Consider the following 288,358-nt stretch of genomic DNA (forward strand, 5'->3'; position numbering starts at 1 on the left):
TTTAATGAGAAAAAAAGTAAAGATCAAACAAACTAAAGTACTGAATATGTAGATGTGTGTCACAAGGCAAATAAATAAATAAATAGGAACTGCACAAATTGTGAAAGAAATAAGCTCCAATGCATATTGAAGCTCCGATGCGTATTGAAGCTCCTTAGCTTTCTATTCTCAATCTCACCCCCACTGTTCTAATGGAAAATGTGGAATTCCAAAAGATTCTTACGCTCGAAATATCTCACATCAAACACTTTTATTGAGGGTGTTTCCAGTCAAACCACCTGCCCTGGTTGCTTTAATAGTATTGAAGCCACTGGTTACAATCGACCACATAAAAGCTAAACTCAGGTTTTTGTCATTTTGCTGAACAGACAATAAAAAGATCAAACAAAGTCTCATACTCATCAACTGTTTAATTTGTTGTATCTGACATTTCACTTTCCAATATCCGATGGAAGATTCATCCATTACCTTGTATCATGAGTTTGAAATTACAGGCATGAATGTAATCAGACAGTAAAACCTATATATATCACTGAGCCCACAAAAGACAAGATTCATAATGTACAATTCAGACAATACATGAACATTTTGCAAGAAGTCACAATTTAACTACAGTGAAATGACAAAACAATTCCAGTGAAACTTAGCATAATAGAAAACGTACTACTCTACATCAATTGGCAAGTTTTAATCAGCAAATCTTTTCTCAGTAGTGCTTTTAGCAGAGTCCGAGGCAGCAGCTTGCTGCTTTTCTATTAGTTTTTTCAGTGAAGCAACTTCTGCACTTAAATTTGCAATACCCTGTTTCAAGTACAAGTTCTCTGATTCAAAGTGTATTCCTTGATGGACGTTATTGCAGGCAGAGTCCTTGATAACAGCAAAGGGTTTGTTTGTTAGTGCAACAGGAGAACATGACGCAAGAATATTTTTATATCCCTCTTCCAATTTCTCCTCACTCTCCTTTGGACGCCAGTGTTCTGGTTTGTGAGACCAGTCATTGATGCTTGCAACCTGAACAGACAAAGGGGCTAAAGAAGAATGTGCTGTCTTTGAAGCATTGCATTCAAACATTGCTGCATTGTCCAAGGGATAAGATCTTGGAGTGGAAATATCCTTGACAAATGTTGCTAGTTTTTCTCGTGTTACATAATCTGCCTCAACGTTCTCAATTTTTATCTGGATTGCTCTAGATTTGATCCGAAGCTTGTGAGGCAGCGCTGAAGAGTTTGTTTCAGGGACTTTGACTATAGCATTAACAACAATTTTGGATTCTACAGGAGAAGAAATTGGTCCCTTCGGTACTCTTTGTTCATCTTCTCCATCCTCCTCAGATGTGTTTTTTCCCATTGTGCCTTCATCAGTTTCTGATGTTCTTGGTGAGCTACTTGAAGACCTAGCAATCTGTAGCGAAGGTGGTGAGTGGGTGTAATTCCCACCAAATGTATTCCCAATATAGTTCCTGTATACAGTTCCTACATATGAACTATTATCCTCCCTTGATTCTCTCAAACAGTTAGCTGAGTTCACTTTGATTTCTACAGGCTCTTGTTTTACAGCCTTGTAGGTGCTGTTTGGACTTTTACATGTACCTTGTAGAAGGGGACTTTCCCCAGTATTAGAAGATATTTCTGAACTATCTGACAACGAACTCGGTGATGAATGTTTAATGACAGAAATACAGCTGTTTCCAATAAAATTATGTTCGGGGTCAGCAGGGAACGAAATCCTGTTTATACTGGAGGCTGTGTACTCTTGAAAGCACGGCCCTGAAGAATTCCCGACATTCTGTATCTCCTGGGCATAGAACGCTGCGGTTATTAAACCAAATTTCAGTTTCAAAGAAAGAAGTTCTGATTTTAAGCGTGCATTCTCTTCACCCAAGGCCATTAATTTGTTCTCCAAAACCATATCGTTCAAACGCCGTTTCTCACGAGAACGTTTGGCCGCCTCATTATTCTTTCTTCTTTTTTCCCAGTACAAAGCGTCCTTTTTCTCATCAGGTATGAACTCCCGTTTTCTGCGGCAACTCGAAGACTTGTGCTTGAGAGAGACGCTGGTCATGTCATCACTCAGCAAACTGTCATCCCCAGAAAAAGTGTCTGCCATATTTTCTAAAGAAGGAGCTAATCCTACCATTTGTTCTCCAGGAATACAAGAACCAACCAGTGTATGTTCATTTTTGATTACTTGCATTTGATCTTCCATCACACTGTATTTTTCTTTTGGGTGGGTGGAGAGAGGGATGTGTTTGTTTTTTATTTAATTTCAATCACTGCTGAAGACAGTTTTGCTTCCATTTGTATAGATCTGTTTTTCTGTACAAATTTTTGCCATGCAGTGTAATCTAGTCTCCGACACTTATGCAAATTTTCAATAGTATTTCGGACAATGCTTGCAATATTACTTGTGTATTCAGTGCATCTGGATGAATGGCATTTGTCTCAATCAGACTGCAATCTCCTTGAAAATCTGAAAAGAATGAATCAGAAATGAATCACTTTGAAATTAAACAATATTAATTTGCATTTGCTCTACAGATTTACCATGGCAGAAAACAGTGTTTGTGCCACTAACGAATGAAAGCTATGTGTTCGACAATAACTTGCATTTATATAGCGACCTCCAGTGTGATAATGCCTCGATGTACTTATAAGGACTGAGAGAATGCAGGCCAAGTGGAGAGATGTTCATAGTTCATAGAGGAAGGTTTTGTGGCAGGACTTAAACAGAATGATGGAGTGGTGGAAGGAGTTCACGACATTAGGGGCATAGGAACTGAAGGCTCGGCTTCTGATGGAGCACGTGCAGCAAGTCCAAAGCTACTTTTACCATTAGTGCAAACGATTTTGCAATAATATAATACAAGGCAGTTGAACCTGGTTTTAGTTCATACCTTATACAGTAACTGCCAATCTCCAGTGACAGAGCAGCAAATTGTGCGACTTACAAAAACAGGTACAAATTTTAGATTTTGAATAGTAGTGTTATTTCTATCCATGTTTTATTCTAGACAGAAAATACCTCACACTCAATTCTGTAGAGAGAAATTTCTCTTTTTTCTCCACTTTGAATTATTTTGTTTTTCTGTGTAATTTTGTGCTCATGATTAGGCGAGGGGATGGTAGTGCATGGAAATGGAACACTTTTCCAGCCTTGTCACCCAACATAAGCATCAAACTCTTCCAGGTCAGATACTACAGGAAGACGTAGAGTAAAGCACTCTGTCTGTCAGTGTAATATTATTTTGGTTGATATATTTCAATGACCAGCCAGTTGGTTATTGAGAGCTTTGTGTGTGGAAAACACACGTGATCAACAAATGCTGGTTTTGTTAGTCACAAGTTGGTAAATTACTCAAAGGGCCTGAATCCTACTCTGATCCTGTATTGTTGACTCCAGTGGTGATTACTGGTGGAAATTATTTGCTTTAAAATGACTAAACTCATGGAACAACTGGTTCATGTCTTGTATCAGACAGGGAATATTTAATCATAACTCTTTTGAACTTCCTTTTTAATCTTAACAGAGCAAAATGTATGACTAACACCATGAGAGCAGAGAAAGCCCTGTACAACCTCAGCAGCCCAGCTATTCAATACTATTGGCTTGAGAAATTTGTAATAAATTTGCGTGTTGTTATTTTTTGAAGACTTATTAAGATTAATTATAATTTTATAACACTTTAAAAAGAACATGTTCATAATGACGAATACCAACAAAGCTAGGTGACGAATTGCCTTTACCAGAAATAGCAATCTGTAGCTAAAACAGGCTTTCTGCCACAAATCTATTCTGATTCACAGCATCCTCTCAAACATTTCCAAATAAATGTTTCCTTGCTCTCATTTCAGTGACTGTTTTTTTAATAANTTTTTCTCCTTTTAAATAAAACATAATTGAACGATGCAGTGTTGCACCAAATCAGCCATGTCAAACATGACAGTGAGCTTATTGCCACTGACAAAACAATGTTGATGAAACTGGGTCAGGGAGGAAAACAAAGCACTGGAAATCATTCCTTCCCCCATTACTGCAGATTAAAAGGCAGCTGGCATGGCAGTGGAGAAATACTGTTTTTCTCTACTTTCAAATACGGATACAAATTTCAAACATTGTTCAGTATTTGTATAACCATTTTCAACTGCGGAGTACATTTGAGCAGAACTGAACTGTTTTTGCAGCATTCAGAACATGCTTTTCTTATTAAGGTTTTCAAAGAGAACATTTCAAACAACCATAAAACCTTAATTTAAAAGATTCAACAATTTCTATTACTTTATTTGCAAAATCTAATTGAATATTTATAGGAACATCAATGCTACATTCATTCTAAGCACACACAAATGAACTTTAATATCTTTATCATTAAAATATTGCTCTCTAAGTGAAAGATGTTTTCTTGAAGCAAACTTCTTAATCTAATCTGAAATGCACTTAGTTAAATGAAAAGCCTTTTTTTAATTAACATAACTTCATACCTTCTATGGAAAGAAAAATTAGCTCAATGATTATTATTTGATATGGGTAAAACTGAGCTGTTTTTGTAATTTGTGCACGTTCAGTTAGCTCAGGTCGGGTACAGCTAGTTTTAACTCTTTCACATCTTCAGGAAGATTCCTTCAACAAAGAAAAGAATTAAAAACACCTCATTTGGTTTGTCAATCCAGCTACGGAAACCTCTGGAATTATTAAAAGCTCCGATGAGACAATCAATCTAATGAATCCTGACAAAATGTACAAAGTTTCTGAATTTCATCTACTCATAAAAGATCACAGTAATTGTAAATGGAACAGGTTTGACTTTGATTCTAGTTTTAATATTATTTCATGTATAATGGCTGGTACACAAGCAATTATGTTAAAACAATAACACTGAAATAATTTCAGATTTCAATGAAACTTTCAGTATGTGTTATATGCTGACAAAAGCTTTCAATCTGGTTACAAAAAAAATCTCATCTGCGCTTTTGTCAGCATATAACACATACTGAAAGTTTCATTGTGAATTACACTTTTGGTAGAACTGAAAAATCCGAAGATATAAAACTCTTTGGCAACTTTCTACATTGAAATATCAAATTTATTTTCATTCTATGCTAAAAAAAAATTGTCACTCAGTTATATAAAGAAAGTTCTACTAATTAATACAAACACTAAAAGAGACGGTACCGACTGCTGGCATGTTTTTTATTGTCACAGGTAATTTAACATTTAATCAAATAGTACATTAATTACCTTCCCTTTTAGTGGTTGGCGCATTATTCTGGTTCAGTAATACATGTTTGCAGTGAAACAGCCAATTTGTTGGGACCCTTCATTAATTTTGCTAATGATTATTTTAAAAAAATGAATTTTAAATACTTAAAACCCTCATAAAACTTACATAATAAATATCCCTTTGATGATGATGGTGGTGGGGCTGTGGGGAGGGGCTGCGTTTCACTATACCAACTAGGAAAATATATGGTTTGATCTCTAATCTGTAATGTCAGCTGATCATAGCTGGGGTGGATGTGCAGAGGGCTGCAATCTGTCTCAGTGTCCTTGAGCTACATAGGAAAAGGATTATTGCTCCTGATTTCTATACTCTTGAGAATGCAAGAGTATGGGCATTGGGTAACAACATGTTCGAGCTCAGCTGTGTTGTCCCACACCGATGAATAATTAAGCTTCTAGGCTGCACGTGAATAAATACATCTGTAAGGACAATTACTGACCAACAAAGCCAGATAAAGTGTTCATTTGTATTGAAATGCAATATTTCTGAATTACGTCCAACCTCATAATTGCCAGCAACAATTTACATTACAGTCTCAATGTCAGTACTGTTTCTGAAATTGTGTATAATGCAGCTATTAATTCCGACTTAATGGTTTCATTCCCCCCTTCATGTTCAGATAATTCTTACAATGTCAAAAGCACGATCATGATATTGGGATCAACAAATAACTTCCCCTTTATACATATCTAAAAAAAAGATATTGAATAACAAAATGTACAGAGATGAACCACAGCGCCGCCTCAAGCACTGACCCTGCACTACAGAGATTCAAACCAGAGGAGGTTATGTTGTGTTGATAGCAAAATTGCCAACGACCAGAAAAACAAAGCGATGATACAAATGACCTACTTATCCATCCAACACAAGTTGGGGGGGGGGGGGGGGGGGGGGAGGTGTGTGTGGGTGTAGGGGGTCAATGGTAATGGCCTTACACATTTTAAACACTGCAATATACTTAATGGCAACAAATATGATTATATACAGTGTTACATCTATACTGTACACAAGTGCTCTGGTGGGAATGTGCTTGATATCACTTGTACAGTGTATAGGTTTATAAACCGCTGAACCAGCGCCTTGGGACGTCCTCCTGACGTGAAAGGCGCTCTATAAATGGAATCTTGTTGTTGTTGTTGTTGTTGAATTACTTAAACCCACTGCTGATGGAAAGCGGTTTAACTTGTTGCCAGACACACACTTAAATTGAATCAAATTGATTGTGTTGGTGGGTGGGAGGACAGCAAAAATCCAGCATTTCCGATCACAGGTCACAACCAGCCGCCACTAAATACATTTCCAATTGCAATTTAAACACAAACTCTCATGGACCGCCTTTGGACCAACTGAGCTATTGCTTAACAATAAATAATCCTCGCACGGATAGAGAGCCTTAACAGATCTGAACGTCGTTAGAAGGACTTCGGAGGGTTTTTTATGTTTCTCTGTGAGGTGTAGTGACTGTGTTGTTGGGCGAATGTCCCACAAAGAGATGAACGATCCGGTTGTTTTCTCTCGGGGGGGGGGGGGGGGGGGGGGGGGGGGGAATGGAGGGGGGAAGGGGTTCACATGGGGAGAAACTCCTTTCTGTTGATCCCAAAAATCAACTTAAAGAGAGAGAGAGAGAGAGAGGAGAGGGGGAAAATCTGAAACTTTGACCAACAAAGCAAAGGGAGATGTCATCTTTCTCATCTGATTTCCAGCCAAGAGGCTCCTCTCCCCCCCCACACACACCCATCCACCCCCACACCCATCCACCCCACACCCATCCACCCCCACACCCATCCACCCCCACCTTTAAAGTCTCTCGAAACACGTCGCCTGAAGAAGAAGAAGGAAAAAAATAATCCCTGACTGATCACGTTAGCCTGTGCTGGTGAAATGTTCTTGAGGGATGTGCCAACCCCGAAGTGATTGCTTAATAATATTGCAATTGCTGCTGTGCATAACAGGCGCTTTTATTGGGGTTGCGACAGTGGGAGTCTGAGAGAGAGAGAGAGAGAGAGACACAGACAGACAGAGAGAGAGAGAGAGGGATACGTGACTGAAACAGCATCCGTCCCGATTCTGCGGCTGATTCATCCTCACTCAGACTCGCTCTCTCCTCTCTCCCTTCACTCCCAAACAAAGGAATGCCAACGCTGTCCCGTCTCTCTTCACGTGTTGCCTTATGCCAAAGCCGGACTCGAGCACTGCTCCTCTCTCTTCTCTTTGTACTGCAAACCACACGGTTCTCCCCCCCCACCACACCCCCCCCCCCCCCCCCACACACACACTCCCCCCCCCACACCCTCCCCCCCCACACACACAACACACCCCCCCCCCCACACTCCCCCCCCCACACACACACACCCCCCCCACACTCCCCCCCCCACACACACACACCCCCCCCCCACACTCCCCCCCCCACACACACACACACTCCCCCCCCCCCACACTCCCCCCCCACACACACCACACACCCCCCCCCCACACACCCCCCACCCCCACACTCCCCCCCCACACACACACACACTCCCCCCCCCACACTCTCCCCCCCCACACACACACACACACTCCCCCCCCCCCACACTCCCCCCCCCACACACACACTCCCCCCCCCCACACACACCCCCCCCCCACACACACTCCCCCCCCCCCCACACACTCCCCCCCCCCCCCACACACTCCCCCCCCCACACACTCCCCCCCCCCACACACACTCCCCCCCCCACACTCCCCCCCCCCCCACACACTCCCCCCCCCCCCGCCTTGTGGCTTTGTTTGTTTTTTAATTCTTTTTCGGAAAAAAAAACTTTTTAAAAAAATAAAAGAAATAGAAACAGCAGCACCTTTCCTGCTGGTGTTTATTGTGTTTATTGTGTTGTGTTGTGTGTGTGTGTGCGTTGGGAGGATATTAAGATCCGCTTAAATTCCTCTAGAACTCGAATGCATTAGCACTCGCTTCTCTGCGCGATTGCTGGAAAGATCCACAGACCGACATATAGCTTAACCAGAGTTAATAGGTTTGCATTCGCCCCTTCCCTCTCCCCCCTCTCCCCCCCCCTCTCCCCCTCTCCCCCCCCCCTCTCCCCCTCTCCCCCCCTCTCCCCCCTCTCCCCCCCCTCTCCCCCCTCTTAAAATCGCCCCCCATCTGCTCTGCGAGACTGGTGATAGTTGACCAGTTGAAGGTTTTGCACCATCTGCGGTTCCATTGACTTTCCCTTTGACACGATCGCAATTATGCAACATTTTTTTCTCTCTCTCTCTCTCTCTCTTTCTTACAGACGTGATCGGTCTTTCGGTGAGAAATGGTTACAGCGCAGACACAGCGAATGACACATTTCTGTGCACCAGTTTAAAACAGACGTGAACGCTTGTTACACAAGGTCGTGAGGGAATGCAATGCAATGCAGACACTGATTCCCCCCTCAAAAAAATATACATTTTTTTAAAGAAAATGGGGTGATAGAAATGGCAGAATCTTTGTCCTGATCCAAACCAACGTAAGTGATCTAACTCCAACACTGCTAATCGGCAATGAGTTAAATGTATCTGCGCTCTCCTTTTTTTTAAAGATAAAGGAGGGGGTTAAAAAGAGAGAGAGAGAGAGAGAGACATAGCACTGCCCCAGTGTCCCAATTTCCTAATGCCAAGGATTACAAAAGCGCGCATTCAGCCCCTGTGCACTGACAGCATTTTATAATGGTTATATTATGCAATGCTTCCAAGAACAAACCCTACAGTGCAAAGCACAGAATGTGCTCTTCGGGCAGACGACCGACCCCTATTAAATAACAAAGCAATAATGCCGTATAAAATATATTCCAGAGAAAGAGAGAGAGAGAGAGGAATTTGTCACTGAATGAGAATAATATACCCACTCACTCACCCACTCCCCCAAACCAACCGGTTTGTCGAGTATTAAACGCAGGAGTGGGTCAGCGTTGCCACGTACATCACCGACTCGTTGTGTTTTTTTTCTAAAAAAAAAGACTTGAAAGTCCCAACTGCGTTTCTTTTTTTTAAAAAAAAATAAACTTATGTGTTTGTTTTCTCTCTTGAATTGTCTGCATCCAAAAAAGCAATCGGTGTGCTCCTCACTACAGAGCACAGCAATGCTTCCCTCCCTCCCTCCCTCCCTCCCTGTTACATAATACGGTGGTTTGCTCAGCGTCTGCTCTCCTTACTACACAAATACATTTTATATATATTTTTAGAATATATATATATAGAGAGAGAGAGATATAAACTGCTCGTCATACCAGGACGTACAGTGAGTGAGTGAGTGAGTGAGTGCTGAGGAGCTGAGCTGTACGCCTTTTGGGGAACAGATGGGAGTCGGTTGAAATCACATCACACACACACAACACACAACACACCACACAACAGCCAGAAAAACACGCACAGCGATAACAATAACCCCCCACACCCCCAAAAGAAAAAGCAGCTTTTTTTTTACCTCCAAAAAGCAGCAAAACGCCCAAAACAAAACAAAACGCGGAGCTGTTTTGCGTGGTGGTCGCGAAAAGAAGCCCCTTTTGCAAGGCGAGGTTTGTCTCTCGATGTTGCTCCTCTCGTCTGCTGCCCTTTTTTTCCCGATGCGATGCCTCTTTGCTCAGCTCAGCTCAGCTCAGCCCCGCCTGTCTGACGGCTCCCGATGCTCTGCCCGAGATGTGTGTTAGTAGGTCACAGCCGCCGAGCAACCCAGTCCGGGGCTGCCGGGGAGACTGACGGCCGACTCCGCCCAATCAGGGAGCCAGGAGCGCAGCGAGCGGCCAATGGGGGGCTTTCACCACAGCAATGGGGGGCGGGGACTGTCGTGTGTGTGTGTGTGTGTGTGTGGGTGAGGGTGAGGGGGGTGTGAGGGGAGGGGGGGGGGGTGAGGGCTGAAAAGCAGACAGTGTAACAGGCTATTGCATAACTAGGGAGAGGACTGGAGATGGAGAGGGGGTGGGATGCAGACGGAGTGGTTGGGGGGAGGGAGGGAGGGAGGGTTGGAGCTGATCTCATCTGAGCTGCTATTTAGGTGATATCCAATAGGGACACTTCCACATCGTGTGCTTTTTTTAAGGTAGTCTCGTCTGCAACAAAGAAAGGCGAGTGCAAAAGGGAAAACGAGAGGGTTTGGGAGGACGTGAGTGCCAGGGAATAAATCAGTGACATGCAGCTGGAGGGAAAAAAACACAGCCCTCGTAAAGGCAGACACTGTGGTTTTGCTCTTTTTTTTTCTACAAAGCAAATGCAAAGGCGATCAGCCCGTCCCCACCCACCAAAACAGCTCCACCCGCTTCCCAACCACCGTCAATGAACAGAAATAAACGCGAATCAATTGAAGATGTTCTCTGTACCGCGCTCACTCTGTCTGTGTGTGTGTGTGTGTCTGTGTGTGTGTCTGTCGTTGCTGCATATAATAATAATAATAATAATAATCCTTGCATTTGATATAGCGCTTTTCACGTCGGGAGGACGTCCCAAAGCGCTTCGCAGAACACACTGTAAAGTGAATTGACTGTATATTTGTGGGCGAACGCGGCAGCCAATTGCGCACAGCAATGTCCCACAAACAGTCGTAGATTGAAAATGACCAATTTATTATTGTTTTTGGTTTTTTGGAGGGATTATTATTAGGCTCTGTGTGGAGTAAGGAAACTTGCCCAAGGTTTCGCCCTCTGCCTGGAATTGAACTCAGGTCTCTCACTTGCAAAGCGAGTGCTCTAACCACTGAGCTACAGGACTCCATATAGTTAACCTTTCATGTTTTATTATTAGAAACGTCTGGACTGCAAACCTGAAAAGACTGGAAAAATCCAGAGATTTGAAATTCGTTTTAAGATACCCTCTGACATTTATTTTACTGGTTATCTCAACTGTGAGGGGAACGAATACCTGCAATAATCTGACTTTGATTTGTCGTGTGTGACAATGACCCTCTTTTGATGCCATGAGTGAAACCATAACTACTGGAGACACTAACACTTGTTTCTCACTTGGATCGGGTGGTGTGGGCTGACATTCCGCTACTGTACTGGGGCAGAGCTGCCTTGTCAGAGGTGCCAACCCTCAGGTTAGATGTTAAACATCCCAGGAAATTATAGGATTAATAATAATCCTTGCATTTGAAATGGTGCCTTATCAAGTTGTTGCGAAGTCGCAAAGCGTTTCGCAGAATACACTATCAAATGAATTTTGTGGGCGAAACGGAGCAGCCAATTGCACATCGCGATGTCCTACAAACGGTCATGGATTGAGTGACCAAATATTTATTACCCCTGGAAAGCAATCTGCCAATTTTTTTTAAGGAAAGCGATCCACCAATCGACTAACAACCACATTCTTACTTATTGCTAGGCATGTGAAGTAAGGAAACTTGCCTGACGTTTGACATGCCTGACAATGAAACCCAGGTCCTTTCGCTTGCGAGGCGAGTGCTCTAACCAATATGCTAGTATTGAAAAAAAGAATATTTCTTACCCGTGCTCTGAACATCAATCTTCCAGATAAAGTTATCGTTCACTTCATGGCCGTTTGTTGCATATTGCTGTGCACAAATTGGCTGCTACATTGTTAGGTATTTGTTATAACACGTTACCTCACCCCTATGTTGCAGTTATCAACACCTACAAAATACACCAACACTACACTTCATAATTATTCCCATGAAGTCCTCCCAATATGAAAGGCAGTATATCACATGCAAAAATTATTATTATTTTAATTACAAAATAGACTCATAAAAGTTACATACATCACCAATCTGAAAAAAGACAATTTTACTCACTGACTGGTGATTGACAACTGTATGTGTCTTATTGCAAAATACACTGTTGTTGGGTGTGGGCAAACTAGATTAGAATCTTTTTTCCTTTAAAACCCTCAGCACAGTATATAATGTGAGAAACTTGATATAATAATAATAATTATCCTTGCATTTGATATAGCGCCTTATCACATCTTTAAGATGTCTCAAAACGCATCACAGAGTATACCGTAAAGTGAATTGACTGAATATTTTGTGGGTGAAACACAGCAGCCAATTGCGCACAGCAGTGTCCCACAAACAGTCGTGGTTAGAGTGACCAAATTATTATTATTTAATTTTTTTTAAGTGATTATTACCCGTGGAAAGCAATCTGCCAATCGACTAACAACCGGGTACCTACTTACTGCTATGGCATGTGGAGTAAGGAAATTTGCCTAACTTTTTGGCAAAGATGTCAAGATTTCTGTACTATACAAGTATTCAAACAGTCTTTTAATCCCCAAAGGAAATGTCTTTTGCACTGGATTCTGGTGAGCATTTTTTGATTCTTCGGGTTTAGTTTACAGTCCAGGGTGCAGTGTAAAAATCACTTGGTATCCTTGTAAAAATCACATTCCTGTGTCACTGGGGAGTACAAGGCAGAAACATTCTAAAGATGTCTATTTTCAGTGACACAAAATAAACACGTTATCATTTTGGAATGGTGAAAGCTTTAGATAAATTTAACGAGTTGGTCAAAGAGGTAATCAATGCCTATAGATTAGTAGTAAAGCTATAGCTCCTGACTCCTTCCCGCTTCTTCTTCCTTGCCTCCCTCTTACCTCTCCCTGTGCCCACATTCAGAGTATTAAAGGTGCAGGAGTAGATGAAGTCATAGCAAAGATTTTGAAGGAGTTTCAAACTGCCAATTGTACTTATTGTGAAGATGGGCTCATATATGGATTAATATAAATTTGATTTGAGATGTTCTTGCCACACCACCAAATATAATTGAGTTGCAGTGCAACTGACCGCTGCTAAAAACCCATTTTTCCTGCAAAATATATTTTTTACAGTAGTTTATAATATTCCACCAGCATTCTACAAGTTCTTTAGGCGTCAAAAATTTCAATTTAAAACTCCACGTTTTGAAAGTAATGTAATTTAAAATGAATAGTCATCTGCAACAGTAACTATCAATTAGCCTTCTGTGAAATATAATTCATAATGTTTCAAATCTGAGATTCATATTAGGTGGTGTATACATCATGCTATGCAGCATTAAATTGGTGTAATAAGGATCTAATGTATATCTTGGAATATTATTTATTGATTTAATTCAATAAAACAAAAAAATTACTTCAGGGTGCACAAAACAAGCAACAAATCCAAATCTCTTTTACTTATTCTCGACCTACCTCTTTGACTGTGCTTTGGATCATTTTCCCCCTCCCCACCCCCAGCTCGGTTGTCCAACCTGTAGTGCTAAATGCTTTGAGATGTCCTCTTGACGTGAAGTGTAAATTGTATTGTATTATATTGAACGTCCTTTCCTTTGTTGTGAGATATTAAAGTTTCTCTAATGTTGAATGTATTTAAACCTTCGATAGTTTAATTTCAAAACCTCCATTCACTTCTACATTTAACTAACTTTACAAAGTCTCAAACACTGGAAAACACCAAGTATTGCTTCTAAACACACCACTTCCACCACTGGCCTGAATGGTTAAGGAACTCATTAATGGACACTGGCTTGGTATTATACTGTGAGCTGCAGACAGACTGTGGGCCTACTTGTGGCTCCGTGGACACCACCAGAAAGTAATTATGCTTCCCGCAGTTCTGAGTATATATTCGTTACTCACAGTGAAAGAGTTAAGCAGATTAAAGCATTACTTGGGTGTTTTTGGCGCTTAACTTGAGATGCTCATTAGTTACATACAGTTACACCTTCAAATTGTTTTCTTAAGCACTGTGAATCACAGCAGTTGCTAAAATCTGAGTTCTCATTGATTTTGTTATTTCAAGAATGCCTGGGCGTGGGCTAGTAATCCATTTTAGGACTGGATTATAAAACAGCCTTAAGGTCTTTCAGAAAGGAAAGTTTTTGAAAGTCAGGGAAATCTGATCGTTTGTACTTGTAAGAAGACTCACATTTACTGCATTAAATGCGTGCAATGAGCATAAGAAATAATTAGAATTGAAGAGTTGTGACCCATAACAAGGTTATAAGACAAATCTCTCCAAAGTCTCACTCCTCCCTACCTCTGCATTCTCTGGTGACCCTACTGTCCCAGCTATTCCCTCTGCTCTGTAAACACCTGCCTGCTTTATGGTGAGCTTTCAGCTTCTCTGCTTTCAGTCTTTGGAATTCCCACTTGCCCATTCCCTGCACCTTCATAACCTACCGTAAGCCCTTCACCTTCTTCTTCACCCCCCCCCCCCTCCCATACACATACACACACACACACACACACACACAGGCTCAGGCTCCCAATCAATCATATGAAGTATTTTGAGGTGTCATCCCAATGTGAAAAACACTATACAACTGCAAATGTAGAAATATGAAACACTTAGTGAGCATATTGCCCTTCTCCTATCTAGGACAAATATGCATACATTAATCTCACTTTGACTAGAAACATTGAGAAAAAACTAGAGGGAAAATACATCATGTGATATTATCAATGGTTATAATGATCAAGTGTGGTCAAAAGCAATCAATAAGTAGCATTGGCTTTGGTGGAGAAGGGAGTTAGTTTTTCTTTTACAATTGTTAATAAAATCACAATATTAATAATTCTACCACTTATTATTTACCTTCATTAATCTCAGCATAAGAGTCAAATATTGCAATAGATAGATTACAAGTGGACAAAATCACAAATAGCTAAAATAGAAATAATGTTCCCGGTGGTCCGACAATTGATACGATTAAGACTTTGAAAAAGCAAGTATCAGATTGCTTCCGCGTGGAGTTCCTGTGGAGCAGGGCGGCATACCTTTAGTTAATGGAAGAAGCCCCTGTTCCTTATTAAGTAATCGCCCACAAATATACAGTCAATTCACTTTACAGTATGTTCTGTGAAGCGCTTTGGGACGTCCTCCCGACGTGAAAACCGCTATATCAAATGCAAGGATTATTATTATTATTATTAATCCTTTAGGAAATACCACAACTTTGACTTGTTCAGGTAGACGTTAAAAATCAAGTCAAAAAGAGAAGGGAGTTTCCCCAGTTTTCTTCACCAACCATCCTCCAGATAAAACTGATTATTCACTTAATGGCCGTTTGTGGGACATTGCCGTGTGCAAATTGGCTGCGATATTCACCTATGGTACACAGTCAGTAGTCTTTGCAATTAATCCTGTGAAGTGCTTTGAGATGTTAATACTATATCCAATGCAAAGATTTTTCATTATTACAAATGGTCAATGAAATTGCCCGCAAGAGTGTAAAACCCCCTAACAAGAGTGCCAATGTGGTCTGCACAAGAGTGTCAGTGAGCTCTGCACTTACACTTACCATTGGGATCGCAGTGGCAGACGGGTGCAGCACTGGCACAGATGGCACACTCACTGCACCAGCAATCGTGTGGCACCAGGGAGCCCTGTAAAAGTGACTGCATGAGAAGCCTCAGTAAGCACAATGGCCTATAGCAACTGTGATGCCTTTGTCCACAGGCACCATGGAATTGCCCTTAGAAACAGTAGTACATGCAGCCCTTCTAGTCCTTCTGCATCAGCATCTGCTCCCCAGTTGGAGATGGAGCCGATCGCTAATGGAATTCATTCAATTAGGAAAGTACAAGAGAGGTACCTGTGCCCTCAGCTAGAAGTAGTTCACATCACACACATATATTTAATATAGGGCATTCATTTTCACTGAGCTGTTGTGGACTAATTTTTTTTAGAAAGCATATTTATTCAACTATTTAACTAAAACATGAGAAGATGACTTGATAGATGTAATAATAATAATCCTTTTGTTTGATATAGAGCTTTTCACGTCTTCTAAATGTCTCAAAGCGCTTCACAGAATATACTGTAAAGTGAATTTGATTGTATATTTGTGGGTGAAACGTGGCAGCCAATTGCGCACAGCAGTGTCCCACAAACAGTCATGGATTGAAGTGACCAACTTACCTGTAGCTCAATGGTTAGAGCACTCGCCTTGCAAGCGAGAGAACTGGGTTCAATTACCAGCAAGGCAAAACCTTGGGCAAGTTTTCTTACTCCACACGCCTGATAATAATCTCACAAGAAAAAATCTATAATAAATTGGTTTAGAATTTAATAATATTTTTAATTTAATAATATATTAAAAAGAATGCTGTCAAGATTATGAAATGTTACGGTTATGTAAAAATGTTATGATAGGGTGCTAACTGGTAATAGATTATTTCCAGCGATCATGAGTCAGTATCAAGGGACACAAAAATATTCACAAATATATTAAGGAGAGGAGGTAAGAACATAAATCTCTACACCAAGATTGAAGGTGCCAGGCCCTCTCCTGCATAATGTTCCATGAATTGCAGCGCACTTGGGATATAGAGGACTCAGCAACATGATACAAATCGAAGGACTACTTGGGGGTTTGCTATGGAGTTTTTAACGAGCAAATAGGTCCTCAGATTAACATCTCATCCAAAGGACGGCATTTTCTCACAATGCAGTGCTCTTCCAGCACTATATTCGTGTGTCAGCCTACACTGTGGATTCAATGACCCGACATGGGGCTTGTAGTGCAAGAATTGTTATCATCATTAATAAAAGAATTAGTAACACCTCAGAAACTGCAGAATGGACCTGGTATATTACAACGGTTTAAATGTCAATGCCTCCAAGATACAAGCACCTTTCTAAACACTGAGGAAACCTAATTACTATTTAAACATGCAGGGACATGCAACATTTTACAATCTCTTTTTTAATAGAGAAATGAAGCAGGTGTTTTTTTAACAAAGTGACTCATGTCAATTTTCAATTTTGCACCCTATTTTGTGTTGGCCACTGGTTTATATTAATTTTGCCCAGGAGGAGCATTGCACCCCTTGTGGGATAAGGAAGTGACAGCGATTAACCAAAAATACAGGAAATAACTGCATCAAAAATATATGGGTTGGGAAAGATTGCCTGAATGGAAAGAGCGGTACGACTAGTTATTTAGTTGGAGTCCTGTAGCTCAGTGGTTAGAGCATTCACTTTGCAAGTGAGAGACCTGAGTTCAATTCCCGGCAGGTCAGGGCGAAACCTTGGGCAAGTTTCCTTACTCCACACGCCTAATAATAATCCCTCCAAAACCAAAAACAATAATAAATTGGTCATTTTCAATCTACGACTGTTTGTGGGACATTGCTGTGCGCAATTGGCTGCCGCGTTCGCCCACAAATTCACTTTACAGTATATTCTGTGAAGCGCTTTGGGACGTCCTCCCAACGTGAAAAGCCCTATATCAAATGCAAGGATTATTATTATTATTATATTATTATTTTTAATATTGTTTGTGGGAAAGTGATTCAGATGACATATAATCTGCTTTGTAATTAGAGTTCACAGAAACATACTGTTTGAACAACATCTGTGATACATCTGGCTGGCCTGATCTTTCAATGGCTGGTGCAGCACTTCCAAATATATTAGGTCAAAAACAAAATCAAGAATGGTAAGATGCTGAGGTATCATGTAAACTTCGTGACTGATGCAATGGTGGAACAGTCCTAACATTTAGATAAAGATTAAGGATTTAACTGAATGACAAAAATCGACCGGAGAAATTAAGTGTTCATTTCCTTTCAATGAATGCTACTGCAAAAGCATTAAGTATAAAATGTGTTTGTTTCCATTCACTGCCCCAATTTGAGCAGCATATTGTGAGTAATGTTTGTGAATGTATAGAACGTCCTATTAGAACAATATTGCAAAGCACAAACACCTTTGTCCTTTCATTCTAAGCTGCTCATACATAGGGTATAATGTATAATGTCAGACGATTATCAAGAGCCCTAACAATATATGTGGTAGTCTTAATCTAGTTCCAAGTGGATGAACGTCTAAAACATCATCTTTTCTTGCATTTACTAATGAATCCACTAATCTTATTCATTTGCCTACATATTACATATCACATTACACTTGACAGCAGTTTCTGTGAAGTGCTTTCAGATGTTTCAATGTTATAAATGCTTTATTAAACATAAGGATATTATTATTATGGACAAGAGAGAATGTGGATGACTGAAAGGAAGGAAGAGAGGGGAAATATAATTATAAGAAAGGAAGATTTACTGTGTCGTGAGATGAGCTGAAGTGCTGAGGAGAGGATTACCAGAGAAAAATGACCAGAGGAAAGAAGCAACACAGAAAAACAACCCTAGATAATCAGGTGAGTATGGTTCAGAGAAGAGTTCAAACTCATAGGTCAGTGAGTTCGCATTCAGGCAAAGTAAAACATTATTATGTTAAATATAGGCTTTGTTCGGTAGTTGCAACCTAGAATATTGTGATAGATAAGACAGCTGTACTATAACATTGTGTACTGACCGTGACACACTATCAGTAATGAATGGTTTTATGTTTGGAATTTTATAAAATAAAAAAATGCATATTAATCTTATTGAGCAGAATCCACCAATGAAGTTACACCAAGGGGTCTCGTAGCATATTGTTTAGAGCACTCACCTCACAAGCGAGAGGACCCGGGTTCAATTCCCGGGTGGAACGAAACCTTAGGCAAGTTTCCTTACTCCCCCCGCCTATGTTTACCTAGCAGTAAGTAGGAACCTGGTTATCAGTCGATTCGCAGATCACTTTCCAGGGGTAATAATCCTTCAAAATACATAAATAAAAATTATTTGGTCACTTAATCCACAACTGTTTGTGGGACACTGCTGTGCACATTTGGCTGCTGCCTTGCATCCAGACAATATACAGTCACTTCACTTTGCAGAATATTCTGTGAAGCGCTTTGAGAACTCTTGACAAAGTGACTATTATTATTATTATTAAGGGGGTATAATTTGCAGTATTTCCTATGAGGTTTCCTTCATGAGGATTTTGAGTTGTGATTATAGGGAACCCTATCTGGTAACCAGAAGTAAGTCATGCCAACATGTAGGAATTCCAACACAATCTATTTCTGAAGTGAAGGTCTGGCGTGAAGTGCGCTATATAAATACAAGTTGTTGTTTTTGGTTCCATTGGATGACTGGAAACTCTTAGGTGGACATTGGCTGAAACTTGATTCGATCACAGCTACAGAGGCTGAATGGAAGTACATGTTGCATCCTGATCCAACCTTTACATATTATTGGTGCACTACAGGCAAACGTTCAATACTACTCATCTTTGACTTCAGTCGTAAGGAGTGTCCGTATTAATGGTTGGTTTCCTGAAAAGCTTTCCCAAGTGTGGAAATGTTACAAACTGCCTGCAGCATTGAACACTAATGATATATGCAGAAATAATTATAGAGGTCTTATAAAATGTCATTCACAGCTACGTTTACGTCCTGATTTATAATGCCTGCCTCATATCCTTGCCGTACATCATGTTAACAGTAGGATCTGTATCAGGTAGGTAGCCAATTAATTCAACTGTTCTAATTGAGCAGTTTCTTTATAGAGGTGCTGGATGGTTTACTTTGGAATATTCCTGCCACATTACAGCTTTGGTGCTGCAGATTCAAGTCCCCCTATTATCAGCTATCAATAATAATATAATAATCCTTGCATTTGATATAGTGCTTTTCACATCTTCTAGATGTCTCAAAGCGCTTCACAGAATATATTGTAAAGTGAATTGACTATATTTGTGGGCGAAATGCATCAACCAATTGCGCACCGCAGTGTCCCACAAACAGTGGTGGATTGAAGTGACCAATTTTTTTAAAAACAAATTTTTGAGGGATTATTATCAGGCGTGTGGAGTAAGGAAACTTGCCCAAGGTTTTGGCCTGCTGGGAATCGAACCTAGGTCTCTCGCTTGAGAGGCGAGTGCTCTAACCACTGAGCTACAGGACTCTGCAAATATACTTGTATACTTTGGGCATTCACCTGATGTGAGACGGCGTACACAAATGTAATTTGTTGTACATCAGAATTGTCATTGCTTTGAAGCCCTTTGCATTTCTTATTTACATATGACTTGCCATTGTTTAAGGAAGCACTTTAGAAATATAGACGTGGAGTCTGAAGCAAATGATTTAAGAGCCCTGCAAATTCCTTCTTTGCTTATGTACTTGCACATGGTTAACATAACCTGCAAATTAAACCCTCAATGTCCAAGGTTTTGATCAATGCAAACAGTTCATTCTTTGGACATTTGAGTCTGAACCAAGGTTACGCTCATGCTGGGTTAATCATGTTGATACTCCAATGAATGGTACTGGCAGCTTAAACAACCACTGTGCACTGTAAACCAAGTGGCATTATCACATTATGAAGCTGCTGCCTTTCAGATTAGGTAAAGATTCCCAAGAAGCTATTTACAAGAAGCAGGTAATTGGAAGTAAGACCCATCTGACGTGCAGGAGTTTTGTTCTGACATGGAGCGGAAGAGTGTTCCCCTGGGTCAATGGAAATTTTCATGTAAGGAATCATGTTTAACATCAACAACATCAACAAGATTACATTTGTATAGCGCTTTCACATTGGGAGGACGTCTCAAGGTACTGGACAGAGTACAGCATTTCAGACCCGAGCTGGGTTTGGTGGGGGAAGGGAGGGGAGGGGAAGTGGGGTAGTCGATGGCATAGTCGAAGAGGAGGGTCTCGAGGCGGGACTTAAAAGAGGTAAGGAGGGGGCGAAGCGGATTGAAGGGGGGATGGAATTCCAGAGATTGGAGACAGAGTGGCTGAAGGCTCTCCCGCCAATCGTGGGATGGGTGGGTCAGGGGACGTGGAGCAGACCGGAGCCGGCTGAGTGGAGGGAACAGGCGGGTTGGTAGGGGGTTAGGATGTCGCAGAGGTAGGGTGGGGCGAGGCCCTGGAGGGCTTTGTATGTGAGGACCAGGATCTTGAACTGGATCCTCTGAAGGATAGGTGGCCAATGGAGTCGGGCGAAAGTGGGGAATATGGGGGTCACAGAGTTTGGTGCGGGAGAGGACACGGGCTGCAGAGTTCTGGATTATCTGCAGCCTGTGGAGGGAGGAGTTGGGAAGGCCGAGAAGCAGGGTGTTTGCATAGTCGAGGCTGGAGGTGATGAAGGCATGAACAAGAGTTTCAGCGGCCTGAGGGGTGAGGTAGTGGCGGAGTTGGGCGATGTTACAGAGGTGAGGGAAGGCAGAGAGGGTCATGGCTTGAATGTGTGAGAGAAAAGACAGTTGAGGGTCGAACAAGACACCTAGGTTCTTAACCTAGGTGTCTTGTTCGATTATTTAATATTATTTATTAAATAATAAATAATAATCCTTGCATTTGATATAGCACCTTATCATGTCTTCAAGACGACTCAAAGTGCCTCATAGGTTATACATTAAAGTAGATTGACTGTGTATTTGTGGGTGAAACATGGAGGCCAGTTTGCCTGCAGACAATGTCCCACAAACAGTATTTGATTTGAAGGATTTGTTGGCCAGGACACCACAAATTGGAGTACCTTTGTATTTATAGAAATAGCAACAGAAAAAATAAACCAATAACGGAATTAAAGTGGGTTTATCCAGCGCATTGTAAAAGCTGAAAAGGAAGTGATAACTTAGAACATGTGCAAGACAGTTCTTGAATCACACTGGCAGCATTCCCAGGTACTGCTCACAAACCGTCCAGAAGGTAAATTTAAGCGGTGGTTAAATCTAGGTCAAGCAAAAGAAACAGAAGAATCAGTCAAGTACTATATCTTCAACAAGTAAGCGCAACAAATTACATTTGGTACTTGTTGGCTCAATGGCTTGCTGCAAGTTAGGTACTATTGCGCCATTGCACTTTTCACATAATGAAAAAAACTGAGACAGAGAGTCCTTTGTTTCAAACAATACCTCCCTGCTGTCATTTTTGTGGACGACTCCAGAGCTAAAACACCACCTGGTATATCTCTGATGGTCAGCCATGTATGAACAATTACTCAGAAACAATAGCTGTGAGGCATGCTAGACAGCATAAAGGTCAGAGATCTGCTATTACTGTACATTCTTGTGAAAACAGATGAGGGTGCTGATTTAGAACTGGAATTCCCACTGCAGCCCCAAACAGTGCAGTGGGACACATGAGTCATAGTGAAACAAAGCAGCCCAGTGATGAAGCATTTTGTCCTAACGTGTAAGAATTTCTAAATCAATATTTCAGTGATCTTAGCTCCCATTAGAAAAATGTGAAGGGAGCATTAGTACATTCTGCTCCTTGTGATGGTCTAGCAAAAAGCTGCCACCCTCCCCCAATTTCATTTCACCCAAAAGTTGGTTCCAACAGTCTTTAGAGCCAGACTAGCCTCATTGTTGAGCCTGTTGTAGCTCACATTCCAGCTTTGGAGATTCAAGGATTACAGCAATATCTTTTTAAATTTGTGTTATGCTGGTATTTCCTGAACTGACATGAAATGTTGGGTTCTGTGAAACAGCAGGACCAAAGGCACCATTGGCCATCTCAATCAACTACCAGCTTGGCTCTGTTGGTAGCATATACCCTTTGTTTCTGGAGGTTGTGGGTTGAAGATCGTTCAGCTTACAGTTTAGGCTGACATTCCAGTACTGTTTTGGGGAGTACAGCACTGTCAGTGGTTCCATCCTTCAGATGAGATGATAAAGTGAGGTCCTATCTCTCTGAACAGGTGGACATGAAAGAAACCATGACACTATTTGATATTTGTGCATTTGATATAGTGCCTTTTACATAAGGAGGACATTATAATTATAAATAATACTTGCATTTGATATAGCACCTTATCACGTCGTTGAGCTGTCTCAAAGCGCTTCACACAATATACTGTAAAGTGAATTGACTGTTAATTTTGTTGGCAAAACGCGGCAGCCAATTGTGCACAGCAGTGTTCCACAAACAGTACGTGGGACTTTTTTTATGTTAATAAAATATTTTATGACAAAAGTTCACAAAAGAGGAGAGAGAGTTCAGAGTTTGGCTCAGAGTTCAGACCTATATAAAAACTTACATCTGAAAGAGCGTGACAGAATTTATTTTAAAGTGAATACTGTAGGCCTAGTATCATCCTAGATTATGGTGAGTTCAAAGTTCCAATGTGGGGCTTGAACCCACAAGCTTTTGACTCAGAGGTGAGAGTGCTACTAACTAAATCAGACTGACACTGCATTTGAAAAGAGAAGGGAGTTTCTTCCTGTGTCCTGGCCAACCATTCTCCAGAAAATAATAATAATAATAATCCTTGCATTTGATATAGTGCCTTGTCACGTCATTGATGATAATAATGGAGTCCTGGATCTCAGTGGTTAGAGCACTCGTCTCGCAAGCGAGAGACCTGGGTTCAATTCCCGGCAGGGCGAAATGTTGGGCAAGTTTCCTTACTCCACACGCCTCTGTTTACCTACCAGTAAGTAGGAACCAGGTTATTAATCAATTGGCGGATCGCTTTTCCAGGGGTCATAATTCCTTCAAAATAATAATAATAATAATAATTTGGTCACTCAATCCACGACTGATTGTGGGATACTGCTGTGCGCAATTGAATGCTGCATTTTGCCCACAAAATATACAGTCAATTTATTTTACAGTATATTCTGTGAAGCACTTTCAGACATCTCGAAGACATGATAAGGTGCTATATCAGATGCAAAGATTATTATTATTATTGAGACCTCTCAAAACGCTTCACAAAATATACTGTAAAGTGAATTGACTGTATATTTTGTGGCCGAAATGCGGCAGCCAATTGCACACAGCAATGTCCCACAGACAGTCGTGGATTGAGTATTCATTCATTTCTTGGTTGTTTATGAGACATTGCTGTGTGAAAATTGGGTACTGCATCTACTTTCAAATACACAGTCACCAAGATTAACAATCATTTCTGTAAATTGCTTTGGAACATTTCCAAGTTAGCGGCACCAAATCAAAGGCAAGGATTAGAATCGTCAGGGATAGTATTCCTCCGCAGCAATTATTGATTGAGACATTACTATGTGTGGAATGTCCCACAATGTGATAATTATCATAACAGTGATAATTATTATATAAATTTTTATCCTATACTGTATGTTGGTGCAAATCTAGGTTACTGAATGTGACTAAAGTAGAACACACCATCTGAAAACAGCACTGTCATTTTTTAAGGCAATGTACATTTTCCATGTACAATCAAAGGAAATCCATTATTCAGGATAGAATCACATCAAAGCTTAAGCAAAATAATATAATGTTGGGTGTCAGGGCACAACAAAAAAAGCAATGTGTATACATAATACTGTAAATGCTATCTCCCTAACCTGGATATTTTCAGTGGGAAGGTTAAAAGGAGGTTTCAAATCTTCCACTTGCTCTAGCCACAACAGTCAATGGTTCATTTGTGCTGGTGCACCAAGGAAACATTGTTCATTGTGTTAGTGTATTGTGCAATATCAGAAGTCATCATTTAACAGAATTTATTGTGCATTTAGTGCGCATTTTTCTTCCTTTCAATACAAAAAGATTTAGTTACATATTTAGTTTTTTTGTTGGGTAATATATGGTACTGATTATGTCATGTGACCTTTAACATTTGCCTCCAAACCTGCAGATGGGTACCTCAGTGGGTAGCTCTCTAGGTCTCCAACTGGGTAGAGGATTCATCTCGTCTCACTGCTCAGGTGTGAATGCGCAGAGGAGGTTTTGGAGTCCATAATGTCACTGTTCCTTTGTTTCTTCAGGGACATCGCCATGAGGTTCTCATGCCTTTCAGCTGGGACCTCTCATCTCCATAGATATGCACTTCCCCCTCAAGGTTTCTGCAACAAGCTTTTTCAAGAGCATTTGAAATAAATTCACTTGCAGGAGTGCTTGACATTTCGATCCAACCAATATCTTCTTTTAAATCCACTGCAAATTGCAGTTTTGTGGTTGACTGATTGTAATTGCCACTATTCAGTCATTTAATTATATTTCCAAGACAGTGGTCGGGTTCTCTTGATCTACAGCTACCAAGTATCTCAGGGGCTCTGGTTTCATCGCTTCCCTGAAGTTCACCCTGCAAAAAGCCCTTGGTCAATCTCGGCAACTTGTACCAATTACACGATCTCCTTCGGACCTCCAAACCCCATTCCTCCCTGTACAGGATATCTTCACTCACTCCATGCACATGGTTTTGATCATGCAATGTCATCATTGCCTCAGGGCCAGAACAATTTCTCGTCTTTATACAGCCTCTTGCATCTTCAAACCCCCAAACCTGGGGGTAATTCAGAAAGGGTGTCAATCAGCCATGTTATAGTCAATGGGAGGCTGCCCCCTAGTGGTTATATCATTATCTTATGGACTAATTGTTCCCAGTTCACCACTAGCTTCTTCAGACTCCTTTTTCCTGGACGCTCCACCAGGGGTTATCCTGTTGAGTGAATCCCACCACTCCTACCATATGTGGTAACGCAGTGTTTGTGGCACCAAACAAAGTCCGTGCTGCCACCAGGTTGAACTTAAAAATAGCATTTTATTCACACACCAAACATAACAATATCCTGTCATTTGATATAGTACCTTATCACGTCATTGAGCGCTTCACAAGATATACTGTAAAGTGGATTAACTCAGCAGCCAATTGTCACAGCAATATCCCACAAACAGCTATGGAAAGAATGACCAATTTTATTTTGGGGATTGTTAGCCAGGACCCCGAGAGAGAGAAACTCCCTTCTATTTTCGAGTAGTGCCATGGGATCTTTAACATCCACCTAAATGGGCAGACATTTAACATCTTATCCATAGGACTGCACCTCCGACAATTCAGCGCAACCCCCCTTCTCCTATAGTTCATTTCCAAAAGCAAATACTGTAATAACTTTGTCAAAACAAATGGGTTGGGGGGGCATCCACAATAGTGATGACTCATAGTTCCCGTGCCATCAGCACCATTGGGTGTACACTCTGCTTCTGTTGCTTACCTCAGCTCCATGCTTTTTTTTAATGCTTTGCTGGTTCATTCATGACTTGACACAAATCGGACCTCACAATAACCCTTTCTATTCCAATTAACTCCTTTCCTCTCCGAGGAGCAGAGTGTCACTCTCTCACAACTGACATTTTTTTCTGTCATTTCCAGTTTTACATTTTCAATTCTTCAGGACTGTTTTGTAATAGTCTGTGGAGGAATTGCATTCCAGCATAATTTCAGTGCTCTGAAGCAGCCATTAAATTCAATCTGTAAGGCATCTGTGTTGTTCCATTGCCTTCAGCTATATGCTGTTGCTATATATAAGAATAAAGAATCATGTATAAAGCTGTGCATGCATAAAAAGCAGTGCCAGTTAAGTTTAGTACACACTTAAAGACAATCCTCTCCCCAACAATCTTCACTGATGGTTAATGATTCCGTGGGTGCTGAATTGTATCTTGCTCAATGAGCCATTCTTCATGTGTGAGCTTTGAAAGTGTCAACAGACTGTCCTGCCACAGGGCATTGTTTCCAAACCGAACCGTGTCTTGACTGAACACCTATGTTTGGGGGTAGGGTGCAGGCTAGGAAACCTAACTTATTTGCCCCTCTCCAAAAATTTCATGATATTGAAACCCCAGCTAATATCAGCTAACTGAGTACAAAATATACAGTCAATTATTCACTTTACAGCTTCATATTCTGTGAAGCGTTTTGAGACATCTCGAGACATGATAAGGCGCTTTATCAAATGCAAAGATTATTATTTTATTATAAAATGGAGATCAAACAAGGACCCTCCAATATATAACTAGCATTTGTATTCAATACGCACATAACCTGTTTTTGCAAACTAGGAGGTGGCTAGATCTGGACTAATGATGTGTCTACTCAATCATTATGAGTAAACTCATGGAGTAAAAACAGTGACGATTTACCTGGTTGAATATCTGATGCAACCTGGGGGTTCAAAAAAAATGTGAAAACTCTTTAGCAACTTACTCACTCTTCCAAGTTTGATAGCGAGGCGAAACAAAAAGAAATACGCTAAATATATATTTTTAAATGAATGCTTTTCATGTGCCCCGCTCAGCCCACCCACCATTGGCGGACGGGCCTTCGGCCTTTCTACCCCCACCCTCTGGAGCTCTATCACACATTCTCTCCACCTCCTTCAGCATCCATCTCAAGACCCTCCTCTTCAACTCTAACTTGGTCACCCTCCTACACATACCCTCCCTGGCCTCCCCCCCCCCGCCCTGATCCCGATCACCAGCTCGGGTGCGGATCCCTGACTGTCCAGCGCCTTGGGACGTCCTCCTGACATGAAAGGCGCCATACAAATGTAATTTGTTGTTGTTGTTGTTGTTTAAAAGCAAATGACTTACAAACCATGATTAGTTAGATTAGGTAGAAAAAAATTTCAATTATAATAGAAGAGTGAGAGAGATTAAAGAGAAAAGAGGGATAAAAGAGCAAACGGAACTAGCAATCAAATACTGTTTTTAAGGTACAATTTGGTTTTCAGTGGAGAATTTAGTTGTGTCATTTTAATATTATTGAAATTGATCTAATTGTTACATTGAAATAGATTGCACAACTGTAATAGTAATGTTTATTTCAGCATTAAAACTGAAAAGTATTCAAAGTAAGTTTGTCTACAAATACACAGTCACTACACTGCATAGTAAGAGCCTGTGAAGTGCTTTGAGACATCTTGTTGATGTGAAGTGGCACTACATGAAATGCAAGGATTATTTTGTTATTATTATTATTATTAAAATTCTCTGGTCCATAGCCACACTCATGTCCTGGGTACTTGTCAGCAAAGATTGAATAAGAAACTATAGTCACAGCTATATCATGTTGTAAGTGATAAAAAAAACTTGTTCTGGATGAGAACCTCCCTGCTTCTATGTTAAGTGTTTCCTATCAACAAAGCTATTATTTAAGGGCTGTTATAGTGTCTATACTCTTGCAGGTATTTAATCACAAATGCCAAACATCACTTTTTTTAGATGCATGGCATAACAGTAATTATATCTGCATAGAGACACAAATAGTCAGAATCAAATCATCAGTCCATGACCCTCTTATACTCCTCTCAGCCTCGGTAACCCTGTCTCTATTTGCTCCTCTCTCCAGCTGGTATGCCGACACTTCAAATGATTGATTAGCACTGTACAAAACACACAAGCATCCCACACAGCAGCATCACTCTGAACTTTATAGTGACAAGTATTAATATGTTCAAAAACATTAAAATGTTGAACACTCAGTGATATATCCAGGTGGGAATTGCAACGAACGATGTGCTAATTATTGACGGTGATGTTTGATGGGTTAGGCCAGTATACTGCTTCCCACTTGCAGGTAGTTTCCAGGGAAGATATACACCATCCCCAGAATATCGGGGTACAATTGAACCAATGAAAATTTTCTCCACCTCAGCTAACATTACAGGTCTTATTGCATGGATAGATGCACAACAATTGTTCCCACCACACCACATCGAGTGCTGTGTTGGGTTTGAAGTTGCAGCCAATAGTGGTATTGATGACGGTGTTGAACCCTGACAAAAGGGACAAAAGTGTGGCCAGAAAAGATGGAAAATATCTGTTCAGCCGATATTTTAAATTAGGAACCTGTGAACAGAGGAATCAAAGTACCTATATTTTATGTTCAACAATTCATTTACGTATTAGGATGTGTAATTTCACATTGGTTCAATAAGCATAGTTACAGTAGGCAGGGTTATGACAGAAAAATATTGGCTGTTACTCTCACGTATAGCACATCACTGTAACAACAATAGCAAAGTTCATAGGCAATAAGCGAACATCTCTTGCTTATTGTTTCTCTTGTGTCTGGAATGCTAATAATAGCAGGTGTTGAATCTCTTGCAGTTGTTTTTCTTGTATTGTTGCAGCCCGTTCTTCTCTTTTGTTTTTTTTCCACAATATTAGTGGAATTGATGGAATCTGAAACAGTCAAGGTCAAGTGACTTGAGTCACAGAACCTCAGATAGAAGTTCTTCCTTCTGTAAGATGTTCAGAAGGAGACATCAATATGGTTGCATAGAATCTTTTATTGAGTCAGGCAGAGTATAGCAAATATAACTGCACAAGTGATAAGTTTCAGAAAAATAAAGAAATGAAGAACAATATTACCCCATCCTCTGGGTAGAGTCGTAACCCTCCTGTTGGCCTCAAGCTGCTCAATCGCTCCACGCTTGGATTCTCTACCCCTTGTCCCTCTTTTCTGCCTTCCTCATATACCTGCTGACTCCCCCACTTCTTGCCTCAATCCTTTGGATTTCCAGCATCTGCAGGAATTTACATTTATACTTTGTTAGTTTTCCTCACCTCGAGTGAGCTGAACATGCATTCCTTTTCCTCTTCTTCCTTTGACATCATTAGTTATTACGACTCTACCCAGTAAACTCTTATACTTCCAGGAGGAGTGGAATACGTACTCACTCTCTCATTAATTCAGACTGAACACATGAACTTACCCTTCTTGGTCTGAACAAAGTTTAGCTTTTATCATTGACCCTTTTTTAAATATCAAGTTGCCACCTACCTGATAGCTGTGTTCAGCACCTTGGGTCATCCTCCCGACATGAAAGACACCATACAAATGTAATTTTGTGGTTGTTGTTGTTGTTGTTGAGTAAACAGGCTGGGACTGTTCTATGGGCTGATTCTGATGAAAATAATCCAGGACCCTGAAATCAACAATTAACAAGAAAACAGCAGCTGTGATAAACACAATTCTTATTTCTGAACCAATTTAACTCTTCAAGGCATAACATACTGACGTTTTCCCAGAACATTTTATCTAGAGTTATACCAGCTCCCCCGCAACATATGGCAACCTCAGATATAAATTCTACAGTTCAGCTAATTTTAATTAGGCTTATAGTTCCACGAGTCATTTGATACTGCCTAACAAACATAAGTAACCTTCACCTGATCAAAACAACCAATTTATAATCAAGACTGTCATACCACACTTGCCAAGAAGCATAAACATTCCTCACTGAACTAAAACAATGTTTTAAACAATCATTTCATCTATTTCTGATCACAACAGCTGACCTACTGTTTTCAGAAAAGACAGGTAACCTGAATAATAATAATAATAATCCTTGCATTTGATGTAGTGTCTTTCATTTCAGGAGCACATCTCAAAGTGTTTCATAGGATTTATTATATTGTGCAATGACTATGTATTTTATAGGTGAACCATTAAATAACTGCTGACCACTTGGTCACAAATGTGTAAAATGTGACTTCCCAGCACAAGAGATACAGTTAATGACATCAAGAAAGAATGAATGCTGATACTACAAAGTTACAGTATAACAAAAGGCAGTCACTATTATATCGCAAAAACATTTGTTCACATTTCCTTGGCATGAAAAAACACGGCACCTTTGGTATTGAAAGGCATTGCTACATTACCAGCGTTCTCAAAGAAGTGACCAGAGAAAAAAGATGACACAATGAGGAAGGTTGTGCTGTGGTTATTAGTCCTGTACAGACATATGACAAATATCACAGGTTTTATATTGAAGCATTTAACATCCACTTCGGTACCCCAACTGGGGTGTCCAAGCCTTGGCTCTTGCCAACTTCGCCTAATACTTTCTGGAATTAGGTAAGCGGGATGTGTTCCTCCAGGGAGAGAGTGCGCATTCCATTCCAACAATCTATCGCTGGGATTTCCATCTGTAGGTGGGATGCATTAAACTCTCAGTTTGGTTTAGATACTCTTAAGCATAGTGATGAGTTTCCGCATGTGTAAGATACCCGGCTGACCAAAACAATATCCACCTCGGTGACCACTGTAAAGCAATAAAATGCTTACACTTGATTTAAACAATCCCAAGAATGTTACTCAATGTGCTATAATACTAATGGAAACCTTGATGAGATCTCCAGACTTATTACACAATTCTCACAGTCTGCAATGGTGTGATGACCCCCTCTTTGAGATTAATGTCTTCTAATCACTCTCAAGTGTCTTTATTCTTGCTCTAAATGTACAGTATAGAAGACGCAAACTCTCAGTATGATTTGTATGGGAGTTCACATAACACACAAGGGTTTGTACTGTGATTTGTTTACAAATTGAAATTTTGACACTTTTGTAGCAGCAAATTTTATGTACTGCAAATGTACAATAAAAAAGAAATAAAGCCTCTGAGGGTTACTGTGGATAGAAACTGTATTTGTACACAACATTCCCGAGGAAGGATTTATGAAATTTAACATCAACGAGGACTAGTGCAGGCAAGCAATCTGGCCTGAATGTTCTCACAATTTTACCTTTGAAGACCATTAACTCAAAACTTTAAGATGATGCAGATTTTTGAATTTTTTAATCAAATTATGTTCCTTGCATTTGACTTTGGGGCATTGTCCTTTACTGGAAAGTGCTGTGAATGCATATTTTTGGAGGGAGATTGCAGCAACTAATTGTTGTCACAAACAGCCAAGAAGTCCAATTTTATCTAGGAGGTTGTCGGCCAGGACAGCAGGAGAAACACCCATCTTCTGTCAAATAAAGCCATGAGCTCTTTAATGTCCATCTGAACAAGCAGCCGGGTCCTTGGTTTCACAGCTCATCCAAAGGACGGCAACTCCTACAATGCAGCACAACCCCAGAACTGTATTGGATATCAGCCTAAACTATGTGAAAATCATTTTGTAAGATTTTTGACACCAGTCTTGATTTGGGAAGAACGGCAAAAAAAACACCTTTCAAATTAACACTGGATTTAAGTATTTAACAAAATTCTTGTGTAATCTTAAATTTTATAGCAATCGTCTTAAGGCAAAGATCATGAGAAGATTTGCACCGCTGGTAGATGACATTTTGTTCAGTAAGAACTCCTAAAATGGCATCATGGACCCTGCTGAGAACCACAATCAACTCTCATTTGCTTCACTTTGCACATTCACCATCCACAGAGGACGATAGTAATGAACATGGAAGGCAGCTGTGCTAACCACCAAGCATTCAATCCAGCCCAAGGAAAGAAGATGAGCGATGGGAAGTGGCAAGCCAAGGCATGGCATCTCAGTTTTGTTGCCAAATAGATATCAGCTCACTGTGCATAACTGTCATGAATGTTGCACTTTAATCTCAGTTATGGGAGACAAGAATAGAGTGTGAATATTGGAAATGTCAAACTGCTGCAGAATGGGCTATGTGAGCCAGCCCTGCATTGTCTCATGCTGTGCTCTGTCAGTTATTTTTGTTAATCAGAACAACGATTATGAAAATTATTAATAGAATCGTATATTACTTGCTCAGAAACGTTGATGCTCTACTATTTATATTAGTAGTGCATGATTATCTGTTATATCAATGGTTCCTGTTGACACTAAAATCTGCAGACTTTGAAGATGGCTCATGCATTGCAGCCCAGAGTAATAATAATAATAATAATAATCCTTGCATTTGATATAGCGCTTTTCACGTCAGGAGGACGTCCCAAAGCGCTTCACAGAACATACTGTAAAGTGAATTGACTGTATATTTGTGGGCGAACGCGGCAGCCAATTGCGCACAGCAATGTCCCACAAACAGTCGTAGATTGTAAATGACCAATTTATTATTGTTTTTGGTTTTGGAGGGATTATTATTAGGCGTGTGGAGTAAGGAAACTTGCCCAAGGTTTCGCCCTGCCTGGAATTGAACTCCGGTCTCTCACTTGCAAACTAACCTCTAACCACTAAGCTACAGGACTTCACAAGAGTGTTAGCAAAAGAAACAAGAGAGGAGTTTAGGAGGAATTGCTTTACTTCAAGGGTTGTTAGGGAGTGGATTTAATTATCACAAGTGGCTATTGAGGATGGATCAATTTAAAAATGAAATGGACAAGAGAACTGGGAAGGGAGCTGGGAGAGAGTTTCTCCTGGTGTCCTGGCCTGCAGCCCTCCCCCCATCCCCGAGAAAATTGGTCATTCACATCAATGCTATTTTGGGACATTGCTGTGCGCTAATTGACTGTTGTGTTTGCCTACAAAATGCACACGTTACTACACTTTACGATTACTATACTTGTAGGTGATTCACCCACAGAATATACAGCCAATTCACTTTAGAGATGTCTCGAATACGTGATAAGGCACTTTATTAAATGCAAGGATTATTATTATTATTATTTACTGCAAATCCCATGAAGCGTTTTAGGATGTCTTTCCAAAGTGAAAGATGCTATATCAAATGCAAAGATTATTATTATTTACAAGCAATTAAGCAACAAAATATTAAGGGTATGGAGAAAGAAAGTGGAATTAATAATAAAGGTTGTTGATACAGGAAGCAGGACCATAAACATGGTCGGCTGAATTGCATCCTTCTGTACTGAATTTTTTATGTAGGGTAAATCCTGGGTCTGAATGTAAGATAGCAACAAGTCTGATTGTTAAGTAGGACACACTCATTGTGAACACCAGGGAAATGCTCACAGAGGCACATGTTTCCATTTGAATAATAACGAAAATGTATTTTATTGTGAAGCATGCTTTCAGCAACAGATTTATTGTCTTCCAAAGAAAGGAGATAAAATATGATGAAATGCAGTTCATCGTATAACAGCTCTCAGCAAGGCAGTCGGATATCAACAGAATCAAAAGGTCAAATGACAGAGCAAATCCAGCGAGGAGAATGAATTGCTCTCACTTTCACACATGTGCTGAGCTGGAAATTCAAGCTCCCATTGTCACTTATTAAGTGAGCCATTCAGATACAATCTGACCTGTCAGTGCCCTCTCATGGTCCAAGACATACATTACATGATATTGTCAAGAAGAAAATAATAGGACACCATTATTCAAAGGAATATCAATCACGCTTTTCTTTGGTGAATTGAAGCTTGCAGTAAAAACCTTAGTGGTAAAAGTCTGCCAGTAAGATAACCCTGTGAGTATCAGTCGGCATCTGACCTTCCAGCAGTTTAACAAAGTGATAGTTATCATTTTGAATACATTATGAAACGTCACAATTTTCTGTCCATTTTTAAACACTAGGCAAGAAACTGAACATGTTTGATTACCCTCTCCCTCTCTCTCTCCTCCCCCACTTCAGAGAATGAGTTTTAACCAGATTCTGTTTTCAAAAACATTCTATCTTGCATAAAAAAAGCAAAATGAGTATAGAAGTGAATTTAAGAGAAAACTTGATGCACACACGATGGGAGAGGGAATAAGGAAGTATAGGAGATGGGATTAGGAGGGGTGGAGGCTCTTGTGGAGAATAAACAGTGACACGGACTAGTTGGACTGAATTACCTGCTTCAGTGTAAGAAGGTTCTATGTAATTTAATGAATATCGCTTTGCTGGTCTGATTTTCTTTACAATCTCAGAACCAGCATTTCAGTACTTCTTCACATAATACCAATTGGATTAAACACATCTGGTCACCAGCTAAATAATAATCTTATATTGAATATGGATCATTTGTCAATTGTCTACTTTTTTGAAAATGTGCGATTAAATCTACTCTAGCCCTTTTACGACCGTACATTTTTCCAGATACCGTAAAGTGAAAAACACATGAGTATAAATTTAAAAAAACTAAACATACTAAACAGTGTCATGCTGCCGAAGCCCTTATTCATGCCTTTGTTATCTCTTACCTAGACTTCAGACGCACTCCTTGCTTGTCTCCCGAGTTTGACCATCTATTTACTCCAACTAATCCAAAGCTCCATGAGGTAATCCGCACAATCATTTCCCATTGCTGGCTCCACTGGCTCCCTGACTCCCAATGGATAGACTTCAAGTCCTTATCGTATGGTCACATCCCCTTCTCACTTTTCCCTTGCCCAGCCTTGTCATTGTGAGGTGCTCTGAGCTGTTATCTTATGTGTAGGGGCTATATCATTTCAAGCTGTTATTAGTGTACTAAATAAAAATACAATTAATTATATATACAATGTATAGTTTAGGACACAACATGTCATGCATCTGGCAGGATGTTGGAAGGCAAACTGGATGGACCTTGGTCTTCTTTCTCCTAGCTAATTCTTATGTTCTTATTTTCTTAATTAAGAGAGGTGATGTATATGCCATGAGTTTAAATATTAGCACATTTATTATTTCATATCCAGACCAAGGCCTGAACTTCTTTTAAAGCTACTTTTACAGACAGATTTTCCATCAGATTATATCCATCCTTTACTTTAACAATGTTGGACTTTGTGTCACAGCGCCACCTAGCCCACCATTGTACTTTGTGATATTCTACCTAACTTTAATTGGGTCACTTGCATTTTGCTTTGGACTCTTTTTTTGGTTGGCTTTTCGGTTTCAGATGGCATCACAATGGTGCAGTCAGATGCAACTGTAGCAAGTGGAAATGTCTCATGAAATGGAGCCTGGGAGTACAGAGAGACTTGGGGAAAATTTACTGAATACCAAAACAACAACAACAAAATTACATTTATAGAGCGCCTTTCACATCGGGAGAACGTCTCAAGGCATTGGACAGTCAGGGGTCAGGACCCGAGCATGGGGGAGGGGTGTTGTAGGTGGTGAAGGCAGAAAAGTGGGAGAGTGACTGAAGGCACGATTGAAGAGAAGGGTCTTGAGACCGGCCTTGAAGGAGGCAAGGGAGGAAGCGAGGTGAAGGGACTGTGGGATGGAGTTCCAGAGTGTGGGGGCAGAGAGGCTGAAAGCCCGGCCACCGATGGTAGGGCGGGTCGGGCGGGAGTCATGGAGCAGACCGGAGCCCGCTGAACGGAGGGAGCGGACAGGTTGGTAGGGAGTCAGCAGGTCAGAGAGGTAGGAGGAGGCAAGGCCATGGATGGCCTTGAAAGTGAGGACAAGGATCTTGAATTCGATTCTCTGAGGGATGGGGAGCCAGTGGAGTCGGGCGAGGGTGAGAGTGATGGGGTCGCGGAGCCTGATGCATGAGAGTACACGAGCTGCAGAGGTTTGGATGATCTGCAGCTTGTGAAGGGAAACGTTGGGAAGGCCGATGAGGAGGCAGTTCCCATAATTGAGCCTTGATGTGACGAATACATGGGTGAGAGTTTCGGCACCAAAAGGCAACATGTGAGGATCCCGTGTCGAATGTATTCTCCAGTCTGGTTCAAAACATTAGTGATCAAAGTGAACTTTGAAAATCCACCACCAACTACGTGTTTCTCAATAAAGGGACAAAGAGTTCAGGTGATAATTCTGTCTGACAGAAACATCCCAAGGTAGGATAAATGTTGGCTGAAGATCAGAAGCACTTGGTTTGATAAAAATGAATAAATAATAATAATCCTTGCATTTGATGTAGCGCTTTCATGTCAGGAAAATGTCTCAAAGTTGATGTTTTCACAGGATATACTGTAAAGTGAGGTTAACGTGTTTGTGCGCAAATGAAGCAGCCAAATTGTACACAGCAATGTTCCACAAACAGCCATGGCGTGAATGGCCCAAATTAATTCCAAATCCCAACATGGGGCTTGAACCCACAACCTTCTGACCCAGAAGGCAAAGAGTGCTACAAACTGAGCCACGCTGATGCAGAATGTTCAAAAGCTCGTAAACAATTTCTTATCATGCCAGCTTCTCAACATAACCAGGCTGCCACTTCCTATTGAACGTTACACAAGCCGAGTGCTACTGCTCTTAGTGCTGGGCATTCACTCCTTCCCTGGACATTAAAATACCCAACACTGCCGCAAATCAACTAATTTTCTGTGAAGCCAAAATACTTCTCAGATAGGAGGCTCCTCAATTCAGATGTTGCAATTGCTTTACATTTGTCATGGCTGTCAAGAGCTCTGAGATAATCGCAAGTTAGGGAATCTGGTTTATAGTTAATTGTGTCTGAATTTGCTCTTTTTTTGTGGAAGGAATATCATTCTTGCCTAATGAAACATTTCTGCTTTGGAGCAGAAGTACAAGTAGAAACAGCTCATCGACGACCACTTCATCAAATTCTTTCATAATCTTAATCATCGCCATCAGATCCCACCTTCCCCCAATTGCCTCAGCTCCAGAGAAAAGCTCCAACCTGTCCAATCTTTCTTCAAAAAAGGTTAGAAATATTTGTAAAATTTAAGTCTGGGTCCAGTTCTAGTATTCACCCCAAATACACAGTCAATCCACTTTATAGTATATTCAGTGAAACGCTTTGAGACGTCTCAACCACATGATATATCAAATGCAAGGATTATTATTATATTATGTTATTATATTACTAAACTCTGTAAATTGTAATTGCCTTTTCCAACAAAATAATGGCAACAGTAACCAGTGCCAGTTATTTGAGAAGAATGTTGGGACTTCACAAGTTAAGCTGATGTTTTCAGGACTTAACATGATGAATAAAATAGAGATCTCTGTAGCTGTGAAAAGAAAAGTAATTCAGTGCTTTGTTTGCTATAGGAAATCAAGGACACACAATGCCATTGATTCATTAGTAACTACAGTATTAATAAAAGCTATAACATTCTAAACTAAAAATGAAAGCTTCAAAAAACTTCTGGAAGAATAATCTATAATCAAAGATGCAGCAGACACTCAGAGCACACTATGAAGAAATAGTCTGTAAAGACTGGGGGAAATAAGCCTTGTATTTGATACAGCACCTGTTTTCACGTCAAGAGGGGCATCTCAAAGCACTTCATAAGGTTTACCATAAACTGTAGTGACTGTGCATCCTGTAGGTGTGGGATCTGGGTGTGAAGATTCAACCTCAGCTATGATCTTTGCATTTGATATAGCACCCTGTCACGTCAAAATGTCTCAGATGTTTCATAGGATGCACTGTGAAGTGTAGTAATTGTGTATTTTTAGGTGAACGTGGCAGCCGATTTACACAGAGCAATGCTCCACAAATAGCTTTGAAGTGAATAATCAATTTTATTTCGGGAGATTGTGGACCAGCACACTGGATAAATTTCCTTATCCTTTTGAATAATGCCATGGGTTCTTTTCCGTCTATCTAAACAGGGATCTCAGTTTAACATCTCATCCAAAGAAGAAATTTTGTACGTTGAGATTCTATTGCTTAATCTTAAAGCTGAGAAATAAATTATCACAACAGCGATAACATCAGCAACACTTGTAACAACTTTGGCTGCCCTTTGGCTTTAACGCCTCTCTTTCCTCTGATGAAATTATATATACATTTGAAAAGTGTGATCAACAGGTTCCATTATGTTAGATTTTGTTACTTCCTTGTCTGTTGCAATGTTCCCACTGTTATCTGCAAACATTTATCAATGTTGCAAGGACTGCATAATGAGCTAAATAAAACATAAATTCCTAATGTAGGTTTGCTGTATTCGTTCTAACGCTGGTTGACATACTTTGCATATTCCATAAGCTCATTTTTAATAACGTTTCCATATTCAACTAACACAGTTTCTCACATTCATTTTCCAAGTTCTCTATTTTCACTTCTCAAAATGCTTATCAGCTATGATAGAGAATATCAAACAAGCTGAAAGAATGAAGAATTAAGGCTATTGACTAAATGGATATGTTTTACAAGGGTTTTGGGGAGGGCAAGGGAAGAGGAAGAAAGGTAAAGAGATTCTGGAAGAGGGTTCTAGAGGGAAGGGGCATAGTGGCCAAAATCTCAGACACCAATGGAACAAGTAACAAGCAATAAACCAGAAACAAAAGAAAACAGCTTATGGGCAAGAGAATAGAGCTTCAAGAATTTGCATTGATAGGGAGGTACATAACAAAGAGTTTGGGTTTGCAGCGGAGTTCGATATACTGCCTCTGGCCTATTTTATCTTTTGTTTCTGGTCAGTCACAGAGATAGAACTCAAGGTATAGGGCAGAGTTTAGTGGGGTAAATATGCAAACAACAGGAAATTGAATATCTTTAGAATGAAAGGTTCCAGGAAACCCATTGAACATGCGTGCAATTGGTGTCTCCTTCTTCTAAGTTAGACCAATATTATCGAAGGCATTGTTTTTAATGTCCAAATATAATCACTGGTGTATAACCTCCTTTTTTTAAAAAACAAATGAAAGTTCAAAACAAATTAATTTAGAGTATTGATTGGATATATCTTCCAGAATAATGTCAGCTCTAATTTTGTTTTAACAGTTCTTAATGACTCCATCGGTTAATATTTTTCCTGATCATAACTACTCATTCAATTTAAAATTAGGATCAGAAAACCAGAATGATCTGTATCAGTGGCACTGCAGCCCTGATGTCTTGGAAGAAAAGTAATCATGGATTCCATCATCACTAATATTATCTTGGTTAATAGTCCTGCAAAATTGTGAGTCAATTAAAGGTCAGAATAAATTGGGAGAAAATGTATTTGTGTTTAATGATAAAGGGGACTTATTTGCGCTATTTCTTAACAAGATTCTTTAATCCAAAACACACAAGAGGGGGCTCCTTGTGATAACCAGAAGTACACCTTCGCGATCAGAACTCCACTCCAATGGGATGTGCTTCCCATTGAGAAGAACGAGCTCTGCAACTTGACAGGAATTCTAATGAGATTCCTTATACAAATATACAGTCAATTCACTTTACAGTATATTCTGTGAAGCGCTTTGAGTCGTCTCAATGACGTAATGAGGCGTTATATCAAATGCAAGGATTATTAACTACTATTATTAATGAGGAATTAGACTACAGAGTATGATACATTTTTGGTGAAGCTACATAGAAAACTGGCTGAAGTTCATAAATAAACTCAATGATACAAAAATCTTGTCTTCAATGCTGTTACATCAGAGATACCATCAGTGAGAAAATTACAGGAGTGAAATTTATAAACAGAAACAAGATAAGAAAATAAACTTCTAAAGTGAAATGAATGATTCTCACCGGAACTGTTCTGTGATATTCCTCCCAACAATACAGTTTCTACAGCCTGTCACTAATGTTGTTATTAAAGACTAACACATTATTAATCTCATGAGAATGTCTGATACAAGTTATAAAGTTGCAACATATCATTTCTTTATGCAATTCCCAAATAAAGAATTTGTGTTGCTCAGTTTTCTCATAAAGAATTCCTTGTTAAGTAAACTTAACAACAACAATCATAATAATTCTTGCTTTGATTTAGGTCAATTTGTTGAAGCATCTCAAAGTGTTACACAGAATATATTGTAAAGTGTATTCTGTGGGCAAACACGGTAGCCAAATTGAGCACAGCAAATTCTTAAAAACAGCCGTGAAGTGAGTGACCTATTTTGTTTGAGGGATTATTGGCCAAGACACAAGGATAAACTCCCTTATTGTTAAGAAATACTGCAAATGAGACCCCACTGAATAAAAAAAATGTTTTCATAAATCGCTTAAGATAAATGATTACAAAAACATGGAAATTAAAATAGAAAATAATTGTAAAATATTAAAGCTGATTTCTCCCTTAACCTAGAAACCCACTGGTGGCTGGGCATTTATTAATTGGTAAGTCTTATAGTTATCACTGATATATTACTAGTATCATTGGAGCAGTGTAAACTTAGAGCATACTGGTGTTGTACAACTACTTGCTCCTCTTTCAGGTCAGAGGAATGGCTTCTGCAGTTCTACACATGCACACTTAATAATAATAATAATAATCCTTGCATTTGATGTAGCATTTTTCACGTCGGGAGGGCGTCCCAAAGCGCTTCACAGAACACACTGTAAAGTGAATTGACTGTATATTTGTGGGCGAACGCGGCAGCCAATTGCGCACAGCAATGTCCCACAAACAGTCATGGATTGAAAATGACCAATTTATTATTGTTTTTTGGTTTAGGAGGGATTATTATTAGGCATGTGGAGTAAGGAAACTTGCCCAAGGTTTCGCCCTCTGCCTGGGATTGAACTCAGGTCTCTCACTTGCAAAGCGAGTGCTCTAACCACTGAGCTACAGGACTCCACTTGAATATACAATAAATAAGATAGTATTTTTTTGCATTGGGTAGAGTGCCCTATCATGTCAAAATACGTCATATAATGAGTTATTATTATGTAGCAAATAAATCAGTTCCAACAAGGTTTTTTTTGTGAATTTGCATGAGGAAGGAACATTGGTCAGGATACGAACCTCTGCTTTTCTTCAAAATAGTGCCATGGATCAGTGATGTTTACCTGAAATCTAGCTGTGAACCTGGTTTTAATAGTTCATTGTGAGAACCTCACCTTCAACAACGCAGAGCTCCTCTCTATTTCTCACTGGGTTATTTTGATTATGAGCTCAAGTCTCGATGTGCGATTTTGAACCCACAATATCTGAATGAGAAACAAGAGCGCTATGAACTGATCCAAGCTGACAAGGATGAATGGACATGCAGATCCTCATGTCATTCTTGCTCGAGTTCATAACATCCAGACAACATCAACAATAAACGCTGTGTACATTTTCTGAATATAGTTTGCTTTAAGTCGCTGTGGTTCAAATCTAGCTCTGATGTTCCTTTTCGTCTTGCCTTTTGTAACAACATATATAAGCCAGGAATATTTGCTGCAGATCCTGGAGAATGCATGGAGCATGTAAGAGAAGAAATCACTCTCAAAGGTTTCTGCACCCACACACCAGATGAAAACTCGGATGAACAATAAATACAACTTGCACTTACATAGCATCTTTCACTTAGGATAACTTCTGGAAGAAGTTTATAGTAATGGAGTGGAATCCCAAGCAAGGTGTGAGTTTTTGGGGTGGGGGAGGAGGCAGATGACCAAAGGCTCAGTCCAAAATGTAGGTTTTTAGAAGGATTTTGAAAGCAGAGAGGGAGAGAGTGTAAGCTGTATCTTGTATGGGAAATGCAGCAGTCAATTGGTAACAAATTAACAAGTTGACAAATGCAAAGTGGAAATTAGGCAACAGTTTGGCAAATAAATTGCTTGAAAAGTATGAGAGATGAAGCACTGTGTAATTTGTTTTTAACTTGAGGACCAACCAGATGGGCTACCTATGGTGGTCTTTTTGGATTCAGGCACATTCCTGTTTGACAGTTTCTACAGTTCCGCAATTCTGTGCATTCTTAAATTTGAAGTCAAATTGATCTTTCACATGAAGATAAGATGCTTGCTGAGATGAGATGACACTATGCCTACAGTTATAACCACACCAGTCACGATGTTTTGCACCCTGCGCAATATTTGTGACAAGCAAGGAGAACAGTTTCTGCATGAACCCTGTGAAGGTTTGTCATGCTCTGAATTAGAACAACCACTAACCATATATATGGGCAACACTGAGCCAAAGAGTTATACAAAGTACGCATGGAATATTGCGGTCTCGCGACAAAGCAGACCATGTTATCTACCTCGGTGTCTTTCTGCTGGGGAAATTTGATTGTTGTTCTACAGCTATTGTATCTGAGGGTTGGTGGAAATATTTTCTTTCTCTGATTTTTGTCAGATAATGTCAACGATTTTTTTTATGGATTTGTCTAAAACAATCGGCCAAACCGGCCAAAACAATATTCAGCGTTTTGGGGATATTCCGCAATCTGAAGAAAATACATTTTCAACAATAAAATTCCTTTTTTGTATACACGATGCTGTTAGTGTAGAATTGAGAAAAAGTGAGATAAAATAGACAGAACAGGATCTCGGTTTAATGTCTCATCCGAAGTATGGTATTCTACAGTGCAGGACACTCCCAGCACTATAATAATAATAATATAATAATCCTTGCATTTGATATAGCGCTTTTCACGTCGGAAGGACGTCCCAAAGCGCTTCACAGAACACACTGTAAAGTGAATTGACTGTATATTTGTGGGCGAACACGGCAGCTATTTTTGCGCACAGCAATGTCCCACAAACAGTCGTAGATTGAAAATGACCAATTTATTATTGTTTTTGGTTTTGGAGGGATTATTATTAGTCGTGTGGAGTAAGGAAACTTGCCCAAGGTTTGCCCTGCCTGAAATTGAACTCAGGTCAGTTAGAGTGCTCTAACCACTGAGCTACAGGACTCCACAGGACTACAGGACACTACATTGAAGTGTCAGCTTAGGCCATGCGATTTCAAGTCCTGATGTGGGGATTGAACCCACAACGCTCTGCCTCAGAGGTGAGAGTGCGCCAGGCTGACACACTATGGTTCTGCGTGGAGGAGGAGGAAGAGGAGTTCGAAGTGAGAATGACTCACTACAGGGTGTCCAAAATGTACAGCACAGGAAACCCAATGTCTATGACTGAGTATTGAACTGCAAGACCAAACCAATTTGGAAAATTATCATCAGAAAAAAAAGTAACAATCGTTTAAAATCAAATTTTAAAAAGTTAACTCCCTAATTACTATTATGCCAGTGGTCCCAAGGCTCAAACCATAAAAAAATTCAGACCTCAAGAGACCCAGATAGGGCTTTACACATGGACAACAAAATTGCAGTGTGTACTGTCTTGTTTATCTTGAGGGTTACTTCAGAATTGACTCAAGTAAAACTGATTCCTAAGCAGCCAGAATATTGCCCTTTTATACTGTGAAGCAGAATTCAAAGCATCGGGGAAAACATGGAAATAACTGTTCATGTGCAGCAGCGACATTCAACAACAAACTTGGATTTATATAGCACCCTTATGTAGAGTACCGTCTCAGAGAACTTTACAGAGATGGTGCCGGGCAAGCAGTGTTGGGGGGAGGTGACTGTGGATACAGTCAAAGAGGTATGTTTTTAGGTGGTTTCTGAACACAGGTAGAAAGATGGTGAGGACTAGAGGGAATGAGTGCCAGGAGTTGGAGGGAAGGTGGCTCAGCAACCGATGGTGGCACAGAGGGATTGGGGGATAGACACACAGCAAGCCCAAATTTGCAAGCATTAAGAGATAGTGGCAAAACAAGCCATTTATATTCAGGAACTGTTGTCAACAAGAACAGCTTGCATTTATATAGCGCCCCTCACGCAATATTTGTAAATAGGAAAACTACAATTTAATAAACTTAACAAACTACCAACAATAGATCTCAGCAAATGTTTTGTCCTCCCACCACTACCCAATCACCTGCAGGGTATCCCAAGGCTCCATCGTTGGCCCCCTTCTTTTCCTCAACGACATGCCTCTTGGCAATGTCATCCATAAACACGGGGGTCACTGATGTCATCAGCTTGTTTGACAGACATCAAGGCCTGGATGAGTCAAATTTCCAGCAGCTGAATGTCGTCAAGACAGAAGCCATACTCTTTGGCTCCCGTTAACACCTGCTCTCCTGTGGTTCAGAACTCCTCAACCTCCCCGGGCTCTCTCTCAGACTCATCGAAGCCATGCGCAATTTAGGCGTTACGTTCGATCCACCGCTTTCCTTTCTACCACACATCCGTTCCCTGCCAAGGAATACTTTTTTCCACTCCGCCACATTGCCCACCTCTGTCCGTATCTCACAATAAACACAGCTGAAACCCTCATCCACGCCTTCATCACTTTCCTACTGGACGATTCCAATGCCCTCCTCGCTGGTCTTCCCAGCTCCACCATACACAAAATTCAATTAATCCAAAACTCCACCACCACATACTCACCTGGACAAAACTCCATACTCCCATCACACCAGTTATTACCAGGTTCCATTGGCTCCCAAATACTGAACGGATCGATTTCAAAATCCTCTCACTTGTTTCCAAATCCTTTCATGCCCACGCACCTCCTTACCTATCCGACCTGCTTACCCCCAACTCTCTGCCTGGCTCACTGTCAAGCGCTCCAGGGCGCTACCTTAGGTGAAGGGTGCTATTTAAATGCAAGTTGTTGTTGTTGTAAACATGTGCACAGTACTAGTACTCACTGGGTACAGCAAATTAATTGGCAGCAGATTCCCATTGCAATGGGGTATGAATGCAGTGAGACATTTAGTGATTTCTACTTTTCTTTGCAGATGGGAAGGAGGCGTCACAACACGGGAACCACTTTTCCTTTAAGGATCATTGTGCCCTCCAAACTAAAATAATTTTGGGAAATCTTTTTTGTTAAATCAGGTTGTTTTTTTCAAACAGATATCATAATAAATATTACAAAACCATCTTTGATCTACTTTATATCCCAAGCTTGTACGTCAGCACACTGTTATCTATTTTTATGTATTACACAGAAGCCAAAGCCTGAGTTGCATAGTTGATTGAGAAAGAACACGTCAAGATGCGGTTATTTTTACTGAAGGACTTAAGTTCACAATATTATTTCACCCCTTTAACCCACAATGAAGTGAGATTTTGCTGACCATTTGACACTTCAGCAGTACTCCAAGTTGATGATTGACCAGCCTGCCTCATTGGCAGGACTCGGAGGGGCAGACTGGAGGGAGCAAGTACTCTTCGCACTCAACTACTATTAATCCTGTAAGCAAAAGCCCAAATTGGTAGGATGGTCCTTGCTGTACAAGCAGCAGGAAGCTTGCCAGACAGTTCTCTCAATGTCAAGCTATGTGGTTTTAGTTGGTTAGATTCCAGCCATACTCCAACGCACACTCCGGGGTTAGGGTGAGGCTTTCAGACTTGGTTCTCAACAAATTGAGCCTAATACTCTCCCAAATTAGGAAGGATGTTAGAAGGAAGTGCTTCAGTAACAGGTAACTGATTTCGCCAAACATTTTTTAAAATACAATTTAATATTCATGGCAGCTAATTTGATAATACTTTCCCTATACTTTAATTTAATAGTTTAATACTTTAACAATTCTTTCCCTATCCTCATGCAGTGCTGATGAAAATAGCTTGAGGATGATGTGCATTTAAGGAGCATTCTGCAGAAAACACATCTATTTTAATTTTCATTACAAAAATAGTTATTCAATGTCTTTGATTCACGGGTAATTTTACAGGATGAAAAAATAATCCAAAGGCGAGAGGTAGTCAGAACAATAGCTCATACATGGTGTCTTATGGTATTACCTAAGGTGTATGTGAAATAGCAATGATAGAGGCAATTCAATCTTGAAGTGAGTAAAGGTTACATGTACCTTTCTTTGACACAAAACATTGAGTGGAAAATAATTTGGTTCAGCTAACACCAGATTAATATTTGTAAAATATTCCTTTGATCAGAGTATGAGAAAAAGTACATCATTCACGGAGTCCTGTAACGTAGTGGTTAGCTCGCTCGCCTGGCAAGTGAGAAGACACGGGTTTGATTCCCTGGCTGGGGGAAACCTTAGGCAAGTTTCCTTATTCCACATGCCTTTTTACCCAGCAGAAAGTGAAAACCCTTTTGTTAGTCGATTGGCGGATCACTTCCTGGGTGTAATACTCCCACCAAAAATGTGGTCACTCAGTCTACGACTGTTTGTGGAAGACTGCTGTTTGCAATTGGCTGCTGCATTTCATCTACAAAATACACAGTCAATCCACTTTACAATATATTCTGTGAAGTGCTTTGAGACGTCGCAACAATGTGATAAGGCGCTATATCAAATGCTAGGATCATATTGTTATTTTATTATTTACATCCTAGGACCAAATAATATATTTTTACTAATTAAAAAGCGATCTTGTGTTTGCATGAGCATGAACGTGTTTAGGCCCTGAATGAAAAGTGTTTTTTTTCATTTATTTTTATTGTATTAATATTAATATTGGAACTATTGTTCCAATATTAGCCTGCAATTCTCTCATCCGATTCCAAACTCATAGCCATTGATATCAATTTAACTTACATTTGCTTTATGTTATTTTATAAACTTTTAGTTCTATTTAAACAATACAAAATGCACTATATTTAACCAAAATAGATTAAGACATAAATTCACAAGATTAAAGCTGGTAAGACTGGTGTGGAAATGCAATTTTCCTGGTTTGCCAAAAGAAAATTTTAAGCAGCATGGTTAGAAAATTGCTGAGCTCATTATAAGACTGTAACAAATAACAATAATAATCTTTGCATTTGATGTAAATGCAGTATCATGTCATTGAGACGACTCAAAGCGCTTTCCAGAATAGTAGATTTTGTGAGCGACACATAGCAGCCAATTGCGCACAACAGTGTCCTACAAACAGTCGTGGATTGAGTGACCACATTTTTTTGAGGGATTACTACCCCTGGGAAAGCAATCCGTCAATCAACTAACAACCTGTTTCCTTCTTACTGCTAGGTAAACAAGGAAACGTGGAGAAAAGAAACTTGCCTACGGTGTCCCTCAGCCTGGGAATCGAGCTCGGCAAGCACGCTAACCACTAAGCTAACAGGATTCCATGATGGCCACTGGTGGTTCATTGCAGAAGGGACATCTGCTTGTGTTTAACGTTATCTGGTTGAGAGCTGCCCGAGTGTGTGAAGGAAATACAGGAAGAGGAAAACAATGCCTTTAAAAAAAATGTAGACTGCTTAAAAATTTAACATAAGTTTATTAAACCTTTAAAAGAACTTGTAGCAAAGTACAGGAATTACTATTTTGTAAAAATAAATACATTGTTAAAAAAACATAGCAAGCGTTCAATAGAAAAATCAAAATATTAATCTTTTTCTTCATCTGCAAAGAAATACAAAAAGGATTGGAAGATCGCATTTATAGGAACTATAGCAAAATTATCTTTGAACTCTAATGACATCCAAAACATTTTCTGTTTCAAAACTTAGAATTCTATACTTACAAAAATAATAATGTTGGCAGTTCTATCAATACAAAATATCTGCAGCGAGAATTTGTAGCAAAAACAAGGATAAATCTGGAAACCTTCGTCCCTGCATTGAGGCGGTTGTAAATCAAATGGATTTGGCGCTATTCAAAATGAAAAGTTAACGTTCCCGGGAGAATAAAAACAGAACACAGCATTACCTCACAACAACATTAAAATGCAATAGGGAGTGAGGTGGCTATTCCCTGATAATTTAAGGTTAATTTTCAGGCTGGAAAAGGAAAAAAGACTCGATCAAAAAGGAAAAGAAGATGCTCTGTTTTGCAACCAAAGCTCATTTTGCCAAATTCCAGGATTCACATAAGCAATTTGCAATACAGCAACTAACTTCACACACCATTTAAAATAAATCAAAAGTCATGCAGCTGCGGTGGGAAACAAATTCCAGTAGTTTGCAGGATTTTGTAATCTGTAAAGTTTTAATCTATCAAATGTACTGAATTATGAAATTTCTAAACCACTGAACGTGGTGATGAGGAAAATACTATTCAGCACATTCACTGTGCTGAATGTGAATTCAACACATTTTATATTACCACAACTTAAGACTTAAGTATTAAGAAAGCCATTAAGAAAATCTGCAAATTAGACCCCATTATTTCAAGCACCAACAGTTAATCATTTCAATTTAATCAGTCATTTGATACTAATTTACTCCTCAAAGCACCTTATGTATGTTGCATTGAATCTTATCAACATTGGAAAGTCCATAGCAAGAGGTATCGCTTATGAAGTGTGAATAGAAGAGATACTATGACCAATATTTGTCCTGTCTTGCTCTGCCAGGGAGATGGCCACTTTCAGTATGTAGTGATAACTGAGGACAACAGAGGCATAAAAGCTAAGAAAGATCCCAAGCTCAAGTCCTGGCCTCTGCTGAGCTTGTCAATCTCACATGGGTCGTGATGGGCGGAATATATCCTACATCACCTTAAACTAAGAAAAGCCATGGTTCCCAAAGGAGAATTTACCCCTTTTTCTGGGAAGTCTATGTTGGATTTGAAGCCCTGGTTAAAACATGAGAATTGAGGCAGTGACCTAAAATTTCAGAAGGTTTTAGGTTTAAAACCATTTTCTTAAAATGTAGAATTAACACTAATGTGTTTGCGAATTGACCAGCTATACAGAAAAAACTGTTAAATGCAAAAAAAAATGGCAAATTCCTAAAAATTAAACCTTTTCTAAAGAACCACAGGAAAAATGACTTCCAACGTAATACTAAATTTAAGAGTTGTCAAAGATTCTGCTTGACTTTAAGTATTAAGACAATGGTCCTAAGGCTAAGATCATGAGAATTCTCCTTACTTGAAGCTTTCAATCAAATGTTACCCACAGATCCACTCAGCACATTTTCTTCATCAAACGTCCATCCTCCAGGGCTTGGATGTAGATCTATACCATTACTTTAAATTGCCCAGTTCACAGGGTAGGGATAAGACTGTCAGGGACATGTGAAACAACAACAAATTACAAATGTATAGAGTCGGGAGGATGTCCCAACGCCTTGGGAAAGATGAAGAAGGTGTGCAACTCAGGGGCTCACTGCGAAAGAACTCCAACTCACTAATGCAAAGAGTTGCACAAGCCAGGCAGAAGAGACAAGATGCCACCTACTGCTTTAATAATACTAACTTGGGTGAGAAGTGGACACCCATAGTTTAAACATAATTTGGTGGCAGTCTGGCTTAGTTTGTTGTAACACTGGCTCGGTTGGGTCACAGCATTACTGACACACACGGAATTACTACACTTGACAGCAAGCTAGTGTCAAGCTCTACAGGACGTTTTGATGTTATAGGCACCACACCAAATAAAAATATTATTAATTACATTGCTCTTTTCAAAGAGCCGGCACAGACTCGATGGGCCGAATGGCCTCTTTTTGTGGTGTATGATTCTGATTCTATGATTTAGTGTATGCTGCTTGTTCTGCAGTACAATTACTGTCATTTTGAACATTTTGTTTCTCGAGCAGTTTAAACTTTGCTTGTAACATTTCAATTGTTACAATTAATTATTATTATTAATCCACATCACAGTATATTCTGTGAAGCGCTTTGAGACGTCTTAACAATGTGATAAGGTGCTATATCATATGTAAGGATTATTATTATTCAACTACAACACAGCATTCAAGGTAACTTTCTGACCTATTTGAACCCCAGGGCAGATATTTTCTCATCACTTTCAATAAGCACCGTTATAGCCCAAACCAAAACAATATATTTTCACACTCAGGACCCATCGCCTACCGCCCATCAATGTTTAGACAAAAACACCGCCCAAAACAGAACCAATTGCCCGACGATTCATCAAAAAAAATGTAATTGGGGGGTGATGGTGGGGTGGGGTGAGAATGCTGTAATCATCAAATTGGAATGTGTTAACAAATTGACCAGCCATACAGCAAAAAAACATGTGAAATGCAAAAAAAACGCACTATAAACCCACCCCCCAATAAAGGTTAGAAAGTCATGGCATTGTGGATGCAAACCTCACCCCCCACCCTCAGGGAGTGAGTGATCTCTCAGGCAGAAGCAGCCTGTGTGAAGAGCAGTCTCTTGAGCTGCTGCACCTCTGCAGACAGTGTGGCCAAGTGGTGGCGGAGTTGCTTCTGGCTCTGGTTCTCCTCCCTGTCGGCACAGGCTCTGCAGGAGCAGCGCCCGTCAGCTGCGGCGTCCACCACCACCACCTCCTCCTTCTCCCTCCCCAACTCCTTCATCTCCTGCAGCTGTTGCAAATGCTGTAGTTTCTGTTGTTGTAACTGCTGCTCCCGCTCCTCCTGCTGCTGGTTGTGCTGCTGCTGCTGGTGGTGGGGGCTGGAGGCTGCGGCTTGTCCCCGCTGCTCGGTGCGGTGCAGGAGGAGTCTCCAGGTGGGGCTGACCACCCCGACACTCGGGCTCCTGCCTCGCCCGCTCTGGGCGGCTGTGACACGCGGGGACAGCGGCAACGGCTCTGCGCACTTTGCTGAGCAAACCTGCAGCTGTGGAGGGGAGCAGCCCCCCTCCCCCTCCATCACCCCCTCCTCCTCCTCCATCACCCCCTCCTCTGCTCCCCCTCCCGCCCCCACCCCTGCAGCGATGCCCGAGGAGATTTTCAGCCGGAGTTTATGGGGTAAACTCCTGACCCAGTCCTCCCCTGGGGGGTTGTCAGCCTGAGGTTGCTCCCCACCCACACCCACACCAGCGCCTCCGCCACCTCCTCCCATCAGAAGGAGCAGCAGGTCCAGGGAAGCTCCCGACCTGCTGGTTTCTCCCCCGGGGATAGGCGGCTGGGCTGGGGTGGTTGTTGTTGTTGTTGTTGTTGCAATAGCAGGAGGAGGGCAGAGGAGGTGCAGGGGGCTGCCTGGCTCTTGGAGAGCAGAGGAGGAGGAGGAGAGGCTCCAGCAGGAGGAAGGAGGCTGCTGGGCTGGGAGTTGGAGCTGTTGGCGTTGGTGTAGCTGCTGGTGTTGGTGGTGGGTGGTCACCCCTGGCTCCTGCTGCTGCTGGTGTGGCTGCTGGAGGCTTTTGTAAGGCAGCGCTGGGTGAGGGCTGTGCTCTGCTGGGGGGCGAGGCTGGAGTTGGTTTTGTTGCTCCTGCTGTTGGTGTGGCTGCTGGTGTTGCTGGTGTTGGTGTGGCTGCTGGTGTTGGGGTGGCTGCTGGTGTTGCTGCTGTTGGTGTTGGGGTGGCTGCTGGTGTTGGGGTGGCTGCTGGTGTTGCTGCTGCTGGTGTTGGTGTGGCTGCTGGTGATGTGGCTGCTGGTGTTGCTGCTGGTGTTGCTGCTGGTGTTGCTGTTGGTGTTGGCTGCTGGTGTTGGCTGCTGGTGTTGCTGCTGGTGTTGCTGCTGGTGTTGCTGCTGGTGTTGGGTGGCTGCTGGTGTTGGGCTGCTGGGTGGGTGCTGTGGTTGGGTGGCTGCTGGTGTTGGGTGGCTGCTGGTGTTGGGGTGGCTGCTGGTGTTGGGTGGCTGCTGGTGTGGTGGCTGCTGGTGTTGGGGTGGCTGCTGGTGTTGGCTGCTGGTGTTGGCTGCTGGTGTTGGGGTGGCTGCTGGTGTTGGGGTGGCTGCTGGTGTTGGGGTGGCTGCTGGTGTTGGGTGGCTGTTGGTGTGGGGTGGCTGGTGTGGGGTGGCTGCTGGTGTTGGGGTGGCTGCTGGTGTTGGGGTGGCTGCTGGTGTTGGGGTGGCTGCTGGTGTTGGGGTGGCTGCTGGTGTTGGGGTGGCTGCCGGCACGTTTGCAGTTGCTGCTGCAGCCGCTGGTGCTGCTGCTGGTGCTGCAGGTCTGCAGCCAGCAGCGAGCCCCCGTCGCCCCGCGCCCTGTGCTGGAGCTGCTGCTGGAGCTGCTGCTGGAGCCGGGGTCGGGGCTGGTGGAAGCGGGTGCCCTGAGCCGCGGGGTCGGGGTCGCTGACCAGCCCGAAGCGGAACCTGAGCGCCAGCAGCGTGGCTTTGAGCCTGGCGTTCTCCTCCAGCAGCCCCAGCAGCCGGCTCTCCAGCAGCAGGTCGTTCAGCCGCCGCTTCTGCCGCGACCTCTTGGCCGCCTCGTTGTTCTTCCTCCTCTTGTCCCAGTAGCCGGCGTCCTTCTCCTCCTCGGGGGTGAACTCCCTTCTCCTCCTGCGCCCCGAGCCCACCTCAGCCTCCACCACCACCTCCTCCTCCTCCTCCAGCAGCAGAGACCGCTCCAGCAGACAGGGAGAGGAGGGGTCACCCGGACTGGTGCTGGTGCTGGTGCTGGGGCTGGGGCCGGGGCTGGGGGGGTTCGTGTGCCCCAGCTCTGCATTACAGCAGCCCGACCCCCCCAGAGGCTGCTTGTCGCTGTCTGGGCATGGAGAGCCCATCACTGCGGAGAGGAGAGGACAGGTCACTCACTCACTCCCTCACTGACTCTGCACTGAGGCTGAGCTGAGAGGCTACAGATGCAGAGAGAGAGAGGAGAGGGACAGAGGGAGGTTTGGCTGCTCAGAGACACGCCCTCTGCTTTGGTTTCAGATCCAGTGGTTTTCTTCACCCACTGGGAGCTAAACAGCAGCAGCAGCAGCGACAAATCGCATCTCCTGATAATAATGATCCTTGCATTTCATACAGCGCCTTCTTACCGCGTCGTTGAGACGTCTCAAAGAGCTTCACAGAATATATGGTGAAGTGAACTTGACCGTGTACTTTGTGGGCGCAACGCGGCAGCCGACTAAGCGCAGCAGTGTCCCACAAACAGCCGTGGATTGAGTGACCAAATTTTTATTATCCCCGGAAAGCGATCCGCCAATCAACTGACAACCAGGTTCCTATTTACTGCTGAGTAAACAGAGGTGTGTGAACTAAGGAAACTTGCCTAAGGTTTCGCCCTACCCAGGAATCAAATCTGGGTCCTCTCGCTTAGCGTGATCTAACCAGTTTCTCCTGGAGTCCTGACCAACAATCACCCAGATAAAAAAAATTGTGTTGTTATTCACAATTTTCTTGCAAGCCGACTAGTTTGAATAGAGAACCTTCATGTGACTCGTTGACTTTGGTAATAAGATTCTCTCAAATTGACCCTCGATGTCACCATTATGACAGTCAATATTGTACACTGGCGAGAATTAAACTAATCTGAAGCCTCCATTTCCCTAGGTTCCTCCAGCCACACTTCAAGGTGCAGTACACAAACATCACACGAACGCGACACAATTGAAAACATGTACAAATTCCACAATAACAATTCATTATATAGTGTCTTTCGCATCAGGAGGACACACAGGCTGGGCACCTGCACACGGGTGTGGGGCTACAGAGCATGGGGACCGAAAGTGTGGTCAAAGAGGTAAGTCTTGAGGTGAACTTTAAAAGTGGGGACAGAGCAGTATATAACAGTCCACATTTTGGAGTGTAAAGTAGGTATAAAATACAGCATACCTTTACATCTACACTATGTAAGGCAGGGAAGTCTTGATCACTTCACCAAAGTGGAGAGTGCAGAGGCAACCCCCACACCCCCTCACCCGCAACAAATAAAATTATATATTTTGTTTAAAAAAAGTATGAAATGACCAAAACAACAGCAGATTTAGAGAGAAATAGATAGCAATTTGGTGAAAGAAATCATCTGTGGTGTGTGAGAGATATTTTTATGTTTGAGTCCGGCCAGGTGGTATGCAATGATCTTGTGCACTCTTATATAATAATTTGCAAACTAATCAACAGACAGAACAAGAAATAGATGCAAGAAAAACCCATGTCAGTAATACACAATATAATTTACAAATTACATAAGAAATAAAATGGCAAACTAACCAAATATAATAATAATAAAACCTTGCATTTGATATAGTGCTTTTCACATCTTCAAGACGTCTCAAAGTGCTTCACAGAATATACTGTAAAGCGAATTGACTGCATATTTGTGGGTGAATATGCTAAACAACAGGGCAGGACGTAGGAGATAATAAGATATACAATGTAAGAAATGATCTGAAACTCATCAACGGTGAGAACAGATCTACAGGCCTTATCCAGTCATAATCCTCAAGACTAATTGACGAACTTGATAACAACTAAACATCAAATTAATCCACAACTCAATGCAAAACTGCACAATAGTGTTGAAGCACGATAAGGCGGGAAGAAATGATGAAGAGTAATTAATGTAAGGGTCATCCACAGAGCAGAATAGTTTAAGAATTAACTACAGAACAATATAAGAATAAATCTACAAACTAATCTATAGACTCTGTATGTAATAAAAATCGGTATAACTAATCCAGGGTATATTATAGTGTACAACTAAATCCACAGATTACACAATGTAAGAATTCTCACTAATCTGCAGAAACAATGATTATATGGACGAATCCCCAGAGAGTTTGATAAGAACAACTAGAACAACGGGACTATTAAAGGTATTTCATGGATTAAAGGTACTAATAAGATATGCCCTGCCTGCCCGCAAGATAATAAAACTGCAAAAGGTACATAACAAAAAAAGGAACAATAGATTCCATTGCTTAAAAAAATCTACTGTCTATCACTTACTTCTATCACTAACATAGTTCAGTAAATTAGTCCATTGTATTATTCTGCTGATTAGCTTGTCTAATAGTTTTGTAAATTAGTGCTGTTAGATTCTAGGTTTTATTCTGTGGATTAGTTGTTATTTTTGTAGCTTGTTCGTTAAGTTTGTCAAGTAGTTTATGTGAATTAGTTCACTTATTCTGTCAGTTTGGTTTGTTGAATTTATGTGGTTTCCGCTGCTTTAAGGGAAGAATATTTATTTGCATTGTGTTTCGGTGCAGTTATTTTGCATCACAGGAATGAAATGAGAAAAAGCCAGTCTATTATATCAAACACTCTTATACAGTCTAGTCTATCATTAAAAATAGAGCCATGTAACTTACTTGCACAAAGAACTGGCAAGTATCATGGTCAAGGTACAAATAGAGTAAAACTTGCATAAATCATCTTTATAAATCAGACAATTACCTATATTTGTATATGCACCCGAGTCCCAGTTTCCTATCAAAGCCACTTAAATTTCTTTGGACTGCTCATATTATCCTAACTCGTAACTTGTTTAAGCACTCTGGGACCCTACCCTGCATGAGGGGCGCTGTATAAATGCAAGTTGTTGTAACACTGCTCCACTACCTTCCATTACTCCCGCACTTACCAGCTGCACTGAAAAACGGGAAATGACGTCCTGATCCATCAACACATGCGCATTTACCGAATAGGAAACATACTCTTGGTCAGTCGACTCATGCACAGAAGAACTTAATTTCCCGCAATTCAATGCGCATGCGGCGACGGGTTAAGATGCATTGAATTGCGAGAAATGTAGTCTTGACCTATGACCGCATGTGCACTTACCGGCTGTATTGCATTAATAATAATAATAATAATAATCCTTGGATTTGATATAGCGCTTTTCACGTCGGGAGGACATCCCAAAGCGCTTCACAGAACACACTGTAAAGTGAATTGACTGTATATTTGTGGGCGAACGCGGCAGCCAATTGCACACAGCAATGTCCCACAAACAGTCGTAGATTGAAAATGACCAATTTATTATTGTTTTTGGTTTTGGAGGGATTATTATTAGGTGTGTGGAGTAAGGGAAACTTGCCCAAGGTTTCGCCCTCTGCCTGGAATTGAACTCAGGTCTCTCACTTGCAAAGCGAGTGCTCTAACCACTGAGTTACAGGACTCCACAATGCGTAGTGTAGATTATTGATTAAATAATCAATAATAGACACGTCCCTCTATGCCCCAGCACCTCTTTTCTCTCTGATCTTCTAACTTACTGAACAACTTGCATTAATATAGCACCCTGCACACAAGATAATACTTTTGAGTGCTTCACAGTTGGCAGGGTTGGATGCTGAGCTAGGGAGAAAGAGGGAGGTGACCATAGATGTATGTGGTTGAAGAGATAGATTTCAAGGTGGGGTTTAAAGCCAGCTTGGGAGAAGGTGTGTTATGGTATGGATAGGAACTGCTCACTACTCTACTAACTCGGGTTACTGCATGTCCCTATCCTCTGCACTACTAGTGGCTAAGCCTTCAGATTCTACCCCCAAACCTCCCACTCACTCACTTCTTCTCAATCTGTCTTGAAGTCCTGCTTTAAAACCTACCTCTTTGAATGTGCCTATGATCCAGTCCCTCCGGTCCCCTCTATATTTCTCAGTGTCCGACCCCAACCTTGTAAAGTGCTCTGAGACATTACTCTGTGACGGGCGCTACACAATTGCAAGTTATCACTCCGAAGATAAGGTAGCCTGATTTGACTAGGCTAAAAAGTATTTGAAACTTCCTCTTTAACACTGTTCACTACATTTCCTCCTCTTACCATTTTGCAACAAGACAAAACAATGTTCCAATAAGATCAACCTCCCCACTGCTGAATGAGGTTAAGCAAAGGTCATCACTGTTCATTTCGCTTATGATCGCTGCCAGTTTGTAATGATTGCAGTTATCGGGTTGGATTTAAATATAAGTCTTGTGTAATGAAGGGCAACATATTATACTTGAAGCATCTCTGAGAGTTCAGTGTGGATATTAATGATTCAGTTACTTTAATATTATGTCATGATTTGACATTTATTTCAACCCTTTAAATGCCTCATTGTTAAACTACCATAGCAGCAATTAACTGTGATCTAATGCTAATTTGAACTGAAAGCTTTGGATTAAACTATTGAAACAAAGGAGCTTGTCAGCGTTCCACCAAGATTCAGTTTAATATGTACTTCACTAAAATACTGAGAAACAACAGAAGCTCAGTTAGTAGTATTCTCACCTCTGCGTCAGGAGGTGTGGGTTCAAGTCCCACATCAGGACTTTGAGCCTTATCGTCCTTATAGTGCTGGGGGTGTGCAGCACGAATTTACAGAACATGCAGTACAGTATATTTAAAATCTTTGGGATGTGCTTCCAATAAAAGGCACTATACAAATGTAATTTTGTATTGTGCATACTGTGAAGTACATTGAGACAAGCTCCAGACATGAAAGGCGCTTTATTAAATGTAATTATAATAATATGATTATTATTATAAAATAGATCCAATTATGTGAAGTTTGATCTGTTCCTATATCCAGAGGAGTTTGAAACTATGTCAGATTCCATAAGATACTATTGAGGATTCTACCTCCCTCTGGTGATTTCTGAGACAATCTGCAAGCCAAAACAAATGATTTGTACAAGTGTTTTAAAGTAGTTCTTGTAAATATAAATCAATTTTGCCCACAAAATACACAGTCACTACACTCTACAGTATAGACTGTGAAGCGCTTTGAAATGTCTCAACAAAGTGATAAGGTGTTCTATCAAATGCAAGGATTATTATTATAAGCATATTTTTATGATACAAAATGAGAAATATCTATCTGAAACAGGTTTCTGGCTGAAGAGAATTTATGTAAAAATATGGGCTGGAGAAAAGAATGTGATATAATTATCAAGTCACAGATGGCACTCCCTCCCCCACCCCCCTCAATGTTTTCCCTATGTTAGTAACATTAATTCAAAGCTTACATTTCAGGAATAGTACACATTGTTTAGTGCGACATTGAGCAGACGTGAAAATCAGATCCTGTGCTCATCAAGTAGGAATTCAAATCCCCTCAATCCCCTTTTCCTTCATTTTGTTATAATCACAGAGTTTAAGGGAAAGAGGGGAAAATTACATTTCTGAGATCCACAATGAATATAAAGATGCCTCGGGAATTTGGGGACTACTTTTTAGTTGAGTCACTCAAGTGACATCTTTCAAGTCATACTCCGGCTACATTATAAAACACCCACTTCTTGCTATTTATGGTTGCCCGGCATCAGACAATTTACAGCATTTACAACAACTTGCATTTATTTAGCTTTCTTCTAAATAAATAATAAAATTAAAATAATTAAAAAATACAAAAAAGGAATAACTGGGTCATTCAATCCACAACTGCTTGTGAGACACTGCTGTGTGCCACATTTCACCCACAAAATATACAGTCAATCCACTTTACAGTATATTCTGCAAAGCGCTTTGAGACGTCTCAATGCAATAAAGAGCTATATCAAATGCAAGGATTATTATTATATTCACAATGGTAGTGTCTCGGAGAATAGATTAATGAAGAATGAAAGATATGTTTGTGCGTTAAAACTTGCCTCAGTTATTCATTTGTGAATGTTGTAATCTCTGAGTTGCTTACGGTAAATGATTTAAATTTAGGCAAATAATAGGTCCTTGTTAATCTATATTTAAAATCTTGAATATGTAACTTTAGTTTTGATTTCTCAGTGAATTATGCAGCATTAGTTACATTGTTGAATCAATTGAGCTCAGGCCTCCAGACATCAAACTATACAGTGCTCTGACCAGGCTCCACCTGGTCAGAGCACCTGGTACAGAGGGTACCATTAGGAAAAAGATTTATAATAATAATTCTTGCTTTTGCTAAAACAGTTTATCACATCAAAACATCTCAATGAGCTTCACATAAGTTTTAAAGTGTAGTGACTGTTTACTCATAGGTGAATGGTGCAGACAATTTGCACAGCAATGTCCTCAAACAGCCATGAAGTGATTACCAATGAGACCAAAGTCTCCAATGCTATTGCTTTGGACCGCAACAGAAAACATTCAATCTTGCAGGGAACTACTGAACGAGAAAGGGTCGCTGCTATTTTATGTTAACCATTCCGTTTCAATGACATTGTATTCTAAAACAAAGTGAAAATTGTTACAAACATAACACAGCATACATTGCAATTTTCAACCATTGTTTGTTTTCCCCATTGTTTTTTGCTCTCTTTTCTGCTCTCCTCCTGGCTTTATTTTCTTTCCTGGGGACATGCACCAGATTCCCTCTGATATGTTGCACATATGTCGTTCACAAACCTCTAACCTTTTAAAATAAATCCACTAGTGTACAAACTTCAATTATAATGTAGTTAATGCACCGGTTTGGTGCAAAAACACCTAAGCTTTATTCTGCAGGCTTCAATACAAAAACAAAACAAAATTGATGCTATCTGTCTTGTGTAAAATAGGGCATGAGATTTACAGTACAAAGCTTTTAATTGTTGTCCAGTTGGTAGATTAGAGACTGAACGGTGGTATTAGAAATAAACCTAATCCATATGTGCAGTCAGATTTGAACCATTAAATGAATAGAATTGCTGTTTTCATCATTCAGCTGTTATAGATTCAGGTTTTAAAATGAGAATCTGGGATCATGGAAGAGGTAAACACTTATTTAAATAAAAGCAAATCTTTATATGATATCGTTGACTGCTAGTTGGATAAGCTGCACTGGAGCTAAGAAATTCATGGGGGCATGAAATGTTTGGACACAAAATACGTTATGATGGAAGAGCTTAGATAAAAATTGACGATCAGAATTTCCCATCCCAGGTTGGCAGAGGCCTCAGGAAATCCACTTATCTCCCCGCTGCCAAGGTCAAAACATAACAGGGTTTCTTAAGCTATCCCAAACCCACCAACTGAGAGACTGGAACTACTGTATATATGCAGTGGGAACCTCGCTCCAATTAAATCTATATCCGACACAAGTTAACAGGAATTCTAACCGGATGCCTTTGATCTTATCTCATAATACAAGCATTTTAGTCCACTGCATTGGCTAACTGTCCTCTATTATCTAGGGTCTTGTCTCATTCCTTTCAAATAATGTGCAAAATATTGGCTATAGTGTCAGTATTTGTTTTCTATAAGCGCTCTGAGATGCTACCCTGCATGGAGGGTGCTATATAAATGCAAGTTGTTGTTGCTGCTTTCACCTAATAATATTAATGACAGCCTCAATTATTTAACATTTCCTTGAGGGGTCGCAGGATGTATCCTGGGTGACTTGTAAATGTGCAGTTCTTTGAATTTTGTTGAGCTTTATTGCACATCTTCTTGTGTTAAAGTTTCCAGAGTGAAAAAGATTGGATTTGAAACTTGGACCAGTCTTCACTTGTGCAAACTTATGTGAAAAATCTGTTTAACCCATCAGGCATTTTCTCATACATCTTTTCTTAACTTACAATAAATCGGCCTTGCATTTGATATTGCATCAATACAATTGAAACACATGAAAATGGTTCCGCTTTTCAGCAAAGTGCAGTGAATCTGCCTTTGTAGGCGTATGCAGCAGCCGTTTTACCCATGGCTAACTCCCATAAAAAGTATTTTTTTTAAAAAAAAGTTTATGATTGTTGTTAAAAACTCACTTCTTTTAGAATAGTGTTACAAGATCTTTCATGTCCACCTGAACAGGCAGATGTCCCAACTGAAGGCAAGGACATTGACATTGCAACTCTCTCCCAGCACTGACTTGGGATGTCAGCTAATGTGCTGACAATGTACTGACTATGAGCTCCCAATGTGGGGCTTGAACCTAGAGGTCAGAATGCTACTAACTGAGCTAGACTGATATCTGGCACGGCTTTGTACATTCAGTGTATCATTTGCTTAATCATTGTTACAAAGGACAATTGCCAGCACCAGAAGGATTTCAGAAAGTGACTGATCAAAACTTGAACTGTACAGCAATTGGGGATAGTAAATTAACATGGGAAGCTGGCAGTCCAAGTAATAAGCAAAGACAATGAATAGAGCAAAAGTAATACATCGAGGAACAGTTTAAATTGGCCTGGAGGAAGCTGGATTGAGAGATGGGGTCATTTATTGGGTAAAACGATTTGAAGGCTGCAATAAAATTGAAGGTACACTACACTTACCAAAGCAAAATGAAAATCCAAGATGTCTTAGAATTATTGCATTTCATGTTAATTTTCTCAAATACGTTTCAGCAGAATTTGATTTGCAATTTCTGGTTGGACAGGTTGCGGGATTTATTTTACAGTCATTTTAAAGAACTTCAATATGTTTTGTCCACTCCAGCTATGACTTCACAGAATGCAGAAACTGAAAATTGTATTAACAACAACAAATTGCATTCATATGGCGCCTTTCACGTTGGGAGGACGCACTGGACAATGAGGGGTTGGACCTGAGCTTCGGGTTGAGATCAGAAAGGGGTGGAAGGCAAGCAGGATGGAGGAGGGAAGATAACTGAAGGCACAGTCGAAAAGCAAGGTCTTGAGATGAGCTTTGAATGAGGCAAGGGAGGGGAGAGGTGCAGGGGCTCCGGGATGGAGTTCCAGAGTGGGAGGGTGGGGGGCAGAAAGGGGACACTAACATCCATGGCTCGACAGTACCACTCAGTTTCTCAAAATAAGTTTCCTGTATGTTGCTGAGCTCAACACAGGCAATCTGTGTAGAATGAAATGACCAATTTGTACACCAGTGTGTGGTGAAAAGATATTTCACTTAATTGCTTTGGAAGCAATCCTTTCCCTTTATTTCAGTGACACTACACTACAGCTTGCCGGAAGCTTAATGAATTGAACTTAACAGGAAAAGATATTTTACAGACAAAAATATAAAGTGACAAATTGCAATTTGATAGGTTTTACCAAATGAAATCAATGTATATTAGAACAATGTGTCTGGGGCCCAAAGTAAGTACTGCTTACTGATGCAGATATATTAAAGCAGAATTATAATGTTCTTCCTTCTAATGGATCCAGTTCAATGTGTGGGAAAACATCTTGATTTTGTAACTGTGCTTTCTAGTTCTCACTGCAGCAATAAAAGACAACAATTAAAAGTCGTTAATTGTTGTCCTCTATTCTGCAGCCTGGGAGGGAGAGGGAATATTTGACTGGTGACTGCAATCCTGAGAGTGGAACTTTAAATACCTTCAATGAGAAGTCCAAATTAGGGTCGTATTTTCAAGCTTTGCCAAAGAATTTGTGAATAGAATTGTTGCATGTATCAAGTCGACCTTAGGAATTCTGCTGGAACATTGATCTGTTTTAATTTTCATGGAATAGATTGCAGTCAAAAGGAGAGTTTGAGCAGACTTCCAACAACAACAACTTGCATTTTGTATAGCGTCCTTCACATGGGCCAGCATCTCAGATCTCAGAGCGCTTAACAGTGGCAGAGCCTGACACCGAGCTCAGGCACATCCAGGCATCTGCAGGAGGCACTCCATACAAGTCCTTTGTGAATCTTGCAAAATAGACCACAGTATGTTGAAGGTATCCTTCAGGTATTCTACATCAAGAATGTTTCCTGAACATACTAGTCTGATCACTGGGGCAAAGGGGAGAGGGACTGTTACCATCTTAACAGAAATCTATCATCTTAAACAATTGTTTGAGGAAATTGAATTGCATGACATTAGAACAGAACAAGACCCCCCGCCCCCACCAACACAAATGCACACGCTTCAAGTAACACACTTTTGCCCACAAACTATACAGTCAATTCACTTTACAGTATATTCTATGAAGTGCTTTGAGATGTTTCAAAGATGTGATAAGGCACTATATCAAATGCAAGGATTATTTAGGATTATTATAAGTATCATAAAGTACCATAAATAGCACCAAGGTTAAAAATCTTAAAGAGTGTGACTAATATGGTCTGAGTAAAAATACAAAGCTCACCCCTGGCACCAGTCTCCAGGACCCACATGACCTTGGTGATCAGTTCCCAAACTCCAGAAGGTGGGTGGACTCCAAGCACAAGGAGCCATTGTCTAGTGAATGGATGTCCAGGGCTATGGCGACGCGCCTAAAGACACTTGGAGATGAGCTCCAGGTTAGACTGCAATCTTGTGGTGTGGAGAAATCATAGAATCGTACAGCACAAAAAGAGGCCATTCGGCCCATCGAGTCTGTGCCTGCTCTTTGAATAGAGCAATATAATATCGATCCCACTCTCCAGCCCTTTCCCCATAACTCTGCAGACCCGTCCTCCTCAAATACCCGTTCATCGCGTTTTTGAAAGTAGTTATCGAATCGGCCTCGACCAAATGCAGAACGACACTTACCTGCATCACACTTGATCTAGATTATTACCAAATCGATAAAGAATAAAAAAGGTACGCAGACTGGTGTTTAATCACTTTATTTGAAATGCCATGTGGCTTGGTTTACAAAATATATAAACGGTGCGCTGGTTACAGTTATGCAAATTGTCTGGTGTGCTTAACAAGTGGAATGCAAAGACCTCCTTAGAAACTAACAGAAAACCTAAAGGCCACCCAGTGAAAGAAAATCCAAACTGAGTGGAATAAGTATTTACTTAGCAAGTTTACAATTAAATTATATAAAAAACAAACAAACATTTGTTCCATTATCAAGCATGTCAAAAAAAACTTTGTCAAACATCATGAAATGTATAAATTACAATTAAAGCCTTTGTTAGGCTTCTTTTTAAAAAAAAGCCAAAAGGCAAGTTCATTTCTGTACAGCATATTTCTTGCAGAAGTTTTTCTTTTTAAAAAATATTGTAAAAACAAAGGAACGGATAGGATGTGCTCCATAAGCAAAATAGTTTTGCAAACATTTGCAATTGAAGAAATAAACAGTAGAAACTTATTTAAGAGTGTCTGAAGTCATAATCTTTCCTATGTACAAAACAAGAATATTTCATTTAATAGCTTTAAAAGTGGACACTGATCAATTCTGACACTTAACATGCAAAAACTAGACTAAAGGAGCTAGACAGGGCCCTTTGCTGGTTAATGCAGAAATGCACTTTGGCTTGTTGTTTTGCTCCTTCCCCTCATTGTGTTTTCAAGGAAAACAGAACAACGCCTCTTCTGTCCAATGGCACCTTGCAGTTACGTGCAGACCAGTTCTCTTCAATCTGTTTTCTCTTTGTGCCCTTTTTTTCTTCAGGATATTCCTTTCATCCGTGTCTCACTGTAGACACCAGCCGATTGGTTTCTATTGGGGGGGGGGGTCACAATACTGATTGGTCACTAAAAAGGTCTTCAGTGTGCACACTGAAAAGGTTTATAAAATGGCTATAATTTGCATGTACAAACATACAAAAATGTGCATGGAAAGTTTCTCCCATGAGAAGCGAACGATAATAGTTGTAGTTCCCCTTTAGCATTTCTTTCCAGCTCTCACTTTATAAAGCCATTTCTCTACAATTCAAATCTTCAGCACCCAGATTACTGTGTACTATAAATACTAGGTACTGCTCGACAGTGTAAAGTTGCACAGCAACAGTAGAAAAATCACACTCACTTATTTGGCTGAGTAGGGAACCTCCAAAGCATCCTTCTGTTCCACACCTGCAATACTGATCATTACTCATTACTACCTGTATATGTTCCAGTGGAGACTAAATGTGGAATGGAAGGATAGCGGCTTCAATAGACAAAAGTTGAAGGCAGCCTTGAACAAAAAGGCCGCAAAGAGACTGAGCCCACATTGATTAAAAAAACAGAAATTTCTTTTTTGCAAAAAAGGCTTATAGGTTTAACACTTTGCCGCTTCACATTCTTTTTCTTTATTACTATTTTTGTCTGGGTAATAAATTCTGCCTTGATTTTGGTTGCAATATTTAAAAAATACACACACGCAAGTTTATGCTTCTGTATTGACCTCTGCGTCGTTGCTCTGTGGCAGCTCAGCGTCACCCAGCAGCTCGGTCTCAGGCACAAACATTTCCTCCTCCTGCTGCTGCTGGAGGCTCTCGGCCACTCGGGCTTCATCACCGGCGGCGAGCTCGTTTTGGTCGTCTTCTGCCCCGTTCGACTGGTCGGGGAGCAAGGCAATGCGCTCCGTGCCGGAGGCATTGGAGGGCGCAGTTGTGACGTAACCTGTGCTAGTGGAGCCACTTCCGCTGTTATGGGAACCCGTCTTTGGCACCAGTTGTGGGGGCACAGGCTGGGGGATCTGCATCTGGATTTGCATCGGGTAAAAGTTTGGCAAGTAGGCACCATAGGCGGGCATTGGTTGGTAGCCGTTTACTGGGATGTACAGCTGGCGGAGGTGCAACCATGGGCCTCATCTGCCCTTTGACGGGTATGAACTGAGGCGGTGCAAAGTGTGGCTTTTGCTTCGGACCTACGTATCTTGCGTTGCTGACGTTACTGACTGGGCTGGTGCTGAGGGAGCTAGTCTGTGTGGCATTGCTACCCCCAGAAGGAGGAGCTGAGCTGTTATAATTAGACAGGCTTTCCCAGGTCCGGAGTCGGGTGTGGATATCTTTAAATCGTGGCCTTCTTGAAGGAAACTCGTTCCAGCACTCCAGCATCAGGCTGTATATCCAGGCTGGGCAGTCGTCAGGACAAGGCAGCACTTGACGGTTTCTGATCATCTCGATGACGTCTTGGTTGGCATAGCCGCAGTAAGGTTGCAGGCCGTAACCAAATATCTCCCAGGCCACCACGCCAAAGGACCAGATGTCAGAATCGACAGAGAACTTGCCAAACACGATGGCTTCCGGGGGCATCCAGCGGATTGGCAGGATGGAGTTTCCCATCAGCTTGTAGTAATCCGCAGAGTAAACTTCTCGGAAAACGCCCAGATCGGATATTTTTACGTGGAGTTTATCACAGACCAAGATGTTCCTGGTAGCGAGATCCTTGTGTACGACGTGGTGACTGGACAGGTAGTCCATGCCGGCCGCTATCTGGCTCACGATGTGCAGGAAGTCCGCTGGCTCCAGGGCAGACTTGACCGTCTTGTCGTCGTCGCTGCTGCCCACGTCGGAATGGGGAGAGCGCATGACGAGGAACTCGTGGAGGTCGCTGTGGGAAGGGTAACTGAAGATCATGCTCATAGGCTGCTCCTTGGTCACTATGCCGAGTAAGCAAACCATATTCGGGTGCTGCAGCCGAGAGCGCATCAAAGCTTCGTGCTTGAATTCTTCCCTCAGCGACACTTCAGTTTTATCCTTTATAGTTTTAATGGCTATAACCTGGGCTGGCTCACCAGGGCCTGTACTATACAGATGCCCCTTGTAGACCTTTCCAAACCGATCTTCTCCAAGCTCTTCCATAAACCGCACTGCAGACAGACAGATTTCTTTCAATTTCCCCTGGAGGCACAATTTGGGAGACCAGTCAGTGAAAGAGGTGTTATTTTGTATTTACATAAAATATCTTTTGATCTTTTTCTGTATTTTTTAAAATCTTTTTCGCCCACAAATACAGTCACTACTCCACTTTAGAGCAAATTCTGTGAAGCGCTTTGAGACGTCTGAACAATGTGATAAGGTGCTATATCAAATATAAGGATCAGTATTATTTATCGAACATCTGTTCAAAGGTATTATTGGGAGTAACTTGCAAGATTTGCAAAAGTATTCTCCAAAGGCAAATTTGCCGGCATCCAAATGAGTCATAGTCATGTTTTTGGAATTCTGCTCAGACGCCAATCTCCTGTTGAGTGACAGGACCTTCCTTTGGCTATAATCTGGCCTCACCCAAGGCAGAAACAAGATCAAGGTTCAAGCAGTGTTCTAGCAGGCTACAACATGTCCGGGTACCTGTAGAATTTGTATTTTGTAAATTACAAATTAGAGCATCTTGTAAATTTAGAAATCACTTTTCTAACCTACAGTAAACTTGAAACTACCACCTCCAATAATTCAGACCTTGCTTTGATCCAACTCATAAGGTAAGCAACTTGCTCAACCTGAGCGCCTGGAAGGTAAGACTTGACTGAGGCTAAATATGTGAAAATTGATTCACAGATGTCTAAAAAGTGCCACTGCAACATCACTGCTAAGTGGGGCCCTGCTGAATACCCCCATTCTAAAAGAATTAAATCTAGCATTCTTCAGGGAGTACCCATAATAATAATAATAATAATAATCCTTGCATTTGATATAGCGCTTTTCACGTCAGGAGGACGTCCCAAAGCGCTTCACAGAACACACTGTAAAGTGAATTGACTGTATATTTGTGGGCGAACGCGGCAGCCAATTGCGCACAGCAATGTCCCACAAACAGTCGTAGATTGAAAATGACCAATTTAATTATTGTTTTTGGTTTTTTGGAGGGATTATTATTAGGCGTGTGGAGTAAGGAAACTTGCCCAAGGTTTCGCCCTGCCTGGAATTGAACTCAGGTCTCTCACTTGCAAAGCGAGTGCTCTAACCACTGAGCTACAGGACTCCAATGCCGCAGGGCATACATGATTGCCGCAGGGCTGTGGCTCTGATGAGATTTCGGGTTAAATCAAAGTCTTGTGCTTGCGTTAACTTCAATAAACAGTGTTAACTCGTGAGCAGCTGTGCTAGTGGCCAGAGAGCAATGACGCTGCTAGAGCACATTTTAGATGCTCGTAATGAATTGATTTTGAATTTTTTAGACAGACAGCAATCAAGATTTCCAACACGATCTCTATGAACTCATCAGTGAGATGGGAGGTTCTCCCCAGGCTGCTCTCTTGAGCTGATCTCAGAAGCATATCCACATGAGCATCATAATTGGTATGAATATGGGTATGAGATCAGGTTGAGCTTTGTTGCAATTATGCTACTTTCCTCTCCCCATTCCTGGTACCAGTAGTTGTAAGGACGCTGACACTCACATAAAGAGAATGGCTGTTTGTGTGAGGGACCAGAGTGCTGCTGTACTTAGTAATTAGCCACCACTACTTGGTCCCCTTCCCGTCCAATGGGAATGGCAATGGGAGGGAGGAGGAGCCACAGCTGGGCAGGAAGAGGTGAGGAACATAATTGTGTGTCCACAGCATATCATCTTTTTAAAAGAAAAATAAGGATGCTTAAGCATGCTTATTGCCCGATAATGGATGGCAATGGGGAGATGAGGAGGAAGAGGGGAGTAACTGTTGAATTGGCTCCTTTTCAATAATTCCTTCAAAAAATAATAAATTGGTCACTTCAATCCACGACTGTTTGTGGGACACTGCTGTGCGAAATTGGCTGCTGCGTTTTGCCCACAAAATATACAGTCGATTCACTTTACAGTATATTCTGTGAAGCGCTTTGAGGCGTCTCAAAGACATGAAAAGGTGCTATATCCAATGCAAGGATTATTATTACTAATCTTACCACTAATCAGCATCTTCGGGAGAAATGAAGGGAAAACTTGAGGCAAAAGGTTAAAGGCAATGACTATGCATTGAGATGTTGCATTCCTGAAACAGCTTTGCAAAATGTCACAGAATGTCACCAACATTTGAGTAGCTGACAAAAATATGACCATGATGTAGAGGTTTTGAACTCAGCAGCAGATACCTAACTCAGGATACATTTTCAATGACCAGAAAATGCATCTGAAAATGGCACGAAAGCCTTGAATTGAAAAAAAAACAATTTGAAAGAAGTACCTGCTTATGAGGACTGATGAGCGGCATCTCCATGTCCTGACTAGGAGAAGCCATGAGCTGCCGACGCTGGGGGGAAGGTGTAGATGCCTTGTGCTTGTTTCGACACATGCAGACCAGGAAGAAGAGCAGAGCAATGACCAGAGGAATGGCAATGCTGGGGACAAGAATGTAGAGGATCTCCATTTTGCTGTTTTCATGTGGATCTAAAGAAACGGAGAGGCAGTAATACAGTTCAGGTTCGATTCTATTAGAGCAACACTTTCCAAAAGCAGGTTTAAAAACTTACGGCTTTTTTTTAAAAAGTGTTGGACATGGTCAAGGAAATGGCTTGTAGGAGTCGTTGAAACCTAGGATAATAAGTGAGTCAATTTAACATGCAATTGAAGCTAAAATGCTCAGTGATGTTTGGGCAGCTTCTGCATACCGAGGAACTTCCAAGCATGTACGATTGCCAGCGAGGTTAGGTGACAGTACACTTTCAGTTCAACACTTGATAAAAGAGGAGAGATGTGGAAGAGACTTGAAAGAAGGTGATTTAGTGGGCGAATGGACCATGTTGTACAAGATGTGTCCATACAGACCAAGAAGGTTGCAGGTTTGACACCTGGCTTGTGTTGCTGGCTGATCTCAGTCAGGGAACTGGTGGAAGAGCAACAAATGACACCAGTGGCTTTGGGCTAAGGAAGGGAGAACAGAGGAATGAACCAGGGATTCCCACTCTTGGTCATGGTCCAGTCATTCCTGCTTCAGGTACAAAAACACTAGCTGATATTTACACCTCTGTAGCCCCAAAGCATCAAGGCCGATTATGCTGTAGTACTAGCAATATAGCAATGTGTAGTGGGAAACCTGATATAGGCTGATTTAGACTTCCCACTACACATTGCTGGCCAGCGAGCTGAAAATAGACCAATAATCTGATTTTGGTGTTCTGCACACCAAAACCCTGATGTTTCATAAACACCCTAAACAAGCCTTTGGTGTTTAAAGCTATTAAACAGGAAGCTGAGTTATCATCTAACAGTGTTTTAATACCATGCAATATTCAATAAAATAGAGCTCTGAACAGAGAAGGGTGAAAACAGGACACCTGTGACATAATCCAAGGCATTGTTCATGGGGAACCAGCTTGTCCAGCTCATCAAGGAGACTTGGGAGGTGAAACATGTTATCCCTACATGCACAGCGATCCCAGCTGGGTAGGTTAATACAACATTTTACACCAATGCTTCATTTACATTGAAAGAAACTGTTAACAATGTTCAATTAACAGCGAGGCTACATTTTGGAATATTGTGTACAGGTTTGCTCAGTTGCCCTTCAAAAACACACGGCAACATTAGAGTATGTTCAGCAAAGAGCAACAAGGTTTTTTCGGGATGTAGAGCTCCAAGTTATGAGGAGAGGCACGCCAGAGCTGAAATGATGTATTAGAAAAAACGTCTTGATGGGGATATTGCCCAGGATCTTTAAAACGCTGAGGGATCGAGACAAAGTAGGTGTGTGTAAGCAAATTACTTCATGTAGAGCATGAGAGCAGAAAATGGCATATATTTAAATCTAAAAAACTCAAGAGGGATTAGCAGTTAGAAGACAATTATTCCCCCTATAGAGTAGTAGACACGGGAAACAGACTCTCAACAAATGCAGCTGATGTTGTATCAATTACCTCTTTTAAAAAAACTGGTTAAGACTACTTAACTTGGCTTGAGACCAGCACTGAAGAATACAGAGATACAATACTAAGATGATAATACTCCATTGAACATGATTTCTGTGCTATGTTGTCGATATCCTTTATTGTTTCAAAGATCAACTCAACTTACTCAGCTCCAAGTAATTTAACCCATAAATACATGGAGTCCTGTAGCTCAGTGCTTAGAGCACTCGCTTTGCAAGTGAGAGATCTGAGTTCAATTCCAGGCAGAGGGCGAAACCTTGGGCAAGTTTTCTTACTCCACACAGAGCCTAATAATAATCCCTCCAAAACCAAAAACAATAATAAATTGGTCATTTTCAATCTACGACTGTTTGTGGGATATTGCTGTGTGCAAATGGCTGCCGCGTTCGCCTACAAATATACAGTCAATTCACTTTACAGTGTGTTCTGTGAAGCGCTTTGGGACGTCCTCTGGACGTGAAAAGCGCTATATCAAATGCAAGGATTATTATTATTATAAATTCCCAACTTCTTGACTTAGCTAAGTTCCTTCATCCCAGGCATTATCCTGGTGAATCATCGTCGAACAACCTTCAAGGTCAGTCTATCCCTCTTACCACAGGGTACCTTAAAATGAAGAATTCTTCAAATATGGGTATGGATCACACAGCATCTATGCAGAACCTTTTCCATAAGTGTAGTTTTGTTGCTGTTCAAACGGAAGTAGGTTTTATATGGAGGGAACAGGTTTTAAAGAGGCAAAACGGCATTTCCCACCTCTTCAATTTCTTGACCTGAAGCAGAAGTCTTGTATCATTTGCTAAAACTGAATCCTGCTGAGATCCCACAATATAAACTAGTATTACAGCTGATTCTGGATCAATTGCAACATTAATCTCATGTCCATCTGTTAGCAAAAACTTGACAATATGACTTATCCTCTTATTAATAATAACCCTTACATTTGAATTAGCATCTTTCACATCAGGAGGTTGTCTCAAAGTGCTTTACAGGATTTTTACTGTAAGCCGTAGTGACCATTTCTGTGGGCGAACTAGCCATAATTTTATCAAACATTCAATAAAATAGATTCCCAGGTAAATTTGCTCCCAATTTCCTTTACTAATACTCATAATTTTATGGGCGTGACAATTCATTATATAGAAATGCCACAAGTATTTGTTATATTACCTGAAAAGTCTAGAAAGTCTTTGCCATCACGTTGTAAGATTCTGTGATTCTTTTTTGCAGGGCTAGGGCGTAAGAGCCGGGTAGTGGGACTAGTTGGTAGCTCTTTCAAAGAGTTGGCACAGGCACGATGGGCCGAATTGCCTTCTTCTGTGCTGTAAGATTCTATGATTCTCCATTCAATTCGGTGCTTGCCTTATTTTATCATTTTCAATTTTATTTCTTATTCTGTAGTGCCATCTAATGGCCAATTCAATGTGCAACAAAGTCTGTACTGCAGACTAACGTGTTAACATGAAGCATCACTAACATCACTTTATTTCAACGACCCAATGGACAGCAGTCCTGTTTGAGTTTCCTCTCCCTAATTTGGAGGCACTGAGGACATTTGTAGTTTCAACTATTGCCCTGCTGAGATGAGCTAACGCCCACGAAAAATGAAATTCCTTAAAGCTCTTTACAGCACAAGATTAATTTAAAAGGAAGTGAACATTGTTTAATTAGTGAACATTTGCTTTAATTAGTAGTAGCATTAATAGTTCTGAACCTTGTCTTTCCAATTCCCCCATTGCTTCATATCTCATAGCAGAGTTCACTAAAATCAATAGGGAGCAAACAAAAACCTGGAGCAGTATTGTTCTGCCAATATAAAGGGAATGGAAATATAGACTGTAAAAAGTTAAGTATTCAATGTAACAACTTAACTACTTCAGTTCCACAAACTTGCTCTTCCAGTTTATTAGATCATGCGAGATCTTTCAATCCCATTTCCCTACGTTTTCTGAATACTTCTTAATCTGAACTGATTTTGCCCCGACATCCCTCTATATATACGGATTCTTGTTGTTGTTGTTGTAGTAGTAGTATAGTGCAATCCACAACCCTTTGTGCGAAGGAATGTTTTCTGATTTTACTTCCAAAGTTGGATAGTGCCTTTTACGAAAAATGAAATACCTTAAAACTCTTTACAGCCCAAGATTAATTTAAAAGGAAGTGAATATTGTTTAAGTAAAATAATTTGCTTTAATTAGCAGCAACTAATTTGGCAGATCAATGCGTTAAAACCAATGAGATGGATAGCCAATTCACTTGAATTTCTGGCGTGAATCTAGACCAGAAGCCAGGATTATGGGAGAAACTTCCCATACAGTTCTCACCCGATACAATTTATATAAATAAAAACACAACTTAATTTTCTTACTATAATTATTGATAACTGTACTAAATTTGCTGCCTATTCAATGGCAACTTCCATTTATAGAGTGAAATAAAAGAAAGTCTCCAAATGAGAAACACTGAGAGCCATCCTTCTATAGCAGCAAGGTCCTGTCATATCCAACTGAATTATGAGACAGGCAGGATGGAAATTAATGACTAAATGAAAAAAAATGATCTGGAAATAACTAATAAATGCCTGCAGTGGTGCATAGAGTTAAACAACTCAGAAGTAAATCACACTTTATTGTATGTGTGTGTTATAGTACACTATCATTGTGTAAAATCATACAGTCAGTTCTCATCCGCTGTGCCGCACAGTGCTAAACTGTGAGCCTATGTCTCCAGTCCCTTCCTCACAAACTGCCGGGGGAAATCATTCACATTGCAACGAAAAAAAACTTTTTCCATAAAGGTTTGTATTCATCAAGGTGAGAGATGTTAGTCCAGGGGAATGAATACTTTCCACCTCTGGCCCTTAAATCAGTATCAAGCATCCTCAGGGGAGACTTTACAAAGGTTAGATGCAGAGTAGAGCTCCCCCTCTTCTCCCTAACCACATCCTCTATACTATCCTCAGAAGCACTTCCTATTAAACCAATGTGAGTTTTTCCATTTCCCAGACACTCCTGCAACCTCTTTAAATTTAGCACCAATTTTGCTCACGATCTCGTACCCATGTCCTGGTCCATGTCTACCAGAAACTGCCCAAGTACTTTTCATACTGGACCCCAACAAGTCCAGAGGCCGTTTCACTCCAGCAATCTGGGATGGATTGAAACCCAGGTGAAGAGGTCAGTTTCCTAACCCATTGCACCATCCAGTCTGTAAAGTTTTGAGTTTTATAACCAGGTATGAATGAACCAGTATACATTTCAAATATAGTTTGATTCCTCTGTCGATATAAATTTGTAAAATGATTTAACATAATACCGTATGAGTAGAATACCAAACATTTTTTGAAATGTGGCACAGATCATTGAACTAAGAAACAGGTGACTAAAGCTTACTGCAGGCAGGGATATCACAGAGTTCAAGACGCAGAGTCTCACTCTGTGTGTAGCACCACGGACCGTCCATCTGTCCATCAGGATTTCGACAGTAAGAATGTCCACCTTCAAGTTCTGCATAGTCCAAGCTGGTAAAGTGATGATTGTGTGGATATTGGGAGTTCCATGACTGGCACTTGTACCCCGACTTGGTCACACTGATGGTACCTTGGTAATCTGCTCCACTGCCATTGTAACACTTGTGATCTGTGTGGACCAACTTAAACAAAGATACACTTAGAATAAGGAAAAAACTGAACTGAATACAGCACACACTTCTGTTTAATACTCAGACTGAGTCATCTAATGCTGCAGCTCATATACAGAGCTGTTACGTATCCTTCTGAATCACAAGAACTCTTCTCCATTTACCTTCATTGTCAATCTAATACCTTTTTAGAGGTTAATCCACTTATGCAATCCAAATGTCACTGCACCACAGCTGTTGCACTGTTCCAGGTCTTAATATATTCTAATGTTATGCAATCTTTAAAAACTTGTCTCCATTTTTAACTAGGTACCTCAAAGAAATATGGAGACATAATCTGGCACATCATGGTATGTACATGTATATGCAAACAAATGGTATTTGCCCCACTAGCATTTTTCTTTACAAATAAAAGTGTAGAAAGTCAGAATCATAAAAAGGCCACCGAGCCAATTACACCCTCTCCCTCCATAGAACATATAACACCTATAGGCTTCACCCCTATCTGCTAGATACCCTTTGGAACCGAAGGTAATGAAGAAAAATCTCTACAGTATTCATCGATCTCCTTCCTTTCATACACAATATGTGCCACAGGAGCATAGAAATCGTGTCCCGAGGAGTATTGGTTCATCTTAAGTCTATACCTATCTCAATATCCTTCCTTTTATCCAAACTGTAAGAATCCCACATAATAGTCTGAAGCACAAATAGACCTTGCGAGTAATTCTGTCTAAAAGGATGGTGAATGCCAGGTAGATATTTGAAGCTTTTAAAACATATTGGAGAATTAGTCTCAGAACTTACTTTATCGATCCGTACTGATAACGTTTGGTCACGAGAAGCTTTTTTTTTAAAAAGGGAGATAGAGTGTAGAAAATGCTACCTACAACATAAACATGCAGAAATATTTAGTTAAGATGCACCAATGATTTGGGTTTTTGAGACAAAATTAGTGATGTTAGTTCCACTGACTATGTCTACTGTGCATGGCCTTCTCAGAATTATGCTTGTAGGTGATTCTGGAGAATATAATGCTAGAGATTTCTGTCCATCAATTGTTGAATCCATTCTCACAACCTCTGAAGCTGGCAGTGGAGAGGTACTTGCCCTGTTCCAAGGCATTTTTAATGCTACTTGCTAGGAGCTATGAGAGTATGGTCCAGAGTCATCCACTTGCCTCCATGCTTTGCCTCTCCGCAAACTTAAAGATGAGATTGGGAATTTGCCCTTTGTTGTAGAAGTTCACGTATGAGCCAATGTCCTAACACTGCATGACACACAAAATAACAAGCGCTCAAACACACCACAACCTATTCTCTTACTTTGTTGATTGTAGCAGACGTTGTTCTCAATGATACTGTCAATGACTTGTAGCCATTTCTCATGAAATGACCCTCTTCTTGTGGCTTTTACCATTTTTATGCAACTTCTTGGAAACACACTTTACTTTTTCCCCAGTGGCCACAATGAAAACTAACATCTTTCTGGAAACCAGTAACAGCTATAAGTGCTGCCATGATCAGTTTTCTTTGACTTAGTGAGGCATTATTCCGTCACATGGAACAAATTCCCTCTTTTGCTGCAGGTCACAATCTTGCATGTTGAGAACATAATCCACAATAAAAGAAAACTACCAGTGCTGCAATAAAACTGTTCTTCTCCACCCTCCTAATCAAAATCATCAGTGCGTAAACATTTTACCGATTTGTCCTTATTTGCAAGGGGCAAATATAAAGGTGGCACAAAACTGTTCAGTTTATACGTGGTGAGAATATCAATAAAAAACTTGTCTTTCATCGTTTAAAAAAATACACACAAAAAAATCCCTTCTTTGCATTACTTGGAAAGCAATATTTATAGAGACTTTAAAGTGTACCCTGGTATATTCCAAGGAGGTCTGAGGTTAGAGCTGTAGTTTTCACTGTCTTACTGGATCTCTGTCAAAGGCTGAACACTCCTAAAAGTTTAATTATTCAAGGAACCCCTTGGATCGGAGACCAAAGAAAGCAAGAAAACAATGATTTATGACCAAAGATTTATGGATCAGTGAAGACAAACCAAAATTTTTCTCATACTTACATCTGTTAATCCTTTCCATAGGAATTCCAATTCTCATGCAGTTCCCAGCCTCTGGGCTTTCAGGCAGTGGTAGATCTCCACAGATTGGCAACTGGAGCTGCATAAGAATCATTGGGTTTGACCTGGCTATCTTATATTCTGTTCTGCACAGGTCATTCTCCAGAACTTCACACTCGTCCCGGCACAACTCCCGTGGTTTGGGGTTACGAGAATGATCGTCGCAGAGGGGGAACACGTAATGGCAGAAGGATGGAATGGCAAACTGTGAGCACTGGTCGGAGAGATGTGTGGAAGTGCCAATCATTGTAAACGCAGCTGAAATAGGAAGCACAAAGGTTGATTAGCACATGAGTGCTGTAACTCTCTCATCATCCAACATAACATTACAATAACTCACTTATCCCAACTTCAAAGAAAGAATTGGTGTTTTGTCTGTATTTAAATTGTTTCTTTACTCCAGGTTTCCTATATTTAGTTGGTAGACGTAAACAGTGCAAAATTTAAAAATAAAATCCAGGCATGTTGATCTTGTTCAGATTGAAGACCTATCTTTTTCCTGACCAATCTAGTCACCTCTCTTGAAAGCATTTCATTAGTTTTTCCCACTACCAAAGTAAATTATCCTTGCATTCGATATAGCGCCTTATCACATCGTCAAGATGTCTCAAAGCGCTTCACAGAATATGCTTTAAAATAACTTGGTTGTGTGTATTTTGTGGGCAAACACAGCAGGCAATTTACGCACAACATGGCAATGTCCCCAACAAATAGCCATGAGTGAATGAGTATTTTTTAAAAATTTGGGCCAGAACACAGAGAGAAAACTCCCTTCTCTTTCAAATGATGCCATGGGATCTTTTCTACGGTACTGGTTGTTCTCCATATAACCATCATGTGCTAATGTTCATGTGTGAGCCTTAACAGTAGTTTACTTGTAATAGATTACAGCCAAACCCGATTCTCCCAAAATTGAATGTAGACATGCACTGTTCAGCAAGAATCATTGCATAATTATCAGGAATAACATTCCTGAAGGACCCTGCCCGCCCCAATCCAGAGCAATGATACCAATTGTAGAAGCCCAATTGAGATCAGATAACCATGTGAAGATGGCTCCTGGGCAATTCCTATCTGTATGGTTGAAGTACTGACTGGGTAAACTCAATGAATCATCAGTGCATTTTAGCTATCAAGATTGTTGAAATTACAAAGGATTGCTGAAAAAAAATGTTTTGTATTTAATTCTTTAAATCCTGAACTTTTCCTTTTGACATTGTAATGTTTATGTCTGTGTGATCCAAATAACAAATCTTCTGAGTATGGCTATTAAAGTCGATTCTGATCATTACTCACCCACACGCACTGCCCCCCAGGCAATGGAGAGTGGGCAGTGATCAAGAGTGGGAATGCTGCCTTAGCCCAGTGTATTGAGACTAATGGCCTGTATTGCTGCCCAGTTCATCTCAATTAACTCAGTACAAACTGCAGATGAAACATAGCATGTTCCTGGTCTGAATAAGACAGGAGTAAAGTTGCTTAATCATTGGGGTGGAGTGCATAAGTGACCTTGAATTTACAATTGTTTCCCTTTAAATAGATCAAGCAAAGTTTACTCTCGTATAAATCTGTTCTTTTGATTAGAAGTTGGTAGCTGCTTACAAAATAATTTAGTTGTGCACACACACACAGACACACACAAAGTTAATCAGCTTTCAAATAATTGCCTGCATGGGTTGGTCTGCGCTCCAGTGATTAAGCGCTGGACTCCAACCAGTTGGACTTAACAGTCAACTTATTGGAGCCATATTGTACCAAGCCTCAGAAGTGAACAACAGTGCACATCGACTATCTATTCCTCCAATTGAAGGAGCGACCATTGTCCGGTGGACATAGGCAAAACTGAGGCCTGAAATCTATGAAGGCTTTCTACTATCCTTTCCTCACCACTCCCAAAAAAACAAATATCACACAAGAAGTGTCCAGAGATTCAAGAGTTTTAGGATTATGTTGTTATCACAATATATAGGGCTTGTGAATAAATGTCATTGCTTTTTCTTGAGAACAAGGAACTACTTCCCTTTACCACATGGTGGCACTGTACTACAGTAGTATAATTTCAACTCAACAGCCATACTGTTGGTGTAATGATCCCTTACTAATGTTAATTGTAAGTTTGAAACTCCTACTTCACTGCATGGGTCACACAGGAAATTGCATTTTCCCCAGTAAGAAGGATTTATGCAAATTGTTTTACTGTAAACTCAATTTGCCCTGTGCAAAGGATGGGCTTGGTAGTTTGAAGCTCACTTAAGGATTGGCTTGAAAAACTTACCTCGGTCTCTACGTGATTGAAAATGCTTCTGTGGTATTAATACTGGGGGTTCCCAGTATTCTCTGATACAGTTTAAACAAAGGCTTAACTTTAGAAAGACTCAGTAAGTGAAAGCAATAAATGGGCGGGCTTAAAATCTCACATGGTAATAGAGGACTTAACGCTTGTACTTCATTTGACGGTGGAAGAAATGATAATTATTCTGCTGCAAGGGTATAAAATATCTACCAGTAATTCGGTTTTCAATTTCTCCTTGCATCTGGAGGGAATCCACATAAATGCTCTGGTTTCCAATGAATCGTGCACATGCAATCCCTCTGTACGGCTGACAGAATCCATCCTCATTGTAATCATCACTGTAAAACACAAGCGTATTTTGTTAGAAGAAATAATTGCAGCTACTGTGATCGGGCAGTCTGAAGAAATGGATGCATTTCTTTCCCGGTCAATTCTTTTAGCCTATGGGTACTCTGCTACTTAAACCTCTAGTATTATAATTGGCTTTCCAATACAGATCTGCTATTCTTATTAAGTTACCTGTGTGCACAAAGATTTCTCCATTACTGGCGATGGGTGAAATGCATTCACAGCTCAGTGGTTTCTAAAAAAGGTTGCTGGGAACCATTAATTTGTTTGGATTACAGTATATTTAATGACCTCAGGTAAAGTCCAATGTTGATTCGTAATAGTGCATCAACAGACAAGCCTGTACGAGAGCTGAGAAGGGTAAAAACACAGCTTCTCTGTTAGGACGTTTTTCACATCTCAGCCCACTATCGGGAGCTGCAGCAAGAGATATCAGAGGACATCAACCCAGTCCTGTACTGCACAGTTGCTAAATGCCTTCTGCCATCCTGTTTGGTTGGTGAATGACGTGCCATGATTTTGGAGAAAGAAAACCTTATGTTGGGTGCATTTAATACAGCGCCTTATCATTTCTCCGAGGTGTCTCAAAGCGCTTCACAGAATATACTGTAAAGTGAATTGATTGTATATCTTGTGGGTGAAACGCGGCAGCCAATTGCGTACAACAGTGTTCCACAAACAGTTATGGATTGAGGGACCAATTTATTATTTTTTAATTTTTTTTTGAAGGTATTATTACTCATGGAAATGCGATCCACCAATCAATTAACAACCGGATTGCTACTTACGGCTAGGTAAACAGAGGCATGTGGAGTAAGCAAACTTGCTCAACATTCTGCCCTGCCGGGAATCAAACCCAGGTCTCTCGCTTGCGAGGCGAGTTCTCTAACCACTGAGCTACAGGACTCCATTCAAGTCCATGATGCTCAAGCAGAGCCACTTATGACACACACACAGAGGTCAATGAATGCTATGATGTGCTGCATCTCAGTGGGATTAGTTTGCTCTCATCCTTTCTGGCTTCCACTGCTGTTATTTAGGTAGCGCTTGGGTAAAGATCTCACTGACTTTCTGTGTATTCAGACGTGAGACCTCACGATATCCCCAATTCCAGATCAGCGCTAGACTTCTCATTTTTTTTTAAGATGATTTCAGGTTTGGGTTTTACAATCCCCAGGGAAAACTAGTGATTCACCTCATAGCCGTCTGTCTGTAGGACATCGCTGTGCACAAATTGGCAGTCATATTTGCCTACAAAAAAGAACACTCAGGAGTTACACTTTACAATGAATCCTGCGAAGTGCTCTGAGATGTCCTCCCAACATGAAAGGCGCTACATCAAATGCAAGGATTATTTTATTAATCGCCCGAAGCGGTGATGCCTGGACGAGAAAATGGTTCAGCCGCCAGCTTCTGCCGGCCCACCAGGCCTTGTTATTTACTGTCATGCTGCAGGCAGCAGCACAACAATAAACAAAGCTGCTTGCATCTCGCACTCATGAGAAATCATCTGGGGGCAAGAAACATGTTTAACGGGAAACTGAAAAAAGGATAAAAGCACAGGGGCCATACTGAACAATCACTGACGTCACCAGTACTATTCTGTTCTCAGCAGAAACTCTCTGAGACTCCTTCCCCCAGGCTAGTCATAAAAAACACCCAATTCATACAGCTCACTCACAACTTCGTCAAACGCAGGCTGCCTCCTTCCTTCGTGGAAAATTCATAGGAAAAATCCAATCTACAGTAACCTCTCTGTTTAGCATAAAACTGCAGACAACATAAAACACAGAACCAATCCTCAGCAATTCTGTTTCCTCGTTATATAGGAAGGGTGTTGCAGAATTGTGCTTAATATCCCCTCACTACATTTCTAGTTATTCTTGTGGATAACTTTCTTTTCCTGCTGGTAGGAATGTACAGAAAATTATTCAAAAGGGCAGCATGAAAAAGACTGCTCTATTTGTTGTATGTGAAATGGATTTCAGGAGGAAATGAACCCCCTCCCCACTCCCCCAATGATCATGCTAATAAGCAGCCTCTCTCTGCCAAGTTAGCAATTGGAGTGTTACAATTAGTCTCAGGAACCCTGGCCGGGGTGGGGAGGAGAGAGAGTGGAAAAAGAAACCAGTTATGATTTCTGCTCTCGATTGCTATCCAGTGGGTAAAACTGGGCTGGATGTGTTGCTCTCCATGGATGAAAAGCATACAAACTCTTACTTTCTGAACTTGAGACATGGAGTATAACTAACCTCTTGGGGGAAAATTAGGGTTTCTTTCTAGAGGGAAGGGGTGGAGAAAGAGAGGCGGAATGACAAAATGAACAAAGGATCTCCAGTACAGTACAGTCAAAGTACAATTTCTTATGTGTTTGAAAGTATACTTGCAAAGGTCTACATTCCTCATCAGGAAGTTGATGTGGTGCCAGGCTCATAGCAAGGACTCTCTCACTAATATAGAATCACGTCTCTCATCCCCTCCTCTTCACAAGACCATGCTTTTCATTGCTGCCAACTTCCAGAGCATTTGAATGCTATTTGGGATATTCAGGCCCTGGTGTTACTGTCCCAAAAGGTTTTAGAATTTTTCATTTTTTTAAATATACAATTCTTAAAAAAAAAACTGAAATTTCCAATTTAAAAATGTATCAGTAATTTTTTTTTTATTTTGGTCAGCCGGGTGTCTGACTCATGCGGAAACCCATCCTTATGCTTAAGAGTATCCAAATCAAACTGAGGATTCCATGCATCCCACCTACACATGGAATTGTTGGAATGGAATGCACACTCTCTCCCTGGAGGGACACATCCTGCTTACCTAATTCTGATAAGTATTATAATATAATAATCCTTGCATTTGATGTAGCGCTTTTCACGTCTTCTCGGCGTCTCAAAGCACTTCACAGAATATGTTGTAAAGTGAATTGACTGTATATTTATGGGTAAAACGCGACAGCCAATTGCGCACAGCAGTGTCCCACAAACAGTCGTGGATTGAAAATGACCAATTTATTATTGTTTTGTTTTGGAGGGATTATTATTAGGCGTATGGAGTAAGGAAACTTGCCCAAGGTTTCGCCCTCTGCCTGGAATTGAACCCAGGTGTCTCGCTTGCAAGGCGAGTGCTCTAACCACTGAGCTACAGGACTCCAATTAGGTGCAAGTTGGCAAGAGCCAAGGCTTGGGGACCCCAGTGTGTGTGTGTGTGACTGCTGGAGTCTAACCAGTTAAACCCGCATAGCTTGCCATTGATATTGTTGTCTGGCAAGCTTTCCCACTGCTTGTCCAGCTAGTGGCACCCTACCCATTAGGGCTTTGGCTTGCAGGGTTAACAGGAGCCGAGTGGAATGACTCCTTGTCCCCATTTACTGGTCTGCTCTTCCAGGTCCTGCTGATGAGCCAGGCTTGGCTGTGCTGTATCAGCAGCCCAGGAATGCTGCAGACCCGCCTGACTCAGAACTGGACTACCGAGACCGTCACAAAGGGCCGACTCAATTCCGACATTCCATTGCCAGGCATGTCACCTTGGAGCCAGTTCAGCTCAAAGGAGACCCCGCTTACCTCCTCCCTCTCCCCCTGACCCAAGGAGGATAGTCATGAGTTGGTCATTCAACATCCGCCAAGGCGGGTTTGAGCCCTCACTAGGTGGATGGTAGGTACCAGGAATTCCCTGCGAGCTTCATGGTGGGCAACACATCTCAGAATAAAATGTGTGCGAGCATTGCTACTGTCTTCCTGCCCACAGCTCGGGCACACATCCCTTCCCATTGAGCGATGATTCCTGCCAGTTGGAGGTGCAGGTCTTAAGCAGCACTTGCTTGCCTCTCTGTGAGCCAATCAAGGTGGATTCCAGGCGCTGGACGTACAAATGCGTGTTCATGAACCAGGACTCCAGGTAACACCTTCCAGCAAATGTCGCCCCAACCCTCAAAGAGTTTCCTCATCAGCTATCTGCCTTCAGTGGGAGGACTTTGCAGGACAGGATTAGCAATTTATAATCCCATTTAAAAAGAAACCAAAGAGGAATTGATCTCAACTCCTCTTTCCTCGGGTGCCGGTCTCCACATGCTCAATACAAGAGGTCTAAAATACATAGGAGCCAAGTAAACAATAACAAAATTACATTTATATACCACCTTTTATGTCAGGAGGATGTCCCAAGGTGCTGGACAATCAGTGTTTCGGACGTGAGCTGAGAGTCCGGATTGGGAAGGTGGAGGGCAGGGTGGGGGGAAGGAGAATGATCGAAGACACGGTCGAAGAAGAGGGACTTGAGACGGGTCTTGAAGGAGGCAAGGGAAGCGGCGAGATGGAGGGACTGCGGGATGGAGTTCCAAAGGGTGGGGGCAGAGAAGCTGAAGGCGCATCCACCAACGGTGGGGCAGGTGAGGCAGGAAACATGAAGCAGGCCGGAGCCCGCTGAGAGGAGGGAGTGGGCAGGTTAGTAGGGCGTTAGGAGGTCGCAGAGGTAGGGGGGAGCAAAGTCATGGAGGGTTTTGAAAGTGAGGACCAGGATCTTGAACTGTATCCTCTGTGTGATGGGAAGCCAGTGGAGTCGGGCGAGGATGGGGGTGATAGGGTGCGGAGGCTGGTGCGGGAGAGGACACGGGCTGCAGAGTTCTGGATGATCTGCAGCCTATGGAGGGAAGAGTTGGGAAAGCCGACAAGTAGGGAGTTTGCGTAGTCGAGCCTGGATGTTATGAATGCGTGTATGAGGGTAATAATATTACCTACAGAATGTCTATCCAGCTTGTTTTTTTCTACATGTCAGGCTACTGTTTTTTACTCTGGTGTGTGTCTCTCCATGTCACTCCATCTGGGCGTTGCAGCTGCTCAAAATTACAGATCACACTGTGATGTGGTGATATTTCAGTGCTGATGCAAGGTGTTATACAATCATTTTCTCTGGTATGTCAATAAATAATCAACCAAATGAAACGACCAAAGACCAATTTCACTAGAATTCCTTTGAATACTGTAATGTGATTGTTTCAACATGTTATGATTTAATAATTATGTATGTCTTCTAAACCTAATAAACCTTAACTTAGTACTTCACACCAAGAATAAGTCTGCCTTAATTATTGCTTCATATGTTTTAAGGCACACAAAGAAATAATCCAACATACTAAAGTACTTGTGGCGACTTCGCTCATAAAGCTCATCACTATCTAGTTTTCTCATACATTTACTATCGGACAAGAGTCACAGATTGCTAATGTATTGCAGACATAGTTTTCCCAGAAAATAAATCTTGAATGCATTGTATTTCTATAAAAACACAACCCAATAACTATACTATAACAAGCTGAGCAATGGTATGTTTTACTTAAGTTTTGAGAATTAGCCAGTTAATGCAATTACAGAATGTCTCTATTAATTTTAGTCAAGGAATCCATTATTCAATGTAAATAGTTAACTGGCTTAGGCGTGTAACTGAATATAGGGTGCATAGAGTATTTATTCTGAAAAAATATTGTATTTTTGTGATTGCTATCTCATTCTTGTCAAACATTTATCCCAATCCCCCAGGTGATAATTCTCCTATGAAATCCACATCATTGATTCTCCCGTCTCGCCTGAAGGAACTGGTCCACAGCAGCCAATGATATTCGTGTGGGAGCCTGCACAGGGAGCTTTAATATGGGTGGGTAAGGAGATAATTACAATCAGGCCAGTTCCTTTTCCTCGGTGACCCGTGCTGGAAATTGTGCACGTGGACACTAAATAATAATAATTCTTGCATTTGATACAGTGCTTATCATGTCGAGAGAACATCTCAAAGTGCTTCACACGATTTACTGTAAAGTGCAGTGATTGTGCATCTGGTGTTGTGAGCAGATCTGGGTGAGAAAAACAGGCTCAGCTATGATAATAATAATAATAATAATAATGATCCATTTCTCCCATGGTTAAAAGGCCAGCTGACATTAGGGTCTCAAATTTGTGCAATTGTCTATCAACAAATTAAGTTGAAAGTAAAGGCATTTGAGGGGAAAATGTAATTACTGTAGCAAATCATTGAAATACAAATTCCGTAGGCGCTATTTCAAAAATGATGTAACGTGTTATTGGAGTAAAATCATTAGTCGGTCCTCAATAATGGGTGGGAGGCAGAGAGGTGTAATTTTCCTATTCAAATATCGACTTTTGAGGTTCTTTTTTCACACCAGTGCTTGTAGGTCTTGGCCATGTTACATCTTGCTGTCAATGGAACCACCATAGGAGAATAGACAGCAGGTTTGGATTCAGGGAGCTTAATACTTTAAGCGAAACATTCTTTAATTTCAGCTTTTCCTGCTTTCAGACATAAATATCTGGCTTTTGCAGTGCCTTATATGATATTTATGTATTTAAGCTCAATCTGCGAATAATTGATTATATTTTTCATTAATTACATTTGTTGAAACTGCGTTCAAAGATTCTTATTGTGATCTGAAGTTTAATAAAGATCAGTTGATCTGTATTTTCTCCCTCACCTCATACAAGGTCTGTCTCAAGACATACCTCTTTCCCGTCCCCACTCCTCAGTTTCCACCCCTAACTTGGGTGCCAAACAATGATTGTTAAGCATCTTGAGATGTTTTCCTGACGTGAAAGGAGCTTTATATATGTAATTTTGTATTAAGTGTGTTGCTAGTGTGGATCAAATTGACAATCGTGTATGTACTAACTTGTGGAATTTCAGGCCCACTGTGTTTAGACTCAGAAATGAAGAATTTTCACTGTGGAGGAATAGCCGAGTACTGTCAGTTTCCACTGAACCACACAGTAAAATATGGAGTAAAGTACAGACTTTGTTAAGACTTTCTATGGGGGCTGGAATAAATCTTCGAAACAAAATCCCCTGGAAAATGTTGAGCCAGAAGAAATGATCAGATGTCACTGTTCAGAATATTGTATTCCCTAATATCCACTACACAAAGAATTGCACCAGTCAATTAGAGAAATCCATACAAACAATCCATACATTTCCTCCACAAAATATAGGCAATTCACTTTACAGTTTATTCTGTGAAGCGTTTTTGAGACATCTCGAAGATGTGATAAGGCGCTATATCAAACGCAAGGATTGTCATTATAAACTCTGCATGTGCTTTCCCTTTTAACTATATATGCGAACAGAATGCAAAAAACAGCATCATTATTATTGGTCATCAAAAGCATCGATATTCTCCACTGTCAGTGTACATAGTTCTATATTCTCAAACTTCAAAGTAACTGGACAAACTTTCGATGTCCAAGCAGATAAAGATTAAGATTAAGAACTAGGATTTTCACTTACACATTGTTGGCAGCTTGATCCAAGCCACTTTATCCAACTTCACAAAATGAAAGCTGGTACTCTTTGCATTTAACACATTATAAATAAACTGCAAGACCAATAAATATTCCTCAGTGCAGAGATTATCTACCATGAAACAGTTGTTTCGACCACACCTTTCCAGGAAGAGCAAAAAGACCAACCATTCTATTTGGAACGGTACCACCGTAACATCGCCCGACTCCGCCACTACCTCACCCCTCAGGCCGCTGAAACTCTTGTTCACGCCTTCATCACCTCCAGGCTCGACTATGCAAATGCCCTGCTTGTCGGCCTTCCCAACTCCTCCCTCCACAGGCTGCAGATAATCCAGAATTCTGCAGCCCGTGTCCTCTCCCGCACCAAACTCCGTGACCCCATCTCCCCCACTCTTGCCCGACTCCATTGGCTCCCTATCCTTCAGAGAATCCAGTTCAAGATTCTGGTCCTCACATACAAAGCCCTCCATGGCCTCGCCCCAACCTACCTCTGTGACCTCCTAACCCCCTCCAACCCGCCCGCTCCCTCCGCTCAGCCGGCTCCGGCCTGCTCCACGTCCCCCGACCCACCACTGGCCAGAGTGGCCTTCAGCCACTCTGCCCCCAACCTCTGGAATTCCATCCCCCAATCACTCCACCTCTCCCCTTCCTTAGCCTCCTTCAAGTCCGCCTCAACACCCTCCTCTTTGACCATGCCATCGGCCAACCCCCTTCCCCTCCCCTCTCTCTCCCTGACCCCAGCTCGGGTCTGAAAGGCTGTACACTGTCCAGCGCCTTGGGATGTCCTCCCGACGTGAAAGTCGCTATACAAATGTAATTTTGTTGTTGCTGTTGGAATAATTGCCCGTTGTGCCTGCTGGCAACATAGTTTCCCTTTATTTGGACTCTGAACTCAAATTATCTAGGTTAACACTCCAATATAGTGATGAGAGCCATCCTTCGGATGAGACGTTAAGACAAGGTCCCAGCTGCCTATACAAGTGGACAGTAAAAATCCCATGTCACTAGCTGAGAAGGGAGTTTCTCCTGGTATTCGCATTTGCCTACAAAATATTCAGATACTACACATTATAATATCTTGTGAAGTGTTTTGAGACACCTTCCCAACATGAAAGGTGCTATATCAAATGTACAGATTTTTTTATAATTAATTTTCATCTGCTCAAATTCATTTGTTATGAGGAAAACATTACAAACAACAACAATTTATATAGCACCCCTCATACAGGGCAGCATCACAGAGCGCTTGACAGTGTAGGCACGGTCGAATAGGAAGGTCTTCACAGGCATGACCATGGAGAAAGAAGGGGCAAGGCGGAGGGATAGAGGAAGAGTGATAGGGGTGTTCTAGATTTTGGGGCGTAGTGGCTGAAAGCGCGGCCACCAATGGTGGAAAGGAGGGCCCGGGGGACACGCAGAAGGCAAGAGCCAGTCGAGTGGAGGCAACATATTTTGGGTTGGGGAGGTAGTAGGTCAGAGAGGTCGGAAGATGCTACGGCTTGAAGGATTTGAAAACGAGTGTGAGAATCTTGAAATCGACCCATTCTAGCAGTGGAGCCAGGCTAGAAATGCTGTGAGTTTAGTGTGGGTGAGTATGCGGGCAGCGGAGTTTTCGATCAGTTTGATCCTGTGCATGATGAAGCTGGGGAGATTGGCAAAGAGGGCATTTGAGTAGTCCAATTGGGAGGTGACGAACACGTGGATGAGTGTTTCATCTGCACCCGGGGTAAGGTACTGTTGGAGGTGGGCAATGTGGAGGAGGTGGAGGAAGGGACCAGATGTGGCAGAGGAAGGACAGTTGGGGTCGAACCTGACACATAGTTTGCGCACTGGTTCAGTAAGTCTGAGGGTTAGGTCGGGGAGGTTGAAGAGGTTAGCATCGCAGGATAGAAGACGTTGACGGGAGCCAATGAGTATGGTTTCCATCTTAACATTAAATTGTAGGAAGTTTTCGCTCATCCAAACCCTGATGTCTGCCAGACAAGCTGAGAGAACAGTTTACCCCGTGTCTGCAGATGACAACGCCAAAAAGGAGCATGTAGATAAGAGGAGGAGGCCAAAGATGGAGCCCTGGGGTACACCACAGGTGACCCGGCGAAGGTGGGAGGAGCAACTGTTTGACGAGATAAAATGAAGGTAGGACTCGAACCAGGATAGTGCAGTGCCATTAAGGTGGCTGAGGGAGGTAAAGCGGTGGAGGAGGATGGCATGGTCGACTGTGGCAAACGCGGCGGAGAGGTTTATGAGGACGAGGAGGCAGAGGAAGCCCTGGTCACAGAGAGAGGATGTTATTTGTGACCTTGATAAGCGCTTTCTCTGTGCTGTGGGCTGTGCAGAAACCAGACTGGAGGGTCTCGAGGAGGGAGTAGAGGGAGAGGTGAGAGCAAAGCTGATTAGCGACAACATGCTTCAGAGCTTTGGCAAGGAAGGACAGGTTGGAGATGGGACGGTAATTTGTGAGGTTGGAGGGGTCAAGGGTGGTTTTTTTGAGCAGAGGAGTGATGACAGCGGTTTTAATAGGGAGAGGTACAGAACCTTAGGAGAGCGACTGGTTGACTATGTTGGCCAGCAGCAGGGAGAGGAGGGGGAGTTTGGTGACCAGCAGCTGGGTGGGGATGAGGTCAAGGCAGCAGGTGGTGGGCATCATCTGGGAGATGATGGTTGAGAAGGAGGAGGGAGTAATCTCAAAAACACTTCTGCAGTTTTATCAGTGTCAAGTTTCACTTTCAAAAATGTCTTGTTGAACTGGAGACTTGTAGTGCTGTTTGGTTTCTCAAAACAAATGTATTTTTAAAAATGAGATTTGTTTTATACTCACAATATTCATAACCGTAGAAAATATTTGAACAAGATGTTACTGAAGAACTTCAAACAGGACCCATTCTGAATAGTGATTATGAGTTGTCTACAATAAAGAAAATTAGTTACATTTCACACTTGACTGCTTACCACTAGCTTTATATTTGACTGTAGCACTTTGTTGAGGTACAGCTGGCCTCCCATACAGAATACTGACTTTGTTGGTGCTGCCCGTGTAGTAATCTAGCAGAACCTGACAACCTTACATCTCTTTGATGTTAAGGAAGGGCAACCTCTGGCGTGAATCAGATGACTTCATGCAATTCATGAAGGTCTTGGACTGTACTGAACCCATGCCATGAGCAAGAGTTGGCTCATCAGTGGCACTTACAAAATGGGCTAAATTAGAGGAAAACACTATTTAAAACACTACAATGATTATTCTCGTGATTTGTTTGCTGGCCTTGCACATCTACACTGAGGCCAGGTTAAAATAATAGTTCTCAGGTCTGCTATTTTGCCACGTGTGACTGTGAACCAGTACCATGAGTTAAGTGTTCATGAGCAATGATTTAACATTGGAGTGTCAGGGTATAGACAGGGCAGAAGGAAGTGAAACAATCAAAGATTTATTAAGTGAGAAGTATAATTTTTGATGGACTGCATGTTTAATACTGTAGTGAATATGTATTTTGTGGTTACCACCCACTAGCCTACACTCTGTTTCCTAATCTACAACGTGGCCAGGCTCAATTAGTGCTGATAATTATCTATCTAGTGTATTCCATCACTGAGCAGATATAAGCATTAAAGGAATATTAGGGACAAAAAGAGTTGAGCTTTCTTGAACTCTTCCATTCAAACTTTGCCATTTGTTTGTTGCTTACACCAACATCAAGTGGGTTGCAGTTACCAAGCCAAGGAGCTTAGTGCCCGTAACCAAAGATTTACATGTGCGGATGTATGTCAAACCATCACAACAAAAGTAAATCATGTCATCAATCAGAAAAGCAGAAATAAGATTAAACTGTGATGCCCAGAAACACCTAGTCATTTCCTACTTTCTGGAATCCCATAGTGTAATGATTAGTATGTTGGTCTTGCAAGAGAGAGGAACTGGGTTTCGATTATCCCGACAGAGTGAAACCTTAGGCAAGTTTTTTTTACTCCACACCTTTGTCTACCTATCTGTAAGTAGGAACCTGATTGATGTCGATTGACGGATCACTTTCTGAGGGTAATAATCCCTTCAAAAAACAAAAGAATTTCATCACTCAATCCACGACTGTTTATCGCAATTGACACTGCTATACGCACTTGGCTGCTGCGTTTCGCCAACAAAATACACTTTCAATTCACTTGACAATATATTCCGTGAAGCACTTCAGTGATATGATAAGGCCCTATATCAAATGCAAGGATTATTATTATTATTATGATACTAATGGTCCATGTGCTGTACCGAACACTCTCTATGTCCCCTATGTAAAATGACTATGTCGACTATGTAAAATGACAATTACGCCAATGAAGTCTAGCCAGTCAAACCACAGGATAAAGCATTTCCGACCTCAGCAGCCAATTTAACCTCAATTTCATTAGAAAGCAAAACAACACCAATTGCAAGCAAGGTTTATAGTTAGGTGGGTAACTTTTAGGCCACACTGTAGTGGAATTAGTGCACTTCATAACTGAACTATAAAATGTACTCAGCACTTAATGAGCAATATGCCATGAATTAGCGCATACTAGGAAATTATTTACTTTGTATCCTACAGTCAATTAGAAATGCCGGACATTAGAAGTCTTTGAAATGTAAAGCAGGCATCATAGCCCTCCCAATATTGTGATGTTGGATAATGGCACCATCTGGAAAAAGTTATTGAAGTTAATGACAGACTAAGAATGCAGTACAATTGAAAGGAAACAGACAACATTGTGCCAAAAGTTGCTTTTATAGTATTAGATCTGTGCACACGTTATTGATAGGAATTGCGCCATTATTAAAATTGGTTATAGCTGTTAGGGTAACCTGATGAAAATGCGTGAAACTGCTGGTAAACAAAACAAACTGCAGGCTGCCACAGATTTGGTCAGACTTTATAAAGTCATAGTGTAAATCCTAATAATAATAATTAGGAAAGAAACAAACACTAACGATAAATAGGAATTACCCAAATCTGTGGTAGATTGAAATGACCAGCGTTTCTAATTGACTGTAGTATGCAAACTAAGTAATTTCCTTGTATGAGCCAATTCATGAATATTGCTTATTAAGTACATTTTGTAGCTCATTGTAAGATATAAACAATCTTACAAATTAGAAGTAGAAATATAACCAACTAGGGCACTGAATCAATATTTAAAACTGACTCAACTTCTCAAATGCCCTCTCTGCCAGTTTCCCCAGCTCCACCATGCACAGGATCCAAACTGATCGAAAACTCCACCATCCGCATACTCACCCGCACTAAACTCCACATTCCCATCAAACCTGTTCTAGCCAGGCTCCACTGGCTCACTATCACCGAACGGATCAATTTCAAGATCCTAAACCTCATTTTTAAATCCCTTCATGCCCTGGGGCTGCCCTATCTCTCCAACCTGCTTACCCCCGAACCTACAACCCACTGCCTCCACTCAACTGGGTCCGGCCTTGCGCATGTCCCTCGTGCCCTCCATTCCACCATTGGTGGCTGGGCTTTCAGACACTATGCCAAGAAACTCTGGATCACACTTCCTCTATAATAATAATAATCCTTGAATTTGATATAGCGCTTTTCACATCTTCTCGACATCTCAAAGCGCTTCACAGAATAGACTGTAAAGTGAATTGACCGTATATTTGTGGGTGAAACATGGCAGCCAATTGCGCACAGCAGTGTCCCACAAACAGTCATGGATTGAAAATGACCAATTTATTATTGTTTTGGGAGGGATTATTATTGGAGTGTGGAGTAAGGAAATTTGCCCAAGGTTTCGCCCTGCCTGGAATTGAACCCAGGTGTCTCGCTTGCAAGGCGAGTGCTCTAACCACTGAGCTACAGGACTCCACACCCTACTCCACGCCCCTACTATCTCTCCACCTTGCCCCTTTCTTCCCCATCTTCAGGTCACGCCCGAAGACCTTCCTATTCGACTATGCCTACAGTCACCTCCCCCTCCCCCCAACTCAGCGTCATGTTCTGCCACTGTCAAGCAATCTGGGACACTGCCCTTCATGAAAGGTGCTGTTGTTAACTTGATCAGATGCTTATAATGCATTAGCAATACATGAGCTAAGACATGCTCCTGTAAGGAACTATTTGCTACAGAATAAACAGTCACTACAATTTACAGTAAATTCTGTGAAATACTTTGAGACATCCTCCTGATATGAAAGCCAATATATCAAATACAAGGATTATCATCTTTCATTCTGCTGAGATGGACATCTGACTTGAGCAGAACCAGTAACCCACTGATCAGAAACTGCTTGTTTTACTAACATAAACACAATATTTCCTATGACACTGAATAACCAACAGTGGGAGACCAAGTGATCCAGTAAGTTAACTAGTGCCTCTGGCCCCAGGTTTGAACTTATCCAGGCAGATGGGTCTCCTGACAGTTGACTGTATGGGTCCCAGGTGAAAATGAGTTTGTGCACAGTCAAACCCCAGTGAACCCACACATGGCTTAGTAATACTGCAGTAACAGTGAAGTTGGCAGCATGGACTTATTGTGCCAGCTACTCAGTCTGCTTAAGCAAAGTAAAACACTTGGAGTACCCATTTGAGGGCAGAGCTGCAGTGCTTCGACAACCAGAGAAAAAAATTGTGTTTTAATTTTTAACAAAGAGCCGGGAAGGCTGTTGGCTCTTTACTGACATTAAAAATGTTAAAAGTTTATTTGCGAAGTCAAAACAGTGCAAGACGATCTGCCGTGAAATCTCAGGTTTTTACTGACCACCATAAAAAACCATAAAAACCTCAGGATAAAAAAAACTTCAACCAATTCATTTAAGCCCACCTTATTATGTGAATTATATACGAGCTTATCATAAAGCCTTTACTTAACAAATGTAACTTGAGAAACTATGAATTATAGAGTGCATTAAAAAGCGTACGAAGGAGGTCGAAATTCCAGTAGTCAAGAGGTACTGGAATAAAGGGGTCTGGACAACGTTTGAGCATATTTTTGTGGCAAAATAGTAGGTGTGTAGTAATACTCCTTTTCAGAGTTAGTCTCTGGAGGTTAAAAAATCAGACAGCTGGACCGTTGCTAATCCCAAACCATTTTCAGCATGATTCTCTGACCCTAGCTTAATAACACAACAACTGGGATTTACATAACACCATCCATGCCGAACGGCGTCTCAGAGCGCTTTACAGGTTAGGATCCCGGGACCGAACCAGGGGGAGGGGTGGGAAGGTGACCAAAGGCGCGGTCAAAAAGAAAGGTCTTCAGCAGAGACCTGAAAATGGGAAGCGAGTGAGGAAGGCAGTTCCAGAGCCTCGGGGCATAGTGGCTGAAGGCACGGCCGCCGAGGATGGAGTGAAGGACTCTGGGGACAAGGAGGAGGCCAGACCCGGAGGAACGAAGGCAACGGGTACTGTGCTGAGGAGAGAGGAGGTCAGAGAGGTAGTGGGGTGCAGATGAATGCAGGGACTTGAATACGAGGGTGAGGATCTTGAAATCGATCCTCTCTGGGATAGGGAGCCAGTGCAGTCTGGCAAGGACTGGGGTGATCAGGGAGCGGAGTTTCGTGCGGGTGAGAATGCGGTTGGCAGAGTTCTGAATGAGTTGGATTTTATGGATGGGAGACCGGTGAGGAGGGGGTTAGAGTAGTCCAGCCGAGAGGTGACAAAGGCATGGACCAGAGTTTCAGTCCAATACTGCATTGTGCTGTACAAGTGCAATGCACTGTGCAGATGAAGTCACCTGAAGATGCAAAGTTAGACGATGGGACAGCATGTAGTAGAACGCAAAACCACTGCAGAGGTGAGGAGAAAAGAGTGGAGAAAAGATTCAGTGTGGAGGCATGACAAGGCAGGCACCTACAAAAGAGATGTCTGCAGGTAGAGTAGCAAGATGTTCCTTGGGTGAATAGAGTTGTGATGGGGCAAGGCCATGAGAAACTTCACTTTTTCCTCTACCTTGGGGTGATGTCACTTTGTGCTTGCTCATGTGCCGCACATAGAAAGCGACGATGCTGGTGACCCAAAGACCTGAAAGTCGGTCATTTTGCCTTTCAGCTTAGAAACCAGCCAGTGCAGAGGCAGTCAGTGGGAACTGGAATCCAGCAGCTGCACACAGTGAAACCAGCCTTTCCATCTCATTGTAGACTTCTTGGATCACAACCACCATGTTATAACAAGGCTCTACTATATAGTAAATTTTGTTTGTCAACTACCAGGTTGTCTTCTTTGTTCTACATGTTAATATTTCCTGCGTGGATACATTTTCCAAAAATTCGGTGTAACTCACCAGCCACACACTCCATATAGTGTATGTTGTTCCAAAGAATCGTCTATATGTGGGCTTGATGTCAATAATTTTGGACTTGCTCTGCCCATAATGTGTGGGCATTAGGACATTGTGGGCTCTCAGGACTTTTCCATTGGTTTGATGGCGGTACCATATTCCAAAAAACAGACACTAACATCTCACAGGGATTTTCTGTGTAAAATGAGCATTTATTTTACTTAACTCCGCAAAGTACAGCAGCTGTCTTAATTTACATCCTTAATGCTCAGTACATAATTCGATTCCAATGTCCCTAAACAGACAAGTCTACTGTGGTGAATACATGCAGTATAAAGTGGAATTTCACAGTTGAGTCACAAAGTAACACGAAAGGAAAACTTTCATGACTGTGTGAAAAAATGAACAAGGAACTAAAATGTAGCTCAATATAATCAGCAACACTGATATTTCTTTTGAGAATTTTGGACTGGAATAAATCTACTAACACCAGGTACAGTTGAAAGAATAAGGCCAATAATTGTTTGGCTGAGATACTATTATATGAAAAAGTATAGAAGATCCTTAGCATATTATCAAGACTTAACATAGCTAAATACTCTAGCATTTGTAAGTCTGGAAACACTATAACTGCTCAATGCTGGTTTGCAATCATACTAAAATATGATTGTCAACATTATAGACTAATTGATTATGACTCATTAGCAGGGTAGAGAATAACCACGACCTTTGTATAATTTGGGGAATTTGAGGTTTAGGTTATAGAAGAGAAAGAGAGAGAGTGAGAGAGGGGAAGAGAGAGAAGGGCAGACACAGAAAGAGAGGCAAAGAAAAAGTGAACGAAAAAGAGAAGCAGGATATGTTATGTATATGAATACTGTTTCAGTTATAAAATTCACCTTCACCGTCACTCACCCCACCAAAAAAAACGCAAATAACAGCCAATGATACAAGTTCAGTTAGCAATTGTGGAGTTCAATTAGCAATTGTGAGTTCAAATTAAAGGTCAAGTCTAAAAAAAGAAACTATCGAAGGAAATATACAAGCTTTGTGTAAAAAAAACACTCAACTATGACTCACTCTTGGGTCATAAAATCTGGCTACTTACACAAAATCAGTATAGAGTTAACACTATAATCACAATGAGATTTATTTTACTTAAATGCATTATATAAATACAACTTTAAGCATTATCTCCCCCCAAAACAATCTAAGAGGTTCTTATATAAATGTGGTAGATAGCTTCCATTGCCTTTGTCTTTTAACACTAGACAGCATCATTAATGTGAATATTTTATCCTGTTGCTTATTCCCCCCTCATGTGCACCCTGTTGCAGGGCAGCTGAATTTACCCATTTTGGACAGGAGATTTGATGGGATTTATTGAAACAGGAGGAATGCGACTGTGACGCAAAATGTGACAAACCCTAAAGCAGCAGAAGAGGACTCGCTCTGCACATAACGTGTCTCTCAATTTTTATTGCACACCTGAGTGGCGTAATGAACTCGGTAAAGTGGTTTGGTAGCAGCCAGTCCACAAAAAATAGACCAATTTACATCGAAAAAAGTTGGCTTCTATTCCTGAGCCTCTTCCATTACGCAAACTTCAGATTCTCACTGTGCATTTAAATGCAATCCATTGGTTAATTCATGCAGATTAAAATGCAATTAAATTCATATTTAACAGCGTACTTATTTGTTACAGCTATCCTTTTTAAGCACCAGTTATTTAAACCATCGAAAGGACCGTTGGCTGTGCTTAGCTTATAACAGGCAATAAATTAGCAAAATCCTGACATAACCAACTGAATTTGTGCTGAATGATTTTGAGCTTGGGCTCTTCATTAAGCACTAACCCTTTCATACGAGTAAGAACAATAAGGACCGTCACCTGCTTCTGACCATACCTCACACCCAAAGCAAGCGAAACCCTTAACAATGGAATAAGGCCCTATATCAAAATGCAAAGATTACTATTTTTACAATCTGCATAATCATGTACACTTAGAAAAATAGTTACTACACAACAGTAATTACTGTGAAATGCTTTAAGATGTTTGAATGTTTCAGCAGGGGCTTTCAAAATGCAAGGTCTTTCTTCTTCATAATTTGTAACTCATGAGTGGTTAGATCACCAAAGCCTGTAGAAAGGTCTCGTTAAACATCATTTGCAGCAATGCAAAGACGTTACGGCTCATTTACATTGCTGGGAGGAAAACCATATATCAAGTCACCTTCAAGGCAGTGAACTGACCTGCATTATGTTGTGGCACTGCATCCTCTCCGGTGCTAAGGCAGGCCAAAAGCCAGCAGAAGAGTTTTATTTTAATTTATATGTATGACACAGACCTTTAGAATCAGTTCCTTCTGAATGATCATTGCCTAATTCAGGACGGTCCAACTGGCCGGATCCGGCCCGCGAACCATTTCTGACTTTGTTGTCTGATGAGCAAGTACAGGCGACGCGCAGGTCCCAAGCCAATCAGGAGATAGTCACCAGGGGCTCGGGCTCTGCTCGGCCACGGGACTGGTCAATCAGGATAAAATATTGCTAATGTGGTCAGCAGACATGTCTCAAATCCAGCAGTAGGCCCTCAGCAGCCAAAAGGTTGGAAGACCCTGGTCTAATTAATGGGTGGGAATAAATTTTACCCGATACTGAAGAACTACTTCCGGGCTCAGCTACGGTTATTTAGTCAGCATTCAATTGGTTAACTGAATTTGCTTTGCTCCCTCCCTTGCCTCCTTCACATCTCAAGACCCTCCTCTTCAACCGCGCCTTTGGTCACCCTCCTACCCTCCCTGCTCTCCACCCTTCCTGATACCAACCCCCAGCTCGGGTCCAAATCCCTGACTGTCCAGCTCCTTGGGATGTCCTTCCGACGTGAAAGATGCTAACAATTATAACTTGTTGTTAAAAAAAGAACCTCAAATATACCTTCAAACTACCAGGTTTTGAAAAGAAAACCATCAGTTGTATCTCAATGTATCCAGAGGCCTAATATAAAAGAGTTAAAGAAACTCAATTGTAGGGAATGAGGATGTGGGTTTCCTTCCCTTTTTAGGGGAGAGAGAGTAAAATGTTTCAATAGTCAGAGGAATAAGGTAAATTCGCAATGCTTAATAACAGGATATATCTACACTGAATATACACTATAATCCATATATATTCGCAACATGCCTTTATTTGAACAATGCAAATGAAAAGCATTTAAATAAGCTAATGAGGAATAGAAAAAGACTGTCGAGAACAATAGCCTTAAGTTGCATATGAAATTGGATCAAACTTCGCCCCGGAAACATTATGGTTTAGCAACGGTCATCAAAAGCCTCAATGAAAGTACGTTCTGACCATTTCAAATTAGGTTTCTGGAAATCATAAAAATCTAATCATCAATTACAGACCTTGTACTTTTCACCTAATAAATTTAAAGGAATAAATATACATTTTTTAAAAAAATAGAAAAGCATAAGTTGTACATTTTCATTAAAACAAAGTTAATTTGTGAAAATACTCTGCGAGGCACATAATATTCCAGTGAGCCTTCAAGAGCTGAGTTACAAGTGAATAAAATGAATCTTTTGTTCCAGACTTAGCCCATTGCCCTCTGGTGCACCCAGGAGTCCAGAACTCTGTCCATCTTAAACCTGGTTGCTGCTGTGCTGTCAGATGTGGGAGCTGCCAAAACCAACAGATACCACTTGGCAGTAGGAGGGCCCCAACTAGCTACACTGAACAAGGTCTGTGTAATGTAAGAATTAAGCCAAGGCTTGGAGAGCAAAAAAGTGTCAACAACACTGAAAGCTAAGGATTTGTTCGAGTATTTTTGTTCGGAGAGAGAAAAAAAACGCCCGCATGTACTTTACTCAAACAGCGAGTCTACAGTGTCAGGCTGAACTTGAGTTTTAAGAGAGGCTGCCTCCATCCAGAGGGTAACTTTAGCATAAACTAAATCTAAAGCACAGTTTTTCTTGCAATTTCCATGTAATAATAATAATAATCCTTATATATGATATAGTGCCTGTTACGCAGGAGGTCATCTCAAACTGTTTGACAGGATATATAACAAAGTGGAGTGGCTGAATATGTCGTGGGCGAAGATGGCAGCTCATTAGTGCACACAATGTCCCACTAACAGCCATGAAGTGAATGACCAGTTTTATTTGGGAGATAGTTAGCCAGGACTTTGGGTGAAATTCCTTCCCTTTTTAGAAGTGTGCCATGGGATCTTTATTGGAGGAGGCATCTTTATTGAGCAAGCAAACTGGGCATTGGGTGTTAAAGTTTTATCCCAAGGATGGCACCTCCAACAGTGCAGCACACCCCCAGCACTGCAATGGAGTGGCAGCTTGTCTACACAAGTTCCAATCCTTGGGCCTTGATCCTACAACCTTCTGATTCAAGAGGTGAGAGCACTACCAACTAAGCCAGGCTGACAAATATGTAGCTCTGAATGAACATAAACAATGTATACCACAATGCAAATGTAGGTTTTTAAATAAATGCCTGGAGATCCCTCCAGTTGAAAACACCTTGGTTGATGAAGAGAAAATATGGATATAGAAACTTGCATTTTCATCTGGATATGTATTAATGCAGTCTTTCGCAATAACCACTGTTGTTGACAGCATGCACTCATAGCAGTTACCCTATTATTTGAGTATATGCCAAGGTGGAAGTGGAGTAGAACAGCACAGTTGGCACAGGGTACTGGAGCGCCACTGCATGTCTGGATCAGGGTGTGGGGTGATAACGTGGCAAGTTTGGCCCTGTGATTCCCTGAAAAATTAATTCAAAATCTCATGCTAGGTTTTGTGCTGCATTTCTATTCATATTGCCTGCGGTTCTGAGTGCTATGAATCCATCATTACACTCTCGGAGCTCAGTGGTTAGAGAACTCGCCTTGCAAGCGAGAGATCTGGGTTCGATTCATGGCAGGGTGAAACGTTGGACAAGTTTCCTTACTGCACACGCCTCTGTTTACCTAACAGTAAGTAGCAACCCAGTTGTTAATCAATTGACGGATTGCTTTTCCAGGGATAATAATTCCTTCAATTTTTTAAAAAAATAATAAATTGGTCACTCAATCCATGACTGTTTCTGGGACACTGCTGTGCCCAATTAGCTGCTGTGTTTCACCCACAAAATATACAATCTTTACAGTACATACACTTTACAGTATATTCTGTGAAGCACTTTGAGACATTTTGAAGATGAGATAAGGCGCTATATCAAATCAAGGATTATTATTATCTAGTTCTTACTGAAATTAAGTTTAAAAATTATTGCAGCCTTATACGAATAAACTCAGCCCACTAGGACCCTGAAATTGTGTCTATGTTTGCCTATTGGTGGTGATGGTGGTGGGTGGGAAGAGGGGAAAAGAGTGCGAAGCAAAAAATTCATTAGCAATTAGTGGTAGCCCATAAGGTGAAGGGAATATCAATTGTTCCACTGGGAAGAACTGCCAGATATAAACTGGATGATTCTCCGCCTCTCTCTGTAAGGATATTCAAAGGGTCAAACTTTTTCCAAGGAGAAAAAAGTACTGAGCAGTTACATGACTGTGTCATAGGAACATAGGAAATTAGCAACAAAAGACCATGTGGTTCATTGAGTCCCTGTTCCATAGACCATTTCATGCTCCTCATGTACCAACTTCCTGCCATTTTCCTTAATTTTTTTTAACCTAATTGCACACCCGGCTTTGGCAGCATTATTTGCAGAGACTGAATTCCATCCGAAGAAATGTGTTTTGCTGGTATCTAACTAATCAAAATTCCTGGGTCAGCCTATAACACAGTTATATGCTTTTAAGTGTAAATCAAACTGCTCCTGAAACCATTTGGTGTAAACGGTGTTAGGAGCAGGGCTCTAGGTGATTTGCACTAGCTTATACCCCTAGTTATTCCTTTTGTCACCAAATATAATAATAATAATAATCCTTGCATTTGATATAGCGCTTTTCACGTCGGGAGGACATCCCAAAGCGTTTCACAGAACACACTGTAAAGTGAATTGACTGTATATTTGTGGGCGAACACGGCAGCCAATTGCGCACAGCAATGTCCCACAAACAGTCGTAGATTGAAAATGACCAATTTAATTATTGTTTTTGGTTTTTTTGGAGGGATTATTATTATTATTAGGCGTGTGGAGTAAGGAAACTAGCCCAAGGTTTCGCCCTGCCTGGAATTGAACTCAGGTCTCTCACTTGCAAAGCGAGTGCTCTAACCACTAAGCTACAGGACTCCACTCCAAATATGCAGTGCAAGCACAGAATAAAAGTGATTTCAAAGCATTCATTGTTTGAGTTTTGCTTTTACTGTTGATTTTTGAACATCCGCAGTCCCTTCATGCCTGCCTCTTCTGACTCTTGCTCAGGTATATATTATTCCTTATATTTGTATTTACAATATATTTATATTATACTGATATATTTACTTATATTTGCATATATTAAATACTGGCTATAACAGAAGTCATGTTCAAACTGCATTATAATGCATCTCGTGTTATATTATCTATTATATTGCCAAAGAATGTAGTACAAAGGAAACATTTTACTTTGTAGCAATGTGCTTTATGGGACCTTCAGGAAAATAAACAGGTTAAACAAAATCCAGGATGAGACAATAAACTGGGGTCCTGTCTGCCTGTCTAAGTGGATGTTAAAGATCCCATGGCATGATTCAAAAAGAGAAGGGAGTTTCTCCTGGTATCCTGGCCAACAATCCTCCAAATAAAATTGGTTACTCACTTCATTTGTGAGTGAGACATTGTTGTGGGTAAATTGGCTACTGCCTTTCATCTACCAAATTCAATCTCTGCACATTACAATAAATCTATGAAGTGCTTTGAGACATCTTCCCAATATGAAAGATGCTATGTAAGGATTATTATTTATTTTTAATATTATAAGCAGACATCATGGTTATAAGCATGTGGATGTTAAAGGAAAACAGTTATTATTAATAAATTATTATTATTTATTAATAATTAAATAAAACAATACATATGGTCGGTATAATATTTGGTCGATAATTGTGAAATACTATTGTAGTGGAGAAGTCCCTGGCCTCATTTGTGTTCTCCTCTCTTGTGGAAGGGGAAATAAAAGCATAGTAGTGAAGTACACCAGTTGAAGAGATTAAGTGGAAAAACAGTGGAAACTACTGTCTGGAGAACAAGTTCCGAATCTGCGGAATGTGCATTTATTGGGCTCCCGAGTGTAATGAATTTAATTATCTTCCTAATCATTTGTGCACATCTTGCCAAGTCCGTCCTGTTTCAATATTTTAGTTTAATGTAATCTTCAACAGCAATTTTCACTTATGTGATCCCTTTCACAATGGGATATTGTATCAAGGAAGTTTACAAAGACTGGAGGGGAGTTTGAGGTGCAAAGGTGAGTGGGAAAAAAAGGGCTGGTTTCACACGCAGACAAAGTAAACGGCCTTTAGACAGGATTTTGAAGGTAGAGAGGGAGGGGGCATAGTGGAGTGGTGCAGTGGAGGGCTGTTGGAAGCGTTTCAGAGAATGGGGATAAAATGTCTGAAAAATCAATCTCTGATGATGGGGCAAAGTGAGGACCATGAGGCAGGCCAAAGTTGGTGGAATGGATGGAGTGACCGGGTACTTTGGGTCATAGATTACAGAGGTAGAGTGGGACAAGACGATGGAAACATTTGAAAGTAATCATGATAATATTAAAGGCAATCGCTGGAGGGGAAATCGCTAGGGAACCAGTGGAGCTGGGCGAGTATGGTGGTGATGGGGGTCTTGGAGCCAAGCGCTGGAGAGGATGTGATTCTTCTCTCTGGTAGAGGGATCCAAAAGCAAGGTGAGGCAAGAGCATTAAGGATATGCAGAAATCCCATGATCTAATAAAGTATTGCAGCTGGCAAAGAAGGAAGTGGTGTCCACATTGACCCAATGACATGGAAGTAAGCCTACTTTTTGTGCGAGAAACTAAATTCGCCACCTTCTAAGTCATCAGATCTCTGCCAATGTCATGTCCTGTGGCACTGCACAGAGCAGCACAAGAACAGCCAGTGTGAGGAAGCGAGTGTAGCCAACAAGCACATCTGCAGTGAATAGGGTTCACAATGAACAACATTACTATTAAATTTGCGCTGTACAGTGACGCATTATAACAGTATTCATGCTACAGTTACTATGATGTAATTCTATGAAATGGTGAAACCAAAGTGAAAATCTGAAATGACTGCAATAAATGTTTATATTAAAAAGCCCGAGAAGTCAACTGTCTAGTCATTCATTTTAACGTATAATAGAGAACATTTCCAAGTGCTTCTCTAGTATGTGAGAGTCAAATGGGGTCAATTGATTCCCTTGCAATCTTGGCACTGCAGATGTTGCTTTGGGCTAAGTGGTATTTGTAAATTTAGGAAATTTGTCCCTGTGCACTTATAAATAATTAATCTGATTTTGAAAGCATCCAGGAACATGACATTACGGATGCAGAATTAAATTATATTTTAATTACTGTATCTGTTATGAAATAACTTTTTTTTACAAAACCGAAATTGTATTATTCATAAAGCACCCAGGGACAACATTGTAAAACTGTATCAAACAGTGCAGAATAGCCATTAGTGCACTTCAGAAAATTTGCCAAATGGAGCATATCAAGTAGAATAACTCTCAGAATGTCTATATCCAAGAAAAAGAACACATTCCCAACATTTGGTATTTATCCTAAGCTAACATCTCACATTCCAACTTGAGGCCAACCTCTCACTGAGATGAATAATTCCTGCAATTCCTTCCCACAACGCAGCAAAAAAATAACGCAGGGTCACATGCATGGAGGTGGTGGGTGAGTGCTGTTAAATGCAAGTTTCTTTCCTAATGAATTATTCATTTTCATTAAAAATGAAAATATCAGGGCAGCCCTGTTGATGTGATGGACAGAGCTACAGTTTATAGATCGGGAGCTCATTGGTTCAAGTCCCAATCCATGCTTAGTTTGCTGGTCCCAGCTACTGCTGCATGCGGAGGCTAAACTGGCCCCGGCCTTTCCAGGGTTCCGGAGGGTACAATTAGCCAGGATTAATGGTCTGCATCCCTCTTCAGAACCCTCTACTGGTGCAACTTGTGTACAGAAGTCAGGCTTGGCTGTGATTTTCTCTGCATTCAAGTGGCCGGACAACACTCACTGATAAGACTCACCTATGAAGTTTGTGGAGGGAAACCATTGCCTGTGGAACCACACCCCAGCGAGAGGAGGCAGTGGATCAAGACTAGAGGTCTCAATGAAAGAAAATATCTAAAGGATACAAAATATCATAATGAGGATTGTCATCCCTCCTCATAGCATAGGTGGACCTGGATGGTTCCATTCAGCCCTTCATTATTTCAAGGTCAACCAAATAAAAACTATATCTAACCCTTAGATCTAACCATTAAAAACTATATCGAACCCTGGGAGGGGGAGTTGGAGAAGGAAGAGGTATATAGGCGAAGAAATCCCTGACCCTAAATTAGCTCCAAACAGATGAGGCAAGGCAGGTGAGGACGACAAAACACCAGGTTGAACATGAAAGGTGGACATATTCTCAACCCTGCAAGCCAAAGCCCAACTGATGCAGAATTATCAAAAATGTCCAGTATGCATCACCTCTTACCTCTCCAGATTATCTTCAATGTTATATTGTTTTCACAATTTCTATTTTTGGATCTATTTTCTTGGTTCTTTCCATCCAGCAAGCTTACTGAACCCAGTGTTGTGACAACAACAACAAAATTATATTTGTAAAGTGCTGTTCACGTCAGGAGGACGTCCCAAGGCATTGACAATCAATGTTTCAGATCTGAGCTGGGGTCAGGATCGGGGAGGGTTGAGGCAGGGCTGAAGGAGGATGATTGAAGGCACAGTCAAAGAGGAGTGTCGTGAGATGAGTCTTGAAGGAGGCAAGGGAGGCGGAGGGACTGCAGGTTGGAGTTCCAGAGGGTGGGGGCAGAGTGGCTGAAGGCCCACTCACCAATGGTGGGGCAGGCGAGGCGGGCAGGGGGGTGGGGCGGGGTGAAGCAGGCTGGAGCCTGCTGAGCGGAGGGAACGGGCAGGATGGTACGGGATTAGGAGGCTGCAGAGGTCGGGAGACCAAGGCCATGGAGGGCTTTGAAAGTGAGGACCAGGATCTTGAACTGTATCCTCTGTGTGATGGGAAGCCAGTGGAGTCGGGCAAGGATGGGGGTTTAAAAGGTCAAAGAGCCTGGTGCTGGAGAGGACGCAGGCTGCAGAGTTCTGGATGATATGCAGCCTATCAAGGACTGAGTTGGGGAGGCCGACAAGCAGGGAATTTGCATAGTCAAGCCTGGATGTTATGAATGCGTGTATGAGGGTCTTGGCAGCCTGAGGTGTGAGACAGTGGCAGAGCTGAGCAATGTTGCAGAGGTGGAGGAAGGCAGAGATGGTCATTGGATGGATATAGGGTAGAAAAGATAGTTGAGGGTCAAACAAAACGCCAAGGTTCTGGACTGGCTCGGTGAGGTGGAATGTGCATCCTTGGATGGTGATCCTGTCAGTGTATAAAGCGTGGAGGCACTGACGTGAGCCAACCAGGAGGGCCTTGGTGTTGTTGACGTTCACCTGTAGAAAGTTAGCTCTCATCCAGGACTTGATGTCTGACAAACATGGATGGCCACAATGAACCCAACCTAATCTAAGCAAATTGTTCAAATCCTTGTGAACTATTGAGTAATTACAAACAACTGGAGGATACATTGGCTGATGCCCCACTGGAGTAAAAGTTGTGTTACTTTCCTAAATTGACAGATTTGAAAAAAAACAGACCTTTTCATCAGATTATTTTTGTAAAGCATTTTTGCCCATCCTGTTGATGTTTAGACACACACTGCAAAATCTCAATCCCAGCCAGTCTGTATAAATTACTCCCTGCATAAGGGTGGGGGGGAAGAGAGTGGAACAATAAAAGTACATGTCCATCGATTCTAGCAGTGCTGTCAATAGCAAGGGCAAGATTGTTTATTGTACAAATATGGTACCATACATATTTAAGCACTGCATATTCACTTATCTGCTTTCTAATAATCGGATGCTACCATCGTAAACTAGTAAGAAAAGTTGTCTTATGAAATCGATATTGTGGTTCGTTAAAGCACAACGAACATAGAAGTTACAATTTGAATTGGAAAAAAACCATTAAAACGTTGTGTTATGAAATGGATATGGTGGTTCCTTAAAGCACAACAAACGGAATTTACAATTTGGGTTGGAAAAGAGCCATCATTGTTCTTCTAGCCCAGGGGTCTGCAACTGGTCAATTGACACTAGGTGGCTTCTCACATATGCTCAATAAAAACAAGAGGCAGGAGTGTTATTTGCTGTGGTTTTAAAGTTTATATTTTTATTTCCAGATGCACAAAATACTTTGTTCATCTGGCTTTGGTTTCAGTTTGACTCAACAACAATTACTCCATTTGATGCAGTTCTATTGCTCTTTCCTGTTGTCTTTTTGATCGTGCGCGACAACTTGCACTGATTGACAGGTTTGAGACCCCTGATCTAGCCTGTCACATTTTCCAAATACCATCTCTCCCCATCTCACATTACCCCCCCCACACCTCCTCAACTATACAGATCTATTTAAATTTGCCTTTAGGTAAAACTTTCTTGTGGTCAATTATGCTTTCAACCAACTCTGCGTTGGCAAACCCTACGATCAAATTATGCAAAAAAAGGAACATTAGATCCAGGTGACAACACTATCCAAGACAGCATTCCAAAGCAGGCCAAATGGTGTATGAAGCTTTTAGATTGGAACAGAATTCTGCAGTGCACCTGGCGTAAATCTTGTATTCCTGGCCAATGCCTGGATAGGTTTGGCTTCAGCGGCAGGAACACTATCATTGGATAGTGCACAATAAAGAACAGAGCATCCAGCTGAATTTCTTGTGTTTCATTCAAAAGGCACAGGCAAAACACAGCGCTTGTGAGGCATTTGTTTTAGTGCCAGGTCCAAATAAGTACCTCAAAAGGTAATGTAAACCTTCAATGCTTAGCAAGAAATTAATCATAATTTTAAAAATATTTTAAATAAAAGTGTGAAAGAAAATGGCTAATTTTTTGACACTGCAGTGGCATATGTGAGAAGCAACAAAATGTGATTTCAATTTTTATACTTTTTTGACGAATTCCAGCAGTACTTACATATTGTGATGTGGACTGTGAGTTGGAGATAGACCTACAGAGGAAAAGTAGAAAAAAAGGTCAGATTTAAATATTTGACAAAATATACAATACTTTTGGTCAGCCGGGTATCATGCGGAAACCCATCCAAACCAAACTGAGAATTCCATGCATCCCACCCACACATGGAAATCCCAGAAATAGGTTGTTGGAATGGAATGCGCACTCTCTCCCCGGAGGGATGCATCCTGATTACCTAAATCCGGAAATTATTAGGTGCAGGTTAGCAAGAGCCAAGGTTTGGGGATCCCAGAGTTCGTCTTCCCGTTCTTCCCACACCAAATTTCTGGGACACATTTCACCTCCCTAATGCAATGCAGTTCAGAGGAAGAAATAAGTATCCGGCCAGACAATCCTTTTACACTTACCAGGAGATTTCAGAATTTTCTACAGGATTCACTCAATAGGTTATAATGTGGTATAATAGGGCCAGAATAAAACTCTAATTTGTGTTCCCTGTGTGCAAGGTTTTCAACAGGTGCATCACTTGCCGTTTAAGGTATTCTGGAGTCCAAAGCTATTTGAGCAATGGCTGTGTAGTTGGTTTGAATTTCAATCCCAAGGGAAAAAACACTTGCATTTTCATTGCTAGTTCAAACATTGGTGACAACAGTCTTAGGCAAAGCCATAACTTGTTGCCAGTTTTTTATTCTGCTCTTTATTTTTAGTAGCTACTGGGCAGACAATTCTTTCTCCTAGTTTCTTGCCGCTCTGGCTTCTGTAATAAAGGCTACACTATCTACCTCAGACCTGCACAATTGTAGCTGAGGAGGCTGGTACAAAATACTGACCACAAGAGGTTTGGATGAAGAAGATCCTTGGCTTGGGACATTTCATCTCATCTTTCCAGATTATCCTACCAACTCTCCCATCACTGCATCAAGCTGCTTTGTTTTGAAGAAGTTCAGCATCCTGAACTCAACCACCCTTCCTCATAACCTGTTCCAGTCACTAATTACCCTCTGGGTAAAGACAAAGGTCTTGGTGTCCCTCCTAAAATTGCCCAACTGATATAGTAAAACTGTTTTGATGTTAATGCCTGCACATGCTTACAGATTTACAACCCAATGCAACTTGAGTTCTGCAGATACAAATATTAAAAAGTCTAACTTCTTCAAAACACGTACCAAGTTTTACATAGAGCAGGCCGGTAGAAGTGATGGTTTTGTTGCCGTTTGACGCGACGCACTGGTAGTATCCTGTGTCAGTTGTGTCCAGATCTTGAATACGCAGTCGAGAACCATACTCTGTTTTCCTTATTGTGATCCGCTTTGCCTCCGGAACAACGGGAGCGTCATTTTTTAGCCATCTGATGCTGGGCGGTGGGTTTCCTGCAACCTTGCAATGCAAAGTGGCCGTCTGGCCCTGAACTATAGTGATGTTGTTGACTGGTGCCAGAAAGGTCAGAAAGTAACCTAGAGGTGCAAGGTCAGAAATGGTTAGTCAGGAACACATTGGCAGTTTATACAGTTTTCCACTGATGATGCACACATATTGTAGTAATCAATATTCACCCATTTTGACCTAATGCAGTATAATCTTCACTTTATTGCTTGAATTTTTTAAAATTAAACGATTCCCATCAATGGGACAACTGTACTTTTACTGTATAAAAACAATCACTGCAAAAACACTGCAGTAGCAAGGAATAAAACATTCTCCAACTGGAACCCTGCAGTAATCTTGAGATGATTGTTTGAAACAGCAAGAATATGCAGCGCAGTGTTTATAACATACAATGAAGAGGAACAAAATAAAAAAAAGGATTTCAAATGACCAACGACAAGTATGCATTTAAAATCAACAGCACCTCACCAAAGGCACCAGCATTGTAATAAATGATCCTGGAAGGTGTTATTCCCAAAAGATAGAATGAGGAGATACCAAAAACATGAGCGTAGGCAGTGGCCTTGATCCATTCTGTCAAACATACTGGAAACCTGCCAAAAGAAACTAGGAGCAAGGGAGAATGACTGACGAACTGATGGGAAAATGGGATGCGGTGGGAAACAGTAGTCGATGGAACATAAATCTGGGATCTTACCCAAAGGGATGGTAGGTCCTGATTTTGAATTTTGCCTATTGGAATTGATTGGTCTGGAAAATACAGTAATCGAATGGACTGACTGCTCACCAGCAACTCAAATCAACCCCAAGATTGAAACCTTATTCTTTTGGTATGTAATTCTTGAGATTTCAAAGCAGTGAACGTGCTATGGGGGCAGGATGTTCCAAACCATCCCTGGAGTACAAGTTGTGGCACTGAAGCACCAAAATCTAGGATTTTCAAGAAACGATCAGTGCAATAAAAAAAAGCAATAGAGCTTGCACTGATCCAGAAACAAACAAACACAGTATCCATTGCACTATGAAATTCCAGGTGTAGAGTGCCAATCTGTTTTTCTGTTTTTCCACAGCATTATGGAGGAAAGTTCACAAGAACTAGGCAGGAAAACTCATGTTCACAGAGTGGTGTGGTGGGGAGTGGGGGTTGGGGGAGCTACGCTCATGTTTTGCCACCTTATAATGCAAACAACAGCAACCTTGGATTATATAGCGCCCTCCACGCCGGACGGCCTCTCAGAGCGCTTTAACAATCCTCTCCACAGTGGAGGCTTTAAAATTCTATTGTGAGGCCAGCGAAGATGGATCACTGAATACAGAAAGATTAAGCACGGCCACTTAAGTTATTTAATGAATTTTTTATTGGTTTTGTATAAAATTAACTAAACAAATGACAGTAGACGAACTTTAAAAAAATACAAGCCTAAGGGATAGTTGGGCTCAACATCAGAATAGTCTGATCGATCACAGGTCACAAACCCATGGACAGAAGGTCTGTACAGGATGTGCTTCAGCAGTAGCCACAGCCACTGTAAATATTGTTATTTCCCATCCTCTTTTCTTGGCTTCTGGATATGGATTAGAGTTGTTTATAGACTTTTTCTTAGAACCATGGAAAATCAATGGCACAGAAAGCGCCCATTTGGCCAGCTCCTTTAAGAGCAATCCTTTCAGGCCCATTTTCCTGCCCTTTCCCCATACCTGAAAAGAACCTTACTGGCATTATTCTGAGTCCTTTTGGCATCATTGCTTACTTGCTTGTTTTATGGATGGGAATGGCTCCTGTTATGTTTAGAATGTACATTTAGTATTCATCAAATGTGCGTTCATAAACCCAACATTTTTCATAGAATATTTAGCATAGAACATAAACTTAAACATAAGATTTAAATTCTACAAAAAAAATGGGGCCACCAGGTAAATACCAGACAAGTACTCTAACTGATTTCACAGTGAGGTGATAATTCCACTGAAATAATGATGGAGTATCACAAGGAAGAGAGGGAAGAAGAATATCTCCCAATCAACTCTTCCCTGGAAAAAAACATGCTATAATTATTCTCCAACGTCTTGAAAAGAAACAGCAAAGAATAAAACGCATGAAATGATGTGAACTGCGTTGTTCACCCAATTCTTGAATCTGATACAGAAAAGTCTAGACTACATTATAGTGCAGACTTGTGTTTTGGATCCATAAAATCCCACACTATAGCAATGCGTGATGGATGGTATGACGGAGCATGTACGCAGCTGGGTAGTTTGCTCCCTGAAATGCTGGCCTGGTCCCATGCTAAAAAAAAAGAGTCAATTCCTGGGTCACCAACTCACCATCTCTTCCTGTTTGCTGCACATGTGCACAGGAAGTGATGTTTGGTGACCGCGGGGAAGCGAGTGGGTGGTTTTGTGCATGAGCAGGGAATGGGATTCACAAATGCAGTTGAGTTATAACTGAATTCACAGTTATAAAGGGTGTTATAATGCATCTGCTCTGTAGTTATTACTCAATCTCTCTCCTAGTGCAGATTAGAATCCTATCTTCCCAATCAGCCTTTGTAAAATCTTTGAGACGTTCTCCCTGCATGTTGTTGTTGTTGATCATAAAATCTTGGTAACCAGGTGGGAGGGATCACTCAGCATAATGCTGTACCCAGACCATATTGTTTTTTGATCAATGGATTTCAGCTGTTAATGCTCAGCATTTTTCTGACATCATTCACCAAAGCTCGATATTGCTTTGCCCCCAGATAGTGAGAAGGCTTTTGAGCAAGAATAACAACACTTTATGTGAAATTGCACATCTGCCTTGTACAGGGAACCTTTAACAATATATATTGTGATGATAGTGTTATCTCTCAGCCCTTTCAACTATTTAGACTATTTCAACTTGGAAGACACATCCATTATTTTCCATTATTATTGATCCTGGCAGTTAAACCCAACTGAAGTGATGAAAGGTCACAAGAATGTGAAAGTCAACCAGAACTGAAGTAATATTGAAGAAGAAAATATAAAGCAGGTCACAACAATGGGGTTGAAAATGAAACATTCACAAACTGGACGTCCATGTAATAATCACGGACTCTTATTTTCACTTGAAATTGTATAATTCATCACCAACTTTTTTTATTTATAAAAGTGATCCACCTCCGTTTGACTAACCATGTCCCCTGTCCTGTCTGTACCACCATCATTGGTCGAGCCTTGAGTATTACATGACTGTGGAGTCGTGTAACTTAGTGGTTAGAGTACTTGCCTCGCAAGTGATAGGACCTGGATTTGATTCCGGGACAAGGTGAAACGTTGGCCAAGTTTCCTTACTCCAAACGCCTCTGTTTACCTAGCACTAAGTAGGAACCTGGCTGTTTGCCAATTTGCGGATCACTTTTTCAGGGGTAATATTCCCTTAAAAAAATATTTTTTTAAAATTGGGTCACTCAATCCACGACCGATGGTGGGACACTGCTGTACGCAATTCACTGTCAAGTGTCACCCACAAAATATAGGCAATTCACTTTACAGTGTATCCTGTGAAGTAGTTTGAGATGCCTCGAAGATGCGATAAGGTGCTATATCAAAAATGTAAGGTCATTTCGTCCCCAACCTCTGGAACACCCTGCTTCTATTCCACCACCTGTTCCCCACTCTATTTGACTTTAAATCCCATCTTAATACCTACAGTCACCTCCCCACCCCCCTCCTTTGCTCAACATCTGATCCAGTCATTGTCACGCACTACAAGGCGTTACCCTACTTGAAGGATGCTATACAAATGCTGTCACTCTTCTTCCTCCTCCCCCTTCCTTTTCTTTCTCTCCAACACTAACGTGGAAAGAATGTAGCATACTTGTGTTGGAAACAAGCAGCTGAGAGAATGAATAGCACGGATCAAAAGGGCAAGACACATGTGTGCCTTTGAGGTCCATTTAATCAATCATTAGATTACAGATGATTTCTACCAGGGGCAAAACCGACTGCTGACCCACAAAAGACCACATTTGGGTATTCAAGTGAAGGAGGAGATAAGCAATTAACCATCGTATGTCAGATTCCTTAAAACATACAAGAATTCAACTTATTTTAAATGATCTGCTGTACATACAAATTAACATTTTAATGCATTTTATCAACTAATTTTAAATTGCACAAAAAAGGATGAATTATAATACTGTTCGCCAAATTTTCCTTTTAAAGTCTGAAACCTCTCTTTTTGACAGGGCTTTTGGTCAAGTTTCCTCCCCTCGTTCCTCAGTAAACCCAACCTCAGGCTCACCAGTCGACTCTGTGAAGCGCTTTGAGATGTCCTCCCAGCATGAAAGGTGCTGGATAAAGGTAAAATTGTTCAAACATAATTTTGATTTTCACATTTTAGCCTCATTGTTTGTCACCTCCCACCTCAACAACTCAAATGCCCTCTTCACCAGTCTCCCCAGCTGCACTGTCCACAAACTCCAATTAATCCCAAACTCCACAGCCTTCATACTTACTCGTACTAAATTGCGTATCCCTATCACACTGATTCCAGCCGAGCTCCACTGGTTCCTGGTCTGTCACCTCCCTACCTCTCCGACCTGCTTACTCCCCAACCCGCTACCCGTTGCCCCCGCTCAACTGGCTCAGGCTTCCAGCTTGTCCATCGGTAGTGGCGCTTTCAGCCACTGCACCCCAAAACTCTGGAGCTCTCTCCCTCAATCCCTCGCCTTGCCCCTTCGTTCGCCATCTTCATTGCTTCTGAAGACTTTTCTCTTTGACCTGCTTATGGTCACCTCCCCCCTCTCCCTGGTTCGGCGTCATGCTCTACCACTGTCAAGCGTTCTGGGACCCTATCTTGTATGAAGGTCACTTTATAAATGTCGTTGTTAGAATGCTGGAAGAAAAGAGATTTCCCTTTCCACAGTACAAGTTGATTTGTTTCAAGCTGTAACTGTATCATAATTATATACAGTATATGCATTATTTACTTCTTACAAACAACAGGAGATTAGCACAAGCCGCCACCTCAAACAAGAACATAACCAAAGCAAATGTTTACAAGAATGATCCCATCAAGTCAGCCAACTTTGCAAAGCACGACCTCCCCACTGGAAAATCAGATCAGAGCTTTATGATTGAAAAGGATCCCTTATCGGTCATTAGTGCATACTGGTTCAATCCATGACTGTTTGTGGATTGCAAAGATTATAATTATTATTATTACTTGGTTAAGGTGCTGAAAAAAAACTGTATAGCGACCGCTGGGTCAATATTCTTTTCATGTTAAAAGGTCAGATGGAATAATTTCATGAGGAATAACTCCTTACTTTTGGAAATAAAAAGCGCTGATCTGTGGAAGACAGCAGCAATTTTTTTTAACAAAAAAATAAAATGTGTACTAGCCCAGACAATAGCAGTCTGACACAAACAGTTTGTGTAATTCCGAGAATGGTTTCAGAAGTTAATTACAATTATAATTAAGATGGGTGGAAACATCTGTTTTTCATTCAACCCTTTCCCAGAAAAGTGGAGTTGGAATGGTACCAATCTCAGTGTTTTTTTTTATTTAGCATTTTTGACTCATCCATTAAAAACCTCAGGCTATTATACCAGTCAATACAAACCTATCATCCTCACAAATTTCTTTTTGTTAATCATAAGACTTGTCACATTGTGATAAAAACATGCAGGACTTCTTTTAACCAGGAGCTCAGGACATTTAAAACCTTGTTTTCTTTCACTTTTACAGTGCATTTGACACCCCCTTCAGTTGTGAATATTTCAACAAACAGGCCCCATGTAGATCTTCTGATCCCACGCTATTTCTTCCACCAAGATCGATCCACTAATGGTGGCGTGACAGAGCAGTGCTTAAGCACTTTCAGATAGGAGGCTCCAGTGTAACATGAGAAGGTAAAACACTCCAGGAACCGCCACGCATCAATGCCTTGGTTTACGTTTGCCTACCAGCACAATCCGCCTGCCAAACAGCACAATCCGCTCGCCTACCAGCACAACCCGATTCAGAGCAGAACATGTGCTGGCCAGCTGGCACCAGCTTCACATGCCAATGTTCCTGCTTCTTCTGGGCTGCAGCCAACCATCACAATCACTAAGCGTGCAGAAACAAAAGCATGGCACAGCACACGCCGTGCCCATGGGGATATGATGGCACTTCCCAAGTTTCAGGAGTAGCCAGAGAGCCCAGCACCATCGGAATGAAAATCACTGCCTGAGTGAGCAGGAATGTGTACACATAACGGCAGCATTGACAACAACAACAAATTACACTTGTATAGCGGCCTTCACGTCGGAAAGATATCCCAGTGCGCTGGACAATCAGAGGTTTTGGACTCGAGCTGGGAGTTGGGGTCAGAAGCAGAGGAGGGAAGGAGGGCTGAGAGTGGGAGGGTGCCCGAAGGCACAGTCAAAGAGGAAGGTCTTCAGATCTTCAGATGGAACTTGAAAGAGGCAAGAGAGGGGGTGAGGCAAAGAGATTGCAGAACAGAGTTCCAGAGTGTGGGGGCAGAGATGCTGAATGCCCGACCCCCAATGTTGGGAGGGAAGTGAGGGTGACCTGAAGCAGACCAGTGTCTGCGAAGCGGAGGGAGCGAATCTGTTCTGACGAAAGGTTGTGGACCCAAAATGTTGACTCACTTTCCTTTCTCTATAGATGCTGCCTGACCTGCTGAGCATTCCCAGCGATTGTTTTACAACTATAGTGTTAACTGGTTGGTCAATGTGGTCAATAATTCATTAGGTAAAGCAAATGATTCTGGATCTGTCTGCTCTTCAATGCTTACTGCCTGCAACTGCTTGCCCGCCTTATCTGCCCTACCATCGGTGGGCGAGCTTTCAGCCCCTGCTCTCTGGAACTTCATTCCCAAAACCCTCTAACACGCTCACCCGCTTACCACATTCAAAGCCATCTCAAAACTTGCCTCTTTCACTGTGCTCTTGGTCATCTTTCCACTTCCCACCTTCTTCAACTGCCACCCAAGGCATTAGTGTGAAGCACTTTGGGACTACTTCTGACTCAAACCCATAACTGTCCATTATCTTGAGATGTCTTCCCGAAGTGAAAGGCACTATGTAAATTCAATTTGTTGTTGTTGTGAGAGGTGCTATAGAAAAATAAATGTTGCACTTAATATTGTTTAATCAAATAAAATTCATGCTTAAATATCTACTATGAGTAAGAATTCAGCAAATAGTTTATCGCAAAATGTTTGAGAAAAGGGTTAGGAGAGCTGTTATGTTTTTGTTGTCCATTGTTCTAATTAAACTGAAAATACAATGTGCTACTTGAACAATGAGAGGTTTGTGGTTACGCCTGCAGACAAGCATTTAGTGTCTTCGCTGGGAGTCAAAAGGGATTAATATAATTGCCGTTCCTTAAATACTTTTTAACCAAAAAGTACATTGAATTCTGAGAAACACTGACTAACCAGCACACACACACACAACACAAAGTGCAAAAGCCCAGACATCAAACATAGAAGTGTGGTGAACCCACGCATGCACACTTTAGCTCTTGACACACCCGATCCCAAGACATACGAGACGTAGAACAAAAACAGAAGTCACTGGGAACACTCAGCAGGTCAGGCAGCATCTATGGAGAAAGGAAAGTGAGTCAACGTTTTGGGTCCTCGAACCTTCGTCAGAACTGGGGCATGTTGGGAGGGAGAGGCTTTTAAGGGCTAACAGAGAGGGGGGAGGCAGGGCAAGGAAGACAAAGGAGAAAATGGGGTAGAGGACAGGGTATGATGGGTTAAATGGGTGTTAATGATGCGAAACAAAGTGGGGTGGGGGGGAATGCAACACAACAGGGGAATAGAGGTGTTAATAATATAAAACAGGGTGTGGGGGGGGACTGCAACAAAATAGACAGACCAGAGAGAGGTGTGTCTGGGACCCAGATGATGTGGTAATGGTCACAGAAAAGGGGGAGGGAGAAGCTGAGCTGTTATGGTCTGAATTTGTTGAAATCAATATTGAGGCCAGAGGGCTGTAAGGTCCCTAGCAGATAAATGAGGTGCTGTTCCTCGAGCTTGCGCTGTGGCTCATTGGAACAGCTTAGGAGACTGGATGGAGAGGTCAGTGTGCAAGTGGGAGAGAGAATTGAAGTGGCAAGAAACCGGAAGCTCAGGGTTGTGCTTGCGGACAGAACGGAGGTGTTCGGCAAATCTGTCACCCAATCTGCATCTCATCTTCCCAGTGAAGAGACCACATCGTGAGCAGCGAACACAGTAAACTACATTGGTGATTGTGCACGTAAATCAATGTCTCAATTGAAAACTGTGTTTGGGGCCCTGGACAGTGGTTTGGGAGGAGGTGAAAGGGCAGGTACTACATCTCCTGCAGTAGCGTGGAAAAGTACTGGGGAGAGGAGAGCAACTGTTGGTGGTAATGGAGGAACAAACCAGGGAGTCACGGAGGGAACGGTCCCTTCGGAATGCTGAGAGGGGAGGGAAAGATATGTTTGGTAGTTGGATCACGCTGGAGATACCGGAAATGCTGCAGAATTATTTGTTGGATGTTGAGGCTGGTGGGGTGGAAGGTGAGGACTAGGGGGACCCTATCATGGTTCTGGGAAGAGGGGGAAGGGGTGAGGGCAGAGGTGCGGGAAATAGGGCAGACACGGTCAAGGGCCCTGCCTTCTACAGTGTATGGGAATCCTCGGTCGAGGAAAAAGGAAGACATTTCAGCTGCTCTGGTGTGAAAGGTGGAATCGTCAGAGCAGATGTGGCGGAGGCGGAGGAACTGGGAATAGGGAATGGAGTCTTTACAGGAGTTGGGGTGGGAGGAGGTATAGTCCAGGTAACTGTGGGAGTTGTTGGGCTTGTAAATATTTGCTGATAATCTACGCCCCGAGATGGAAATGGTGAGGTCGAGGAAGGGAAGGATCGGAGATGGACCATGTGAATGTTATGGAGGGGTGGAAGGTGGAAGCGAAATAGGTGAGGACGGGTCTACATTCACTCACTTTCCTTCCTTCATATGAGATGTAGAGTCTGTCAAGCACAGCAGGGCTCTAACCAAAAGGTGGAATATTGGTTAATTTCCCTCTCTCCTTAGCCTGGGAGTACTGACGCTGGATAATTATTTCCACTGCAGTAGAAATCAACAACATCAAATTACATTTGTATAGCCCATTTCAGGTCAGGAGGACGTCCCAAGGTGCTGGACAGTCAGGGATTTGGATCCCAGTTGGGATTGGGATAAGGAGGGGTAGAGCGCAGTGAGGGTGGGTGTGACCTCCTGGGTGACTGAAGGCATGGTCGAAGAGTAGAGTTTTCAGACAGACCTTCAAGGAGGCAATGGAGGTGAAGAGACTGTGGGATGGAGTTCCATGGGTGGGGGCAGAGATGTCGGAGACCATAGAGCAGAGGGAGCGGATAGGTCTACTTGGCAGTTAGCAGGTCACAGAGGCAAGGAGGAGCAAGGTGTGGAGGGCTTTTTAATGGCAAAACCAGGATCAAACCTGGAACTTTTTGAGCTGTACATATCCTGTTCACAACAGGAAGCAGAGTTAGCAACTGAGGCATCTGGAAAATGGATGGAGTCTTTATAATCAGGACTAACTTTTTTAATGATAGATATGATAATGTAAAACCAGATCTAATTCCAATTTAGAAGCAGCACCATGCTACGTGGGTGGGATTGGAATCCAACTGAAGTGCACCCTACAATGCTAGTCGTGGCTATATGGATGACTGAAATCAGTTGCTTACATCCCCCCTACCTCAAATTCTGTATTTATAATCTTTTAAAGGGTCAAGAAAGAAATTCAACCTCCAAAGCAAGATCTATTGAAACCTGGTCTGCTTATTGTGCTGGATTCAAGCGACGTGGGAGGCAGCAGATACTCCCCAATCAGAGAAGGTCCCAGAACAAGAAAAGATGTTCCAAGATGTACTGACTGATGTACTTAAAAGGGGCACACATGCTGAGTAAAACCCGACAGGATAAATCCCTGGCGATAGCAAGATATTTTATTTTCACTCTGATTTTCACTCAGACTTTTTAGATTGACCAACATAACTGGAACTTCATGCCAGCTCAATGACAATTCATTTATGCAACTCTTTGTGGTTTGATTTGAGGCAGTTCATGACTAATATGTTACCCTTGCTGAAGAGGAGATTCCTCATGTTTGCTAGGGAGCTGCAGATGAGGTAGTCACCTCACAGTGTAGGCTGACATTCCAGTGGAACTATCGTTTCAAACAGAACTTTTTTGATGCTTTTTTGATTCTGAAGTTGTCACTGTTGTCATGTAGCTTATATAGAACTATAGAAATTGATGGCACGGAAGAAGGCCGCCTGACTGTGCCAGCTCCCTCAAGAGCAATCCTTTCAATCTCATTTTCCTGCTCTTTCCCCATATCCATGTAGGTGTCTCTTTTAAGGTATTTATCTAGTTCGCTTTTGAAAGCTAATGTAGATTCTGCCTTGACCACTGCTCCTGGCAGGGCATTTCATACGACTGTGTGAAAAACAAAATTCTCCTAACTTTCCCATTTGCTCATTTACTAATACGTGCTCTGTTTCTAAGGTGTAGGAGGTGCTTTAACAAGCTCCTGACCTATGCAGCACATGAACATCCCCACAGTGGTGTCCCTCATACCAACATGTTGCAGGAAGAACCTACACTAAGCAAATTAGCAAACTTATCCCCTTGAGAGAAAAATACACCCAACCCTTTAAGAAAAACCTAGGCAAAAATTACCTTTAGCTGTAGGCATAGCACCTTGCTGATCTCCCATGGGCCCAATAGAGTCATTCGGACCAGAATGGCGTCCTTCATCTGCAGATAAATAATCTCTCATCATTAATAAGAACAAACTATCATATTCCCTCAAATAACCACATTGTAAAACACAAGGTACATTTCATAGGAAGTCACCGAACATTGTAAATCAAAAGTATTAAAATGAACAGGACAGAAATGGTACAGTGCCAATGTACAGCCCTTTGCTTCTGGGAGGGTGGATCTAAAGTATGACTGGGAATTCAAATACATGGCAGCCATCAATGTGAAAATCAAAACATACCAGAGGGAAAGATGTCTGAATCCTTAATTGTATATTAAGCCTCTAAACATGTAATTTATCTTTGGTTACAAAATATGGCAGTAATTACTGCAGTTCACCCCTTTATGTCTGCACAGATGAAAATATGCTTGCATTTGAACTGTTTCAGTATGAACATCAGCTCAGACACGTATGAAAACTATTTGGATTAACCTCATGCCAATAATACATGCAAGAAGCAACCCCAGATGAAAATGCAATGAGCAAAGGCTAGGCAATCGTCGCGAACGATGATTCCTCCAAGCTGTAATAACAATGTACGGTTACTGCTGCACAATGTCATACCTCAAGTACATTTTGCATGTCTTGTGTGCTTTTCAACTGCAGCTGTACTTTATCAGTAAAACAAGAAAGTTTATAAACAGAACCACAAACTGTAGCGATTCTGCTGCATGAAATTTATTGTGCAGAGCATATGATTTATCGGTAGAAGTCAATCCTTGCACCAAACAAAGTCTCACTATACAAAAAGCCAAGCTTCTGCCCTGTTTCAAAAGATAAGTTATTCATACATAATTTGTTGCTTTAAGATTTTTTTCCTTCCCCTTTTAACCCCCCCCCCCCCCCCCCCCCATCCCCACCTCTCTCAGTCACTCACACACAACACACACACACAAAATAGTTGTCTGCAATTGAACAAGAAATCTAGGACTGTACTGTCTTATCCATAAGACTCCCTCTCCCATCAGTTTTGAAAGTGGACCAATGAAAACACTATACTTTAGCAGGGAGGAGACAGTCACTCTCCCACAAGTAAATATTCATAGCCAAATTTACTTGTGGGAGAGAAAAAAAATTATGATTATTATTGTGATGATCTCATTGATCCTGAATACGTGATGCAGTGACGCAGCTTGGAGGTGTGAGGAGATAAAGAATTAATACTGAGAAACCTCTGGTTTCTTTTTCTCAAAGCCTGGCCCGCCCTGTCACTGCACCTCGCTTCTTCCATTTTTTTATTTCCACAAAGAAATCGCATCAACAACAATATTTTTTAGGTAAAAGAAATGGACACAGCAGTTGAGGGTGAAACGCTCTGTATTCCTCATCTCGCTTCACGTTTCTCTCTCTCCCACTGTCCTTGCCCGACAATCCCCCAGCCAGATAAATCTGGTTATTTTTTTAAAATGTGGTCACTGAGTCCATGACTGTTTGTGGGACACTGCTGTGCGCAATTTGCTGCCGCATTATGCCCACAAAATAGACAGTCAGTATATTCTTTATACAGTATATTCCGTTATATATACTTTACAGTATATTCTGTGAAGCGCTTTGAGACATCTCAATGACGTGATAAGGCGCTATATCAAATGCAAGGATTATTATTATTATTAATTGCTTCATCTCAGTCCATTAACTTGTCTGATACCACGATCAGAATCAGGAATTCACTTTATTACAACTCTGGTATTTATTGACTATTGCTTCCATAATATTTCATATCCAAGACCAATCACCAGCAAAACTTGCCTAGCACCAGATCTGCAGCAATTCAATGCTAAATTCTAAATCTTTACAAAATCGTCAATAAGTTCTACCTTATATAATGAATATTTTCAATCATTTTAGTCAGAGACATGTAAAACCATTTTCAGTATTTGACACTTGACTTAAAGCATTTATTGAGCACTGGGAGAACGGACTGAGTTTTGTTTTAAGAGAAACAGAATAGTGACCACAAAGTGAAGTTATATTTATCAAGTGACTGGTAAGTTAGCTAAATCTGAAGATACCTTTTTTTTGTAAAGACAATTGCTTACATGTGGGCTCACAAAAGGGATCAATATCTCAGGAGGAAAATAAAGCAGGAACCTGGGGGTCCTAGTAGTTCTGTCAAAGGGAGTGGTCAGACAGTAGTCAATACACACACCCCAGTTCAATACTAGGGAGACGGTTGAAGCAGAAAGTGTTGATTCTTTCAAAGGCAAATTAGATAGATTTATTTTAGGAAATAATATTCTGGGTACAGTATATGATTAGTTCAGGACATGACACTTGCATGCAACTGGCAAGATAGTGGAAGGCAAACTGAATGGACCTTGGTTTTTTTTCGTCTAGCATTTCCTATGTTCCTAATACAATAGAAAGGCAACTCCAAGTCACAGAGCGATTTATCATGACAAAACACTGCTACCACTTATATACTGTTTATATTTAAGCGCCCCAAGATGCTAACCATATGAAGGCTGCTAAATAAATGGAAACTTTTGTGTTATGTGTTCGTTCTTCACAATTGTTGCAAATAGTTATGACAAAATCATATATTTTTAGCTCACTTAATACATTTGAGAGTGGGTGTATTTGGGACCAGGATGATAAATCTGGCCGATTGCTCTTTCCATAACTTGTGTTCTGTGTAGACTCATGGAAGAAAGTGGTTGCATAAGTAGTTGTCTGTACTCTCTTTGTGGGGGAATTTCCACATGAATAAAAACAGGAGAATTCACTGCTTCAGAAAAACAATATTCTGCTTTTGGCATGAGATGTTAGCATCATTATGTGCAGGACAAATGCCTCTTCTCTGTTTATGATCTGCTAACATCTTATTTTCTGAAGTGCACCCCTTATTTTCATTCCCAACAGTTTAGAGCACTAGGGGAGATTACATATTTTAGTGTTTAATTACAATCTGTGCTGTTGGTTCACTGGGTTCAGACAGCTCAAACCCATTTGACTGAAGACCATTACACAAGAGAACATCAGAACATAAGAATTAGGAGCAGGAGTAGGCCATTCGGCCCCTCTAGCCTGTCCCGCCATTCAATAGGATCATGGCTGATCTATTCTAACTCCACCTACTCGCCTTATCCCCATATCCCTTAATCCCTTTATCTACAAGAAATCTATCAATTTCGATAGATACCATTAAGATATCTATCAGTATCTTAGTGGTTGAATGCAGACAGACTGCACAAACAATGTTCCCCAGTACTTCAAGGTGGAGAGCAGAGACTGCAGGAGCTGGGAGAGGATTAGTGGGAGAGAAATGTTAAACAAAGCATTTAAATTGTAATGCGGGGTTTGTGGTTTCATCATTTATCAAGCTGTAAACATAAAACTACTTCACAACTGCTTTTTCTCTTTTATTTCAGAAATGAATTACTTTTTGGTTAAGGGAGATGGGGCAAAAGAAGGAAATGACTGATGTTCATACCCAGGTCAATGATAACAGTAACCTGCCTGCTCGATAAGTGTGAGAAAGCAGTGTGGAGTATTTCATCCTCCACCCAGGCCTTGCACCTGGGAATGGAACGGGAGAATCATAACTAATAATAATGATCCTTGCATTTGGTATTGTATCTTTCACAGCAGAAAGACATCTCAAAACGTTTCACACAATAAGTAAGTGTGCATTTTCTAGGCAAAGGCAATAGCCAGTTTGAGTACAGCAATATAAGTGACCAATTATATCTGGAGAAATGTTGGCCAAGTAGTTCTCCACCGGGAAAAAGTCCCTTCTCTTTTCAAATAGTGCCAAGAGATCTTTAACATCAACATGAACAGGCAGACAGGGCCTTGGTTTAATGCCTCATATGAAGAGAGGCATCTCCAACAATGCAGGACAACCCAGTTCTGTATTGGAGCATCAGTCTACACATTAGGCTTGAACCTACAACCTTCTGACTCAGGCTAGAGCGCTACTATGTGAACCAGGGTGACACCGAAGCATGAGCATTGAGTCAAACCTCATCATCCTGAAGCAATACATTACTGCACCAATGAGTTACACTTCCTAACCAGAGTGTATTTAAATAATTTGACAAATTAATGCTGTACACTATAATTTTAAATACGTATTGCATCACAGAAATACAAAAGTAGAACAAGACACATCATGTGCTCATCCACCAACTCAACCATGTATGGAATGCGTTTGATGTGGCATATCACTAATATGGAATCGGAATTGTTTACATTGCATTTCCTATATCACACCAGTAGAATATCACTCAACTCTTTCTCAAATATAAAGCAGAATTACAGGGGAGAGACTGAGCTACAAAAGCATACACAGTAACTGAACCAAATAATAAAATACAAAGATGCCAACTGTCTGAGTCTACAACAACAAGAACACCAAAATTATATTTGTATAGCGCTTTTCACGCCGGGAGGACATCCCAATGCGCTGGACAATCAGTGTTTTGGAACCGAGCTGGAGGTCGAGATCGGAGAGGGTGGAGGACAGGGGGTAAGGAGAGTGATCGAAGGCACAGTCGAAGAGAAGAGCCTCGAAGGAGGCAAGGGAGGAAGTGAGGCGGAGGGACTGCAGCCTGGAGTTCCAGAGGGTGGGGGAGAGTGGCTGAAGGTCCGCCCACCAATGGTTGGGTGGGCGAGGCAGCGGATGTGAAGCAGGCCGGAGCCCCCTGGGCGAAGGGAGCGGGCAGGTTGATAGAGGGTTAGGAGATCGCAGAGATAGGGGGAGTAAGAACATGGAGGGCTTTGAAAGTGAGGACCAGGATCTTGAACTGTATCCTCTGTGTGATAGGAAGCCGGTGGAGTTGGACGAGGATAATAATAATAATAATAATAATAATCCTTGCATTTGATATAGCGCTTTTCACGTCGGGAGGACGTCCCAAAGCGCTTCACAGAACACACTGTAAAGTGAATTGACTGTATATTTGTGGGCGAACGCGGCAGCCAATTGCGCACAGCAATGTCCCACAAACAGTCGTAGATTGAAAATGACCAATTTATTATTGTTTTTGTTTTTTGGAGGGATTATTGGGGGTCGCAAAGCCTGGAGTGGGAGAGGACATGGGCTGCAGAGTTCTGGATGATTTGCAACATTTGGAGGGAAGAGTTTGGGAGGCCGACAAGCAAGGTGTTTGCATAGTCAAGCCTGGATATTATGAATGCGTGTATGAGAGTCTCATTGGCCTATGGTCTGAGGCAGTGGCGGAGCCAAGCGATTTTGCAGAGGTGGGGGAAAGCAGAACGGGTCATGGCACGGATATGGGGTAGAAAAGATAGTTGAGGGTCAAATAAGATGCCAAAGTTCCGGACTGGCTCAGTGAGGTGGAGTATGCAACCATGGATGGTGATGCTATCAGTACCTGAGGTGTGGAGGGGCTATGGGAACCAATCAGGAGAGCCTCGGTCTTGTTGACATTCAGCTGCAGAAAGTTTGCTCTCATCCAGGACTTGATGTCTGACAGACATTCTGCCAGACAGCAGTGGTCCTGGAGTCAAGGGTGGAGGCAGAGAGATAAGAGTTGGGTGTCACCTGCATACATGTGGAAATTGACCCCATGTCTGCGGATGATGTCACCAAAAGGGAGCGTATAGATATTGAAGAGGGGGATCTGAACCATTCAAGGACAGAACCATGAAGGTTGAGGTGAGAGGAGACGTAATGCAGGAGGATACAGTGGTCAATGGTATCAAAGACAACAGAGAGGTCAAAGAGGCGAGGAGGCAGAGGGAGCCCTGGTTGGAGATGGACAAAATGTCATTTGTCACTTTGATCAAAGCTGCTTCTGTGTTGTGAGTGGCACGGAAATTCGATTGGAGGGGTTTGTGAAGGGTATGGCTGGAGAGGAAGGAGCGAAGCTGGGAAGCAACAACTCGTTCCAGGACCTTGGAAAGGAAAGGGAGGTTGGAGATGGGGCGGTAATTTGAGAGCAGGGATGGCTTTTTTTAAGGTTAGAAATGATGACGGAAGTTTTTTAAACAGATGGGAATCGTGCTAGTAGATAGGTCTGCTCCATGTCTCCCGCCCGACCGGCCCTTCCATCAGTGGCCGGGCTTTCAGCCTCTCTGCCTCCACATTCTGGAACTCCATCCCAAGGTCCCTTTGCCTCATTTCCTCCCTTGCCTCTTTCTCTTTGACCGTGCCTTTGGTCTCCCTCCCACCTCTCTGCCTTCCCTCAACCCTACACCACCCCTCCCCCATGCTCAGGCCCCGACACCTGACTGTTTAGCGCTTTGGGACATCCTCCTGACGTGAAAGGCGCTCTATAAATGTAATTTTGTTGTTGTGTTGTTGCGATGGAGAAGAGGAGCCTGGGATTGTCCTTGCCACCAAGGAGTTGTCTTGGAGTAGAACGACAATTTCGCGGAGGCGAGGGCGGAGTGATAAGGTTCGATAAGGTCCAGCCAGATCTGCCGATGGACCGTTGACTTGGATTTGAGCCAGGTGAGTTCAGCAGCTCCCACCTGTGCCTTAAGGGAGCAAAGGTGACTGGTGTACCGGGGTGATTTTCTTGAGTAGAAGATGGTTCGGGAAATGAGGGGAGCCAGGGCATCGAGAGTGGTGGAGAGGGAGTTTTGGAGGAGAGTGACTGAGGAGAACAGGTCATTGTGGGAGGAAGCCCAGAGTGGGAGGAATTCAAATGACTCCAAGGCAACGGAGTGGGGGGAGATTTTTTTCTAGTGGTGGTAGGATAAGGAGGTGGTTTGGGTGGTGGTGGGGAGAAGGATTGAGGAGTTAAGGGCGATGAAGTAATGGTCCAAGTTGGCTTTGTCGGTGATGGTGAAGTCCGAGATGCTGAGGCCATGGGTCATTACCGGGTCAAGCGGGTGGCCATGGACGTGGGTGGTGGAGTGGATGTGGAGGGAGAGGAAAGAGGAGAAGTCAGCGGAGATAGAGGATAAGGGGGTGAAGTGCATGTTGAAGTCGTTTAGGATGAGGGGGTATTCAGTGCAGAGGGAGATGGAACGTAGGAGGGTGGAGATGTCCAAGAGGAAGTTGGGGAGTGTTGGGGGATGATAAATAAATAAAGAGACTTTTGAGGGAAAGGTTGGAGGGATGGTAGAGGGAAAGGTGCTCAAAGTGGGGGAAGGTTCCGGAGGAGTATGGGGATAGGCCAAGTGGGGATCGGGAGATGAGAGCCACATCGCCACCACAGCGGTTAGGTTGTGGAGTATGGTGGAAGGTGTAGCCGGGTTGTGTGGTCTTGGTCAGGGGGAAGGTGTCGCCTGGGGTGACCCAGGTTTCAGTGAGGGCAAGGATGTTGATGTTTTTGTCAACAATGATGTATTGGATGGTGAGCGTTTTGTTGGGAAAGGTAGGGGATATTATACAGGCCAATGCAGAAGGGACAGCTGGTGGTGGAGGAATGGGTGAGGGGAGGAAAGGGGGGGGGTGGGGATTGACAAGGAGGGTGGGGATGTGGATAAGGCAGGATAGGTTGGCTCCCGGGATCAGGGACCAACGGGCCTTGTGGCGGAGATGGAGGATGGGGCAGTCAGGGTGGTATTTATATGCCCTTGTATAGTGTCCTTTACATTGGAAAGATATCCCAGGGCACTGGACAATCAGATTTTTGGACCCAAGCTGGGACTTACAGTCAGGAGGGGTGGAAGGCAGGTAGGGTGGGAGAGTGGCCGAAGGCACGGTTGAAGAGGAAAGTCTTTAAACAGGACTTGAAGGAGGTAAGAGAGGAGGTGTCATGGAGGGATTGTGGGACAGAGTTCCAGAGTGGGGGGTGAGCAGAGATGCTGAATGCACGACCACCAATGGTGGGGCGGGAAGTGTGGGGGACCTGAAGCAGGCCGGTGTCTACTGAGCAGTGGGAGGTGACAGGCTGATATGGGGTTATGAGGTCGAAGAGGTAGGGGGAGCAAGACCATGGAGGGCTTTGAAGGTGAGAACGAGGGTTTTGTACTCGACTCTATGAGGGATGGGGAGCCAGTGAAGCTGAGCAAGAACTGGGGTATAGGTTCCCGGAGCCTGGTGCAGGAGAGGACATGAGCTGCAGAGTTTTGAATAATCTTCAGTTTATACACATCTGCTGTCCTGTTGGCATTCTGTAGAAGTCCAAAAGACCTCCTAGTGTATTGTGGTCTCCCAGCAACTATTAAAAACATTCCCGTGATATTGTACAGGAGTCCTGTAGCTCAGTGGTTAGAGCACTCGCTTTGCAAGTGAGAGACCTGAGTTCAATTCCAGGCAGAGGGCGAAACCTTGGGCAAGTTTCCTTACTCCACACGTCTAATAATAATCCCTCCAAAACCAAAAACAATAATAAATTGGTCATTTTCAATCTACGACTGTTTGTGGAACATTGCTGTGCGCAATTGGCTGCCGCGTTCGCCCACAAATATACAGTCAATTCACTTTACAGTGTGTTCTGCGAAGCGCTTTGGGATGTCCTCCCGACGTGAAAAGCGCTATATCAAATGCAAGGATTATTATTATTATTATTATTATTATTAAATAAAGTTCCCATGGCACCCGTGTTCCTAACCAACAACCCTCCAGATAAAATCGGGATAATTAAAAACATGATAGGAAATATTTGCACATACATAATAAGAAATATTTTGCACATTGGAAGAATCTGCCTTTTCTTCGAGTAGTGCCAATGGCCACCCATCCCCATAACAAAATGATCACTCACTCCATTGTTTGTGGGACGTTGCTGTGCAAAAATAATTTGCTTTGGCTACAAAATACAGTCACTGTAGTTTACAGTAAACTCTGTGAAGCGCTTTGAGTTGTCTTGAAGATATGATGCTTACCAAGAACCGGGGTATAAAATTCTGACATAAGCAATAAGAATACTAATTAAGACTCATTGTATACAATAACATTTCTAGCGCAGAAACTAATACATAGATAACAAGATACAACAACAATAAATTACATTTGTATAGCTCCATTCCAAGGCATGGATACTGCTAATGTATATAAGCCCCAAATAGTTGGGGCTACAGTACAAAGGGTATATAATCTTTAGTTCCTGCAGGACATACCACTTGTACAAACACAAGTCGAAAACCAAACAAAGAACTCCATTCACTTCACAACAACAACTTGAACTTTCACGCTAGGATAACATTTCAATGTGCTTTACAAAGATGACAAGGGTTTACTGAGCAGTGATGGAAGTAGGAGGGGAGAAGGGTGAGCATATTGACCAAAGGCATGGCCAAAAATATAGTTCTTAAGAGGGTTTTGAAGACAGTGAGAGAAGGCTCTGGCAGAGTAATTTTAAGAGAGCTTCAAAGAGCAAGGCATAGTGACTGAAGGCTCGGTCACAGATGTTGGGAGTGAATGAGGAACATATAGTAGAGCAGTGTAATTTAGTAATCTTAAACCCATTTAAAATATACACGTAGCTTATACCAGTTACAAAGACAGACTTGAAAATATAAAGGCTTCATGCCGGTCGCTCTTTGGTTCACCCAAATAAAAACAGTTCTGCAAGTCATAAAATGAACATTTTAAAGGCACTTTGCCTTCAAATAAAACATTTTGAAATGGTGGCTTGAAAGTGAGTAGCTGTGTCATAGGGGATGTTTTGGATCTCACAAAAGACTTGATCCTGCCTTTTGTGACCAGCTGCCAATACTGAAAGCTGATCTCACATAGTCAGTCATGTAGACAGACAGAATGAAGGAGCCCTGACTATTTCAAACCTTGGCCACCAAATCCCCCCAGTGTCCTGTATAAATTCAAATCTTGTTTTCAAGTTTCTCATTCAAACAGCTTTACAACTTTCACTATTTAAAGAAATAAATGTACCCCATTGCTCACGAGGGAGGGGTCTTTAAAATTGAATCTCCTCACTTGTGGACAGAGAGACTTCTGTCTTTCTGAGTCATGTGGTGCCTGGGAAAACAATGTCAGCTGTAGATAGCGGGGGAGGGCGAGGGGAATCCATAGCTGCAGCCTCTTCAGCCCACCCACATTGGAAAAAATGGTCCACATACTGTTCAGCTGGTTTACAATTAAAATAAATTATGTGACAAATTATTGATACAGTAGTAGGGTTCTGGTTTAAGCAACTGTACTGCCATTCAAGGCACATAATCATTTAAAGGACAGTGTATATACCGTATTTTATTTTAAAAAAGATTTTATTAACCCAAATTCGTATAATGGCCTTAACCAAGTACTGATGCACAAAAATAATCACTCTGCTCGAAGCCCACTGAAACACAATTTTTCAGCACAAACGAGTTGAAGTTGGTTCATGGTCTACAAAGAGAGTGAAGTGAAGAGGAGAGAAAGGCTTTTTTCCCCACCAAAAAAATCAAACAACAACAACAACAACATTTCATTTATAGAGCGCCTTTCACGTCGGGAGGACGTCCTAAGGCGCTGGACAGTTGGGTCAGGACCCGAGCAGGGGGGAAATGGTCAGGGTGAGGGAAGGGAGGGAGCGAAGAGGGGGTAGAGAGTCGAGAGGGGAGCTGAAGGCACGGTCAAAGAGAAAGGTCTTGAGACCGGCCTTGAAGGAGGAAAGGGAGGAGGCGGCGAAGGCACTGGGGGATGGAGTTCCAGAGCCTCGGGGCTGAGAGGCTGAAGGCCCGGCCACCGATGGTAGGGCGGTTAGGGCGGGGGATGTGGAGCAGACTGGAGCCAGAGGAACGGAGGGTACGGGCAGGTAAGTAGGAGGATAGTAGGTCGGAGAGGTAGGAGGGAGCAAGGCCGTGAATGGCCTTGTAGGTCCAGGTATGTTTGTACAGTGAAGGATGTGGACTCATTCTAAGAGAGTTCACAAATAGAGCATACACAATGTTGTCCACTGCAGCTCAACTCATTTGGTAGCACTCATATCTCTGGGTCAGAAGGTTTTGGATTCAAGACCCACATTGAGAATTTTTGAATACTGCCGAAGGATCTTCAAAGTCCACCTGACCAGGCAGACGGGATCTTGGTTTAACATCTCATCCAAAAGTCGATGCCTCCGACCATACAGCCCTCCCCCAGCACTGCATTGAACTATCAGCCCAGACGTTAAGTTCAAAATACTGACAGGAGGGTTGCCTATCGGGCCAGGCTGACATTAATGCTATCACTGGGGTACAGGCTCCAACCAGCTCTCCTGGGTGATGTGTGCTTTAGGTTGCAGAGCAACAGAGACATGCAACACTCACTTTGCCAATTACACTGCTGTGTAATTGAAGTAAAAAAAATCTACGACATCTGGAAATTCATATGTTAAGTTTCAAACAAAACATTCATACAAATTTAGAACAAATTACAAAAGGATGGGTGGGGTACCGTTTATGAAACTCTGCAATTTTATTTTTAGCACCTCTTAAGTCGAACGCCCACAAAGCAGTTTATAATGTGATTAATGTTCTCATCATATTGGAGTCAAATCAAGCCTTACTACAGGTTGCCAACTACAACATGCTATTCCCTTAAAATATGCTTTCATCATCTCATTTAAATGTCCATATCAAACAATAACACTTCTTAATTATTCTTAAGTGCTCCCACACACGATTAATCAGAGAATATCACTGTGTAAACCAATCCTAGATAATGTTTCCATTATCAAGCTTCAAAGTCTCATGCCAAATTTCAGCCCAAAGTTCATCATCTACAACAGAAAAGCCTATTAACTTGAAAAGCTGCACTCCGTTGTTGACGCTTGTGAACCCTGGTTCAATCGTAGTTCAGTATAATGTAAAAATGCACACACTTTTCAGGGCAACATCAATCCCCATTATATTTCCTCCTCAAAATTAGCTTATTTGACCTGCAGTAGATTACCAGCCATCTGAAATCCTCACACAAAGAGCCCACTGTTAGCTCTAATTCAATTGCCAATCTGATTACTTGACTGTGCAAGTGGCAGACCACTTCGCCACTCATTCAATGCTTTCCACCAGAATTCCTCGCTTTCACTGTCCTGAGCTCTTGGCAACTCGTTTGTGAATGCAAGGAGCGAACAGTTCAAAATGCGCAGGAACACAAATTTCTAAGCAAAAAGGTGGAAGCATCAACATCATCAGAAAGAAACACTTAGCATCTTACAACCAGATTTCTGCTGCTTACCTTGTTCAGTCAAAACCACAAGAAAATATATGCATCTCCTTCATTGTGCATCAATTTTCCATTAGCTGTTAATTTTTATTGCACCATATGTATTACATCCATTTTACCAACTGGCATTAGCCTGTATGAACTTTGGTTATTAAATCTTGATTAGTAGTTTTAGCGGTATTGTGAAAATCCAATAAATATATCACTTGTTTGTCAAACCAGATCAACAATGGGATTGATAATGCACTTTATTTAGTTTGGTTCACATTGCTGTGCAGCACTTTTATCTTTCACCTACCTCCCAAATGCTCCCACCGCACACATACAAACTTTTGCATTTGATATAGCGCCTTATCACATTGTTGAGACATTTCAAAGAGCCTCACATGATATACTGTGAAGTGGATTGACTGTGTATTTTGTGAGTGGAATACAACAGCTAGTTGTGCACAGCAATGCCCCCCAAAACAGCCATGGAGTGAATGATCAGATTTATTTTGGGAGATTGTTAGCCAGAACACCAGGAGAAACTCTCATCCTAAGGACTGCAGTCCAACAATGTAACACACCCGAGCACTGCATTGGAATGTCATCTTAAACTATGTGATTCCAAGTCCCGGCTGATACCTATATTGTTGACAGTTGCTGAATGGACCTCGAGATTAGAAAATGCTGGTAAGATCCCGTACCCTGCCACAAGCATTCAATGGAAAATGTAATCTGAAGTAGGAGTTAATACCCAATGAGATGAAGCTTCGACACAGTGGAGAACAGTTATTGAACTTCGCCCAAACCTCTAAATATTCATTTAGTGTGAGACAACTCCGCTGACTCCCTCTATAGCCGTCATCGCTTGCCAGGCCTATCCCTCCATAATGCAACAGCACCTGCGGACTATAACTAGGTGATATATGTGCTGGAGATGCTAATTAAATCAATAACTCTTTTCCTTGATGCCTAAAATAAATCTTTTACGGCATGAACACAAGACGACCGTTCTGCTTATTATGTGCTTTAAAATAATAATTCATCACTATTACTTTGGGAACTTTTAAGAACACCAACATCTGTTTTGTTTTTAAAAGGTGGGAACATTATCCAGCTCCACACGTTAGTTGCCAGCGAGACAAGGCACCTGCACTTCCAAGTCAAAGGATCAGCACAGGAACTGGCTAATTGGAAACTACTCCAAGATAAACGGTAAATACGCCAGGCAGCATTACGTTACAGATATCATGCTGGCATTGTGCTTGTGGCAAGGCATGAGGTCCCACCTGGATTTTCTACAGAGTGAGTTCCTAGCCTTGGGGAACAGCCAGCAATCGTCAACAATGACTTTGCGCCCAGTTTTCTCACTTTGCGCCCAGTTTTCCCTCTTCCCAGTAAGTCGGCTGTGAAACTAGGAACTCGGGAATGGGTGTTTTGAACTGTCCCTCTGGTCCACACAGTTGTATAATGGGCTTTGTGATCATACAGCTTTATGTATTTTTGAACAAAGTCTTCAAATAAAGTTTTTTTTATGTTTGAGAAAAAGAGACTGCTTTCATACACAATTTGATTTCAACTTTACATGGTAGGAGAGATGGTAAGTAGGAATGAAGTCAGGTCCCTGATCCCCATCAGGCATACTCTATGTTGGAGAGTGGCGCAGAAACCAGACGAACTAGCAGCTCGGGTTCACCAGGAGCACAGAGCGCTTTCAATGCCATTTCAGTTCGAGTTCTCAAACAACATAGACTGTGCCCTGTCCTCACATCAAAATTAGTATCAATATCCTCTACAGGAAAGAATGGTGCTTTCTGCAACATCAATGCTCACTCACATCTGGTGTTTCTCAATGAACAACAACTTTGCACTACGTAAATTCAACCGGAAGTTGAGGAAGGTCACAGGACGAAAGAGACAAACAATGAAGAACTGCTGAAAGGCTGGGTATTTGCAATATCACATATAGGGAGCAATAAAGATCCAAATCTTCCTTTAATCACTTCCACTATAGCCAGATGACAAGTCAATGAACCTTACATTTGATATTGCATAATATGAATATTCAGTATGAATATACATCTAAAGATTAAAGGAAAACATGTTTGAGGAGAGACGCTGTTGTGAATAAATTGGCTGCCACGTTCACTAAAATAATAATAATCCTCGCATTTGGAACAGTACCTTTCACCTCGGGAGGATATCTTAAAGGGCATCATAGAATACGGTGAATTGTAGCCCCTGTATTTTTGTGGGTGGGCGAACACAGCAGCCCCATTGTGCACTGTCATGTCCCACAAAACAGCCATGAAACAAATGTCCAATTTTATTTGGGGGATTGTTGGCCAGTACACAGGAATGAACTCCCTTCGTTTTTTGAGTGATGAGCATCTGAACCTCGGTTTAGCGTGTCATCTGAAGGACAGCACCTCCAACAATGCAACATGCCCCCCAGCACCGCATGCCAGTTTAATGTGAGTTCAAGTCCTGATGTGGGTGTAAACCCCGAACCTTCTGACTCAGAGACAAATTGACACACTACAGAAACTTTGAGAAGTGCTTTGAGATATTTGACATTATAGGAGTTATATCAGAATGGAAAGATTATTAAATTAGTATTATTAGAGGAGACATAAATGCACAATGGACAGCACCATTCCCCTGACAATATCCCCAGGTTTAGCAGGATGCACATTAGGCAGCTGGGTGGGAGTGAGCTCAAATCTGACCTTCAAAGCCAAATACTTAACGCTCTTTGGGTGCCCAATAAAGCTTTATTGAAAAATGATCTGATTTGTAGTCAATAAGGTCAAATGATAAGTCATCTAACAGATGTTGCACATGCACATTTGTCAGCACATCCATCACAACAATTAGAAGCAGGAATGCAAGACTGATTTCTTGGTCTATTTCAGTGACACAGCCAATGCTGCTAACCCCACCTCTGCCCCAGTTCATATCAGGATCTCTCTTCCACTTTCCTAGTCTGTATGGCTCAGTAACTAAAAGTAGTGTATTGACTCACTGAGATGGGATTGAGGACCCCTCTGGATAACCTATTTATAATGTTTAGAGCACAATCAATAACTGTTATCAATAGGCAGTGTGGGCTGCTACACACAACAAATACATGGAAACTCAATGTTAGATTTGTGAGCAGTAGGTGTGCAAGTAAACAAAGGAATGAAAAAAGACACTTGAAAAATTAAGTTCTATAGGGTTGTGAAAGAAAAAGCAGGGAGAATGAGCTCCTGAGAGAGTGAACACAACACAGGCATGATGGAGCAAATGACCTGTGCTGAAATGAGTGATTCTATAAAAATGTGGAAATCTAGTCCGTGATATACAAAAGTGATGCATGGATCAACCCAATCAATGTTTTGTCTTATATTAAAGCCTCCTGTAAATGTTTACTCTGATGTAAAAAAATAAATCAGCGTGATTTTGGAAAACGTGGCAGTGTAAACAAATTTGTGTAGTGAAACAAATTTATAAAAAGCTCTCATACGAAGGCAGCAAAATTATATTTCACCCTAAATGTACTAAAGACGATCATTTTAAAGTAGAGACAACAGTAATTGTGAGGATCAACCCAAGAATCAAGATTTGTTTTGAAAAACTGATTTAATGTATAGCAGATATAATACAATTATAATACAATTTACATCTCTATAGTGTCTTCCACAATGTGGGGGTAAGTCTCAAAGCGCTTATTACACACATACATATGTTTACCTTGCAAACAAAGAGAAAGAATTTTATTATTTTTTATTCCAAGTGGTTCCCCCCTATTTCTCCCCTTTTTGTGAAAGAAAAGAACAAAGTCGGAATTTTGCTTTGTTCATTTCCAGGGGTCCAAGGATTTATGGGCAACATTTGGGAAATATGGTCAAGTTCTCAGAGGACAGCAATATATTCCACCGCCCAACCTGGCAGTCTGGAAAGGCTATTCTTCCTGGTCATAAATTACTACTTCCTTTTCATTCAGGTATACTTTATGCCAGACTGAAATATTGTGCCAGGTGAAGCAGATTTCTAACTCTGCACTCATTGTAAATCAAAGCTGGGCGATTAATATTTAACATCTTTATTAAATAATAATTTGAATTACAGTTGAAAGGATCCTCCTAATTAGACATTTGTCAAAATTCCAAATGATCAGAAACAACTTTACATTTGATTTACAAAGTGTCTATTTCTACTGGTGTTTACAGAAAGCAACGTCTTTTCTACGGTACTCTTCTGCGGATTTTAAACCTCCATCCTAATTATGTTTAATGTAATAATGCTATTTCTTGCATTTGGTATAGCACCTTTCATGTCGGAAGGACATCCCAAAGCGCTTCATAATATATAATGTGAAGTGGGATGACCGTGTATTTGTAGGTGAAAGCGACAGCCCAATTGTGTACTGCGATGTTCCACAAACAGCCATGAAATGAATGGCCAATTTTATTTGGGGGATTGTTGGCGAGGACACCGGAAGAAACTCTTTTCTTTTTGAGCAGTGCCATGGGATCTTTAATGTCCATCTGAACAGCAAACAGGTACTCGATTTAATGTCTCATCCGAAGGATGGCCACTCTGGCAATGCAACATGTATTAGTGTCATCTTAGAAGACTATGTGAGTTTTGACAATCTTCTGACTCATAGGTGAGAGGGCCACCACCTGAGCCAAGTTGACACAATTTGCGGCCTTCAGAATGATATGAAAAATGTATAGTAACACTTAAAGCAATTTTGATTCACCAGATTTAAACGATGATCATTATATGTATAAACAATACTCTGTCAGGGAGAATGGTTCCCTTTCGACAGAGTCCACTTAACACCATATATGTTCTTCATTGTGTTGCATCAACATTCTCAAGTGGTTACAATGTTAAATATTAAAATGGTCATGAATAAAAACATTGGAAAAGGTACAACCTTCCTCTTCCCCTACAGAGATATATAGGTAGCAGCGAGGTACGCCATTTAATTTATGCATCAGATGAATTAAATGCTTGTCAGAAGTTTACAACTGCACAAATCACAGTGCAGTTACTGTGATTGCAAAACCTTGTTCCTTGAGAAACACAGACAGAGACAGATACATTGGACCAAATTTATACAAGTAACAAGGATTACTTCAGGATATACCCTATACCACAATCTGGGATTTACTGTATTGCTCAGGTTATGACTCTCTCTCCAAAGGATCAAGAAACCATAGGAAAACATCCTCTCTGTACGAGGCAGTATGTGTGCGGCTCCCAAAGGTAGCATTCAAGAGGGCTTAGTACACTTGGCTCCAGCCCAGGTCTCATGCTGGATCCCTGGCCAGACAGCGGGCAGTTACTTATTTCTGTCTACAAGCACTCATTTTAATGTCATGCTTCTGAATACAAAATAGTGGCTTTTTTAGTTTTAAGGCTATTAGTTTACCTCATGAATTCTGAAGTAGGATAAATGCAAACTCTGCTGCTGGGATTAATTGTAAGCAAGGAAAGGAACACAGTCGGTAATTTTTTTTAAAAAAGGTATACAGTAATGCATTCTGGAAGGGAAGATTGAATTCAGAAGCAGAGCAACTGAAATCTGAGGAAAGATTGAGCCCTCGCAGAAATTCAAGGCAAGTTGATCATATGAACCTTAAAACTTATATTGATATAGCACCTTTTATGTCAGGAGAACATCTTAAAGCACTTTGCACCACTAACTGGAGCCCGAGTTGGAAGGGAGGGGAGGGAAAAGATCTTATTGGAACTCATAAAAAGGAGCCACAGGTGCAAATCTAGTTCAGAAAGGTGTGTACAAAACACTTAAGGTATTACATGGAAATAAAATGTGCACGGCAGATATATACATTGGGGGTAGAAGAAAGTTTAAATGGAAAGAGTAACGGGAAGTGCCCCTTGTTTATATGCAGTAGTAAGTGTGCATTGTAAATAGTCAGTGGGCCACAATCAAGGAATCCAGGAGGTAATGTTCTATGGTGATTGATAACTGCTTTTCTAGTTATTTTATGTTGCTGTTTCAGGCAGCTACTGATGTTACACTGGTTTGATTTTCCCATCGGGCAATGTTGCCTGGTTGAACTGCTCTTAAATCAGGCAAACACAGAGTGATGTCCCTGTCCTTATACAATGCTCAAGAGTGGAGTCCTGTAGCTCAGTGGTTAGAGCACTCGCTTTGCAAGTGAGAGACCTGAGTTCAATTCCAGGCAGAGGGCGAAACCTTGGGCAAGTTTCCTTACTCCACACACCTAATAATAATCCCTCGAAAACCAAAAACAATAATAAATTGGTCATTTTCAATCTACGACTGTTTGTGGGACATTGCTGTGCGCAATTGGCTGCCGCGTTTGCCCACAAATATACAGTCAATTCACTTTACAGTGTATTCTGTGAAGCACTTTGGGACGTCCTCCCGACTTGAAAAGCGCTATATCAAATGCAAGAGTTCTGCACTTAGAAAAGGCACGGTGACGTATCTTCTGGGCCCTCCAAAAGCCACTGTGGCTAGGCCTCTTTAAATTCAAAGTGCAAAACTACCTCTGCCAAATGGTCTTGCACCAGTCATCTTGCATGACTGTGAATTGATTCTGCAGCAACTTGAAGGCGTATCAGAACTACACTATTTGCAAAGAAATTAGGCTTCTGGAATTAATCAGAACATACCTGAGGTATACCGACAAGTGCAGGTCAGACATGCATCTGTGCTTTGCCATTTGTTGAGATTTTAAAAAATACTTTGTGGTATTAAAAGTATATTCAATTCCACTTTTACAACCAAAAAGAGAAACTGGAATTTGGATAAACATTTTTCCCTGGAGGATTTTTTGTAGAAAAAAAGTCTATTTCTCCCTTTTCTGAAAGAATTATCCTGTTCCTGCACCATTCAAAACAATTCACACTTTTTACAGCACTGAAAAAATAAACATCAACTCACCAACAAGGCAGACGTCAGTTAAAAATACCGCCTGGTGGAAGAATCATTCTTTTTCTGGACATTCTCATTTCCAAGCTGTTATCAATGGATTAGGGTCTGCAAAAACGGGTTTAACCAGGAAACCAAACAGATCAGTTTTAAACCCATCTGTAAATCCTCAATTTCTTGTTTATTATTTTGATCCAAATTAAGAGGATTTTATTTTATTTTTGCTTCTCGTTCAAATCAATTTTGAACAACACAGCATTTGTAAGGATATTAACCTCTCCAAAAGTCAGTAAAAAAAATGTGTAGCAAATTTTAAATGCCAGTGAAAGACCAGTAAACTCTCTTTATGAATTGCTGTGAGATGCTGATTGAAATCTAAGGTACTACAGTTGTTTGTTTTACTGGAACAAAAAATTGAGGGAGCCACTTTAAACTATGCAACAACAACAAACTGTATTTATATAGCACCTTTCACATCGGGAGGACATCCCAAGGTACAGGTATGAGATGGTACTGTATTCAACAAAGATACCTTTGTGTTAGCATTATTTAAGTACATACACCCTTTACAAGTATATAACTTATTCAAACTACAGATCATTTATTACAGGGTGATTTTTGAAGATCTGAACACCCACTATATTGTAATTTGTAACAATGTTAAAAACAATTAATAAAAAGCTTTACATTGAATCAATTCATCAATTCAGCATCAATTCTGCTGGTTGTATGTTGGCAGTGTGCACATTAATGCTCCTCAACAAGCCCAGTCATTAATTAAATGTATTGTATGGTGCAGTCCTGAGCCAGACAGAAAGAACAAAAAGGACCCAGCTTTGGTCAATTGGTCTGTACAGAGTTATTTAATCGGTGCTAGAAGTGCAACTGAAGTTCTACTTATGACTTTGCTGCTCTTGGCTAAAGAGGGAAAGGAGGAAATTACCAACTAAAGTATTCTGCTTCTGGATACTCTCCAAGGACATTATTGGAAAGTGACCGGGTGTTCAATTGGGACAACAAGAGCAACAATTTACATGTAGATAGTAATAATAATAATAATAATAATCCTTGCATTTGATATAGCGCTTTTCACGTCGGGAGGACGTCCCAAAGCGCTTCACAGAACACACTGTAAAGTGAATTGACTGTATATTTGTGGGCGAACGCGGCAGCCAATTGCGCACAGCAATGTCCCACAAACAGTCATAGACTGAAAATGACCAATTTGTTATTGTTTTGTTTTGGAGGGATTATTATTAGGCTCTGTGTGGAGTAAGGAAACTTGCCCAAGGTTTCGCCCTCTGCCTGGAATTGAACTCAGGTCTCTCGCTTGCAAAGCGAGTGCTCTAACCACTGAGCTACAGTACTTTTCACTTTGAAAGAATGTCTCAAAGTGATAAAGACTTAGCAGATGTCTGGACAAGGAGGGAGTCAGATAGGATGATGGGAAAGGGGAGGGGAGAAATGGTGGCTGAAAGCAGCACCCAAGAGGTAGGTCCTGAGGTGGGATTTGAAAGCAGAGAGGAATTTCCAGGAGAGTTTCAGAGGTAGGAGGCAAAGTGGCTGAAGGCTTGCCTGCCAATGGTGGGGTGGAATGGACAGATGGAGGCATGAAGCAGGTCAAAGTTGTCAAAATGGAGGGCATAGCAGAGGGAGTATTGTTGCAGGAAATAGTAGTAGAAGAGCATAGCATGGACAAAAAACAGAAAATTTCCTTACTCAACACACCTCTGTTAACCTAGCAGTAAGTAGGAACCCAGTTATTAGTCAATTGGCGGATCGCTTTTCCTGGTGTAATAATTCCTTAAAAAAACAATAAATTGGTCACTTCTACCCACGACTGTTTATGGAACACTGCTGTGAGCAATTGGCTGCCGCGTTTTGCTCATAAAATATACATTCAATTCACTTTAGAGTATATTCTGGGAAGCGCTTTGAGATGTCTCGGAGACGTGATAAGGTGCTATATCAAATGTAAAGATTAGTATTATATTATAGAAGTCTATGGGTATCCCAGCTTCTGAGATGTGTAGGTCTAGGTTTACTGTAACAATAGTATTGCAAATATACAACAACAGATACCTAGGGTCACAAACCACATACCTCAGCTCTCGCTTTGAAGGCATCATATATCCAATGGAGTGAATTTGGACTTTTTTAAAAAAATCATAAACAAGTCATCTGAAGCCCTACGATTAGATTACAACCTTGAAAAAAACACTCCAGGGTATTTGGGGTCAGTTTACAAACATATACTGTGAACTTTATGGGGGTGGGTTTTAACTTGGCTCAGGGCCTGTATTTACCCCAGTAGCTAGTGTCAGTGCACAGCACATTATTGATGCACAACATTCACAGGGAAGGATTAATGGTTGGGATGCCTTTACTGCAAGTTTAATTGGGATCCAACAAGGAATCAATTAGCTGCAACTTTTATAGCTATATATTGTTAAAATTACTTTTGCTTACCATAAAATGTTACATAGCAACAAACAAATGCAAAAACATTGGCATTGATAGGTGGCATAGGCTGGTTGATAAAACTGTAGATAAGAGTGTTTTCTCATCAAGGATGAGAACAAATTCAACCGTCGTTGACATATCATTTATGCAATTCTAAGAACTATGAGGAGAAAATGTTCAAACAAATTTCAAGCCCATGGAAAGTGCATTATTGAAATGACTAGATAATTATAATCTTCCTTAATAGCTAACAAATGTCTGCTTAGAAGTAAAGATGCATGCCCCCCCACCCCAGCCTCCATCAACTTTCGCAGTAAAGATCATTCAGAAACATTTGGTTACAACTGGTTTGAATCTTGGCTTCAACTTTATTTATAGACCGATGTAACACACAGTGTTTACATATTTACTGCACGAGTTTCCAGGTCAGATCTTCTGGCCTAGTTTTCCTGTGCACTTTGACTCCAACTTAAATTTGTTTCAAAGCCTTCCATGGTCTTTAGAGGCTCTACTGCAGGATCAGTGTTTGCAAAATGTTTTTAATAGTCAATCAGCGCCACTGTATCAAATGTAAGGGTTATTATTATAACTATTAACGCAATAAATATAAACAAGGATTGCAGTGAAGCCTAGAATTGCCAAGCCTCTTGCTGCAAGCATCACAAAGACATTTTAAAAATATTTTCATATTTATTTGGCTTTCATTATCAGGAGGGGAAAAGGAAAAAGCTACTTTGCTAAATTATGGACTAGTTTTCTTTGAAAATGAACCAAAATGTACTGAACAATATAATTGGCTATAATCTTAAGTTTTGAATTCTTTCCACAAAATGGATAACTATTTTTGAGCATCCCTAAAATTAATGCATCTAACCTGAAAAAGGATAGTGATGCCAGCTAATATTTAGTAGACTTTTCTGAATAATGCTTTTATGTGACTTGGCAGGAACCAAATCTAGTCTAGTATTAAATGCAGTAAATTTTCTTCTAATCAACTTTGCACTGGAAGCCAGTCAGTTAATTAAATTCCAAGCATATTCACTAAATGCAACAGTCAATGTACAGTACATAATAGTTGTTTTACATTGCCCGGTACTCCCCCTGTTAGATGAAATCTACTTTCTTCACCCCCTCTCCCCTCTTCCACCTCCTACATTCAGTCACTGCAATATCCTGGCATTCTTGTGTGCTTCAATTCACATTCTGCCTGAGGTGCTTTATGTCTCCATTTCCTCAGCCCATCTGGCTGTCTGATGTTACTGTTATTGAGCCGTGCTCTCTCTCTCTCTCCCTCAATTTCATACAATGAGATAAGGCAAGGGAATACGTATTCTAAAAGGCAGAAGATTCTAGTGTAAGTGAAAAGCCTTCATTATTTATAGCTTTCTTCACTACAAAAGGGAGAGTGAGCAGAGATGTTTTTAAAAACCTAGATTAGATACTGTAATAGGGTAACCCAGAGATATCCGGCAACCACATTTAGCTCTGAATATAAAGTAGTATAGCTACAGTCATATTGAATAAAGTTCTACAGATAGACATGGGGTGTGAACCCCTGTTTTTATTCCAATTAATCTATAATAGAACCAACACATCACACACCAAATGTGGGGAATGGACTCTGCCACAGAGAAGTCCATCCTAATCATATCCTCCCACTGGTCTGCAAGCTTCTAGACTACTGAACCCACAAACAAAGGTCCAAATTATAGTTTTCTGGGAGGCTCAAAAATAGAATCAAAAATATAATTTATTAACCAGGGTGGGGGGAATGGTTCTCTCCCACCCCCCCACTACAAGATGGATAGATCTCTTCATAAAGGTTACATTTCCCCTTTACAGATAGCTTCCCTGACTCCCCAAACTACAACAACAATACATTTGTTTAGCGCTTTTCACATCTGGAGGACATCCCGAGGCGCTGGACAGTCAAGGTTGCAAACGTGCAACTGGCAACACCTTTTCTTTTAGCAGAACCCACAACAGTAAAGCCACCTATGACTTGGTCGGTGGTACAGTGTACATCAGTGGTGACCTCAATAAGTAGTGAAGAGCATGTCATTGCTCAAAACAAATCAAAATGCCTCACCTGGTCACTTTACTCATTAAACCATGGTAGTATTTATGTTCTAATCTTGAATGGCTAACCTTTTTCCCTATTTTCAAAGGTTGTTCTTCAGCCAGTCAACAGAGATTGGAACAATCTGCATTTACTTATACAGAGAAGACACCCATATAGTCATTACAGGTTTGTTTATCCCTGGCCTGCCCTGGTCACTTTTCCAGCCCCTCCAGAATCTCCCTTTTCAAGAAGGTGGGAGGTAACAGGCTCAGCAGGTTCTCAATGTTAGTAGTAGCAGTCGGCTCCAGCTCAAATATTGCAATGTCCAGTGCAATTCAGGCACTGAATAGAATGTTTGTGCACTTTGAAACACGAGCAGTCCCAAGTTTTTCCAGATCTAGCCACAAGTGACAACACTTCACAGAAAATTCTGTAGTGTTTGAGACATTTTGATGTGATAAGGTCACAGTGTACATCAAATGCAAGGATTGACAATGATACACAAGTGTGTTGAATGTCATTTCACAACTAATTTTACATTTCTATGTTTGACGTGGTAATTGAGATACAGTTTTACTACCAGTTAAAGAACCTATCCGTTGAAACAAATATGAAATGAAGTTAGTTTAACGACAAGAACAACAACTTGCAGTGGAGTTCAAGTTTGGATAACATATGCTTTAGTATCAAATTCATTCACCAACATTTGCTGTTAGGCTATTCCCTGGAGCATGACATTTGAAGAGAAGATGAAGGTGGAAAAACAGGGGAGAGAGGATTTCAATCACCATCTTTGGTTCATTAAAATCTCCCACTGCTTTCCACAGATGAAAGGCCGGTCGGTGACAATCAGATAGAAGAGCTCTTTCAGATAGCAAAGGATTAGGTTAACACTCAAGATGCATCTTGTCCTCTCAGTACCAAATAGTAAAACAGATAGAATCATAGAATCCTATAGCACAGAAGGAGGCCGTTCCAGCCATCTTGCTTGCGTCGGCTCTTTGAAAGAGCTATTCAATTAATCACACCCTCCTGCTCTTTCCCCATAGTCTTACAATTTGTTTGCTTTTCAAGTATATATCCAATTCCCTTTTGAAAGTTATTAATTAATCTGCTTCCACCCCCCTTTCAGGCACTGCATTCCAAATCATAACAACTCACTGCATAAAAAGAAATTCGCCAAATCTCCCCTCAGGTTCTTTTGCCAAATCTTCAGAAAAGTCTGCTTAGGCTGTTTCATTTAGGCTTTTACATGATGGTGTTACCACCAAAAAGAACTAACAAGGACAGTGACAGAGGTACTATTTGACAGCAGATATTTGTTACAGTGCTATTAATCCCAATACATGTTACAAATCGTGCAGTTACCTGCACCCAGAATGGCTCGTTGCCAAGAGAATTTTTCTCACCCCTCTGTTCTGTTAAATGTTGTTTGTTCGTGGTAGTTTCAAACTGTCAGAGGTTAACTCCGTCCTGCTCAACAGACGTGAGGCTTTTAAGTGAATTGGAGACCATGAAGCTTTATTGCATACTTGAATTACAAAAGGCCCACATAATGAAAGGAAAACTAACCAAGTGCCTGAAACAAGGTCATGTATTAACAGGGGTTAAATGCAGCATAGGCCTTGAAAAATAGATTCATTTTCAAAGAAACTGGCATTGGGGAAATAATAGGCTCTTACAGATGAACCATTAAACTCTGGAAGGAAAAATTGCAGAAGAATCACTGAATTATGAATTTAACCACCATTGGATTTGTTTAGGCATCTGAGCCCATTCCATAAATCTGGGGAATTGGAAGAGGATGAGGAGAAAGACCGAAAGTAAAATGGTTAAAAACTAAATTGCAAAAACCTAAATTACATAACTGCTAAGTATTTGAACTTTTTGGCCAGCCAACCAAATACATTTTTCTTGATTGAATATTTCTTGAATCATGGCCATATCATAAATATCGCTACTCAGCAGCTACTGGAAACAAAATATTGTTTTAACAGACTTACCTAGATGAGTGTGAATGTTCGGCCAGCCACTTCTTGACACCCCCGTGAGCTACTTTTGGCCCATGGGCCATTAGCTACCACTGATTTAACTGATCAAGACAAATTGAACTGGGAGGAGGGGGGATTTTGTTTGGTCAGCAAGTGTCTGATGCAGAAACCCATCACCATGCTGAAGAGTATCAAAATCAGACAGAGTTCCACAGATGCTGGGAAAGAAATTATAGAAAGAGGCTGATAGAACAGTTAGTGCTCGTTTCTGTCCTACATCTGTAAAGGTTTCAGCTACCATAAATCTGCCCACCATGCACACAATAATTTTGCAGGTCTACCACTGGACAGCACAGCCTTGCCAAAGACTGGAGACAAGAGGTGGGAAGTGAAATGTGACACTTCAACCATTTGCAGCCATCCTACAAACTGAGTACACTGCCGAATGAGCAAAATCTACGATTCAGCTCAATACATACATGGAGCCAATTCAGCCACTACATACATATACTGTACATGTTAGGAAAAAAAAGAAAAACAAGTTCTGATCATCTAGTATGCACCCATATACACCATCATCACAGTGTATCGTCTATGATGAACAAGCACTCAAACACAATAGCATGAATTCAAACATTGTGAGCTCAGAAATCTTTTTTTGGTATTTTCCGTTCTCTACCACTCCTGCAGTGTGGGACATGGCAAAGCTCCAGTCACTCATCAAGTGGTCGTTCTTCAAATGTCAGTCCAAATGATGAGCGTAAGGAGACTATGCAATTGTGGGAGGGTATCACAACCAAGGTCAATTGTACTCTTATTATTATCCACACACCGACACGTAAAATAGTATGTCTCAAAGTGCTTCACAGAATTTACAGTGTGTCAGGCTGGCTCAGGTGGTAGCACTGTTGCCTCTGAATCAGAAGGTTGTGGGTTCAAGCCCTACTTAAGGACTTGGAACCCATATATTCTATATTGACAGTCTAAAGCTGGAGGTGTCATCGTCCTGATAAGATATTAAATTGAGGCCCTCTCTGCCTGTCTAGCAGGATGTTAAAGATCCCATGGCACTATTGGAAAAGAGCCAGGAGTTTCTCCTGGGGTCCTGGCCAATTTTCCCAAACAAAATTGGTCATTCCCTTCATGGTTGTTTGTGGGACATTGCTGTGCACAAATTAGATACTGCATTCCTCGACAAAATACTCACAATCATACAAGTTCACAGCATATCCTGTGAAGCACTTTGAGACATCTCAATGACATATGGCGCTATATCAAATGCAAGGTTTATAAGTAAAGTGAATTTATTTTGTAAGCAAACTTTACAGCAGTGAAATACTGGATAGCAAAGAGTAGAAACCCTGGAAGATAATAACAGAAAAGTCTATTGTAGCCTGATTTATTGCCCTTCCTGATATCAGTTAATTCAGCATAGACCAGAAATCAAAACTTGGAATATTTTGAATTCATTCTAGGAAGTAGGTTTACTAATTGAGCCAGCTCTCAACTGCTTTTAGGAGGAACATCATTATGCACAACAATTCCATCTACGTTTGGTAATTTTAAACCCCACCTACTTGGGTTCTCACAATGTGCACTCCAGCGCAGTTGTGGGGGAACATCAAGGTTGTGGGTGGTGCATTCTTTTGAACAAAGTTAAACTAAGGTTCCATTTGTCCATTCAGGTGGAATTTAAAGATCAATGACAAAGTTTACAAAACTAAATGGGAGTTTCTCTTCACTGTCCAGACCAGCAACCCTCTAGATTATTTGGTCATTTACTGGGACTTTGCTGATACAAATGGCTGTCAAATTTACTTGCAAAAATGGTCACTACACTTGACAGTAACTTCCTGCAATAAACTTTGAGAAATTTTAGAAATTGCAAGTTTTCTTTCTCCTTTTTAAGCTTACTGCAATAATGAAGATGCAACTTAGAGGATGCAATTTACACTTCTTTTTGGTCAGCTGGGTATCTGACACATGTGGAAACCCATCACATGCTTAAGAGTATCCAAATCAAACAGATTTGATGCATACCACCTACACATGCTAATTCCAGAGATGTTTATTAGAAAGGAATGCACATTCTCTCCCTAGAGGGACGCATCCTGTTTACCTAATTCTGGAAAGTATTCTGTGCAGGTTGGCAAGAGCCAAGGCTTGGGGACCCCAGAATGTGCATTGGAGTACTGCTGGAGTCTAACCAGCTAAAACTGCATAAATTGTATTGACAGCACTGTCTGGCAAGCTTTCTCACTGCTTTTCCAGCTAGGACCATCCCACCCGTTAGGGCTTTGCTTGCTGGGTAGCGAGAGCTGAGTGGGGAGACTCCCTGTCCCAGCGACCCTTCCAAATATTGCCAATGAGCCAGGCTGGCACAAAGAGTTGGCTCAATTCAGATTTTTCCATTGCGAAACATGCCAGCTTGGAACCAGTTCAGCTTCAAGGAGACCCACTTACCTACTCCTCTCCCACCCTAAGGATGATAGTCACAGGTTGGTCATAACACTTCTTTATTCAGACTGAACCACATCTGCCACTGATCAGCCACAAAACCCAAAAGAGCAAACCCTCTCCACCAAAACAATGCCAATGCCAAAATGCCAAAATAGACCTGTACATTTTGAGAGCATTGTGGACTTTGCTATACAAATTGTAGACCCGTCTCAAGACCTTCCTCTTTGTCCATACCTTTGATCACCCTCCTTCCCCCCCCACCCTGTCTCCCTCCCTGATCCTGACCCCCAGCTCGGGTCCGAAACACTGACTGCCCAGCGCCTTGGTATGTCCTCCTGACCTGAAAGGGACCATACAAATATAATTTTGTTGTTGTTGTAGTGGGTGGCTGCTTTAACTAGAACCTTATATGGTGAATATAAGACAAATGGTGCCATATATTTAGGGCAATGTTCAAATGGCAATAAAGGCCAAAGCCAACAAATTGTTAAAAAGCAGTTTGATTTAGTGTATACTAACAATTACAAAGGACAGCTTTAATACTTTCTGATAGGCATTACTAGGAGATAACCTTTTCGGGGCATCACAGTACCAAAGATGAGAGCCCTCAGCATTCATATCATACCAGTATGTATCGTCAGCAGTGAAGCCATACATTATTTCTCACTTCGGTCCTGTACTTCATACTATATACAGTGAACGGAATTCAAGAGTGCAATTAAACACCTTGATTCTGTTTTTGTGGTTTTATCATGACATCAGAAATTAACTCACAGACTCGTTACGCCCTACCACAGCTCAATTACTTGAATAAATAAATCAAAATGATTTATTACATATTCAGAGCTTCTTAGTTAAACAGGTGTTCAGTATCTTGGACGGTTACAGGCGAACCTCGCACCATATGTTCAGTCACATTTCAGTCAACACGTACAGTGCCCCAGTTAGTAAATTGCTAAATAGAATGTCAGCAGTGTTTTCACTGTGCAATTTAGCATATTAGTACTAACACACTACCAGAGGGAAAAAGTAAACTTAAGCCAATATATTTTTGATGTCTTGCCAAGAGATTTGTGCAAAATTCAGTATTCATCACCAAAAGATTTCCCACCCAAAAGCCAACTACAGGAACACTGCTTCCCAAATTAAGATGTAGATAGGTTTAGGATTAAGATGTAGGTCAGCAAATTAGATAGATTTCTTTTAGGAAATAATATTTTAGGAAACAATATATGAGTAGTTCAGGACATGACGTTCATGCAACTGCCAGGATGGTGGAAGGCGAACTGGATGGAAACTTGGTCTTTATTTGTCCAGCACTTCCTATGTTCCTAGGATACAGGCACTGGGATCAGCAGATAAAGCGACCATCACAGGTCACTGTATTAACCTTGTTAGTTGTCTTAACGTATCATCTGTCAAATTCATCACCCTTATATAGATAACCACATACAATTTGTCTCATTTCATCAGTTTCTTCTCATTTCTTCAAACCTGTCGCCTCACCAAACAGTCACTGCACTTGACAGCAAATACCCACACAACACTTTGAAACACTGACTTGATTCGAGGCACCGATGTGATAAGAGACTGTACAATTGCAAATTCTTTCTTCTTAGTTTACAAGGCCACCACTAATGCTTACAGAATGGGAGGTACAGTTTTGTACTTCATCCTAGAGTCAACCAGATCAAAATGTTCTCCCAAAACGTTTGGAAGGGCAAAATCTACAATTGTGCTACTGAGTCCTCGTTACTGTGAGCTGAACATTGTACATACTCACCATTACACTTCACTTAAATGATATTGAAAGAGAATGGCTGTAGTGCTGTTGAACAATAGTTTTACCCGCTCACCATTTTGCTTTGCTATGATTCTCAAGTTAGCTCTGATTTTGAAGTGTGTTTTATTTCTGTTACATTATCTTCTGTAGGAAGAGTTGGACAACCAGACAAAGTGTGGATCACACATACCTACATAACTTCCACTTTTTTTTAAAAAAAGACTACTTCCATGTAAATGATTTTTTTTAGAATTATTCAGGAGAATCATGCACATTTGCAACAAGAATTTGCTTGCATTTACGTAGTACCTTCCAAGCAGGATAGCATCTCAGATTGTTCTTTATATAGCATCTTATCATGTGGTCGAGACATCTCAAAGTGCTCCACAGGTTACACTGTGAAGTGGTGTGGCTGTGTGTAGTTTGTTGGCGAGCTATCTAAAAAGTATCCAAATTTAAAAAGGTTTTCAAAAAAACTTCCTTCTCAAAATAATTAACTCTGCTTCAGATGCATTTTGTGGCAGAGAATTCACATTCCAACCACCCACTGAGTAGTTTGTCTCTACGTTCCCCCCTTTAACTCTTTTCTGTGTTTTACATCATGACTTCATCTCATTTCTGATGGATCCTCTTGGTTTTGGGGGTGTGGGGGGGTGGGGAGACAGAGAAGCAGGATATCCTTGGGACTAAGATGGCTCCAAGGCAACGTGCTTGGCAATGGATTGTCGGAATTGGGTCAATCCTCTGTGGTGGTTTCTTTAGTTCAATTTTTGAGCCAGGTGGATCCGCAGTTTCCAGAGTTTGGATACTCTTAAGCATGGTTAAGCAGTTTCCCCATGTAACACCAACAAAAACAAATAAACTGTTGGATACATACATGAATAAATGAAGGGATTGCTTCAAGCTACAGTATACAAAGGCAATAACAAGAGAATAAGTGAATGCTGCCAAAGATTATGAAAGGAGGCCACCATCACAGGATACTGAACTTGGCATCTTTTCACTGCATTAGTTGGCCAATTCACTTCAGTATAATAACCATAGACAATTTACCACATCACAAGTTCTTCTCATTTCTTATAATCTAGGGGTTGGTTAAAACAATCAGTAGAGTAAGCAGCTTTTAATAGTAACAAGTAAACAGTTTCTGCGAAGCACAGTTTTTAAAAAGTCACGTGAATTTCGGTGAGATGTTTTACAAAATACCCACAGCTGAAATATTCCTTCAAAAGCACTTTGGCTCTGACTTAGTAATAAATGGCAAACATTTGATGAGAACATGACCGGTGTTCAGATATTTAAAAAATGTTCCAAATATGGGTTACAAACCATCTGTGTAAACAGTGAAAATGAATGAGGTATCTGTTCTTGTAACAGAGAGAGGCTGGAGGTGAGAGGAGCACCAAAATACACTAAATCTAAATGAAAAGGGCAGGGAAAAGACACGTAACAGAGTCTCACCATTTTGTTGATAATTCTAACATTGCAGTTTTTTCCATTAGGGATAGCTATGATACAACACTGAGTTCCATCTGCAAATCAGCCCATATTAAATGAGATTTTGTGTTTTCACTCAAATTCCATGCATGCTAACACCCAATAAGGATACAAGTAAAGTCACTATGGATTATTACTGAACTGCTATAGTTAGTACCTCAGCAGAACACTGTTATAATGTGCTTCATATAATACAGGTTTGCTTATAGCAATGTTGGAGTGTGGACCCCTATATTTACTCCACCCCTAAAAACAAAATATGTGCGTGTGCTCTTTCAGCGCTGCGCTAGCATGCGAGAAGGCAAACTGGCCAACTTTATCAGGTCATCAATCAGGATTTCCTTTCTGCACTCACATGCACATCCAGAAGCACATCCAGTGAATCCAGAAGCACTTCATTATAGCACTGATAAAGTTTCATGGACCCAAATGCTGCATTATACCAGGTCTCCACAAATATTGCAGGGATCACAACAAAGCTAGAGGGGTGAATTCAGTTTACATTACAGTAAGAAAATGTTACCAGTTGTTATTGTTCTCATAGAAAAGGATAAGGTGTCAGCCTAGGTCAGTTGTTGCCACTCTCCTCTACGAGTTAAAATAGTGTGGGTCCAAAGCCTTTGTTGGGTCTTTGAGCTCATAAGTCCAGGCTGACACTCAGGAGCAACACTATGTTATCAGAGTTCCATCCTTTGGATGAAAAACTAAGACAAGGCCCTGTACGCCTGTTCAGGTGGATGATAAAGATTCCACAGCCTTTTTCAAAAGGAGAAAGGAATTTCTCCCACGGTCCATGGCCAACATTTCCCCCGATACAAACAAAAACGGTCAGTCACTTTGGGGCTGTTTGTGGGGCGTTGCTGTGTGCAAATTGACTGCCGCGTCACCCTATCAAATGCAAGGATCATTATTATTATAAATAAGGGCACAATTATCATATTGTGCACACTGTGTTAAAGTACCACATAAAGTTAAAAAGAGTTGAATTAAGGATACATTTGTCTTTGCATCTACTGTTATAGTCTCTGGCAAACAGAATAACCTCAAGGCATGGAGATAAACCACATTATCTCCTAACTGCTACAGATACACATTTCAATTTTGATACCAGGATCAAAAAGCTAGCAAATCCAAGGGACTGATTTGAACAGAACATCTTAACCAAATCTGATTCACCAGAAGTCGGGAAGCAGTTATACATTCCACAATGGCATCATTAACTGTACAGTACAGCTCTCCCTCTACGTTTGCCCCCTCCTGGCTCATAAATTCCAGTAATGGGTACCAGGGAATATCCTGTATCTGGCAAGGTGACTTATTTGAAAAATTAAAGCAATTCCTGCAGCCAGCTTGTCTGGATATGTCAGACCACATGGTTCTCATCACTACTATGAAAAGTTTCATGTTGAGAGAAACAGGCCTGGCATTGCTGCAGCAGAGTTATACTCTACATCTAGGCACATTCCAAAACTATGGAAGAAATGAGTCAACAGAGTCCATTTTATACTATTTCTTAATAAGAAATTGCAACTATTGAAATTCCTAAAACATTTAGATATGCCAAAGAATATTTTCACTTCCAATGTCTTAGAAGTGTAAGAATTTACACAGCTCTTCTTAAGAAATCTTTAAAACATTACAAATTAAGCTTTTCTTTGAATGTGCGTATGGCGCTTGTGGAGTCCTGTAGCTCAGTGGTTAGAGCACTCGCTTTGCAAGTGAGAGACCTGAGTTCAATTCCAGGCAGAGGGCGAAACCTTGGGCAAGTTTCTTTACTCCACACAGAGCCTAATAATAATCCCTCCAAAACTAAAAACAATAATTAAATTGGTCATTTTCAATCTACGACTGTTTGTGGGACATTGCTGTGCGCAATTGGCTGCCGCGTTCGCCCACAAATATACAGTCAATTCACTTTACAGTGTGTTCTGTGAAGCGCTTTGGGACGTCCTCCCGACGTGAAAAGCGCTATATCAAATGCAAGGATTATTATTATTATTATTATTATGGCTATCTCCCTCTCATCAACCCCGTCCTTGTGAATCGTGCCAAAACATCACCCTATGTCAATGAATGGGAGCTGAGAGCAAAGTTCAGCATCAGCACAAAATGCCTAATCCCATCAAATTTATAGAGCTGCATTAAAAAGCGCAAAATATTTAGTATTAAGGCTGTGGTTGAAATCAGGGATCTTTGGCAGTGCTGTTAGTTCCTACAACCCTAATCTCTGGAACTCTCTCGCTTTACCACTCATCTCCTCAGTCTCTCCAACAGCCTTCAAGTCCCATCTCAAATCCTACCTCTTTGAATGTGCTATGGCTCTCTCCCTCTCCCTGGTGTCCAAACCCAAACTGTGAAGCGCGCTGGGATACTAACCTACATCAAGTTGTTGTTGTTGATGGACAACATATTCTGCAAAGAAAGTCACTGAGATGATGGGCCATGGCTTATAGTACACTGTTAACACTGAAAATGAACAGAAGAAACCAATGAGATAAATCAACGTCCAGACTGGGAGGGGGGGGGGGGTAGGATAGAAAGGAGCTTCTGGGGAAATCCTCCATCCACAACAACAACAACTTACAACAACAAGATTCCATTTATAAAGTGCCTTACACGTCAGGAGGACGTCCCAAGGCGCTGCACAGTTGGGTCATGACCCGAGCAGGGGGGAAATGGTCAGGGTGAGGGGAGGGAGGGAGCGAGGAAGGGGGAAATGGTCAGGGTGAGGGGAGGGAAGGGAGGGAGCGAGGAGGGGGAAGAGAGTCGAGAGGGGAGCTGAAGGCTTGGTCAAAGAGAAAGGTTTTGAGACCGGCCTTGAAGGAGGAGAGGGAGGAGGCGGCGAAGGCACTGGGGGATAGAGTTCCAGAGCCTCGGGGCTGAGAGGCTGAAGGCCCGACCACCGATGGTAGGGCGATTGGGGCGGGGGACGTGGAGCAGACCGGAGCCGGAGGAACGGAGAGTACAGGCGGGTAGGTAGGGTGATAGTAGGTTGGAGAGGTAGGAGGGAGCAAGGCTGTGAATGGCCTTGTAGGTGAGGATGAGGATCTTGAAATCAATCCTCTGGGGGATGGGGAGCCAGTGGAGGCGAGCGAGGGTGGGAGTGATGTGGTCCTGGTGCGGGACAGTACACGAGCTGCAGAGTTCTGAATGACCTGCAGCTTGTGGAGGGATTTATATAAACTTAGATTTATATAGCGCCCTCCATGCCGAACACTGTCTCAGAGAACTTCACAGAATTGATCCCGGGGCCGAGCCAGGCGGAGGGGGAGGAAGGTGACCAAAGACCCGGTCGAAAAGAAAGGTCAAGCCAAGATCTGAAAATAGGAAGAGAGGGGATGAGGCGATGGGAGTGAAGAAGGGAATTCCAGAGCCATGGCACAAAGCTGACAAAGCTGATTTCAATCACCGTCTTTATCTAGTGTCATGGCTCAAAGCTGGCAAAAATACACCCATAGCTATCGAGGATAATAACACTCTGACAACAGCCAAGATTTGGATTCAATCTCACGTCTTACAACTGGGAGGTCAGCAAACTACCATTGGGCCTACCACCACATCAAATCTTCACTTAGAACAATAAACAGACCATATTCATGGATTGCATTAAACAGATGGAGATGGGACAACAGAATTTAGTTTCAAAGGGGCTGCTTGTGCTTATTTTCTTTAAAATGCTACATGATTTGAAAAAAAGCATATCTTAACACTCAATTTGTTTTGAAGACGGGAAGCCAGTCCCCAGAAGTCTGGCATCTGTCAAGCCAAAACAGTGTATTGTAAGGCTAAAGGGCTAAAGTGTTGATAAATTGCAGAAATGGATCCAGGAACGAGACTCGGTGCTGAATTAAAAACATTTTCGCAGCCTCTGGAATCCACGGCAGAATTTACGCATTTAGTTGCTTTCTAAATAAAATGTTCATCTTGTCGATTCTACAGCAATGTTATACAGTACATGGAAACACAATATAAGAAGTTGCTTTCCTTTCACAGTTTCTTTTCATTCTGTTGTCCCATCTCCTCTCTCCTCCCTCCCAGAGGAATATGATTTTCATCTGTTTATTGCAAGCTGGTGCTGAAAATCAAGCACATTCTGAATTCCCAAGTTGTAAACATTAAGGATACTCAGCGAGGAAGGGAAAGAATAAACTTTCCCCCTGATTTTATTTTAAACATTGTTCTCTTTCCAGGTCTTGAAAAGTAAACTCCTTTAGGAAGAGATTGGGCTTGGAATTTCTTTTTATGCATCTTCCATCAGTGTAAATAAATCCAGCAATATAGAGTTCTTTCAATTTAATCTGAAATCAGAGTCAAATCTTACATTTTATTAAATTAAAGTGAAGGCAGCAACAAAGATACATTTCCAAACTTTAATGGGATACATAAATTTTGAAGAGAGTCAGAAAGCAACAGCCCTAAAATTCAAGCCCCTTTCTTTTAAAAGGCTGCCTTTGAAACATAAATCTAATCTTGAATAGCCTAATAAGGGTACTGTGTTCTACCCAGGAAGTAAAACACTAATTTGTACCAGACAGTATAGACACAAGCCTGAGGGTGCCTTAACTTTTAGTGACCTGGAATGACAAACCACCATTCCATACAGCTGCTCCCGATAACAAGAATCTACTTGGGTCAGAGAATGATCTTCAAAGCACTCTGAAATTCATGAAGCATTTCCTAACAAAAACGCCAGAAATATGCAGTAGCTTTCTTCTGGAATCCGGCACAGATTCTCAGACATGGACAAAAAAAACTATCATTTTAACTCGAGCCCTGCTGAGGTTTCACCTCTGAGAACAATTAACACACAACCGTCTTCTCTTACGTAGGTAAATTGCAGGCTATATATAGTGCAGACAGGCATTCGTCACATCACAAACTGGTTTAAACACTAAATGCTTCAATTCAAAAACGCAATCAGTCTCAGAACTTGTGTTCCAACTGAAACATTTTCTCACTGAACAGCACATTTAATACCCAGAAAAAACACCATAGTAGTAAATATTATTAGGGAGAAAAAAAATGCAACATTTCAATTAATTAATTAACTTTTATTCCAGTCAAGAATAGTAATAATAATTGAAAACTCTATATTGCTTTTGACGTTTTCTAGACATCTCTTTGGGGTTGTTATTTCAATTATCCATTTTAACAAAATGAATACTTTTAATATTAAGCATCAAAAAGCACCATCAAGCATTCCATTCTTTTTCCATCTATGCCAACACTAATGAAATTTCTTCAGATCACTAAATATTGTTGTTTAAACCTTGCTGTTGAAAAGCCACCAAGGTGGCTTTTGAGAGATCACAAGAGTCTTTGGGTCCCCAGGCAGAGTGCCATAAACAATGATCTGATAATTTGGTTTACTTATCCTTTGAAGAGCCTGTGCTGCCCAAAGGAATTCTCCTTTGCAAATAAGAAAGCTTGTAAATGCTGCAGCAGTGAGATTATGCACAGAGAATGTGTGAAACACATCTCAAACAATCTCTGGTGTGGTGCTAATACAGTGCTGCTATGTGAAGAGAGTTAACATTGTGACAGGCTGTCACAACTGCCACCTGACAATTGAGACAGAGACTCCACTCATCCTATTGCTTATTGATGTAGGGAAATAATAAATTATATGTAAAGATTATATGAAAAAAATTCACTGCAACATTTTGTTTTTATTATGTCTTAATAGTGAAAATAGCTTTTTGCCATCAATAATCTTAATGGCGTCTTGGTGTCTTGTTAACCTCGACAAACATTTTCCAGATCAATTAGTCGTTTACTTCATGACTGTTTGAGGGACATTGTTGTATGCAAACTGTCTGGCGTATTCACCCACAAATACAGTCACTACACTTTTCAGTAAATCATTTGAAGCACTTTGAGACGTCCTCCCGATTTGAAAGGCACTATATATCATATGCAAGGATTATTTTATTATTGCTTATAATCTTAGGATCATATCGTTAGAGCACAAGTCACACTTTTGACCAGCGTTTTGCAACTTCAAACCCAGATACAACTAATCTCAGATACGTTTACAAAGAAGTGTTTGAAAAAGTAAACTGTAACCCTATCTAGCACTGTTCCTTCCACCTTACCATTGTGACCAAATTTCTTATACCTCAATGAAAGTGTAACAAAAAAAGGAATTAAACAGATTTGGATAGGTTAGTGCTATCTATCAGTGATAGTACCTTCCCTGCTTGAGGATAACAATTGGGATAGGAAAAGGCAATACCCATTAAAAAACATGTCAATAAGCCATTAACCATTTGGCTCATGGAACCAGCAGTACCCTAAAGCACACAATGGGGTCCATTCAGCCTTCGAAGTTGCCAACCTGTGGTCAATACTTTCCAGAATTAGGTAAGCAGCATGTTTTCTTCTGGAATAGGAGTGCACAATCCATTTCAGATGAATAGGAAATTTCCAGGCTCAGGTAGAATGAGGAACTCAATCTTCTTTGGATAGTCTTAAGCATGCCAATAGGTTTCTGCGAGTGTCAGAGAAAGTGGGAAGAAACATTTGCTCTCACCTATGCTATTGTCACCTCCAGAGACTGGGTAAAAGACAGGCTCCTGGATTCAGAACAGTCATCAACAGTGCTATAATCTAGGAACTAGTTCTGCAATATTACCAAAGGGCTGCGGGAATTATTCATATTGTGGAAGCGATCCCTAACCCCACGCAGTAGAAATACAGGATTGTGCACATGCAGTTTCTTTCTAAATCATGGCTGTAACTGTCTGGCTATCCTACATTCCCCAACAGCTGGGAAAGTCTGCATGAGGCACCAACCATAAACCAAACACATCATTGAGCTAACTGGTGAGTTCAGCCTGGCAGCAGCCATGAAATATGGCTCCAGTGACAAGGTTTCCATGATGGTATGAGGGAGAAGAGCAGCAACAAACTACTTATTTCTCAAAGGTTCCCAAAGTAGAAAATATCACCTAATTTGCAATGTTATGTGCAAAGGTATTGCCGATTGTCAGAGGGTACACAATCAACTTACAGGGAAAGATATCTTGGAACCCCACAGGTAAATTTGCTATAAATCATCTTGGAATAATGTTTGTGAAGCTACAATAGATAGTAACCAACTTTGAAGTTAAATACGTGGACTCGAATGATTTTATGACGCGCATAATTTAATTGACTGGAAGCTTCAAGTCTCTTTTTTAAAAAAACAATGATAATAATCCTTACATTTGATATGACACCTCATCAGGTCATCGAGGCAACTCAAAGCACTTCACAGAATATACTGTGAAGTAAATCGACTGTGTATTTTGTGGGCGAAACACTGCAGCCAATTGCGCTCAGCAATGTCCCACAAACAGTTGTGGATTGAAGTGACCAAATTATTACCAGTTATTTTATTTCATTTCATTTTTTGGAGGGATAATAAGCCCCGCAAAATCATCTTTCTTCTATTTTCCTTCCTTCTTACTTGGTCCTTCTGTTAAGGTAGTGCTCCATAGATACCAGCTGCATCACCCCGTGGGGAGAGTGCATTATTTATGTATGAGCCTCCTTAACGAGTGTTGACAAGCTATTCGACCACGGCTAAGCCTGAGCCTGATCCCAATTCCTATCCAGTCATCATCTGGTTTCAACACATGCACATTCTTCCAGCAGGCAGTTTCTGGATAGCGATCAAGAGACTAGGAATCCTGGCCAACTTTCTTCTTCCTGACTTGGGGTGCTCTAGACCATGCCAGTTAGTGCCACTCTGGAGATGAATGCTAACTCAGCAACATCGCAGAGATCAAACCTGAATAAACTCACCGAACCATTGAAGAAGCCATAGGCACAACTCCATGCAAAACCTCATGTTGGAAACTATTTTAAAAAAAGGCTGTAAATAAGCCACATTTATTTGTTACACCAATTGAAAAGCTGTTCAAACAGAACAAATTCTCAAAGAGCCCAAGGCTACTGGTGACTGGTGCCATTTACTTTGTGGCAGAATTCCAGGCACCAGCAGCTATCTGGAAACAGCTTAGATTCCAACCTACATAGGCACTGCTTTCTAAGTCACAACCCAACAATTGTGATATGTTGAAGGAGGGGAGAGAAAAGGAAAGGAGCAAAGTGTGGTGGTGGTGGTGTTGGTAAAAGGGCTAGCACAGATCTTTCTTGAATGGCAACAACGACAATTTGCATTTTTCAGCACCCTTCAAAGCACGAGAGCCACAAAACAGAACGGCAGCTACTTAGTGTGCTGTGTCAATCACCGTTTCTTTCAGACATGGGATTTCACCACAAAATATACAGTCAATTCACTTTACAGGATATGCTGTGAAGCGCTTTGGGACGTCACGGTGATGTGATGAGGCGCTTTATCAAAGGATTAATATTAATATTAAAAAGTAAATCTCTGGAGAGTTAATAACCAGCTCTGAAGGCAACAGTATCACCCCATTCAACTTCCAGCAATGTCTCCAAAGGCAAGGCTGTAGCCGGAGGGAGCACTATGACAGCCCATTAATGCCAACGTTGAGAGTTAATTACTTCAGATTTCTTTTAATAACTCGAATAACCTGAAACCACATTGAAAGTTTCAAGCCGCAGCAAATGGGATTTTGCAGGCTACTTTCTCGATTAATAAAAAAAAATGAAAAACACTCTTTTTTGAGCACCATTAGGGTGGCATCACAAGGTCACGACAATGCTCCTACATTAAACAAGACTGAGGAATCTTTTATGCAACAAACTAGATTAAAATCCATCTTCAAAAGAGATAAAACATTTGAAAAAGATTGCTAGATAAACTTTGTTTTGCCAATAATGTCCGCTTATCAAATTTAGATCAAAATATTTCTGGGTCACTTTAAATTAATTCAATATGTGGATGTTCAATCACCTTTTAAGGGTTTGTGGATAACGTCAGGCTATCTATTTCCTTTCATACTCATAAAAACCTTCAGAATTTCAGATCAAATAGCCTAAAAAGTTGGCTACTGCAACATTTCACATGCAAGGCCTCCCCAAAATCCACTTCTGCACATATGCTACCAGTTAGTAGATTCCAGTAGGAAAGGCGGGTGCTGCTACACATTAATCTGCAGGCAGCCTTCCAATGCAGTCCCAGTATCACATTCATATTTTTTTACCCATCACCAGAAATTAGTACTTAAAAGAACAAAGTGTCAACTATGAATTTACTAATAACTCATCTGATTGTTTGTTATGACTTAGAATTAATGTGGAATTGGCAGCCGAGTTCTACCCACAAAATATACAGTCAATTCACTTTACAATATATTCTGTGAAGCGCTCTGTGCGTCTCAATGACATGATTAGGCGCTATATCAAATGCAAGGATTAGGATTATTATTATTATAGAATTACGTAAAACACGAAAGCAAGGAACAAGGCCATTTAATCCATTGTTTACACTTCGCAGGAGACTCCAATCCTTTTAATCCCCTTCCCTACACCCCTCTGCCTCATGTATGCACAAAGTTTCTTCCTAAACTATTAGTTTGTTTTAGAAAGGTGAATACACACACACACACACACTAAAACATTAGGAAGAGTAAATTAAATTGAGGTTTCTGCTGATAAAATACCCTGCTGTACTGCTATACTTCAAGTACAAATAGACTAACTCAAAAAAGTCTTTGAAACCATAGTTGAACAAGAGTATTTCCATTATAAGTGTAGTTCTTTTGCATAAAAACTGTTACAATGTACAAACTCAGTTGATTCAACATCATGAAGTTTAATGTGAAAAAAGTCCAAAGCATTTGCTGCTACAAAATTGATACGATTTCCATCGAGATTCATATTACGATTTATAAAACAACTACAAAGTTTAATGGTGATCAACAAATGGAATGTGACCAACTTAAAACCAAATCCTCATACTGCCAGACACAGAGGAGCCCTGTTCTAATGCTTTAGTTGGTTCCATAGAATCCCAAACCAACCCTATAACAGGGCATTCCTACATATTTGGGGGGGTTAGCCAGGTGTCTGACACAAGCGGGAACCCATCCCCATGCTCAAGAGTATAAAAACCAAACTGAGAATTCCATGCATCCCACCTACACATGGAAATCGCAGAGATAGATTGTTGGAATGGAATGCACTCTCTCCCTGGAGGGACATATCCTGATTACCTAATTCCAGAAAGTATTAGGCGCAGGTTGGCAAGAGCCAAGGTTTGGGGACCTCAGAGTGTGTGTTGGGGTACTGTTAGCATCTAATCAGCTAAAACCGTACAGCTTGCCATTGATATTGCTCTCCAGCAAGCTTTCCCGCTGCTTGTCCAGCGAGGATCACCCGACCCGTTCGTGCCTTGGCTTGCATAGGTGTGGAGCAATGCTAGCTCACTTCGTACCACTATCCAGCTTTCAACATACTAAAAAAAAGGACCATGTGTTGGTTATCAGCTCACAGTTGTTACTCCATTGGCCGTTTGACTTTTCTCATGCTACTGTATACACAAAAATGGTGTGCAAAAACCTGGAGGGCTGTGAACTTTTAAAAATGTTCCATTTACTGAGAAACATTTAACTTCTTTTTTTAGTCATTCATCGAATATCAGACTTTTTTTTGGTAAGAAAAATGTCAGTGTCATCCCAACCATAACATGAAGAACCTCTCACTGGTTTCTATTGTAATTGGTACACCCAAATCCTATAGTTAGGTGCTCTGGGATGCTACGCTATGTGAGGAGAACTATATAAATGCAAGATGTTGTTTTCGAAGAAAAAGCTAGAGTACGACCAATGCACCATATTTTGCAAAAACAAAAGTGCTCGTAGTTAGGCCCCACAACAGACAGTACACTAATGCTGGGAGCAGATACATTCTTGACTTGCGTCACCGGAGAATGTCTGCTTTACTTCTCACGTGTTGTATAGAAAAACTCTTCAAAGTATTTTGCTTTAAATTGTTGGGGTTGAGGGGAGTGGCAAGAGAAATGAGCAGCTCAGACACAACTAGCGAAAGGCACAAAGTAGAGTAGTTACTATTATAAACAGTTGTGCTCTGACCTTTGCCAACTTTGCTCTGAGCGGGGCATTGGAAAATACATCAGCAAGGCCAGATGACTATTCTTTCCAAATTTCTTTCCATTAAAGATAGTTGCTTCAGCATCGTCTACAACACAAATGAAATTGCCAATTCATCAGAGGAAGAATGGGAACTCAATGTCCTACCACAAAGGCTAAATCCTTGACTTTCCATTCCCTTGGGACGTCCTCCCGATGTGAATGGCGCTATACAAATGTAATTTTGTATTGCAATACAAAATTTGTACCACTCTATCCTCATCCACCGCCTCTCCTCTCACCTCAACCTTCATGGTTCTGTCCTTGAATGGTTCAGATCGTACCTCTCACACCATCTCCATTTCATCTCCACAAACGGCTTCTCCTCTATCCCCTGCATCAACTCGTGTGGCATTCCTCAGGGCTCTGTCCTTGGTCTCTTCCTCTTCAACATCTATATGCTCCTTCTTGGTGACATCATCCGTAGACATGGGGTCAACTTCCATATATACGTGGATGACACCCAACTTTATTTCTCTGCCTCCACCCTTGACTCCAGGACCACTGCTGTCCTGACAGAATGTCTGTCAGACATCAAGTCCTGGATGAGAGCTAACTTTCTTCAGTTGAATGTCAACAAGACCGAGGCTCTCCTGATTGGCTCCCGTCAGTGCCTCCTCACCTCAGGCACCGACAGCATCACCATCCATGGTTGCACACTCCACCTCACTGAGTCAGTCCTGAACCTTGGCGTCTTGTTTGACCTTCAACTATCCTTTCTACTCCACATCCATGCCATGACCCGCTCTGCCTTCCCCCACCTCCACAACGTCGCTGGGCACTGCCACGGTCTTACACTGCAGGCCGCTGAAACCCTCATTCATAACATTGAGGCTTGACTAGGCAAATTCCTTGCTTGTCGGCCTCCTTAACTCCTCCCTCTATAAGCTGCAGATCATCCAGAACTCTGCAGCCCATGTCCTCTCCCGCACCAGACTCCGTGACCCTATCACCCCCATCCTCGCCCAACTCCATTGGCTTCCCATCACTGAGAGGATACAGTTCAAGATCCTGGTTCTCACCTTCAAAGCCCTCCATGGCCTTGCTTAACAACAACAACAACTTGGATTTATATAGCGCCCTCCACGCCGGACAGCATCTAAGAGTGCTTTACAGTTTCGGATCCCGGGACCGAGCCGGGGGAGGGGGGGGAAGGTGACCAAAGGCGTGGTCGAAAAGAAAGGTCTTCAGCAGAGACCCCCTACATCCACGACCTCCTAACCCCCTACCACCCTGCCCGTTCCCTCCGTTCAGCAGGCTCCAGCCTGCTTCACATCCCCCATCTTTCCCGCCCCACTCTGCCCCCACCTTCTGGAACTCCATCCCGCAGTCCCTCCATCTCGCCTCCTCCCTTACCGCCTTCAACACCCATCTCAAGACCTTCTTCTGCGACCGTGCTTTTGATCATCCTGCTTCCCTCCATGCTCTCCACCCTCCCCGATCCCGGGTCCGGGTCCGAAACAGCTCGGGTCCGAAACACTGACTGCCCAGCTCCCGACGTGAAAGATGCTATACAAATGTAATTTTGTTGTTGCATTGTATTAGTGATTCTGCACAAAAACATAAGTGGCAGCTCTCGGGGCATATTTAAATGTAGGATTACGTGAATCACAACTCATATGTCCTAAACTGCAAGAGCAACGACACACCAAATTATTTTTTTTGTGTCTTTCACATCACGAGGGTGTCTCAAAAAGCTTCAAACAACTGATTGGGAGTCTGAGCGGAGTGCAGAGGAAAGGTGGCCAAAACCATAGACGAAGTTAAATGTTCTAATTGGTAATCAGAAAACATTTTCACAGTAGTCCTGCCAAAAGAAAGGCAGTACAATTGTCAGCAATTACTGGTGAAATACTTTAGAAATGTTTTGATGCGATACAGGCACGAGAAAAATACAGGTTCTTTCAAGCAGTTTCTTGCCAATCTGACTTAGATACCTTGGAGCTAAATTCACTTGCACACAATTAATTATCTATATCTATGCAACATGCTGCTCCCGGTCGTCATCCTGTGATCCTCTAATGGAAAGCGTCCAAGTGTGGAATTTGGATGAAAAGAGCATGGTCTCAGCTCGGATGCCTTCTCTGATCTCAAAGCCTGTCTGCCAACCCTCACTTGTGAAGCTCACCTATCAAGAATAGTCATTTGAGTGACTAACCCCAGCAAGAAATGGTGCTGATATATACACATCTCCTTGTTTATGTCTGCAGTATTTTGGTTACAAAAACATCAGCAATATAAAATATGACACTAAAATTAAACCCAAAGCAGTCAAGGAGATCTTGAAACATAGTTCCACTGTAACAATAATCCTTGCATTTTGATATAGCGCTTTTCACGTCGGGAGGACGTCCCAAAGCACTTCACAGAACACACTGTAAAGTGAATTGATTGTATATTTGTGGGCGAACGTGGCAACCAATTGCGCACAGCAATGTCCCACAAACAGTCGTAGATTGAAAATGATCAATTTATTATTGTTTTTTTTGTTTTGGAGGGATTATTATGACAAGCAATTGGCATACCTGCCTTAATATCAGCAATCGCAAACCCTCTACACACGAGGTGAAGATCAGTGTATCAAAACCTGAGCAATGAGCATGATTAAAAACTAGAAAATCGAAAATGAGTTGTCACCAATCTACTCAAAATTGTGTTACATTCCTCTGCAGACATGCCGAGGTGTGCAATTAACTTAGTAACTTTGAACCACAGCCTTTGATGTGCACGGCCCTTGAAGTACACAAAGTTATTGGACTTTGTCCAATAGGTTGGTCTTTCCTAACCATTAATTTGACTTCACACAGGAAGTCAGATTGGCTACAAACACAGCCACTATTTTACCTCCAACTCCCCCAAAATAAGAGCTGGTGTAAATTAGGCCCACTTCAAAGATTTGTTTTATATTGTTGGATTGTTGGTTGTGCATTTGGATATCTGTTTGCATAACCGACCAACAGAATCTTCAGCAAAGTTTTGCAGCAACACTTCATGAATCCCACTTGCATTCTAATATCCTCTCCACAAACAATGCACCCTATCCAGAGCAGTTCACCTGCCACCTGCTGTGCTTATACTTCATTTTAAACTGCCCTGCAGCAAGATGCAGTACATAAGAGGCATCAGAGACTACCTCCAATGTTGGGCTTAGATGGTTTCAAATTATCAGTCATCCAGATAGTTGGGTGCATTCCATACTGCAGGTCAAAAGGCAAACTGAAGCATTTGGATCAGACTGTCTACATTTAATCCAAATCCTATTTGATTTGGAATTGATCCTTAGCCACATTAAAACAGAATTTTTACTCTGAACTAAGATCAAACAAAATTTGCAGGGGTTTCGGTGATGCATCTTTAACTTAGAACAGCTGCAAACATGCAACAGGTCTACGTTTGCATCTTTAGTGGATATCAGACTTCATATTGTGAGCTATTTTCCGATCCAAATCGGACAATGGTAACAGATGCACCCAATACAAGATAATGAAACCCTCATCTAAAAGTACTAGTCACTGCATGAGGGCTTAATTTCTTCGGCAGAGTGAGTGTAGATGTGTTATCATTAGCATCTAAAAGCAGTCAGGAAAGGGGAAAGAAAGAAGAAAACCTGCAATTTGTTGCTAAGGCTAATTTATCAAACCACTTTAAATGATTCCACCCGCTTGTTATAATTAAACGATTAAGCCGTTCACTTCATATACAAGTGCAATGTTGCATGTTACAGGTAACCTTACATTTCCAGCGATGGAGAAAAGAAAGCTTTTGCAAGACTTGCACGCCTCCCATGTTTCATAAGCACATTACAAATCATGAAATGAGAAAATCCCATCTTGTACGTCAAACACAACCCTTTCATGGACCACGTGTAACTACCCCAGACTCTGCTCATTCAAATCAATGGAAAATGCTGGATAACAACTTCCTGATCCTTAAACTTGATGCAAACCTCTATTCAAGATAGTCATCAATCTCCACTGATGCAATCCTCCATCCCAGATAATTATCAATTACCACGATTCAACCCAGACCTGCCACCCACCCACAGCAATCATTGTGTCTATGGAGCCACATCATTACACACCACCAACTATGGATTTCTGAGCTACGGAAGCAGACCGACCACCAATCAACTGCTGAAGTTCCCAAGGATACAAACCGAGTCGACCAGTGCACAAGACCTCATTTGATGTGTATAGCTACATTTATTCTAAAAAGGAGCAGCTAACCTTGAACTGAACACTTGTTAGTGCCTGAGCTTCAAGGATTTTCATTACTGACATACTAACCCAGACTTTAATTGGGTAACATCTGAAAGGTCTGACCCTTTTATTTAGGTCATCTAAGAGTTTCGCAGAGCTTTCTTTCTTTACTGGTATTTGGGAATGTTATCCATGCAATTATTTGAAGAGACTTGTGCAAAAGTGAATTGTGTTCACAGAAATGGTTGAGTGAGGAAACAAAATGAGGTTTTAGGACGTTAAATGGTTATACAATTTATTCAGAACATTTTACCAAGGGAAACTCAAAAGGAGATCTTACTTGTAAATGTAATGTTGGTTAATGGCTAGAATGAACTCCTACCCCTTGTAATTAATGCCATGGGACCTTTAGCATGACAAGCAAGCAGGACCTTTAACAGCTGATCTAACAGCAGCAACTCCAACATGTTAAACAAAGAGAGGGCATGGTTTAAAAACACAACAGACCTTAATAAAACTAATTTACGGGATTACAAGATTTGTCAATTCCTGTTTACGTGCAATAGCTATAAGCATCACGATGGATTACTTAAAACTGTAAATGTATTTATTTTGATCTTAGTTCAGAGTACAACTTGAAGAATTTTAATGACAGACTGCAAATTACAGTGATTTCACTAGCAGTAAACTAGTATCCTTCCCCCCCTTCTCTTTGCTCTCTTCACACCCCGCTCCCCCATCAAACTTTCATATTTGCTGCAGGAAAATTGAAACCATTTAAAAAAACATCTAAAATCTGAAATATGGGTGAGTAGGTAAGCAGGAGAAGTGCAGTGAATGGCATGCTTGGTTTTTGGAGGGAGAGTCAGAACAGAGATGGGATTAAGTATGTGGAATTGAGCAATTTCTATAGATTCTGCTTGCTGCTTGGTTATACTGAAAACCTTTCAAATTGCCAGCTTCTGAAGTGGATCTGGTGGAATTTCTGATCAGCAGTACAGCCAATCTGACTGTGTAAAAAGGTAACCACACATCCTTACCCTGAAAAGGTAATCACCGTCTCCTCAAAAAGTCTTGATTCTTCTAATTTTGTAAACTACCAGCCAATCTTAAACTTGCCCTTTATTTCTTAAATCCTGGAACACATTGTCGTCAATTAACATCGCTCACACCACTCTTTCCAACTCCTACTCGAATCCCTCCGTTCGATTTCCTCTTTTTTTTAGAAATCTATAATTATTTATAAAAATATTTGGTTCAACAGAAATCCCAAACACGCACAACGTACAACATCTTCTGTTACATTTTTCCCTTTCTCATGATACAAAAACATTCCATTATTTACGTTACATTTCTTCACCGCACACAGGTTTGTTTTGGACGCTCCCTTTCAAGCAGTCAGGAGTCGCCTTGTGTGCACCATGTGCGCGCCAGCACACACCCTGATAAGGCGCACTTGCCACTTTCGGAAGGCATCCTGATGTGCACCAGATGCGCACATATTTACCATACTTACATTTTCGCGACGCTCTTTGTTTACATCTCGCGTGTCCTTCTGTACATTTATATGGTTACCTTCACCTTTATTTTAGTCATAGTTTTGGGTGCGCTCGGTGGGTGCGCCCTGAGCGATTTGCCCAGGAGCAGCTACTGCCGGGATCAGGTCCCATCTGGCCTTTGCCGCAGTTGAGCCGAGCTTCAGCTTGTCCCACAGTATATAGTCCCTAATCCATCTTGGACTCCAGGATCAGTTGGAAAACCTCTCTGGTGACTGCATTGGCATTCCCACTTTAGCATAAAAGCTTCTAGTTTCAGTTGAGGTAGGACATTAATTTTGATTCTAGTTTGACATGTTATATAATCAAGCAAATACATCTGTGGCAATAACCACAGATCTTCTTCATCTCATTTTACATTCAGTGCCCAGCAAAGTCACACTGAATCTGAGATCAATCTGAGATCAGATATGGTTTTTATTGCAGCAATATCACCTTCTCCCCAAGGATGTGAGCTAGGTTGGGTTGTCACTGTACAATGCTCTTCGTACTGAAGAATTCGAGGTCAAAGAGAAACCTACCCAAGTCCAATCTCCAATTTGCAATGCAAGTTCACAAGCTCTACGCTCCAAATATTAATCCCAGTGTAAAGTACAGCCATCATTGAGGCATAATTGAAACGTTGACCAACCTGGAGGTAGTAATACAATCCACATTAGTTTTACACCAGATTCATTGGCACTTTAATCTTCCTTTGTTACAATTTAGACGTTGTGAAAAATCCTTCTCTTCAAATAAAAAACATTTGCAAACAAAACATTTCAGAAACACAAATTAAATCAGGAACCCTGCTTGACATTGAACATTGAACCCTGCTTGTTTATATAAAATAATCAGACATCAACACAATGCAGGATATAGTCGCCGTTCCTGGATCACTGAACAAAGGAAATGCAGCAAAGGACAATTTAAAATGCATGCTAATGGGTAAGCAAAGTAAATTAAGAGTCAAAGAATAAAACTTGCAAATGTCCAATGTACCGAGACCGTGTTCCTATGACAACCAACAATAAACATAAGATGACTATACGACCTTGTGTTGCTCAAAGCCATCATAAGTTTGGTCAATCAGAACTGAAAATGTACCAGCATTTCAAAATGTATGCTTAAAGGATGGCTAACAAATTCAACAAGTTCCACATTCAACATCCAGGATTTGCTGGTTTTATCAGGTCAAAGAAAAAAAATTGTGACCAATGCATTTAGACAGTTCAGTGTTAGCAACAACAAATTACATTGATACAGCACACTTCACGCAGGGTATTGGTAGATTCTTGTGTGCCAGGAAACAATGATGGCCTGGACTTGTTTGGTAATAACTTTACTGCACAGGAATAAATTGTTGTGTGAAAATTGGCTACTGCTTTCATCTACAAAACGCACAGTGTACAGTAAACCCTGTCAAGCGATTTAAGAAGTCTTCCAGGCGAGAGAGCACAGATTATTTTTACAAATTTGTACAAATGCACAGATTATTTTTACATATATATATATACATACACACAAACCACTAAGGCGAATAAATGCATCCAACGTATGCATCCAATGACACGTCCCTTTAAAACAGCATCAAATCATACCGACACCATAGTGCAGATGTTTTTTCCTAAATATTATAGTCAATTCGCTGCACAATGGTGTGATAGTTTAATACAGCAGAGTATTTAATATAGCAAGCAGGTTAACTAACCATCCATAGAAATACTCTTTTTCTCTCTTTCTGGTGCTCGTAGTACAGCACTATACCACAGTAGGATTATACATTTGCAAGAAATGTACTTAAAATAGAACACGAAGCTCCTGTAATGGCTCACACTGTGCATTGTGGAATTGAGCCATGCAAACTAGGATTTCACTCTTCAGAAAAAAATGTGGTGCGGCAAGAAGAACTAAAAATAAACTTCAGATTTGCTGAATTTGTTTGGCAATCTCTTTTCTTTGGATCTACATTCAAGAAGTTTAAGATTCTCCATCTTTTTTTGCTTGTAAGTTTGAAATTACTGAGACACAGATTTCATTACAAGTGAAGTTAGTGTCCCAGAAACAGCAGTCATTGAATGGTGTTATACAAACCTGTCAGGACTGACACTCATCTGGCCAGCAGCCAAATGGTAAACTGATGTCTTGATTAGTCTTCAAATGAGAGCCAACACATATGGTCAGAGTCATGTTTTAGATGTTCAATTATAACACCCTCCAAATTGTAAATCTTGTAGAAAAAAAACCTTCCCTTTCTAGAGTTGCCTATATGCTTATTAGAGGTCATGTATGACTTATTGGAAAGCGCAAACAACAACAACAACAAATTACATGTGAATAGTGCCCTTCATGTCAGAAAGACATCCCAGGGCGCTGGACAATCAGGGGTTTTGAACCCAAGATGGGAGTTGTCGTCAGAAGGGGAGGTGGGCAGAGGGGTTGGGGGTGGGAGGGTGGCTGAAGGCACAGTCGAAGAGGAAAGTCTTCAGACTGGACTTGAAGGAGGCAAGAGAGGGGGTGAGGCAGAGGGATTGCAGGATAGAGTTCTAGAGTGTAGGGGCACAGATGCTGAATGCCCGACCACCAACAGTGGGGTGGGAAGTGCGGGGGACCTAAAGCAGACCGGTGTCCGCCGAATGGAGGGAGCAGACAGGCTGATATAGGGTTATGAGGTCGGAGAGGTAGGAGGAGCAAGACTGTGGAGGGCTTTGAACAGTTGGTGTTCTATTCACATGGAAATCTTATCTTATCTTACTTGGGGCCTTTCTACAACACACTAAAATTATAAATAATCTCCAAAAACATATTTTTTAATATTGTGTATACAAATGTTTAGCATTTAATTAAACATGCCATTTGTAAAATGAAAAAGTGCTCATTTAAAAAGTACGAGAAACAAAAGCCTTGAATCTTTATTTAGCAAAAACTTAAGTGTTTGAATTAAGTAAAATGTCCATAATGTTTACTGCACAAGATAACTTTGAATTCCCCTCAAGATTAAGACAATTCGCTCCAAACGAGTTGGCAGCAAGGTCTTCAGGCACCCAGTAAATGTTTTTTTACAAAGCATGGACTGGGGTCTTAAACTGGAGAATGCTGCACTTTAGTTTAATCCAAAAATGCAACTCTGCCTTATGTCTATGGCAAACTGCCTGTTTATGGGTGGACTGACATCAGACAATCTCAAAGACTATGGCCCAAGATAATGTCAGTGGAATTATGATTATCATTTTCCTTTCAAATAATCCTTTCAAAAATTAAAAATAAAAAAAAGTGGTGACTCAATCCACGACTGTTTGTGGGACACTGCTGTGCGTAATTGGCTGCTGCGTTTCATCCACAAAATATACAGTCAATTAACTTTACAGTATATTCTGTGACGCGCTTTGAGATGTTTCAAAGACGTGAAAAGGCGGTATATCAAATGCAAAGATTGTTATTATTATCGCTCAGTAATCTTACCATTATGCAGAGAGTAGCTTAGGACACTGCAGAGAAACTAATTTCTCTGCCTCCGTCCTTTCACCTCATACTCGTCTGATATTAAGAATTTTTCTAAGAATTAGAAAGCATTTCTATCCAAAGATAATAAAATTACATGAACTTCTATGTTTAAAAAAAACTTGGGAGTAATAGAAAAAGCCAAGTATTTTTCAATATCCGTTAACCCAATATATTGTTTCCAAATGGTATAAACCCTGATACAGGAAAACGTGTGGAAAGGCCAAGTTAAACAAACTACAACAGACGAGGTTCTTGCCTATTAGTCTGCTAGCACACTGCCACTGCTGTGCCAAAGCTCAGAGGGACAACCAACAGATGGAATATGTGAAACACCAGCAGCAAAGTTAACCACTAGAATCTGTCACATTAATCTCAATGCTTGTCAGCACAGCCCTAATGACCAAGTCAAGTAGACAGGAAAATTTCACGCCACGAGTTTACCAGAGAGCACCAGTTTAGAAGGTGATGAGGCAGAAAGAAGTTTAGATAAACACAAAATTCAGCATTGAGATGAAGAAGCTCATGGGAATTAATTTGTAGGTGTCAGCCTGGCTCAGGTGATAACAGAGTCAAGGGCATAGTGGGCTGAATGGCCTGCTTCAGTGCTGTAGTATACTGTGATTGTATGATCTGTTTGGCATTCGGATGGATGTTGTGCAGTTTTTATTGTTCTGCTAGTTAAGATGGAAACAAACTTCACAATGCTGAATCTCTTTATTCACTCTTAGCACACTACTTCCCCGAAATATGCATTCTTTATTTTTCTTTAAATCTTCTGAAAGAATAATAATCCTTGCATTTGATATAGCATCTTATCACGTCTTTGAGACGTCTCAAAACGCTTCACAGAATATACTGTAAAGTAAATTGACTGTATATTTTGTGGGCGAAACGCAGCAGACAATTAAGCACAGCAGTGTCCCACAAACAGTCGTGGATTGAGTGACCAAATTATTATTGAAACATTTTTTAAGGGATTACCACTACCGGAAAAGTGATCTGACAATCAACTAACAACTGGGTTCCTGCTTACTGCTAGGTAAACAGAGGCATAGAGTAAGGAAACTTGCCTAAGGTTTCACCCTGCCCAGGAATTGAACCAGGGTCCTCTCGCTTACGAGGCGAGTGCTCTAACCACTACACTACAGGACTCCACAACATGAAAGACTTTGAAGTTAAGGTTCTCATCCCAGTGCAACAGAAAGTAATGCCCAGCAAATCTTGTGTATGAAGTAGCGAAATCCAATCGGAACACCAGTCAGTCATAAAACAGCTTCTCCAAATGAGCTTTGCTACTTAATAATTATCCTTGCATTTGATAGCCTTGAACATAAAACTCGATACCACTAACAAAGCCACAGTATTCGCAGAATGGCAATGAAAAGGCACTTGTACACACTGTAAACTTAGTATTATCACAAAGTTATGAAATCAAATTCAAGAATCTCTTTCCACAACAACTGGCACAACTGAGTAAAGTTCTGGGTTACCTGTTTCACATAAGAGTTTAACAGGCCACCCAGTAGAGGACAGGAGAACTCGACAGTTACACACATGGCCAGATGCAAACCATTTTGAGATTTACCAGTGGGCAATAATAATCCACTTTACATCTCATCATAGTGTCAGCATACAAGAAAAAGTATCAACAAACCACATGCCTCGGTGAATCTTTCACTATTTTGTAATACTAATCAGAGGCAAAAAATGCACTTTTATAACTGCAATAAGTATAAATACTGGATTCCCACACTTCCAAATTAAACAAGTTGAGACATGCTTACAACAACAACTTGAATTTATATAACACCCCTCACGAGGAGTAGCATCCTGGAACCCTTGACAGTGGTGGAATCTGACTCCGAGCCAGAGGGAGAGGGAGGGAGGAGGTGACCGTAACCAGAATCAAAAAGGAAGGTCTTTAGGCGGGATTTGAAAGTGAGGAGGGGGTGGGCAAGGTCGAGGGATTGAAGGAAAGAGTTCTAGAGTTTCGGGGCATAGTGGCTGAAGACATGGCCACCAATGGTGGAGCAGAGGGGTCGAGGGACAAACAGGAGGCTAGAGTCAGCCGAGCGGAGGCAGCGGGTGATGGAGTTGGGGGGCAAGCAAATCGGATAGGTAGGGAGGTGCAAGGGCATTTAAAAACAATGTTTGTATACAGATGTTTTTAAGCTGTTTAGACAAGAGTGAGCTGAAGGTCATTTTGCATCAAAATAAAATTCAGTAAAAATGCATAATTTCTTCTAATGTTTTTATGTCAAAGATTCAGTTACAAACAGAGTTAAAGATAAGTGCACAGTCCAGTCCTCTCAAACTTTCAAATGGTAAGTTCTCCAGTGCAATGTACATCTCTATTTATAGTCAAATGAAGGACAATGAGCCTGAGGTGCAGGTCAGAGCCATGTGGCTTTTAATTAACACAGTTTGCCATGTGGCTTTTAATTAAGAAGCAATGACTATTCAGAACAGAGAAACACTTCAGCAGTGGGTTGTTGACATCACTCAGTGCTGGGAACAAAGCTGGTTTTGTTCCCTTTTGATATTGTTCAGAATCTGACAGCCAGGTAATGCACAGTTGATGATGGGCTCACCAGGGAAGGTAAGCAATGATCCTTTGTGGCATGCAGTGTGATTTACAGCAGGAAGAACTGTCTCAATGACCTGATATTCAAAAAAGCAGCGGAAAGGGTCAAGCAGCATTAGATCCTTGTGCATTGGCTGCTGCATTAAAGTCAGTCTTCATTTTCTGTGAAGTGCTTTAAGATGTCTCAATGACGTGATAAGGTGCTATATCAAACATAAGGATCATTATTATAACCCAACTGGATGGTATGCGTGTGTGAAGTTTTGGTGAAGACACGGTTGGTTTTGCTCACTGGAAAAATAACTGCTACCCAAGCAGGGCACACTGCTTTCTAGTTAGGGGTCCAAGAACACAATCTTCACAGTATCATTTACAAGAACGCCCATCCCATAAACCAATACAAAACTACCCTCCCACACCCTTCAACCCATACTGAACAAAGCACCCTCTGACCCCAATCCACACACTGGTGAAAAACATCTCAATGTTACATTTGACCCAACGACAAATCTACACGTCAGACAATTTGCTGGCAGAGAATTCACTGCTACCCAGAAAACAAACATCTAATAATGTTGCCATTATGCTAATTAATTGGCAGTACAAATACTTTCAGACTTATTCAAACCACCTCGACACCTTTTTGGAAGTTTCTACAGATTAAAATATTTGGGCTGTTACTGTGTAGCTGACATTGTAAAAAGGAACCAGTACTGACAGTCAGTCAGTCACTGGAAAGAGTTGCTGAACACAATACTTCCAATTTGGAAGTTAAGCTAGTGTTTATTCTTTCTTAAAAGTAGCTTCATCATTTACATTGATGTAATTTTCAAACACAGGCAGGAGAGCACAGATCAGATTTCTCTGTTTTTAAGTGTAAACGTGCTGTGTTGCTAGCAATCAATCACTGGATAGACAAAATAGAAATCACGAATTGGCATCAACTGTTCAGAACTTTCCTCAGGGGAAATCCCTCAGGTTGGCAACATCCAAAAAAAACCTGTGGCTAGTTTGTCTGTCATTTACTTATGGGTTTGACCGGGGCTGCAGGGCACAGGCAAAAGACAAACAGTACCAGAAGGGGGAAGGGAGGAAGGCAAATGCAGACTAAAAGCAGCAAATAAATTGAGGAAATGTCAAGTCTCCAGGGCTGGCCAATTGCTTACGTTTTCATCCCATGCCCTGTAATTCTAACACTTATTGCAGTAAAGTTATTCAAATGGCAGAGTTGTTTTACTGTGCAATTTTTTTTAAAAATTGCAATTAAAAGCTTAAACCTTTTATTTCTGCACATCCATCTTTTCTTTCACCGTTCTCTTTTCTTTGTAATGATTTTCTCTCATCTTTCAAATTCTAAAACAAATATGTATATTTCTAACTGGCTCTCCCTTACTACACACACACACAACTACATCATCGATGTAATGTGGTCCCATATAAAAGTGCACCAAAACAAGAGCCAAATGAATAATCGGCACCTCCCCCATGAACAAGTAAAGTCAAACTTTGAAAGAGTTTTAAAAAAAGGCAATTAGAAAGAATGCGAAGAGAGGCAGAAAAGAGAAACTCAAATAAGACAGAACAAAAAATAATCTGAGCTGACCTATATTATTACAGCCATGCTTCCCCACATTAAATATTCAGATTCCAAATCATCACATGTACCATCAGCGCTTTGCTAATCTCTAATGGGGAGTTTCTATTCCCAATTCATTAACTCCTCTTGCTTACTCACTAATGTAACAAGCTTCTGCTGGGCATCTGTATGCAACAGTTACTTTGGACGGGGAATGCAAAGGGCACATTTTAGGATAGAATTGGACCTGAGCAATTTCAAATATACAATTGTTTTGAAATACTTAATCAAATCAGGATGTTTTCTTGTTTTTTTAAAAAAATAGCTACCCACAGATCATTTTCTAGACAGACTGTGTTAAATGCAAAGTGTTTTGTAAACTGCTGCTTCCACCAATGCAAAAGTTGTCTGTCTGGATGAAGGCTAATGCCAGGCATGACCATAACATGTAAATAACAGGTTTTCCATTAGAAAGTATTCACAATCCTCATTTGTTGTTTTATCATAGTGAATTTCACCCTACCACAAATTTCAATCCTTGAATCTAATTGGTAATCACTGTTTTTTCACTCTTATCCACTTACAGCATCTTCTCAACCATCATTTCCAGCAATTAATATCTTCAGTGCTATAAATTAGTCTTGTAAAAATTGTGTTCCAGTACACACAGGTGGAATTTTCTCTATTCTCAGATTTCTGAGTTGGAAAAAACCTCATTATTTACATGCTACCCCATTGACTTTTTTTCCTCTCATATATATCATGGAGTCCTGTAGCTTAGTGGTTAGAGCACTCACCTCACAAGCAAGAAGACCTAGGTTTGATTCCCAGGCGGGGCAAACCGTAAGTAGCAATAAGTAGGAGCCTGGTTGTTAGTCAGTTGGCGGATCGCTTTTCCGGGGGTAAAAATCGTTTTAAAAAATGTTAATAATAATAAGAATTTGGTGACTCAATCCATGACTGTGTGTGGGACACTGCTGTGGGCAATTGATAGCCATGTTTCGCCCACAAAATGTAGTCAATTCACTTTTCAGTATATTCCGTGAAGCGCTTTGAGACGCGATAAGCACTATATCAAATGCAAGGACTATTATTATTATTATTTATAATTAATAATAATTATTATTATTATTCACGTCGGGAGGAAAGCTTCACAGGATTCACTGTGAAGTGAATTAACTATTTTGAAGGCAAATGCAGCAGCCAATGGCACACAGCCAAGCCCCCCACATTTCCATGAGGTGAATAACCAATTTTATCTGGGGAATTGTTAGCCAGAACAACTGAAGAAGCACTTCTTTTTTCAAATGGTGTATGAAATTTTTAACATCAACCTGAACAGGCAGACAAGACCTCAGTTTAACATCTCATCCAAAGGAAGGCACCTTTAACATTGCAGCACTCCCTCAACGCTGTATTTGGAGTCTCAACCTAGACTAGACTAAATAGGTTACAGCAGCAATCCTAAATCGAGTTCAGGCCCTAGCCTCAAAAGAACAAAACCACTGAATGGGAACCAACAGAGTTTAAATAATTTGACAACTCAATGAAAATACACTGAAAAATAGAAGGGTAACAAACTCAAGGTCTAGTGAATTTGACCTAGGGATCACAAAAGTACTATGATAATTGAATATTTTTCTTTGTGTGTGTGTGTGTGTGTGGTGGGGGGGGAGAGAATAAAGTGGTAAACTACAAGTTTAATTCATAGGGAAAACATAACTCTGAATGCGGCTGAGAAACTGGAAGATAAATTAGCTGACTTGAAAGTATAAAAATGCAGAAACTGCTTACAATACTACTTTCCTGTACAAAATGAAGCTTGAACAAATTAAGAATAAAGCTTTCTTCCAAAGTAATCCTGTAAATGCCAATTATGTAACCGGACACAAATCTTTCAATTTGTTAATTAAAATGCTTACAGTCAATTACAATACAATACACTACATTTATATGGTGTCTTGCATATTGGGAGGATGTTTCAATTATACTGTATTGTGGACAAGTAACCAATATTATAATCTTGAGGAGGAAAGAGTTTTTCCTGCTTTCAGCATTCATGTTTAGAGAACATTAGGCAATATAAAGAGGGAATACAACAACAACAAAATTAAATTTGTATGGCACCTTTCACATCGGGGGTACGTCCCAAGGCACTGGACAGACAGAGTTTCGGACCCGAGCTGGGGCTCGGGATCAGGGAGGGTGCAGGGCAGGAGGGAACTAGGAAGATCGAAAGCACGGACGAAGAGGAGGGTCTTGAGATGGGTCTTGAAGGAGGCAATGGAGGGGGCGAGGCAGAGGGATTGCAGGATGGAGTTCCAGAGGATGGGTGCAGAGTGGGAGAAGGCCCACCCGCCAATAGTGGGCGGAGCAAGGCGGTGAACGTGAAGCAGGCCGGAGCCCGCTGAGCGGAGAAAGCAAGCAGGATGGTAGAGGGTTAGGAGGTCGCAGAGGTAGGGGGCAGCCAGACCATGGAGATGTTTGAAGGTGAGGACCAGGATCTTGAACTGTATCCCCTGTGTGATGGGAAGCCAGTGGAATCGGAAAAGGAATAGGGAAGGAAATCAAGTTCTAAAGACCACCTTAGTTAAGAAATAAAATTAAGAAATAAAACAGCAGTACCCAGCTGTTCAACATGGCCACAACCAATTTTTCTTCAATCCCCATGGAATGATTTCTACTGTTAACTGTTGATAGTGATCATATACTAACGGAAAATTACAACCTACATGTGTCCAACAATCAGTCAGTCCCATCCGCACAGTAATAAAACAGCCGTTAACATAGCACTAACATAACATTGATTGCTCCCATGTAAATATGTCGTCCCTTGTAACCAATGTTGTGGGCCCACTGGGAAGAAATGCAAGAAGATTCCAACCTGGAGGGCAATTTTTAATAGTTTATTATAAAATTCTACAATGCCTTACCCTCGTGTATTTCATATATAAAAAAATACCCCTGCAGATAGCTAGCTGTCATTTGAATAGCTGCCATCTTCTCAGTGTTTCTCTGTGTTTCAGAGGCTTGCATTTCTTCGCCTAACCTTGGTACTGATGACATCAGTTTAATATCTCATGTGGACAGTTAGCTAAGTCTGCACACGCCCTCTCCCTCTCAGTCTCTCTCTCCCTGTGCCAGATAGCTCGAGAAGGGCTGAAATAACACAGATTGTGAAAAGTCACCAGAACGTCACAGTTTTGCAAGTTGTCACAGCAAGTTTAAAAAAAAATCTCCCACAGCCTAAAAATGTCACGAGACCTAGTGACAAAATCTTTAAATTGGCAACACTGCCACCCCACACCCACACTCAGTGTAAGGCTGCTACTGGCCAGCTTTAGTGTTAATATAGTACTGGTCATGCAAAATGATAGAACAAACATGCTTAATAATGGATCTTAATCGCTAAGCCAATTATAACTATAGTGACAATTCTGGTTCCTTATTCGCGTATACTGCAACAATTTCAAGTGTTGCAAGTTTCATTGATAGCTTAAGGATGCAGCCTGCAATGTCAATGCGATCTATGTCTTTGCAACGCTAATGGTAAGGAAGGAAAGAGTAAAGGATTGAAGTCTAACTTGGTGGTTTCACTGGCCTTCGAATGCAGATTTTGTCCGCCAACTTCTTATATCTTTTCCGTATGTCAAGAAATGGTACATTGCTGTTGCATTAGGCATCTGTTCAAAGACGGAGCCAGTTCAAGATAAAGTTGTTAATCTTGGTCATACCCCCGTATCAACTGTCGTACTCAACTTTCCTTAACACTAAAATGTTTTTTATTTATTATGCTGGTCTAATTTTGTGCAAAAAAGTGTTATCTCAAATGTGGTTTGTCAAATGTGCAGAAATAAATGAAAATTACTTGAGATGTGCACTGTGTATATATCCCTTATTTTTCATAGGATTTAGTATGTTTAGGAAAAACTAGCACTGTGGGTTGGTTGGTGGCTGCAGACTGAGGCCACCAAAAAATCTGTTCGAGAACCACTGGCTGAGATCGACTTCAAAGTCCTGAATGTGGGATTTGAACTTAGCTACCAGCTGTCGCATTGTTTAAAATAATGAAAACTTCAGGTGTGAGATGTAGACACTGTGAAAGATTCAGTGTTTCATTGCACACTATTAATTCTGTGCACAGCCAGTTCACAAAGACTTGCAAAATGCCCATTAGGGACACATTTCACCGCACAGCATTATTAAGGGAATAAAGGTGGACAGTTTTGGTGCATTATAAAATGTTGCGTCTCAGATTGCACCCGAGCTAATGACTAGCAATGTAATCTAATACTGTACATTGGAAAATGTCAATGTATTGTTAATCATGTTATAATATCACATCAATATGGCAATGAGTTACTGCAGCTTTATGCTCCAGTGGAAAATTGTCCCCTTTGCCAAAATAATTCCTGGAACTGAATGTAAAAGCTATTTTAAAAAAACAACTGAATCTGGCACTGAATGCACCTGCAAATGGTCCATCAGTTCACAACAAAAGCTAGAAATTATCTATCATGATTTTTAAAAAGTTGATTTTGTTTCCAATTTTCTCCTGAAGATGCTGAGTAATGCTGGGTTAGAGTTCAGTGTACTTCATCCAAAAAACCATAAGCCAAGGAAGTGAGTGTTGGCAAGCTATGAAGCTGTGGAGGCAAGGAGGAAAGAGCATTGCTGCCGAGCCAACTCTGTACTTTTCCTACACTTATACAAGTATCCAGCTAGGGTCAGTGGACAGCCGTCAGCGCAGGAACTTGGGCTAATTTTTCACCTCTGTAGCTTAGGATTACTAAGGTCAATTATACCATCTGCAACACAGGGGGGAGTAGACTATCTCTGTGCAGACTAAGGATCTAGCCTAGGAACCTTCCCAATCTATATAGCTTAGTTTTACAACAACAATAAAATTACATTTATAGAGCGCCTTTCACGTCGGGAGAGCGTCCCAAAGCGCTGAACAGTCAGGTGTTGGAGCCCGAGCATGGGGGAGGGGTGGTGTAGGGGTGAGGGAAGGCAGAGAGGTGGGGAGACCGAAGGCATGGTCAAAGAGAAGGGTCAGGAGACCAGCCTTGAAGGATGCAAGGGAGGAAGCGAGGCAAAGGGACTGTGGGATGGAGTGTGGGGGTAGAAAGGCTGAAAGCCCGGCCACCGATGGTAGGGCGGGTGGGGCGGGAGACATGGAGCAGACCGGAGCCAGATGAACGGAGGGAGTGGGCAGGTTGATAAGGAGTCAGCAGGTCAGAGAGGTAGGAGGGGGCAAGGCCATGGATGGCCTTAAAGGTGAGGATAAGGATCTTGAACTGGGGGATGAGGAGCCAGTGGAGTCGGGCGAGGGTGGGAGTGATGGGGTCACGGAGCCTGGTGCACGAGAGTACGCGAGCTGCAGAGTTTTGGATGATCTGCAGCTTGTGGAGGGAAGAGTTGGGAAGGCCGATGAGGAGGGAGTTCCCGTAATCAAGCCTTGAGGTGACGAATGCGTGGGTGAAGGTTTCGGCAGCCTGAGCGGTGAGGCAGTGGTGGAGTCTGGCAATGTTTGCATTTATATATATTATATATTACATTACATAGTTTGCATGCACTTCAGTGACTGAATTGGGCACCAAGCAAGGGAGAAGGGGAAGGGAGATGTAACCATAGGTGAGGTTGAAGAGGTAGGTTCTAGGAGGGATTTAAAGACAGATTTAAAGAAATTTTCTTCACCAAAATAAGCCAAATGGAAGCTGGATTTTTTTGTTTTTCATATAATGTATTCAGTTGTTTAGAATGGATGATGCTAAATGAGCTCTCAAACAGCAATACATGGGAGTAGGAACTTACAAGAATAATTTCTACAACTACAATTATAAAGATCCTGTGATAATTTAACAATCTGCAAGTCACAGTCATTCAAACACTAAGTACGTGACAGATCCCATTTGTTTAGGAAAATCTTCCTCCTTTGGTTCCAGATAAAGTGCACAATATCTACAAATAAAAATTTTTTCAAACAGAAAGTAAAATCTACTACTCAGATCAACAATGCTTAAAGCTCACAGGTTGAAATATGAACTAAAATAACAATCCTTTAATTTTACACAGGACCTATAACATCTCAAAATGCTTAACAGTAATCATTGTTAACTGTAGAGACTGTATATTTGGAGGTAAATGCAACAGTCTATTTATGCACAGCAATGTCTCACAAAGGAGGTGAACGGATGAATGGTTGATGGCCAAGATGCCATGAGAAACTCCCTTCACTTTTCATACATTATCAATGCATTCTTTAATGTGCACCCTGAACAGACAGATGGGACCTCAGGTTAACGTCTCATCTGAAGGATGGTGCCTTGAACAATGCAATATACCCCCAAAACTGCAATGAAGTGTGAACCCTAGACAATGAGCTCAAAGTCCCTTTGAACTCACAACCTTCTTCTCCAGAGCTGGGAGTTCTTCTGTGCTATTGTAATGCTCCACACAAAACATTATAAAATCAACCAAAGAGAAAAGATGCCAGAGTACAAGTGATATGCCAAAGGCAACACCAGTTCAAAGTGCCTTTTAAAGCAACAAACTTCAAATTTTACATTACTAGATTGAAACACGTTTAAACGACAGAGTCTCAGGGGCATCATCATTCCTTCATACATTTACTTCCCGCTCCCCCGTTTCCTCCTTTACAAGTAACAAAATCAGATCAGGGATCAACAAAGCATTTTAAAATGTTTTAGTTTTACTTAAAATTGTGATTTTAGAATTTATTTTATTGGGCTGGGGATAATGTTACGGTATTAAAGCTATCCTTAGGTTAAGCTTTATTGCTGGAATTAGTATCTTTTTCAACATCACTCGCCTTGAGTTGAAAAAGCACAAAACCTGTCAGCCCAGAGCGTCTCCCTGTAGACCTGATGCCAGTCAAAGAGTTAATGATCTTTTTTTGTATATAGCACTAAATTGAATAGGAGCATTATCCACATAGTCTAGGATTTTCAGAGGTTTGCACGGTCACGAAAGTTCAGGAGTAAAATGCAGCAATTCATACTTTGGTGAAACGTAGGTCCATTTTGTAAAAAAAATTGTACAAAATTATACTGGCTGCCAATCATCATTCATCTTTTATTGGTAGAAATCAAAGGTTTGTAAAATTTAGACTTTTTAACCCGCAAAAAGGTATGAATTGCTCCATTTATTCTATTACATTTGTCCTGCCTGAGAGACAAGATGCTGCGAGGCTTTTTTTTGTTGAAAATTTATTGTCCAATTATTTTCTCCCCACTGGCACACGTGCCTGTTCCTGGTCTGACATCCTCTTGCTGGGATGCGGTTCCACACGTACTGGTTATTGCACTGTGGAGTCCTGTAGCTCAGTGGTTAGAGCGCTCGCCTCGCAAGTGAGAGGACCTAGGTTTGATTCTCATGCAGGATAAAACCTTAGGCAAGTTACCTTACTCCACACGCCTCTGTTTACCTTGCAGTAAGTAGGTACCCGGTTGTTAGTTAATTGGCAGATTGCTTTTCCAGAGTTAATAATCCTTTTTAAAAATCCAGGACTGTTTGTGGGACACTGCTGTGCGCAATTGGTTGCTGCATTTCGCCCACAAAATATACAGTCAGTTCTTAAGGTTATCAACCATTTGCAAATTGAAATGGCTGTATAAACAGAATTTATTTTACTTCGTAATCCGCCAAGCAGTCCTGTAATATTGGTCTTCACAAAGCTCCTGTGGTGTGTCAGAAGCACACATAATTCTAGTAAAATACAGCTTTATTGTTTGCTTGGGTACGAACCATCTGTAAAAACAGAGCAAAGAAGTGCAACAGGGGATCAGAAAATCTGTGTGCGGGATCAGCTGGGCGTATGTTCAACGAAAAACAGTAGATCAAAGACCAAACCCCCAAAACAGCTTTTCCCCGATCTTATAATAATACTTACAGCAAATATGGCTCTATGTTGGACACTACTGCACGCAAATTGGCTGCCACATTCACCTACAAATGCCAGTCACTAAACTTTATGATACATCCTGTGAAGTGCTTTGATACATCCTCCCGACATGAAAAGAATATTATTATTGTGTTCGGTGTAGTTTTTGCTTTAAAGTAAACATGAAGTAAACAGGAGTCACCCCAAATTGCCAATGGAACTTTATAGCCTTAAATTTTTTCTAAGTGGTTACATTAAAGTTCAGACAGCATTGATATAGAGAAAGATAGCTATATTACTATATGTATGACAATATAGCCATTTACCAGTCACAGGCAGATGAACACAATTCTCTGGAATTCTCCACACCAAGATCCGTGACTCTATCACCACCATCCTCCCCCACCTCCACTGGCTCCCCATCCCCCAAAGGATAGAATTCAAAATCCTCACCCTCGTCTTCAAAGCCCTGCACGGCTTTGCTCCTCCTTTACCTTTATGACCTGCTAATACTACATTGACCTGTCCATGCCCTTCACTCAGCGGGTTCCAGTCTGCTTCACGTACCCCACCCAGCCCGCCCCACCACTGATGATCAGGTCTTCAGCCATTCTGTCCACACCCCTTTGCCTTACCCTCTCCCTTGCCTTCTCCTTCAAAGCCCCTCTCAAGACCCTCCTCTTCGACCGCGCCTTCGGTCACCCACCTACCCTATCCTTCCTGCCCTCCAGATCCCAACTCTCAGCTCGGGTCCAAATCCCTGAATGTCCAGCACCTTGGGACGTCCTCCCGCCGTGAAAGGAGCTATACAAATGTAATTTGTTGTTGTTGTGGTTCTGAAATTCTTCTGATTCGTGTGTACACCAAGATCTGAACTACAAACAGTCAAAATGTAGTTCTGTGTATAATGCAGACAGGCTTAAAAAGCTAAGTTTAAAGTACAAGAAACAGTGCCTCCAAAATATCAATTTCAGAGAGTTGTATATTTATGTCAATAAACAGAAAATGTAAATTGGAATCAGATGTGAACCAGTGTAGAATGTCTTTCTGAGATGAACGGAAACAGGACTCTGAAAGCATACAATACCAGCTAATCAAAACCACACTGATGCTGGATCAGAAAATTCCATATCAGCTGGGATTCCTTTCCTTTAGTACAACAACTTAAACCGCAGTACATTATAATTTATGTTTCCAAGCAATTCTAATAAGCTGCTTTTTTATTGTTTATTTCAAGGCTAATTCTATGCAAGGATTCAATTTCCTTCCCATCAGTTCTTCCCAGGCGTTTCATCTCATTTCTGTTTCTACTTTTTTTGTGGACATTACCATGCCCATTTTCAGCCACTAACTACATGCAATATAAGCATTTCAAGTGCACAAATACCACAGCATTGATGTTTCCATTAATGTGCAGACTGTGAGAATTCCATTTCTTTGCCCCCGCCAACATTGTATTCCTTCATTCAAATTATTATAAATTATTTTAGATTAAGGAGAAAAAGGGAAGAAAAAATTCAAAGGTCCTATTAAAGAGCTATTATCATGCCAATATAGCTAGGCTGCCAGGTTTGAAAAAAATAGGCCAACCTTGTTATAACATGCATTGCTATAACATGATGTTGCTTGTAAGAAGGTTGGGTTGTTGGCCCTGGCATTTTCTTATCTGAAAAATCAAAACTGTGCCATTCAAATTCTATCATGAAAATGACTGACTTCCAGGTCATCAGATGTGTCCTTTGTGTCCTGCACACAGGACACAAAGTGGCATTGACATTTCTTCACGAAGAAAACAGCATGACAGCTCAGGAAATTATGTTAACAGTTCAATGCCCAGAATGTGACATCAGTGCTCTGGTGAGCCAGAAATAGGAACTTAGGAACAGGAGTAGGCCATTCAGCCCCTCGAGCCTGTTCCACTATTCTATTAGACCATGGCTGATCTGTACCTCAACTTCAATTAACCATCTTTGCCCCATATCCCTTGATACCCTTACATAACAAAAATAAATCAGCACATTTTCATGCCTCTTTAAAACATGGAGCCGGCCTGAGACATTGGAACCAAGCGGCTGTATTGCCCTGTATTATGTTAGTTACTGACTGAACAGCTTAGAAATAAATGAAAGGTAATGCGTATTGAAACAGGTAACTTGTACTTGACAAAAAGTGTCCATTAGCACAGGTAGTAAAGAACAAACAAAATCCGCATATAGGTGTGAGTCCTGACCGTTCACTAAATGTTTGCAGTCACCATGAAGTGGTTATATAATGGAAACAAAACTCAAAATACTGCAGATGCTGGAAATCTGAAACAAAAACAGAAGTCGTTTGGAACACTCAGCAGGTCAGGCAGCATCTATGGAGAAAGAAAAGTGAGTCAACGTTTCTGACAAAGGATTGTGGACCCGAAACTTTGACTCACTTTCCTTTCTCCATAGATGCTGCCTGACCTGCTGAGTGTTCCCAGCGACTTCTGTAATTGTATACTGGATTCTTCTTGAGGGTATTTGCTTTTACAAATTGAAACAAGTTATTGTAAGCTTTGGCAAAGCCACATTTGAACTATCGTGGACCGTTTTGGGCAGCCTTCCTTCGCTGAGAAGATTTGGAGAAGAATAAAAATATAAAAATAGGACTATTCTAGGATTTTAGGGCTCCGGGAGACTCACAGAACTGATCTGGTTTCAACTGGAAGGAACGTACATGTATGCCAGGACACACACACAGCAATGGTTTAGAGCAATAAGGCTTCCAGCACAAGCAGTTAATACTTTGATTAATTCCTTCAAAATGGAATCTGGGAACATCCATTTAGGGACGTAATGGAACATATAGGGTTAGTATCGGTGTAGGTGATCAAATACTCCAAGGGAATACTCCATTTGCTCTTTTGCTGGAAGCAGGGTACACCTATGGACTACACCTCAAAGCATGCACACAAAATATCCTGGAGTGCTGTCAGCTACCCCTTGGCTTGCAGAAACTGACCTCACCAGCATTTTATGTTGAAGGAAACCCCAAGAAATGGGAAATTGTGGAAGGCAGGGCTTATTGGGTCGAACGTAATTTTTCCTCTCCCGTTCTCTGCAGTGGATCTTTAATTCGCAGGCATGACCAGCGATGTGATCGATCGCATCATCGTGTCACAATGATCTTCTCCCCTTCATAACCTGCCAGGTTCTCTTGCTCTTTAAATAATCATTGGCAATCTCAAAAGCTTTCTCCTTGCCCTCAAGCTATTTTGCAGCAATTTTACTATGTACCCAATTACACTAATTAAGTTTTAATGCAATAAATTCCTGGACACAACCCAAACAGCACTTAAAACATGAACTGCCGGGACTGGCCACTGCATTTGGCACACATTATCTTGAAGTGGTTTCCAAATCTTGATTGAATGAGTAGGATTAAACTGTTGTTTCTATGAAGTCATACAGTCTCTGCAAAGTGCCTTAAGCAGTTGTTAGCTCTTTTTTGCAGCCTGTAATAAGCTGCAAGGGGTTTTGTACAGTCTGGGCCAGAAAAAAAAATCTGGCGGCTGGATTGATCACTTCTTTTTGGTCGCTGATTAATCTTGCGAGAGAAAATGACAACTCAGCTTATCCCTTTCTCTTGTCTCATCATAGCTTCGGAAATCTGTTTTCCATTGGATTGATTGCTTTCTGTGCCACACTGTGCTGTCAACTTAAGACATTTTTTTTCAATTATCATGAAAGTCCATAATCTAATCAAGCAAAAAATCCAGTTCACAAGTGGAAATGATAAAAGAGACGTCTCTAACTTAAAGCTGCATTTTTCTGTCAGTTTTCATAACTTCAAAGTTTTACGGTAAAATATAAGGTTTTAAGAGGGTGCATGAAGTATAGATCACAGCTGTTACCATTAAACCATAAAAGGTACTGTACGCACCAACAAAATGCTTGTTAAAAAAGAGTTGTACTTATAATTGGCAATAACATTCTGGTTTCTTACTTAAATAGAACTGCACATAACTCACTGAACAGAACCATATGGTTTTATTTATGGACACCTTATTATATCTGGTTATAGGTCAATAAATAATCTTTGCCAAGTGGAGGTTGAGAGGGAGGAGAAAAACATTTAATCATTCCTCTCCTTAACAGTCTACATCTCCGCCATGACCTTCCCTTCATGACACTCTGCCCCTTTCTTCTAAGAGTGCGAAAAGGTATGTGCTGTGAAATTTCCACCAAATACCATTACATCCGCACATACTAGCCAACAGGAGGCATTCTCAGCAGTGCAGAATAGGTTTTTCAGGCAAGTTAACTTTCACTCCACCACCAACCTCTCTCTTCTAAAAAAAACTCGAGGCACTTCTTTGAGGGGCATGGATGACAATTAGCAAGCTCACCCCCACCCGGCATCCTCAACAATTTTACTAGCACATTTTTTAAAAGCAGTCTATTTATTTATGTGAATGGAGATGATTTGAAAAGAAACATATGGTTGATATTGAAAATAGGAAACCAGTTTCTGATTTTTTGCAGGTTTCAACAGAGTCAGAAATTTCAGCACAGATGGAGGCCATATAAAATTATATATTTGCGTGTACTTAAATATGGTGGAATTAGAAGGCTGCGTCACCCCAACAGTGCATTCTAATTCTGCATTCATACTGCACATTTGGCAGAGTGGAGTGTGGGGTATGAATCAGAGTCAACAAGAGCTACAGTGGGACTCTGCTTATTCATATTATATGGAGGGAATACGATTCACACCAGTGTGGCATAAACATAGCAGGCACGAATCATACTGGACTCACTTTCCTGTGGTCCACTGATACAACAACTACAACATAATTACATTTGTATGGCGCCTTTCATGTCGGGAAGATGTCCCAAGGCGCTGGACAGACGGAGTTTCGAACCTGAGCTGGTGGTCGGGGAGGGTGGAGGGGAGAAGCAGGGAGATCAAAAGCACGGTCAAAGAGGAGGGTCTTGAGATGGGTCTTGAAGGAGGCAAGGGAGGGGGCAAGGAGGAGGGTCTGTGGGATGGAGTTCCAGAAGGTGGGGGCAGAGTGTCAGAAGGCCCGCCCGCCAATAGTGGGAAAGTGAGTCGGGGGACGTGAAGCAGGCCGAAGTCCGCTGAGCGGAGGGAGCGAGCAGGATGGTAAGGGGTTAGGAGGTCACAGAGATCGGGGGGGGGGGGGGGGGGGGGAGAAAGACCATGATTGGCTTTGAAGGTGAGGACCAGGATCTTGAACTATATCCTCTGTCTGATGGGAAGCCAGTGGAGTTGGACGAGGATAGGGGTGATACGGTCACGGAGCCTGGTGCAGGAGAGGACACGGGCTGCAGAGTTCTGGGTGACCTGCAGCCTATGGAGGGAGGAGTTGGGGAGGCCGACAAGCAATGAGTTTGATTAGACAAGCGTCGATATAAATGCATGTATGAGGGTTTCTGCAGCCTGCAGTGAGACGGTGGTGGAGCTGGGCAATGTTGGGGGAAAATGTTGGGGCAAGTGGGGGAAAGCAGAGCGGGTCATGGTGCAGTTGTGGGGTAGAAAGGATAGTTGAGGACTCTTAGCTGGTACATTAAAACAACCAGTTATTTTTAATGCACCATTTTAAATGTTTATTAAAGAGTTGATTGTGTGACCTTCTTCTTTAACATTATTCTGATGAAATGAAATTGGTCGTTTGTGTTTTTAATGGCACCAATTTCATGTGGACCTTGAAAGAAAGATGTAGCTTCTTACTCCTTATCACTTGACTGCTGGAATCAAAGCAATTTGAGTACCACTGAAAACAAGGAAGATTAATTGAGGACTAGAGGATATTCTAATTTCATAATGATGCATAGATTTGAAATCAGCTGTTTTAAGAGAGAACCATAATTTTGAGGTTGATCGATTGTCCTAGGAATTAAACTACACCAGAATATAATGCATGTGATCAGTTACCCAACCACCACTACAATGTATTGATCATATTGTGGATCATATTTAATGCATTGTGGAGTCCTGTAGTGTAGTGGTTAGAGCACTCGCCTCGCGAGAGAGGACCTGGATTCAATTCCCAGGCAGGGTGAAACACTGGGCAAGTTTCCTTACTCCACACGCCTCTGTTTTGTGGAAGTAAGTAGGAATCCAGTTGTCAGCCGATTGGCAGATTGCTTTTCCAGGGGTAATAATCCCTTCAAAATAATAATAATAATTTGGTCACTCAATCCACGACTGCTCGTGGGACACTGCTATGCGCAATTGGCTTTCGTGTTCCGCCCACAAAATAGTCAATTCACTTTACAGTATATTCTATGAAGCGCTTTGAGATATCTAGAAGAAGTAATAAAGCACTATATCAAATGCAAGGATTATTATTATTATATGGAGAACATTCGCTACTCCCGCCAACAGATCTGCTGAAAGTGCAAAGAAAGCAGAACCTTCATATTTTGCACTCGATATGTAAAACCTCACCAGCACTCGAAACCTACCTAAAACTCGCCTAAAACTGAGATTATAGATCTCAAAAATGCCTTCCCTGAACACATTGGCAGTGAAACAAAAATTTGCATTTATATAGCACTCTTCATGTAGGATAATGTCTAGGAGTGGTCAAATCCCAAACCACTCTACTCTACTATATTTTCTTTGCCTCAACTCTGACTTTCAAAGCATTCTAGAAGCCACGTTTGAAGGTAATCTAAGAGGAAACATTTTGCTTTGGTTGCAAGCAATTTTAACAAATACTTAAAAACTACAAGTTGGTTGCGTAGTATTGGTGATTGGTTCAAGCAATTGCTGCCCTCATTTAAACACATGACAGGCGAGTAAAACAGCAGTTTCTGGCCTAGAAGAGCTATTGAAATGTCACTGGCATATGGAATAGTTTACCTGAATTGAACAGAGAGGAAACATCCAGAATAGTTTTTGGTGCAAGTTAGGAATCTCTCTTCGAAAAAAAATCCCCTTTGCCTTTGCCTTGCCCCTTTCCTCCCTCGCTTCAAAAATATTCTCTTTGATGATGCATTTGGCCGACATCCTTAAATTTCTCTTCCTTTCCTCCCTGATTGGTCCTTCCTGTAATCTCTGTGAAGCATATTGAGATATTCATCCCATGTGAAAGGCACTGTAGAAGTTGTTTATGAAGTGCCAGGTAACAAAGGCTCCTGCCTGCTTCCCAGGAAGATAACTCCTTTTTCATCAACAGTGTCAACCCATTTCTCCATGTTTAAGTAGCTTCGAGATTTCAGTCTACCATGTTCAGTTGAATTTAAAAAAAAGTATTACTACTAATGCACCCAATGTATTTGATTTACTGTGACTAAGGTAAATTACATTCCACACCTCATCCAAGTGAGCTACAAGGGAGTTTCTCCCAGTGTCCTGAACAATGAAATGGTGACTTACAACTCTCACTCCACATCGAACTCAGCAAACGTTGTTTGAATATTATACAGGAGCAGTGGTGGTTACCGAAAGGGTTAAAACAGCAGAGAATGAATATTTTCCCATTCTTGCTGACATTGGAAGTTGATTCAGACTATAAATAAAGCTCGACTAAAAACCAGCCCTGTGAATATTTTGCAAACACCTTATATATGAGAGATGAGGTTGCACTGATTGAAACATCATCATGATCACTTCAACCAGAAACAGGAGAGACAGGAGGAAGCAGAGACATTTTTGTACAAAACCAGCATCGTGCTGTGTAGTTAACAGCAGAAGTGAATAAATGGGTCACTAACTCATCCTGGATCTCAGCCTTGAACAATATTTATCCAGCTGGACAAGTTCAGACTGACAGCAATTCCCACAAACCAGGTGGTACATTTGAAAGTGGCTGCAAATCTCAACAGGTTAACTTTGTCATTTGGGGAATTAAGCATATGGAATAAGTCATTTAACGTTATTGCCCTAACAAAAGAAGCTTGTTGGTCTTGTACAGCAGTGAAATAACTACCATCAAGACTTTGATCTGCATATGGTGAGCCATCGTTTCTTAAGTTCAAGCAATACAAGGCCTCATTCCTTCAAAGTATAAAAACAGGAGTAGGTCATTTGGTCTATCAAGCTTGCTGTGCCATTTTATTAGTTAAAATTAGTTAAAAAGCGTGTAGTATTAGACTGTACAGTAGATGAATGGGGTAATTGTCACTGGACTGGTCTGGTCACAACCTACTAATTTAATCTGAATTCCTACTGCTTTGGTATAGTCAAGAGCTTCTTTAACCCTGTAAGGAATTGCCTATTGCTTTAAGAACCAGGTGGCTAACAGATTTAGGAGTCGGCCACCTTTTACCTTGGTGGGGCAAAGGGGAAGAGCGATGGCAATCCTTGGGGTGAGAGAGTAAATTGTTTCAGCATTTCCAAAATCTTTTCACTAAAATACTACTTTCTACCTAAGACAGCAGTTCAGCCTAAGCAACTAAGGTGTGTGGTTGGATGTGCCTGTGAAAGAGAAGCCCTTAGCAGCACAGCGGGATCCTGTTTCTTTTTGTATACTGACAATGGACTGCTGAAGCATTTTACCTGTTCACCAATATTCCTGTTTTGTCCTTTAGAGGGAACTGATTAGATTAGCAATAAATTGACTACTTGCCCAAGGACACATTTTAACCAGAGTAGCACTTGGTCCTCCAATCTTCCATTTGTAACGGACTGGAATGCACTGCCTGAAAGGGTGGCGGAAACAGATTCAATAACAACTTTCAAAAGGAAATTAAATAGGTACTTGAAAAGGAAAAATTTCCAAGCATATGGGGAAAGAGCAGGGGGGTGGGAAAGATTGAGTAGCTCTTCCAAAGATCCGACAGATGCACAATGGGCCGAATGACCTCCTTCTGTAATATTCTGTGATTTATGACCTAATCAGCTTTGCAATATTGACCTCAGTGAGGTGTATGTTTTCTTCAACTTGCTTTGTAGAACAGCCGATGTTTTCTCCCTGGCTATAAAAGATGGTACTAGGAGTTCACGACAATCAATGTTCTGAATGTTCATGTGCTGAGACTTCTGAGTCAAGACAATCCAACTTACCAACTATAGTTTTTGGTCAAGTGGAATATTTTAAGAAATATTTCTCAACACTTGTGGAAACCCATCACCATGCTTAAGAGTTGCACACATACATGCCACTTGCACATAGAAATCTCCTTATGTCCAGAAAGGAACATGCACTGTCTCCCTGGAGTGATGCACCCTGCTTATCTAATTTCAGAAAGTATTCCGCCCAGGTTTTCTGGAGCCAAGGCTTTGGGAACCCGTGAAAAGTTCTCAACCCCAAATGTCATTAGAATGAGGTAAAGTATTAATAAAAAAAGGTGTCTGTGACATTTCCCTCTCTCAATAAGTAACATGCTTCGCAGGAGCCTTTTGTTTATCGACATGCAGGGAGGCTTTGCATAGGATTCTGGCTATTCTCTGCTTTTCTCAGCCGTGTGTTTCTCTCTCTAGCCTCCTTCCGAGTGAGCTAGAAAACAAAAAGTCTCATGACAGTAATTTTTTAAACAAGTCTTATCCTATATATTTTTACACAAACCATATTAAATGTTACTTGGAGCAGCTCATAAACCATGTGTTACAAACCTCTTTCCCTCTTAGGAATTTATAGAGATTGGCAAATTATTTAGCAGATTTTGGTCTTTTTTTTAAAAATCAATTTCTTTGAAGTTGTCGACAATCACGTAACCTTCTTCAGTTTAACACTTTCCAGTGCTTTTCGATTCTCAAGTCTATTCACGGCATTAGCCTCTGCAGCTACTCTCTCTCTCTCTCTCACCACACAGTAATCTGGGTTGGCTAAAGCACCGTGCTCACCCCAGCATTTGGTTTTCTGTCGACAACTTTATCCTTTTTGACCTGACCTGGTTTATACAGTAACAGTCTTTCCTCTCGGTATGAGAATGCGTATCGTCTTTGGATTCAAAATTTTCAATACTTTTCTTTGTTTTATGAAACCTGTTCCACAAAGTCCCAGTCTTATAATGTCTCTTCCAAACCACAACAACCCCCTCTTGATACTCACAATTGTTTTTACTCTTATGCCCTTCGTTGACACCAACAGCTTTATCTAAAGTTAGTTGACAAAGAAAAAACAATCTTGACCTGGAGGCAAGCTCCCAGGTCAGGAACATACCTCCTTGATGACACTAAAGTTGAAGAGCAACCCCGAGTCAAATAAGCCCCCTCCTTTTATACGTTTGTAACTCCTCCCCTTCCAATGTATTATTGAGTTCCCGTTCTAGAGCCTATTTGACTCTTTACAATGCATCTCTCGATACCTTTTCCCGTCAATTTTGTTGCAACACTCACCCAGGTCACAGACTATGTTTTCAAGGCAGCACCGCTTTAAAATATATTTTCATCCCTGGACCATAATCACGTTTAAAGTGAAATGGCTTATTTTACTCCACCTGCCTGATAATAATCCCTCAAGAAAATAAACAAAATAATAATTTGGTCACTCAATCCAGGACTGTTTGTGGGACACAGCTGTGCGCAATTGGTTTCCATGTTTCGCCCACAAATATACAGTCAATTCACTTTATACAGTCAATTCACTGGTATATTCTGTAAAGCACTTTGAGATGTCTAGAAGACATTATAAACCATAATATTATAAACATCATAGAGAGCAGCTCATAAACCTTTATTTTTTACAAACCCTCTTTCCCTCTTAGGAATTTTTAGAGATTGGTAAATTAAGTTGGTAAACAAACTCTCTATACACAGACTATCTGCAGCAAATATCATTAGAACGAGATAAAGCATTAATAAAAACAAGGTGTCCGTGACAGAACACAGTGTGTGTAAGGTACAGAATGGAATCTCGCCAGCTAAAACAGCATAGCTTGCCATGTCTGGAAAGCTTCTTGTTCCTTGCTCAGCTATGACCACCATTAGAGCTTTGGCTTGTAGGATTTTGATCCTCGTTCAATGCAGTATTCAATCCAATTACAACAGTTTGGAAATGGGATGATCTTACTTCCTTTGTGGTCATAAAATTAAATATTTGCTTTTCTGAAAACTATTCCCAGAATTTATGTTGTATACCAAAAAAAATGTTGATCTTAGCTGATCTTCATTGGATAGTCAAGATTCCTGCCCGTGTGACAAGATCTCCCCTTCATGATCAAATAACCTAATAACACTCGTACTCTAATCTCATAAGACCCTTGGGAACTACAGTTGTTAGCACCAAGCTAGTATCACAACAAGGACATTAGTGTCTTCCACAGGAGAGTAGTAAAAATTGGCAATGTAAAGGTACAACCATATTTAAGAAAAATTATTTGTATTGTAGTCAAATATTCCACCCTTTGACAGTCCAACAGATTTGCTCCTCATCCCTTAATGAAACTTTGTGGACTCACTTTTCCTTCTAACAATGCATGCTTACAATGCCAATGGTACCTCGACTAACTGTCCATTATTCATGGGCCCACATCGAAAGTGATGCTGGCATGATGTGATACTGGCAGAATATTCAACTGCAGGGAGGGGGAATGAGGAAATGGGGAGGGGGAAGGAAGGGATAAAGAGAAATAAGCAAGAGTAAGCACCAAAGCTGAGCACGATCCTATCCTCATCTTACATGGATAGCAATAGCGAAGGTCTGTGGGGAGTGGGGGGCAGCACTTGTAATCAATAGTGCCGTACCCACCTAATTGTCACCTCTTTAAACCTGAAGCTCTGAGACCAACTGTTTATTCAGAAAACACTGGAGATGGATTCTGAGCCAATTCCTGTCAATTTTCCATAAATACTTACCGAATAAACCTGCTGAGCCAACAGGGAAGGTCCACTCTGCCCCTTGTAATTGTTTTTAAAAACTCAAGCATCATCTCACCAACCAAGAAAACAAAAAGTTGGCAAGCAAAACCACCATACATTTATACATCACATGAGCATTCAATAGCAAAGAGGCAAGCCACAAATAACCATCCACCCATCTCCTACCACCCCGCAATCGCCTTCCCCCAATTCCCCCATGTTGTCTTCTCGCATATGAACAGTAAAATTGTTCCCCATTATAAGACTAACTCTAAAGCAGCTTAAGTTAAACAGTCAGCAATTATTTTTTTCTTTCTCAAATAGTTCTTTTTAATGCATTGCAGCAGAGTACAGAGACACAAAGGCTGCTTCCTAAAATATTGGAAATTTGTGTCGTACAGTTTTATTAAGGCTGAGCTCCAAATTAAAATTAGAACAGTTTAAGGTTTTCATCTATGGAATACATCTCCCCAACCGCCCTCCTGCACTTTGACCCCTTTCCTGAGGGCCAGGTTGCAGTTCCTAGAGTTCCAGAAACGCTCCCTGCACAAACAAGATACAATGGACAGTGTGTAAGAGCAGGAACACTGGCTAATTTTTTAACCGTGCTGCAATTTAGATGGTGTGAGTGGGGGAAGAGGGTGGAAATATGCCAGTAGTTGGATCGCATCAACAATCCTAGCTATGATCAGCTAACTCAATGTGGTCCAGGGATTAAACTGGCATCCTTCCTACTCTGTGTGGTTTAGTGGCCGTCTTGTCATGGGATTTATTTACAACAACAACAAGATTTCATTTATAAAGCGCCTTTCATGTCGGGAGGACACCCAAGACGCTGGACAATTGGGTCGGGACCCGAGCAGGGGGGAAATGGTCAGGGTGAGGGGAGGGAAGGGAGGGAGCGAGGAGGGGGTAGAGAGTCGAGAGGGGAGCTGAAGGCACAGTCAAAGAGAAAGGTCTTGAGACCGGCCTTGAAGGAGGAAAGGGAGGAAGCAAGGCGAAGGCACTGGGGGATAGAGTTCCAGAGGACCCAAGGACAGGAATGGGAGCTGAATATTCCTGGCTATAATGTATTCAGGAGGGATAGGGAAGGAAAAAAAGGAGGGGGTGTGGCAATTTTAATCAAGGGTATGGTTATAGCCGTGAAAAGGGTCGAGGTGCTGGAGGGCCCCAAAACAGAATCTTTCTGGTTAGAGTTAAGGAACAAAAAAGGAGCTGTTATGCTGGTAGGGGTATACTATAGACCACCAAATAGTGGGAAGGAAAAGATGAGCAGATCTGCAAGCAGATCTCAGACTGATGCAAGGCCAACAGAGTCGTGATAATGGGGGATATTAATTATCCCAAAAACACCACAAAGGGCAAGGAGGGGGAAAGATTCCTAAAATGCATACAGGACAACTTTCTTGATCAGTACGTTCCCAGCCCAATGAGTAAGGAAGCAGTGCTGGATCTAACTAAAGAGCAGTGGGAAGTCTTCAAGGATGAGATAGCTCGGGGACAGAACAAATACATTCCCACAAAAGGGAAAAGTAGGGCATCCAAACCTCCCTGGATGACGAAAGTAATTGTGTCTAGAATGAACCAGAAAAAGGAGGTGTATGACAAATGTCAAACCCAAGATACAGAAGCCAACCAAATAGAATATAGGAAGTACAGAAGAGTACTGAAAAAGGAAATAAGATGGGCAAAAATATTCTAAAATATTTTACAAACCTATCAAGAAAAAAAAGTTAGTCAAAGGTAGGGTGAGACCAATAAAGGACCAAGACAGAAATCTTATTGTGGAGGCAGAGGGCATGGCTGATGTATTGAATGAGTACTTTGCATCTGTCTTCACAAAAGAAGTGGATGCACCAAATGCCGCAGTATCGGAGGAGAGGGTAGAGGAAATAGATAGGATAAGTATAAACAGAGAGGAAGGACTGAAAAGGTTGACTGGGCTCAAGGTAGATAAGTCGCCTGGTCTGGACGGGATCCAGCCAAGGGTACTATGGGAGGCACGGGTACAAATAGCGGAGGCTTTGGCTACAATTTTTCAATCTTTGTTGGACACAGGGGTGGTGCCGAAGGACTGGAGAGTGGTTAATGTTACTCCCCTATACAAAAAGGAACAGAAGGACAAACCTGGGAACTACAGGCCAGTCAGCCTAACATAGTAGTGGGAAAACTCCTGGAGACTATAATCCGGGACAGAATAAATCTTCACTGAGAAGAATATGGGTTAATTTGGGACAGCCAGTACGGATTTGTTAAAGGCAGATCTTGTCTAACAAATCTAATAGAATTTTTCGATGAGGTAGCAGATGGATAAAGATAGTGCAGTTGATGTAGTGTATACAGACTTTCAAAAGGCATTTGACAAAGTGCCACATGAAAGACTTGTAAGAAAGATAGAAGCCCATGGTATAAAAGGGATAGTGGCAGCATGGATCCAGAACTGGCTGGGAGACAGAAAGCAGAGCGTTGTGGTGAATGGCTGCTTTTCTGACTGGAGGGAAGTATACAGTGGCATCCCCCAGGGATCGGTATTGGGACCACTGCTCTTCTTAATATACATAAATGATCTGGACTTGGATATAGCAAGTACCATTTCCAGGTTTGCGGACAACACAAAGATAGGTAGGATAGTAAACAGTGAGAAGGTTAGTAGCCAACTGCAGGAAGACATAGACAGAATGGTAAAATAGGCAGACACATGGCAGATGAATTTCAATGTGGAGAAATGCGAGGTATTGCATTTTGGAAGAAAGAATGAGGGGAGGCAATACAGGCTATGTAATACAATCTTAAGGGGGGTAAAAGAACAGAGAAACCTGGGGGTGCAGGTAAATGAATCCTTGAAGGGGGCAGGACAGGTAGATAAAGCTGTAAGAAGGGCATATGGAATACCAGACTTTATAATAGCGGTATAGAGTACAAGAGTCAGGAGGTTATGATTAACCTATATAAAACACTGGTTAGGCCTCAGTTAGAATACTGCACCTAGTTCTGGGCACCACACTATAGGAAGTATGTTAAGGCATTGGAAAGGGTGCAGAGGAGATTTACAAGGATGGTACCAGGAATGAGGGGCCTTGATTATGAGGAAAGGTTAGAGAGGCTGGGATTATTCTCATTGGAGCAGAGATGGTTACGAGGAGACCTAATAGAGGTCTTCAAAATCGTGAGGGGATTTGATAGGTTAGAAAGGGGAAAAAAAATTCCACTGATGCATGTGTCGGTGACTCGAGGTCACAGATTTAAAATAGTTTCTAAAAGAAGCAGAGGGGAGGTGAGAAGAATTTTTTTCATACAGCGAGTTGTTCGAATCTGGAATGCATTGCCTGAAAGGATGGTCGAGGCCGATTTGATAACAACTTTTAATAATGCAGTGGATGGATATTTGAGGAGGACGGGTTTGCAGGGTTATGGGGAAAGGGCTGGGGAGTGGGATTGACATTACATTGCTCTTTTCAAAGAGCTGGCACAGACTTGATGGGCCGAACGGCCTCTTTTTGTGCTGTACGATTCTATGATTCAATGGCTAAGTCATTGGAGGAAACAACTTGTTTACTGTGAAAGTTTGACCAGCTCTTTAAAAAATGTTCTAACAAATAAGTGTGAAATTTCAAACTAATCCTGTACATGGTAAAGTTAAGGTAGTGAACTCAAAGGTCTGGGAGACTATATGGCTTTGTGGGTGGTCCAAATAAGTATTTCTAATTTTTCACTATGCGGTGTCAGGAGCAGGGCTTCATTGTGATTTGTACTGCCTAGTAATTTCAGTTACTTTGCCCCTAACATCTGGAATTCTCTCCCTCTTCTACCTCTCCATCACGCTCCCTCAGTATCCTCTTTAAAAACCTACCTCTACCACCAGGATGACAGTCACCTCCCCCTTCCCCCTCCTCCACTCATCATTTGAATCCCATCCTTGTGAAGGACTCTTGAGACATTATCTTATTTGAAGGGTGCCAGCTAAATGCAAGTTATTGGTTTTGCCTGAACCCCTATTTATACAGCACATTTGGAAGCCAATCCATGAAATATCATGGCAAATTTCCAACAAACATGAAGCATAACGCAACTCTAAACTTCCCATTCGACAGTCTAACTTTGAAACTTTCTACTGGTCAACTAGAAAGCGAGTACATTTATCTACTCAGACTGAACATCACTGCCTATGCAAATCCATAGGCTGGGATACAGCTACTTCTTTGGAGATGAACATTGTTGTGGTCTATTATGCACCATGTGCAAACACAGCTTCATGTGTAAACAGGAAATTCCAGGTGTTCCAAATAATGTAATTAACCAATGAAAAGGATTAATTAATTCTGTAACAACCTTGGTTTACACACAACACATAATAGATATTATAAAAACAGAAGTTACTGGAAACACTCAGCAGGCCAGGAAGCATCTATGGAGAGAGGAAACGGAGTTAATGTTTCAGGTTGATAATCTTTCATAAGAACATAACAGACATTACTGTGTGCAACTGGCTGCCTCATTTTGCCCAGTGAATCCACTTTACAGTATATCCTGTGAAGCGCTTTGAGATGTCTCAACGACGTGATAAGGGAGCAATATCAAATGCAAGGATTATTATTATTATGATGATGAAGATGATGAATCCCAACACCTATTCTGGAATCAAACTTTTGAACAGAGGTTTTCCTCTACATTTTGCATTAAATGTATTGTAACTACACTTCAATTTGATCACTCACACACATACATACACCACATGATCCCTGATGTATAAACACTGCAGTCACATTTTCCAATGTAACCCCATCTACCTTCAGGGAATACAAATTCTGGCTGCCTGCAAACAGGTCATCTCAGTGGAAGCTTCAGAAACTGAACACAACTACAGATTGGAGGTCGCAACCTAGAATGCAGCATTTAAGAATACAACTAACTCAGGATAATGGTGAATCTTGAAGGATAGTAGTCAGGGTGTTGCTAATTTAGCTTCAAGAATTTTATTTCAATGTGACTAATATATTAAAATATTAACAGAAAAGTACATCGATATTTGATCTCACACAAACACACACACATACAATATACCCATCTCTATTTTCTGGAAACGTTTCTCTGTTAACTGCAGTTACATCAGACTGTGCAGATTATTTTCATATAATTTTACTGCTCCATGGTCAGCTCATCATATGTTACATATGTGAAAGCCCATCTTTTACTTCTTTACCTGTAGAGTTGCCACAACCTAACAGGACTTATTTTCCTCCATACAAAAATTCCAAAATGTACAAAAAGAATGTATACAATATACAAAACAGATGGCTAGAAATAAAATTCTAGACACAGACGAGATCTCTTGCTAGGATCGGGGCTTTATGTGTCCAACATTTTGATCCAAACATAGGGACGTAATGTGCATCTGGGACTCCAAAAGAAAAGTCACGCTGACATCGCTTTAACATTTAATTGCAGTAGACTATTGGTGCTTGTTGACCCCAGTGTCAGGACTCCTTACATTCTGTACATGTCTACAACATTTAGCAGAAAATGTTGATTCTTTCAAATGCAAATTATATAAGATTTCCTTTAGGAAATAATATTTGGGGATACAGCATATGAATAGTTCAGGACATAATACTTGCATGCGACTGCCAGGATGGAAGTGGAAAAAAAACTGGATGGACCTTGGTCTTTTTTTGTCTAGCATTTCTTATGTTCTAAATCTATGGGAGGTTCAGCGGCTGGCACATGTGGACCTGAATATATTGAGCTGCAGGGTTACAAACACATGAGCCCAAAGCAATGAAAGGACACAACCATATCCCCAATTTATAACCCCTTTGCAGAAGTTGCTAAAGTGAGGGTCAAGTTGCCAAGTAACAGAAAGGCAATAGGGTGAGCAACACACAGAGTATTCCCATCCTAATCAAGCGTGAAGTCATGCATGAATACTAAGGGAGGAAACGGACAGTTAAGTTTATTGCATTTATAGTGCACCTATCTTGAAATGCTTGAAATGACTCGAGATTTGGCCTACCTAATTAAATTTGTTTCTCGTTTTCATCCTTCGCTCTGCACTAGCCTTTAACTGGAGCTAGCTGATTGGAAAAATGCACAAAGCATTATTAGATAATCTCTGAGGGAGACATATTTAAAAGTAATTCCTACTTTTGCATCTTTGGAAGGAAGATCAAAGCTTAAGCTGCAGACAAGATTGTCCAGCCAGAAGACATTATAAAAGTGGATGTTTTGCTAGTGCTTTAGTCAAACTGCTGCAATACATCATGAGGCCTGAAATGAAGTTGGAAGACCTTCTAAAATGATATCCAACAATGAATCCTGCGTTCCTGCCATGTCAGGAAAGCAGGATGCATCCCTCCAGGTAGAGAGTATATATTCCATTCCAATAAACATCTCTAGAATGTACCATGTGTAGGTTGGATGAACGGAACTCTGTTTGGTTTGGATAACTCTTAAGCATAGCGATAGGTTTCTACATTCAGATACCAGGCTGACAAAAAAAACATCAGCTTGTGTTAGCCTGATTCAATTGGTTTCACTGACGCCTCAAGTCAGATGATTGTGGGTTCCAGCTCCATGTTAGAACACTCTAGGCTGACCCTCCATTACAGTCCTGGGGAACATTGCAATGTTGTAAGTGCCACCCTTGGGATGAGATGTTAAACCAAAGGTCCTATCTGCCTGTTAAGATGGATATTAGAAAGATCCCACGGCACTATTCGAAAACAGGAGGGCATTTCTTCCAGTCTCCTGACCAGACAAAAGCAACAGCCCAATTGCACACAGCAACGTGCCACAAACTGTCTCAAAGGGAATGACCAGTTTTATCTGTGGTGTTGTTGGCCAGCATACCAAGAAAGACGAGTCTCCCTTCTTTTTTTGAACAGTGCCGAAGAATCGTTAACATCCACCTAAACAGATAAACAGGGCCTTAGTTTGTCTCATCCGAAGGACAGCACTGTACAGCAGTGTCAGCCTGGACAATGTGAACTCAAAGTCCTAATGTGAGGAAATTCCTTCTTCTAATCAGAGTTTTTTTGTTCAGTAACCGACCACCAATTGCAAAGCTGATCATTTTAGGTAAAAGGGCTCTTTCCACATCTGGAAAAGGAAATGTCATTCAGGCCAAAGGATTGAATATCCAGGAAAGAAAAGATGGCACGTTAGAGAATAAAAATCTGCACAACTACTTAGAGATCATCAAGAGAATCTGCGTTTATTACCGAGACATTCTGGAGGACAAGAGGAATTAGGAAAAACAGTAATGGCATTTACAGTCTGCCTGAACCATAAAATGCTGATTCGTAATACTTTATTTTCATTGTTGCAAGGATGCAGCTAAAATATTTCCATTAATCCTCTCCAATATTTGGGATGTTAAGAGTCCCAAAGATTCTAACCCATGCCCCACTTATGGGATTTTTAGAACAAAAGATAGGTATTGTGGTAAAATGTAAAAATAACTTAATTCCATGCAGTTCTGGATCACACATGCAGTTTAGTGTAAAAGTACCAGTTGTGGCCAGATTATGAGTTTTTTTCTCTAGTATACTTTTAATGTGCACGGCGTAACGTGCTGCTGATTAGAAGTAAATTTTATGTTAATTGCCATAGTGAAAATAACTGCAAGAGCACTAAAGGTCTACACTTTCAAGGGCACTAAAGCAACTGTATTAATTATCTGCAGATTTTATTGGTTACCCAGTGATAAGCGGCAAGTATCTTTAGTCATTTGAAAACTTTTTTTAAAAAAAAGTATTAATTACTCTGTCTATTTTAAGTCTCGTTTATAAACAGATTAATCTTTTACTCTTAAAAACTTAACTATGGAGGTTTGACCAAGCCTTCAGCTCCCCTCTCGACTCTCTTCCCTCCCCTCGCTCCCTCCCTTCCCTCCCCTCACCCTGACCATTTCCCCCTGCTCGGGTCCTGACCCAACTGTGCAGCGCCTTGGGACGTCCTCCTGACGTGAAAGGCGCTTTATAAATGGAATCTTGTTTTTGTTGTTGTTGTTGAGGTTCAATTTACTTTGTTCCCACAGAGATGAAAACTGTTGTTAAGTAGCAATTACTTATAAGTTATAAGTCATTTACACTATACCAATGCATACAGTCTACATAAGGTACATATTTCATTTGTATTTAGACCACTCTGAAAAGGCCGATTAAATATTTAGTTGCAACAATTTTCATGCATCTAAAGATTCTAATGTGCTATACAAATATCATGTGACTAGACTACAGTATTTTTACATGTGCTATCAATTTTCCTGGCAAACTTTGGCAGCTGTAAAATTGTTCAAAAAAATTACTTGGTTTCACCCACAAGATCTACAGTGAATTCACTTTACAGTATATTCTGTGAAGCGCTTTGAGACATCTCAATGACGTGACAAGGAGTTATACCAAATGCAAGGATTATTATTATTATATGTTAAGCGTATGCATGCATTTTTTCAAGAGTTTAGAAGAGCTCAATCCAGAAATACAGCCCCAAAATCATTGGTTTGACTCAACTGAGAGCACTTGTACCTCTGGGCTAGAAAATGTGGATTCATGTTCCACATCAAGACTTCGGTTTATAGTCTAGGCTGACACTCCAGTGCAGTGCTCTAGGGAGCCTCAGCTGTATTGTCAGAGAGGATGTCTTTTCGGATGAGATGTTAAACTGAGATTCTATCTGCCTGTCTGCAAGTTCTTTCTTTCTCTGCTATGGTCAATCAAAGGTAAACCAAATCATATTTTAAGCAATATTGCAGCTGCCAAAGTCCGCCAGGAAACGTACTGTAGACTGGTCACAAAACTTGTAAGAAAAGTCAACCCTTCTGTTTTTCAAGGCTGGTGCATCTGTAAAGCTAATTCTGAAATAAGGTGAAAGTCTTATAGATAACTGCAATAGATAACTGCCTGCCCAAAGCTGATACTACTGGAGCGTTATGTACAGCACATCAACAGAACTACCCAGGAGGTGGTAATGGCAGAAGCATCACTTTATCTCTCTGCCTTTTGAATACACATCCTAACAGGCGATTTGAGTCAGTAAACGCAGACATCAAACTATTAACTAAAGCAGACTGACCCACAGAATGTATAGCCAAAGGTGGCTTCTGGACAATATTCAATTATGACTCTCCCAAAGACAAGGCTCAACTCAAATATCTATACAAACAACTGCCAAAACTAAGACAAATCTTCCATAAAGGAAACCTTTTGGGTGGGGGGAGGGGGACTCTTCACATGGATCTCCAGAATCAACTCTAAGAATGACTAAAATTGACGAAAACTAAACTGGAGTTGTGCAATTCCAATGGCTCTAAACAATTTACTGTAATTAATGGTTACTGTAAAATATTGCCAAAGATCTACCTACAATTTTTCTTCAAATATTATGATCCAGTGCTTGATTACAACCACAAACAAAATGAAACTGAGAACATTTCCTACTGCATAACTATATGAATGCTTACACAATATGCTCTCAAAACCACATACTGTAAAAGTCAGAACTGCACACATTCTTCAATCTGTGCCAACTATGTGTTTTTCCGGTCAATTATTATGAAAGAGTTACAGGCATTTATGAGCAATTAATTTCTAATTATGATGAGATCGGCCATTAACTTTTCCAAGTATCTAAGAGGTGCAATATGTAAATAAATTATCAGCGCAACTTCATTTGATATAGTGCCTTATCACGTCTTCGAGACATTTCAAAGCACTTCACAGAATATACTGCATTCAATACTGTAAAATCAAATGGATCCAGTACAGAATGAAACACCAAAGTAACCATAAATATTTCACATCTGCTTCATTGATGATACTAACCAATAGAATAAGGGAAGTGGGAGGCAGATTAAAGATTCATAAATATTGTCATCCTTGTTTTCAAAGTCAAATTTTAAAAACAATATCTTTCAGAAACAAAAAAGTGTTGAGGGCAGGTTAATGAATACAAGATGTCTCCCAAAACACAGTTTTAACCTACCCACCGATTTGAAGGAACACAAGTAAAGTGTCTCTGGCTCATTTGATCTCATCTTTCCAGAATAAACATTATAACATGCAGCTTTTTTTTAAAAAAACAAATGCAGCATTCCAGAGCAACCTTCCTGGTAAACTCTTCCTGTTGCCGATTACACGCCAGGTAAAGAAACACTTCCTGGTATCTGTCCTAAAATTCCCTTTCCAACCCTAAACTTGATTCTTGTTTTGCTATCTTGGTGGATCCAAAAGTATTGTTCCAGGTGGGATCAGCTGATTCAGCATAGACTCAGGTTGGAAACCCAAGCCTTCTGTATTTGGTTCAGTTCTGCCCTAGACATGAACATGTACATGAACTAATTGAAGGTTTGGGCTTTCCTGCATTTCTTTTTGGAAAAAAAAGTTGCTCTCGTTGTAGCAAAATGAGGTACCAATGTAGTTTTACATTTTTTGGCTTCAATTTATTTGGTTTTCTTTTGCTGCTGCATCATTTCTTGACGCCAAACTGGTTCAAGTTACAACAAGATCCAGTAACCATATTTCCTTTAAAATTGTGCAATCCTAAATCAAAAGCTGCTGTAGCAGCAACTATCTTTCCAATATGGACAGTCAAGTCATTCAATCTCTATTGTCGTACTGTCGCCAATTTCTGTCATGTGCCACCTAGTGACAGAATCCAAGTACTACACAATTTATTTCAATTATTCCTGACTAGCTATACCTGTTGTAGCTTCGCTTGCAACCAAAGGATCCAATATGGAATGCAGATTGACACACAGACAGACATCTTGCCTTTATCTAAATAACAGGACTCCTGTTAGGAGTACTCAGTGAGAAGACTCGGTGAGAGGACTCCTGGTTGGAGTGCATACTGTGTGATAGGCTTGCTTAGGTCATAGCTTTTCTCTGCGCTACTTTGTTGCAGAATATATTAGTATAGATATATCTCTCTAGAAGGGTGTGTGGTTTCCTCTGTCGCTACTTTGTTGCAGAATACCATGCATGCCTCATATTTTAGGACTTAATTGAAGGATTTTTTTAAAATATAGCTCATCAACAATGGGAGATTCCCCCCAAAAATATGCCCATGACACTCTCTCAAGCAAGACCTTTCCAATGAGGTATAAATCATGTCTCTACGTCAATGGGTTATTGCCTTCTTGGCGGACAGACACACACACACTTTGTCTTTATTAGTATGAGATGGACCAGACCTAAACATAGTTCCAGATCTCCGATCAAACCTTTGACCCAAATCAGCTTTGATGATTCTCTACACTCACTGGCACTAAACAGACCAGTTAAGTTAAGTAAAGTTATCCTGTTAGTTCCCAGCATGCAGAAATTTTTCATTCAGTCTAGAACCAAAGACGCAGCGAAGCAAGATTTTAATAGCTGAAACTGGCACAATTCTCAAACCAGCAGTCTTGAAAGGTTACCTGAATCTGCACAAAGATCATGGCTTTTGCTACTCATCACCCCAGCTGCTAAACTATGTTTTGGACAATTCTGTATATTACAATAATTATTTATAGTTATCAACTTCATTCAGATTGCCGCCTTTAAGTTTCCAAAACCTTGCAATTTCTTAGATACATGGTTAGGAAAAAGGGCAGAAGTCCAATGAGTCTATTGCTCTTATTCCACCTCACACCCAACAACAAAATTATATTTGTACAGCGCCTTTCATGTCGGGAGGATGACCCAAACACCCAATACTCCAACCACGTTTTCTCCCCCATTATCAGCCACCTTGTACCTCCTCCTCCATCCTCCCACTTCGGAGGTGAAAAAACAAGGGAATTTAAAAGAAACCCAAGACCAATTCAGGTGTGGGGGTAGGAGGGAGTGGAAAAGATGCTATGAAAAATTATTTTACAACTCTCAAAGGCAAGCTCCAGGGGAAGGTCCAAGCAACACAAGAACCAGTCTGATCAACTTTAGATCCTGCCAATTTGCTATTCACCTACAAGTGCACAGTTACCACACGTTACAGGGAGCGCTTTGATATGTTTCTATTACATAAGGCCCAATATCAAATGCACGGATTATTATTAGCAATGGTATTGTGGCACATTTAGGCTTCCTGCCTGTAGCTACTGATCTGTTCCTCTTGAAGAGTGATTGCAATCTATACAGGCAATAAATTTGGGAGCCTGTTCCAGAATCCTCACGAGTACTCAGCAAGGTTTTGAAAATAGATGAGATGAATAGATAAGGTTGATGAAAATAAATTATTTAATCTGGGACTTAATTGTTTTACAATAAAATTAACTAGCCTTAAAGACTTCTGTGGGGGAGATTCTACCCCCTGCATCCCTAAAGAGTATTAGATGTGTATTAAAAGTAGCTCTGAAATACAGGCACTTGCATAGTGTTTTATAGTTTTAAACCCCCAAAATAACTGGATGAACTCTGTCGAAAAACAAGATTGGATTTTACAATTATGACACAATTACAATTATGTACATGCTGTGTAAACACGGTTTCTAAGCCAGGAATCCAGCTCCTGATTGCTATTCATACCCTGCCAGAAAATGTATGTAGGGTTGATGGACAGCAATACAAGACACAATGAGAAAACAGGATTGAGGTTAGTTGTGATTCTTCCTTGGTCGAAGCCTGCTGAATAATGATAGTGTAAAAGGTACGAGAGGATGACATGAATATGAACCTCCAGAAGAAAAGGGAGACAACTAGGAGGACAGGAAGAAAATTCTACAGGAAAAATATTCCTCTGAGAAAAAGGAGCACATTAGCTGAATGTTTTAAACAAAGTTATGATCAATAAATAAAAGTATCAAGCAGATAATTTGTTACAACAACTTGCATTGATTAAGCTCTCTTCACAAGAGCAGCGACTTAGAACACTTCACAATGGTGGAACTTAACACCAAACAGGGGAGAGGGGAGGTGACCATAGGCAAGCTTGAAGAGCAAGGTCTTTGGATGTGATTTGAAGATAAGCAAAGAGGTGGAAGGTGGAGGGAATGAGACAAAGTGTTCCAGAATTTCAGGGCATAGTGACTGAAAGCTTGCTGTGAATGTTGGAGTGGAGGGGACGGGGGTTGGAGAAAATAAAGACAAAGTAGACTGTATTACAGTGAGCAGAGGGATCTAAAGAATATTTTATAAGCTCTGCAAATCAAAATCAGAAAAGATTTTTTTTAAGAGGCAAGATGGATACCAATATTGAAGAGGAAATGGCAGACGCGTTAAATGAATTTTCCAAACAATTATGCTTGTGAACAAATTCCAGATTCAGTTACTTTGACTCAGGAATGTAACATATCTAGAGGTCAGTGAAACATACGTTATAAAGGAACCCAAAGGAAGCTGGACCAGATGATGTACATCCTGGAATCTTCAATATAAACATTCTGGGAATAAACTTGGGACTAAATATTTCTGGATGGAAATCCTGGTCGGTGCCCTTAGCTTTATCAATCCTTGCAAAGTCAATAAAACAAGGACCTTGTGTCTAAACCTATACAGTACTGCTTTGTTGGAGGTGATGGAAGGGAGAGAAAGGAGGAGGTGTATGTATCGACTTAAACCTTGGCATGAATGAGACCCCATATCAACAGTGCCTTGGATCTAAGTTACTGCGGATTGAACGGTCACAGTAGGAGTCCTGGGCATTATTGATGTGATTTGGAGGTGCAGATGTGTTTTCAACCCTGAATGCCAAAGCCCAGTGTAGGGCACATCAGGCACAATAACCCAACAGTTCTCATGGAAATTGGCAAATTCTCATAGGAATTTTTTTTCTCACCTCAATTATTCGTGGCCGATGGCCTAATACAGAATAAGTCATAACCTAAAACTGTGGCACAGCTAAGGCAACATAGAAGTGGGAGAATATTGAGGGAGTCTTATTGGACGTTTATCAGTATTCATCTAAAGAGTACAGAGGTCACATGGAATACTCAGAATTCTTTTAGGTAGTAACTGAATTTGGACTATTCAATTTAAATGAGTATTAATAATGAATATGATTATAGGGCAGCTCGATGGTGAGGTGGATCGAACTGGAGCTTATGGATCGGGAGCTCAATGGTTCGAATTTTAGTCCTTCTGAGTTTGCTGGTCTAAGCAGGTGCTGCACCATAAAGCTGAAATGGCCCCACCCTTGCCAATGTTTGGGAAGGAAAGCCATGTTTCCAAAGCATTGGACAATCAAGGATGTGCACCCGATTTGGGGTTAGGGAACAGGAGAGCAGGGACGGTAGGAGGGTGACTGAAGAGGAGGGTCTTGAGACGGACCTTGAAGGAAGCAAGGGTGGAGGTGAGGCAAAGGGAGTGTGGGATGGAGTTCCAAAGAGTGGGGGCAGAGTTATATTACAACCAGATGAGGAGAGGTCAGCCACTCCAAATCAAGTAACCTGCCAACACTCACTGTCAAGACTCGTGCATGAACAGTGGCCACTTGGTGAGGTACCTGGGAACTTCACCCTAGCAAGAGGCCAGACCAGGAGAAGAGGTAAAAATAATAATAATTTGATATAGCACCTTAGCGTGTCTTCGAGACATCTCAAAGCGCTTCACAGCATATACTGTAAAGTGAATTGACTGTGTATTTTGTGGGTGAAACACGGCAGCCAATTGCGCACAGCAGTGTCCCACAAACAGTCGTGGTTTGAGTGACCAATTTATTATTAATATTTTTTTTGAAGGGGTTATTTATTACCCACGGAAAAGTGATCCGCCAATCGTCTAACAACTGGGTTCACTGCTAGGTAAACAGAGGCGTGAACTTATTGCTAGTTAAACAGAGGAGTGTGGAGTAAGGAAATTTACCCCACATTTCACTCTGCCTGGAATCATATCCAGTTCTCTCGCTTGTGAGGCAAGTGCTCTAATCACTGAGCTACAGGACTCCAAAGGGGAGAAAGTTAGAAAAATAATTGACCACTGAAACAAACGCATGGAATTTTTAATGATATCTGAGGCTGATGGAATTGAGGAAAAAAAACTACACAGGTTATAAACGGCTTTGAAGTAGAAAACAGATATGATAAATGGAGGGCAAGAACCAGTGGTTGAGATTTGTTCGGAAGCCTTGGTTCACACAACAGTATTTATGAATGACACACAGAAGATAATTCTTGTAATACTACAAAGTTTGCTGAGAGCATTGAGCTATGCAGTAGGGGAGAACCAATACAATGCAGCATTTAGCACAAATATTTGAGCCAAGTACTCAAATGGCCTAAGGAATATGATTTGAATAAAAACAACCTTGAGCTTAAACTGTGTCTAAAAAAAAATGTTCATCATGTTATTGAAAAGTATTCAACACAAACCGATTACCAAATACTGAGATGCGTTTTGAGGGAATTGAATTAGAATTAAAACAAATTATTCTGGTCTTTTAGGGGTCATTGGTGAGCTGCATTTAAAAATGTGGAGCCCGAAATTCCACTTAGCTTTCAACATTAAAACTATTTTGTCTTAAAATTTAGGATGACGAAAAATTGTGAAAAAGTCTTAACTTCAGCTTTCAGGTGGAAGATGGTTCTTTTATGATCTATGGGAAACAGACTTCCAAATTAAGACAAATTTAAGAATTTTCCTCCAATTCTGGATGACACCAGATTTCAAGATAAAATGGTTTGGCTGGCTGAAACTAATTTCAGGTGTACTACATATATTTTGCGCACCACACCTTTTAAAAGTGCTGATGGTTAAAGAATTTGGAGACAGGAATGACAGGATGATTCCCGGTCTTAAAGCTCTTAAGATTCAGCGAGATAACATGAAAATGTTGTTCAACCAGTCCACTCTTAACATCCTGGAGCACAAACCTTAACCTGAACCAGATTCTCTCCCCGACCTGTAGCTGAAAGCAATTTTGAGAGACTGAACCTGAAAATTCCTTTCAACTGGAACAAATCAAATGTGTATATTCTTGTCAACTGAATAGCCTTCCAGTGGATGTGATGATCACTGTGATTCCTTAGATTAAACTCTACAAATGCTGGAAATTGTGCATATTGGTGGACAAATTGTGCTCAAAGGCAGATTAATGGAAAGGAATCCTTTGCAGCTACATTTACCTACAGGACAACATTCTATTATTAAATATAATTTGTTACTTACAGATCGATCATCCCTTGTTCAACTGAGGAATTTATTGAGGTTCTGTCTGCTTTGAGATTTTAGATGGATGTAGGGGAGTAGTTTTTTTGAAAGTGCACAACACTGTTACTGATGGGAGAAAAAGTGTAAGGATATACTTTATGCGAGTGAGGCCTTGCAGTCAAAGATGGAGAAATACTACCGAAAATACAAACCTAGTATCATCGCTATAGGGCTTGTGTTCTCAGTGGTTTTGACAGCATGCTTGTAATTTCCTTTATTTATATGTGAGGGTGAACAAAGAACAATGGCTGGAACGAGAGCATTGAAAAGGAAGCACAATTTTATCCATAATCCATAACACTCAGAATCTCATGGCTATTGAATAACTCTAAATAGGGTTTAACAAATGTACAACTAACTCCTGCTATAGATTTGAACTCCTCCCTATTTCACATCAGACTACAAATGATTGGTTTGTAATGGCTGACAACTAAAGAAAGAGTTCCCTCCACCAGACTGTCTTGAAGTGTCTGTTTTATTTACAAGTAACACAGATCTTGCTCTGCAATGCTAATTCTTGCCAAACATAGACTAGGGAATCAATGGCACAGAGCAGACACCAGTGCCAGCCATAAAACAAAAAGGTGCAGCTCAAGGCCTTGATGTCCACCACAAAAAAAGCATATTTGATCTTTTGATTGGCGAATTACTTGAATGTTAACTTTGACAGTGCAGCGTTTCTGAAGAGTCAGATAGCTTACTAGCATTTGTTAGCCTAGACTTGACTAGTGATAGTGAAGCTTTCAATTTAGGAACAATAGATAGAATGAACAACAACTTCCAGAAAGATCTAATCCGTGCTGAATGAACCTCTTCTGGGTAATACTGAATAGCACTAATTGGAGCAATAGAGGCCAAATTAGACCATCTATTAAAATTAAAGAAAAGCAGCACAGTAAAACTGAAAAGAACAAAGAAATGATGGACAGAAAATAAAGTCATGTCTAGAGAGCACTGCAGTTTTAACATTAAACTTATTTTCAGCAAGTTCAACCATAGAGTTACAACTTGAGGTAGAATACATTATATTTTCTAAAACTATGTAAATCATTTTCAAGTAAATATCTTGTTTATACTGTATAACTAATGTGATCAACACATTTGGATCATCATATATCACTGACAAATAGCTGAAGCATGTAGAAGTCACTAGAAAATTAAAGCTGCATTTGAAGTAATCCAAAGCCTTTAGGGTTGTGTTCAACGTTTAGCTGGCTCCATGTAAATGAACTGATGTTTGTCTATTTGAATGGCCACAGACCAAGTACAATTTGACCTATTATTTGTGGAGCCACTTCAAAGTTGTGATCCATACTTTGGAACGCTTCACTTGGCAAAGGAAATAAATACTTCCCTTTAAAGAGAGAAAAGGCTTTATTTTTCCTCCTCCTTGCCTGAAGGCACAAGCTTATTCTTGGGTAAAGTTCTGTTGCTGCCAGCCTCTGGTACCTCATTCAAGTGGCCATTCATTCTGTGTGAGCAACAATAAGCGTAGTCTTGGATATTTAATAGTGGTATAGCTGAAGCCAATCCCGTCTGAACCAAACATTCATATATACCGTATGCACCTTCCAGCAAGAGTCACTGGACAGCGTTCAGGAACAGGAACTGTTGGCTGATTTCTTTTCTCTCCTTTGTCCAGGGCCCCAGAGGCTCAAGTGTTATGTTGCTATTGCCTCTGTGATTTAGTTTCACGTTGACTTTATCAACTAATTCATTAAGGGATGGAATTAAAGAGATCCAAAAATACTGTTCTTTGGGTTTGGAGAGGATGAAAAATTGGGATTGGATGAAAAAAAGGTTGGCATCCTCACTGCTGGAGTTTTGTTTCAAAGCTACATATTTTTGGGGAGAAATATCCACAACATATAATATTTAAGACTTAACATATCTACTTACAATGTGTAATTAGATTTCAAGTCATAAATTTACCCAATTTATCCGCATGTAATGTCAAACAGCACTGTTCTTTTATAACGTCCAGACTTGACTGTGCCAATTCCCTGCTCACTGGACTTCCCAATCTTCCCTCCACAAGCTACAGACCATCCAGAACTCTGCAGCTCATGTCCTCTCCTGCACTCAGCTCTGTGAACCTATCAACCCTATCCCTGCCCAGCTCCACTGGCTCTCCCCATCCCCCAGAGGATTGATCTCAAGATCCTCATCCTCATTTTTTAAATCCTTCCAGTCTTCCGCTGGCCTGCTTCTCATCACCCGCCCTGCCCGCCCCACCATCAGTGGTCGAGTCTTCAGCTTCTTTGCCCCCACTTTCTGGAACTCCATCCCAGTCCTTTCGTTTCACCCCTTCGCTCACCTCCTTCAAGATCCGTCTCAAGACCTCCCTCCTTGACTACGCCTTTAGTTGTCTTCTCACCCTATTCCCCTTGGCCTCCACCCCTCTAGTATTCAACCCCCAACTCGGGGGCAAACCCTCATTTATCCGGCGCCTTGTGATGTCCTCCTGACGTGAAAGGTACTATATAAATGCAATGTTTTGTTGTTGTGATCCAGAGTTTATATTTAGAATATCTTCATAGCATGTCCACAATTTCAAAGTACTCCAGCCTATTCGTCACTCATCTTTTATCCTGTCTAACCTTTGCTTTCCCCCCACTCCCCCAAAACTTGATGTTTCCATGACATTCCTCAAAGGCCCTAATTTAAAATATATGGTCTATAAAAATACACTGCTACAATTTCATCAAAAAAATCACACTAAGTTACATAATTAGTTTTATCACAAAATAAAGACCATCCAATAGCACAGAAATGTCAGGGTTTAAGCCAGTGAAGAAAATGGATATTTGAATGCAGATGACAAGTCAGCAACATAATATTAAACGAAAGTGCATCAAATTATGATTAAAACAGACTTGACCAATTGAGACTTAGAAAAACAGATATAGATTTGCCAAAAAGACAAACGTTTGTAGCTATCATTGGGATATTATTTGGAAAACTTCCATAATTCATGTAAGTAACTTGTAAACCATGTTATTTTTAGGATTCCATTACTGTTAAACATTTAGTAGTTATCAATCTTCATGTAATGTAATTTTAGTTTTTTTTAATGCTAGAGCAATGCAAATCATGCCAAAAGAAACAGAAAATATCTGCAGGGAATAAGATTTGAGAAAATCTATAATTCATTGTACTGAAGCACCAGTTCCAGTGATCCACATCATCCTTGTGAAGGGCTTTAAGACATAATTTCAACATGAAATGTAAGGTTTATATAATGGCAAGCTGTTTGGATATTTCAGTCATGTTGTCTGGAGTTTACAAATGGCTTGCATAAAGCATAACAGGAGGACCCCATCATATTTTTGTTAAAACTACCAAAATTGTACCTGAATGTTGTGGGGGTTGGGGGGGGAAGGTTTGCAGAATTAACCAAGTGGGATAATTTGTGAGCGCACGATATGTCAGCAGTTCCTCCAAATAATTTCTACAAACCAGCATTATATGATCCATTTTGTTTGCATTACACTCCGGCACGTTCAAAAGGATTGAAAACGTTTAGAGACAAAAGGGTCAAAAGGTCCGCTGTAACTTTAAGAATGTAAAAAAGAAACTCTTTGATCTAGGGTTGCTTTTCTCTTTAAAATAAGCCAAGTACGGGGACAGACGTTCTGTCTCTGTTCTCCCTGACCTCAAGTGCTGAGTTTAGTTCATGCCTGTGGCAGCACTAGGAGGAGAACGGCTGACAGCCAGACAGGCTTTACATAAAAAAAATGCTGCTTCTTTTCTGCCATATGTTCCTCAGGTCCACAAAAATGGAGTCGTCTTGTGTAGTGGTTAGAGCACTCGCTTTGCAAGCGAGAGACCTGAGTTCAATTCCAGGCAGGGGCGAAACCTTGGGCAAGTTTCCTTACTCCATACGCCTAATAATAATCCCTCCAAAACCAAAAACAATAATAAATTGGTCATTTTCAATCTACGACTGTTTGTGGGACACTGCTGTGTGCAATTGGCTGCCGCGTTCGCCCACAAATATACAGTCAATTCACTTTACAGTTTGTTCTGTGAAGCGCTTTGGGACGTCCTCCCGACGTGAAAAGCGCTATATCAAATGCAAGGATTATTATTATTATTATTATTATTATTATTATTAGAGCACTCGCCTCGCAAGCGAGAGAACCTGGGTTCGATTCCCAGGCAGGGCAAAACATTAGGCAAGTTTCCTTACTCCACTCGCCAACAATCAGTAGAACCCGGTTGTTACTCGAGTGGCAGATCCCTTTCCGGGGGTAATAATTATCCCTTCCAAAAAAATTATAATAATTTGTCATTCAAACCACGACTGTTTATGGGACACTGCTGTGTGCAATTGGCTGCTGCGTTTCCCCCACATATACAATCAATTCACTTTACAGTATATTCTGTGAAGTTCGTTGAGACATCTCGAAGACATGATAAGGCGGAATACCAAATGGGCTTTACCACGTCTTCGAGACATCTCAAATGCAGAATGAGTATTATTAAAAACAATTAATTTAAAACCCACATTAAGACAATGGCATCACGTGGCAAAATGGATGCAAACACGTGGTCAGCCAAAACAACATGCAAGCACCAGTCACCAGGAACTGCAACCGCTGTCAGACAGCAGTGCATGTGGTCAAATCCCTGAGAAAAGTTCATTCAAAAAAATTGCAACATGGAAATGCTGGCATTCTGGATGACAAATTGTTTGTACGCTGAAGAGCCACATGCACCAAAACACCATCTCCTCAAATCAAAAACAACAACTTGCATTTATATAGCTCCCTTCACCCGAGGCAACATCTCGGAACGCTTAAACACTGAAGGGTGTCAGATGTTATGTTAAGCTAACACTCAGCCAGGACAAAACTTTCTTATGATCACACAAACAACAGCAACTGTTTTTTGTTAACTTTAGACCTAGACTCCACCCCCATCCGACAGTTTATCGTAGAACATAACCATGAATTGAAAACATTTCCCTCTTTCCAGGTCGTTCATCACCATCTCTTCAGAAGGACAGAATGGTTTACTCTGACCAATTTATTATATCGCTAATGCACAATATGTTGCCAGGAGGCACAAGTCAAGTAACATGAGCTGTACAATGTCAACTTTTCCTTCCCTTGATACATGACACCCAAGGACAGACAGTATTCACCCAACTGAGGTGAATTTAAGCATAAGGTAGCCTTGAGGCTGCAACTAACAACCTTCCTATTGAAAGTCCAGCACTCAACGACTTGAACTGTATTCAAATACGATATTAAACTCACTTGGTAAAATAACTTTCCAGAGCCTGCTTTATATGCTGTGGGAAATCTGCAACTTGGCTATTGTCGCTGGTATCATTTCTCCAAGTCCAGCAACTGCCAGGGTCAATTTCATGAGGCCTTGTCACAATTGTCAGTGGTTACGCAGTAATTTTAATGCCGCTTAATATTCAAAATACAAAACCCTACACCACCAACTAAAGTGTTTAATTTATCAATAGTCATTTTGCTCTTTATGGTGAAAAATGAAACTGCCATTCAGTTCTTACAAAGACTGTACAGCACGGAAACAGGCCACGTGGCCCAACCAGTCTGTGCTATCAGTTTATACTCCACATGAATCTTTCTTCACCCACTCCTTGCTCCCTCTCACATCCTTCTATTCCACTCTCCTTGACTGTGAAGGAGAGTGGAATAGAAGGGTATGGGAGGGAGTAAAGAATGGCTTCCACTTGAATGCATTTATACTTTCCGATTCAACCACCGCTTCATGCAGCGAGTTCCACAATCTCACTATCATTTGCATGAAGTAGGTCCTCCTAAACTCTCCTTTTGATCCCCTTGTCGCTCTCCTAGTAAACTAGGATTTAGGTATTACAGAGCAGAAAGACTAGGTTTGCACACAAAATATACAGTCAATTCACTTTACAATATAATTTGTGAAGCGTTTTGAGACGTTTCAACAACTTGATAAGGTGCTTCATTAAAATGCAAGGATTATTATCATTATTATTAGGGTAGACAACTCAAAGACAGTGATCAAAAAATTAATTTGTTAAACTGGGGGTTAAACTATGGAGAACAGGGTCAGTCCACCTACACATAATGTTGCCAATCTCAGTCCTGTGGTCACAGGGCACTACAAATCTATTTGAGGGCAGGTCAACCTGCCAGCAAATTGATCAGTAGTTTCACGCTACACACAAATGAGGACCCACCCTTACCTCAATTATCATTCTTATCCAAGACCAGAATGGATACTCTGAGGCCAGAAAGTATGCCCAATTGCTTCCACTTTTGCTCACAGTTCTGCCCTGGAAACACTTTCCTGCCAGTCCAATCCTCACCCACAATGTTGAACAGCCAAAAAAAGATACTCTTAGTCTCATACCATTCAGTACTGTGTGACAGCCTGTGCTTTTCTAAGCTCCACCTACTTCAGCTTGGCAGGAATAGCGCAGGCGACCACAATTGAATTTAATTCTGAAATTACTGACTTCTCCACAAGTACATGGAATGGAGTTCAAAGGTTTTCAGAACCGAATCCATCATTTGGGTCCACCTAAGCTAGAGCAACAGCAATATTTCCAGAATACTGGGAGCAAATGACTAGGTTCTCCAGTAAATGATGGGCATCCAATACATGGCAGAAAATGAAAGAAACTAAAAGTTAAATATTTCATATTGTTCATTTGTGAATCTGAACTTAATTTCCGTTTTGACCATCTGGTCTAGCCTAAATAGCAAGTTATATGTTGTCAATTAATGTTAGTTCTTATATTCACAATGCATTGTACTACTTCCGGAAATAAATCACATCCAGTACTTGGTACTTTTGACAATTTATCATGTAATTATGTTTCTTGACATTTACATTTGTGTAATTTTAATAACATTTCCTTTTTAACTTGAATGATGTGATCAGGGAAAACCCTCAAACTATAAAAGACATCAATCCAGAAGAAGACTTCAAGTATATGTACATATTCACTGGAGAGAGAAAAGTACAAGGACAATTTAAATTAACATTATAAAATGTTATATAATATTAATGAAGGCAGCAAGGTTTGTACAGCAAAGTGCTCCAAAGTGCTACCCCAAGTGAAGGATGCTACAAAACAAAGTGTTGTTCAAGATACTAACTTGCAATTTATGGTAAGTTAATTCAGCATTTTAAATGCCAGAAGAATTCAAAACTAGTATAAACACCTAATTTTGCTTTCCCAACAGCTGCTTGACAATTCATCGCAAAATTTCATACAGAAAAACATTTTTATATTCCACATACTTCCAACTCACCAAAATTTTTTGACAATTGATTCGAATGTTCCCCAACTGCAATTGAAGAGGGATAAATTCTGAACAAATCTGTGGAAAGACTACTTCAGTGAGCAAGTAGTAAACATATAGGCTCAGTAGGGAGATGGTGGAAGCAGAAAGTGTTGTTTCTTTCAAGAACAAATTTGATAGACTTGTTAGAAAATAATAATTCAATATATTTTTGACATGATATGCCAAGCGATTGCCAGGATGGTGGAAGGCAAACTGGATGGATCTTGGTCTTCTTTTGCCCAACAAATTCTTATGTTCTTAACTGCCTTCAGGATAGTTGAACGCCATCTTCACGCCACCTATTGTGCATTTGTTACTTTGGAAGAACAACAGCTTTCATTTATATAACACAGTCACACAGAAGAAATGCAACTCACTCCCGAGAATGTTTCTGAAAGATTTAAACTGGTGAGTGTAATGGTCAGCTTATGGAAAAAAAAGGCTCAACTGTAGAAGACCAAATGACAGACACACAGACACTCCGTATTCAGAAGTACTCTCTAAGGGGGAGTTGGACACCTGGAAACATTTTATACTAAAATAATGCTATTTCCCTGAAATGGAAACATATCCGATGTCTGAATTAATTTTTTTCTTGAAAAACACTCTTTCTAACCACAATTTATCTTGCTCCAATGTACAGTATGTCACCTCAAAATACCTTTCATGCAATCTAACTAACTCAAGCAGAAAGTAAAACTACCCCAGCAGATTCCAGTTAAATGATGTTACTAAATCTCCCCATCCATCATCTGGTGATTGTATTTCCAACTACCTGTCAGATGCCGTCAACAGAATTCATTCTGATCCTCTTCGACGGAACTTTACTGCCCAGCAACTTCAACTGCTACTAGGGGAATTGGCAAGGAAATGGACTATCTTTGATGCTAATGCTCTCTTTCTGGTTCATTTAGACAATGCCCACATAAACTTACCGTTGATCAACTGTTTTCATCTCTCAAACACTGCAAGCACATCTTGGTTCTACTTAGTTACTCAACTTTTATCTTAAAGGAATAAGATAAAATTTCTTACCCCATTACGACCACCCTCGCTCAGTTCCACTGGCTACGCAACCCTCAGAGGATCGAGTTCAAAGTCCTCATCCTCACCTTCAAGGCCCTCCATGGCCTTGCCCCCTCCTACGTCTACGATCTGCTAACCCTTTATCAACTTGTCCGCTCCCTCCGCTCAGCTGACGTGATAAAGAGTTAGCAGGTCCAGCCTGCTCCATGTCCCCCACCCAGCCTGTCCCACTATCGGTGGTTGGGCCTTCCTACCCTCTCCTGCCTCCCTGATCCCAAAGCCCACCAACATCCCCCGTTTGGGTCCTAATCCCTGACTGTTCAGCGCCTTGGGACTTCCTCCCGACATGAAAGGCGCTTTACAAATGTAATTTTGTATTGTATAACAAGCACCAGATTTGGTAACATGAATGGGCCAACTATAACGGTCTTCAGAAAGAAACTGGTATCTCAGAGTGGTATCAATCTGCCAATCAGAAGGTGCATTTCTAATCGTCTGGGTTCAAGCCAAGCAGAATTACCTTATTTAGTACAACAGAGTCCTACATCTCATCCAAGTAGCTAACTAGTGGCTCATAACTGTGGCTGAATTAAATATGTGCTACAACAAAGAAAAGAGATAATGAGGACACAGAGTCAATCAGCCAACCAAAACATACAGCGTGCAAATAAATGATCTCATCATCTCGTTGGTTGGAGTTCTGAGTCACATACTGTATTGTAGTTCTCAGTATACTCTCTAATGCAGTTACAGATGGTTACATCTGTTTCCAATACAATCAAAGCTGTTATTTCTCATCTGGAGGATCCAATAAATAGCCACATCTCAATGATTATGGTAAAGTGCCTGAAGAATCATGTAACATTCAAGGTGCGGTACCGAACGACCCACTGCCCAACCAGAAACAGACATAAGAAAGTTAAACATCTCCTGGCTAAAGCTTAGTCCTGGAAAAGCTATCAGTCACAGTGGAATAAATACTTAGGTTTTCAAATACAATACACTTATATAGAATTGTTCATTTTGGGAGCACGTCCCAAAGCACTTGAGCATCACAAATCTCCCGTCTATTGAACCAGTTCATCTTCAAATTACACATTCTAACCAGCCCCATTGATCAGCGTAGTCAGATCTGGACAGACAAACACTCTTTGCACAAGGGAGCAAAATCAAATACATTATCCAAACATCAAAATCCCCACTGTTAGTCATACCACAAGTCCTAAAGAACTGAGAATGAGAAAAAGGTGCAACATTTTATGCCATAATTATTGTACGTTTTTGTGACAATCATATACAAGTTCTAAATCAAATTCATAGCAAAACTGCAGTGTAACATCTGGCAGAAGCAGCATCAATTTAATTTTTGGTTCCTGCTCCTGAACTTTTCTTCAGGAGAATAAATCTGCTTACTCAAGTCATTTCCAACAAATACTTTCAACTTAGCCAGAAAGCTCTTAGATCATCCACTTGATGGGCTAAATTGCCTTCTCCTGCACTGTAAATTTTTATATTAAAATTCTGTGGATTACTCTTAAACCTTTTAGTGGTAAATATCTGTTCAAATTCTCAACTCTGGCTAACTTTAAAACTAAACAGTGTTTGCCACCAATGAGCATTTTAACTTAGTTGCCCAGGTCTAAATTTATTTTATACATTGCAGTTTACATTTGAAATAATGTATTGATATAATGTATCAATTCCAGGCAGGGCGAAACCTTGGGCAAGTTTCCTTACTCCACGTGCCTAATAATAATCGCTCCAAAACCAAAAACAATAATAAAATTGGCATTTTCAATCTACGACTGTTTGTGGGACATTGCTGTGCGCAATTGGCTGCCGCGTTCGCCCACAAATTTACAGTCAATTCACCTTACAGTGTGTTCTGTGAAGCGCTTTGGGACGTCCTTCCGACGTGAAAAGCCCTATATCAAATGCAAGGATTATTATTATTATTATTATTATAATGTCTTTCCTGGCAGGAGATTCTTCAGACCCTGGCGAGAGCTATTTGGAAGCGGCAGAGTAAATCAGGCTTCTTATTCCAAAACACTGTACTGCTCAAAGCAAGTCCCCAAATGGGTACGTTTACTCTACCATGTGATCTAGCTTACCATATAATGGACTCTACAGGCCAGGAACATCCAGTAGCAGTAGTAGCAGACCTCTGGTTAACAAACCTATTATAGGAAAGACTCCCTCCGGGAAGCATGCACAGCTTGGGGAATGTCATCAAAAGTGATATTTGGGTCTAGTATTTAAGTTGTGCAAGTCACATGTAAATGCATTTGTATTATGCACCATGTGTAAATGCACAAGCACCAAGGGAATTACAGGTGCCCTTAGTTACATAATTAGGGCTCAGTGTCTGCCACTGTTAAGCCCTCCAAGATGCTACCCTGCATGAAGGGCGCTATACAAATGCAAGTTGTTATTATCTAACTCTGACATGGACAAATGCTTGGTTTGCATCTATGCACAAACGTATCCATTTAATCAATTGATCAAATGCCAAATATTGCTACAGATTACACAGCATTTGAATACCAATTTCTGGATCAGTTCATGAAATGCTATACTGTAAAATGTACAAATAGATACAGCTTTACTGGAAACAAAGCAATCTTTTCTCCTCCCAACCCAACTTCAACATTCTTCCCTAGTAAACCTTACAGCAAAGCGTTTAGTATCCAATCAACCTGAAATCACCTGTAGTCAAGCCCTCTGGGGGCAAAGATGTCATAGTAATAAGGATTAATCGTACATCACTGCATTCTGGCTATTCTCTGTCTGGACTGCAAACATCCTAACAATAGCTGCATCCCTTATAACCTTTATCAGAACTATTTAAATAGCCCATTTACTCGGTTCCCAGCCAGTATTGTCAGCCACTTTGAGCCATCCTCCCCATGTGAAAGGCACTACACAAATGTAACTTGTATTGCATCTTTAGATTTAACATCAAATGCAGTACATAATAGGTTGAAAGAGAATGCTGGCACAATTCCATGGTGTAATATTTTAATGTACAGCTACTTTTCACTAAAATTAAATATAATCTTGTTTCACCTAATGGAAAACATTGTGCATGGATGCTGCATTTTACTGTCCTAAGTTTATTTTGTCCTGTAGTACACTTCCCAATTTGGTGATGCCATATTACAAAGACGACATTCAGGGATCACCATGTTAATCATTTTAACAATCTCTAACTCTGAAACTTTTACTGTGTTAGACTTATGTATGCATGAACAATTACTATAAATGAAATGAATATTTTAATTCTTCCCTGCCTGCTCTTGATATCACTGACTCATTGCGAACAACCCTTTAGTATCTCACTCAAGTGTCTTATTCTCCATGTGTGAGATTATCCCAAGACTTTAGTTATTGGCAAACTTTTGAACAGAGCATTTATTGGAACACAGAATGGTCAACAGCACCAATTGTTGATTCTTATCAATACCTGAGGGTTGTGGTGGTCACAAACATTTGCTTGGACACTTCTCCAGAGGGACTGGCCTGAGAAGGGACAAAGGGCATTCTAGTCATGCTTATCTCTCTTTAGGGACAGCAAGGTCCCAGTGCAGGTCAAACTACCCGTCCTCCTTTATAGTTCTAAGCTCATGGGGAAGCAGTGGAGTGGCTTCCTCTGGCCATTTGTAAATTCCAGGATCAAACAGCGAGGTTGATTTGTGGTAAATAGGAGAAGTGGTTGCAGGGAGAGAGGGCTCCAGCCTACACTGACCTCTTGCTAAGCACCCTGGAGGCAAACTCAACTTCACAGCCGTCGCGTCTATTTGCCAAGGCCCTGAGGATTTGGATTAAGCAGCTGGTGCTGAGTAAACCTGGGATGCGGTATTGGACTTGGACCTCAAAAACATCAATGTTGCTAGCACCTCACAAGCTATCCTGCAAAGGTCCTCCCCCACGCTGAAGGCAGATGTCCATCAGATAGTTGATGAGGAAACAGAGGCTTGGGGCGACAGTTATTGGAATGTGTTACCTGGAGTCCGAGTTCATGAAAATGCTTTGTTATATCCAGGGCTTGGAATCCACCTTGATCGGCAAGATGGATGCAGCTGCTACTCAAGCTCTACACTTCCAACAGCTGGAACCATTGCTCAATGGGTAAAGCCTGCAGTATTCCAGAGTACTGATAATGACAGCAATAGCCAGCCTGGCTCATAGGTATAACATGGTATAACAGTGGAGGCAGGATTCTTCCCACTCAGTTCCCGTTAACCTTGGACACCAAAGCCCTAACAGGTAGGGTGGTCCTATCTGGACAAGCAGTGAAAAAGCTAGCCAGACAGTTATTTTAATGGCAAGCCAAGAGGTTTTAGCTAGTTAAGACTCCAGCAGTACCCCAATGCACATACTGAGGTCCCCAAGCCTTGGCTCTTGCCAACCTGCACCTGATACCCTCCAAAATTAGGTAAGCAGGATGTCTTCCTCCAGGGAGAGAGTGTGCATGTTATTCCAATACACTTAGTTTTGCTTGGATATTGAAACATGGTGATGGGTTTCTGCACATGTTAGACACGCATCTGATGAAACAAAATCCCAATTTTTTTTAAAACCTCCTTTGCCTCCAGAGAATGTGGTAGTTAAATGAATGAAGTTTAGGACTAATATAGTTTCTTGCCTTTTACATAGCTCATTGGTTTAAATACATTTTTAAGATATTGATCTGCAAATGTATGAATACTGTACAAAAAGTGCTAACATGTGTCTTTGGAACCAGCTGAGAAAAACAATTTTACATGACCTCATGATAAACACATGTTTTCAAATGCCCAATTACTTGAACACTCAAAGGCACTTTGGTGAAACAATACTGCATTTTATCCTGAAGTAATTCCTTCCACTGAAATTTGGAATAGATGTACTCGATTGCTGCACATAATAGCAAAGGAGATTTGCATCCAAAACTAGTTTAAAAGCGTAGTATTACATCCCAAAGAAATAAAAATCTGCTTCACACAGAAAAATAAAAAAAAGCTTTATGGTGAAATAAAATGCAGCAGTGCACACTGCCTAAATTCAGCACCATATGGTCTATTAAAAAAAGATTAATGACACTGGGGCAAATCTTGCCAAAAAGTTACAACTATAGTTTAGAGACTGAGCGTAATTGACTTTAAGCATACAAGCTTAAAATTACAGAACTTTTTTTGGCAAGTCTGATTGATTTGGCACAAGTCAAAGATAATGTATGTCAGCTAGAATCAACCAGTCATTCTGCTTAACAAAAGGGGTCACAGGTGACCTTCATCATAGGCGAAGGGCCAAAGCTTTCAAATTTCTGTTGAGTCCTTGTTAAAACTGAATAGGTTTAATACAGCACAGCACTAAAATTTAATTTATTTTAACTTGCAGTACCAAATTAATACAACTCTGAACAAAAACACACCATACAAAAATAACCAGTTAACACACTTCCATTTTGAGTCATGTAGAGCGCACCTAGGTTGCGCTTGCATGATACAGCAAACAGATTTAACAGGTCCTAACTGTCCTAAGCTGCTAATTAACCATAACAAAGACACCCACACCATCTGAAAAAGCTAAATATCACACTTGCTCATTAACACACGAGAGCAAAAGTACAATGTTAAAATTACACTGGTTTGTTTTTCTTTATTTCTCATCAGTTTTTTTTATTACTTTTACCACATAATACTATTTTCTTCAAAAAACACAAAATAGCCTCTATAAACCAAGATAATTTCACAAAGATTAACTTACATAGTGTTACACAGAAAAAAAAACAATAGTTCTGACACCAAAGCTCAAAGGATGTACCTCTATGTGTACAGAGCTACAGGCAGATTGCACACTGGAATTCATTTCACATCCGTAACATCAGAAGCACATGCCATAAGGTACTTATTTTGGGGCAATATTGCACTTTCAATTCTCATGAAAACAATATTATACAGATAGACCTTTTAAGTGTGTTTAAAAAACTCTGCTTCTGGAATCCATTATACCATTATTCTTAACTGTTGTACCTACACCTTGTTACACTATGCAATATTGAATTTCATCACCTCATCTACCCGCTACCATACAAGAGATTCCTGAGAAAGGCGGACAAGCAACTATAAGGAATGGAAGTGTTTTAAGCATGAATGATCAACTTGAGCAAATACAAAAGAACACCGCCTGTCTTCAATTTGGTGGTAAATTTGATTTTTTTTAAAAAAACTCTAAACTTTAAAGCAATGTAAGTGCCCATCCTCCTAATTCCAATTTTAATCATCTGTTCACAAAATAACAGTATGTAGAAATTGTTTTACAAAAGCATCATAAGTAAGCTGCACTTAAATAACCACAGGTTGCCTACAAAAACACAGGCACTACACTGCGTTGTAAATCTTGTGAAGCATTTTGAGACATTTCGATGAGGTGATACGGCACCATATGTCTGTCTGTCCCACTGCGGGGTCCTGTACTGTCCTTACCCCCATCTCCTCCAGCCCCCTACACAAATGTGGCATCCTGTAGCTCAGCGGTTGGAGCACTCACCACGCAAGCGAGTGGACATGGGTTTGATTCACAGGCGGGTCAGGGTAAAAGATTGGGCAAGTTTCCTTACTCCAAAAAATAACAATAAATTGGTCACTCAATCCACAACTGTTTGTGGGATGCTGCTGCGTGCAATTGGCTGCTGGGTTTCGCCCACAAAATACACAATCACTAGACCTTACTGTATAGTCTGTGAAGCGCTTTGAGGCATCTCGAAGACATGATAAGACGCTATATTAAATGCAAGGATTATTATTATTATATGAAATGCAAGGTTTCAAGTCCTTGCAATAATAATCTCTCCAAAACAATAATAAATTGGTCATTTTCAATCCACGACTGTTTGTGGGACACTACTGTGTGCAATTGGCTGCCGCGTTTCGCCCACAAATATACAGTCAATTCACTTTACAGTCTATTCTGTGAAGTGCTTTGAGATGTCTAGAAGACGTGAAATGCGCTATATCAAATGCAAGGATTATTATTATTATAAATCCCTTTCATGTGAATTTCATGAACACATTTCAAATCAATACTGTAAATATTCATTCTGCCACCAATTAATTAAATCTTATTTTTCACAGATATCCAATAACTTTACCTCGAAGTAAGAATAGCCTTTAAAAATTACAAATATTTTAAGACTTCACCTGAGCCTTTCCTCCTGCCCAGATATTTTCAGTTCCATTCCTAATTAAATTGCAAACTTCAGAAGTCAGAGCAAGGCAGAAAATGGGGGTAAAGGCAGAGCATATAACACAATTTACTTCTCCTGCTGTTTCAAAGCATATTAAATAATGCACAGCTGTATTTAATGTAACAGTAGCAGTATGCATCAGTCTCCACTTGTTTCTCATATAACTTTGAAAAGTAGCCACAATACTGTTCATAATACAAGCAGAGAACCAAAAAGGATACAGATAACCTCTATGTAGGTAAAAGGACGGAAGATAAAAAGTAACATTTTCGTGCACCCTCTTATTACTCAGTTGGTAAAACTATTGTTTAATGGCTATACAGATATCTTGATGCAGCTTTTATATTGTGAGTTTGTCCCCACAGGCAAGTCAGCCACTGACTCTGGCCGTTTTTCCTGCTGCCAAATTACCCAAGTGCTATTGGAAGGACAATCTCCCATTACCAACACATATAGGAATAAAAATAATCCTCACATGTGATAAAGTGTCTCATCGAAATGTCTGAAAGCAGTTTGCAGGATTTTTCTATTTGTAGCCATACGCAGTAGCCAAATTGGACACAACCATGTCCCACAGATAGCCATGATGAGAATACCAATTTTATTTGGGGGGATTGTTGGCCATGTCTCGGAGAGAAACTCCCATCTAATTTTAAATAATACAGTACATCTTTAACATCCACCTGAGCAGGCAGACAGGACCTTGGTTTAACATCTCATCTAAAGGCATCTGACAAGTGTAGCTTCCTCCTCGAGTGTTAGCCTAGACAATGAGCTCAAATTCTCACTGTGGGGCTTGGACAGACAACTATCTGACTGTGGAGATGTGAATGCTACAAACTGAGCCTGAACGATACCCAGGAGCCTGATTGCACAATGAAAATTCACAGTAACTGGCTGTATCTGCATATCTATGGATGGATGCCTTGACATCATCAATTAATGATTACAATATCAGCGGACTTTAATGCAAACATATACCATTTTTAAAACTTTATTTTTTCGAATGCCAGCTACTTTGTGTCAGCTTGGCAGCACTCACCTATGAATCAAAAGGTTGTGGGTTCAAGCCCCAAGTCAGGATTTGGAACTCAAAATAGTCTAAGCTGACACTCCTATGTAGTGCTGGGGTGCCGCATTGACAGAGATGCCATGCTTCAGATGAAATGTTAAACCAAGCTCCCATTTGCCTGTTCAGGAGGATTTTAGAGATCCCATGACATTATTTGAAAGATGAAGGGAGTTTCTCCCAGTTACTGGGCAACAAACCGCTAATAAAATTGGTCATTCATTCCAAGGCTGTTTGTGATGCATTGCTATACACAAATTGGCTGCCACATTTACCTGGAACATACACAGTTGCACCACATTACAGCATATCCTGTGAAGCTCTTTGAAACATTTTCACATGATAAGGTGCTATATGAAATAAGAGGGTTATTATTATACTCAAACAACAGCAACAAGGGCAAAAAAACACTCACTGTACAATTACCAAGTGTTCAGGTACATCTACCAGCTGCAATACTGTTAAGGTTGCAGAGATTACAAAAGTGCATTACAAATGGCAATGTGCATGTGCAAAGAATGAGACCATTGACATGTAGAACACCAAATTTAGTAAAGAGGGCATATAAAATAATGAAGTGTAGAATTGCCTCCAGTTTGGTGTCACATTTTAGTTTCCATAATACAAATAGATACTACAATAGAAATTCCCAGTCTTCAATCCGTAGTCTACCATATTAGTCTGTGTTAGGCAGGGTAGCATTGGTAATGCTATAATTAGGAGAGAAATCAGACAGGGTGGTTAACTAATATGTAACTTATACTGATATTTGTAAGTACATTCACAGGATTGATACATCCAGGATGGGTGTGATACTAACTCCCATACCACTGAAGTAGCCCGCTGATACTATCTGGTCTCACACATTAAGAATGGCCATTTCATTTGGATGTCAACTTCTGTCAGTGCCTTTAATTGCCAGAATTCAGAATGGAGAAATCGGAAACTGCAAATTGTTGGAACACATCGACCACACGGTGAATAAATTAGTGGGGCCCTTTTTGGAAATCTCACATTCCACCAAGTACATTTTTTCCCAAAAAAACAGGTAGAAAACACTGTATATTCAACAGCTTTTAAGAGTTGAAAACAAATTCTAGTGTTTTTTTTACAAATCCAACATCCACACAGTGAAATAAAGCATTTGATCTGATTTTTTTTTAATGGCTGTCACCTAAATTAATCTTTGTTAGCGGTTCATAAAACTCGGTGGGAAACAGATGCATTACACAAGTAATACAATATTTTAGCTGTCTGGCCTCAAATTAAAGAATGGAAAGAATGAATATAAAACTAAGCTTTTCACCATTTAAAAAAAAATCACGAATGGTAAAATGCATTCACATGACTCCGGGGTTACCTGGCTTGTTAAGGCACCATTCAGTGCAACACTGTCGGGTGAAGGTACAATCATGTTAGGCTGTGAAGCACCCTATGTTTGAACAGCTTGTCAAAATTAATGATCAAGGTTTATACATGAATAATGGCCATTTGGGCAAGGTACTGGAGGATAACCGACGCTTGTGAAACTGTACCCAGCAGAGGGTGAAAAGAATCAAATGCCTTTAGGAGAGAAGAGAAAAAGTTGATGGGGGTGGGTGGGGGGTTGGAGTGGGGGGGGGGGGGGGGGGAGTCCTTCTTTCACAGCTTGTTAGTAATTCCGATATAAAATGCACTCAAAGTGAAATCCCTGTTGATTTAAGATGTGGTTATTCCCTTTCTCAAAGGATCAACTCTTTTTATGCTGTATACTGATATCTTTCCACAAAGCTGAATGACAGCTGGCTGAGAGACTACTTTTCATTTCCCTGCGCTCAACTTGTACGTCGTCAGCTTGTAACTACACCAGTTTTGACGTCTGAATGTATGGATGTAGGTATGGTGACACAAACCATAGGTGATGTAATGCATCATAGATATCAAGCAGTAAATCTGTCACTATACAGTAACAGCTTTGTGTCCCTTTGCAGTCTGTTTTGATTAAGGTAACCACTTGAATCACTTCTGCATACTACAGTGGTCTGTTCAGTCTAGGACTTTTGGAGTACTGTAACTCTTTTATACTTTGTGCTGCCTTTAAATTTCTTAGTTTGAAAGGAATAACGATATCAGCAAATACACTTCCGAGGCACACAATTATGAATTATTTATTCCACGTTTATCAGCTTTCTTTCCCTAAGTAAATAAAATGTTAAGACATAAAAGCAAAAGGGACTTCAAACATTATAGACTGGATATTTCAAACCAGATGGGTAGTTACTTCATTAAAAGATCTGAAGTCTTGAAAATCTGTGAATATGTATAAGTTTCCCAGTTTTTGCTTAACCACACAAAGTTCAAAATCATTTGAAAATTAACTCACTAAGTCAAAAAAAGTTACCATACAAGAAGTAATGTTTTCTCTGCAGCTTACCTGATTGCATTTATTGTTAAAATGTCAAGAGTACATCAATTTGCTGAAAGAATACAAACAATTGATCCTATGCCAAACAAAATATTAAAACTAATTACTTACCACTTTGGGTAAGTCGGACATCAACATTTCATTAGCACTCTTGTGGATAGATACAATACAATTCTACAAATGTTTTAACATTTGCTTCGTAGAACGCAGTAATTAAATGAGTAAATCATTATTTACAAACAAATAATATAATTTACAAACATTATTTAATTTGTGAGTAAGGCTGTATACCAAATAAATTCAAACAATGTTATTCTAATGCTTGGTTTGGGCAGCTATGTGTCTGACACATATGGAAACCCTTGCTTATGAGCCAAACCAGACAGAGGTCCACATGTGTCTACCAGTTAAACATGGAAATTTCCCTGGGTCATCTGGAATGTATTTTAACGCATGTATTAAGAGCAATGACCATCAACAAATTTAATGGCATAAAAATGATTTACTATTTTACATAACATGTACAATTTCAATTAAACTATTGTTTAAAAAAAGTAACATTTTAAAACCTATTGCATTTCATTTTGGCACTCTTTTTCAACACACCTGAGATACTTAAACAATACCAGATGGTAGCCAGTATAATGCAACAATTCTTTGTTTCAAAGCAATTCTTCATAGTCATCAAAAAGACAGCCAGGAGAAGTCTATTCTATTACAGCGGTTTGAACATAAATAAGTTGTTTTGAAAGGTGAGGGATTTCAAATGACATGAAAGCTGATATAGTAGTTTTGAGCTCATGTGCTGGTCAACAGTGCAATTTAAACATAAGCTTGTTCAGATTCAAAACTTCAAAGAGCAAGATTGTTCAAAGAGGACAATTATTTTAATACTTATAAAAGAAGCGCTTATACTTATAAAGAAGCTGATTGCTTAATTACCCAAATTTAAATGGCAAATGTCTGATGTCCTCATTTTTAAAACAAAATCTTAGATTAGTTAACACCATGCATCCTCCAAAATGTATATGTCTTCCTTGGTAAATTGTCCAACAGCTAAACTGAAGTTGAATTACTAATTTCAACTGCTAAAAGTTTGAAAAGGCAACATCATAAATCAGAACAAATAAATTCTTACATTTGATTCAGTGCTTATGTGGTGAACATCAAAGCGCTTCATAAAGTTTCTGTAGCATTTGGAGGCCAACATGGTAATGTCCCACATAAACCATCAATCGAATAAACCACCAATTTGATCTGGAGGATTGCTGACAAGGAGCCAGTGCGAAACTCCCTTAGACGTCACTTCTGACAAAACAATGGAGTGTCAGTCGAGACTGTGAATTCAAATTAGCCATCAATTGGCTCATTTAGAATTCAATCCCATCACAAATGCAAGTACAGGAAAATAATATGTTAACAAGAGACAAGTATTGCAATGCACATTTCCCATATAGCTCGTTAGCTCCACAATTGTGCAGTATATGTGATAAACAATCTCTCCATGAAATGTTTACAACATAGAAAAATAAACATTGCAGTGTGTCCATTTCAGTGTTACTATGATTCCATTTCAATTCACGTTATTCCACTGGATTCTTCAAATCCACACTAACCATTTGAGAACTTTGTTGCAGTTGTCGGAGACAAATTCCAGAAAATATAGTGAAGTAGTGAATTCTCCAAATGCTGTTAAAATTTACAGATGACAGTTTGCCATAAATAAAAAAATCCAACTTAGATTAACTATGGAAACATACAATCGAAGGAATAAAACTTTCAAGCAATGCAAAAGTGTTTTTTGGAGTTATTGGGGAGGGGAATAGCCAACTCAAACCAATGCATTTCTTGTTTCAATACAGTACTGAATATTGAAACCCAATTGTTTTAAAGTTAAAATATACTCAACTGTCAATATGTCAATATCCATTGAAAATAGTCCTTACATAAAATGAACTATTCAGTCATTTATTGAATAACCATTGCTATGCTGGAAGGGCAGTGGGTGAGCAAAATGTCTAATTGAGTTTTTGCTTGCTGGTGGTGGCACACAGCATGCAAGCAGGTAGGAATGTGGATTGAGCAAGTGGAAATGCAACAAAAAAAATTAAAAAAGGTGAGCCCTGTCAGTTTGCTTGAGTGCAGTACATCTTTGAGAGGGGTCTGATGGTTTACTTCCTCTCCTCCTTGAAGAATGCAGGGGAGCCTATAAATAAGGCAGGCCAGCAAGCTTCAAAGAAAAGATAAGTTTGCATCATGAGGAGTCAATATTCAGTGGTGCCCACACTCATACCTTTGAACGTCTGTATATTTAACTTTTCTATGATCCAATTAACACTGGCAAAAAAGTGCTTCAATCTCGGTGCTGATGAAGTGACAACACAGAACCTGCCAGCTTCAAAGGAAAGTAAACATCGGAATTGAGAACAAGTTTATCTTAAGTTCTCCTTGCCATATTATCCCCCACTCAAAAAAAAACTTAATTCAGCATCACCTCTGATGGCTGAAGAAAATTCAGTATTTGAAATTCCCGACCAAACAAACTCCATCTATCATACTAATGCCGTCTGGCGCTACAATGTGAAACCCCTAATATGCATGGTCTGAGTAATTTCAAAATGGTCTTGTAAATGCAAGTGGAAAATAAACTTCATCCAAGTGCATTATCGTCACAGCTCCCAACCCCCATCAGTGGTACCAAATGGCAAAACCCAGGAAAGCTGCCTTTGAATAACAGGAAACGTATAAGGCATCTGTCACCTCCCGGGGAGAAGAAAATGGATTAGAGAGACCGACAAAGAGAAGCCACTGGGAAGAGTTGCCTCTCAATATGCAACTGATTTAACACATGCGCTGCAATCTGCAACACTGGGGGCTCTCCCCTACAGTGAGCAAACCAGACAGACACACTGCAACGTGACTTTAAAACGCTTATCAAACCACCAGCCGAGGGAATGATCCCAGTGTGCAGATCGCAAGCGTTAAGTCGAACCATTCGCTCTCCATTCCGTTTGAAATGCATCCAATGCCAGGAAACTAAGTAAGCACCAAGGAAGTTTCCAGAGAAGGCGGATTTATGTTTTTTTATGGGGGGGGGTCAGCAACAGCTCATTAATTTCACGCCATTTAGATCCCCAGAATAGCATGAAATGTGCCAGCATGTCATGGCATTCCGGTATCCTTTTCTTAGGCGTGAAATGTGCTGTGCACAAGGACGCCGACGACATGAGAACACAAAATAACTTGCAGCCTTTTGTCAAAGTCAGATTACCAAAGGCTGCGGTGCCACTAATTTCATCGCAATGTCTGCGCTGTTAAATAAAATACAGGAAATCGCTCCACTAAAATGAGCTTTAAATGAATGCAATTACCATAATCCCCCGGGTACTAAAGTTCCACGTTCAAACCCCCCCCCCCACCCCCCACCCCCAAAAAAAAAATCCAAAATGCAACAGGAGACTTCTCATCGAAGGTTTTCTGGTACCAGACGGAAATCTGGTGAGAAATGCAACTCGCAAACGGGAGTCAGACGTTAATAACTTGAGTTGAAGCAAAAACCTTTTTTTTTAAAAAAAAAACCCTCCACTGCGAGTTAAAAAAACCAAGTGCGATGCCTCCCGAATCCAAACGCGCATCGAGAGGGGCAAAGCAGCGAAAGGGAATGAAAAACTATTCCAGTTCGCCTTCTGTTTGCAGTGAGCACACGAGGGGAGAAAGAAAGCGACTGAGTATTTCGTCTCTTTCTTTACTTTAAACGCTGCCCTCACACACACACACACACACACAGCCGAGGAGACCGCTTCCCTGAAAACCAGCCATGGACCGTAAGCTCTGCAACTCTGCTTTCAAACTCAGTAGTGAGGGGGAGTGGAGGAACACCGCCTCAAACACACACCGATATTTCCGCTCCTGTGTATTCCGTATGGAAACGTTTTTGCTTATGGACGATCCATCCTCCGCTTCTGGACTTCCAACAGCTCTCCCGCTCCACACTCACACACTCACTCTCTCACACACTCACTCACTCACACCACTCACTCACTCACTCACTCACACACTCACTCACTCACTCACTCACATCACTCACCACCACTCCTCCACTCACTCCACACACTCACTCCACTCACACACACCACTCTCACACACTCACTCCACTCACTCACTCACACTCACTCACTCACCTCACTCACTCACACACTCACTCACACACTCACTCACACACTCACTCACACAAACGGGCAACTTTTTCCTCGTTTTTTTTTCAACAAAAAAACCCTTTACCTGTGGCGATCCCTCCAAACAGCGCGCAGCACACGAACAGCGTCAGCTCCAAGTGCCCCCCGAGCAGCAGCGACTTTATCCCGACTTTGTACATCACTCCCGTTAAAAAGGTGCGACACACACACACACACAGAGGGACACAGAGGGACGGAGAGGGAGAGAGACCAGACCCGAGGAGCCACTTTGGTCCGTGTGGCATCCAAAGTCAGTCAGTGCGCGAGAGGGAGGGAGCGAGTGAGTGAGTGTGAGAGTGAGTGAGTGAGTGTGAGAGTGAGTGAGTGTATCACAGTTGCGTTGGGTTTTGCGGAGCTCCGGACGGTGCGCTGCTCCGCGGGGTGGGGGCGGGCGGTGGGGGGGGGGGCGGGTGGGCGGGGGCGCGGTCAGGACCCGCTGCCCTGCAACATCCTCGCGGGGCGGCGGCGGCGGCGGCGACACGGGAGCGGAGCGGAGCGCGCGGGTCCGGTCCGGTCCTCACTCTACACACACACACCCCCCACCCCCCCCCCCCGAGCCCGGCAGTGCGCGTGCGCAGGTACCCCGAGCAGCGGAGAGAGAGGGGGAGAGAGAGAGGGAGAGAGGGCACTGTCCGGAGTTGGGATGGTTTCACGCCCCCCAATTGGGTGTGTGTTTGTGTGGGGTTTCCCCCCCCCCCCCCGCGGGTGGTCCTACTGGGACTGTCCCCGTGCGTCAAAGAACCCGCTTTTCTTTCTTTCTTTCTTTTTTTCCTTTTCTTTTTTTTCTCTTTTTTTTTACAACACTTAAAAATCGTCATTTGAAAATTCAGGTGAAAGTTTTTTTTTCCCCCTCTCTCGTTTTCTAACTGCGGGGGACGGGGAGAGAGGGAGAGGGAGGGAGGGAGGGGGGTGTGGGGGAGGGAGGGGGGGGTGTGGGGGAGGGAGGGGGGGGGGTGGGGGGGAGGGAGGGGGGGTGTGGGAGGGAGGGAGGGGGGGTGTGGGGGGAGGGAGGGAGGGGGGTGTGGGGGGAGGGAGGGGGGGTGGGGGGAGGGAGGGGGGGGTGGGGGAGGGAGGGGGGGGGGAGGGGGGGAGGGGGGGGGGGTGTGGGGGGGGGGACACGGTTTGCAAAATGCAATGGTTTTAAATGAATTTTAAACCTGCAATGCATACGTGTTATTTTTGCCTCTTGTTTTGCCTTTTAAAGACTTTTTTTTTAACACACACACACACACACAAACACACCACACACACAGTCTCAAAAAGCAGTTCGGGCCGCTCTGCTGACCCGCATAGTGGAGGATAATTGGAGCACAATGTTGGGCTACTGTCGGGTTTAGTGTTTGGTCGACTTCGGTCCCGCAGACGTTGTTGCACTTTCTGGTTAACTTTCTCGCCGCCTCTGCCAAGTGTTCATAGCGCATCCTGGTGGCGAGCAGAGCAGCAGAGGGGCCAGAATCGTCCTGAACCTCACTCGCCTCCTGGAATGATCATCAACAACAACAACAAGATTGCATTTATAGAGCGCCTTTCACGTCGGGAAGACGTCCCGAGGCGCTGTGCAGTTGGGTCAAGACCCGAGCCTTGGGGGGGAATGGTCAGGGTGAGGGGAGGGAAGGGAGGGAGCGAGGAGGGCGTAATAATAATAATAATAATAATCCTTGCATTTTGATATAGCGCTTTTCACGTCGGGAGGACGTCCCAAAGCGCTTCACAGAACACACTGTAAAGTGAATTGACTGTATATTTGTGGGCGAACGCGGCAGCCAATTGCGCACAGCGATGTCCCACAAACAGTCGTAGATTGAAAATGACCACTTTATTATTGTTTTTGGTTTTGGAGGGATTATTATTAGGCTCTGTGTGGAGTAAGGAAACTTGCCCAAGGTTTCGCCCTCTGCCTGGAATTGAACTCAGGTCTCTCGCTTGCAAAGCAAGTGCTCTAACCACTGAGCTACAGGACTCCACAGGGTAGAGAGTCGAGAGGGGAGCTGAAGGCACGGTCGAAGAGAAAGGTCTTGAGACCGGCCTTGAAGGAGGAAAGGGAGGAGGCGGCGAAGGCACTGGGGGATAGAGTTCCAGAGCCTCGGGGCTGAGAGGCGGAGAGCCCGGCCACCGATGGTAGGGCGGTTGGGGCGGGGGATGTGGAGCAGACCGGAGCCAGAGGAACGGAGGGTATGGGCAGGTACGTAGGGGGATAGTAGGTCAGAGAGGTAGGAGGGAGCAAGGCCGTGAATGGCCTTATAGGTGAGGATGAGGATCTTGAATTCGATCCTCTGGGGGATGGGGAGCCAGTGGAGGCGAGCGAGGGTGGGAGTGATGTGGTCCTGGTGCCGGACAGTACACGAGCTGCAGAGTTCTGAATGACCTGCAGCTTGTGGAGGGAGGTGCCGGGAAGGCCGGCGAGGAGAGAGTTCCCATAGTCCAACTCCATAAAACTCCATAATCGCCCGTTACATGTGCTGCTGACTGTAAACCCTCTGAGGTTGTGCAGGGCTAAGGCACCCGGTATTCAGGTGGTACTCCTTGCCAGGTAGCAACTACAACAACAACTTGCTTTTCAATAGCGCTCTCCACGCCAGGCGGCATCAGAGAGTGCTTAACAATGGTGCAGCCCGACGCCGAGCCACGGGGAGGGGGAAGGTTGACCATAGGCACAGCCGCCGACAGTGGAGCGGGGGATTCGATGGACATGGAGGAGGCCGGATCCAGTAGAACGGTGGCAGCGGGTACTGCTGTGGGGAACGAGAAGGTTAGAGAGATGGGGGGATGACAAGGAATGGAGGGATTTAAACACTAGAGTGAGGATCTTGTAGTCGATCGGTTCTGTGACAGGGAGCCAGTAGAGTTGGCAAGGATTGGGATAATCCCGGTGCAGAGTTTGGTGCGGGTAAGAATGCAGCACGCAGAGTTTTGGATGAGTTGAATTTTGTGAATATTGGAGGGGGGTAGACCGTCGAGGAGGGGGGGTTAGAGTAGTCCAGCCGAAATGAAATGAAAGGCGTAGACAAGGGTTTCGGCAGCTTTTGGGGTAAGGTATTGTCAGAGAAGGGCAATGTGGCGGAAGTGGAGAAAAGCAGTCCTGGTCAGGGACCAGATGTGGGGCCGGAAGGATAACTGGGGATCAAACCTGATGCCTAAGTTGCGCACGGATTCAGAGAGTTTTAAGGACTGATCAGGTCGGTTGAGGAGATCTGAACCGCAGGACAGAAGATGTCGACAGCAGCCAAAGATATGGCTTCTATCTTGTTGACATTTTAGAGCCCTGGTCACAGATAGAGAGGACATCGTTTGTGACTTTCACGAGCCCTGTCTCTGTACCTTGGGCAGGGCAGAAACCGGACTGGAGGGGTTTGAGTTGGGAGTGGAGGGAGAGGTGTGTGCAAAGTTGGTTGGCAACAACATATTTCAAAGCTTTGACCAGGAAGGGCAGGTTTGAGGTAGGGCGAAAGTGTACGAGGTTGGAGGGATCGAGGGTAGGGTTTTTAAGGAGGGGGGAGGGTCTTGCGTAATGAGTGGGTGATGGGGCAGTCGGGGTGGCTGCTATGGGACAACCAATGACTGTGCCATAAAGAGCATGGAGAAGGATGCTCAGGCTGGAGCAGAGGGAGGCAGGAGAGAGAGAAGGCGAGGAAGGTGATAGGGGAGGAGAATAGAGGTCGCATAGTGAGGGGTGGGGAGTAGAGTTTTGGGCATATTGGGGGGAAAGGCTCGGGTCGGGAGCAGCAGCCAGTACGTGCAACCCTGGACTTGTAGCGAGCGGTCGACGTTTCCTATTGGTCATGTGAAGAAGAGAAAAAACCACAAATGTAAAGTGCAACACCACCTGTTGAAAATTACAGCCTTTATGGAAATGATTACAAAGCAGGAATGCTATCACAGAGGGGGCGAGGAGCGTGTTATAAGCTGGGGGGTTTAAAGTAGTGGCGTAGCTAGGAATGGAAATTTGGGTGGGCACCAATTTATGGAGAGCAATTATACACAGTGTTATAACAACAACAAGAGACATGGAGTCCTGTAGTTCAGTGGTTAGAGCACTCGCTTCTCAAGTGAGAAACCTGGGTTCACTTCCCGGCAGGTCGAAACGTTGGGCAAGTTTCCTTACTCCACATGCCCCTGTTTGCCTAGCAGTAAGTTGGAACCCGGTTATTACTTGATTGGCGGTTGGCTTTTCTGGGGGTAATAATTCCTTCAAAAAAAATTGGTCACTCAATCCACGACTGTTTGTGGGACACTGCTGTGTGCAATTGGCTGCCGCATTTCGCCCACAAAGTATACAGGCAATTCACTTTACAGTATATTCTGTGAAGCGCTTTGAGATGTCTCGAAGACGTAATAAGGCTCATTATTGTTGTTATTAACAAATTACATTTATATAGCGCTTTTCACATTGGGAGGCATCCCAAAGCGCTGGGACATACACACTTATTTACCGCTTGAGCTCTCTTTCCGTTGCGACATTGCAGTGAGCGACGGGTGGACCTGGGAGCTAATTAGGTGGGGCTACGAACCCCTGGTTTAAAAGGAATATTCACTTTCAAGGGAAATGGGCTGTGGATTATGTACACACAACAGAGGTAGTGTAGTTCAGAAAGCATTTGAACATCCTAGCCTCTGGAACCAGGGCTCGTGAAGACATGATTCAGGTCTGCGTTGTCCTTTGACAGTTTGGGGCCTAAGAGAGTTTGGGAGGATTAGGGCTTGCTTGTGGGGACAGCTCTCGTTCCCTAAGTGGAATCTATGGGCCTAATTCGGCTAACGGGGGTGCGCAGGCCTAACTGCGCTCATTTTTTTAAAAATTGCGTTTTCTCCAGGGACAGCCCTCCCACCCCAACCAGCTAAACCAACCTATGGGACTCTGGCTCCAAGGAGCTCTCCAACCTAAGCCTCAGTGACCTGACATATAGGGCTTCCCTGTACAATGCCAAGTTTATGTCAAGGGAGTTATTCTTGGAAGTTACACTGTTCAAGTACTTTTATCAATCCTGTTGTTAATATTACATTATAAAGAAAAGTTTGCCACATGTGTCAGGTTGGCTCAGTTGCTTGAACTCCCACCTCTGAGCCAGAAGGTTATGGATTCAAGCCCTAAATCAGGATTTTGAAATCATAGTCTAAGCTGTCACACTAATGGAGTGTTGGGGTTTGCTGCGCTGTTGGAGGTACAGTTCTTCAGATGACGTTAAACTGAGTTCTCATCTGCCTGTTCAGGTGGATGGTAAAATCCCATGGCATTACCCAAAAAGAGAAGGGAGTTTTTCCTGGTGTCCTGGCCAACGACCCCCAAAATAAAATTGGTCACTCACTTGTGGGAACATTGCTGTGTGTGAATTGGCTACCATATTTGCTTACAAAATACACAGTCACGCACTTTACAGTATATCCTGTAAATCACTTTTGGGATGTCCTCCTGACTTGAAAGGCTCTATACCAAATGCAAGAATGAATATTTACTGAGCAATAGATAAATATATTGAGCAAAAATCAGAGTTGAGACTTATAGCCTTGAGATGAATGTTATTATAAAATGTATTGGGTGGAGTTGATAACATAGATAGGGCTGGAGCAGACAAAGTTTGGAAAGTAAAACAGAAAAAGAGGAGTTTGAATCTTCATATTTTATAAAGAAAAGAATGTCTGTCGGAGCAAGCAGAGTCAGGAAGATTAAAGTGTGAATGGGGTAGCACTTTGGAACCAGCAATTAATGAAACTAATTGGTTGTGTTTCAACAACAAATTGTATTTATATAGTGCCTTTCACATCAGGAGGTCATCCCAAGGTGCTGGATAGTGAAGGATTTGCATCTGAGCTGGGGCCTGGAGTCAGGAGGAGTGGAGGGCAAAGGGGATGAATTTTGGAAGTTGACCCAAGCCACGGTTGAAGAGGAAGATCTTGAGATGGGCCTTGAAGGAGGCAAGGGAGGGGGCGAGACGGAGGGACTCCGGGATGGAGTGCCTCCAGAGACGAAGGGATGGACCAGGCAAGGCAGGGGAGTGCCTGCCGAGTGGAGAGAGCAGACAGGTTGGTAAAGCTTTAATTGGGTCGCAGAGGTCAGGAGGAGCAAGACCGTCGAGGGCTTTAAAGGTTTCAACTTGGCTCAGTTGGTAATACTTTCATTTAGGTCAAAAGGTTGTAAGTTCAAGCCCATATTAAGAATTTGAGCTTACATTCGAAACTGGTACACGCCAGTGTGGTATTGTCAGAGATGCATCTTTCAAATGAAATGTGACACTAAGGTTCTCGCTGCCTGTTTAAGTGGACTTTAAAAAATGACAATCCTTCAGGTCAATCACTTCATAGCTGTTTGTGAGACCATGCTGTGTGCAAGTTGGCCTCTATACTTACTTACAAACAGTCACTACATTTGGCAACAATTATATGTAAATTGCTTTGAAATACTTTCACTTTATAAATGCTATATCACTGTAGGGAGTATTATTATTATCTATTAACTGCCAGAGTTTCAGAATTTATGGTGTGTCAAAAGCAAGCACTCTCAAGCATAACTTTAAAGAAAATTATGCTGTGGTGGATTTATGCTCAAGTGATGCTGACATTGCAGAACTGAATGAAGTGGATGAGTGCATGATAATTGGTAAAATTTTAAAAGGAGTGGAAGAGCAGAGAAGCCTAAGAGTTAATACACACAATTTGTTTTAAAGGTTAAAGGAATTTACAGAGTTGTAAAGACAAAGCTCATTGGATACAAGCTTGGTATTATAAATCAGGACATAGAATATAAAACCAAAGAGGTAATGATAAACCAGTACAAGTCATTAGATTTTAGCTGCAATTGTGTCCACTTTGTGGTAACCCACTCTAATAAAGATGTCAAAGCTGTGGATGTATAGAGAGGGTGCAGAGGAATTCACTAGGATAGTCCCAGGGATGAGAAGTTTTACTTATGAGGAAAGACTTATGTAAGAAATGGGCTATTTTCCCTAGAAAAAGGTTCAGATGTCTTGATAATGAAACAAAGAGAAATTATTTCCAAAGAGCAAAGTTTAGGAGAATTTTTTTTACACTAAGGTTTGGTCAGGAAGTGAAATGCTCTAGCTGGAACTATGGTTGAGGTAGAATCCTTATTAACCTTTAAGAGAGAATTAGATAAATATATATGAAAGGGAGACATATAAAGCATGTGGGGGAAAAAGGTAGAAGGATGTGACTAAACAAGGGTCTTTCAGAGAGGCATGATAGCTCCTTATTCTTAACTTTTCACAGTTCTGCATTCAAGATTTGTGTTATTACATTCAGACTGACTTTCTTGCAGCTATAACAATCCCAATAGCGCAAGCTTAAGTGAAACTAGCTGCAGCCATGATTCAAGCGTAAAAGATCAAAGAGGCCTGGATGGTGCTTGCTATGAATGCATCCTCTGTATCAAGAAACCAATCATCCAATAGCAATAGCTTGGTGGGGAATACCACTGTGTTATCTACCATCTTCTTCGGTTCTTGCCAGCACCTTCTTGTCTCTGGCTTCAACTCTATCAACTATCCTGGCTGCTCACTACAGTTAACCAAGGCAGTGCATAACTTTGGCATCTTATTTGACCCTCAACTCTATCTCAAATCCTACATCTGGTCCTTGATTAAGACGACCTTCCATATCTGGGACATTGCCTACCTATGCTCCTGCATCACCTCCCAACAAAGCTCTCATCCATGCTGACAAGCCCACAAATAAAATTGTCATCCTCTTCATGGCTACTCATGGGTCATCGCTGTGTGGAAAATGGCTGGCCTGTTCATCAACAAAATACAGTCACTCCACTTTACAGTGTATTCTGTGAAGCGTTTTGAGACATCCTGCTGATGTGAAAGGCGCTATATTAAATGTAATGATTATTATTATTATTTATTCTCTTATCACTGAAAATGAAAGCTGTGGTCAAACCAGTTGTCAGCCTGTCCGTGGTGTTAAATCCTGGTTTTCACAAAATAATTTGGCCTGAGGTGAGCAAAGCGTTCATATAATCATAGAAATTTGAGGCAAGGAAGGAGACTATTCAGCCCATCAAATCAGAGCAACATGTTCATACACTGTTGTAACTTCCAAAGCTGCTAACAGTTGATTGTTTTTGCACCTTTAGAGAGCTGCTATTTGCTGTGACCTTGTGAGATACTGATTTAAACTTCAGGCAATAATTATCAATTGGTTTTGGATGTGAATGAATCATTGATTATAGTAATCTACTTGCATCTGAAGCCAGTTCCAGAATTTTGGGCCACTATATTTAATTGCCACTTATTGACCATGGATGCTTTTTCCCAATCCTGGAAATGGAGATTAACTGTTGGGTTATGGGGTACTGTTTGGGTTGAGCTAGTATTCCATTAAGCGCTACTCAAACTCAATGATTGGTGATCAAAAACAACACTGGCATGGCTTAAATCTTTGGCACAAAGCTTTGTGCTAAGGTCAGGGAGGAGAGTATTTACACTCAAACTGGTTGATAATAATCGTTTGAAATTCTGGAATTTCATTAATAGATAAATGTCACTTCACATCTGTTATGAATCTCCAATGTTCTGTGCATTTGTCCAGTAGATAGCTGTGCAATCGATAGCCTGGCTCAGTTGGTAGCACTCTCGCCTCGGATTCAGAAGGTTATGCGTTCAGGTATATGAGCACTTTGAGCTCACATACTCTGGCTGATACTCCAATACAGTGCCAGGAAAGTGCTGCATCCTTCAGATGTTAAACCAAGTTCCAGTATGCCTGGTCAAATGGATGCTAAAGATTCCATGGTACAACTCAAAAAGAGAAAGCATTTTCTCTCAGCGTCCTGGCCAACAATCCCCCAGATAAAATTGATCATTCACTTCATTCATTCTAAGATCACAAACTGTTACCCTGCCAAAATTACCAATCTTACAGTGATAAACCGACTTAAACACAGGTGGCTTTCTAACTGTAATATTAACTGTAATCTACTAAAATAAACACAAAGCACAATTTTCTAAAAAGTAAAACATTCAAATTATTTACCTTAGCAAACTCTGTCGTCATTTTTAACTTTTATAATCATCTTTATAATAAATAATGACCATTACTACCCTTTTTTGTCATTTTGTACCTTTTTAAAAAAAAATGTCCAATTATTTTTCTAATGTTCTCCCTATGTGTCTCCCCACTTCTGGTCTGGTCCCCCTTTTCTGAGGTGCAGTTTGACAGGTACTCATTAAACACCAGTACCCTGTTCAAGTGGCTATTGTTCATGGGTGAGCCTTGGCATTCTTTTGACCTCAGAGTGTCACAGCTGAGCCTGATCTCTACCCATCCATCTGCCAGCACCTTGGAACGATCTCCTGACGTGAAAGGCACTATACAAATGTAATTTGTTGTTGTTGTTGCCACACGCTGGCACAATCAACAGAGGGTACTATTGAGGGATGAGGGGCAGGACCCTAATTTCAACTTTAAAACCATCATTGCCTTCCTTAATTATTTTCTCTAGCCTCCCACCATCCACTTTGTAAGGACGTTGGGAATAACTTGTTTGAAGAAGGTTTTCGTTTTTTGTTGCAGCCAATAAAAAGCACAAGCAAAAGCAAAGATCGGTATAAACTTATCAAAGTTGGGACCAGGTAATTTCCTACTGGAAAGGGTGCACCTAAAGCAGAAATCTGGGCCATTTGTTTGATGTCAGATGCTAAGACCCATCAGCAGCCAGACTAGTATGGTCCTCTCGGGCTTAAACCTATATAAATAAACTAATTACAATTGGTGTAACTTAACTCATTAATTTTAATGTGTTATATAATACATTTTAAAGAACATAAAATACAATTTAGATCTCACAAGTAGTTTTGACCAAACTCCATTGTGTCTTTACACTTCTGAGTTATCAGTTCAGCACATAAGTAGGATATAAATCATCCCCATGGTATTTTTAATGCATCTTCTAACATTACTTAAGATACGTGAATAAAACATTGTGGAAAATCAATTATGTAGTGCACCATGCTTGAGGAGCCTAAGGCAGTATTAGACATTAAGGACAATGGGATTCATTGTATGTCAAAAAAAATCTGTGTTCAATCAAACTTCTTTGGCTTGCTCTCAGTCTAACTTTTAATGACATTGGATTCTTGCTAAAGTACTTTAAGAATGTGCTTCAAGCACACAAATGTATTCAGTTTTTTTTCACAAATGGCGTGTACCTCTGAGGAATGGTGTCCAGAATAAAACAGTTAAATGCTGTTATAATCTGACCGTAACATTTTCTGCAAAATATCTTTTATGTCATTAAGTTATAAAGAACCAATAACAGTGGAGACATTATGTCTATTGCTATAAAATATGATGTATAAATCACAGTTGGTTTATGTCATTGAAATATAGGAGTGAAGTTTATAAGTTGATGGAACTTACATGGGTTTTAGTTAAATTGATGCTCTAAAACAGGAGAGGAACTAAAGCAATGGAATTCAGTTATTGAAAACACTTGCAAAAAAAAATCATTTTTTAAGGTATTTCTATGGGTTCAGTACCAATATATAAGGTATCTTGTTCTGTAAGCTTTTAATTGCTTTGAGAATTCCCCGGACATGAAAGGTGCTATATAAATGGATAGCATTTTACATATCTGTATTGTACATATCTGAAAGAAATTATATCCATGGGTTTCACAATTCATCTTGTATTTATTCACCTGATGTGAGTGAAATTAAGAAGTCCCAACAAATCATTTAAGAAGCATTCTCTATATATCAACAACAACAAATTACATTTGTATAATGCCTTTCACGTCAGGAGGACGTCCCACGGCCGTGGACAGTCTTATATCAGACAGATATATATCCTTATATTATTACGGTTTAACACAGTTTTCATGTTAAAGGAAAAAGAAAGCATAAAAGAAAGTATATAAATGAATGTCTCCCTCATATAAATTCAAAGATGAAGTAAAGATCCCTAATCATGAAGAAGATATCATAATTTTTATCAATGAATTTATCTCGAATGCAGCTACTCTGATGACAGTGGTTATAGTTGTATCAAGGAGCAGCTCCGTGGTCATTTGGGACTGGTTTGGGGGCCTCTTGACCAGCATCCTGGCAAATCCAAAGTATCAATTTCCAGGTTACTCTATGGGTCATTCCTGGACATACTTCAAGTTTCTAGAATCAGAATGGCCACTAGTATAAAGAAATTGGATGTCGCTTTGAAAGCAAGAAATCTTCATTTTGTGAAATTATGTATATGGAAGTTATATCAAAAGTACCCACTTATATTCTCATTTTTAAATATAATATAAAATATAAATAAATAAATCTTCCATATCAAGTAATGTAAAAGAGCTCACTGAATAACTGATTTGTCCACTTTTTAATCACTTTGATGAACCACATGAAAATGAGATATTATCAAAGGAATAGTTTGGATGAAGAAGGCCATTCGGCCCATATCTCATTTCCTCCACCATCTTCCCATCACAGCAGCAAGCTTTTTTTTAATGAATGCAATGTGCTGCACTTTACCATCCTTCATGGCAACCTTTTCCAGTTGTTAATTACCCAAAGTGTAAAGAAAACCTTCCTGGTATCTGCCCTTTGTAATTCTAATCTATTTCCTCTTTGTTCTACTGATTTGGTGCATCTTAAAGTATTGTTCTGGGTGAGAGTAGCTCTGGAATCCTCAAAATAGCATGCAACCCCAAATTGGCTAATGGAATAACATTAGCAAACCTTTTGCTTTAACCCACCTATGATGATTCTGAGGGGCCCAAATCAGTTCCAAAATGGCCAGTGGCAGAGCTGAGCTGCCCAATAATAGAACATTGTAATTAGGGAATACTACATGAGCAGCCAAATATGGCTTAGTTCAATGCAAGCCCACTTTCCATTTGAGGTGAACTGGGAAATGCCAGTCAAATGCTCTGAAGAAAGATCTGATGTTATACACTGGGAACATTTGAAACTAAAAGAGGATTAGATTCGAGGAAGTATGTTCATTTTAAGAATGCTGGCTCTTACAACAACAGCAACAACGTGCTTTATAAAGTACCCTTCATGCAGGATAGCTTCCCAAAGTTCTTGACAGTGCTGGAGCATGACACCAATTCGGTGGAGGTGACCGTAGGCATGGTCCGAAGATGAAGGTCTTCAGGCATGACCTTAAGATGGGGAAGGAAAGGGCAAGGCAGAGGGATAGAGGAAGAGTGTTCCAGAGTTTTGGGGGGGTAGTGGTTGAAAGTGCGACCACCGATGGTAGAACGGAGGGCACGAAGGACATGCAAGAAGCTGGAGCCAGTCAGGCGAAGGCTAGGAGAAGGATAGGGAGCTCCAGGAGGGCGTCTCAAAGTCTTTGACAAGTTATATTGTAAAGGGCAGTGACTGTGTGTTTTGTGGGCAAATGCGGCAGTCAACTTGTGCACAGCAATGTTCCACAAACAACCATATAAATAAATAATCCTTGCATTTCATATAATGCTTTTCACGTCTTCTAGACGTGATACTGTAAAGTGAATTGACTATTATTTGTGGGTGAACCATGAAGTGAATGAACAATTTTATTTGGGGGATTGTTGGCCAGAACACTGGGAAAATCGGATTACACTGGACTATTTTCTATGCTGTAATTTCCAAGATTCTGGGAATACCTCTTTAATTACTAGTCAATGCATTGCCTTTTGGAAGACAAGCATATATATGATCTTGGCCACACTGGAGATTTAATATCAATGAACGGTTTCTGTAGTACATATAATTTCCTGTATGTATCTACACCCTTTGTGGAACTTGAATTTACTGGCAAGATTCCATGTGCCTTTTTTTTCTCCAAATTTTAACAAATTGCTTCTTATACATCAAATCAAAGCTTAATGCCAGAAAATGCGTCAATGCCAATGTAATATGTAATATTGTGGTTTGTCCAGAAAACAGATGAACAACCAGCTAACTCCTGGATCTCTGTTTCAGAGCTTTACTTGTGAAATGTAGTTATTTTAAAGCTGTACCTGTTGTCACTCATACCTCCCTCTCTGATAACTTGACTCCACTGGGGCTGCTCTTAGACATGAATGCAATGGTAGTCTGAAGCCCACATGGTGAGGAAAAGCCCACATCACTCACACTGTGACCCGCCTCCATAATAAACTCCAGATGCAGAGCCCATTAAAGAGACACACAGTCCCTTTTGTCGATCTGCATAGTTTATGTTTCCAAACTATCAAAACGAAACCTACAAAGTCAGAGATCTTATTATGGGCTTACTGTCAGGAGAGATTCTGTCAAACTGCGATATTTCTCAACTCTCCCACCCGATTATTTTTTTTCAACTAAACATGTGAGATAACGAATTGACTTATTAACTAATGCTTTGTGACAGTGACATTTTAATTTCCCAAGTAGATGTAGAAGCTGAAGAAGGCTACCTATTCATTTCTTTTTCTAGGTTCCATCTCGTTTTTAATCATAAGCAGCAGAGATGAATGTTGTTAGGAATGCACAGTTTATGTGACCTACTGATGTCTGCCAAACACAGAGCCAAGACACAAAGGCAAAGAATGAAGCTCAATGTCACCAGCACACAATCCATGAATTCTTAAAATTGCATCTCAAAGTTCTTCACAGGATTTACTGTAAAATGAAGTGACTGTGTATTTTATAGACAAATTTCACAAAATCCCATAAATAGCCATGAAGTGAATGATTAATTTTATCTTGGGCACCAGGAAAAGTTTCCTTTTTGAAATAGCGCCACGGGATCTCTAACATTCACCTGAACAGGGCAGATGGAACTTCAATTTAACGTCTCATCCGAAGGACATAACCTCCAACAATGCAGAGCTCCCCCAACACTATATTATGGAAATTCCCTCCTCATCAGCCTTCCCAATTCTTCCCTTCACAAGCTGCAGATCATCCAAAACTCAGCACCAGGCTCCTTGACCCCATCACTCCCACCCTCGCCCGACTCCACTGGCTCCCCATCCCTCAGAGGATCGAATTCAAGACCCTCATCCTCACCTTTAAGGCCATCCATGGCCTTGCCCCTCCTACCTCTCTGACCTGCTGATTCCCTACCAACCTGCCCGCTCCCTCCGTTCAGCGGGCTTGCTCCATGTCTCCCGCCCAACCCATCTTACCATCGGTGGCTAAGCTTTCAGCTTCTCTGCCCCCACACTCTGGAACTCCATCCCACAGTCCCTTCGCCTCTTCCTGCCTTGCCTCCTTCAAGGCCGGTCTCTTCGATGCTTTCGGTCGCCCTCCCACCTCTCTGCCTTCCCTCACCCCTATACCACCCCTCCCCCATGTTCCCATGCTCGGGTCCTGATCCCTGACTGTCCAGCGCCTTGGGGTCTCCTCCCAACGTGAAAGGCGCTCTGTAAATGTAATTTTTTGTTGTTGTTGTATATGGGAATGTCAGCCTAGACTGTGAGTTCAAAGTTCCAAAGTGGGACTTAAACCCACAAGTTTCCGACTCAGAGGCGAGAGAACAACCAACTAAGACATATTCTCTGATTCTTTCCTGAAGAATGCAAAATGAAAAGGCAGATTTCCACTAAAGCAATAAAAGGGTTCACAATGTACAGTATTATCTTAAAGATACTCAATATTACTTTATTGAGTAACTGAATGAATCTAGACTTGAAAGATAACTTCTGTGTTTGAGCAACTTGTTGTAATAGTACAGAATGTTTACATTCCTGAGCAAACTTGTTATTTCAGGTTTTTTAAAAAATATATAAAAATCATGTTGAGACATAACTCAGTGATCACAATAAATTTTAGGAATAAATCCAGGTTTTCATTACATTGTGGAGGTATTCTGATTTTAAGTAATTTGGCTTTTAAGAAGCAGGAAACTTGCCAGAAATGCTTTCAATGGCAAAGCTACATGGGTTTAGCTGGTTAAACTCCAGCAATACTCCAATTCACACTGTGAGGTCCCAAGGTTGGCTCTTGCTTAATGAAGCAGAAATGATAGTCATATATGCTTGAACTTCATCCTCTGGCTTCCTGTGTGCTCTGCAATTAAAAAAACCCAATTCAAGAAGCCTCCGCATGCTTAAGAATAGCCTCCCTCAGCAACCTGGCAGTTGTGGCCAAGACACTCTGTCTGATTTTTGCCTAATGTGCCTAATACTCTCTGAAATTAGGTCAGCAGGGTACATTGCTTCAGGGGAGACTGTGCATTCCATTTCCGACACGGAGAAATGTCCATGCTTGGTGACGTACATATGTGGCACTCCGCCTGGTTTGAATACTCTTAAGTCTGGTGATGCCTGATGGCTTTCTGCATGTGGCAGGCACCTGGGTGATATAAAAAAAATGTTTTAAGTACATACCTTGAAAGAAACAAAGCAGAAATACTGTAGTTATGTTGCAGTGGATAACATTTCATGGATCACTAACTAACAATCCAAATCACATTCACTTCATCTGTAAACAAAAAGACAGATTTATCTTTTGGCAAACGTTAAAAAAAAGATTTCAACGCATGGGAGTCTGGTCAAAGATCTTTCCAAGGTAATCATTATTTTATTGTTGTTCAGAATCAGATGATCACTGTCTATGAGAGATAGCCCCTTCAGCTATAACTGACTAGCTTCCAATTCCCGTATTTCTGAAAGATAAAATTGCGGTTTATACCGCGAGGAAGAAGATTGGTCTATTCCTGCATACCTCCTTGAAGCCAGTTACAGAGCAGTGCAGGCAGAGACCGCACAAAAGAATAATAACAATCCGTGCATTGATATAGCGCCTTATCACATCTTCGAGATGTCTCAAAAGGTTTCACAGAATATACTGTAAAGTTAATTGATTGTATATTTTGTGGGCAAAGGTCACAAGATCAGTTCGGATGAAGCAGGCCTTTGGTCCATTTCATCTTAACCTTCAAGAATACCCATCCAACCTTATACCCATAAAAATGAAAAAATGTAGTCACTCAATGCACGACTGTTTGTGGGACACTGCTGTGCGCAATTGGCTGCCATGTTTCACCCACAAAATATACAGGCAATTCACTTTACAGTATATTCTGTGAAGCGCTTTTAGACTTCTAAAAGACGTGATAAGGCGCTTCGTTAAATGCAAGGATTATTATTATCATCAGAACACCTTGACCACAACTGCCAAGTAGCTGAGGGAGGCTGTTCTTAAGTGTGTGGAGGCTTCTTGATTTTTTTTAAATTGCAGCACACAGGCAGCCAGAGGATGAAGTTCAAGTATATATAACTATTATCACTGTTACTTTAGAGCACTGCTACCAGGTACAACCTGGCTTCAATAGCAGTCCTGCCACATGGAGGCATCTGCACTTACTGGCAGCTAACCTAAGTATTTGCTGCTGCCTTTTTTATTGCCTGCCCTCTCCCTCCGCTTGGCAAGCACTGGCCTGCTTCATGCCCCACTATCAGCGGTCTGGCCTTCAGCCAAACTCCCCCTCTGGAACTCCATCCCAGAATAGTCAGCACGGATTTCAAAAAGGAAGGTCATGCTTGACCAACCTCATTGAATTCCTTGAAGAAGAACAGAAAGAGTAGACAAGAGTAATGCGGTAGATGTAATATATTTAGATATCCAAAAGCCGTTCAATAGGATACCATATAACAGACTAATGCACAAGATAGGTTAATAAGGCATGTGGAGTCAGGAGAAAAATAGCAGAATGGATAGCAAGCTGGTTACAAAACAGAAAACAGAGAGTAGGAGTAAAGTCCTACTGTGGAGTCCTGTAGCTCAGTGGTTAGAGCACTCGCTTTGCAAGTGAGAGATCTGAGTTCAATTCCAGGCAGGGCAAAACCTTGGGCAAGTTTCCTTACTCCACACACCTAATAATAATCCCTCCAAAACCAAAATCAATAATAAATTGATCATTTCAATTGATGACTATTTGTGGGACATTGCTGTGTGCAATTGGCTGCTGCGTTCGTCCACAAATATATAGTCAATTCACTTTACAGTGTGTTCTGTGAAGCTCTTTGGGACGTCCTCCCGACGTGAAAAGCGTTATATGAAATGCAAGGATTATTATTATTATTATTAAAGGGTAGTTACTCATACAGGCAGGGGGTGGGCAATGGTGTTCCACAAGGATCAGTATTGGGACCACTGTTGTTCACAATATACATTAATGATTTGGACTCAGGAATCAGCAGCACAATTTCAAAATTTGCAGATGACACCAAATTGGGGGAATAATTTATACAGAAGAGGACTGCAACAAATTACAGCAAGACATTAATAAACTTGCTGAATGGGCATTTAAATGGCAAATGCATTTCAATGTAGAAAAGTGTGAGGTGGTACATTTTGGTAGAAGGAATAAGGAAGTCATATACATCCTGGAAAATAAAACCTAAATGGGGTAGAGGAGCAAAAGGATCTAGGGGTACACATATGCAATTCACTATAAGTAGCAACGCAGGTTAATAAGGCCATAAAAAAGGCAAAACAGGAATTAGGGTTCATTTCTAGAAGGATAGAAATGAAAAGCAGGAAAGTTATGGTAAACTTCTATAGAACCTTGGTTAGACCACACTTAGAATACTGCGTGCAGTTCTTGTCCCCACATTATAGACGGGATGTAGAGACACTGGAGAAGTTGCAAAGGAGATTCACAAGGATTATCCCAGAACTGAGAGGTTATATCTCTCAAGAAAGGCTGAACAAGCTTGAACTCTTTTCTCTTGAAAACAACAACAAGATTCCATTTATAGAGTGCCTTTCACGTCGGGGAGGACGTCCCAAGGCGCTGGACAGTTGGGTCGGGACCCGAGCAGGGGGGAAATCGTCAGGGTGAGGGGAGGGAAGGGAGGGAGCAAGGAGAGGGTAGAGAGTCGAGAGGGGAGCTGAAGGCACGGTCAAAGAGAAAGGTCTTGAGACCGGCCTTGAAGGAGGAAAGGGAGGAAGCAAGGCAAAGGCACTGGGGGATAGAGTTCCAGAGCCGAGGGGCTGAGAGGCTGAAGGCACGGTCACCATTGGTAGGGCGGTTGGGGCGGGGGATTTGGAGCAGACCGGAGCCAGAGGAACGGAGGGTACGAGCAGGTAGGTAGGGGGATAGTAGGTCGGAGAGGTAGGAGGGAGCAAGGCTGTGATTGGCCTTGCAGGTGAAGATGAGGATCTTGAATTCAATCCTCTGGGGGATGGGAAGCCAGTGGAGGCGAGCAAGGGTGGGAGTGATGTGGTCGCAGAGGGTAAAAGAGGAGGGTAAGGGGTGACTTGATAGAGGTCTTTAAAATTATGAAAGGTTTTGATAGGGTAGACATAGGGAAGATGTTTCCACTTGTTGGGGAGACCAAAACCAGGGGCCATAAATATAAAATAGTCACAAATGGATCAAATAGGGAAGTTAGAAGAAATGTCTTCACACAGAGAGTAGTGGGAATGTAGAACATGCTATCACAAAGAGTTGTTGAGGCAAATAGCATAGATGTATTTAAGGGAGGACTAGATAGGTAAATGAGGGAGAAAGGAATAGAAGGTTAGGCTTGAAGGCTTAGTTGAGGAAGGGCAGGAGGAGGCTAATGTGGAGCATAAACACCGGCATAGACCAGTTGGGCCGAATCGCCTGTTTCTATACTGTATATTCTAATGTATTCTAATATATTAATCCCTTCATCTCACCCCTTCCCTCACTTCCTTCAAAGTCCGTCTCAAGACCTTCCTCTTTGACTGTGCTTTGGTCATCTTCCCACCCATATGGCCCCCGGCCCCCACCCCTCTTAATCCAATGCCCAGCTCGGGTCCGAACCCTTGATTGTTCAGAGCCTTGGGACATCCTCCTGATGTGAAGGCACTATATAAATGCAATATGTTTTGTTGTTGCTGTTATACCAAGGATGGGCAGAAAGATCTTTCAGCAGAAAGATTTCAGAACATTGGCCTGTTAAGACTTTCTACAGAGATTTCAGATCTAACAGCCAGAACTGAACATTACTACAATATTAGTGATTTGCACATTGGGTAAACACATGAGGCCAACATTGGAGATGAACTGGCTCCAAGATGACATGCTTGTCAACAGAATGTCATATTTGAATCAATCCTTTATAGCGATCTCAATTCCTGAGCCAGATGGGTCTGCAGTATTCCAGGGTACTGCTGATGACAGCACAGCCAGCCTGGCTTATCTGCAGGATTAAGAGGGTTAGATCAGTCACTTGGGGCAGAGATTTTTCCCACTCACCTCCCGTTAACCCTGCAAGCCAAAACCCTAATGGTCATAGCTGGACAGCTGACGGGAAGCTTGCCGGAAAATGCTCTCAATGTCAAGCTAAACGTTTTAGCTGGTTAGACTCCAGCAGAACCGCATTACACACTCTGGGGTCCCCAAGCCTTGGCTTTTGCCAACCTGCGTCTAATACTCTCCAGAATTAAATAAGCAGGATGCATCCCTCCAGGGAGAAAATTCTCATTCCATTCCAGACATAAGAATTTCCATGTGTAGGTGGATTGCATGGAAATCTCAGTCTGGTTTGGATACTCTACACATGATGATGGGTTTCCATATGTGTCAGATACCCGGCTGATCAAAAAATAACCTTACTCAGCTCTAGATGATTGACCATTGGCACTAGTGTAAAGGGGATAAATTCCACAGAACTAGACATTCCAGTGTTAAGGGTCCGTTTTGTTTTGAAGTTGCTCAGTGATACAAAGAGGATACAAATAATCCTTCAATTTTCTCCTGACAGAGTCTCTACGGGCATAATTATTTCACGTCTTTTGCCTCAGACACTTTGTTCTTACTTTGAAATTCTGATCCTCCTTTTATTGTTTTTGAGCAGAATTTGCATTTCAATATCAATCTCACAGTATATCCGCAAAAGCCTTATATGAACAAATGTTTTATATGCTTACATAATTAAATGAAGTATGTTTGACTTTTGAAAACAATTCTCAGAGTTAAGCAAACTACAGAAACCAGTATTCACGTTATTACATGAAAATAAGATTATAGAACAAGGAGCGATTTTTCTGTGTTTGTCAGTAAATTTACCAATCTTTGATGTTTGGGAATCCTATTACAAGCGCATATACACCCCCAAATTAATAAACTAACTGACAAGCAGCGAAAAATGCTACAGGCTAGAATTTACATATGACAACAAGTTGAGGAATGGGGGTGGGGGGTTGGATCTGTGGGCAACTGCATGTACAAGCTGTGCTCAGCTATCTCAGTCAAGACTGGGATTAGAACTACATATAACCTGCCAATTAAAATGCTTATTCTTTTTGATTTAAAAATATTTTTTCTCCTCATAAGTTTCATCATCTGACAAGTTCACTCAATTAATAACTCCCATGGTATAATAAATATGTTAATAAAATTTGGAGTTTTAAATCCATTTTATAAAGTGCTCCAAGGTACTTGGAGGGCACTATATTAATGCAAGTTGTTGTTGTATGTTTTCCCCTTATAACAGATTTTAAACTTCAACATCTTGGAACAACATTTATATCACATTTAGAATTGTTCATTTTAAGATATTTTACAACATAAAATGACTAAACTGTAAACATTTGTACTTCTGAAGCTGGATATTTAAGTTCAAACCTACATATATTAGAACACCGTTCAACTGATATATTACTTGCCAAATCATGGATTTTTTGTTCAACAAAGTTTTAATGCAGAGGCACAGGATTTTTTTGGGAGTTCATTGTGAGTCAAGACTTTATAACTGTATTTCAGTTAAAGATCTTTTATTACCATGTAAAATTGGAATCGTCGTCTGTTCCACATCAAATTGTTGCATTTAATTATGGCAACCAATGTGCTGAAATGCTTGAAGAACTTTTAATGAGAAGGGTGTAGTTCCTTGTTTTCATCTGGTGTTTTTGAACAGTATTTGACCTGAAATTCCACCAATTTTCTTCAACACTTTGTAATTTAAGGCCTTGGATTTTAACCCATTATTTGTTCAGCTTTTATTTGTTTGCAGCAGCAATTGAAGCTTTCTGTCTATAGTCATTTAGATTTCAGTCCTAAAAACAGACTCAAAAGACACACAATACTGATTCATCACTAATCATTTGAAAAGCTCCAGTAATTGTTACAAAAAAAAGCTTGACATGTTATGTAGCAAATGCCTTAACTTTTTAATTAACTATACCCTAACTTATGTGTTGCTATTCTTGTGATTAATCTACATGTGTGTGTGTTTGTGTGTGGGGGTGGGGGTGGGGGGTGGAAGTTAGGGGGTTGGCGGGGTAGATAAATAGCATCTCTGGGATGAGATGACTCCATGTTTGGTGAACAACTTTAGAGATGAGTCACCTCTGTGTGGTGAACTCAGTGAACTAATACCTCAGACAAATGTTCCAGCATTCAGACATATTTGGTGATGGCAATTTGGAGCTGAGTCAACCCTGTGGTGAATTCAGGAATCAAATAACTCAGGTCCTTGACACTCAGCCATACTTGGTGAAGGGAATTCAAGGATGAGTCACTTCTCTGTGATGAGCTGAGCAATTCACTACCTTAGGGGGGGCATTGTTCGTATTCGATTCCTGGGCAGAGTGAAACCTTAGGCAAGTTTCCTTATTCCACACACCTCTGTTTACCTAGCAGTAAGTAGGCACCCGGTTGTTAGTCGATTGGCAGATTGCATTCCGGGTGTAATAATTCCTCAAAGAAAATAAGTTAGTCACTCAATTCACGACTGTTTGTGGGGCACTGCCATGCGCAATTGGTTGCCATGTTTTATCCATAAAATACAGTTAATCCACTTCACAGTATATTTTGCGAACCTCCTTGAGACTTCTAAACAATGTGATAAGGCACTATACCAAACGCAATAATTATTATTAATGCCTTAGCTGCTGCCAACCTGTGCCTGATTCTACATGTATAAGAAACTTAGATGTGTGTGTTGTGCCCCTTTCCCTCCCACCTCCAGAAAGTGCGAATTTCACAACTAGCAAATGGAAACTCAATTTTTGTGAGTTCCATCAATTGGAAATCAAGGCTCCTTACCACAAAGATCAGACCCACCGTTGACTAATGTGAGAAACAACCTTGCTAGAAAAAAAACATTGATGCTCTTTGAATCACACAATAATGTGCACAAAAAAAACACTTGTTTTACAAAAGCAGCAAGACAGTCAATTTCCAATTTCATGCCATTAAAATATACTCAGAATAATACCAACAACAAAATGACATTTGTAAAGCACCTTTCATGTCGGGAGGACGTCCCAAGGCGCTGAACAGTCAGGGATCAGGACCTAAGCGTGGGGGGGCAGGGTTGGGATGAGGGAGGACAGGGTTGGGATGAGGGAGGGCAGAGAGGTAGGAGAGTGGCTGAAGGCACAATCAAAAAGGAGGGTCTTAAGTCGTGCCTTGAAGGAGGCACCAAGGCAAAGGGATTGTGGGATGGAGTTCCAAAGGGTGGGGGCAGAGAGGCTGAAAGCCCAGCAGCCGATGGTAGGGCGGGTCGGACGGGCGACCAGATGCAGCCCGGAGCCTGCTGAATGGAGGGAGCAGAGAGGTTGATAGGGGGTTCAGCAGGTCAGAGATGTAGGAGGGGGCAAGCACATGGAGAGCTTTGAAAGTGAGGATGAGGATTTTGAACTCTATCTTCTGAGGGATTGGGAGCCAGTGGAGCCGGGTGAGGGTGGGGATGATAGAGTTACAGAGCCTGGTGCGGGAAAGGACACGAGCTGCAGAGTTCTGGATGATCTACAGCTTGTGGAGGGAAGAGTTGGGGAGGCCGACAAGGAGGGCGTTTCCGTAGCCGAGCCTTGAGGTGACGAATGCGTGCATGAGGGTTTCAGTAGCCTGAGGGGTGAGGCAGTGGTGGAGTCCAGCTATTCGTGGAGGTAGGGGAAGGCAGAGTGGGTCATGACACGGATATGGCGTAAAAAACAGTTGAGGGTCCAACAAGATGCCCAGGTTCCTAACTGGCTTGGTGAGGTGGAGTGTGCAACTGTGTATGTTGATGCTCATGCTGTCAGTGCCTGAGGTACTGAAATCAGGTAATAAAGGAAATAGAGACAAACTAAATTACTATTCATAACTTGCAATACTTATTGCATTTGAATGGTTAATGTCCTTAATGTCCTTGAATGGTTCAGATCACTACCTGATTTCAGTACCTCAGGCACATCCCAACCCCCCCCCACCCCTTCCACTCAGGTTCTAATCCCTGACTGTTCAGTGCCTTGGGATGTCCTCCAGACGTGAAAGGTGCTTTTACAAATGTAATTTTGTATTGTAATCTGCTGTGTAAAACATTTCTTCTAACCTCCCCTTTTATTTCCTTCATCTGTTAATCCTCCGACAAGTAGAAATATCTCTCTCTAGTTACCCTGTTAATGTCAATCATAATTTTAGAAATAGCCTTCATATTTCCAGTTCTTAATTTTTCTCCACTTTAGTAATTATCACTGTTAAAGACAATAGACATTAAACATATATCCAGGATATTACATATTTCAAAAACTATTTTAAAAATGTGTATCATGTCAGCATCCATATCATGGTTGTTATATTTGCTTTCAGAAAACAACAATTATTAATTAGCAAACAAGCATTTTTGATTATGGTATTCACAGTGTGCAGAAGTGTGACATCCTCAACCAGATGTTTTCAAGTATTCTGAACTCTACCCACATACGATTTTTTTTCTGTCAGTGTCTTTGCTTTGATTTCTTGGCGGCAATATTTTTTATTGTGTGCCAGCTTTGCCTGGGAACAACTTTGGGTTTGTTTATTCTCTTACGGCAATCCCCACGGTGATGGTAGATTGTGTTTATTTTGTGGGCAATCATTGCCTGAACCTTTCTGTGACCTACGTTCATGGGTTATGTTGCTTTTTATACAAACAATTGCTTCAGTCTTTCAGGAATTGAAGAAAAATCCCAAATTTATTATCGTTAAAGTGAGGTTGTTCACTCAATCCACGACTCTTTGTGGGATTCTGCTGGGCACAAATGGCTGCTGCATTTTGCCCACAAAATACACAGTCAATCTGCTTTATAGTATATTCTGTGAAACGTTTTGAGACTTCTCAATAATGTGATAAATCTCAGTTTGCATATCTGGGCTGTTGCCCCCAACTTGAGCTTCCTTTCCTCAAAAATGCTCCCAACCCTGCTACTCCTCTCCCCACTTGACCATCCCACAACCTCGCTCTGCTCCAGCCTGGAAATCTTGTCGGGCTCATGGTGGCACTTATCGTTGGCTGTCCAGCAGTAGCTACACTGACTGCCCCATTCCCCATTATCACCCAAGCTTCATTGGACCCAGACCCCAGGGGCTAACCTCTCCTCCCTCATTTACATTCCCACCCGCCTTGCCAATCGTCCCACCGCCCCCTCTCGTCTCACACATTCCTCTGCCAACTTTCCCTCCGCACTGGCTCACAAAATGTCCACTCCCTTTCCAACAAGGCTCTCGCCATCAACAACATCATTGTTAATGAAAACATTGATATCCTGGCCCTCACTGAAACCTGGATCACCCCAGGTGACATCTTCCCCCTGATTGAGGCCACACCACCTGGCTATAACTTCCATCATACCCCATGTCCTAACCGCCGTGGGTCTCATCTCCGGGTCTTCACTTGGTCTATCTCCCTACTCCTCTGGCTCATTCCCCCTCCTTCGAGCACTTTACCCTCTACCATCCTTCCAATCTTCCCTTCAAAATTCTCCTAATTTATCGCCCATTCCCTCTCCAAACCCTCCCCCACCCTTCATCTCTGACATCTCCACCCTCCTAGCTTCCCTCTGCCTCTGTTCTGAATGGCTCCTCATATTCGGCAACTTCAACCCGCACTTCACCTCCTCTTGTTCTAGCTCCGCTGACTTCTCTCTCCTCTCCTCACCTCTACCTCCACATCCACTCTGCCACCCACGTTCATGGCACCCACTCGAGCTGGTGATTTCCCAGGGCTTAAGTGTCTCAGACATCACCATCACTGACATTTGTAAAGCACCTTTCATGTCTCCCTTAACTCCTCAATCCCTCTCACCACCATCACCCAACCCATCTCCATCTCCTACCGCCCCTGCATTATCTCATATCCAGTGGAGAACATGTGGTCTTGCAATGTAAGATATGCATCCATCTGATTCAATCACTTGAAATATTTTATTGGAGCTTCCCTAGTGGTCTAGTCACTCTAGAGGGTAAAAGCACAAGTAGTAACAATAAGCCATACAGGTAAGAAGATCGTGGGCTGAAATCCTGAGCTGTGCTGAGATGGCTTAATATATTTACAATTGGGTTCCCTTGCACTGCTCTGCCCTGGGTCTCCCTCCCCCACCGTGTCTCCCTCCCCCACACCCAGTGTCTCCCTCCCCACCATCACCACACCCCCACGGAGAACTCAGCCAAAGTGCTCGCCTCCTGTTCATCATCCAGCTCTCCTTTCTTTTTCAATAGTTGTTAATTACATAAATTAAGAGCATCTGAAACTCCAAATGTGCACATGCATTTACACATGGTTTACACAACTCGCATAATTGGCCTCACCAGTTGCTAATTTAATTGCACAAAAGCAAAGGGGAATCTGAAATATGCAAAAGATGATTGTTATTTGAATTTGCAAAGCGATATTTGGGATAATAAATCAGATATTTACTGAGGTCACTTCCAATGTCAGGATATTGAGGCAAAGCAATTAAGAGCAAACAGAATGCTGGGATACATAGCCAGAAAAGTGAAGTACTAGTCTCTGGAGGGTATGCTGACTTTAACCAACTCTGCTCAGAACACACTTGGAGTACTGTGTTCACTTCAGGCCACCACAATACAAAACATATGTAAACTTTGGAAATAATATAAACAATATCTATAATAACAACAACAGTAACTTGTACGCACAGGACTTTTCACAAATAGGATAATGTCACAAAGAAATACTGTACTAGGGATCACTGAGCAGGGTGGCAGAGTTTGAGGATGTTGACTTAAAGGAATGTCAAAGATGTAGGTTTATAGGAAGGTTTCACGGGCAGGCCCCAAGGCAAAAGGAATTTTGGAGAGAGTTCCAGAGAGAAGGGCATAGTGGATGAAAGAATGAACAGCAGGGCTGAGTTGGAGGAGCAATGGGACTGGAAGAAATTGTAGATGTATAATGGGACAAAGGAAGGATTTGAAGGTCATAGTGGGGATAGTGGACGGAAAAGACTGATCTGAGGCATAAAGGGGATAACGTCGATTGTAGATGTAAGAAAATAATAAATATAGTACTTCAAAATATGATAGATTATTCACCTATGTACAAATTCCTCATATCAGTGTTATCATTCAAACAAGACAATAATAGGATATAATACATTTGAAAAAAGGTGACTGATGTGAACAAGGTAACCCTGTATTTATTGTAAAACCTCCTCCCTAATTAAGATGAATGTGATTGTGTGTTTGTTGTTATAACTGAGAGACAATCTTATTTTCAAGAAATATTTCATCTTTGAAGCTTGGTGCAGGTTTATACATGATTTTTAAAAAAACACTGGAAATGTAATAATACTGCCATGTAGGTCTTGCAATACACATTGTAATCTCAAATCTGACTACTGAGATGCAAATTTTTTTATTGTCTTAGTCTTAATACCATTGCATTAAAATCTTAAGATCATGCACATTCTGGAAAATTACTGCAATCAGTCTTAATTTTGAAAGCTGTTTACTACCGCTGTTTTTGCTGCGTGTATGTAACGATCATGACTATTTGAAGCCAGCAAAGAGAAAGAGTTGTCTCTCTGAATAGCTCTGCCTGTATAACTATCTTAGCCTCAGACCAACATTAAATCGGAAGACTGGCATTCCAAGTAGCAAAATGGACGATGCATGATAATAATGGAGACATCCCATTAGAGGCTGACATCATTAAAGTCCCTGAAAGGACTGTTGGCCTGAATTTCAGCTCTCAAGAGACTGAGGTGAAAAACAATTGTGGAATTGTGCTGTGAACTGCAAATGGATTTAGAATCTACAGTCTTTGATAACCTCTGAAACATCTATTTTCCATTCCATGAAAAATTGAACTCTGGTCCTGTGCAAATCGGCTGCCACGTTTGTCTAGAAAATACACTGTCACTGAACTTTACAGAAAGTTTTTGAAGCTCTCCGAGGGTCCTCAACATTATTGGCATTACATCAAACGTAAGGATTATTTACCTTTCTGGCTTTTCCAAAAGATTTAGTTGGGATCAGTCTGCCATCTATAGATGTATATTGGAGATCACAGCCTTATTCAAGAGAGCTGGCAAACATTTGCTTCTCATTGAATTGACTGTGGCAGAAACACATTTCCAGGAATTCCAGGTGTTCATTCAATTTCCTGGGCAAGTGAAGCTCCTTAAATTTGCAAATACATTGGATTTTAATCTTCAAAACTGACAGTAGCAGCTATCTGTACTGTTCCCATTGCTGACTATTTCCATGTCTCTATGAAATGGAACCTATTGGTATAGTAGTCTTCAAAATAACCTCAAACCAACAGGTGAAAGCAACAACAACTTGCTTTATCACATCAATATCACGTCCTACACTAAGGATTGCATGCTTGTTCTAATAATCCTACTAATTTTGTGTTGGTGCGCACGCTGTTATTTCCAGGCCCCATACTGACCCGGATCAAACTCCGTACCCGCATGCCACCAGTTCTGGTCAGGCTCCACTGGCTCCCCATCATCGAACGGATCGACTTCAAGATCCTCACACTTGTGCTCAAATCCATTCACTCCCTGGCCCCTCCCTACTCTCCGACCTCCTCACTCCACAATGCACCACCCGACGCCTCTGCTCGACTGGCACCGGCCTCCTGCTCGTCCCTCGCACCCTCCGCCCCACCATCGGAGGTTGTGCTTTCAGCCACTACGCCCCAAAGCTCTGGAACATTCTCCCTCAATCTCTGCATTGCCCCCTCTCTCCCCTCGTTCAAGTCCCGCCTGAAAACTCTTCGACTGTGCTTAGTCACCTCCACCCCACCCTCAGCTCAGAGTCAGGCTCCCCACTGTTAAGTGTTCTGAGACGCTACCCTGCGTGGAGGGCGCTATATAAGTGCAAGTTGTTGTTGTTGTTATTTCTTAGCTGGGGTCCCAGGGTTTGGGTTGTTCTTCATCTCTTGGCTTGGAGATGTTGAGGTTTTCCTTCGTCACAATATACTGAGAGCTTCAAACTCCTACAAATGCAGTCATTTTACAGAAACTTGGTGATGCGCTTTCAGCATTTCAACATGTTAAGGCACTGGGTCAAATGCAAGGATTATTATTTATTAGCTTCTATTCCTTCCGTGAGTTATATTGTAATTTTTGCCCAGCTGTTCATTGTGCCTTGTTTGGTTTAGAGATAAAATACTACTACACAGTAAATATATTGTCACAGATTCATAGCTAAACCTTCAAACAAATTAGCACATGGTTCATAGAATGTGCAAACAATTCATATTTATTTACATTAGCCAAATAAAATCCTATTTTGTCTTTATTTAAAGTTAACTGTAAGCATAAAGTTCAAGCAATTCAGCTGTCAGCAGGGATCATAACAAGTTTCCTTAAAGCTGACATTTTTTACTCGCAACTTTATTTTCCGTACCCAAAATGCAACCACAGTTGCATCAAAACAATGTCCAAAATACAAAGAATCAGACCATACCTAGCAATCACAGGTCATAGAAATTTGAAAACTAATAGAACCAATTATTATAAGCAAAGTGGAAGATCACCTGTATGGAAACAGGTAAGCTTCTGGAGCTTTACAACTTACCTGACCAATCTCTTGGGCTTTACTGAGAAGGTGACATTTCCCATTTGACACCCGAAAGCCATGATGTAATGTTCCAGGATTACAAAAAGCCTTTGACAAAGTACCACCTGAAAGAATTCATCATAAACTGGTGTAATGACTCAGTCCACAATGCTGGCGTATTAAGTAATTCCTTTATTCTCAGCTCATAACCATACAACACGGAGGCGCTGGCAAGAGCCAACCAGGAGGGCTGACATTCAGCTGTAGAAAATTGGCTCTGATACAGGACTTGCTGTCTGTCTGACAGACAGTCTGTCAGGACATCAGTTGTCCTGGAATCGAGGGTGGAGACAGAGAGATAGAATTGCATATCATCCGTGTACATGTGGAAGTTGAACCCATGTCTGCAGATGATGTCACCAACATGTAAAGGTTGAAGAGGAAGAGACTGAGGACAGAGCCCTCAGGAACACCGCATGAGACTGTGCGGGGGCTGGAAGAGAAACCGTTGGTGGAGACAAATTGGAGATGGCGTAAGAGATAAGACCTGAACCATTCAAGGACAGTCGGACAGCATGTACACCATCCTCCAGCCCACAGCTGGACAATCATCCCTACCCATTGAGCGATGGTTGCATCAGTTGGAAGTGCAGAGCTTGAGTAGCATCTGCTTACCTCTCTGCATACAAATCAAAGTAGATACTAAATCCTGGATCTACAAATGCATTCCCAAAGTCAGACTTGTAGCTCCTTCCACCAATCCTCATTCCAAGTATCAGCTTTCTCATCAGGTATTTGACAGATATCTGCTTTCAATGTGATAATAGGACAGGACATGTCCAGGACAGTTGGAGGTCCAATTTAAAATAGTTCTCATCACCAACTGTTTAATCCAGGTTTTCATGTGACCATCCTGGGTGTTGGCAGATGTGACACCAACTCATACGCTGCACAACCAAGAGGCTCAGAGAAACCATTCATTTATTCTTGGTTAGGATAACATGAAAAATAGCAACTCTTCAGAGTAAGCTTAGAATATAAGATTTTATTACAGGTGACATATCGTTAAGGATTAAAATATATATATTCAGACTCTTACTACAGTGTTTTTGGTTTAATTTTGCAGCTGGAGAGTGAATTGAAACATCATACTGGCATCAATATTTTCACACCAAGGAAAATATTTAGAGATTTTGTACATGTCGACACACATTTTTTACAGACAGTGTGGTTATATTGTTTTCCAATGCTCTTATACAGTGTTGTTATGAAGCAAAGGTAAACAAATGCATCAATAGATAAGCAATTCCTCAAAAAAATAAGCAGTTCTTAAAACCTGTATGCATCTTAAGTCGTAGGAAGTAAGGCACAACATTATAAAAATAAACTCCAAGAGTGTAACATATTTTACATTACAATTTCTTTACTATTTCTGTAAATAAAATAACTTCTTCCCCTATGCTACTGCCGTTACAAAGATTTGAAAATTCTTAAGAGTTCTTTCAGTTAGTACTCAAACTTCCATAAAACAGGACTTTAAAATGCACGCAACCAATTTCGCCTGAATTTTTTTTCAATCAGTCTCTCAAATAGCACACGTGCGCACACATACACAGACACAAAAAACAAATCAATCATACTCCTCTGTTGATCCCATATTTATCAATACAAGGTGATGCCGATGGCTGACAGTTCAGAATCAAATGTAGATCTGTAAATTTAATGTGCAAATTTCTGCATGACAACTGTAGTCAACAACAACAACAAATTTCACTTGTATAGCGCCCTTCAAGTCAGAAAGATGTCCCAGGGCATTGGACAATCAGGGGTTTTGGACCCGAGCTGGAAGTTAGCGTCAGAAGGGCTGGAGGGCAGGTGGTGTAGTGTGGGGGTGGGAGGGTGGTCGAAGGCACGGTCGAAGAGGAAGGTCTTCAGACAGGACTTGAAGGAGGCAAGAGAGGGGGTGAGGCAGAGGGATTGTGGGATAGAGTTCCAGAGTGTGGGGGCAGACATGCTGAATGGCCCACTGCCAATGGTGGAGCAGGAAGTGTGGGGGACCTGAAGCAGGCCGATGTCTGCCGAGTGGAGGGAGAGGACAGGCTGATATGGGGTTATGGGTTGGAGAGGTAGGGGGGAGCAAGACCATGGAGGAACTTGACGGTGAGAACAAGGGTGCAGGCTTTAAATGGGACACAACCAAATCTTGTTGAAAGCACATTAATATGCTTAGAAAATGTTATGTACAGTAAACCACTACCTAATAGGAGTTAGCTGGTTCACTAAACTAGACCGGGCGTGTCTTTATTCAGGCTCTTCTGTACTCTACTTATTTTCAAGTCAAAGGGATGAGGTTTCTGAGATGTGAGTACTATACCATTTGGGATGGAAGCATTAGACTTATCACTCATATTTAAACTTTAGCGATCGTCATCATTGTCACCGTGTAATTAGTCTAGTCATTCTGTAGTTCTATGGGACTGCGTACCCTAGTATCTCTCTACTTACACACTCATTCCTCTTCCTGTCGCCTCCCCCCACCCCCCCACACACACAACACAAATAAAGCCCTTTCCAGCACAATCTTTGCATGTTAACAAACAGCTGAGAGGGATTGGGGAAGATATGAAGAAATGATACAGAGTAAATAAAAGTCCAAGTGACTTGAGAATGTAGTTCTCAATCCAGGACTCCTGCTGAAACTGCCAGACTGGAAACCCATGGGTAAGTTCACATTCTTCATAGTCTTTAAAAAGTCTATTTTGGAACTGCTTTTTACTTTGATGTGCATCCAAATAATGAGTATTAATTTCAAAAGGTAAACATTTTATTGTTAATACAGCAGCTATCAGTTCACAAGAACTGGTGTGTAATCCCAGAAACAGACTTTTAAAAGAAAAGATTTCCTCTGAAGTGCATTCTTTGTATTGGTGAACAAGTGTCAAGAGTTAACAGATGAAGAAGAATGTGCAACCACCCAAATTCCACAGCTGGATCAGGAAAAACATTTAAATTAATGTTATTTTAAATATGGAATGATCATCTAGCAATGAAATGTTTTAAATAAAAGTAAATTAAACATCAGTAGTTTTTAAAGGGACTGCATTCCCATAATCAAGCAAGACATAAAAAAAAGTCCCGTGCACAATGATGTCAACAAATGTACTATGTTTTAGGAAATTGATCATCATTCCAAAATAGGAAAATTCAAAATAAGCAACAGATTTTAGTTCCTTATATAATTTTACACAAAGCTTTACACCACATTGTCAATTGATAGGAACTACTATTAATACAGATTGCTCCCGTGAGGCACACAGTCATTTACAAACATTGGGAACAAATTAATTATTTTACAAAACAAAAATGTAATATATGGACAAGAAACTCTAAGATGGAAATTTTCCTGGATCCTCATTTGATTTGTCCTGATGGTTGAAGCAACCAGTTTTTTTTTCATTTTTTTTGCATTTATTTTAAGCCAACTGTACTCAAGATTTCTCAAGCAGGACTTCCATAATTATAACACAAGAAGGAAAATAAGTAAAAAAGGAAAAAAATAGTTATGTTAATTTACTGCAGTTGTGTCATCCTTATCTTGTGGTTATTGATCATGTTTTTCCACACTCTTTCAGAGTAGGCAACCTTTGGTACGTGACGTGCCTGCTCGATTTCTGGTCCACTGAAGATCACAATATTAAAACACCAGGCCATCCTACTGAAGGATATGTTCAGCTGCTTCCTTGATTATTGATGCTGCCTTCTCCAACTCTTCTTCCGTGAGTTCCACCGTGACCACCACCCGCACACTATAAGGCATTAAAAACAACATATTTCTAGCTATCCAAAATATCACAATGGGCAGATTAATTACAGTACATGGGGACACAATTGGAAACAAAACCTTAACAAAAGTAAACTAGCTTTTATTCCTCCCTCCCACCCCACCGAGAAAGCAACAGTTTAAACTTGATAATAGTTCTGCATAGATGGATAAAATGATAGTCATTAAACTCAGCCTTCACTCTTCATTCTGCATGCTACACATGGGTAACCTCTGGCAAAACAGTGCATGGCAAGGAATGTCAATCATCCTCAGTCAAGCTACAGACTAATAGGTAAACCCTGCTCGGCTAAAACTGCACATTTAATATATTAACGGTTGCCAGGCAATTGTGCATGCTTAAAATGTGCGGGTTACTCCAAATATATGTTCTGTATATAATGCCCCTTCATCAATCTCAAGACTGCAAAAATATACTAAATACCTCTTGAGAGCAAGTGAAATCTGGAATTTCTGGCTAAAAATGTAAGCAAACATTATTAGCCACCAATGAATATCTCAGGCTAAGGACAGGGTTATCTACAGTTACAGCTGCTACACACATGTTTCAGCCACATGTGGAATGGAGGGCACATCGGTTTGCTTTAGGAAATGTCTGAACGTATAAAATCTCTCAGAGGAAACATAACACTGCATAAGGTTTGAATGATAAACTCACGCAAAAGCCCTTCAGCTTTCAAACCTAAACCTGCTGTCTTGGAAGACAGTTCTGCTTTTGCCTTTGGTTTCTGTCAGGAGAGTTGATGAGCTCCATTCTTTAGTGGTTACATGTTGTCTCATTTAGTATGTAGATACAGCAGCAAAACCAGGTGCACTCTATCCTCGATTCAAAGTAAGTACAGATATTCAGGGACCAAAGAATGGAGCTCACCAATTATTCCTTGTCTCAAGCTCCAAAAGGCAAAACATTTGCTTCTGAATGCAGTTTATAAGCAGCTGGTTTATTTGACACGTGTTCACGAAGGAGGAGGTAATCTCTGGATGCCCATCCTATCATGATCAAACTCGGGGCTTCTCAGCTTTGAAAAGAAACATCTCAGAGGAGACCTTATAGACTGTACAAAGTATTAAATGGGATCACAAAGATCACGAAATTGGTCTGGATGAAGAAGCCCTTCAGTCCATCCAATCTCATGCATGTTCAGGTGGATGTTAAAGAGCCCATGGAACTATTCAAAAAATTGCCATATCTTGGCCAACAATCCTCCAAATAAAATTGGTCACTCACTTCCTGGCTGTTTGTTGGATACTGCTGTGTGAAAATTGGTTGCCCACAAATCCAGTCACTTTACTTCACAATAAAATTCTGTGAAGCGCTTAGGGATGCGCTATACCAAATGCAAAAAATATTAACTATTATCCTTCCAGAATAGTAACCCTACCATTCCCCCCACGACAGCATCACGCTACTTTTTATAATGAATCAAGTGTCCTGGCCTCATCCACCTCTCCTGGCAACCTGTTCATTGTTGATTACCCTCTGAGTAAAGAAACACTTCCAGGTATACAGAAAGCAAACCCAGAATAATACTTTCACATATGCCAAGGTAACAGAACAAGACTGTGCAGTCCATCAAGTGTGAACTGCTAATTTTCCACATGAAACACCTAACCTCATCCCATACTCCCCATAACTTTAAGATAATTGTTTCAAGCATATATCCAATTGCCTTTTAGAAGCATCTATCTAATTCACTTTTAAAATATTTTATGGACTTTGCTGCAGCAATATATACTTACCAAAACCAGCTGGAAATTATCTGTTTAATCAGATGGATTGTACAAAATAAAAACTAAATTCACCTTGGAGACGGCAAAAACTTTTCCTCCTTATCCAAGTAGCGAGCTTGAGTTAATGCAATCCCTCGGTTCTGGCACTATTCAACAAAGCACAAGAATCAAAAATTCAACAACAGTTAAACTGAAGTAGTTCTATTCCATTATATCCTAATTCCCGTCCACCCCCGCCACTCCAAACTCAGCTCGAGTGCAGCCCTTGACAGTGGTGGGGGTGGGGGGGGGGAGGGGGAGGGGGGGCTAGCTGAGCAAGCAGTAGAAAAGATTGCCAGACAATGCCTTCAATGGCAAGCTATATGTTTTTAGCTGGTTAGACTCCAGCAGTACCCCAACACACACTCAAGGTCCCCAAGCCTGTGCCTAATTCTATCTGGAATCGGATAAGCAGGATGCATCCCTCCAGGGAGAGAGTTCACATTGCATTCCATAAAAATATTTCGGAATTTCCACCTGAAGGTGGGATACGTGGAACTCAGTTTGGTTTGGATACTCTTAAGCACTGTGTTGGGTTCCGACATGTGTCAACACACCCAGCTTACCAAACAACTTACACATGTATACAAGCACTCTAGATGTAGAAGGTTATTTGAAGTCCCACAATTAACGTATTGTAATCAATAACCTGATAACTACCTCATTATCTATCACACAGATGAGTTAATAAATCCCAACTATTTTACTCAGATAGATGACCTTAGGCCACCACTGCTTATATGGCACTGATGGCAGATCAACTTTTTGTTGTTATTGTTTTTATTGTTTTAAAAAATTAGTAAAAATTAAAAGTGATAAAATTAATAAATGTATAGTGTAAGCTGCCAATAGCCTTGTTTAAGTAATGGCACGATTCACATATTGGTAAACTCAGATCACTCCCAGTGAATTTTTTGCATTTCCCATTGTTAATGACTGAGGACGAATATATATCCATCACTGTATTTACATGGTACTACTCTGAAGTACTCACATAATCTACAATTTCCTGCAATAGCTTCACATCATTCTCTCGTGATCCTCTGCTCCTTGTCAGCTGTAGATGAAAGGCTGGAGAAAATGATTCACCCACAACTTTCAGACCAGATATACTGTAACAATAAAATTCATACATTAGAAGTAATCCAGGATTATTCTGCTGTAAAATCACCTGAAATGTTGCTGAATATTTTAATATTAATACTGTTTACACTGATGGCACGGGACAGAACAGAACTTCTACAGTGCAGTTTTAGTTTGTTACATATTAAACCATAAACAATTGTTTTAATATGTGCAACTGGAAAACAGAGCAATGCTTACACATAGAAGAAGGTGTAATATGCAACAATTTCTAGCAGGATTCCTTAAACAATCACAATGGGAACTCAAAGTACATCACGCTGACCACGCTGAAAGCAGATGGTATATCCCCAAGTTGGCATTGCATAATTGAGATCTTTTATTTAGGAATTCTACATATTTAGATCCCAATATTGGTGGTTATAGATGTTGTTTCAGACAAGGAATGCAAGGAAAAGCACGTGGAAAGAAAATCTTAATTCAACATTTTTAATAACTGCAGAAAGCTGGCTTCCATATTATATTTGAATTAAAGAAGTTTCTGTGCTCTGGGACGCTACTCTGCGTGAGGGGCGCTATATATATGCAAAATGATGCTGTTGTTCCCAAAATCCTGCAAGACAATGGCCTTACAGCTAAGACCATAAAAAATGTAAGACCTCAGATTTTTTGTTTAAAAAAAGGCATTTCACAATATCACAAAAACTGAGCACTTACCCATGCAAAGCAAGATGGATTTGTTGACATTTTTGGCTCAATTTTCTGAAAATATCTGCAAAACATTGTAAATGTCGTATCATTTTATTGTATTTGACACTAAAAACGGCTAGATGCAGTGTATAAACAGATCCATTATCTGCCTTCCTATAACTTCTAGTAATTTTCTTGAATAATGCTTATTTTCGCTGGACAATTCGAAAGCAGAAATTCAAATTGGAAACAGACAAAAATGATGTAATAGTTTCCACTTTAAGTCAGTTTCTATACGAGTGTAAATAAGAAGTTTATATAAATTAAAAATACAATCCTCCTCCAGCTCTCCTGAAAGCTCAGTTGGTTTGCAGCCAATGTGAATCTGAGCCACACAGAACACGGTTTTGATCTCAGTCTGCGAGATGTTAAGATGATCTTAGGAAGGTTGGCAGGAGGAATGCTAAAATTGATTTCAGCAATAACTAGAATGCCTTAAAAAATGCTTGTGCTCTCATCCCTGATCGTTATTCATTAACCTAATGGAAAGTGCCGAGTGTGAATGTTGAAAGTAGACAGGGTCAGGTTCGGCTGCTTTCCAAAGTCAAACAAGCCTCGCTACACCCACTGTCTGCCCTCAAACATGAAGAAAGACTTAGCTTCTGAGGAAACCTGGTTCTCATGGAATTTACCGCAGCAGCAGTCAACATGAGCACAGTGGAAAAATGTTTGTGGGGAGAAATCCTTAGCATTTTTCCCCACATCAGTCACAATTGTGATGTAGCAGTCTTGGTTCCATGCCCAATGGCATGAAGTACCACTGGAATGAGTCATGCTCCCTTCCCATATGGAAGGAAGTGTCATGGCTCAGTTTGTTTCTTTTTTGCAGCAATGCACCACGTGGGACAACCCAGAATCAACCCTGTTCCACCAATCTATGGTGCATAGCACTGGTGTACCAGCACACAGGTATAACCGAAAAAATATACAACACAAATCCAGTCAGTCAGCATTTTCAATACCTGGATCATCTTCCATAATGTTGAGAGCCTCTATCGCAGCAGAAGCAAGCATTGGTGGTAAGGATGCTGAGAAACAGTAGCCTTGTCCCGAAAGTCGCTAAAATAATAAAAAAACTGCATTGTATCTTAGTAACCAAGCTTCACCCAAACAATCTTAATGTCCTCAAAGTAAAGCATGAGAAATAAATGAATTCCAGAAAAGTTAAAAAGCAGTCAATAACAATTTCAAGTATGAACCTTTTAATTATGGTAAAATGTCTAAATAAATATCCTCTTTTGGGAGGAATTAAATAGGGGTGTTCTCGAGCCTGAAGTGGCTTAATGAGATACATTTTGCAAAGACAGCAGTTATTCCAAGGCAGACCTGAACTTAAAACCATATGCTTAAACCTACAAATCAAAAAAGGGTGGATTGGATGCTCTACCCTTGGATAAGTATTGTGCACCATGTTATCAATTTTAAAATGTGAACAATTGCTGAACGATTGTGACAGTAAGCTTTATTCTATTATGCACCACGTGTAAATCATATGCAACACAGATGCATTATGTGCCATGTCTGAATGATTGTGTATGAAGAATGTCCTAAAATATGCAATTAATAACCAATCATTTTCAATAGTTAATTATATAATTTCATATTTGCACTCACAATTCCCTCTGTATATATGTGTTTACACATGGTGCATATTAGCACCAATGTCTGGGAAAGATTCATCTACTAGTACCATGCTTTTAGTACGTAGGGACGTAAAGCTTTTCATGTTAAGCTTGCAGGTTGAAAAAAACACATAAAAAGATTCAGCTGAGATTTGTTCGTTGTGCCAATTTGGAACAGAAGACTCATAGTCGGCGAATCCTTAGAATTTTGGCAAGCTATATCAGCGCACATTATGTGGATCAGAAAAAACAAGTTTTGTTCATAAATGTTTTAGAAACACATCAACCTTGCTGTTTAACATTAAACCCTAGAATTAACAGTGTAGATACATATGACTAATGTTTTAAATCTTAAAGGTTTTGAGCTACCAGGCACATCAAAGAATGTAAAGAATTTTAGTTGGAATAAGTTCCATCTTTTCACTATCATCTTGAAGACATGAAACATCATTCAATGCCCAAACTAAATTGGAAATGGATGTACCTGGTGATCAATAACAAATGATCTTCCACAGCAGAATCCTCCAATGGAAGCCAATGCGTTTTCCATATTTGCACTTATGAGGTCAATATCATCAATCTGTGTGATTTTGTCAAAGGAAGAGGAAAATCATTAGTCTTCTGAAATATATTTTGCCTTGAGGCCATTGGTATTACAGCAAGATATTGGGTTGAACATTCAAATAGATGAAAACAAAATAAACCTATTACATTGTAAAGAAACTTGCATTTTTATAGCATCTTAATAGGTCAAAACATCGTAAAGTACTTTTTGCAGTAATTGCTGTCAAGTGTAGTGACTGTTTTTGTTGACAAACATAGAAGCCATTTTGCACGACTCAGGTTCCTCCATACAATAAGGTAAATGTCCAATTAATCTGAAATATCAAACTGAATGTCCAAGTTTATTTGGGGAAGTATTGGCTAGGACAATGAAAGAATTCTTCTCCCTTCGAATTGTGCCATTGCATCTTTAACACCCACCTGAAGAACAGGAGATAGCACCAAGGTTTAACATTGGTCAAATCTGAAAGATAGCACCTGTGACAATGGCAATTATAGGACCTCCCCCTCCCACGAGTGACAACCTACACTATAAATATTCAAGTATTTAAAAAAGGACTGCAGTTTGCACAACACACAATGAAAACAAAAATATAAACTTACATTCACCCCAAAATGTTCTGTTACACCTCGTCCATGCTCTCCTAGAACTCCAAAGGACAAGCTTTCTTCTAGGAAAATCCGCACTTTGTATTTGTACTTTAGTTTTACCTAAACAGTAAGATACATGATATAGAACTGAAATATTTAAATTCTCAACTAGCTTCTGAACTGCTATGTTTTGTAAAACACCACATATTTCTTTTTTGTTATTCCGGTCACCATCTTTCTACCTAACATCCTTCTTTTCTTTGAATTAAAGGAACACAATTATCAATAATACCAATCCTTGTATTTGATATAACACCTTTCCCGTCAGGAGCCAGTCTTAACCATCTTCACAGGATTTACTGTGAAGTGCAACGACTGTATCTTGCGGACAAATACAGCAGCCAATTGATGCACAATAACATCCCCAAAACAGCCATGAAGTGAATGACCAATTTTATTTGAGGGATTGTTGGCCAGGACACTTGGAGATACTCCTTTCTCTTTTCAAATGTTACCATGAAATCTCTACCTTACGGGACACTGTATTAATATCTAATCTGAAGGGTGGAAAGTCGAACAATGCAGCTCTCCCCCAGCACTATGTTGAAATGTCAGCCTAGACTATGAGTTTAAAAGCCTAACATGAGAATTGAATCCCTAGCCTTTGGACTCAGAAGTAAAGTGCTGCTAAATAAACCAAAGACCTATTGTCTTTTTATTGTTTCACCACTGTGTTCACACCATTATTAATTCCTTACCAGTTCTGGAAGTGGACAAATAGATCCAGTGTTCATGTACAATCCTTCTACAAAGAGAAATCTTCGAGTCACACGTGCTTTGCGAGGATTCTTGAAAAGCAATTTAAGAAGGGATTTTTAGAACAGACTTGGCAAACGTGGTGAATGTTTGAGACAAAGGCATTTTTTGGCCAACAGGATTTAATACAACTCATAAAGCACCTTACCTTCTGGTCCTCAAATTCCTGCTCTTTTAGAAGCCTCTCCAAGTCATCCATATCATTGTGTTTAAAATACTTTATGTTACTGCGTGAAGCCTGCAAACCTTTCTGAATGGCAAAGCATGCTGCTTCATCTCTGCAAATCGAGTTAAAATATCTAAGTTAAACCGTAGCCCCTTGTAATGAATCGCCAGCACCCTTTTATAAAAAACAAAGTTAAATATGACTAGAGGTAAATTGGGTTGGTGCAATTAATGTACTCAAATGAGTGAGGAAGTAAAGTTAACAAGACCTTTGGATTAATGACTTATCCACTAATGCTAATTCAATTTTCTCACAGAAAATCAGGTTTGTTAACTAAACCAGACAGACTTGCTATTTCCATCAACTCATCAGGACTCTAAAAAATATTCCCCCACCCACCGAAAGTATTTTTTTTGTATTAAAGACATAATTACCACAAAAATTTCACCTGTAACATACACAAGTTTTCTCTCCCCACCTTCCAATAAGGGTTTGCCTACAAACAATTACGCACTTTGATAGCAGTCATCTGTGAAGTATTTTGAGACATTTCAATGTTTATTTCAAATACAACCCATTAGAAAAACACAAATTTTGGAAACAACCCACATCCCTACCATTTTGCTACAAGTTAAATCAATTTCTTACAAGTTATGTCATTTACATTTCCACCCATGCATTTATCAATATTAGATTTACATCTCACTACTCGTAAATTAAAGGTTGTGCCTTCAAGTCCCACTTCAGGAATTGGAATCACATAGTCTAAACTGACACTCCAACACAGTGCTGTGGGGGTTTTGCATTGTTGGAGGTGTAGTCCTTTAGATGAGACATTAAACCTAGGTCCCGTCTGCTGTTCAGGTGGACGTAAAAAAGATCCCATGGCACTATCTGATAAGAGAAGGGAGTTTCTCCTGGTGTCCTGGCCAACAAATCCCCCAACTAAAATTGGTAACTCATGACCTGGTGCAATAAAAAATCATGGCCGCACTTTTTCCTGTGGAACCTGCTATAAATGCCCCCCTCCGCTACAAACCCGCTATAAATGTAGTTTCTGACCCACGGGCTTCCCAACTGTTTACCTGACGTCATTGTGGGCGGGGTGGCTCCGGACACGCATGCACGGTACAAGCGGCAAATGGGCTTCAATCGGAGGCCCCGCTGTTGTGATTGTCTGTGTGTGTTTGTGAGTGAGTGCGTATGATTGTCTGTATGTATGTCTCTATATGCATTTGTAAGTGTGTGTGCCTCTCGCTCTGTTTGTGAGTGTCTATGTGAGTATGTCTGTGTCTCCCTCTCCTCTGTGTGTTTGTAGGTGTCTCCATGTGAGTGTCTATCTCTCTCTGAGAATGTGTCTCTCTCTGTCTCTGTGAATGTGTGTCCTCTGTGTCTCTTGAGTGTGTGTATCTCTCTGAGTGTGTGTCTGTGTGTGCATGTCTCTCTGGGTCTATGTGATGCTGGGCCAAGAGCTCCTGTAGCTTCACTGGTGTGTTTCCCCTCCAAACCCCCTAAAAAAAAGCCCACTCAGTTTCTGTTAAGGAAGCAATTCGTATTTTTTTTTCTTCCTGTTTAGTTTTTATCAATAAAGTGAAAAAATGTAGGTTGGCAGTAAAATGTACCTCAATAGCACCAATCAACTCCCAGGCATTTTCTGCCAAATATCCCAAACTCCCTTCCCCCAGCAATTTTCCATTGAATTTGCTAAATGTTTTCTGGGCAAATATTTCTGCACTTTTCTATTGGCCCAGCTCATGACTTTTGGGGGACATTGCTGTGCACAATTAGCTATTGCGTTTCGCCTGGAAAATACACGATCAAATACACTACACAGTATATCCTGTGAAGAACTTTGAGACGTCTTGATAAAGTGCTATATCAAATGCAAGGATTATTATTATTCGGGTTTACTTACATCTGCAAATAGCAGCCAAGATACCACTATTTCTACAGTGATTTGTTGCTCTAGCAAGGGAGATGGAAAAATAATTTTCCATGATTCCAGACAAAAATATTGGTCTAATCTTTGAATTGAATTATCAATGAAGGCATTTTGCACTGTGGTGAATGGAAAGTATGCAAGTCAGCAGCAGTTGGCCCATTTGAGAAAAGAATCAAATGAGTGGTAGGGCTATGGAACTAATAGGCTTTGCAGTTCATAAACTAAGCTCTTTGTGATCAACAAATCAGCAGTTTGTGACATGTATATACAATTCACAGAGCTTAGATATTGATTTATAAATAAAAATACACTCTATTTAACTATACAAATAAAAATAAACTCTACTTAACAACAACAAATTGCATTTGTATAGCGCCTTTCACACCGAGAAAACATCCCAAGGTGATGGACAGTTGAGGATTTGCAATGCGAGCTGAAGGTTGAATTCAAGACCATTTTTATGGAACTCAAATACTGTGTTTTAACAGGGCTTCCTCTATATTGCACTCTTTTTCTCCTTGAGCAAATTAGGAGAAAATATATTGCTCAAGCCCACCCCAATATACTTGGAATGTGACAAGGAAGAGACTTACACAAACACAAGGTCTCCTCTCTTCGAGTATGCTGGGATGGCACTGGCTATTGTAGCAAATCCATACGAATAAATAATGGCCTCCTCTGTTCTCATGAATTTGGCAATTCGATCCTCTAGTTCTAAGTGAACATCTGAGCAGAGGAATATTGTGTGTAAGCATGCAACATACTAGATGCATCATAAATTATAGCAAGGAATAATAAATAAGCATTAGTTAGTAGACTAAACATACTTTAGAACATTTTTGTGTAAGGAATTTCATTGTCTGTACCCAGGCGGTTTTATTCAGATTTGTTTTTCCTCACCACTAGTAAAGTAAAATCCTGGCTTACTAGACTCCAGGTATCTGGAATTCGACCCTTGCCAGGCTGGGCCCCAAATCAAAAAATATTTTAAATTTCCGCATGTAGGCTACTGCTGGCCAACTCTCCTAGTGTATGTCAATGATGTGCTGAGCAGCCCATGTGATCCCAGCTTCCGCCCTCACCCTCCTTTCTCCTGCATTCGGTATCCTATGGTAAGTGACTCCTTTTATTAGTACAGCTGTGGAAGTGTATATGCAGTCCTGGAAAATGTATTACTGTCATTTTCTGGAACTGCATATTCATTTTTTTGCATTACCAGCATTGGAATTACACTTAGCTGGAAATTTCAGCTCAATGGACTGGATCCCGCCTCCCGCTAGAGTCCACCCACCAGGGTTTATTTGTATTAACTATCCTCCTTGGTAAAGGGGGGGCGTGGTGGGACTCAAGTGAGTCTTCTTGGAGCTGAGCTGCTCAAGGTTATGTGCTTGATAACAGAATGTCACAATCAAATCAAGCCTCTGTGCTGGTCTCAGTAGTCTGGTTCGTGAACCAGGTAGGTCCGCAGTACTCCAGGGTACTGCTGATGACAAGCAAGCCTGCCTGACTCATCAACAGAGGGACAGATTGGGAGATGAGATTCTTCCCACTTGGCTCCCATTAACCCTGCAAGCTAAAGTCTTAATGATCAATGGGTAGCCCTAATGTTAGCTGGACAAACAGCATGAAGCTATTCGGATAGTACTCTCAATGGCAAGCTATGCAATTGTCTCTGGTTAAATTCCAGCAGGACTCCAACACACACTTTGGGATTTACAAGTCCCAGCTCTCGCCAAACTGGGCCTATACAGTTCAATGGTTAGAGCATTCGCCTCACAAGCGAGAGACCTGGGTACGATTCCCTGCAGGGCAAAGTGTGGGCAAGTTTCCTTACTCCACATGCCTCTGTTTACTTAACAGTAAGTGGAGCCTGGTTGTCGATTGACAGATTGCTTTTCCGGGAGTAATATTTTTTTTAATGATACTAATAAATTGATCACTCAATCCACGACTATTTGTGGGTGTTTGTGGGACACTGCTGTGTGCAATTGGCTGCCATGTTTCGCCCACAAAATGGACAGTCAATTCACTTCACAGTATATTCTATGAAGCACTTTGAGGCGTCTCAAAGACGTGATAAGACTGTCTAACAAATGCAAGGATTATTATTATTATTATCAATACACTCCAAAACTAGGTAAGCAGATTGTGTCCAGATACAGGGAATTTTCCAACATAGATATATGGACCTCTCAGTCTTGTCTGGATATTCTTCAGCATGGTAATGGATTTCCACGGGTCAAGCCATCCGACCCTCAAAAATTGAACCATTTCTTATTTCCTTATAAACAAACACAAAATTATAACTGAGCATTCATAAATCAGATCCGGACTTGTTCTGAATATGCCCAAACCTGTTCAGAACATAAGGTTTAAAGAGTTAAAGGCTGAAAATATATCATCTTAATTGCCAATACCTTAAAGAAATAGCCCCAATTTTTTTTAAAAATTAATTATTGAGAAATAAAAATAAATTTGAACTTACCAAATGTTCCATAAAACCCTCTGGGCCCGCATGTACCAACACCGTATTTTTTCAGTGAAGCCAAAGCCACATTCTGCGTATGAAAGAAAATGTGTGAATCTCAATTTAGAACCTTCCTTTTAAAGTAGAAACAATACAGAAGACGGTTGTGATCATAACATGGTCGCCTTGCACAGCTCCTCACCTTGAATCTGTTTGTTATGGTTATCACAATTGTAACATTGAATTTATTACAAAATGGCACGATCCATAATTTAAAATCTCAGTTTACCATTACGATAATCATGCAAACTATGTAAGACCGAAGCCTCAACGGCTATCATTTCAACATCTACTCAAAAGTATAATTACACAAAAACAGTTTCCAGAGTTTACAGTAAAGCAAATTACCACCTACTATACATCCATTTCTTAAATAGCCAAAACATCACACCTTTAAATAAATGAACACTCACCTTGACTTTTTCATTATCCAGCAAGCCAAGGAAATTAAAGGAGGCAAAGTTTATACATTCATTACCGTTAACCACGATCTTGTGGGTTGGGGGACTGAAAAACATTTAAATTAGAAAGAAAAACAGAATTAGTAGCAATTCACTAAAATGTTACGGAACAATTCAGATGCAAAAGGTATAATCTTTTGAATAATAAAGTGACAAGATGTTGCTTTGTAGGGCTTTAAAAAAACAATAATGGACATATAATCTGAAAAAATGATGATTAAAAAAATTATCATTTAGTGATAACAATTCCTACATTGAGGTCAGTTGTGGAGTCCACACCATTGCTCAGCAAGATCAGCAGAGTACGAAGGTACGAGAGAATTCTCGTCAACAAGTCTCAGTACCAGAGCACAAGGCACTGATCCTTCAGGAGAGCGTAGGAGTGTTTCGAAATAATAAGAATGATTAGTCATGTACTTCAATTGGAAATGTAGACGTTTGTTAGCCAATTCACAACAATTTAAAATGGCAGAAAACAAATGGCAAGACTTAAGAACAGGCTGTAGCTCTATCCCAAAAGGGTTTGTACACTTACCCTGTGACAACGTTATAGTTAAGGGCAGGGTGCTCCTTTGATACTGGAGGGACAAGTGGTTCTGGCTGCCATTCCTCAATAAGCTCCTCTTTCTCCTTATGAAGACAAGGTTACAAGGACTATAAGAAGATGCTCATTTGGCACAAAAAGGGTGAGAAGTATACTAATTACACTCAGTTACCTTCTCTGTTAAGTCAGAGCGCTCCTGGAGTTTGTAGGTTTTGGAGAACAGGAGTCTGATGATCCATAAAATGAGAATTCCTTCCAGAATCAGATGGTAAGCTGGGGCCTGAAACACACAATAAAAGCCTCTTATTCATTTGCATGCTCACAATGCTCTCCATGCTGTGTACACTACACCACAATACTGTATTCTGACTGGGATGAAAATATTCTGACCTATCAAAACATCGACTCCTTCAAAGGCTCATTGGTAAAGCGCTATCTGGTTTGGTACTCAGTCTTACAGACCAGAAAGGGCCAGCTGATCCCTCATCTGTGCTGAGTTTGCTGATCTCAGCCTGGATAGAACTACAATTGGGTCCCAGTGTGCCTTGGTTTCTGAGCAAAGCAAAACAAACCTGGCTTACTCCTTTAGATCATTCTTCTTAACTCAGTGTAAACTAGGTTCATGTCAAGTAAGAACAAGGTCAAACTCAGCGGTCATTGTTCTAATAGACTGACACTCACTATCAAGGCTCACATATGAGAATGGAGGTGCTATGAGGTGGCAGGCACCTGTGGAATTGTGTGCTCGCATAAACTTGTATGAGGAAGGAGTGGAAAAAATCTATAAAATGTATTGCTTTATAATAATAATAATACTCCTTGCATCGTCCAGCGCTTTGGGACATTCTCCTGATGTGAAAGGTGTTATACAACTATAATTTGTTGTTGCTGTTATTGCATTTGATCCAGTGCCTTATTACGTCGGAAGGATGTCTCAAAGTGTTTCATAGGAATTACTATGAAATGACTGTTTATTTGTAGGCAAACATGGCAGCACAACTGCACCCAGTAATGTCCCACAAATAGCCAATGAACAATTTTATTTGGGGATTGTTGGCCAGGACACGGGAAGAAACTCCCTTCTTTTTTCGAATAGTTCCATGGAATTTTTAACATCCACCTGAATAGGCAGACGGGACTTCAGTTTGACGTCTCATCCGAAGGCGGGATTTTATATTACCAAATAGACAATATGCATTAAACACAATACCTATAGTGCAACAGCAAAACCATCCAAAAAACATACAAACGTTCAAGAATTCAAATAAATTCACATAAGTTGCATAATAATGGAATTCCACATTTGACTAGGCCTTTTAAGTAATAGGTGATCTATTTATGCATGTATGGGATAATGGAGTGTGGAGCAGCACAAAATTTGCCCAACTGTGGAATCTGATTTCTTCTTGGTATGAAAACAAAACTTGTGAGGAGTGCTGTTATATTTGAAGCATAATTCACCATGCAGAGAAAAGTCCAGAGGCCTGGGTATTACAGTATGACAACTGCCTGCTCATTGGATTTCCCAACTTTCTCTCCACAAGCTGTGTCCTCTCCCATACCAGGCTCCGGGAACTTATCACGGCCGTTCTTGCCCGGCTTCACTGGCTCCCCATTCCTCAGAGAATCGAACACAAAACCCTCGTTCTTAACTTCAAGGCCCTCCATGGTCTTGCTCCCCCCTAACTCTGCAACCTCCTAACCACCTACCATCCTGCTCGCTCCCTCCACTCAGCGGGCTCCGGCCTGCTTCACGTCCCCCGCACGCTCCCCCCACTATTGAAGGGAGGGCCTTCAGCCACTCTGCCCCCAACCTCTGGAACTCCATTCCGCAGTCTCTCAACCTCGCCCCCTCCTTTGCCTCCTTCAAGATCCATCTCATGACCCTCCTCTTCAACCGTGCTTTCGATCACCCTGCTTCCCCCCCCCCTGCCCTCCACCCTCTCTGACCCCCAGCTCAGGTCCGAAACACTGACTGTCCAGCACCTTGGGATGTCCTCCCGACTTGAAAGGCACTATACAAATGTAATGTTGCTGTTGTTGTTCCTCGACCATGCCTTCGGCCACCCTCCCACCCCCACCCCTCCTGCCCTACTCCCCTTCTGACCACAACTCCCAGCTTGCATCCCCAACCCCTGATTGTCCAGTGCCCTGGGACATTTTTCTGGAGTGAAGGGCTCTGTACAAGTGTAATTTGTTGTTGTTGTTGTATTAATGGAATACACTTCTTTCTTTAAAAATCACCTATTGCTCAATGTATATAGAACCACTAGAAAAGTCAAGAGCTGTTTGGAAATTGGTGTCCCAATTGTTGGGACTTTATACCTCCCTTTAAAAATAACTCTTTCAACCATCCTACGTACAAGCAACTGGTTCTGTAGGCGGGGAATGGGATGACCAATGCTTACATTTCCCTGAACAAGATTGTCTTGTAAAGATATGATGTAAATAGGATTGCAATTGTTGACTATTTAAAATAAAATGTTGAATCCTTTTCCAGATCCATTTTGGACCGCTAGACATATTTATATATTTACCCTGCTCAGTGTCAGCCTGCTTTTACTCTCTGCTTTTCTGCTCACGTTGGAGTCTACTGCAACTACAGATCGTGTACAAAATTCCACATTCTAACCACTCTCTGCATAAACAAATTGTTTTCTAAATTGCCTGAGTCCACGTTGTCCAGTGCTTTCAATATTGAAGGCAACTCTACAAATATACATCAAGAATCCTTCAGCGATTATGCAATCTCCTGCATGTATGACGACACCTTTTAACTTGAATCATTGACTGCTTGACCAAGGAAAACCAGAATGCATCTGGAAGGGTTACAGTTGCTGAACAAAATAATATTTTAAGATTCTTAAACATGTAAGATCAAAAAGCATGAAACAAACAGCTCTAAATGCACAATAAGGAAATTCCACAAAAAACATTAAAACAGAGCACGAATTAATCAATAATCAGAAATGATGCAACTTCTCATGTTAAATGTAAAGCCACGTGCACAGAGCACAGTGTACAAAGTCTTTCACAACCACTTCTAGAACCTATTAATCAGACTTTTATGATTACATTCACTGTTCTAACATCGTAGTGCAAGATTTTTGAGGATGTAAAAAAAGGCTTATGGAATGTTAGCCTTCATGTAAAAGGGGATTGAAATACAAAAGCGAGGAAGTGATGCTTCTTCAGTTGTACAGAGCCCTGGAAGGATAACAATAATAATCCTTGCATTTAATATAGCGCCTTATCACATCTTTGAGATGTCTTAGAATGCTTCACAGAATATAGTGTAAAGGGAATTGACTGTATATTTTGTGGGCAAAACGAGGCAGCCAATTGCACACAGCAGTATCCCACAAACAGTCGCGGATTGAGTGACCAATTTATTTTTTTTGAAGGAATTATTAACCCCGGAAAAGTGATCCGCCAAACAACTAACAACCAGGCTCCTACTTACTGCTGGGTAAACAGAGGCATGTGGAGTAAGGAAACTTGCCCAACATTTTCCCCTGCCCGGGAATCGAACCCAAGTCTCTTGCTTGTGAGGTGAATACTCTAACCACTGAGTTACAGGATATATTGGCGTTGGAGGGGATACACGCAGATTCACCAGAATGATATCGGGGATGAAGAAATTAAATTATGAGGCTAAATCCCATTAACTTGGTTTGTATTCCCTGGAGTTCAGAAGTGTGAGGGGTGATCTAATCGAGGTGTTTAAAATTATAATACAGGGGCTCAGTAGGGAGATACAACAAAACTATTTTCTCTGGTGAGGGAATACAGAACAAGAGGGCATAATCTTAAAATTAGAAACTATAGGGTGGGTATTGTGGAAAGATGAAACCAAATGGGTTGCAGGGCTGTCTTCATCCTACTTCTCTTGCAATTTTGTGACTAGATCTGAATGACGGTGAATATTCAGTGCAACGCTATGGTCATAACAAGGAAGCAGCAGAAATACTTAAATGTGGTATTGCGATACTTGGTAAACAATTCTATTATTGAGCTGGTGGTCAAGACCACAAATGTTGTGATCCTTGTTGGTCAACTGGCGTTCTAGTTGTGTATATAGAATTTGAAGTACCAAGAAAGCAAAGAGGGTTAATCAAATCAAAATGTACAAAAGTATCCATAATTGGTGAAAATAAATTCACCATGAATATTATGGAATACGAAATGAATATTATGGAAAAAACATCTTATAAAGTACTAAAATGACGCCACTGTATAACCAAATTAATTATGTCTCTCCCCCGCCCCCCCCCCCCCCCCCCCACTAACAAAGCAAAAGCATTTCAAATTTAGGAAAAAACAAGTTTTCCACCCTTATTTTCATAGAGGCAGCAATTTGAACAGCACGTTTTACAAAAAAAATGAACCAGTTACCACAACATAAAATCAAAAGGACAACCAGAAGCTCCAGAAACAAGTTACAAATTTGGATGTCGCCTTTTGTTATAAATGGGCTGGTTCTATTTATTATAAAGGATCACACCCAAACCAGTAACTCAACTTTTTTTTGCTTTTCCAGATTCCTGAAATTATAATGCTGTGTATTTCCAGTGGTTTCTACTTTTATTTTGGATTTCCAACATTCATGCTTGTTTGTTATTTATAATAATCATCCTCGCATTTGATTTAGCACCTCATTATGCCAGGGGGACATCTCAACTCCCTCACAGTAAAACATAATGACCGTGTATTTTGTAGGCAAGCATGGCAGCCAATTGGGGCACACCAAATATCCCACATCAGCCATGAAGTGAATGACCAATTTTATTTACAACAACTTGCATTTATACAGCGCCTTTCACGCTGGGTAGTGTCCTGGAACGCTTCACGGGGAGGGGGGAGGTCACTGTAAACACGATCAGAAAGTCTTTAAGCGGCATATGAATGTAGGGAATGAGGAAACAAGGAGGAGGGATTGAGGGAGAGAGTGCCAGAGCGTAGTGGCTGAAGGCACGGCCACTGCTGGTGAAACGGAGGGCACAAGGGATAAAGGGGAGGCCGGATCCAGCCAAACAGATTGTAAGGTTGGAGGCCGGAGTCAGTCGAGCGGATATCTGAGGGATTGTTGACCAGGAAAAACTCTCATCTTTTCGAATAGTGCCACAGGAGATATTCAACATCCACCTCAATAGCACGACTGGACCTTGGTTCATCCGAAGGGCACCACCTCTTAAAATGCAGCATTCCTCCTGCACTGCCCTGGAGCATCAGCCTAGATTACAAATTCAAAAGTCCCGACATGGGGTCTGAACTCATATCTACCTGATTCAGTATCATAATATAATAAGAACATAAGAATTAGGAGCAGGAGTAGGCCATTCAGCCCTTTGTACCTGCTCCGCCATTCAATAAGATCATGGCTGATCTTCTCACCTAACTCTGATTACCTGCCCTATCCCCATATCCCCTAATCCCTCTATTTTTCAAGAATCTATCAGTTTCAGCCTTGATAATAATCCTTGCATTCGATATAGCGCTTTTCACGACTTCTCGACATCTCAAAGAGCTTTACAGAATATACTGTAAAGTGAATTGACTGTATATTTGTGGGCAAAATGCGGCAGCCAATTGCGCACAGGAGTAGACCCACAAACAGTCGTGGATTGAAGCGACCAATTTATTATTGTTTTTTTTCTTGAGGGATTATTAGGCTCTGTGTGGAGCAAGGAAACTTGCCCAAGGTTTCGTCCTGCCGGGCACTGAACCCAGGTCGCTCGCTTGAAAGGCGAGTGCTCTAACCACTGAGCTACAGGACTCCACATTGGCAGCTGTGTGTTTCAGGCAGTTTGCAATTAGCAGTGATGCCATTACTCTGAGCAACCTATTCCCAGAAAGGAAGCGAATTCATCAACCGGATAGACAGATAGATGAAACATTACTTTAGTGACCTGTCGCAATTTTATGCTAACGTATATAGAATATTTTAGATACATAGCAATCCTTGCATTTGATATCATGTTGTTGAGACACTTCACAAAGTGCTTCACAGGATTGACCGTGTGTTTTGTGGGCGAAACGTGATAGCCGGCAACGTCCCACAAACAGACATGGAGCGAGTGACCAATTTTATTTCGGTGACCTTTGGCCGGGACACCAGGAGCGAGTTTGAATCGGATCTTGAACACATCCAGGTGATCAGGCAGGCGGGACCTCGGTTACAACGTCTCATCGGAAGGACAGCGCCTCGGACGATGCAGCACACGCTCAGCGCCGCTTCGGAGCTTCAGCTGAGACCGTGAGAGTCCGGGAGTCCCGACGTGGGGCTCTCGGACCCTTCTGACCGAGAGGCAGAAAAGCGACCCCTGCGCCGCGCTGACAGCTCCACCGAGATCTTATGGGCATTGAGTGTGCCCGTGTGTGTTCAGCTATGCCGAGCTGCCCGGCCCCGCCCGGGGCTGTCATCACAACCACGTCACAGGTCCCGCCCCCCCCACCTCATACGTCACGCGCCCCACGGAAGCGCGCCCGCCATTGGCCGCCGGCGCCGTCAATCCACCACTCGGCCCTGTCACTTCCGGCAGCGGAGTGAGATTCCTCAAGCCGCCGCGGCTGGTTTTTAACGCCTCAAATCTTCAAGAACGTGCCGTCCCTCGGACTCCGGGCCGCTGTTTAGGCGGCTTTACATGCGCTCTATTTAATCGTTTTTTTCCCCTCCCTGCGCCCGGTCAGCTCTCGTTTCCTACCTCGTAAACGGCCTGCACCATCTCCACCAACACCCACTGTTGCCCCGACGCCATCTTGTTGCATGACCCGTCTGGTCACCAGCGACAAAAATGGTGTCACATGCCAGCCTCGCGCATGCGTAAATCGGCCCCGCCTCACCCGCTGCCAGGCTGGGAGGGCGACCGCCATCTTTGATACTGGCAGCCGGCGCTCGGCTCACGTCACGCACACACTTGGCCGCTGGGCAGAGAAGTTGGCATTGGCGTCAAATCAGTGCAGCAACAGAGGGAAGGAGGCAAACAAATTGCTAGTTTCGGAAACGATGGGACACCATTACTAATTTGATGTACGCGTTTAAAAATAATAAAGCCCGGCACTGTGTGTCGTTATTTCTTTTGTATCGAAAATGTAACGTCTTTAATAATTAATAACAATAATCCTTGCATTTGATGTAGCGCCTTATCGCGTCTTCGAGACACCTCAAAGCACTTCACGGAATATGCTGTAAAGTGAATTGACTGTATAATTTGTGGGCAGAATTCGGGGGCGAATTGTACACAGCAGTGTCACACAAACAGTTATGGATTGAGTGACCAATGTTTTTTATTATTTTGAACAGATTATTACCCCCATAGTAATATTACTAGATATAGTATTGACGTGGCTAGGATCACGTGTTACATTTGACACTTAATTGGTAAATAGTTGAACTTCATTCCATCTCCTTTTACTACAGAGTATTTGCAATCGTATTACAAAGAGAAGACCAGAGATTGAAGTGTACCGCTTTTACAATACCTACTTATGTCCAGTACTAAGCCTATCTCTGAGGTAGCTAATATTGAAATAATGCAGTTTTTCCTGGTTTCAGTTCTCCCAACAGCCAACACTTTTTTGAGTTAGATGCATGCTGGAGATCCAACATGATAACGAAATGTTAGAACTGGAGGGATAATACCTTTTGTTAACTCATCAGCATTAAATGAAGAAAAATACTATGCTGAAGGACCGCACAGATATGGGGCAAAGGGCATCTAGTTGTGCTCGTCTCTCTTCAAGGACAGCAAGGTCCTAATGCAGGTCAAGCTTGAGGCAAATAAGGCCTATGCAAATAGTCTTCTTTTTATGGATCCAAGCTCCTGGATTTACTTCTTCCAGTCCATTTGCAAACAACAGCAGCAAAATTACATTTGTATAGCGCCTTTCACATCAGGAGGACGACCCAAGGCTCTGGAAAATCAGTGTTTTGGATCTGAGCTGGGGGTCTGAATCGTGGAAGGTGAAACACTGACTGTCCAGCGCCTTGGGACTTCCTACTGACGTGAAAGGCGCTATACAAATGTAATGTTGTTGTTGTTGTTGAAGGAGGTAAAGCCCAGAATCAAGCTGTGAGGTGGATTTATGGCAAACGCCAACAGCAGCAACATCTTGCATTTATGTAACTCCCTCCACTTTTTGTGCAGCACTTTGAGACATTATCCTACATATAAATACAAGTTGCTGTTGGTTGTTGGTGTTTGTGCTGGCTTTTGGGACTCTGGAACCACAAAGTAGAAGAAGTTATAGTGCTGTTTTTCATTGCGCCACCTGATTTATTTATCTTCAGACAGTGTGCCTCCCAAAAGCACCATGTTACACAGTCTATAATAAAGTATTCACAGAGCTTATAAAGCAAATTCATTTACATTTTCAAAGGAGTTTTTGTTGGAGGATAACTTGTTATTAAATGGAAGTGCTGCCTCCACATTTTTTCAACATCTCAAAGTGCTTCACAGAATATTCTGTAACATGAATTGACTGTATATTTGTGGGTAAAACACGGCAGCCAATTGCACAAAGCAGTGTCCCACATACAGCCGTGGATTGAGTGACCAAATTTTTTTTTTGAGGAATTATTATCCCTGGAAAGCAATCCGCCAATTGACCAGCAACTGGGTTCCTATCTACTACTAAGTAAACATGTTCATATTGATTAAGGAAATTTGCCCAACATTTTGCCCTGCCCAGAATAAAACCCTGGTCTCTTGCTTGCGAGGCGAGTGCTCTAACCACTGAGCTACAGGACTCCAATAATGTATGATTATTAAAGGCTCTGGTTTCTTCTTTCTACTATTCCCCAAACCACAAATGCACAAAGGTGACTCCCATTAATCCTCCCAGTTCTAAGTTGGGGGCTCAACAGAGAACTTATGTAGAACTCTGGAGCCAAGCCCAGTAATTGTACGAAAAAGTTACTACAACATTAAGTTATTTATGTTTTTCTTTGATCCTTGGCACTAATTTGTGCCAGTAAAAAGACTGCACCTGCTATGCTTTCACAGGTAAGATATTACAACACATAGTCATTTTGCTGTCATTTTCATTCCAGTTTGCCAATCAGTATTTTTATCTGATTCATTCACTATATCAGCATTCATTCATTCTAACCCCTCTTTCATCTTTCCCCTAGTCTTGCTCTCCAACTGTTCCCTAACTCAGAATACAATCATTTGGACAGCATTGCATGGATTGTTTAGAAGAAAAATGAAATAGTCGTTGATGAAATTATTTTCCTGAATTATGTGAAATTCCCACTTTATATTATAGGTTACATTACACATTTTAAAAAACTGTAAAAAAAAGTTATGATTATCCTTTTGACATATTTATTTCTGTGACAGGCACTATACAAATTCATTGTGATGGCTAAGATTGTCAAATGCCTGTAGGTATAACTTGGAATTACTCCTGCATCCTATTCCAATATATAGACATCTCTCTCTCACTCAAGTGGTTATGTATATAATATCTATACATGTGTGACTGCCTGTTTTTTGTTACATTAATAGACTTTTTTTGTTTATAATTCATGATCATTAGCGGCTGAATGTGTTAGTATTCTAATAACCCACAGTTAGAAATAGCTCTCTCCCCGATGCTGGATTTGATCTTGACATTTTTATGTTGTATTTGGAAAGTGAAAAAATAAACAATTTTAAGAAAATGGAACTCAGAGTTTGGAGAAGAGATCAAAATTCTGACAGAAATTAATGCTTGAATTTTAATATATCAGTCTATCATTCCACTTTCTTCTTGCTCTCTAACTGTCTCCTAATTCTGAATGTATTCATTTGGACAACATTCTACAGATATTTCAGGAAAGGGAGAGGGGCATGTTGATGAAATAATCCTTCCTGGAGTATGTGAAATACTTACTTCATATTATAGTTTTTAGGCCAAAAGCACGATCAAAGGGGAAAGTCTTGAGATGAAATAAATAATAAAATAAATAAACCATTTATTTCAAACCAGCAATCTTAACACAGTAACTTAAGGAATGAGAAGAGACTATTTAGCCCAACAAGCCCATTCCCTTTACAGTCTGTGGGAAAACATTTTCTCATAACATT

General features: G+C 41.1%; 4 protein-coding genes and 1 non-coding gene across 6 annotated transcripts; all 5 read right to left on the reverse strand.

Annotated features, from left to right (window-relative positions):
- Nucleotides 1–242: 242 nt before the first annotated feature.
- On the reverse strand, nt 243–9,934 carry nfil3 (nuclear factor, interleukin 3 regulated). Of its 2 annotated transcripts, none has more exons than XM_007900032.2 (2): nt 9,720–9,934; nt 243–2,469 (listed from the first exon to the last, which is right to left on the reverse strand). In XM_007900032.2, exon 2 carries the CDS (start codon nt 2,203–2,205, stop codon nt 688–690), a length of 1,518 nt encoding a protein of 505 aa, XP_007898223.1. In that variant the 5' UTR covers nt 2,206–2,469; nt 9,720–9,934; the 3' UTR covers nt 243–687. The 2 variants fall into 2 exon arrangements, with proteins under 2 accessions (XP_007898223.1, XP_007898224.1); XM_007900033.2 differs by lacking the exon at nt 9,720–9,934 and adding an exon at nt 9,150–9,219.
- A 40,201-nt stretch (nt 9,935–50,135) lies between these two features.
- Nucleotides 50,136–52,413, reverse strand: LOC103182872 (nuclear factor interleukin-3-regulated protein-like). The gene is made up of 2 exons (XM_042345175.1): nt 51,307–52,413; nt 50,136–50,450 (listed from the first exon to the last, which is right to left on the reverse strand). The coding sequence occupies exons 1-2, from the start codon at nt 52,411–52,413 to the stop codon at nt 50,136–50,138; spliced, it is 1,422 nt and encodes a 473-aa protein (XP_042201109.1).
- Nucleotides 52,414–63,016: 10,603 nt separating this feature from the next.
- Nucleotides 63,017–233,215, reverse strand: ror2 (receptor tyrosine kinase-like orphan receptor 2). Its single transcript, XM_007900034.2, is given in 10 exon segments — nt 63,017–64,909; nt 64,911–65,966; nt 68,228–68,430; nt 73,301–73,546; nt 75,630–75,944; nt 78,190–78,317; nt 106,091–106,124; nt 107,257–107,544; nt 118,178–118,255; nt 232,990–233,215. Coding segments are annotated over 10 exon segments (2,949 nt in total). The 5' UTR covers nt 233,189–233,215; the 3' UTR covers nt 63,017–64,507.
- Nucleotides 233,216–263,937: 30,722 nt separating this feature from the next.
- On the reverse strand, nt 263,938–285,063 carry sptlc1 (serine palmitoyltransferase, long chain base subunit 1). Its single transcript, XM_007900037.2, has 15 exons — nt 284,990–285,063; nt 278,458–278,565; nt 278,277–278,371; nt 277,694–277,787; nt 277,239–277,311; nt 275,347–275,479; nt 272,794–272,923; nt 272,588–272,677; nt 271,842–271,949; nt 271,159–271,254; nt 270,015–270,111; nt 269,020–269,074; nt 268,214–268,331; nt 267,253–267,326; nt 263,938–265,414 (listed from the first exon to the last, which is right to left on the reverse strand). Exons 1-15 carry the CDS (start codon nt 285,041–285,043, stop codon nt 265,321–265,323), a joined length of 1,419 nt encoding a protein of 472 aa, XP_007898228.1. The 5' UTR covers nt 285,044–285,063; the 3' UTR covers nt 263,938–265,320.
- trnae-uuc lies at nt 283,991–284,062 on the reverse strand. Its single transcript has one exon. It is a non-coding gene; the product is annotated as a tRNA-Glu (tRNA).
- Nucleotides 285,064–288,358: the final 3,295 nt, after the last annotated feature.

The sequence above is a fragment of the Callorhinchus milii genome, unplaced genomic scaffold (genome assembly GCF_018977255.1).
Source record: "Callorhinchus milii isolate IMCB2004 unplaced genomic scaffold, IMCB_Cmil_1.0 Scaffold32, whole genome shotgun sequence".
In the NCBI taxonomy this organism is placed as follows: Eukaryota; Metazoa; Chordata; class Chondrichthyes; order Chimaeriformes; family Callorhinchidae; genus Callorhinchus; species Callorhinchus milii.

What these genes read in the sequence shown, in the direction of transcription:
- nfil3 (XM_007900032.2), bottom strand. Translation starts at nt 2,205, where the DNA reads ATGGAAGATCAAATGCAAGTAATCAAAAATGAACATACACTGGTTGGT.
- LOC103182872 (XM_042345175.1), bottom strand. Translation starts at nt 52,413, where the DNA reads ATGGGCTCTCCATGCCCAGACAGCGACAAGCAGCCTCTGGGGGGGTCG. An exon ending in CCACACCAACACCAGCAGCA is followed by an intron (nt 50,451 to 51,306) that starts GCAACACCAGCA and finishes CGCACCGAGCAG; the next exon opens with CGGGGACAAGCCGCAGCCTC.
- sptlc1 (XM_007900037.2), bottom strand. Translation starts at nt 285,043, where the DNA reads ATGGCGTCGGGGCAACAGTGGGTGTTGGTGGAGATGGTGCAGGCCGTT. An exon ending in CATTATGGAAGATGATCCAG is followed by an intron (nt 269,075 to 270,014) that starts GTATTGAAAATG and finishes AATGTTTTGCAG; the next exon opens with ATATTTTCAGAAAATTGAGC. An exon ending in TGCAGGAAATTGTAGATTAT is followed by an intron (nt 267,327 to 268,213) that starts GTGAGTACTTCA and finishes TTTGTTGAATAG; the next exon opens with TGCCAGAACCGAGGGATTGC.